The sequence below is a fragment of the Heloderma suspectum genome, chromosome 2 (genome assembly GCF_057233095.1).
Source record: "Heloderma suspectum isolate Gila_16-S chromosome 2, 16-S_ref, whole genome shotgun sequence".
Lineage (NCBI taxonomy): Eukaryota > Metazoa > Chordata > Lepidosauria > Squamata > Helodermatidae > Heloderma > Heloderma suspectum.
In genome coordinates, this window is record NC_139459.1 from 300501607 (window position 1) to 300704820 (window position 203214).

The window sequence follows — 203214 nt, forward strand, 5'->3', positions numbered from 1 at the left end:
TGCAGGTGAGGTCATCAGATCCAGGTGCAGAATACATTTTAATTACATGCATATTATATGCCTGAAGTGGTTCCATTTTTAACTTTTCATCCCAGGGAATCCTAATTTTCACACACTACCAATTGGGAGGGCAGGGGATCAATTATATAAAATTATATTTTGAGCCATCTGTGTATGATGGATGACTGGCACACTGATTCAGAATGAACATGGAACATTCTGAAGGGGGGGGAAGAGGGACGCTCCCCATTGCTGATCCTGCATGTCAAGGACCTGGACAGTGGTGACAGCTGTCATCATGCCTAACACCCCAGCACTTCAGTATCCCTACTACAGAAAATACCATTTTAATGCTCCTAGCAACAACACTGGGAAGTGTCCGTGAAGGAAATACCAGTTCCTACAACTTGATATTCTTCCCTGGCATACAACAGTTATCATCTGTTCCCCAAGGGCAACAGCTTTCTATAGACCAGTAAACCCCATGAGAAGGCTGGAAGGGAGAACCCAAAACCAAGACACCCAGTGACAGCTGGTCTGGGTGCCATCTCAATTTCATGTCAGAAGTGTCTTATATAAAAGTCCTCAGGCACACAGACACAAATCCAAATGAAAACATTAGGTCAAAAAATGCTGGTTTGGGACATGGATTTTTTTTTTGTTCATATCTGAGGCTCCTTCCCTGTCTTACGTCGTAGTGTGAGCATTTTCACAATGTGAACATTTAGCCATCTTTAAGCCAATTTAAAAAAAATCTACACATTTTAACTTTCTGTAATCCAATCACATAAAAATGCCAGGACTGTAAAAGCTTGCTAGAAATATTGGTCAAAAAATTCATAAGCACTAGAAAGAATAACCCAGAAACTAAGGCAACACTTTCAGAATAGCACCCGAATTTTAGCACTGAGGCAAACATTGGTGGCTACATGATTCCTTGATACATTTTATCAAGATAAATGTACTGCATTGAGTTTACAAGAGATAGCATTGCAAAGGCACATTTGTTGTTCAGTCGTTAAGTCGTGTCCGACTCTTCGTGACCCCATGGACCATAGCACGCCAGGCCTTCCTGTCCTCCGCTCTCTCCTGGAGTGTGCTCAAGTTCATATTCATTGCATCAGTGATGCTATCTAGCCATCTCATCCTCTGCCGTCCCCTTCTCCTTTGGTCTTCAATCTTCCCCAGCATCAGGGTCTTTTATACTGGAGTGGGTTGCCATTTCCTTCTCCAGTGGACCACATTTTGTCAGAACTCTCCACCATGACCTGTCTGTCTTGGGTGGCCCTGCACGGCATAGCTTATGGCTTCACTGAGTTGCGCAAGCCCCTTCGCCACAACAAGACAGTGATCCGTGAAGGGGGCATAGGCACATATAACAATGTACAAAAAATGAATCAAAGAAAACCTAATGCAGACTTTATACATTGCTGGAGGTCATGCTAAAACAACCAAAATAATGTTGTATAAGCATGATAGAATTAATGAGAGAAATAATAGCACATAACTTACCTTTGGATCCATTGGTATTTTTCTAGGGTCCATTGACGGAAGTGGAAGAAGACTTAGAATTTTTGAATATCTTGACTTTAATTGCATTCAACACGAAAACCTAAATCTAAAATTCAAATTGTGTAGAAAATATTAAATTTGGCAGCAATCATTATGTTAACAAACTTGGTGAAAGTCAGAAACAGAAGGTTGCTATGTAAAAAGCTTGAAAACAAATGGCTTCTATTCATTACCTTTTAGTACAGATTTATGGGGCATCAAGAAGCATTTGGTGTGATTTCTGAATAATTATTGTACTGGTATATTTTTAAGATATCTTGCATTATTGCATTAAAAAGGATAAACAAAAATTGAATGAGATAGATTATAATGCGTGAGACCTACGTTTATTTAGTTCAGTGGCAAAACTCCAGTTGTTATGAGTGGATCTGGATTGCCCCAGTTTCTCTGGTTTAAACATGTTTTATAAGGAAATTCTCATATGAATGAATTACTGGTCAGAGAAATTAAACAAACTAATACAGAAACAAAGGGCATGAACCTCCCCTCCCCCTCCCTCAATGTGTGCAATTCCCTCCCACTGACCTGTTCCCCCACTGGCCTTCTTGACCCTGCCCAGATATCCTGTGCATGTAGGGCATCAACTGGGTCATGCCCATTTTTAAAAACAACAACAGAACTTCAGAGTAAAACTGCTAAGAATGTAACCCCATAAATAAAATAACCAAGGGCTGCAGAGAAAACTGGATTTTTAATTATTGGTAGACAAGCACTGACATCTGCAGTAGAGATCTGGCTCCTTGTAGAAAGAACTAGCATTTGCTCTGCATATTGCAAATATTAATTTCTATTCTTTCTTGGTATTCAGGCAACACTCCCTATCATATATTGACAAGATGGCTTCAGGGTTTCTCCCATTCATATATATCACATAAATATTTGAAAAAGTGTTACAAGCATTTGAACACTAAGCAGAAGATTATAAGCAGTTTGAAACAGGAGATTATTCATCCATATATTTACCAAATTTCTAGTCTGTAGACTACTGATATATAAAACAAAGCATACAAACAAGTAGATATTTTGTATGACACTTGCAACAGCATTTAACAAAATGCCAGAAGTAAATGTATATTTTTAGAGCTTTTATTCTTGTTTTTGGGAATAGCTTACAAAGTTAAACTTTCACAGAAATGATTTTAAAACATGACAACAACATTCATTCTACTCACCTTTCTTCTACATTTGAAACAGAGAAGACCTCATGCTCTTAGCAAGTGAAAACTCAGTATGACGTTTGATGTATTGAAAAATGATCTTTTGCTTCTTGCATAGTCCATATCCATTAATAACTTACTATAAATACCTGACCATAAGACACTCTGTCTTGCCCACAAGTTTCTTAGCACTACTCAGAGACATGAGCCTGATGTGTGAGTAAAAGCTCAAAAGGCCAGACATTTTTCATTATAATACTCTGGATATAATTATGTGAGATAAAATAGATTTATAAATTAAACTTACTCAGAAAAATCCTAAATGCATGGGCTTGTAATTAAAACTGCTTCCAACAGACAATACATTTAAATTTAAGAAGTTCTTTCGTATCAGAAAACAGATTATATCTACACCTTTTATAAATTTTGGACATGTTGTGTAAATACATGTTAAAAATGTATTTTAAGTCCTACTTATTTTAATGGAAAAGGGTTAGGCATATCCTTATTTCTTATTGAAAGCAATAGTATTTAAATGAGCTTTGGATGGATTGCATAAACCGATGTTGATATACATTTGAAAAAGAAAATTGATGTCTTAATTTATTTACAAATCTTTTCAAGCTGCTGTACCAGAGTAGGCATAACCACCTCTGTGCCGGTATAATGCCATAACCTATGTCATGTTACCACACTTTAGCTTAAAAAACAACAACTCTCCACTATTTCACCACCCTTCCTCCACCTTCAAGGGAGAGATACTCCAGCTGAAGGCTCCTCGCAGAGTTTCTGCTGAAGTCTTGAGCCTTGAGTGACTGTCTACTGGCAACAGGTGCTCCACCACTGATGGTGCCCACCACTGGGTAACTGACACTGGTGTATTTAGATTCTCTTCTTCCAGGATGTCAGGCACGGCTGGAGGTATTACGCTGTCTTGTGCCATATGTACCTGGTGTTCCTGGCTTTCATGTGATGTCTTGCACCACTTCTCCTGTTGTTCTTGGGTCTGGCTGGTGAAGGCATGATGTGTTAGCCGTTAGAACAGAGCAACATGGAAGCCAGTGGAAGCTGCATTTCAACGCCCCTGTGCTAGAAAGGGCATGCATATGCTATAAAGTGATGTGCCACATGCCCTGTAGCAACTGATTTGGCCACTCGTTGCATGCTCATCATCAGCATTTCTACTGCCAGTTAAAGTTGCAATGTCAGCTGACCTTATCAATCACAAACCAGGCAAGCTACTAGAAAGTCTAGGCTTCAAGCATTGTGCTTCATTGGGGCTGACCTAAACAAAGAAGCATGAATCAGAACTATGTTTCTAATAGTAGGAGTCATTACTAGATGGAAGATTGTGGCATTGAACAAACCTGTTTGCTGGAGAGGAAATGCAATGGGGTGGAACATGATGGGAACAACTCTTAAAGGTATTTTGGCCATGATGAGGCCTGTGACTCTACAATAAGTTATGTGCCCAATGTACCCCTGTGTGATGCTTCGCAGTTTTGGATTGTGCAGTGAAACCTCAATGTGAATTAGGCTGTAAATGGAGAGAACATTTTAACCACTTATGCTATCACAATGGCACTTCCTACAGTATGAGCACAGAAATGACTGAACCTCTCTCTCTCTCTCTTTCTCTCTCCCGGTGTGTGTGTATGTGTGTGTGCAAGAGAGAGAGAGAGAGAAAGAGAGAGAGAGAGAGAATCCAGATCAAGTTTGTTGTGTTTAAGTCCAGCTGAAGTTGCAATGGCCTTAAGGTCTATACATTTAAATTATTAAATGGAGGGAGCAATCCGATGTCCCCTAGACAGCACCAGGGAAACAGGATTTTTTGGTTTCTTGGCTCCGAGCTTGAAGCCAGGAAACCACACTCCCTGCCTCCTCCCCCTCGTAGCCGCACCGGTTACCTCTTTGTGCTTGTAAAACTGAGCATGGAGATGGGAAGAAGGGAGCATTCCCAGGGGAGTCGGGGAGACCAGGGCAGCAGTCCTACAGTCTTTCCTCTGGCTACCCCAGCCTTCTTCCCTCCCCATCCCCAAAGTCTCCGCTAGACGGATGAAATGAAATGCAGAGAGGGAGGTGTGAGGTGCCTCCCTCTCTACATCAGATACTTGTAAGCCTCTGACTTCGGGGGCTTATGAGTACTTAGGGCGCAACCCATAGGATTGCGCCCTAAGTTCTATTAATTTAAATTAATGTCAGCAAGACTAACTTTAACTAGATAAGGACAGTACCTTTCTCCAGATATAGATATGATCAATGTGTGTAGAAAATATTGTACCAATAAAAAGTTTAAAAAGAGATTCCTCCATATAAAATGGATGGAAGAATATCAGATATAGCTAAAGAGAAAATGATATGAAGCCCAAGAATTCTGTTTGTATTGCAGAGTGGAAATACAGAGCATTTGTTAGGCATTTAAGTATCACTGTTTTCACTCATGTTTAATTCCACATTTGAAATCAATGGAATTTAAGGGGGATTACTTTTGGCTGTATTGTGTCCACACCTTCCACATAATCCACATTTGTTTTCTCCACTGAAAATGATTTCAATAATGTAGTTGGCCACACATTTAAGTTTCAAATTGCATTAAAAACACAGGATTAGATCCAGAGTTTGCTCCCACTAGCAGAAACACTCTGAGCAATGTTCTGCTCAGGACTCTCTGGCCTGTGGAAAGGGTGAGGGAGATGATTTTCACCAATTTCCCCATCCCTTTGACGCCTGCAGTGCTACCTCCCATACCCTTCTCATACCCTCCAGATTGGATTTTGGGAGGCACAAAGAGCTGCAGGCGAGGAGCATATTATTATTATTAATATTATTCTTCAACAACTTCAAAATGCTTTGATTATATATCAAGTATGCCATATTACATGCTAACAACTGACATTCGCATTACAAAAGAATAGAAAAATACATTAATATTTTTATACAGTAAAAATATTTTTATACATTCAGTCTTGTCGTGTTTCATTCTGAGTTCTACAAAATTAGTCATCCAGTTGGCAAAGCAGAGCAACCCCTCGTTTAATCCAGTGCTGGACTGGTTTATTGGTTAATAGCATTAATGCAATGACAAAGTTAGTAGAATGCCCAGTTGTTGAAAGGATTCCTTTACGCTCACTTGTCTTGTAGAGTGGACACACATAGGCATTTGATTTCTTTATGTCTTTTTTTTTTGCTTCAAGGAAAAAAGAAAAAATATTATGCAATAAGTTAAAAACATTGAGAATATTGTATTGTACAATGCTAAATAAAAAGGTGATTTTTATTCAGTGGTGCCTAATGAATTAAAACTCACTATTTTATTTTATTTAAAGAAATTAATAGACTACACTATAACACACCAGAGTCAGTTTGATCAAGAGGCAAAACTGAGAAGCAGCAACCATACATAGTGCATCTGTGGCTGGACTGTACTACTCTGTAGTTGGTAGGTTGGCAAGCAAACATTTGAATGCTACTTTATATAAAGTACTCGCACATACAAAATTAGCATGTCAGGGTGGAAGTCGTAGCATAGTTTTGACATGCTAGTTTTGAATGTATCAGGAGTTAGTTTTTTACATAATTAATTTTATTTGTGTGTGTACACATGCCCATCACCTTTCAACTCAGTAAGTTCTCAAACTGGTTAACAACAAGCAGAGACTAAACTTAAATGATAGCTAAAAATCTCTATGAGTTTACCCCAGATTTAGTCATACTTAGATTATACCCAATGAAATCTATGGGACAAGTTAGTGATGACTAACTTAAGTGCCACTGATTTCAACTGATCTGCTTTAAGTATGACTAAATCAGGAGTTAGCTCACTTAAAATAAACCAAGCCAACAGCAAAACAACAACAACCCACTCCCAATCTTTTGCAATCATTCATGCAAAAAGATTGGGAGAATATAATTGTCTTGATCAGGTGCCTAAAGACCAATAAGGGTGGTGCTGTATGAGTGTCCGTGGAGATATATCCCACAACTATGGTACCACCATAAAAAAGACTGTTGGTCACTTACCCATAAAAGAGATTGTAAAACATTACATCAGTTGGGTCTTATGCACCACCTAGTGGTCAAAAGTAAAATCGCTACTCCTATTCAGGGTGTGTTTCCACTAGGGATGGCTGAGAATTTCTCCCCGAAACTTTGGGGGGCCGAGTGCCAACGCATTCGGCCCCCCGAAATTGGTGGGGAAATTCTCCACCGGCCCCCCGCCCCCCCCGGGATGGGACTTACTGTGGCCGAATGTCCCTCTCAGCGGTGGGTCCCAGCGGCGTTTCGGCGGCGTTTCGTCAGGGGCGGGGGCAGCGGCTGGTCTCCTGACTGGCTGCCGCCGCCGCCTTTGCACCAGGATTTGACCATGTAGCTGTCTTAGAAATCAATGCAGCAGAGCATTGAGGAAAAAAGCTGCCAGTGTTGCAGCTGCTCTTGTAGAATGGGCAAAAATGTTGGTAGGCGGTGACAACTTCATGCAGGAATAGGCTAGGGAAATACACACCTTTAACCACCTACTCAGAGTGGCATTAGACACCTTCCATCCCAAGGAAGCAGGATGGACTGAAACAAACAGGGAATCTGACTGCTGAAAAGTTTCTATTCTGCTGATATAGGCCTCCAGGGCCCTCCTGACAACAAGGGAATGCCATTTCTTTTCTGAGGGGTGCATAGGGGAAGGACAAAAAGTGGGAAGAATTAGCTCTTGTTGACAATGAAAAGGAGACAGAACTTTAGGATGGAAAAAGGGGTTAGTACGGAGCACTACTCTATCTTTATGGAATACACATAGGTGTTTATCCACAGAGAGGGCATTAAGTTTGGAGATCCTTCTGGCTGATGTTATGGCCACCAAGAATAAAACTTTGAAAGAGGTCAGTTGGAGAGATATTGATTTCAGGGGCTCGAAGGGTGGCACCTGAAATGCTGAAAGCACCTTATGGAGATTCCAGGAAGGGAAACGATGTTGAACTGGAGGTGACTTTGAAAAAGCTCTGCACAGTAACTGTTGAAGAAAAGGATGAGAGCCCATGGATCTATCTGGTTTTTTGGACAAAAGATTAGATAGCCTGAAAGCCTGATGCTTAAGCATATCAGGCTTGAGGTCCATAGCCAAACCGTCTTGCAGAAATGCTGAAAGTTCTGAGATTCTGGCTTTTTGAGCCTCAAATCCTTTTCCTAGTATACCAAGTGGAGAAAATCTTCCATGTACTCTGGTAAATTCTGTGGGTAGATAGTCTCCTAGAGGCCAATATAATCTCAATTACCATGGGGGAGAGGTCTGTTTTGGCAAAATGTTTCTGTTCAATTTCCAGACATATCAATGAAGACATGCAAGCTTTGGGTGAAGGAGATGGGCTTGAGATAACAGGTCGTCCCACAGAAGCAGGGGCCAAGGAGGAGCCGCTGCCAGATTGATCAGGTTGGGAAACTAAGGTCTCTGTGGCCAAAAAAGGAAGCCACTAGAATAAGTCTCGCCTTTTCTTCCTTCACCTCCACAGAAACCTGGAGAGAAGAGGGAGCGGTGGAAAAGCGTATAGAAGCCCAGTTGGCCATGGAGAGGACAGGGTGTCCGTCATCTCCGTTACTGGCTTCTGATGCAAAATGAAACACCTGGACTCTCCTGAAACAGGAGACTATCTCTTCAAAGACTTCTGGGTGAAGCATCCATTCTCCTTGGTTTAGCTGTTTCCTGCTTAGCCAGTTGGCCTGAGTATTCTGTCCTGTGCTTAGGTATTCTACAGAGATGGATTCTCGGTGATGTTCTGCCCAAAGAAGGAGTCCACCTCAGCCTTGAGATCTGGAGACTTGATTCCTCCCTGATGGTTGATGCGTGCCTTTGGCTGTGACATTGTCCACCTAGATGAAGCCCAATCTGAGAGGAAGTACTTGCATGAAGTGCTGAACAACTAGCTTAGTCACCTGGAGTTCTAGTAGGCTGATAGGAAGCTGCAACTCCCCCAAGGGCCATGTTCTTTGAACCATCCTCCCCTTGCACAGAGCTCCCCAACCAGAAAAACTGGTGACTGATGTAGTCACTGTTTTGGGGGAAACCTGGAGGGAGACCACAAAGGCGCATCAATAAGCGGGACTTTAATTTGATCCATAATAAGCTGCTCTAAAACATAATGTTTTTTTTTAGCAATAGCAATGGATTTCTTGTGCTGCAAAGAGAATTCAACTCACAGAATCATAGAATCACAGAATCATAGAATAGTAGGGTTGGAAGGGGCCTACAAGGCCATGGAGTCCAACCCCTTGCTCAATGCAGGAATCCAAGTCAGAGCATCCCTGACACATGGCTGTCCAGCCTTGTCCTGAATGCCTCCAATGTGGGAGAGCCCACCACCTCCCTAGGTCATTGGTTCCATTGTTGTATTGCTCTAACAGTCAGGAAGTTTTTCCTGATGTTCAGCCAGAATCTGGCTTCCTGTAACTCGAGCCCATTATTCCGTGTCCTGCGCTCTGGGATGATCGAGAAGAGATCCTGGCCTTCCTCTCTGTGACAACCTTTCAAGGACTTGAAGAGCGCTATCCTATCCTCCCTCAGTCTTCTCTTCTCAAGGCTAAACATGCTCAGTTCTTTCAGTCTCTCCTCAGAGGGCTTTGTTTCCAGTCCCCTGATCATCCTCGTTGCCCTACTCTGAACCCTCTCCAGTTTGTCTGCATCCTTCTTAAAGAGTGGTGCCCAGAACTGGACACAGTACTCCAGATGAGGCCTAACCAGTGCTGAGTAGAGGGGAACTAGTACTTCCCAGGATTTGGAAGCTATGCTTCTATTAATGCAGCCCCAAAGAGCATTTGCCTTTTTTGCAGCCACATCACCTTGTTGGCTCATATTAAGCTTGTGATCCACAACAATTCCAAGATCCTTCTCACTTGTAGTGTTGTTGAGCCACGTATCCCCCATCTTATAACTGTGCATTTGGTTTCTTTTTCCTAGGTGAAGAACTTGCATTTATCCCTATTAAATGTCATTCTGTTGTTTTCTGCCCAGCGCTCCAGTCTATCAAGATCACTTTGAATTTGGTTTCTGTCTTCCAAAGTATTAGCTATCCCGCCCAATTTTGTGTCATCTGCAAATCTGATCAGCATTCCCTGCACCTCCTCCTCCAAGTCATTCATAAAAAGGTTGAAGAGCACTGGGCCCAGAACTGAGCTCTGCGGTACCCACTCGTTACCTCTCCCCAGTTTGAGAAGGTCCAATTGACAAGCATTCTTTGAGTCCGATTGTGTAGCCAGCTGTGGATCCACTGGATCATTGTTTCATCTAGTCCACTTTGAGCTAGTTTGCTCATCAGGATATCATGGGGCACTTTGTCAAAAGCTTTGCTGAAGGAAAAGAAGGAAAGGTGCTGCCTTTTTTTTTTCCCTTGTGCAAGCACCAAGTCATTACTGATCCATAAGGGACGCCATTTTTCCTCAGCGTTTTCCTGGCAGACTATAGCGGGGTGGTTTGCCATTGCCTTCCCCAGTCCTAACTACCTTTCCCCCAGCAAGCTGGGTACTCATTTTACCAACCTCGGAAGGATGGAGGGCTAAGTCAACCTGAGCCAGCTACCTGAAAACCAGCTTCTGCTGGGATTGAACTCAGGTCGTGGGGAGAGTTTCGGTTGCAATACTGCCGCCTACCACTCTGTGCCACACAAGGCTCTCCATCCTTCCGAGGTCGGTAAAATGAGTCGAAGTAAATTATGTCTACAGCATTCCCACAGTCCACAAGGAAGGTTACTTGATCAAAAAATGAGATCAGATTCGTCTGGCAGGATTTGTTCTTGACAAATCCATGTTGGCTTCGAGTAATCACTGCATTGTTTTCAAGGTGCTTACAGATGGATTGCTTTATCATCTGCTCCAGAATTTCCCCAGGGATTGATGTCAGACTGACTGGTCTGTAGTTCCCAGGTGCCTCCTTTTTACCCTTTTTGAAGATAGGGACAACATTAGCCCTCTTCCAGTCATCTGGCATGTCACCCATCCTCCATGATTTCCCAAAGAGAATAGACAGCGGTTCTGAGAGTTCTTCTGCCAGTTCCTTTATTGCTCTAGGATGCAGTTCATCTGGCCCTGGAGATTTGAACTCATTCAAAGTAATTAGGTGTTCCTTGACCATATGTCTATCGACCTCAAGCTGCAATCCTGCCCCTTCAGCTTGTACTTTGCCTTTGCCAGGGGGGTCATAGACCCTCTTTTGGGAGAAGACTGACTTCTAATCACTTCTGGGATAAGAGCAGGCAGCTTCACCACTTTGGTCTTGGGCTGAGGATCAGGATAGACAGCTGCCATCCTAGAAGTAGAGGGTTGAGGAGCTTCCTCTGAAGGAATCAATGGGAGTCCTGGAAAAGGTGATAGGATTCAGGCCCCCCGAGGTTGTACTCACCAGTCCACTCCAGGAAAATTAAGTCTGCATCATTCTCATCTGGGTTAGGAGAGTCCAGATTTGGGTTGGACATTTTCTTTTTTAACTTCCTCCCAGGCACATCATGAGGATCTGGAGATATATGAACCCTGTCTTGAGTTGGAGCTGAAGGAGCCTGCTGTGACATTAGGAGAGAGCCAGAGGGCTGCACAGCATTTGTAGATGTAAGTGACACAGAAAGGGTTAAAGGCTGAGAATGAACCAAGGCATCCTTAGCCAGGTCAGCTAATAAAGCCTCCTTCAAGTGCTATAGCAGAGAAGGTAGAATTTCCAGAGAAACTGAATCCCCCCAGATTGCAGCCTAATTGTAGGAGATTGACAGGTGTTTGGCGGGAAAAAGCAGTGGGCTGGAGGATGATGCCCCTGTTCCCACAGGACAGTCCGTGAACCCCTGGAACTCCTCCAGGAAAGATTGCACCGGAAACAGACTGCCCGAATTCCCTGCCGAGTCTTCCTCTCTGTCATCAGAGAGATCTTCATCTGCCCTAAGGCTCCTTCTGGCCAACTGCCTGGGAGACGGTGTAGCAAAAGCTGGGCTCCTGCATAAGGCCATGCTCCCCCCTCTTTGTCCTCCTCTTCTTCTTCCTCCTCCTCCCAAACTCCCAACATCCATACCACCCAGGGCTATGTCATTGCAGGCACTCGATCTTGCTCTGAGCCTTGCTGAGGAAAACTCCCAAAGGTGGAGAAAAGGGAGCTCCGGATGCAACAGAAAGGCTTGCTTTTTCATAAGCTGTAGATGGACAAGCCACTTCAGTGCAAATGGGAGGAGGGTCAGTAATGGCTGCCATTATTGCCTTTCTGTTGCTCACAGAGGCCACATGGAGGTAGCTTGTGAAGAGCCTGAGGAGACTGCCGGGCGAGGTTTATGAGGAGATTTGTGGGCAGAAACAGACTTTCCTTTTGCTTTCCCCATAGAAAGTGGCAGAGCCGAAGGCATAAGGGGGAAAAGGCTGGCCAAATTGGAGGGGTGGTGATTGTTGGAGATGATGATGAAAGTATCTGACAAGAGCGGAGAAGCTCTGGTGGTGGTGGTGGTTGTTTACTATTTTCCCTAAAAGGAAAAAAGGTTGGGAAGGAAAGAAAAGAGAACAGGCAATAACACAGAGACATACAAAAGTTAGGGGAAAAATGGAAAAAACAAGCCTGAGTCAGAAGAATGCAGAGAGGTGAATCCGTGACCACTTCAGTGAGGCAAAATAGCAAAACTGAGCTTCAAAGGCTGGAAAGACAGTTAAAAGACTTAATTGGAACAGTGATTTTGCCTTTGACCACTAGGTGGTACATAAGACCCACCTGACGAGCAAAAAGACCCAGTTGCCATCTACCTAACCTGTGAAAGCAAGGGCCATCTGAAGCAGTGCCTCTGAAGATGATCTAAGACAGGAGTGGGAAACGTCTGAGGATTGGGGATATGCATTGTCCTCCCAAATCCACCAGGGGCTGCACCCCACACCTACCAAATTTGCCACTGCCATCAAATTCTTAGATTCTAAGAGAATGGGTAGGTTCTTATGGGAGCAAATGATCCTTCATGTATTTTGAAGCTGTTTATAGAGCTTCATAGGACAAATGCAGCACCCTGATTAGTGCCTAGAAACAACCTGGAAGCCAGTCTGCTGTTGTGTGTGTGTGTGTGTGTGTTTTAACACAAATGACATATGTTCTGATCAATAAATCCTGGTCTACTGTCAAAGATCCACTTTACTTACTTGGTTTTATCCAAATGATTGGCATCACGTCAAAGAGTATTTTAGGGTGTTGTTCACTTAGGAGTCCCCTAGTGAAAGAAATGAAGAAATGGTGAAAAACAATCTTAAAATAACACACGCAACATTGAAATAGATATTGAACTATCATGAATCTGAACTTTCATCACAAATTAAAAACAAGTATTCCAATATAAAGTTCTATGTGTGCTTTAATGTGCTAATGAAGCTCCCCTATTAAATTTGATGGATCTGCACAAACAATTAATAGGAAAAGCATACCAGCTGGGAAAGTTCCAGGTGGTGTTTAGTTCAGGTTAATGTCTCCATAAAGTGAGACTTTAAAGTAACTTAAAATGATGAGTTGCTATGGTAATATGCTGTGTACGTACCACTGTTGATGGGAATGTTTGTCTAGTAGTCCCTTATTTCAAGCAGAAATTCATTTTTTAAATCAACTGAGCAAACAATACATCTGATTATATTTTTATAAATAAAAAACTTAATCAGATGTATAGTTCTGATGACCAGAGCAAAGTAATACATTCCTATTGCTTTTACATTTAATTTGTTAGAAAAAAAGAACATTATTGTAATAATAAAATCTGATTTCAATATTAAAATATGAATGTCAAAATACTGAAACGTTCAATGCAGGGAATTGGGTGGGGAAGCAGTTTAACAAGTTCATATTTTCTGAAGTACTGACTTTGCTCTGTCCCAGCGAGCCCCGTCTAAAAATAATCCATGGATATAAACACCATCCTCTGGAGCAACATTTGAAGTGTCCTTGGGGATAACCTGAATGAAATGGAAAGACCAATAATTTTTCAATGCAGTTTTGCTTCATACCTCAGTCTTTAGTATACAAGACCTGACCCGTCAAGAGTATGAGGATCTCTCTGTTTAATAGATGATCAGTGCTGTCAGCTTTGACAGAATTCTCTTCCCAACAGATATGCAAACAGGAAACGTTTAATTAATACTGGGGAGGACCTTTGCTGAATAATCTAAAATATATCTAAAATTATTTCTAGGTCACCTTTAAGGGTGGAACCCACTCAGTAATAACTAATAAGACTTACTTCTGAGTAAACAAAATAGAAGAATACTGGCCAGAGGCAATGGCACTGCAGGATAACACAGCACTATATTAAGTGTTGTGTCGAGCACTATATTAAGCACTTTGTTTTAGTTCCTCTTCCAGCTAATTATGGATAAGCAATGCCTCAGAAGCACTCAGGTATCTAGTGTGGAAGCAAGCATAATTGCATTTGAAAGTCCCCTTAGTCTCACTAGTAGTTTGCTATGTGACATGGAGGCTGAGAAATCTACAGTGGTGAGAAAAAGTTTGTGAATCCTTTACCATGATAGCCTTCGTGAATCAAAACCAGTCCTTTCTAAATTTCCAATAGGCTTTATATTAACCAATTCTGTGTCTTGTGAAATAAACCGTTGTATAAATTAGGCAAACAATGAGTATGTAGGAGTCAGGGTATGTGCAAAAATAAGTGAACCCCTGGTTGCATCATCCCAATTAAATAATTAGAATCAGGTGTTTAAGTAATTAGGTAGATCTTCAGGGGTGAATTTGGGAGGCCCCACCCTATGAAAGGATCAAAAACTTTGTGAGTTTGGTCTTCACAATACAGCTGTGTGGAAATTTGTCACACCATGATCAAAAGACATCTCTGAGGACCTCAGAAAAGCAATTATTGCTGCTCATCAGTCTAGAAAGGGTTACAAACCATTTCTCAGGATTTGGGGCTTCACCAATCCACTGTCAGACAGATAGTCTACAAATGGAGAGGGCTCAAGACCACAGTCACTCTACCCAGGAGCGGTTGTCCTACCAAAATCTCTCCAAGAACAAATTGGCACATCACCGAGGAAGTCAAAAAGAACCCCAGAGTAACGTCCAAAGATCTGCAGGCCACTCTTGCTTTGGCTAATGTGAGTGTTCATGACTCAACGATCAGGAAAGACTGCTAAAGTTTGCTAAAGATCACATAGATGATCCCCAAGACTTCTGGAACAATGTACTCTGGACAGATAAGTCCAAGGTAGAACTTTTTGGTCTCAGTGAGAAATGTTATATTTGGCAAAAAAACAAACACTGAGTTCAAACAGAAGAACCTCATCTCAACCGTCAAGCATGGTGGTGGTAATGTGATGGTTTGGGCCTGCCTTGCTGCCTCAGGACCTGGAAGGCTTGTCATCATTGACACAACTATGAATTCCGCAGTGTGTTAGACGATTCTAGAAGAGAATGTCAGGCCAGCCGTCTGTGAGCTGAAGGTGATCCAAAAGTGGGTCATGTATCATGACAATGATCCTAAACATACAAGCAGATCTTCAAAAGAATGGCTGCGAAAGAAGAAATTCTGTGTTTTCAGAATGGCCTAGTCAAAGTCCGGACCTAAACCCCATTGAAATGTTGTGGCAGGACCTGAAGCGAGCTGTTCATGCAAGGAAGCCCTCAAATGTCACAGAGTAGAAGCAGTTCTGTAAGAAGGAATGGGCCAAAACTCCTCAAAACTGATGTGACAGACTGACCAACAGTTACCAGAAACACTTACTTGAAGTTATTGCTGCTCAAGGGGGTGCCAGCAGGTACTGAATCTAAAGGTTCACATACTTTTTCACACATGGATATTGAATGCTGAATCAGTTGTGGATAAATAAATGTTGAAAAACCATCATATTTGTGTGTCATTTGTTTACTCAGGTTATCTGTTGTTCTTTATCTAGGATTATGGGGTTAGATTAAGATCTAATAACATTTTAAGTTGGAAATATGTGGTAATCCTAAGAGGTTCACAAACTTTTTCTTGCCACTGTATGGCCAAGGTCCCTTTGGGCAACAGAACTAGTTGTGCCATTCTTTAGATCCCTATCAGAGTTAGCAGACTATGCCACTATATTATCAGTCAAGAGTTTGATCCCACATCAAAACAGATGCAGGTACAAAACTCTATAAATGAACACAGTAATCTACTAGAACATTCTGCTAGCACATCCATTTCTAATTTGTAAAGTGTAGCCTTTGCAATGTAGTTATACCTGAAATTCATATCCCAGTAGATCAATAGGGACAGTATACTTCCGGGCATAGTTCTGCATCGCTCCAGTTAAAAAAGCTTGTGTAAAAAAGAACCCTGACAGCCAAAACACACAGGGCTTTCCAGAGTCATACCAATCCTTGGAAGAGGAATAGAAGAATATATTTTAAAATGCTAGCTATAGATTAATCATATTTTACAAAATCATATTAACAAATTCTGCCAGTAAAAAGCTCATTTACAGACAAGATTCCCAAGACAGGCCTGTAAGGCCCCAGGCCTGTAAGCAAGCTAACAGTAGTTGAGAGAGGCTTAGAGATCCATAATGCTCTCTGTTTTGGTTCAATATTAAGTGCAATTTCCTTGCAAGGGGGCTCCTTGGCTTTGTAAGATGAGTCAAAGGTCGATATGGCCACCTCAGCACATTCCATGCTAATGAGCTCTGGTATCATTTATCTTATCAGAGTCTCAGATGTGTCTGGGAAGTGGAGCTCTGTTTGTCTTAAAGCTACAGATGTCTCTGCTGGGAACCAAGCACAATTAGGCTATGCTGAGAAAGTTGCAGATGAACTCTAATTAACTCTTGTCGCTGTCATGCTGCCTCACTGCTAACATGTATGGTATAAAACCCATCTTGCACCATAGTTCTTTGTTCAGAGAAGCTGTCTGATCCAACCACTGGGTCCACCTGTGTGCTGTAAGTATTCAATAAGGTCTCCTTGTAAGTAAACCTGGATCTGGCTTATAACTTCCTTGGCACCTCCAAACCTTAGCAGCCCATGGCTGAGGCATACAAGGTCCCAAGACATGGTCTGAAGACACATGAGGCAGCCACCTTGCTAAAGCTAAGCAGGTTTGGGTCTGGTCAGTGCTTGGAGGGGAGACTGCCTGGGAACTATATGTAGCCACCTTGAGTTCCACAATGGAAGAAAGGTGGGATATAAGTAATAATAATAACAACAACAACTACTCTAAGATAAATTCCAAAAATTATGATTTATTATTAATCTAATTCATTAAAAGTTTAAAATAATGTGTAATTCTTGCTGTTTTACCTGTAAAAAATTCAGCCTAGCCAGGAAATCAAGGATATAACTGCCCAGTGGTTTCAAACTTGGATATGAACGCTTAGCCCAGTTCTCTGCAACCTTTCCAATAAGGAGACTGGCACAAAGGGCTTCCAGCTCAGAATCCATCACAACCAATCCTTTAATGGCTTTCTTCAAATTCACCAAAGTTGTACGTATGGTTCGTATTAAACTACATGTGCAATAAAAGGCAGAGAGACTAAAAATGACAAAATTTAGATGTCCTGCAAATGGTACTAACTGCTAATTTCAAAAATGACACCACAATGTTATGATGGCTAGAAAACAAGTGTAATTCAAATGATCCCAGTGTAGAATTAGGAGAATGAATAAAATCCATATGAGATTAATGCCTACCAAGAAAAATAAAACAGAACGCCCAAAACTATAAATAAGGTTAACAAAGCCCTTACTTGTTAAAGCGCTCCATTTCTTGTACCAGCACAGTATTCATACTTTCTTCATATCTCACAGGATACTTAAGGAGTGCAGCTTCGATATCATAATCACTTGGAAGCTAGAAATGTTGACATACTTGTTTGCATTTTGACCAATATAAGTCAGTTTTAATTACTTCTATGGTAACATAATAAACTTAAAACTCATGGTGAATGATGGTGATATCAGTTGCATTCAAACTGCCAGACAAATCACTATCACCTAGATTTATTTATTTAATTTTTATAAAAATTATATAATTTTACGCATCACTCAGGGTGGCTAACAAGAATTAAAACTAATCATAAAGTACAATAAACTTTCAAAAACAACAATATAATAAAAACAGATTCATCAGATAAAAACAAAGACCTGATAAAATGTACACATCTGAGAGAAGAATCATAGAATAGTAGGGTTGGAAGGGGCGTACAAGGCCATTGAGTCAACCCCCTGCTCAATGCAGGAATCCAAGTCAGAGCATCCCTGACAGATGGCTGTCCAGCTTCATCTTGAATGCCTCCAGTACATGACTAAACAAGAAGATATTTGCTATGTGATGTAACACTCTAAAAAGAGTGCCAACCAAGCATGCAGGGCAGAAAATCCCACAATTTAGGTGCAGCCACAGAGAAGGCCCCTTCTCTTGTCCCCATCAAGTGCGCCATGGCTGGGACATAGAAAAAGGCCTCTCTGTCAGTTCTTAGGGCTCGGCAGCTTGGTACAGCAGGAGGCGGTTCCTTATGCATCTTGGCCTTAAGCCATTTAGGGCTTTAAAGGTAACTACCAACACTGGTTCCAAGTATCTAGAACATGAGTCCTACTGTGCCTGTGTGTGGGTGAAACCCAGGGCTGGCCCAAGACATTTTGCTGCCTGAGGCCCATACTCATTTCATGTACAAAAGCCTACTGGACTGGCAGTTGAATAATTCTTCAATACTGGTAATGGGACAGCATCCTGAAGGCAGCAGTCTAGCTTGGGGTGGGGTGGGGTGGGGGCAGGGCAGTGCAGGGCAGGGCAGGCTGCATGATCCACAGCAATCTCCAACACCTTGCTGTCACCTCCCAGCATCTGCCACCTGAGGCAACCACCTCACTTTGCTTAACGGTAGGGCCAGCCCTGGTGAAACCAGTCTGTATCTGGTCATAAGAGAAGAACTAAAATGCAGGATTTTGGGGGTATACATTTTGGGGGACTGAATTGATGTTGCTATAAATCTGGTACTGTCTATGATTATGTTTTGACTCCTGTAATACATGCTCAACTTGAACACTGGCACATGAGATTCTTACAAATGGTTTAATTCTCCATTCCTTTCTTCTTCAAAGGAAACTCCTCATGTAAAGGCTGTCTTAGAATTTGCACTAAAGGGGGAAGGATAGGGGGAGCCTTAAACAATACCAAATGAAATGAAATTACCAGCAACAGAATAACTCTGGGGTAGACATATCCTAAGTATGTCCAGGAGAGTAATTATTTATTTAGTACTTATTTTACTTGGCTTTATATTACCTTGCTAAGGATGTCATCTGCAATTTCGTATAAAGCGCTGTCACCACCACCTGAAGACCCCCCTTGTGTGCTTCCTCCTTGTGTTAGTAGCAGAGATTCAAAGAGGATTTTTGTTTGCTGGAGATCCTTTGATATATCTACATTATCATGCAATCCAAACACTTCTGGCTGCTGACTAACAGGGAGATTCTAGGACAAAATAAATTAAGTTTATTAAGTAGGTCACGTAAAGGTTCGATAAAGCATTCCTTTAATCAAAGTTGGTATCATTAATGCAGGACTCAGCAGGCATTTGTGGGGCTGAGTGGCTCTGCATATAATGGGTCCTAGAGGGGGGAAATGGTTACTTACTATCTTTCCAGGAGTTAAAACAAGATTGTACAGTTCAGCAGGGGTGCTGAACCTCAGGATGCGGGCCAAATCTGGCCTGCCTGGGGCCCCAATCTGGCCTCCTTCCCCTGATTCCACCCCCTTCCTGCCAACCACCAATTGTTTGGTAGTTTCCCAACTTCTGCACAGATTTTTCCCCATTCTGAAATGTTGAAAATGCCTCTCCTAAGGGTTAGTTACTGGTAGCATGAGCTTTGAGCTAAAATTGGCCCCTGCCCTTTGGCCTTCAACCCAGCCCTCCACAGGCCCCCAAGAGCTTCTCCAAAACTGAATTTGGCCCTCAGGCTGAAAGAGGTTTGACACCCCTGTTGTATAGACAAATAGAGTAAAATAGGATCAATTTCTTGATGGCCTCCAGTTCTGTCTTCTTCATCTGACGCAGTTTCTGCAGCCTTGGTGTCTAGCCATGGTTCAGTGAAACTAACAATCAGCAGATCTTGAGAATTGTAAAGCATAGGTTTATTCATCACTAATTGGGTTAAGTCTGCCCTAATGACTCTGACTGTGAGGTACTCCTGGATATGAGAGTTAGTGCATAGTGTTTCTACACGAGCGATTTAATGCACACTTGAGATTGGCCACTCACAGAAGTTTTCGGGTCCATTACATGACATCATCGACATCCAGTGCCCCTCCTGTGCTTTTTCCAGTTTACTCCATTGTAAAAATGCCCTCAAATAATCAGATTTTTTTAAAAATGCAGATTAATGTGGGGTGTACCAACTATTTTTCAGCTGCTAGATGTTGTTGTTCTCCATTGAAAAATAAAGGAAGGCTGCTGAGAAAGGGAATCTTGATATGTTCCTCATATAAGGAGTGAATCCTCATGATGTCATGGAATGGAAGCAAAATGCTCTAGGGGCTCCCAGATTTTCCTTTACTGTAGAGGTGCCTGTAATCTCATGGCTAAGAGGCTGAGCTACGAACTAAGAAACTCCTGGTTCAATTCTCACCTCTGTTGTGAATTCACTAGGTGGCCTCAGGCAAGCTGCCATCTCCCAAGCTTAGCTCCCTATCTGCAATATGAATAAATAGGGCTGTTTCTAGGGAGAGGTAAAGTGAGCAGTCACCTAGTGTGCCAAAAGAGCCAGGGCACGAAACAAATAGTGGTCGGACAAGGCTTGGCATGCCGTAAAGGAAAATGTTGCATTGGCCAGTCCAGGCTGCAGTCGTGCACAATATTTTAAATCACAATATTTTCCCTAGTGAACCAATCAGCTCACTAACTTTGAGGTATATCTAGCCAATGAGGGCACCGCAGCAGTTAGAGGCCTTATTGGCTGTGTGTTCCCTAAAGCAGCATCTGACTGGTTCAGCTTGCTACCACTATTATACTAGGGAAAATACTGTGATTTCAAATGGTGTGTGGCTGCAGCCTAGACTAATCAATGCAGCACTTTCCTGTATTGTATGCTAAGCCTTACCTGGTCACTACTGCTGCTTCCTGGGAATCATTTGGAGGTGACCACTACAGCCACCAACATCTGCTGTCACTGCTGGTAAGGGGGCAGAACACTTGGTGGTGGTGGAGAGGGAACAAACATTTCCCTTTTCCTAACTTTCCCCCCCAAATTCCCCCCTCCCCAATAACTTTGTACAGAGGTGTGTGTTGGATCTTTGCTCTGACAACCTCTGTAAGATGTTTTGTAAAATAAGGGGACCCAATTGTTCCCTTCCTGCTGCCACGTGATAGGCGGAAGCAAGAGACTGACTGACTAACCAGGATTGAGAGGGGAGGGGGCAAAACAGCAGGGAAGCAAAGCAGCGGTGGGGGGGAGCATCGTGCCCAGTGCCCCCACACAACTGCCAGTACAGCTAAAGCAGCAGCCAGAAAGTCAGAATGTTGCATATATATAGTCAGATTGCTTAACTGTAACTGGAGTTCTTTCGAGTGGTCATTTATTCATTCACAAATATGGGCTCAATTTGGGAAACTTCTATAGCTGAGGAAAAATTGGTGGGAACCCCTCCCCCACCAACCTATTGCACATACTCTAACGGGTTCCTGCTCAATCCCTCAGTTCCAAGGAGAGTGCCAATTGTGGCCCCCTAGCACCAAGGAACTCCAGTACCAACACCAACATGACATTGACACCAAAGCGGGGATGGTGGGTGGGTTGTGTGAATGCACAGATGACCACTCGAAGAACTCCAGTTACAGGTAAGCAACCTGACTTTCTTCTTTGCGGTCTCTGTGCATCACCCATATGGGGGGCCAGACTATACAGAGGCTGGGCAGCAGGCGCTGGCGGAGCGCTAGGAGCAGGCCATGCCAGGTAAGGGGAACAAAGGAGAGATGTGTAATATCTGTCCCCTGTTCTGGGCCTGCCCAGAGCCAAAGGATGGCTGGGGGAGGCGTGACTCCATCTTCTGGCCTTTGTTTGCTGCTCTGCAATGCCAGGTCTGTTACCCAGAAAACCTTCCTCATCCATGACATGATCCTGATGAGGGTGCAGACCTGGCATGTATTATGGAGACCTGGCTGGCTGAGGCCGCTGCTCCAACTCTTGCGGCCATGTGTTCAGCTGGATTTTTGTACGCACAGCAGCCGAGGGCTGGGGATCGGGGAGGGGGAGTGGCTGTTATCTACTGGGAGTCCTTGGTACCAGACCCCCTCTCGGAGAGACCAAGGTTGCTAAGTGCATGGACTGGAGGTTGGGCCCAAAGGGCAGTCTGGGGATTATGCTCGTGTACCATCCACCCTGCTGCATGACTGACTCCCTGGCTGAGGTGCTTGAGGTGGTCTCTGATGTGTGTGTGCAGTCCCCTAACTTATTGGTGTGTGGAGACTTCAATGTACATTCAGAGGCCATCCTCACGGGGGCACCTCGGGACTTCATGAAGACTATGGCTTCCTGGGAGCTGCACCATATTCTAACTGGGCCCACCCATGTAGCCGGTCATGCACTAGACCTTGTGTTTGTTTCTGGAGAAGCAGGGAGTGAACTGGAAGTTGGGGGTATATCCACCACCCCCTTGTCATGGTCAGATCACTATTTATTTATTTATTTATTTATTTATTCATTCATTCATTCATTCATTTCATTTCATTTCTATACCGCCCAATAGCCGAAGCTCTCTGGGCGGTTCACAAAAATTAAAACCAAACAACACACAATAAAACAATTTAAAATATATAGAACATTAAAACCACAATATAACAATACAACCACAATAAAACCTAGCAGCAGTACAGGAGTTTAAAATACAGATTTAAAACAGCAAAGATAAAAATTTAGAAAGCTAAAATGCTAAAATGCCTGGGAAAATAAAAAGGTCTTCACCTGGCACTGAAAGGAGTACAATGTAGGCGCCAGGCGAACCTCACTAGGGAGCTCATTCCAGAGCCGGGGTGCCACAACAGAAAAAGCCCTCCTCCTAGTAGCCACCTGCCTCACTTCCTTTGGCAGGGGCTCACGGAGAAGGGCCGCTGATGATGATCTTAAGGTCCGGGCAGGCACATATGGGAGGAGGCGATCCTTCAGGTAACCTGGCCCCAAGCCGTTAAGGGCTTTAAATGTTAACACCAGCACTTTGAATCGGGCCCAGAAATGGACCGGCAGCCAGTGGAGCTGGAAAAGTACTGGCGTAATATGAGCTCGCAGGCCAGTCCCTGTTAACAATCTTGCTGCCCTATTTAGGACCAGCTGAAGTTTCCGGACCGTTTTCAAAGGCAGCCCCACGTATAACGCATTGCAGTAATCCAGATGAGAAGTTATCAGAGCATGGATAACTGTAGCTAGGCTATCTCTGTCCAGATAAGGGCGTAGTTGGTATACCAGCCTAAGCTGATAAAAAGTGCTCCGTGCCACTGAGTTCACCTGTGCCTCAAGTGACAGTTCCGGATCCAAGAGCACCCCCAAACTACGAAACCTGATCCTTTAGGGGGAGTGCAACCCCCTCCAGAACAGGTTGAATATCACCTAGCCGGGCAGACGAACCACCCACCAACAGTACCTCCGTCTTGTCTGGATTGAGTTTCAGTTTATTAGCCCTCATCCAGTCCATTACCATGCCCAGGCACTGATTCAGAACAGCCACTGCCTCACCTGGGTTTGATGAGAAAGAGAGGTAGAGCTGGGTGTCATCCGCATATTGATGGCACCTCAGCCCACACCTCTGGATAAACTCCCCCAGCGGTTTCATGTAGATGTTAAACAGCATGGGGGATAAAACAGAGCCCTGTGGAACCCCATGGCACAATTGCCATGGCACAGAGCAATAATCCCCCAGCACCACCTTCTGGAATCGGCCATCCAAGTAGGAGCGGAACCACTGTAGTGCAGTGCCTCCAACTCCCAACCCAGACAACTTATCCAGAAGGATACCATGGTCGATGGTATCGAAAGCCGCTGAGAGGTCCAGGAGAATCAACAGGGTCGCACTCCCCCTGTCCCTCTCCCGGCAGAGGTCATCCCACAGGGCGACCAAGGCAGTTTCCGTTCCAAAACCAGGCCTGAAGCCCGATTGAAATGGATCTAGATAATCCGTTTCATTCAAGAGTGCCTGGAGCTGTCCTACAACCACCCGCTCAAGCACCTTGCCCAGGAAGGGGATGTTGGCCACTGGCCTATAATTGTTAACATCCTCTGGGTCCAGGTTAGGCTTTTTCAGGAGTGGTCTAATTACTGCCTCTTTTAAAGCGGCAGGCACCACTCCCTCTCTCAAGGAGGAATTTACAACCTCCTGGACCCAGCCAGACAACCCCTCCTTGTTTGATTAAATAAGCCATGAAGGGCAAGGGTCAAGCACACAAGTGGTCGATCGGACTTGGCCAAGCACCTTGTCCGCATCCTCAGGCCTCAATAACTGAAACTCATCCAATAAAACTGGACCAGACGGTGCTCTGAACGCCTCTACCAATGGAACTGCATTAATGGTGGTGTCCAATTCATGACGAATCTGAGCGACTTTATCCTCAAAGTGCCGCGCAAACTTGTCACAGCGTGCTACCGAGGGTTCCACCGTCTCTCCCCCTGGCCCAGAATGTAACAGGCCATGAACCACTCGGAAAAGCTCCGCTGGACGACACTGAGAAGATGCAATGCTGGTGGAAAAGAACTGCCTCTTTGCCACCCTCACCGCCACAGAGTAGGCTCGATAGTGGGCTCTTACCTGTGTTCGGTCAGACTCAGTACAAGTTTTCCTCCACCTGCGTTCTAGCTGTCTCCCCTCTTGCTTCATTGCCCTCAGCTCAGGTGTATACCAAGGAGCTGGCCGGACTCTGCTCAGAGGGAGAGGGCGCTTGGGCGTGATCGTGTCAACTGCCCGAGTCATCTTTGCATTCCACAGAGCGACCTGGGCTTCGACAGGAGCACCAGCCATACCAGCAGGAAAACCCCACAGAGCCCTCTGGAATCCATCGGAATCCATTAATCTCCGGGGGTGGACCATTTTAATAGGTCCCCCACCCTTGCAGAGGGGAAAGGCCGCCAGAAGTCTAAACCTCAGCAGGAAGTGATCTGACCATGACAAAGGGACAGATATTAATTCCTCCACTTTCAGATCACCATCCACCTGCCCAGTCGAGAAAACCAGATCAAGCGTGTGTCCTTTTATATGCGTTGGGCCGATGACATGTTGGGACAGCCCCATGGTTGTCATGGCAGCCATGAAGTCCTGAGCCGCCCCGGATACAGCGGCCTCGGCATGGAAGTTGAGATCCCCCAGGACCATCATCCTGGGGGTCCTCAACACCAAGTCCGAGACCACCTCCGTCAGCTCAGGCAGGGAGTCTGATGGGCAGCGGGGTGGGCGGTACACCAACAGAATACCTAATCTGTCCTGGGTACCCAACACAAGGTACAAACACTCAAGATCTGCACTCGATTGAGCAGGAAGCCTGGAGAGGGAGATTGAATTCCTATAGACCACGGCAACCCCCCCTCCCCGACCCTCAAGTCGGTGTTGGTGCTGCACCGAGTACCCAGGAGGGCACAGCTGGGAGAGAGTGACCCCTCCCAGTTCCCCCACCCAGGTCTCAGTAATACATGCCAGGTCAGCCCCCTCATCCACAATCAAATCATGGATGAGGGAGGTCTTATTTTGGGCTGACCTGGCATTCAGCAGCAACACCACCAGACCCGAGGGCAGACTGGTAAGGCTGCCAGGAACCATCAGGTTGGGGGAAGAACCAGAAGAGGGGACAGCTGTAAGGTGTCTAGCCCCTCTTCTCCTCAGCTGGTCTGTTAATCCCCCAATGCCATACCTCCCCCTGCCCGTGACCACAGTTATGGTGGCACCTCCCCGACCCCCTGAGTTGCCCAATAGTCCTCCCAGGCACATATTAAAATGTTAGGATATAAAATGCACAACAGTTTAAAAGAATATAAAAGAGATAAAAGAGAACAGCAGCTAAGAAGGAGCAGATAGTCCACGTTTGCCCCTTTCCCCTTGTCTTTAAAGCTGCTGCCCTCTGCTGCCGCTATTTGCTGCTGGTATTGTGGCTGCTGGTGTCTCTGGAGAGGCAGGTGGGTGAGTCTTCAGATCTTACGCGACTCCAAGTGCGACGCTAAGTGCCTCTGGCAGCCCCGCCTTAAGTACCTGTGGGCGGGGGCAGAAGCAGGCTCAGGCTCAAGATCCACCTGGTGCAGCTGCTGGCTGGTCCTCCTTCCCCAGGCTCCCACTATATGATGACGTTGGACTTCTCGGTTCCACAACCCCTCTGCAGGGGTGGAGGACCCATTAAAATAGTCTGCCCCAGGCATCTTATGGATCCGAATGGATTCCTGAACGCGCTTGGGGATTCTCTGGAGCACGCAAACGGCCACTTGGTCGAGACCCTGGTGGGTGGCTGGAATGCTGCAATCACTGGGGCATTAGATCGGGTGGCTCCAAAACGCCCTCTCCCCCTGAACAGGGTTCGAACTGCACCATGATTCAATCCACAGTTACGAGCTCTGAAACAGAAGGTGAGACGGCTAGAGCGCCGGTGGCAGAAGTCTCACTCCAAAGATGATCGGACATGGGCTTGAGCTGTATCTTCAGCCTATCACGTGGCGATGAAGGCAGCAAAAAAGGAATACTAATGCCACCTCTATCGCGTCTGCAGAGTGCTGTCCCAGGTGGCTGTTCCAAATGGTCCGGAGCCTGGTCGGTCCTGGTGCTCCAGAACCACTGGAGCATTCTAAGGCCTCCTGTGATGCCTTGGCAAGGCACTTTGCAGATAAAATTGATCGGATCAGGAGTGTTATTCCGTGTGCAGTGAATACAGTTAGCGAGCGAGAGGCAGTCTGTGGCAAACCAGTTTTGTGGGATCGGTTCCAGCTTTTTCCTTCCAATGAAGTGGACAAGGTGCTTTCATCTGTAAAGCTGACCACCTGCTTACTTTATTCCTGCCCATCTTGGCTCATTATGAGCTGCAGAGAGAGACTGGGTGAGGGGATCAGGGCGGTGGTGAACACCTCCCTTGAGGAGGGACTGATGCCATCAGCCCTCAAGGAGGCAGTGATAAGACCACTCTTAAAGAAGCCCTCCTTGGATCCCCAAGTTTTGAACAACTTTTGCCCAATCTCGAACCTGCCATTCTTGGGCAAGATCACTGAGCGGGTGGTGGCGATACAGTTGAAGGCACACTTGGAAGAAGCCGATTATTTAGATCCATTTCGATCGGGCTTCAGGCCTGGGCATGGGACAGAAATGGCCTTGGTCGCTTTGGTGGATAATATGAGGGCGGCTTTGGATAGAGGTGAATGCTCCTTCCCTGTTCACCTCGACCTCTCAGTGGCTTTTGATACCGTTGACCACAGTATCCTCCTGATCCGCCTGGAGAGGATGGGCAATGGAGACATTGCATTACAGTGGTTCCGGTCCTTCCTCTTCGGCAGGTACCAGGGGGTAGCGCTGGGAGAGGAGGTGTCGGACCCGTGGCTGCTCATGTGTGGGGTGCCACAGGGTTCCATCCTCTCCCCAATGCTATTTAACATCTATGTGAAGCTGCTGGGGGCTATCATCAGGAGGTTTGGGGTGCGGTGTCATCAATATGCGGATGACATGCAGCTCTACCTCTCATTCAAATCTTCACCAGGGTTGGCTGTGGAATCCCTGTCCAAATATCTGGAGACAGTGAGTGGCTGGGGAGGAATAAGCTGAAGCTGAACCCTGACAAGACCGAGGTACTTTTGGTGGGAGACAAGAGGAGGTTGGGGGATGTTGACCTGGTGTTGAATGGGGTACAGGGCTACCCTTGAAAGACCAGGTCTGCAGCCTGGGGGTCATTTTAGAGTCCCAGCTGTCCATGGAGGCTCAGGTGTCAGCTGTGAGCAGGACAGTGTTGTACCAACTCCATCTGATACGGCGGCTGTGCCCCTACCTTCTCGACCATCTGCTCCCATTGGTAGTACATGCCCTGGTCTCCTCTCGTCTAGGCTACTGTAATGCGCACTCCGTGGGGTTACCCTTGAAGACGGTTCGGAAGCTGCAGCTGGTGCAGAACGCGGCAGCTCGCCTGATTAAAGGCAGCCGCCAGCATGATCACATCACTCCGGTGCTGACGGAGTTGCACTGGTTACCAGTTGTTTTCTGGGCCAAATTCAAGGTGTTGGTTTTGACCTTTAAAACCCTATATGGTTCCGGCCCAGCCTATCTCAAGGAGCACCTCCAGCAACACCAGACAGGCCACTTAACAAGATCAGCCTCGGATGGCTTTCTCCTTGTCCCATCAGCCAGGACAGCTAGGCTGGTGAGGACGAGGGAGGGGGCCTTCTCTGTGGTGGCCCCCACTGTGTGGAACTCCCTCCCTAGGGAACTCCGCCATGCCTCCTCTTTAATGAACTTCCGCCACACACTGAAAACATGGTTATTCAGGCAGGCATTTGGGGTGGGTTAGGGTATTTTTAAATAACGTTTTAATGTATAATTTTACTGTTTTAAATTGTACTGTTGTACATCGCCCAGAGTGGCCGGGTGAGCAGCCAGATGGGTGATTAAGAAATCAAATAAATAATATCGGCAAAGAACAAGCCTACATACCAGGAGGTGGGTCAGGGTCCTTATCGAAGAACCTCTGATAACATCATGAGGCCAAAAGAGCAGTCTCTGTGAACTTGAATGTCGAGATGGTAATGTTTGACAAACATAGAAGGAGCAAGTTGCAGCCCGACAGACGTCTGGTATTGACATCCTTCCATCAAACACCACAGATGCAGCTACCGTTCTAGTTGAGTGCGCTGTGACCGGACCAGACAAGTCCAAGGACTCCAATTCATAAGCCAGTTGAATAGCTTGAACTATCCAAGATGCTAAGTGCTGGAAGGAAACAGGAGTGATGTGCAGCATGTTTTCAGTTGGTGTTGGGGGTGGGGCAAAAAAGGCAGGAAGAACTATATCCTGACCCAAATAAAAACTGGAAACAAGCTAAGTCAAGAAAGCAATGTCAGGGCAAAAGTACTACTTTATCCCTATGAAAGCTAAGTAGGAATCGTCCACTCAAAGGGCACATGATTCTCCAGAGTGTCATGCTGAAGTAATGGCCACTAAAAACACTACTTTCAAGGACAGAAGACGAAGACCCTCTGTAGCAAGTAGCTCAAATGGTTTTCTGGTAAGCGCATGCAGAACTACAGATATACTCCATGCCGGCACCAGAGGTTTCACTGGAGGGGCCAGATTCTTCTTGTTGTTGTTCAGTCATTCAGTCGTGTCCGACTCTTTGTGACCCCATGAACCATAGCACGCCAGGCCTTCTTGTCCTGCACTCTCTCCCGGAGCTTGCTCAAGTCCATATTCATTGCATCAGTGATGCTATCTAGCCATCTCATCCTCTGCCGTCCCCTTCTCCTTTTGCCCTCAGTCTTTCCCAGCATCAGGGTCTTTTCCAGAGAGTTTTCTCTTCACATTAGGTGGCCAAAATATTTGAGCTTCAGCTTCAGTATCTGTCCTTCCAATGAGCACTCAGGGTTGATTTCCTTTAGGATGGACTGATTTGACCTCCTTGCAGTCCAGGGGACTCGTAAGAGTCTTCCCCAGCACCACAGTTCAAAAGCATCAATTCTTCGGCGCTCAGCCTTCCTTATAGTCCAGCTCTCACAGCCATATGTTACTACTGGGAAAACCATAGTTTTGATTAGACGGACCTTTGTCAGCAAGGTGATGTCTCTGCTTCTTACTATGCTGTCTAGGTTTGCCATAGCTTTCCTCCCAAGGAGCAAGCATCTTTTAATTTCATGGCTACAGTCACCATCTGCGGTGATCTTGGAGCCCAAGAAAATACAATCTGTCACTGCTTCCATTTCTTCCCCTTCCATATGCCAGGAAGTGATCTTAACTCCTCTCAAAAACTGATGGACGAGAGGATGTGAGAAAACTGAAGGTCCTTCAGAACTAGGATAGGAAGCCAAAATGCCTGCAATGTAAACCCGAGGAGAAGAACATTTAAGTCCATGCTCATGAAGAGACAGCAAAAAACGTAGAACATCCTGAATAGAACAATGGAATGGGTTGAATCCATTGTCCCTAGCAAAAGCTGTAAAGTGTGTCCACTTGGTAGCATAAGATTTTCTGGTGATAGGCTTCCTCGCTGCCTCAAGAACAGCCCAGAGTGAATCAGGTAAGTTCATTTGATCTACCGTCGGATCCTCCACACCATGAGACATAAGTTAAGTAGATCTGGGTGCCTCATCCTGCCCCCATTTCTGGACAACAGGAATGCAGAAGATAGTCCCCTCTGGACCGACGCAGAACCTTGGCAAACCAAGGCTGCCTGGGCCAACCATGGTGCAATCAGGGTGCCCCCCCCTGTCATCCTTCTCCATCTTCGCTACTGCCCAGTTGAGAAGAGGAAATGGTGGAAACATTTGTAGCCACCATGAATCCAAGTAGCTTCTGTATCTTCTGTAGCTGTATCTTCTGTACCTTCTGAACCCACACAGTATGGCAAGTTGCAATATCCATCGCAAGCTGCGCTAGCATGCTTGCCCAATCTCAAGGAAGGAATGCCCCTCCTTTCAAAGAATCTATAGATGCTCCAATGAACTGGACAACTTGGGATGGCACCAAAACCAATTTCTCTGTGTTCACACACAAACCAAGATCTCTGAGCAGATCCAGTGTAAGAAGACCAACCTCCTGTAAGCAGCTCTTTGACGGAGCAAGGAGGAACCAATCGTCTATGTAAGGATAGATTTGGATCCCCTGAAGTCTGAGATGGGTGCACACCATGGCCATACATTTCATAAGGACCCTCAGAGCCATTGCGAGCCTGAAAGGCAAGACCTTGAATTGGTAAGCCAGACCATCAACTGTAAACTGGAGAAAACTGGAGAAAACTGGAGACAGTCGACTGTAAACTGTAAGCTGACTGAACTCCTCTACTGCGATATGAAAATATGTGTCTTTCAGGTTGATGGTTGCAAACCAATCTCCTATCTGTAGCAGGGGAAGGATCAAAGCCAACGTGGTCATTCTGAATTTTCTGGGTGGGATAAATACATTGACCCCCTCAGAGCCAGAATTGGGCGAAGCCTGCTGTCCTTTTTGGGTAACACAAAGTAGCAGGGGTAGAAGCCCTCGTGCAGCTCTAGCAGAGGTACCAGCTTGATTGCACCCTTCACAAGAAGCTTGTCCAACTCTTCCTGGAGTAGTGGAGATGGAGGCGCTATTGTGATGCCCAAGAAAGGAGGGAGAGTGTTGAACTCGATTCTGTAACCTCAATTAATAATAGCGAGGACCCAAGAGTCTGTCATTATTTTCTGCCATGATGGAAAAAAGGCTGCAAGCCGAAGAGAGGAGGGTGATCAGGAAGAAGCAGCAGTGCAAGGCAGCAGTCAAAGACATTGTTTCTTCGTGTATTCAGGTCTCCTATGGGAAGACTGGAAGCATGATGTTGAAGCAAACTGGCGTTTCTATTGGGAGCCCTGTTGCTGTTGCCCTGGCCAATCCAGATGAGGACGAGACTGGGGAAAAGTCGACTGTCGGTCCCAGTGGTGTTGTCTAAAACGATGTTGAGCCTGCAAGAGACCCATCTTCCTTGCCATGGTCTTAGCCTTCTGAATAGTGTCCATGGCCTTGTCAGTCTTGGAATTAAAAAAAACCCTCACTCTCAAAGGGGAGGTCTTCAATCCAAGAACACAGCTCCTGTGCAAGGCCCGCCAATCTCAACCAATCATGTCTGCGAAGTGTGATGGCACCCACCATGGCTTTGGTACTGCAATCGGCTTGGTGCCTGGCAGGATTGATTTGTTGTCTTGCTACCTTCATGGCTTCAGATTGAAAAACCTGTGGAAATTCATGCTGATCATCCAGTAGGTAGTTGCAAAGGGAGCCAATCTTCTCCCACAGGAAAAGCTGGTAATCAGCCATAGTCTAATAATTTGTAACCTGTAGTCCAAAGGAAGCAAAGGAGTAGATATGCCTCTCCATCAAATCCAGTCTCCTGCCTTCCTTGTCCATCAGAGAAGAATGCACCCGATGAGACCTGCCCTGTGACGACTCCACAATTACTGAATTGGTTGGAGGATGGGTGAACAAAAATCTTGCATCATTCTCCTGGATTCTATGCATGGCCTCCAACTGTTTAGAACAGAAGTCAGAGCCATGGAAGATGGTGCCTCCCAGGATAGTTGTACCGTTTGCAATAATGTTGGAAGAAATGGAGTGGCAATCAGAGTACTTGAGTCGGTATGGAGAACATCGAACACTGGATTCTTAACTCTCTCCACAGGCTGTTGAGTCTCGAGGCCAAGTGACTGGGCCATCCCCGAAACCTGGTCAGCGAAATGACCCATATCCTCTGAGGGTAAGGATGGATTCTGAAAGCACACAGTGATATCAGGTGATGAGAGTGATAATGCAACGGACGAAACCGAAGCTGGGTCAGACTGGTAATCAATCCTCCCTTGGGAAGCAGGAAGAACCCCATTGAACATCTCGTTCGTCAGGCTTAGGGGACTCAGCCTGTGGAAGTGGAGAAGGAGCTCTGCATCCATCCGGTCTCTGCTGAACTGAGGGCTCTGGAGCGGGCTGCTGAGGAGGAGGTAAAGAGCACTGTGGAGCAGGCATTGGTAACACCAGAGAAGGTGCCCTTACAACTGGTGGCAGTGGTGGTGGTGGCATGAAAATCTCCTGAGCCAGAGGCCGAGATAGGGATGCTGAACTTCCCAGCGGTGTCGATAAGCACTGGGATAAATATAATGTCCATAAGAATACAGTTGAGGTTGATAATAATTCCAGTCATCCCAGTCACGATGATGACCTCGAGGACAAGACCAGTCTGATACTCTCTCCCAGTCCGCGTGGGGAGAACAGGATCTCTCTGTACCACAGCTGTAGAAACACTGGTGCCCTTTCACCCCTGTGGGAATCGGCAGAGTAGCCCAATTGAGAGGAGAGTTCACTACGATGAACATGCATCTGAGGCAAGCCAACATCCCCTCGATCCTGAGTCAGTGTCAAGTCTCTAAGTTCCCCTTCCAACATGGAAAGTATTGGTGGCGGTACTGAGGTCGATACTGAGGGCACGGAGACCATTGGAATCGGCGAATCTAGCATCGGAGGCGGTGATGGCAACCTGGCAGGAGTTCCAGTTCAGGAAGTAGCCTTTTTTTACTCCTTCCCTTTCCTCTTTTTCTTCCTTGCTTTCGAGGGATGAGAAGACCTCACTTTTTTGACAACTTCTTTGCAAGAGAGACCACCAAGGAATGGCCTGGGGTTGGAGGATCAGAATGGCCTGTGGTTAGAGCTGGAGCTGACTGGGTAGGCTGAATCACTAATCACTGACTTGTCCAAAACCTCCTTTTCAGGAATCATATCTGTGCCCTTAGGCCGACTTCCAGGATGCTCTGAGGCTGATGTCATTGACATTTTAGAGGCATCCACTGCCTTCAGAGCCTTCTCCCAAAGAATAGCCTTAAGTCTATCAGCGCGATTTTTACTCGCTTGCTTACTAAACGACATACAGTGGTGACAGGCCTCCACGATATGACCTTCACCCAGGCAGAGAAGGCACAGGGAGTGACCGTCTGTGGGCAGTAATTTCCCCACACACACACACAACGAACACACTTCTGAAAAGGGCCCTTAATGGCCATATGCACAAAGACACCACATGTCCAAAGGATCACAATGACCGAAACAAAAAGAAACAAAAAACAGGGAAAGACAGAAAAAAGGAATAAATTTCTCCTCAGCCAAAGCCTAAGAAGAAATCCCTTCAATCAATCACAATGGTGGTCTCCTTGGAACTGAGCGATTGAGCAGGAACCCGTTGGAGTATGGGCAATGGGATGGTGGGGGAGGGTTTCCTCCAGTTTTTCCTCAGCTATAGAAATTTCCCAAATGTATGATGCACAGAGACCACAGAGAGAGAGAAAGAAAGAGAGAGAGAGAGAGAGAGAGAGAGAGAGAGAGAGAGAGAAATCTCGGGGGGGGGGTTGCTATTTAATCCCTGCTTGGGCAATTACTCCTGAGTAATCTAGTCCTTTTTAGTTGTAATTAGTAGTTAGAGATGCATAAACTGGATTGTTTTACTGTACTGCTTCTCACTGTTACTTCTGGGGAGTTATGGGTGGGTGTTTGTGAAGATGCTCAGTGCAAAAGATGGAATTTGGATGCTTTTCTGTGTGGCTCTGAGGATATTATCATTATCATCATCTCTCAATGTCTCCTTTTGCAATGGGTTGCTGCTGGGTTCCAAAGACTGCTTTTGTGTACTGTTGCTCTGAAGATACCATTATCATCATAAACGCTTTGTGTGACTGTGTGGAAACTCCTGCTGCTTTTCACTCATTCTCTTAAAGTCACTTCTCTCTGAGCAATGGGAGTTGTTTGTGGAACAGGAGGATGTGTGTCCAAAGAAGTGTTTGCGTGCTCTCTGTCCCCGACATTATAAACAAAAAGTGAAAATGCGTCTCATGTTGCAGGTTGGGTATTAGAGGTGGGTCTCTGGTCTGGCCAGGTTAAAGAACACAGATTTAAAGGACGCATACACTATGTTTCAAACAAATGTTTAAAGCACCTTACAGTACAGTGACACTGATAAATGTTGCTATGTTAGAGAAAGCAATTAAAAATTGGTCTTCTCTCTGTCCCATCAGCCAGGACAGCTAGGCCAGTGAGGACGAGGGAGAGGGCCTTCTCTGTGGTGGCCCCCAACAAACAAATGAAGATATCAAAGGAAACTCGTGTTCCTCACTCCCTACCACATGAACCCAGTTCATGCTGTTCAGGAACTAATAGGACCAAAAATGTACCTCACCTAAGGCATCAAAATACCTTAGAATCACAGAATAGTAGGGTTGGAAGGGTCATATAAGACAATCTAGTCCAACCCGCTGCTCAGTGCAGGAATCTAAATCAAAGCATCCCTGACAGGTGGCTGTCCAGCTTCATCTTGAATGCCTCCAGTGTGGGAGAGCCCACCACCTCCCTAGGTCATTGGTTCCATTGTCGTATTGCTCTAACAGTCAGGAAGTTTTTCCTGATGTTCAGGCAGAGTCTGGCTCCTGTCACTTCAGCCCATTATTCCATGTCCTGCACTCTGGGATGATCAAGAAGAGATCCTGGCCTTCCTCTCTTCAAGGACTTGAAGAGCGCTATCCTATCTTCCCTTAGTCTTCTCTTCTCAAGGCTAAATATGCCCATTTCTTTCAGTCTCTCCTCAGAGGGCTTTGTTTCCAGTCCCCTGATCATCCTCGTTGCCCTCCTCTGAACCCTCTCCAGTTTGTTTGCATCCTTCTTAAAGTGCGGTGCCCAGAACTGGACACAGTACTCAAGATGAGGCCTCAGCAGTGCTGAGTAGAGGGGAACTAGTACTTCACAGGATTTGGAAGCTCTACTTGTATTAATGCAGCTCAAAAGAGCATTTGCCTTTTTTGCAGCCACATCACATTGTTGGCTCATATTCAACTTGTGATCTACCACAATTCCAAGATCCTTCTCGCTTGTAGTATTGTTGAGGCAAGTATCCCCCACCTTGTAACTGTGCCTTTGGTTTCTTTTTCCTAGGTGCAGAACTTGGCATTTATCCCTATTAAATGTCATTCTGTTCTTTTCTGCCCAGCGCTCCAGCCTATCAAGATCACTTTGAATTCTGTTTCTGTCTTCCAGGGTACGAGCTATCCTGCCCAATTTTGTGTCATCTGCAAATCTGATCAGCATTCCCTGCACCTCCTCCTCCAAGTCATTAATAAAAATGTTGAAGCAGGACTGAGCCTTGTGATACCTTGAGATGGCCCTGATAATAAAAATTACTTTCTTTAGCGCTGTTATGAAGGTTATGATGATAATATATATGAAGCATTTTGAGCCCTCAAAAGAGCTATATAGAAGCTGTTGATTATAACAGATCCTAGTAATTCAGAGTGTTACATGTTTGTAGCTTTCAGTATATGGCAAATTAAACATCTGCACAGAGTAGGATTAGGCTTCTAAGAAAGAGCTGGACATTTAAAACAGCACAGTGATATCGCTATGATGCACATAATCCTTTACTATGCTGTTATTCCCTTCCCACATTCCCACAGTTCCCACATTCAGACTAAGTATTAGTCACATGTAGTAAATCAACATGGATTGTTGCATCTCAGCAGTTTCCAGCTTGGACCCCATTTAGAGGTATATTTGCTTTAAGAATGAGGAAATGTTCCACAAGGTAAAAATGTGCTCAAGATTAATTTAGAAATTTTTACAAATGGATTGCTAAATATATTTTATCATGAATAAAATAATATAACATTAACAAAGAAAATATGATTGAACTATTTTGTTTCCTTTCATCCCCTATATGTCACACTGTAAAGATACCAAATCCTATATGACCTGAGTACAGAGAGGCAAAACTGTACCTTAATAAATTCAATGTAGTCATCATAGCTGCCCCTTGGTGGGGCATAGTAGTTGCCACTAGGAGAAAAGGGATACCGAGGATTCTCAACTATTTCTGGGTTGTAAAAGTCGGCAAGCATAGTCAGTAGCAGGCGTCTGTCCCAATCATCAGTCACTCTTCCTCCATAGTTGCACTCACCCGTAAGATAAGATATTGCTTCAAATGGAACATGTTCATATTCATTTATAAACAACTGAAATTGAAAATGAAACAGTGGATTTAAAAGACTTCAAACTATGCTATGGTTTGCTCTTACTGTAGCAGATGAACTAAGTTCACACACTGTATATGAATAAATAAGAAAATAGGTTCCCTCCTATTATTATTTCAGTCGAATTTCATACTTTCTGTCGTTTTTTTCTATCCAGTGTGAAGACATTCTGTACGTTTGCCCAAGTTTAGGTATAAATTATGTGAACTACAATGAGTTCAGATTCTCAAAATAATGCAGTTAGCGAGTTAGATGATTTAAATAATCATATGAGGAATATAATGAAGTGCCATAGAAAGTTTCTGAAACTATACAACACCTCCCTACCTGCTCCAATGTATTTACTTGGATTATGACAAACTCAAGTCCTGTTGTCTTCAGTGGATTTACTCTGAACATGACTAAGTCTGGACCCACACCTTTGAAAATGTAACACCCTTAAATGGCTAACCTGGTGTGAAAGGGCTGTTTCAGGAGATAAAAACTATCCTGCAGCTATAGCTGAATTAACACCCTACATTTGACAAGTGTAGTTACAGACCAGTAAAAGTATTTTAACAAACCAAAAAACAAAGATTTAGCATTTTTCTAACAGGAATTTTGGTAATGTTTTGAGAGATCTCAGGATCTCTTATAAGAGACCACTCTGCTCTGCACAAGGCACTGTAAACTCCTTATTCATCAGAGCTGTGCTACACAGAGACTGCCAGGCAGTGCCAAATAGCTGTTGTTGCACCAATGTGAAGACTGTGGTCAAGTCTCAGAAAAAGTGCAAGGAGGCTGGATGAGTATCTGCACCAGCACCTAGTCCTGTAAACTAATATGATATTGCAACAATTAAGAGAATTGGATTGTCAGTATCCAGAGAAATATGAACTAATAAAATGGATTATTAGTATCCAGAGAAATTATGGTTCTTTGCCACAGCCTTAAATGTGTTGTAGAAGGAATAATACATAACTTTACCTGCAACTGTCTTACACTGATACGCAAGTCTGATTCATTAAATCCATATGGAATATTCCATCCGAGAGGCCCAAATTTTTTCCTCTCCTGAACAAGGGCATGAAAAAAGCAAACTCCAAAGAGCAGTTTCTCCCATCTCTTTAGGGAAAAGCAAAATAGTTAGTTGACCCAAATGGAAATATATAGAGAGCTAGACTACTACGATTTTCAGGAGAGGCCTTGATGTGCCACACCCTGCAGAGTCCCATCTGGCAGCAACATGGCAACGGGCCTTCTCTGTGGTTGCACTGTCCCTCCGGAATGATCTCCTCTCCCTGATATGTCAGGCACCAAGAATCATGTGCTTTCAATGATTATGAAAGAAGTTGTTTACCCTGGCTTTTCCCAACCATTAACTTAACTAGATGCTGTTATGCTTTTAATGATTATTATTTTGTAGTATGCTATGAACCATTTCAGGATTTTTAAAATGGGAAGTGGTATATAAATGTTCTAAAACAGATATATAAAATAGGATGATGTAAACAGAACTGAAGAAAGCATGTCTGTTTGTCTGTCTGTCTGTAAATTATTGGTTATGTTAGGGTTCAATAATAAATTATTGAAATTATACAGTGTTTTCCCTCATTAATTTGAATAATATACATCTTAGGAGTCCCACTATCGTCAGTAAATACTCCATGCTTGATGCATCCAGTGAAGTCCCTGTTCACTGGAATTTGCACTCCCTCCACTGGCTTTTTCTGTTACCACCTACATAACTGGCATCCAGATACTGTGCTCACATATGACATTTGTTTTTATTCATTGATGGGGATTGATATTCTGCACTATATTCTGTAACTATAAAGTGACAGGGTAGCTGCCTTGACCTCTCTGAAAGAATGTGGAATAATATAACTATAAAGAAAACAAGCACCACCATCAAACAGTATAAGACTGCTGGTTAGAAAACCCACATACTTTATGGTAGAGGAAGAATATAGCCCGACAAGGATATATCAGAGAATTGGTGGAGAACATATATTGTAAAAAGGCCATGGAATACAGACTCCACATATCAGTGCAAAATATAGGCCTATAAAGGCTACACTTTAAATTAGAATCTTCAGCAAACAAAACCGGTTTGCATGTCACATTGGCAAATTCACAGGAATGTCCACCACCTGTGAGCTGTTTTCGATGTCTATAAACAACCTTTGACTGGTGCAACTGGGGGTTGTGAGCATAACATTTGAACCCAGACTGGTGAGTTGCTTAGGGGCTAAACAATCCAGTGGTTCAGACATCATGCTTACAACTTCCTATCACACCGATCAGGGGTTGTTTACAAAAAGCAAACAGAAGCAGCTTGCACTGGGCATGTATTCTACAATTTGACACCGTGACATGTGAACTGAGTAGCTTTGCTAAGTAATTATAACATTAACAATTTCTGTGAGAAAATTACCAGCTCCTTTCCAGGGCACCCAGCGAAGAAGAGGGGATCGCAAAGAGGATCAGAGAGGTAGGATTGAAGCATGTTTAACCGAAGACCCGTGGGAGGCTCATTTGTCATCTTCACACCATTCTGAAGAATGGTTACTGGAAACTAGTTAAAACAAGTATGACAACAGTATTACATTAGGAGATTTCCATTCTTATTATTTACTTTTTTTTACACATTCAAAAAAGAATGCAAAATATCACATCATGAAGTTTAATATTCTTTTTGTCTCCTGATTTTTATTTTATCAGTAATTTCTATAGTGCCCTTCAATACAAAGAATACCATGTTATGGTGAATGTCCAAAGTTTGGTGACTATCCACATTCATATATTAAACTCAACAATTCTAGACTAATGTGAATGTCAGCATTTACTCATGTATATCCCCATTTTGCTTCTTCTTTATTTCTGAAATGTAATACACTGCAGACTTATTGAACAGGTTCTTGTTGCAGCTTACAAAAACACCCCAACCAAAATATAGAAAACAAATATAAAATCAACAAACAATTAAAACTTCTATCACATAAACATTAAACAGATCCACATACAGCAGATTCACATCAGTGAAACCAGTTCAGGCTCAAAGACTCTTGTGAACAGAAAAAAACGTAACACATTTCTTGAAAGACAAAAGGAAATTAACTAGATGGATCTCCCTTGGTAGGAGATTTCACAATAAGGGCACCACTGTTGTTCAGGATTTATGTGTTTCAGTATGTAAGCACTTTCTCTGACTTTTGCATGTAAGTGGCTAATTAAACTAGCTTGCACACACATCTCTTATAGTTTATGGATGAAAATAGGAAGGCAACATGGTCCTGATATAAATCCACTATGTGCATGTGTGTGTAAATATGTATGTGTGCATGTGTGTGGCCTGTGACTTACCACCCAGCACTGCATTTGGCCCTTAGGACCAAAGATTTTGCCCACACCTGGTCTAAAACAACTGTGGTTGACTGCACCACTCCAATGACCTTATCTACTATCTTAGGCAGAGGGGTGGTTCTTACACTAGCTGGAAACATCTGGAGCAGGATAGGTTCCTTATCTCCCCTAGCCAAGTCTCAGTAACACAGGTTAGATTGTCCTTATCTAAGACCAAGTCTTAGACACTAGCTGTGCTCCTAGAGAGCAACCTGGCATTTTAATAACAGCATCTGCAAGAAGGAGAGGAAGCTGATAGCACATCAGGAGTGCTGTCTGCTGGAGAGAAATACACTGGTGAATGCTGATAGTATCATTAGGTGGCAGTCACTGTTCTGACAGTCAGTGTATCTCTGAGTTCTTGGACAGTCACAAACTTTAGAGCTGTCAATATATCCATATGTAAATGTTAATATCCAATTTCAGACATATATGGTAACATATTTGTATTTTATATTATACTATTTTTGTTGTTGTTCAGTTGTTCAGTCATGTCCGACTTTTCGTGACCCCATGGACCATAGCACGCCAGGCCTTCCTGTCCTGCGCTCTCTCCCAGAGCGTGTTCAAGTTCATATTCATTGCATCGGTGATGCTATATGCTATTTTAGTACACTTCAAAATGAACCATAGATCAAGATTTTGCTGGAAGGTATGGTTGTTTGGTGTTTTCATGTTTTATTGGAATGAAAGATTTATTTATTTATTCTTGTATGGAAAAAATATGTGCAGAAGCATGACAAAATTAGAAGCATCTGGTATTCAGACAGCCAATGTTGAAAAGATCCCAGGGAAAGCTTAGGTCTTTTAGCTAATGGCCAGGCATTATTTGTAAATAAAGGACTGTACATAAATAATGACAGTACTTTTATAAAGAAAATTAAAGATGAAAGCAATACTTAACAGGAAAAATTTGGCCCCATGTGTATTAAACTTAGTGGATGAAATTGTGGAGTTAGAAAATAATCAAGAGAAAGATGAATAAATTTCTCTCTTTAAAAAGGGAATAGCTAAAAAACATAACAAATGGGTGATCATCTACTGATTCAGAAACCCCTATTTACTATAGAATAAAATATTATTTGCTAAGTGCACAATGATTACATTTCTCATTAAAGCATCTCTGGAATAAAAGTACCTTGGGTGATGGATAACTAGTCAGCCAGAGTCTGAAAACAGGATGGCAAGTTTCACTGTTAAACTCTTCACAGATTTTCTCTAGCATTGGCATCCAGGAGACAGCAAGATGGCAGTTTTGTAAACAAACCCAGGTCCCTTCCTCCATTCCTTCTCTGATCATTTTTGCTGCTATTGGTCCTTGCCCTTGTCCCAGAGAGATGGACTGAAATTTGTTTCCAATCATATTTTTGTCATTTGCAAATTTTAGAAGGCCTGGCATGAAAGGTGCAATATTTTAGTGTTTGTTAGCTTGAAAACACTAATTACAAAATGCAAATCTATTTGTAAATCATCTCCTTTTTGTTTTTCAAGACTACCAATCAGATTTGATTTGATAAATTTCTATAGCTTTTTATAGGTATTGCTAAATACTTGATTAATATGGGACAATTCACATGTTGCAATGATGTACACATGCAGAATCATCTTACAGTAACAACATACATATGTGTAAAACATTAATTTTTACATAGTTCTGCCTGCTAATTCTGTAATGTAAAGTGGCCCTCAATTATAGGTGTAAACATGTCGTTAAAATGAGAAGAACAGCCTTATCATTTCCCCTGGAACAATGGGTGTTGTGTGTTTTTTGCCCAAGAATTAATTGTCCTGAAATTGTTACAAGAAAATCTGCTCCCACATCCACCCTTACCAGATGTACAGGTTAACCAATCATAGGATTTAAGAACAGAAAAAACCCTGTTGCCTTGTCACTCTATCCTGCCTCCCCAATATTATTATTTTAAAGTAAATTTTAAGTATATTCTTGCTTCAGGCTAGTTGATTTCTAGTTGTCATCAAGCTAGTTGATTTCTGCTAAGTTTTACAGTGCTTACAGATGAGGCTTTTATCCTATCACCCTGCTTACTTACAGAATTTTATAGGGGGTCCAGAAGTTGTCATCTCCCGTGTTTCCCTTCACTTTACCTTACTGCAGAAAATCCCTTAAGAAAAAAAGGTGGGATAGCTGTACAATGCCTACTGATTGGTAGCACTAGGAGCCCTCCTTCTAGAAGCACCTTTAGTTTTAGCACCAGAACAGACAGAGTCAAAGAGTTACTTCTGTTTCTTCACAACACCATCCATGGAGATACTTAAATAATTTGGAATTTAGTGAGCAGTGGCTGGTGCCCACTGGGGCTGGTGGAGGGAGGGCAGGGTCACCAGAGGTTGAGCCAACGGGGTGACACCATCCATCCAGGCACAGACCCCATATCCATCCATCCATTCACACAGATACACCGACTCCATTCATTCACTTAGACAGATACATCCCATACCAATCCACCCACACAGACACATACCCTATATCCATCTATGTATTACAGAGGCCAGAGGCCAACACAAGCTTTTAAAACAAAAAATACATAACTCACCCCTCCTGCAAGCCTTTAAAACAGAAAACACAGAACTTACCCCGCCAAAGCAAGCCTTTAGAACAAATAAAAATACAGAAGTCATGCCCCACGCAAGCCTTTAAAACAAAATACAGAACTCACACACCCTAACACAAACATTTACAGCAAAATACAAAACTTATCAGGCCCAAAGCAAGTTTTAGGAAAATCAAAAAGCAAAAAAACAGAGGCTCGCAAGTCCCAAAGCAATTCTTGGGGGGGGGGGGGGAGAGAGAAACATGGAGTTCACCAAGCCCAAAGCAAGTCTTAAAAAAAAGAGAGCGTTTGAAGCCCCAGAGCAAAGTATTTTAAAAAAAGGACGAGCGTTAACCACAAACACAGTTTTTAAAAAAGGCAAAAGAAAAAAGAAAAATAGGAGTTAATGGGAAGGATTCAACTGTGTCTGTGATATTGCGCCATTGATATTGCGTTAGCAGAAACCAATGCTTGTGCAATGTTAATAGCACTTGCTAGCATGATAGGTTTCCTCAAATTAGCAAGCACTGCTGATGTTGTATGACCATTGGTTTCCACTAGACCTATGTCAATAGCATCATATTACGCCTGTTTTAAAATTTTTACACTAGCTGCCAATTTGTTTCCGAGCAAAACATAAAGTGCTTAAAGTTCTTACCTTTAAGGCTTTACATGGCCTAGGTCCAAGGTACCTTGCAGAGTGCCTTCTCCCCCATGTCCCAGTCCTCCCTTTAAGGTCCTCAGAGGACTACCTGCTGCATCTGCTTAATATGAGATTAGCAGCCACATGCAAGAGGAACTTTTCCTTTAATGTCCCTCAGTTGTGGAATGACCTGCCAGTTGAAATGCACCTGCTGACCTCTTTGAAGGTTTTTAAGCAGGAATTAAAGACTCTATTATCCCAGCAGGCCTTCCCTTTTTAGAACTCTTGTCCCTTTTTGCTGACTCTTATACACAGTTTTTAAGCTGAGTTATTTTTATTGTTGGATTTTTTGTTAAATTGTTTTAAACTCTGTACGTCACCTAGAGTATTCGTATATAGGTGGGTTATAAACTGAATAAATAAATAAATAAATAAATCATTAGTGTGCAAAAGCTGTTGGATCCTTCCGTCAATCAGAGATTAAAACACCCCCCAAACTAGCCCAAAGAAATTCAAGAACCTAACTTCTGGTTGATGCTGAGGGTTTGGATTTAATGGATGAGGTGATTGCCCCTTACACTCTCCCAGGCACATGCACACACACATAATTCACATACACAGAATTAATAAATCACACACACACTGAATCACTCAGTCAGTCACATACTCAGCTGCAATATGCAAGTTATAAAGCTAAGTAGAAGAAAAGACAGGTTGTTTACCTGTAACTGTAGTTCTTCGAGTGGTTATCTGTGCATTCACATATATGGGCTCTGCGCCGTTGTAACTTACCTGAACAAACAGGGAAAAATGCAATCTCGTCCTCTTGTCGATCTAACCCTTCAGATTTTTAGTTCTCTTTCAAACGGGGCTCCACACAGGCCCTGGGCCCGTATGTGTGCAGCACAGAGACCATGAAGAAGAACTAGAAATAAAGAGCCTGAGGCTGCTCTCCTCTCTCTGCTGCTGCTCATATGAGGGAGAACAATGGCCATCGGGTTCTTTCTCTCTTGAGACTGCTCTGCTCTGCCCACACACATTTGAAAACTACAAGCTGGCTAGGGCCATCTTCCTACTCACCCATTTCTTCCAGTAATCCTCTTTGTGCAAGATTGGTCCATGATTAGCTAGGGGGACTGCGTACATATAGCCACATATGGCATCCAGGCAGTGCAGAGCAACCCACTGAACTGCCTGGGTGGCTTCTTCAGTTAGTCCTGTACTGCACCAGTGCTCACCCTGGTAATGGAGGAGATGAGGATATCACAGAAACCTTCAGGTGGAGCAGAGAGAATGTGCACAGTTCCCCTCTTTTGTGCATGCAAGGCAAAGTTGTTCATGTGAGCACTCAGGACGGACACTGACAGAGAGGGGGAATTGTGTGCGAAGCATTTGGCAACCAAAACCAGACAAGTTTTGTTTGTTTGTTTATGGGGCATAAGGAAAGGCAGGCTAGAGTCTGAGGCAGCAGTAGGGCTCCACCCACCACCTCCAGCCCTAATACACCCACCATATCTGAGCCCAGTTCCCAAATTACAGAAATCAGTAAATCAAACTATGTCTTTAGGCTAGTTTTGTCCATAATGTTTGGAACTATGGAGGGCTCTGCAGTGTCCATCCTCATCTCTTCAGCCCATGACGACACTACAACAGTGCAGCTCCAGTAGTGAATAGGAATCACAACCAGATTACATGGATCTAAATAGTAATATTCTTTTGTTTATTGGCCACAGATCATAGGAAATTTACACACACAAATACAAACAATGAAATTAACACAAGCAAATTATGAATGTATAAACAGTAACAACAACAACAACAACAACCACATCTCATCACACACACACACACACACACACACACACACTATTATGGAAAACTTGGTCTCTTCCTCAGAATCTTTTTACTGTTCCTATAAATATAAATAGAAAGCCAATTTCTGATGGGATAGGTTGAGAACTACAAATAAGAGATTTTCCTCCTGCAAAGTACAATCTTTCAAAGACCCATGATAATCAGATCCTTAAGGAGATAAAATGATATGCCATTGTTTCAAACAAATAAAAAAGAAAAATGTACTACACTAGATGGACTTACTGGCCATGGGATCTGCTCCAGGAGACAGCACAAATATTAGTGGGATTGTAGCATTTGAATCTAAGTAGCTTTTTGTTAGATCAAATGGTGGTGGCTCAACAAATTTCTTTCCAAGTTTGTCAGTCACAAAGGTGGTTATAGATGGTGTAATCTGTTTTAAAAGAAATGTTCAGCATAAAATACGGTTTTGTTGTAAAATACATAGTATCTGTCCCAGATCACTCAACTGGTAACTATTCAGGTACTTATAAGAAATTTAAATCTTGTAGTCAATGGTTGCAATCCATATATACTTACAGCATCTTTATTTACAAGTTTTGATTTTTTTTTACACCTTTAGGGCTCTATTTAAAATTGCTGTGGAGTCCTGTATGTTATGAGACAGAATGGGAGAGAGAGTTTCTGGTGAGGAGGTGAGATGGCAGGAAGAGATCCCTCTTCTCTCCTGGATATTGCTCCTTAGGAAGACTCTTTAAAGCTGACATTGCACATGACATTTAGGTAGGCCTTTTTAGGTAGGTACAGCTCACAGACTGAAACCCATCTATCTAAAGAAATTAATATTAAATTTACCTAAACGTATTTGAAACAGCCATAAGAAACTGATATTGCATTTATGTCATATTTGAAGGACTGCCTCTTCCCACATATATCTGCCCATCTACTGCACGTAAAATCTGAGGCCCTGCTCTGTGTGGCAACATTTCAGAAGTGTGATTGTTGGGGATACAAGAGTAGGCCCTTTTTGTTGTGGCACCCAGATTTTGGAACTTCCTCTCCAGAGAGGCTCTGCTGGATACTCTCTTATGATGTTTAGACATATTGTTAATACTGTTTCACTTCGTACATGCTGAATTATTATTGACTTCGACTTAATTGTATTATTTGTTCAATACTGAATTGCAAATGTGAGCTGCCTTGGGGGCCCTGGTTAGGGCCAAAAGACAGTGTATACCTCTTTTAAATAAATTAACAGCAGACGTTATACAATTATGAAAATTTGAAAATTTGTAATATGAAAAAATTATATTCGTGTGACCTTCTTAGCCATTTCTTAATGATAGAAGATTTTTGTTAATACAATAACCTGACTGAGAAAGTACTATCTGGATGTAGAACTTCTAATGAAATTCTAGTCAACTATAATTCAGAAAGCAAACAATAACTGCTTATCTAACAAAAATTATGCCAATATATTTTACCTTGTCAGGTCTCAGGCATCGGAGAACAATCATCTTCTTTATTTCATTTAAGTTCGTATCCCATGGTCTTGGTAAGGCAATATTCTGGGGTTCTTTACTGTCATAGATTTTACGCCAGTCACTGGGTTGTGCAGCTAAATGATTCCTATAAAACATGTAAAGTGAAAATGCTCAGACTTGTACTTTTTACATTAACAAGGGCTCTTCTAGATGTCAACTTTTTCTAGGCACACGAACACGGTGCTTGTGGGTGACCAACATGTTGATCCATTGTGCCAAACACCTGCAAACCAAATGTCAATGCTCCAGCCCCTATGCTGAGCACTGCTAGTCTTGGATACATCCTGACATAGTATTTTTTTACAGGGGGCATAACTCCAGTTGCACATAATCCACAAGTTCAAGTGCCGAACTTCATACCAATTACTGATGGTCCAGTTGAACCAGCAGGACCAACAGAGGAGCATAGCTAGCTTTGTTCCAAAATGGCGAAGGCAGCCTTAAATGCTCAGAATAGGAAGCACCTCTTCTTTGAAGCACTTCTTGTCATGCTTCCTGTTTCAGTAGGAGTGCCCCAAATGGACTAGCAGGATCAGCAGAAGAAGAACAACAACCGTTGTGCAAAATCAGTAATGGCAACTGCAAACCCAGGGATAACAGACACCTCCTCTAGAAGAAACTTCCTGATTTGCTTCCAGAACTGCAGTTACCATAACTATGGAAGCACCTTTAGTTTAAGAGCAATAACATATTTATCTCTCACACAGTGCAAATAAAAGAAGCAGATTAATTATCCCTTAGTTAAGCTGCTGAAAACCTAAATGGAGGCTTCTAAATGGAACAATCTAGTTCTAGGAATTCCCTGCAAAAACAGTTCCTATCTTAAGAAAGTAGTGATGGGGTGGAGTGTAAAAATGGCAGTGGGATGGACTTTGGATTTCATGGGTCTGCCACTCTAACCCCCCCCCCATGCCAAATCTAAGATCAGACCCAGACTTCCATGGGTCTAATTTAGCCTGCCGTCCCCAAGAGCCCTACGTGACACCCTTTCCATTTTCCACTAGACTTTTCTTAGTGAAGGGGAGCAGGAAGGCTTTAGAATTCCATCATGGTAGTAGGGCCTCAGGATATAGGCCCCAGATGTTTCTACAAAAATGCATGGGAAATGTAGTTCCCAATGTTCCTAGATGCTGTTGCATGCTGTTACAGCAATATCTAGGGACATTGGGAACTGTAGGGAATGACATTTTTCAAGGTTTCCAAGATCTCCAGAAGCTGCTAGGGATGGTCATAGCAAAGTTTAGAGTCAAAGCCCTCCCCACTGATGAGTCCTGGTACATAATGGCAGATGACTGCAGAGAGGACTGGTGTCAGGGCACCAAAGTAAGCCTCTGATCTGCAATGGACCCAATTTGGGGCATGATTATTTTGCCAAACATCTGGAGGGTGTTTGACAAAAGAACCAGGGTCCCCCAAATTATTTTTGGTGTGATCTTACCATCGCTGTAGATGGGACCAGAGACAGCACCTGTCATGGTAGGCAGATTCCCACAGTTTAGCACTCTGAAGAGGTCCACCAGCACTTGAGCTGGGCCCTTCCACTCATCCATGCTCCCTGGCCCAGTTTTACTCTGTGGTGGTACATGGAGAGGAAGCTACCATTTTAACACTCCCATAATGCTAGCAGCACTGGGTATTATGGGAGCTTCAAAATGGTGGCAGGCTCTCAAGACTGTCACTGCAGCTGCCACTTGCCTATCCTGGCAGCAGCACCACTTCACCACCAGCAAGTCTGTGGGGTGGGGCCCTCACCATGGTGGGTCCACCCAATGGGTGGCATTTTGAAAGGGAGGCCCTCCTACCTAGGGATGGCCTTGACTGTGGGAAAGTCACATCCAAGCATTCCTTCCTTTTCAACATATATCACAGAAGGTTTGTCCCCTAATTAAGTTCATTAGAGATTTTCTAACAGATTTTCTGTTTTACCGTAGTCCTTTAAAAGCAGGCATATCACTTGCACGACATATTTCATCCCAGCTTTTATCTTGTAGCCAAGATGGATCTGGATTCTTGTATTTGCTCTTGAGGCCAACTCCTCCAGTTAATAAAAACATAAATTCTTGATGTTCTATTTCTTTCCTAGCCCTATTTAAACAACAACAACAATTATCAAGTAAGTCATACATCATTATTCTGGGGAAGTGGGCAGAGCTCACTGTCCACATTTGTCACCAAAACCTCACTATAACTATTACATGATCACAGATTCCCTAACAGCAAGGCTTCACTGGAAAGCATGCCCTTGCCTACCAATACACTCTTATCCTGCCGTTACTAAAGTCCCTTGTGTGGCACAGGCATGCTGTGCAGGGTCTGAGTGGAGGACGTGTACAATAGTAACAGTGGTTAGGATCTTGCAGTAGCAACACCTCTGCCCTATTCATCTAATGGACCAGTGGAGATGGAGTAAGACTGAACCAATGGAGGTGACTAGGGAAAGAGAAAAGGCAATATGAGGACAGAGTACAAAAGGGAAGCGGAGGACTGGAGGAATGAGACATCTGACAAAATAGCTAGAGAGGCTCATTACCCACCTACAGCCCAATTCTACTCCCTGCTTTATTTGATGTGATACAAGCAAGGCGGGGGGCGGCGGCGGGGTGTGTGTCAGGCTCCCTTCCTGCAATGATCTGCCAGTGCAAACACATTGGCACTTGGGCTTTCCTAGTTTTAAGATGCTCCAGCATAAAGAATTTTTTTTCTCAATTTATTAAATTATTCTAGAAAACAGGGCCTCTTACATCAGGAGATTACAGCACAGTAAAAATGAAAACAGCAGCTTATCCTTCTCAAACAGGGAACGGCAAACATTACAATATAAGTTGTACGTGAAATGGTCATTTAGATAGCGTAGCCTTTTTTCCAAGATTTTAGACCTGTTGCTGTAAAGAAAGAAGATATATATATTTAGAAAATGCAAATTCAATACAGAAAGGATTGATTTAAATGTTTATATAATCAGAAAAAGATTGATGAGGTATCCACATAGTATGGTACTTGAGTATGCACATACAGGTACAAATATAAATAAAGAAATGGCTTTCAGTTTCCTGAATATCAACTTATACTTACAGCATCTTAATACTTATATTTGCAACTGCAAATGTTTGCAAGCTCAGAAATAGGGAAGCAATTACTTTCAGAAACAAAAATTTGCGCCTGAGAAAACACATGTTTTAAAAGTGGTTTCAGTAACTGCTCACCTGTCATGTATAGAGTTGATGTAAAGGTTTACAAACCAACTGAGAGAATACTGGTACATAGGATCAATATTAGCCAGATCAGCAATACTAAAGAACAACACCGATGAATGTTTTGCGATAGGTCTGTAGCCTTCTCGAGACTGTGCTATTTTAATTTCAGTTTTTTCTGCAATCTAAAGAAAATATATTCCTTAGCATAACTATCAAAATGATGTCCAGATATAGCATAGGACATGACACCTTGCATGGTTTCAGAGAATAATGACTAGTGTGCTGGTCTTAAACACTTTTGCCATTGTATTTTCTTGCAACACCAGTCCTTGCAACATTCGTACAGTGCCGTGGATCAAAGTACATCGCAAGAGTTCAGGAATATTTCATATTACCATACTTGTTAGACAGACTACAGTAGTACCTGATGGGGTTTAATACTAATTGGCTTGATTTCAGTTCATTTAAATATATATATATGCACATTAATACAACATACTCATATGCAAGTATCTAGAGAAGAACAGTTGAAATAAATTAGAATTTTAAAGTATTTATGTTATGACAATAACGACGACAACAAGATGTGGGGTCTAAATGTGGAAGGATTCAGCCAAGGTAAAAGGCAGCTCAACAAGAAGAGGAAGAAGTGAAATAAAAGGGAGCAGATTGCCTTCAGTTTTTAGACCAGCCTTATATACTGCCACTTTCTGGTTCCCTTCATCAGAGAAGCAGTTCCACTTGCCCCATCTTTTTTGCTTTATTGCTGCCTCTTGATGCATTTGTATATGACAGAGATAAGGCGACGTTTATTTTTATCCTGCCTTTCCACACCAAACTGTACTCAAACTGATTCCTCTTTCTTTATTAAATCTCTATATTAAATAGAGATGCAGATACAGCTTGATTAAAATTTAAATAGTTCCACACCCCAAAATAAGTTTTGGGTCATCCCAAATTATATATCCATACCCCAATAAGAATATCTCTACAAAGTGCACCAAGAACTTCTCTACTCTAAAGCTTCATTTTGGGGTAAAGTATTCTCAAGCACGGTACACCCAAAATCACATTATTTTATGTTAGTAACTCAATTATGAATAAATAAATGGAATTTGAGCAGATCTATACCCGGAATAATTTTTGAAACCCAATACATTCTAGTACTGCAAGCAGACTCAGGACATTTTGCAAGTACAACAGGATAGGTAATACTGCTACAAAAGAATGGAATGTCACACCAAAATTGCTCAATGGCACAAAACAGTAGAGAACATAAGAGGTAGATGGACTAGGGCAAGTCTTCTGTGCACCTTGCAAAACAAAGACAAAAAACAAATTCTAAACAGAACAGAATTTCAAATAGAGATGGGCAAGTCCTCTGAGCCTCTCCTTGGACTTGCTCAGGAGATGGGCAAGTCCTCCAAGGCTCTCCTTGGACTTGCTCTGGATTTTTCCAAGGTTTCACAGCAAGATTTCCCAAGACAGTCTGAGGACTCCGAAAGGTATTGCCCTACATCTGTCAGGTCCTCTGACTCCTAAACAGAATCCCCCCACCCATTCCCTTAACTCGGTGGTGGCATCGTGGAGATGGCAGTGGTGACAGGAAAGGCAAAAAGGGTGTTTTTCCCCCCTCCACTGTACTGGCTAATAGCATGACAGGGCACGGGAGACGTTGCAAGACTCCTTCAACTTCTTGGAAGAACAAGAGCTCCCATAGTTCACTACACCCCATCACACTATTAGCCAGGGCAACAGAGGAAGAGATGGAGAGGGGAAAATCCTCCCTTTTTAGTTTCTCTTGTTGAGCATCTCTACACCAGCCTAAAATCCCGCATTTAAAATGGCTTTCTGCTTCCATTTTAAATGCATTTTAAATTCCATTTTAGGACTTTCTGCTTCTATTTTAAATGCAGGATCACGACAGACTCCCTTTACAAGTGCTTCCTTCCCCCCCTTTCCCCCCTTATCTGAGTCCTCCGTATGTTTCACTATACAGCCACTAGATGGTGCTGTGGTCTAGCTCCTCTTATTGTGGGTTTTCCTCTTTTCACAAGAGAAATCAAGCAGAACTCAAGCGCTGTAATTTGATAGCTCATTATCTCCGATCTTTTAAAAAATGGAATAAAGGTCATTTAGTGCAGGAGACACCCTGGAGGTTGACGACGTCATCTAAAGGACCTGCAAACTTCTGTGAATAACCACTCTCAATAGCAGGATAAAAGCTTTGTGTGAAGTTGTCACCCCACTCTTGTGCTGCCACTGCTGCTGATGTAAGGGAAGCTGGGAATATGTTTGGATGGCAAAGGCAACTTTTTGGGATGGGAGGGGGCAGAGATTAGTTTGTGGGGAAGTTGGGAATTCTTCTACTCAGATTTTGATCCATGTTTTAGACGTCTGAGGCTTTTAAAACTTGCCTCCTCTTTTGAGGCAGGTTTTATAGGCCCCTGAAGTTCAATTCTGAGCCTGCGCTTGGGGAATATCATCAGGATCTATAATTTCCAACAAACATCAGCATACCACAACAGACCTCCCCTAATTACCTCACACAGGGTGCTGCTGTATTATTGTCTCTGCTCATTGTGGCAACAATGACTACCTTTACGATCAGTGCATCAACTATTTTATGCAACAACCATTTACAAAATCTGAAGTTGCTTACCTGCTGTTTCTTTGTAATTTCATTAGACATTATTTTGGCAGAATCCAAAATCATAATTGCACTTTCATCTTCTAAAATGTTCCCTTCAGAAGACTGTAATGTCTCTAAAATTTTATTTTCTATATCTTTTAGTTGTTTCTTATTGGCAGCTGACTGGAGGATAAGAGCATTCCGTTCCTCCTCTAATTCTGGTCTAAAAAGACACAAATCCATTACTATTTACAAAGCTACAGTTATTTTAATAATTTTTCCTATGGTTCACTAACTGCCTGTAGTTATCAGTAGGCACCATTGCTCAATTTTATATGGGCAATGTAAATGCTAGGGAAATTCTCTAATAATATGTATTGTAGGATTTAAAAGATCTCATAAGACTATTAAAATAGTCATGGATGCTCTTTTGTATAATTTTCAGTTTATCATGGAATTAAGGCTAGGACTGGATCAATGAGAGCATAGTGGGGTGCAGGCAATTATGCACATTTGCAAGGGTGATATGTGACATGTCACCTTTGTAAGTATCAAAATACCTAGTGGGCTCCTAAAAGCACTGCTGCTGTGCTGCCTCCTACAATTTAATCAGATGTCTTAGTGTTCCAAAGCATTCTTCTTTTTGTACTATCTATTACTGATTGTCGCACAAGGAGGAGCCATAGTTCAGCTTGCGGCCCATCACTACCCTTAGTTTCTAATTAATGAGTTACATTTGATTTATCTTGGGAAAGTCTGTATCTCCCTAAGGTATTTAAAATATGTTTTAGGTAACTGATCTGCTGTATTTTAGGATGAAGATAAACTTTATTTGTTCTTAAAACTTCCTGTGGAGAATATCAACACTTACCTCTCCTTTGCAACAACAATACCTAGAAGCTGATCTTCAAGTCCTTCTGGAGTAATCATGAAATTGAGTAAAGAAACCTTTGTAGCTAATTCAGGCAAATAATGTGGATTCCTTAATTTAGTGGTAATATAAAATTTGAAATCATAGGAATATTCAATAATTGTTTCACCAAGACGAATGCAATCTATGCCCCCTAGTGTTGAAAACACAAAAACATGTATTTACTTTTCCTGTGTATACAAACATATTAGTTTTGCAATCAAGTACCAGCAAAAATTTAATTGCCCAAGAATGTAGCAGTCTGATGGTACAAAATAAATGATAGACAAGGTTGTTAAATAAACTATGGCTGTGTTCAGACATTGCACTTAACTATGGTTTGTGAAACATGAATAAGCCTAACCTCTACCTCGGGTCAAACACTCCTCCTGCATGGCCAGCTTGCCACACTGTATGAACCTGGAACTGTAGTTAATCTTAACTAGGGCTAGTTTAAACAAGCCAGCTTAATAAAACATAGAGCTTTGTAAACCATGGTTTGAAGTTGTTGTTATTATTATTATTTATGTATTTCATTTCTATACCGCCCAATAGCCGAAGGTCTCTGGGCAGTTCACAATTCATAACAATTACAAACAAGCTGTGGAAAATCAAAGCTGGAAGCTTCCAAACGCCTCCTCATGGCATGCCAGATGAGCAGAGGGGAGGAAGAACATGAGAACTTGGGGGGAGGGGGCTAGGCTTATTCCTATCTCACTGTTGGTTTAGCATTACATTAGAATGCAGCCATTGTTTCCCTTATCCTTTGTGTTTTTAAGACAGTTATTTTTAGAAGGCAGTAGCCACTGCCTATCCCAATCAGTCTACAGCTCACCATAATGCAAAATAAGGTTAGGACTGCAAAGAAAAAAGCATGCACATGAGTTCATTGAAGCAGTCTAAAATGTATTCAGAGAAAGCACTAGACTTACTTTAGTTCCAGGGGACTAAAGCTAAAAACAGTTGATTTAATTTTTTACAAGATTTAACACAGCTACTATTACATGTCATGTGCCAGTGGCTGGGTGACTTGGGCAGTTAATCAGAGCCTTGGGGCTTAGGCGCCTAAAATCTGCCTACTCTCCATCAAGTAAAATGCATATTTAGCTACTGCTCACATGGTCAGCCTGGAGCCTTTCTTGGAGCAGCAATGGCAATGAGGATGCAACTTATTTCTTAGGTGGCATTTATCATATGCTCTTCTCTTCTCTAACAACAATTTCAAAGCTGTCTCGAAGTTGAAGACTCTAGCCAAACTATGTAGGTGGTGGCTTCCACAAGAATTTATGGAAGGACTGGGAGAACAGACGACAACCTCTAAGAGTTTACTGCCCCTATTACTCTTCATATTTGTTGTTGGAATGCAGCTTATTGGTTTAAGCATCATTTTTGTCTTGTAAACAAACCTCTAGGATACATCAGTAGATCTTTAACCGCTAACTTGTTACGTTGTTTACAAATCACAATTTTCCAGGCATGGTTAACTACCATCAATAGTAACATTGCAGAGTTCTATAGATATGCCTAGAAAGAAATATACATAGTTGTGGAGCTATTTGCATAGTTCTGGAATTGGAACAGACCACTCAATTCAGTGCTCATTGTCTTGCAGACTGACTCTGATTTTGTGGTCTCAGGGGGAACCTAAAAGATAATAATGAATTCTTACCCTCTTAATTATCCTACTCCTGTTTAGTTTTGGTGGCCTCAGTGGCATGGAGTGCCTTCTACCAACTTCGGTTGGTGGCCCAGCTACACCCCTATCTGGACAGGGATAACCTGGCTTCAGTTTTCTATGCCCTGGTAGTCTCCAAGTTAGATTACTGCAATGCACTCTACATGGGGCTGCCTTTGAACACAGTTCAGAAGCTGCAGCTCGTGCAAAATGTGGTGGCCAGATTGATAACAGGGACCAGAAGGTCTGAACATATAAGACCGATTCTGGCCTGCTCGCACTGGCTGCCTGTATGTTTCTAAGCCTGATTCAAGGTGCTGGTTTTAACTTATAAAGCCTTACATGGCTTGGGACCACGGAGCACCTCTCCCAACACAAACTTACCCATATACTATGCTCAACATCTAAGGCTGCCTACACCAAGGGAAGCTTGGAAGATGGTGACAAGGGAGAGGGCCTTTTAGGTGATGGCCCCCAAATTATGGAATGACCTCCCTGACAAGGCCCACCTGGCGCCTTGTTGTTATCTTTTCAGCACCAGGTTAAGACCTTTCTCTTCCCCCAGGCATTCGGTAGCATATGATAAGTTTTAATCGATCCTGGAATGTCTTATGGTTATTGTTGTTTGCTTTTGAGATGGTTTGTTTGAAGTTGTTTTAGGTATATGTTTCTTTTGTGTATATTGTCTGTTCATGTGTTTTTTATGTAAATGGTTTTTAATCTCTGTATATTGTATTTTTAACGTTTTTAATCTTTGTAAACTGCCCAGAGAGCTTTGGCTATTGGGAGGTATAGAAATGTCGTTAATAATAATAATAATAATAATAATAATAATAATAATAATAGTTTTTGAACATCTCACTTACAAGCTGATATGGTCTTCCTGCTATTTTCTGGTCCTACCGTGGCCCCCTCCTGCCTCTGTGGTTATCCTGTACCTCATGACAGCCTCATTTCTGCAAGTTATCTTCTTAGTGCCTCATTACCCCATCCAGCCTTCTACCCACCTAATGTAAAGCTTGGTCCTCCTACAGGCTCCTTTTGCTGCCACTCTCGGACCCTCCTAATTACTTCCTTTTCTTCCACTTCATTAATGTCCCCTTCCTTGCCTGTTCAGCATAATGCTGAGACCAACTCTCTTAGAGTAGGAGGCCTTTGATTTTAACTGTCTAAATAGTATGCATAGAATTCTTTTGGGAAGCTATGCCCACATGTGGGGGTAGGAAAGAACCCTGAACATTTCTGGCTAAAGAAAAGCATTTGCTATTATTTTGTTCTGGAACTAACAGAGTACATGCTTGCTACCACACCACCATAATACCTGCTCAATTTGTAAATTTGTAAAACAGAGGCTTACAACAGTAGCATAACTTTCTAGCACTCCCTTTAAGAGCAAACTGATGAAAAAGCAGAAATACCCCAGTAACGTTTAATAGTTTTGTAGAAGGAGGGCAATTTTGGCACCGACAAGAATAGCTACACCTGCCAAAACTCTGTCTATGCAATAATCTAAGGAAGTGAAGCTCCATCCTCCTTTGCTATGGGTCATTCTAGCTCTTTTCACAAGGAAATTACTTTGTAATGGCTGCTTTGGCTTTTCCTCCACTCAGAGAAAAGGAAGAACAAAATGGTATAAATTACTACTGATTATTAATATGCATTATATATGCAGGATGGGAACTCTTACTAAAATAATATGGGCTAAGCTTTTTGTATTTAAAACTATCACAGTACAAGGTAGTGCATGCAAACAATGCTACAAAATAAAAAAGCAAAACTCAAACAGCCTTTCTTGTATTACCTACATCTGTTGCTAGGCAGCAGTATTTAAGGAATAAAAAGAAAAGCATTAAATGATGATCATTCAAGAAATATCCAAGTGTACAGTCTGGAGCTTGTAACTATTTTTTGTACCTTGTTTAAATGTTTGTCTAAGCAGCAGAGGCTCCAGTGAAGGATCTATTTCTTCCCCAACATTTTCAAGCAGAAGTGGAGTTCCAAACTGAATACAGTTTTCTAGAGTTCTCATGTAGTCTGAGTCTGTGAACTTTATGACACTCAGCCTGTTCTCTTTCTCAGAATGTTTTATCCATTTATTTGCTTGACCTTGGGGGTCAATCATTAATGGCCTACAACATAATATCATTTTTAAAAGGATGAATACTTAATAATAAATTACTGCCTATAGCACCTGACTTTTAAAAATCCCTAACAAAGGTGCTAATGGAAATCAAAGAGATGTATTGCAATAGAACCCACAGGAAGTTTATATGACTCAGATATCTCTGGATTCATAATCTGAATAATTATCCTCTTTACCTTGGGTAAAGAGGATAGTTTACTGAACTACACTATTACTGTAAACGAGTGTTGCAGCCAATGTGAGTGTAAAAATAGCTATATCGAACTTAAAACCTATGTAGGTCAAGAGATAGTTTCCTAGACTTTGTTGTCCTTTGTACATGGAATGTATGCAGATACAGAATAGTCTGGAAAACTGCAGCTGTTATTTCAGCTTTCATCAATGGTTTCCAAATTCCACTTGCTTCACTGTCATCAGCCTTTTTGATTTGTGGGCAGATAGGGACAAATGCAAGCCAAAGGCTCTCTCCCTCCTTATGACATATACTGATACTGAGCCTCTCTCTTCACTCATTCCTCCTGATGTTTATGGAGGCCAGATAATTCCCTCCCCCTTTTTGTTTATTTTATCAACATCAGCACAGAACTTTGTTTCTCACCCACACAAAGAACCCCCCCCAGTTTTGTTGCAAACATCCAAGGTCCCCTCCGTTACCAGGTAGCCACTTGTGCCCTCTCCCTTGGTTCATATTGGCACACAGCTTATCCACACATGGGACACCTACTTTACTCATGGGATAGTGATAGTTATTGTTTCATTTAACTGGCACTTTACATCCTAAGGAAAAACAACAATCTCTCCCTACCCTCAATGAGCAGTTTAACTGATACTTAAGCAATTTTTATAACAACTGTGTTCATCTTTTAAAAATGCTGGCAATAATGCTGGAATATGTAAAGGAAAGCGAAACAAAATGATCTGGTTTATAGAAATGATCAGTTATGGTCATTAATGCAATAAGCTCATTTTCGTTTAACTTTGCAAAATAATAGATTTATGTTACCTACCAACGTCTAGAGTTGTCAACAATCACACCATTGTCTATAGAAAACTGGTCTGTTGGGAGACCTGCAATATTCCAGGCTCTGATTTTTATTGGATCACCAAGTGTCTTACTTAGAGAGAAGTGCTCAGAACAAGGGATATCTTTCACCTGTAGGAACAAATAAATGTCTTATCTATATTTTTTAATATCAAACATTTATGAGCAAAGTCTAAAAAAATCAGCTACAAAGTTGCACTGAACCTCAAGTTCTAGCAGGCAAGCAAGACAAGGGGAGGAAAGGATACAATGGACAATAGCAGAAAGAGTCCTCTAACTTACTGCAATGTTTGGTTTAGTAAGCATTCTTCCAGTTACTACTGGCTATTAGGCTCTTTTGGGGCTATGTTTCGAGTTGGGTTTCTTTTGTTTTTTGGCTAACTTATGGCCAAAACCAGATTTAACTACCCCAATCCAATATGTACTGTGTTTCCTAAGGTTGACAGGAGTGCTCCAGGAACTGGGGAAATCTTTATGCAATCTTGGCCTATATATTCTCGAATGCTGCTGATTTTCTCTCCAGTGGTTGATATTGTCTGCATCTGTTGAGAAGTCAGTCACATTCCTTGCAGAAGTATACCCTAGTACTTCTGTTGATTTATTAGTATCTAAACTAGAGGATAAAGTGGGAGACATAGGTTCAGACCTTGTTTCCCATTATACTGCGCAATATTAAACATGATTAAAATGTGTTCCTACAAAATCACTACTTGCAACACCATCACAATAATCAACAAAATACATTTTGCTGTCCCATATATATATAGATATGAGTTCCGTATATAGAAATGAATTCTACCTTCTGACAGAGCCAACACTGGCAAGAGACTGTGTGTTCTGGAAATGTATAAACCAATGCTACCTTACATAGTTTGCTCCAGTCTTTAGAACACTCTTGTCGAAAGCCAGCAGTGAAAGCACCCAGATAAGCTATAACTCCTGCTGATATCAAGACATCTCCTGTCAAATTATCGTAAGTGTTTTGAAGATCATTGGCAGCATTAGACCATCTATGAGAAAGCACAAGGTTACTATTACTGAATACTTCACCAACAGTTATTTTTCCTCCTTGTTACATGGGAGTTATTGTCAGAATTAAAGATGGTATTTGCATCTTATAGAAAATCACAGTTGTAAGTAATTTTATATAAGCAAGCTTATTTTTTTTAAAATGTAAAACATTGTACCACAAGGATTCTATATCCTTACACATAAGCAATGTTGAAGCTATGTGTATTCTCTGCTGTATATTAGCTCATGCTAGAATGTGTACAAAGTATTTTTCTCTGACCTTGATTTTTCTCCACCGAGTCCTCCAATCAGCTTTTCTGCTCTTTCTAGCTTTTTAGCACATAAATCCACCTGAAATTCTAGGCGAGCTTTTTCTTCAGTTTTCTCAACAAAGGTTTGTTGCAAAGCATCTAAACGATCTTCAACGGCTTTAAGTTCATCTCTCTTCTGATTTAGTAATGCCATAGTCTGTGCTAATGACTGCTGTGCTTCTGCTAAACGGGCTTTCTTAGGAGCAACCACCTATTCGATATATTTAATAGAAGTTTGCTAAACTGCCAAATAATAATTATAAATAATTTTAAGAACAAAAATATAAAATGAAAGTTAGAAAAAAATCAGTATACTCAGACAAGCCAGAGGCACTGTGGGTAGGCATTTCTCATGTCCAGGAATTAGGTGTATAACCTGTTCTAGATGGGGCTGCACTCTCCCTAAAAGAGCAGGTATGTAGCTTGGGGATACGCCTGGATCCCGTATTTTCAATTGAGGCCCTGGTGGCCTCGGTGCCATGGAGTGTCTTTTACTAGCTTTAGCTGGTTCACCAACTACCATAGTCCCTGGGCAGGTAGAGTTTGGCCATGGTGATTGATGCCAGTCCCAAATGGACTGTTGGAGTGCACTGTATGTGGGGTTGCCTTTGAAGATGACCCAGAAACTTCAATTAGTGCAGAATGCACCTGACAGAATTCTAACTAATATACCCAGATGGGATCAAATGACGCCAATTCGTCAGGAGCTACTTTGGCTGCCTATTCACTTCCAAACCCAATTCAAGGTGCTGGTGCCTACCTTTAAAGCCCTAAATGGCTTGGCACCCAAATACCCAAAGAAGCAGCTCTCCCTATACTAGCCTGCCTCTGTCTTATGCTCCTCAGAGAAGGCTCTTCTCCATGTTCCTTTACCAGGGGAAGTTTTTATGCCTCTGATTTGTTTTTATTATAGTGTTTTTTACTCATCTGTCGTATTGTATTTGTGCCATGTTTTAGTCTTTTCATGTGTCTTGTATGTAAACTGCCCTGGTATCCATTAGGATGAAGAGCAGCTTAAAAATACTTTTAATAAATAATATCTATTAAAACAATGCCTTTCATAGCCTTGGACCTCCTTTTCAAACAATAATCACCCATTTCTTTACTCTTAGAAAACCAAAATTAGCATCACCTACGAAGTACTGCTCCTATACCACTGAAAAGAAAGGTGAATGTGAGTGTGTGATAGAAATAGTCAATATGATTTCTAAAGTTTGGTCAACTTTAATTGACCATCACCATCTCTTAGGCACCAAACCTCGCCTATCCCACTGTAAGTAGCCTGTCTACTAGCATGTGTGTATATTCCAGTTCCTGTGTAGGAATGTCCCACATAATGGAGATAGATGTGTTACTCAGACAAATAGAAGACCATATGTCCTTCATTTTCATGGGCTTACAAAACTCCATCTGTCTACTCTGATTGACTAAGGAGCGCTTTCCACCAATCCTGATACAATATACTACAATATACTACCTCTAGGATCAGATGCAACATGCCTCTGAATACCAGTTGCTGGGGAACAACAGCAGGAGTGGGCTACTGACCTCATGTCCAGCTTGTGGGTTTCCCAAAGGGATTTAATTGGCCACTATGGAAACAGAATGCTGGACCAGATAAGCCTTTGGTTTGATCTAGCAAGGCTCTTATGTTCTTAAATAACCTTTTAAAGCCAGGGAAAGGACCCATGATAAAATGGTCTCTTGACAAATCCAGGTGGGTCAAGTCCTGATACCTAAATGTACCTGATGGCTGCCTAGAGCTGTCAGAGATCAGGTCATATCTAGCTGACTCCATTTTAGAAATGCTTTGGAATGACTTGAAAACAAAGGACTCTTGGAATGAAGTATGTTTTTCAGGCCTCCATGAACTGTGCATTTGCCTAAGGAATCTTCTAGTTCTGGACAGTTTAGATATATTTTCTTCATTTTACATTTAAATTCTATGTAAACTACAACTACATTTGAAATAAATGAAATTGTACTTTTTAATTGCATGCTGTGCTTTGGGTGTTTTTCAGCCAAATGTCTATTCACACACTACTGTGACATATGCATAGCAGACAGAAACGATACCCAGATAAAAATTTGGGTTATGTTGCTGATCAGTGTATTGTTTGCTTGTATTTAGAAGGCTTTGATTGTGCAATTGCCCAGCCTCATTCATAGAATTTTAGAGGGGATCCAGATATCATCTTCCATTTGCAACCCTTTCCTTTTTCCCCACCACTTCCTCCATCTTTTTTTACCACAGAAAATCCATTAAGTAGGGAAAAATGCAATAGCTGCACAATGTCTTCTGATTGGTAGTTGGAGCCCTCCATCTGAAAGCACCATCAGAGCACAGTCTCTGGGGCTTCCAACTGGCCTCCCATTCTGGTTTCAGCAAATCCCAGATCTGCTTACCCCCAGAAATGGAATGTTTCAGACATTTTCAGCCCATTCTAGTGCTGTATTTATGGTTTTAATTGTTATAAACCACCCAGAGAGCTTCAACTATTTATATTATAGAAATGTAATAAGAAAAAAAACAACCCTAGTGTTAGCAGACTATGACGTAGAAAGGATTACATAAAATCACGGAGGACAGTTCTATGAATGGCTAGTAACTACATGGAACCTCCATATTCAGATGCGGTACACATGAGAGTACCAGACGCTGTGGACAAAACAACAAGGGAGTGCTTCTGCCTTCATGCCCTGCTTATGAGCATCCCAGAGGAATCCAGCTGGCAGCAGCTGCGTTCTCACTAATGGAGCTTTGGGTACTATTTTCTATGAAGGCAGGGTGAAAAGAAGGTAAACAATCACACCTTTGCTACTCTGTCATAAACCTCCATTGCCATAATCCATTTACATAAGCCTTCTGCTGCTGAGGATGCTTTAGCCACTTTAGGTGGATCGAACTCAGGATTAGTTAGATATTCAGAACGAATCTTCTGCATCACAGATATCTATATGAGAAATGAATTACATACAGGACTTTGTTAATTACATACATAGGATTCAGTAATAAGACCAATGTGAATAATTTACCTGTTATTACTTACGTAACTCTCAACTCGAGTAGCTGATATCATCTGCATGTAATAATTCCATCACCACCACCACCCCACATTATTTTGGCAAATGAGTGCTCACAAACCTCTGCATGCTGAAAATGGGGTTGCATTTGTAAGAAAGAATTTGAATAGAGGCGGGCAGGGTACATAAAAGTGAGAGCTGTTCAGCAGTGGAACAGATTGCCTCAGTGGTTAAATATCTCCACTGGAGGTATTTAAGCAGAGGACAGATGACCATCTGCCAGGGATACTGTAGCTGGACCCTGCAGAGCAGAGCCTGTACTGTGCAGAGGGTTGGACTAGATGATCTTGGAGGACCCTTCCAATTCTATGATTAACTGTGCCTGCTGATTCTCTGCTGCAGAGGCCATCTGAGTCAATTTTCCCTCAACTCGGTTTACTTCTGGTTTTGGAGCCTAGTTGGGAGAAAACTTTTTAAATGATCTGAGGAGCACATGCAGGGGAGAAATAGCAGGTGGGGGAACTCCCCTTGCATTGATCCTCCATTGTAAATGCTTCCCCAGCCCCCACATTAAGCATTATGCAGGAGAAATGGGTTTGGGATTGCTGTGTTTCCCTTACAATGTTTAGTTGCATGAATGGCTCAATCATATTTCGCTACTGTGGATTGTGACACTATGGCTACTGTAGCATTCTGTTCCTGCCTGAAAACCCCTCCTACTCTAACCTACAACTGGCCACTCTGTGGCAAGTTAAGCTTGCCTCTAGGCAGCCAGGTGAATGGGGACACAGCTTGTCTATAGTTGCTGTCCTCACCTTTGTCAGGTGAGGAACACATTGTATGGCTCTCCCGTCTAAAGAGCGACTAGCTTTTAAAGGTTAGATATGACACATATTCTGTACTGCTAGCTGTAATTGTACCATCGTTTATTACACTTACTATTGGAAAAATGAAAAAAAACTTACTGGAATATTATCCTTGTCATATTCTCTCAAATCTCTTAGGAAATTCATGTCACCCAAAAGTTTTTTGCTAGGCCCCCAGTAGTCTAAAATCTATAAAGAAAGTTAAAGTAGTACTTCAAATATTTCTGAAACAAAAGGAAGTAAGAAAACGCAAATGGTTCTCTAACAAACACATAATTATAAAGATATTAATTAGGATGACAGAAGTTAGAAGGCAACATGTACAGAACAAAATAATTGCCGTTGATTATCTATACTATGCACTATAAATATGGTGCTTATTCCACCCTAAATATTCTGATATAAATGGTGCTATTTCCCAGAAAATGTATAGCCCTACCCCATAAACCACTGAACTAGCAACGGAATCTTTAGAAATCGGGGACAACATATGCAATGTGTCCTACAATCCTATGACATACTATATTGTATTGGCACTGCTATGTCAAGTCAGGTTGTCATACAGTCACTATCAGATAAAGGTAGGCTTATGATGGAAGCTCAAGCTATCTTCATGAGGAAGTATGAAGAATACAACTCTACCATGCTTGATGTCCAAACGTATTAATTATATTAAGACTTAGATGTATGCTTCCTGTATAATTAGAATGGGCTTTGCAATTGGAAATTTGTTTACTGTCTGCTATTTTACCTTGCCTCCGATCCCTGAAGGATCTGCAACTTTTTCAGGTTTTATATCCTTCATGACACAGATGGCAGCCATAACAAGTTTAACACCAGAAGGTGGATTCTTCATTGATTTCACAATTGTAATATCTGCAGGCTAAAATAACATATACTGTTAACATATATTGTAAGGGTGTGCGTGTGTGTGTGTGCAAATAAATATACAGCAAATAGACACAGCATGTTGAATTTTGAACCTATATCTAAGATCTACCTAATCATCTAATATTCTATTAAAGTTGCTTGAACATGAAGAATAACCCAAGATATAGCAGTTGGATTCTCTAAGAAAGTCATGGGCCAATTAATCCTTTTAAAGTTCAGAAAAGAAAATTTGGGGTAGTTTGGGGGTGCTCTTGGATCCAGAACTGTCACTTGAGGCACAGGTGAACTCAGTGGCACAGAGCACTTTTTATCAGCTTAGGCTGGTATACCAACTACGCCCTTATCTGGACAGAGATAGCCTAGCTACAGTTATCCATGCTCTGATAACTTCTCGTCTGGATTACTGCAATGCGTTATACGTGGGGCTGCCTTTGAAAACGGTCCGGAAACTTCAGCTGGTCCAAAATAGGGCAGCAAGATTGTTAACAGGGACTGGCCTGCGAGCTCTTATTACGCCAGTACTTTTCCAGCTCCACTGGCTGCCAGTCCATTTCCAGGCCCGATTCAAAGTGCTGGTGTTAACATTCAAAGCCCTTAACAGCTTGGGGCCAGGTTACCTGAAGGATCGCCTCCTCCCATATGTGCCTGCCCGGACCTTAAGATCATCATCAGCGGCCCTTCTCCATGAGCCCCTGCCAAAGGAAGTGAGGCAGGTGGCTACTAGGAGGAGGGCTTTTTCTGTTGTGGCACCCCGGCTCTGGAATGAGCTCCCTAGTGAGGTTCGCCTGGCGCCTACATTGTACTCCTTTCGGCGCCAGGTGAAGACCTTTTTATTTTCCCAGGCATTTTAGCATTTTAGCTTTCTAAATTTTTATCTTTGCTGTTTTAAATCTGTATTTTAAACTCCTGTACTGCTGCTAGGTTTTATTGTGGTTGTATTGTTCTATTGTGGTTTTAATGTTCTATATATTTTAAATTGTTTTATTGTGTGTTGTTTGGTTTTAGTTTTTGTGAACCGCCCAGAGAGCTTCAGCTATTGGGCGGTATAGAAATGAAATAAATAAAATAAAATAAAAAGAAAGAAAGAAAGAAAGAAAGAAAGAAAGAAAATACGAACAGACAAAATTCTAAAGTGTTCAAGTTATCTCCTTATACTGCTGATATGTCAGGAGCAATCTCCAAGACTCAGTTTCTTTCAAGAGGCACGAAGCCAGGAAGGTGTCAATTCAGAAGAGTTACCCAATACAAAATGTGAAGTCAAGTCTTATATTGCTCATATACACAATACAACCAAAATTGGCAAAACAGAGGTTTCTTGGGGGGTGGGGGGTGGGGCAGGAGGAGAGGATGAATGGTTAGGGGAAAATGAGGTAGAAAGGGGTAGAACAGAAGTTATCTACATAACCATATTTCAAGAAATGAATTCACAAGATAAAATACAATTGTTTTATCTTCTCACTGAATTTCCCTGAATATTCCCTAGTGAATATTTTTAGTACAATTCTTTGATATAAAGAAGGGATAGAATACAAGTAATGTGTCCACTGTGTGTAGTGAGTTATTTTGTACTATATTTCATATGGAGCGATTTTTCCACTATAGAAACACTTTCCCAAATCGACGTTTCTATTCCCATCCTCTTCTTCTGTGCAATATATTCTCTTTCAGCTCCTTCTTTGGCTATTGAACATAGGGGTAAACATATGTAGTTACCAGATCAGAGTGAGCCCAATATTGCCTGCTCTGACTGTAAGTGGCTCTCCAGGGTCTCAGGCAGAGGTCTTTCCTATTACCTGCTACTTGATCTTTAACTGGAGATATTAAGGATGGACCGTGGCTTGCAAAGTATGTGCTTTAACACTGAGCTATGTGGCTTCCCCTTCAATCAATCCATCAATCAATCATCAGAACATTCTAAGCCATGCTCTATTTTAGCTTTCTTTAACACACTCTTATTGTATTTATTTAGCTTGCCTTTAGAGTGTCAAGCGCAGACAATGCTGCCTCTAGAGCTGGAATTGCCTCTGCAAGGTCACTCTCACATTCATTCTTCAGTGCCTGGGCTTCTGCTGCTTTTTCTGTAGCAAGCTCCTCATCTATTTTTACAGTTTTGCTTTTTGCTTCAACTTCTGCAGACTCTTTCTCAATTACCTAAAGAATGAATAAGTACACATGCATACACATACAATGAAATACATTTTACAGTAGAATCACACTACTGGATTCATTCATTAAGAAAAAGTAATTGTATTTTAAAAGATGAGTTGATATTCCAATGCAGAGTTTTATACAAAATTCTCAGCCCTGCATCCAATCAGCTGATGTAAAGCAACTAGAAGCACTTCTTGTAGCTTCTCTTATTATCAAAGGCTTTTAAAATGTGTGTCTAGTTATGACAAAGCTGATAGGAAAGTATAAAAGAATATGTGGATAAGATTCCATGTGGAAACTTTTGTGACAATTGCTACCCTTGCCCTCAGTGTGAGGGCTTGATTGTGCCTGCTGTGTGTGTGTGTGTGTGTGTGTGTGTGTGTGTAGGGGGATGTTGGGGGAGAGATACAAAAAGAGAGACTCCGTTTGGGAGAGACCGATCATCCTGTGGGATTTGTTAATTTACCCTGACATCTGGTGTGGTATCAGTCTGTGAGGGGAGTAGGGGAGAATATTGTGGAGGAACTGGCTTTGCTTTGGGAGGGAGGAATCAGGCTGTGTGTCAGTTGGAGAATGCATTTTCTTTGGAGGAAGCAGGAAGAAACAACAGTGAAAAGCAAGGAATGGCAGTGAGTGGAAGAGGTGGTAGTATGCACTGAAGCAGTGGTAACAGCAGCAGCAGCAATGGGGGAAATCAGTGTGGCAGCTAGATTGTAGGTGAAACCCAGCAGCAGCAGCCCAAGAAATGATACAAAAAGAGCTGAAATCACTGGCAGGGCCAATGTACAACTGACACAGGCAGATCTTGATGCAAGACAAATGGTATCCAGATGCCCTCTGTTTGCCACTCAACCCACTACAACCTAGGGACGTAGGGTCCTTTCCAACTAATTTTGGGGGATGTTTGTCTAGTCTTGGTAGGGAAATGTTCCTTTAATTCCTCATTGTATGAGTGAAAGGGGTAAACTCAGCAAAACATTTGGTAATGAAACCAAAAAGTAGGTACACACATACGCACACACGCAAACTTTTGGGGCCTTAGTCTGCTGTTCAGAAAATTTATAGGATTGAAACCTCATTCAGGAAGCCAGTGAGATATGTTGGAAAGCCAGAGGCATCTAAGGATAGGAGTGAATAACTATACTTGACAGCAAAGTGTTCTTTGTGACAAAAGTTGTGCCAGATTACTATAAAAATGTGTGTGTTGGGGGAGAAATAATTACTTATTAACAAATAGTATAGCTTTTAATGGAGAATGCATTGGACTTTCCTCATTGCCTTTTACTAGATAACTATGTAAGCTATACCAGTATCATTTAGAATAGGCATCTCCAACCTTTTTGGGCTTGTGGGAACATTTAGCATTTTGAAAAAGCACCTTGGGTACCACCACAAATCAGCTGCTGTGGGGGGTGGGGCCAATCACAAAAATGTTAGGCGTGCGCCCTGATCTGTTTGTGTGTGCGCGCACGTGCGTGTGTGCGTGCATGAATATGCACCCTGCGTGTATGCTACCCACTCTGATTTCTCTCTCTCCCTGGCTCTTCCCTTTCTCTCTCTCTCTCTCTCCCTTTCTTTCTTTCTTTCTTTCTTTCTTTCTTCTCTTGCTCTCTCTCTCTCTCTCTGGCTCCTCTTTCTTTTCTTCTCTCTTTCTAGCTCCTTTTACATTCTTTCCTCCCTTCCTCCCTCCCTTCCTCCCTTGCTGTCTCTCTGACGGTACTTCTTTCCTTTTTCTCTATCTCTGGCTCCTGTATGTCATTGTGCCAGTTCACACGACACAAGGGTGGTTAATAAGCCACGGTGGCTTGTTAACCACCATGCACATGCCAGTTGTGTGCCGACTCAATTTACATAATTACCCTTGCCGGGCATGGCTTGTCGTGACATCTGAAGACAGCAAGGTTGGGTAGTTGGGGTGGTTAACAAACCACCCAGCAATGCTACAACAGGCCATGGGTTCTGGGTGGTTTGTTAACCACTCACCCTCGCAAGATTCAGAGATTACGACAAGCCATGCTCGCTTAGGGTAAGTATGTAAATTGGGCCAACATGCAACCGTCACATGCAGGGTGGTTAAGAAGTCACCATGGTTTATTAACTACCCTTGTGTTGTGCGAATTGGATCTCTCTCTCTCTGGTTGCTCTTTCTTTCTTTCTTTCTTTCTTTCTCTCTCTCTCTCTCTCTCTCTCAAAATGGTCCCTCTTTCTCTCCTCACTCCCTTCTTTGGTCTGTCAGTCAGTCAGTCAGTCAGTCTGTCTGTCTGTCTGTCTGTCTGTCCTTCCTTCCTCTCTCCAATCCCTCGCTCTCTCTATCCTCTCTCCCCATCCCCATGCAACTGAATGGTGCAATTTCTCCATTCATTTGCATGGGTGAGAAAAAGTCCCCTTGCTGAAATTCGGCTGGAGAAGGACCAAAGCTCACCCCCCGCCAAGGACCCTGCTGCCCCAATGGTCCTTGGTATGTGTGCACGCGTGCGCGCACATGTGGTATTTTGCCCCCTCATTCCAGTCATTTTTCAGCAGGTGGGCTTTTTTGCTCTCTATAGAAGTCTATGAAGAATCTCTCCATAGGTTTGTACAGGGAACAACCCCCCCCCCCAGCTAAAAATCATCTGGAGCGGGGACAAAACTCACCCCCCACCAAGGACCTTGTTGCCCCAATGGTCCTTGGTCAGGGACACACTTCACACACACACCCCGTCCCCAGCCATTTTGGGGGCTTTTTTGCTCCCTATACAAGCCTCTGAAAACTCACTCCATAAGGCTTATACAGGGAGTGAAAATAATTAGGTGGGCGCCTCAGTCTGGCCTTGCAGTCCATGGATGCTGCATTGGAGATCCCTGACTTAGACCACTGGGTGAACTGCAATAACTACACATATCTTTAGGATCAGAAAATTTACCTTCATCATAGTTGCATTGTCCACTTTAGCCTGCTCCAATTTAGGCTGCAAATCAACTAGTTCTTGCTTCATTTCACCAACCTAAAACCAATAGTAGTTGTACGTGAGTTGTTTAAACCGTGGCAAACTGGAAAAAGGTAAATTAAACATTCAAATATGGCATTAAGGCTGCAGTCCTAAGCACACATTTACTATGAAGCAAGCTTCTCTGAACATGAGGCTCACTTATGGTGTCAGGAGGCAGCTGGGTCATTATGGGGGTGGGGAATGCAATATGGAGCTGGTTACTCCCAAGCTCTCTCCCATATCAGAGATTCTGAGTAGCCCTGGTGACAGTCCCCCTGGGTTGAAAGTACTGCTGCTGAATGCCAGGTCAGGGAATGGGAAAACAACAGCCAACCAGGAATTGATCCTGGATGTGAGTGCCAACCTGGCTTGTATCATGGAGACCTGGTTGGGTGAGACTGGGGGAGTAAATCTCCCCCAGCTTTACCCCCTGGGTTCTCTGTGTTGCAGTAGGCAAGACCTGGGGGACAGGGAGGCGGAATCACAGTGGTCTAGCATGATTCTATCCCCCTGTCCATGTGTCCCATCCTGCGGTCTTCCAGTTTTGAGTGTGGCACTGGCAGATTCCTGTTCAACACCATGGCCATTGGCCTATAGCATCCCTCAGGGTTCCATCTTATCCCCCATGCTATTTAACATATACATGAAACCACTGGGAGAGATTGTCTGGCATTTGGGGGTTTGGTGCCACCAGTATGCTGATGACACCCAACTCTCCTTTCCATCTAAATCCTAGGAAGCTGTTCCAGTTCTAAATCAGTGCCTGATGTCGGAAATGAACTCGATGAGGGCCAACAAATTGAAGCTTAACCCAGATAAGACAGAAATGCATTTGGTCAATTGAAAGGCAGATCAGGGAATAGGGATTCAACCTGTACTGGATGGGGTTACACTCCTCTTGAAGACTCAGGCTTGCAGTTTCAGTGTACTCTAGGACTCGGCCCCGAACCTGGATGCTCAGGTCTTGGTAGTGGCCAGGATTGTATTTGCACAGCTGAGGCAACTTCACCCATTCCTAAAGATGTCTGATCTGGCCACAGTCATGCATGCCTTAGTTACATCCCATTTGGACTACTGTAATACATTTGATGGCAACCCGAGAGAGGGCCTTTTCGGTGGTCACTCCAGGTCTATGGAACTCCCTCTCCATTGTCCTTCCACTGGTAGATAAAGATAGCTTTATTCAAGAAGGCCTTTGGCCTGTTGAGTCTGTTGGGTTGGGTGCTGTTTTTTATTATTAATTATTATATTTTTATTGTATTTTAATGTTTTGTTTTATTTTTAAAATTCATTTTAATTGTGCCTGTAAGCTGCCTTGCATGCCATTTTTGGTAGAAAGATGAGGTACAAATCAAGTAAATATAGAAATACTTCTGAGTAAATATGCATAAGAATTAGTGCCATGTCAAGCATTATACCCCCTTCATGGATCACTGCCTTGTTGTGGCGAAGGGGCTTGCGTAACTCAGTGAAGCCATAAGCTATGCTGTGCAGGGCCACCCAAGACGGACAGGTCATGGCAGAGAGTTCTGACAAAATGTGGTCCACTGCAGAAGGAAATGGCAACCCACTCCAGTATTCTTCCCAAGAAAACCCCATGGAACGTATCACAAGGCTAAAAGAGATGACGCCGGAAGATGAGCCCCTCAGGTCGGAAGGTGTCCAATATGCTACCGGGGAAGAGCAGAGGGTATTTCCAAGTAGCGCCAGAAAGAGTGAAGCGGCTGGGCCAAAGCCGAAAGGACACTCAGCTGTGGATGTGTCTGGTGGTGAAAAGAAAATCCGATGCTGTAAAGAACAATATTGTTTAGGAACCTGGAATGTCAGATCAATGAATCAAGGTAAGCTGGAGGTGGTCAAACATGAGATGGCAAGATTGAACATCGACATCTTGGGAATCAGCGAACTAAAATGGACAGGCATGGGCGAATTTAATTCAGGTGACCATCATATCTACTATTGTGGGCAAGAATCCCTTACAAGAAATGGAGTAGCACTCATAGTCAACAAAAGGGTGGGAAAAGCAGTACTGGGGTACAATCTTAAAAATGATAGAATGATCTCAGTACGAATCCAAGGCAAACCATTCAACATCACAGTAATTCATGTCTATGCCCCAACCACTGAGGCCGAAGAAGCTGAGGTTGATCGGTTCTATGAAGACCTACAACACCTTCTAGAACTAACACCCAAAAAAGATGTCCTCTTCATCATAGGGGATTGGAATGCTAAAGTAGGAAGTCAAGAAATCACCGGGATAACAGGCAGGCATGGCCTTGGTGTACAAAATGAAGCAGGACAAAAGCTAATAGAGTTTTGCCAAGATAACATGCTGATCATAGCAAACACTCTTTTCCAACAGCACAAGAGGCGACTCTACACATGGACGTCACCAGATGGTCAATATCGAAATCAAATTGATTATATCCTTTGCAGCCAAAGATGGAGAAGCTCCATACAGTCAGTAAAAACAAGACCTGGAGCTGACTGTGGCTCAGATCATGAGCTGCTTCTTGCAAAATTTCGGCTTAAATTGAAGAACGTCGGGAAAACCACTAAACCGTTCAGGTATGACCTAAATCATATCCCTGATGAATATACAGTGGAGGTGAGGAATAGATTTCAGGGATTAGACCTGATAGACAGAGTGCCTGAGGAACTATGGACGGAGGTCCGTAACATTGTTCAGGAGGCAGCAATGAAATCCATCCCAAAGAAAAAGAAATGCAAGAAAGCAAAGTGGCTGTCTGATGAGGCTTTACAAGTAGCTGAGGAAAGAAGGGAAGCGAAAAGCAAGGGAGAAAGGGGAAGATATACCCAACTGAATGCAGAGTTCCAGAGAATAGCAAGGAGAGACAAGAAGGCCTTCTTAAATGAACAATGCAAAGAAATCGAGGAAAACAACAGAATGGGAAAGACTAGAGATCTCTTCAAGAAAATTGGAGATCTCAAGGGAACGTTTTGTGCAAAGACGGGCATGATAAAGGACAAAGAAGGCAGGGACCGAACAGAAGCAGATGAGATTAAGAAGAGGTGGCAAGAATACACAGAAGAACTATACAGGAAAGATCTGAATGTCCCTGATAGCCATGATAGTGCGGTCACTGAACTTGAGCCGGACATCCTAGAGAGTGAAGTCAAGTGGGCCTTAGGAAGCATTAGTAACAACAAAGCTAGCGGAGATGACAGTATTCCAGCCGAGCTATTTAAAATCCTAAAAGATGATGCTGTTAAAGTGCTGCATTCAATATGCCAACAAATCTGGAACACTCAACAGTGGCCACAAGACTGGAAAAGGTCAGTTTACATTCCAATTCCAAAGAAGGGCAACGCCAAAGAGTGTTCAAACTACCGCACAATTGCGCTAATTTCACATGCCAGCAAGGTGATGCTCAAAATCCTACAAGCTAGGCTTCAGCAGTATGCGAACCGAGAACTACCGGAAGTACAAGCTGGGTTTCGAAGAGGCAGAGGAACTAGAGATCAAATCGCCAACATTCGCTGCATCATGGAGAAAGCAAGAGAATTCCAGAAAAACGTCTATTTCTGCTTCATCGACTACGCTAAAGCCTTTGATTGTGTGGATCACAACAAACTCTGGCAAATTCTTAAAGTGATGGGAGTACCAGACCACCTTACCTGTCTCCTGAGAAACCTGTACGAGGGTCAAGAAGCAACAGTAAGAACCAGACATGGAACAACCGATTGGTTCAAAATTGGGAAAGGAGTACGACAAGGCTGCATATTGTCACCCTGCTTATTTAACTTATATGCAGAGTACATCATGAGAAATGCCGGGTTGGATGAATCAGAGGTCGGAATTAAGATTGCTGGGAGAATTATCAACAACCTCCGATATGCAGACGATACCACCCTAATGGCAGAAAACGAAGAGGATCTCAAGAGCCTCTTGTTGAGGGTGAAAGAGGAGAGTGCAAAAGCTGGTTTGAAACTCAACATTAAAAAAACGAAGATCATGGCATCTGGCCCCATCACTTCCTGGCATATAGAAGGGGAAGAAATGGAAGCAGTGACAGATTTTACTTTCTTGGGCTCCAAGATCACCGCAGACGGTGACTGTAGCCATGAAATTAAAAGACGCTTGCTCCTTGGGAGGAAAGCTATGGCCAACCTAGACAGCATAGTAAGAAGCAGAAACATCACCTTGCCGACAAAGGTCCGTCTAATCAAAGCTATGGTTTTCCCTGTAGTAATGTATGGCTGTGAGAGCTGGACTATAAGGAAGGCTGAGCGCCGAAGAATTGATGCTTTCGAACTGTGGTGCTGGAGAAGACTCTTACGAGTCCCCTGGACTGCAAGGAGGTCAAATCAGTCCATCCTAAAGGAAATCAACCCTGAGTGCTCCTTGGAAGGACAGATAATGAAGCTGAAGCTCCAATATTTTGGCCACCTAATGCGAAGAGAAAACTCCCTGGAAAAGACCCTGATGCTGGGAAAGACTGAAGGCCAAAGGAGAAGGGGACGGCAGAGGATGAGATGGCTAGATAGCATCACGGATGCAATGAATATGAACTTGAGCACTCTCCGGGAGAGAGCGCAGGACAGGAAGGCCTGGCGTGCTATGGTCCATGGGGTCACGAAGAGTCGGACACGACTGAACGACTGAACAACAACAACAACAAGCATTATACACATTTACAAATGCATTTTAATTAACTATATTCCCTGAAAGAACCTTACAATGTTAGTGACAAGAACACGTAGCTTAAGAATAAGACAGAGAGTAGGATCCAACAGGGACCTACTGCTGGCGGCACGCACTGCTGGTTCCTGGTGCATGCGTGGCCCCTACCATTGGCGGTGCTGATGTGAAACGGCTGAACCAGCTCCTTCAAGAAACATGCATTTCTGGTCATTTGGGGCTTGCCCCCAAAAGTGCTACATCGTGCTGCTGGCGGTAGGGGCCATACGTGTGTTGCTGGAGCAAGCGACACCCACACCAGGAAATGGCAGTGCTCGCCATCAGCGGTAGGTCCCTGTTCAATCCCACCCAGTGAGCACAAAGAAATAATTATAACAAAGGGAGAGGCCAGAGTAGGCTAATTGCTGTCTTTTAAAGTGCTGGAGACAGTGACCTGATTTGCACAACACAACAGCCCACTTCAGCTTAATTTACCTGTGGGGGTTGTTGCTTTGTGCCAGGTGCCCATGACTTGTTTTAGGGTTATTTGAGGGTTGTTTAACCCTCAAACAACCCCTGCCACTTGGGTTCGCACAGCACAGCAAGTTATGGCAAGACAGGTGCCTAACATGACGCAATTGAAGTCCAAATCAGCCCATCAGTAGCCATGGATGTAGACAAAACACACTCGAATGGTGGGTTAAAGATAGACAGTACTGGAGATATAACAAGCTTACATCTCAAGGTAAGTTGGCGAAGGTCAGCTTCATGTCCTTGGTCTTCACCAGACCCCTTCTCTGGGAGACCAAGGCTGCTGAGTGCATGTACTGGAGGTTGGGCCCAAAGGGCAGTCTGGTGATTCTGCTCATGTACCGTCCACCCCGCTGCATGACTGACTCCCTGGCCAAGGTGCTTGAGGTGGTCTCTGATGTGTGTGTGCAGTCCCCTAACTTGTTGGTGTTGGGGGACTTCAATGTACATTCAGAGGCTGTCCTCACAGGAGCACCTCGGGACTTCATAAAGACTATGGCTTCCTGGGAGCTGCACCATATTCCAACTGGGCCCACCCATGTAGCCGGTCATGCACTAGACCTTGCGTTTGTTTCTGGAGAAGCGGGGAGTGATCTGGAAGTAGGAGGTATATCCACCCCCCCCCTTGTCATGGTCAGATCACTATCTGGTGACATTGGACTTCTCGGTTCCACAACCCCTCCGCAGGGGTGGAGGACCCATTAAAATGGTCTCCCCAGGCATCTTATGGATCTGAATGGATTCCTGAACGTGCTTGGGAATTCTCTGAAGCACACCAACGGCCACTCGGTTGAGACCCTGGTGGGTGGCTGGAATGCCGCAATCACTGGGGCATTAGATCGGGTGGCTCTGAAACGCCCTCTCCCCCTGAACAGGGCTCGGGCTGCACCATGATTCAATCCACGGTTACAAGCTCTGAAACAGGAGGTGAGACGGCTAGAGCGCAGATGTCTCGCTCCAAAGACGATCAGACACGGGCTAGAGCTGTATCTTCAGCCTATCACATGGTGGTGAAGGCAGCAAAAAAGGAATATTATGCTGCCTCTATCGCATCTGCAGAGTGCTGTCCCAGGAGGCTGTTCCAAGTGGTCCAGAGCCTGGTTGGTCCAGTTGCTCCAGAACCACTGGAGCATTCTAAGGCCTCCTGTGAGGCCTTGGCATGGCACTTTGCAGATAACATTGATCGGATTAGGAGTGTTATTCTGTGCGCTGTGGATACAGTTAGTGAGCAAGAGGCGGTCTGTGGCAAAACAGTTCTGTGGGATCGGTTCCTGCTTCTTCCTTCTGATGAAGTGGACAAGATGCTTTCATCTGTAAGGCCAACCACCTGCTTACTTGATCCTTGCCCATCTTGGCTCATTATGAGCTGCAGAGAGAGGCTGGGTGAGGGGATCAGGGTGGTGGTAAACACCTCCCTTGAGGAGGGACTGATGCCATCAGCCCTCAAGGAGACAGTGATGAGACCACTTTTAAAAAAGCCCTCCTTGGATCCCCAAGTTCTGAACAACTTTCGCCCAGTCTCGAATCAGCCATTTTTGGGCAAGGTGATTGAGCGGGTGGCGGCGGCGATGCAGTTAAAGGCACACTTGGAAGAAGCCGATTGTCTAGATCCATTTCAGTCAGTCTTCAGGCCTGGGCATGGGACAGAAACGGCCTTGGTCGCCTTGGTGGATGATATGAGGAGGGCTCTGGACAGGGGCGAATGCTCCTTCCTTGTTCTCCTCGACCTCTCAGCAGCTTTTGATACCGTTGACCACGGTATCCTCCTGGACTGCCTGGAGGGGTTGGGCATTGGAGACACCATATTACGGTGGTTCCAGTCCTCCCTCTGTGGTAGGTACCAGAGGGTAGCACTGGGAGAAGAGGTTTCGGACCCGTGGCTGCTCACTTGTGGGGTGCCACAGGGTTCCATCCTCTCCCCATTGCTATTTAACATCTATGTGAAGCCACTGGGGGCTATCATCAGGAGGTTTGGGGTGCGGTGTCATCAGTATGCGGATGACACACAGCTCTACCTCTTGTTCAAATCTTCACCAAGGTTGGCCATAGGATCCCTGTCCAAATGTCTGGAGACAGTGAGTGGCTGGATGGGGAGGAATAAGCTGAAGCTGAACCCTGACAAGAGGTACTTTTGGTGGGAGACAAGAGGAGGTTGGGGGATGTTGAACTGGGTTTTAATTGGGTACAGCTAGCCTTGAAAGACCAGGTCTGCAGCTTGGGGGTCATCCTAGACTCCCAGCTGTCCATGGAGGCTCAGGTGTCAGCTGTGAGCCGGACAGCGCTATACCAACTCCATCTGATACGGCGGCTGTGCCCCTACCTTCCCGACCATCTGCTCCCATTGGTAGTACATGCCCTGGTCTCCTCTCGTTTAGACTACTGTAATGTGCTCTACGTGGGGTTACCCTTGAAGACGGAAGCTGCAGCTGATACAGAATGTGGCGGCTTGCCTGATTAAAGGCAGCCGCCAGCGAGATCACATCACTCCAGTGCTGAAGGAGCTGCACGGGTTACCATTTGTTTTCTGGGCCAAATTCAAGGTGTTGGTTTTGACCTTTAAAACTTTATATGGTTCCAGCCCAGCCTATCTCAAGGAGCACCTCCAGCAACACCAGATAGGCCGCTCAACAAGATCAGCCTCGGATGGCCTTCTCTCTGTCCCATCAGCCAGGACAGCTAGGCTGGTGAGGACGAGGGAGAGGGCCTTCTCTGTGGTGGCCCCCACTCTGTGGAACTCCCTCCCCAGGGAACTCCGCCATCCCCCCTCTTTAATGAGCTTCCGCCACGCATTAAAAACGTGGTTGTTCAGGCAGGCATTTGGGGTGGGTTAGGGTAATTTTTGAAATGTGATGTTTTTAATGTTGAATTTTATTGTTTTGAACTGTTTTTATTTTTGTACATCGCCCAGAGTGGCTGGGTGACCAGCCAGATGGGCAGTTAATAAATTTAATAATAAATACAATAAATCATGTTCAGCTTCCTTTGCATGAGGAAGTAGGAAGAAGCATAGAGAGTAGGGGGAGGAGACAAGGAAAAGGCAATACGATCTCTCAGAGACCCCTCCCACTTGACTCAGGCACATATTAACCCTTCAAGTCCAGGTTAAGTGACTCGTGGCCTGAGTCCCTCCAACAGCAATAACCCCCAAAGGTAAATTAAACTACGGTGGGCTGTTGTGACATGCAAACAGGCCTACTTGTTAAGCAGCTCTCACAGGCCATGTCTTACCTGAGATTCAGCAAAAGCTAGTTTGTCTAAGCCATTAGTATATCTTTTTTTTGCTTTCATGACAGCATCTCGGTTCTGAGTCAAAAGTTGTTGGAAAGAAGCAATAAGTTCAAGATAGGAAGTAGGAGTAACATAGTTATGTCGTCCCAATTGGTGCAAAAATCTAAGGAATGAGAAAATAGTATTTCATTCTAACTGGAATTCAAAAGGAAGGATCTGTTTGTTTTGATATCGCTGTACTGTTTTTGAAGGACTGTCATACAAAGACATAATCTGGAAAAACCATAACAAACTTGCTCACTAGCTAGTTAAGTTTTAACCTGTTTTAAGTTAAAATATTTAGTCTCAGAGGATAACTACATGTGATGGCAGCATGTCCCACATGTTTGCAAATGAACAATGCCAAATTCTTATAAAGTGCGGTGAGGGTGGGAGGAGATTAAAAGCAAATTTGTTACCACAAGATGTAGTGAGGGCCACCAACCTGGATGGCTTTAAAAGGGACTTAGACAAATTCATGGAGGATAAGGCTATGAATTTCTACTAGTCACAGTGGTGATATATTACCCCCAGTATCAGAGATAGTACACTTCTATTGCTGGGGAACATGAGCGATAGTCCTACTTATAGGCTTTGCACAGCAGCTGGTTGGCCACTGTGTAAACAGAATACAGAACTAATAGGCATGTGGCCTGATCCAGCATATCTCTTTTATGTTCCAAAGTGAAGGAGAGATAGATGATCAGGTGTTGAATCCTTTTCCTGCCCATGTTTGTTTTCTCTGAAGCTGCCTCCTGTCAGCCACTTTTCTCCTGGTAAGGCTCATTAAAACCAACAGGTGGGAGAAGGTTCAGCTCTCCACCCTTGCCTAAGACTTCTCCCACTTTATACAAATTCAGCAGTGACTCACTTACTAACACATTAGGCCACCATCATGTAAAGTTAGCTCCTTAGTTTTCAACCAATACAATGCAGCTAAATTGGCTTAAAACCATTCCTTCAGCTTAGGCAAGGGTCACAAACTAGATATGACATGGAAGATCTGTGAACAGAATGTCCTGTTTGTTTGTCTGAATTTATTTTATTAAGTTTTAAAAATAATACATATACAAATCAGCAAACTAACAAATATCAGGGGCAATTTACAGCAAATCAGGGACAATATATGTTTCATCAGTGATTGAAAGTAAATCAACTTAATTCATCTAAAGAGTCTTTCCAGAGAGCACCATATGTATTTGGTGAGTGTCGTTCTTTTGCTTCATTTCTTACATAGTCTAGGAAACAGAACCAAGATGTGGCAAAAGTGTCTGTGTCCTGTTGTTCCCTAAGTACTTTAATGTGGCTACTGAGTCTTTCAGCTAGGATGACTGTCCACAAGTGGCCATACCAAAGATCTAAGGTTAGTAGTTTGTCATTCTTCCAGTTATCCACAATTACTTTTCGAGCAGCGACCTTCATGAAAAGTACTGCTTCTTTATATGGAATATCTTTAGTTCTCCCCATAAACAGGGAAAGCAGGGCCAATCTGGGGACAAGCTGCTATTTGAATTTTATAATCATTTTTCCATTCTTCGAAGACAGTTTGCCAAGATTTCTGGATTATGTCACATTTCCACCATAGATGATTAAAAGATCCAACATCTGTACAATTACTCCAACACTTGGGACTTATAGTGGTATAACTTTTACTCTGTAAAAAGGTGTTAGACGTCATCTGTAGATTACTTTTAAAGAATTTTCTCAGATTCTAGCTGAGGTTGATCTTGAAGTTTTTTTGGACCATATAGAGTTCCACATCCCATCGTCTTTTTTTTCTTGGAGATATGCCTCCCAGCTAGCTTTAATTCCAGAATTGGTTCCCATAATTCCTATAATCAAGAACTTCTATATCTGTGAAGTAAGTCCCTTGGTGTTGGATTCTGCTCTGATTATTAACTTTTAAAATTCAGCTAAAATTCTAATGGCTTGATCCTTTACCATAACATTAGAGGTGAAATGTAGAATTTGGTGCAGTTGAAACCAAGATTAATATATGTTGACTAATAGTGGCCCAGTTTTCGGTTGCATATTATTATAGGTATGTGTTAATCTATATAGTTTAAATGATTCCCAGGTCTTGAAGTACTGTTCTTTGTCAGTGTTGGCAAATAATGGGTGGGTATAAAAGGAGTAAGCAGAGACATCAAGGGGATTCACTTTTTATTCAATTTTCCCCAAATTTTCAGAATAAGATTCAAGAAAGGGTTTTGCGTACTTTTATCCACTGATATGTTTTGTAGTAAGATAGAATGGAAGGCTTTGTAAATCTGCGTTTTCCTCTGCTCCTCACCTTCCATGAATACCCATGAGTTTGGATTATTTTTGTCAAACTAATTAATAGTTTAAGCTGGTATACTTCATAATAAATTCTTAAATTGGGCAAGCCTATACCCCCATTATCAGGTAGCCTATATTGAGAATGTTTAGTGATTCTAGGTTTCTTACCATTGAATACATATTGGTTTAACATTTTCTGCCAAGCTTTTAATTTATCTTCCAGAAGTAGGATGGAAAGGACTTGAAAAAGGTAATAGAATCATTTTTATAGCTGCCACTCTTCCTAGCCATGATAAGTGTAGTTTGGTCCAACGTCTAAGAGTTAATTTAGGAAGCAATCCCATGCCCCCTCGACAACATCTGGGGGGCACAGGATATTTTGGATTCCTGGATCCGAGGTCGGAGACAGTGCTCTGACCTCAGATCCAGGAATCCGTACTCCCCGCCCCCTCTCCCTTGCAGGTAGTGCTGAGAGAATCACCCTGGCTGCCTCTCCAAGGTCACAAAAGCAACCTTGTAGAGGAGGTAAAGGGGGTGAGCAGGGAGGGGAGGCGAGGGGACTGGAGAGGCTGGCTTACGAAGTATCCCCAGGCCTCTCCAGCCTCCTTCCATCCGCCTCCACAGTGCCCCAGTGGATCTCTGCAGTGGATGTCATTAAGCCTCCAAGTTCGGAGGCTTACAAATATCAGGATAGGATTGTGCCCTTAATGTATTTAATTAGGGGAGTAAAGTTGGGTTTCAGTAGATTCAAACACTTGGTCGATATTTTAACATCTAGATTTTTAAAGCTTTTTTCCTCTTTTTCATACAGATTTTGATTCCTGTGGATTTACTAATGTCCAGTTTTATTTCTTTAGATAAGTTATCAACCAAAGGTTCTGATTTTTTAAAATGTATACTTAATCCTTTAACCTCCCCAAATTTCCTAATTCTTCAGTGGCTTTTGAGATAGGTTTTGTTTTGTAGGGGTTAAATAAGCTGATTTTGTGGTCTGTTTCATTTTTATGTATTACATGGATTTCCTTATAAAATTAAAATAAAACCTTTGGCACCCAGCAGAATGAGACACTGACAGGTAATGTGCTCATACAGAAGGTATAACCTCCTCCCGCTCTGAACTTGTGGGCTTGTCTTCAGGAGTAGTATAGAGATTCTACCCCCCCGCCCCTGCGCCAAAGTAACTATGTGCATATAAATCTGCTTGTTATACAGTGTTTGTATAATGAGTAGATTATGAAAGAACAGAATAATATATTTACACTACAGCTTATGCCTTAGCAATTGTTATTCATAATTCTCTCCCTCCCATGAAATGTTAAATCTGTGTTTAGGAAGCAATGCCTTTCAGGTGCTATGTGAAGTTGAAGGATCCAGGGTTTGTCAGCTTGGCTGGTCCATCAAAGTGTTCAGTGTTGGTCATGTTTCCTTTATAGTTTTGTGCCATTGTCCATCTATTGTCCATGTGGTTAGTTCTAATGGCTCTATTCTCTTCTTCCTCAATTGGTGGGTAGACGGATCTGGCTGGAAATTTAGGATTTGTAGCACTCATTTTACTTCCACAATTGTAGAGACTGAATAGGTTTTGCTTGCATGAGTAATCAGAATTTTCAAGGGAAAACCCCAGTGATAGGGCATTCCTGCATTGTGAAGCAGGATGGTGAAGAATTCGTAGTTTTTTCTTTTCTATAGTGTTTCAGAAGCTGTCTTGATCTAGCTGGATTTTATTGCCTTGCACTGTATACTTCCTTTGTTTCTTGCAGCCTGCAGTAGTTTGTCTTTGAGGGACATGTTAACAAACTTTATAATAATGTATCTAGGCCTTCCACCAGGTGGCAGCTTCAGTGCCAGGGGCCTGTGTGCTCTCTGGCTGTGTTTCCACCAGCAATTTACTCCAACTTGGCTGTATGGTGAGGTCTCTGTGTTTCCATGATGTCATGGCCATTGAGCACCAGACCCGCATTTTATCACTGAAAAACCGCTTCTTCTGAGACTGCCTATAGTCCAACTTTTCCAGCTTACCGCAGCTCTATTATTTCCACAATTGAACTAGGTCCGGTGCCATAGTCCTGTCCATGGGGGATGTAGCCCAGCTTTTGTGGGTATGTCGCTTTGACCTCAGTGACCCAACCCTTTCCCTCCCTGTTTTCTGGAGGTTTCATCGCCATTTTGGAGAAGGATGTTGAGGGATCAACTTTTAAAACATCATTGAAAATAAGCACTAGAACACAGCCCATGACCCCACTCAGTTTTTGTTTTTTTCTCCCATTGTGCTGAATAAGGCTTGTCCTCTCAATGACCACAGAAATACAGAGAAGCCCCTCAATTGACATGGCCCAATTCCTTAAATGCAATTAAGTGTGATCTCCATTGCCTTAGGATGTAGCTCCTTCACAGCTTCCATACAGAGATCCTGTGCATTAAAATGGGGGCTGGTTTCACTCTCTTTCCCACAACAAACCCATTACTGTCCCCTCAGAAGTAGCTCCCATTGGGGTGGATGAGGCTGATATTCTCCCTCAATTGAAATGGCACACATTAAAGCCCAATTCCTGAAATGCGTTTAAGCAACCAAGTGAGGCTCTAATTAATTGCCTTAGGAAGAAAGTACTTTGCAGCTTTGTTATAGCTATCCTGTGGGTTACAATGGGGGCTGAATTCTGTCTTTGTCTTTATTACTCTCTTTCCCACAACAAACCCATTAGTGTCTCCTCAGAAGTAACTCCCATTGTGCTGTGACTTGCCTTTGAATGCCTACATCAGAACTTACAGAGATTCCCTTTCAATTGAAATGGCACACTTTTAAGCCTAATTCCATGAATGTGATTAAGTGTGATCTTGAGGCTTTGGTCCGTTGCCTTACTCATTACCCATTGCATAACTCATTCACAGCTTCCATATAGAGATCCTGTGTGTTAAAATGGGGGCTGGTTTTGCTCTCTTTCCCACAACAAATCCATTACTGTATCATCAGAAGTAACTCCTATTGTAGTCAATGAGGTCCTTTGGGTTAAAATGGGGGCTAGTTTCCCTCTTTGTGTCCCCCCCCTTCCCAGCACAAGCATATGTGTTTCTACTCGGAAGTAACTCCCACTGTGCTCAATGAGGCTTGCTCCTGAAATGCAGGTGCATCTGGACTTTCAGGGGAAAGGAGAAAGTGGGGGAGAGGGGGAAAGCCTCTCTTCACAGCAAAGCTGATTCCTTTAAAAAAAAATCCCGTACTCCTCCATTAGCTTCTCCTTCTGTTGTCCTGGAAACATGGCTGAGGAGGTGGGAATACCGATGAGGTAATCAGATCCAGCCCAGACTCCACCCAGCCATCAAGAAAATAATTCGATTAGAGCTCAGTGGAAACAGCATGGAGCCCCAGGCTATAGCGATAAGCCAGGACTTCAAGCACTGAGGAAACTGGAAAAGGAGAAGATGAGATTGGGGAAACATCACAACGAAGTTGCAAACAAAGTGAAGCCGATAGCATGGAAACACACCCCAAATATCTGTAGGGCTTATAGACAGAGCAGGGAAGAGGTGTGCAAAAATCTCATAAGAGTTGCAAATAGATTGGCATTGTCCACAGATTCGTTTAGTCCTCTTCGCTGGAGATTCTGCTGTGACTGCAGATCTCCAAGTCAAGTATGTGTTTGTGTAGGTAAGTATTAGATCTTTTGAGGGCCTCCATTTCTGTTTGGCAAAGAATGCTGATTTCTAGAGCTTTGCCTACTTTACTAGAGGCATCCTGCACTGCTTAAAGAACTCCTCAATTTTCTCGAGTAGCTTGAGCAAGTTTTTCCACTCAAGCATCAGGTTCATTTTCAGCATAGCTATTTGGTTTGATATCTCAGCAATGAAAAGCTCATTGTTGTCCTTCCCTTTTTTGTCACTGTGGGTGCTATATTTGGCTTTTCTTTTTCTTCTCCTGGTTGATCCACACTTTGTCCATTGTTCTTCACCTCAAAGTATGATTTTAGGCCTCTCTTGTGGCTTATTGCAGTGCTCTAGGTCATACCCTTTCCAGATGTATCAAAGGGATGGGAATATTTTCTAGATTTGCTGCATTTGTTTAAGGAAGTCTCAGGTTTGACCTCTAGTTCCACACCAGCATCTTGTAGTACTGATGTCACACATCCCCCCATTTGTTTATTTATTTAAAAGCAGCCACAAGATGCCTGAATTTGGTCTGAGACTGTGGTGTAGGGGGAATTAACACTTTGTCTTGAGCCATTTTCCTGATTTAACCCTCGCCTCCGCTGCCCCTCCAGCTGCCACCCAGCTGTTATTTGCCATTCAGGGGAAAACATATAGATACCATATGAGTACCTGCATGATTTCCCCCACAGGTAGGTGTGTGTGACTGATATATTAAAATCAGGAAAATGGCGAGTGGTCAGAGGGAAAGGGACTTCAGTTCTGACTTAAACCTACCCGTCCCCATGACTGCTTTTTACAACAACAACAACCACAACAACACTGGAGATACTCTTCATGCATCTCTCATCTTAACATCTAGTTTGGGCCCAAGTTGAGGATGAGGTTGCTACTCACAACCTGCTTACCCTGTGGAAGCTCTATGTATGTAAATGAGATAATTCAAAGCAGGCTGCAAGCTGCATTCTAGCATTACTTCTGAGAATATTTTCCTTATCACTCGACTCAATTTTAGCTTTGCTTAGCAGCGTTATTTTTCATATTGTTAATCTGAAACATAAATATGACTTTGCTCATTTGTTCTTATATTTATATAGGCCAGCTTTATAAATGTATACAAAAAGATAACCTTTCAGAAAGTGACAACACAGAAGTATGGAAGTGTTTACAGATGGGAACAACTTCTTGACGCTCATTTTCTGTGAGCTCAAGCCTTTCCAAGAACTTAATAGCCACACGTTCAAGAGCATCTTCAGGCCATGGCTGAAAACATAAGAATATAAATTTTACTTGTAATGTCTCTTTCATTAGCAAATACAGCATAGTTTTAGAGTCTGTTCTTCATGAAATCTGCTAGTAATTGGGCAAAGAGGAGGGAAAGGTTCACAGTATGAGAACTAGGAAGTTGTGCCAAATGCTTCATGGAAAAGGTAGGTTTTGAGGAGGAATTTAAATTTTGCCAGTTAAAAACATGGACCCTTGAACCTAGCTGTTCTGTGATCCTGGAAATCAGCTAGTTTATTATCACTGAGATTCTCCACAGCACTGAGAAATGAAGGGAAAAATTATTATATGGGAATCCATAAACATACCCACATTCCAGATATAGTTGCATGCAACAAGGTATTAAACAAACTAGTCTAGAACAGATCACAGTGGTATCAGTCAGTGTATATGTGTACATACTTTCCTACTGACAAACTACTGTGCTTTGAGAGAATTTGGGGGTATTTTAAAAATTTATTCATTTTACTAAGCCAGATCTTATATGTATAGTACGAGTTCCCATTTCTTCTGACATGGTAAAAGATATCCATAGAACATTCAAAGCTGAATTACTCTCTATGGGAAGGAACAATTTTTTCATATATAATTTTTGCAATCTGAAAGAAAATGTACCCTATGTAAAAGAGCTAAACATGAGATTTTATGGGTAAGAATATAGAGTTAAACCCAACTTTACACTAGTGGAAGTCTGTTAGCCCAATGGGATCTTCTCTCTCCTTCCCCCTGCAGCACTCTGTGCCATCCCAAAATCTACCCTGGAGGGTTTCCCAGCCCTTTGAAGCAGAATTTGAGTGGAAGGAGAGGGGGAATTTCTCCTCTTCTGGTTCCACTGACAGAAGCAATTCCATCGATGGAATGACATCACTGGATTCAAACTATACTCAGGATAATCAGTGTACTTTAACATCAATAGAAGCACTCTTACATACCTGGAACCAGTCAATAGTGCAGCAATTGATGAGAGATGGGAACTGTCTTAGTCGGTTGCGAAAAGCATCTCCAATTGGACTGAAAGCAACCACAACATGGAGATTGTCTTTGCAGCAGTTCACGAAGAAAGCAAATAATGCCAAGGGGCTGAGCTCTTCATGCTTAGTGCCTGCCTGTGCTACTGCACGAACACCCTAGAAGATAATGGAGCCTATTAAATGTGATATTGAAAAGTAATCAAACTAATATAACACATTTTTAAAAAACAGATTGTCTATTTTAAGATACCAATCCAGCTATTTACTGTCCGTTATTCTTTATGCTGCATTATGCTGTGTTATTCATTATACAGTATTTACTAGGGGCATGAACCTGCCAAACTTAAGCAATTTACACTCATTGGTTTAAATGCCAGGGAAGTAGGTATATGCTTAACTTTCCCATTTAAATAAATGAGAATTAAAAGTGCTTAACTTTAGCAGGATTGTGCCATTGCTATGAATTCATGGATATTTTAATTTTTAATTGTAACATATTTTAAGAGAAATAGTAAATTCTTTTAAGGATACCTCCATAACTTCTTGTTTCTCATCAGCTGCAAAAAGATTGGGGACTTCTCCAGTATTAAGCACACTGTCAATATCTTCCAAAAATCCTTCTTCTTTAATTTGTGTGTCTGTGATTAGAAACACAGTTTTCAAGCCCTTCACGCCTGCACTCCTCAAAAGGTTCTGAAAACAATCAAAACATTTTTTAAGTACACTGTCAAAAAATGTAAACACTTTTGATCCCTGGTTACAAAATATGTACCCCTACATAATAGCCTGAAATGATCATATATTTCCATCATTTTAAGGGATACAATCTAAATTTAAGTTTGTCAGCAATCAGGTATTTGCTATAATAGATTCTTCAGTGTGAAAAAAATGCTCTCTCAAGATAACATCCATTTTCCTCTCTCATCTATGAAAGGCATTGAACAAGACACACACACACACACACACACACACACACACACAGTACAGCCAAATGTTTTTCAGAGGCTCTACTGACCTTTAGATCTTCCCTCCACTCATTCATTCCATAGCTCTTGGAGATTTCTGGTTGGAAAATATTCATTTTTGCCATGGATGTAGCCAAACGAGTCAAGGACTGGCGCCCACTTCCTCCCATTCCAACAAGTAAGGCATTACCTCCTGACTGCTTCAGCACACGGCATATGCGAGACAAATGTTCCAGCACATACCTATCACAGAAATGTATATATATCATATTTAAAACTAAAATAAAAAGCCTCATGCTTTTAGTTTCTGCATTTCCTTTTTGTGAGATTTGGCATGTCCATACCTCATCCCAGCCATAACATATAGTTGCTGCTGTCATGCCCAATTTCTACTTGGACATATTGCTGATTCCCATCCTATTTTTCTTCCATTAATTAATGAATAGGACGATCCACATTTGGTCTGGAGCTATAATACACTGAGAACACCTAAGCAACATGCTCCATCATCCTCTTTCCTTATGTCTCACATCACAATTAAAAACTTCCAGGGGTGAGATCCTAGTTTGATATCCTAGTTTGTAATCTGGGATTAAGAAACAAATTCTTTGTTTGAATGTTACTGGAAAGTGGTTTAATACACTCCAGAAAATTTTAATTGGAGCGCATGACAGAATGGATTACATAGTAGGCACAATGGTCATTCTTGGTCTAATAAAGTGTGGTTTATTAGACTGAAAGCATTACATCAGAACTAACCAAAGTGGGCATCAAATCCCAGCCAAGTTTTATGGCCATATCAATTTCCAAAAGTTACATATGGCTGTCATATTGGAATACCTAATGTAATCTGCAGGAATTAAAGAAACATAGATATGATCCTTGATTCATGGACATGTGTCAAGAAAAAGAAGAAACACATGTAGGAGGATTTTCTAGTACTAGCCAAAGAAAAAGGAAGATGATGCATCAAAGAATATTGGGCAGAGAAGATATATCCTTTTTTCTAGAATGTATTTTAAAGTATCCATGGGAACTACAACTTAAGTATTTTCTAGAAGCAGATATCTGCAGGAAAAAATATGCAGCAATATCCACAGAACTGATGAGAGAAATAAGGGTTCTAAATGCATTTTAACATGTGAGAAGGATGAACTGCTTCCTCATTAGCAGTTCTTCTATAAATTCCTGTGCTTCTCCTAGGCCTGATCAAGTGAGATCATTTTTTATCTCCTGCTACTACATACTTTGTGCCAAACCCTTGCCAGCACTTGTCCAGAACCTCACCTAAGATCTTCCGTTCCCCAATCCTTTCCTTCATTGCAATGCCCACTGGCAGACCTAGAGAAATGCTGATCCACTGAATGTTTATGAAGGCTTAATTCCATTATTCTACATATAGGAATATCCCATTCCATATTTTTTACTAGACTTGAAAATTGTGGGAAATTGAGGAAATAGTGGGGACTCCAGGAAAGAGCTAGTAGATACTTGTGCTAATACTATGAGAGCTCCAATATTAAAAAGTCTGTCTTGAATGTAAGACACATAGTCTCTGTCTCATTCATTTCCAAGATGTCAGTACATAAGAACAATTGTACTCTGTAGCCTTTTGAAATAGCTGATATATTACAGGAGCTCTTTACAAATGGCTGATAAGCAGTGAATTGGTTAGGCTGCTGCTAGGATCCACATTCACCCAGGCTGCTGCTAGGATTCACATTCTAAGCAAGATTCTGGGTGAAAGCATCCTCAGAAGGAACATAAATGCTAGTGTTCTAAATAGGAATAAGCTGTACAAGCTCTAAAACAGAGTATCACCTAAATAGCTATTTTGATAAGTAATTTATAGAGTTTTTAAGCACCTAAAAATTACTAGGTTCATTCTTGTTTTGTGAGTTTGGTTATATTCATCCAAACACAGATCCACAACATCATTGAACATTTGTATGCTTGGAATTTCAAAATAAATTCTTTCATCTCCTTCAAGTTCAGGATTCATGTAGTCTCCAAACAGCAGATTTCTCATATCTTCTTCAGATACCTATCGGCAGAAAATAAACAGCAGATAGTCCATTTTATTTGTATTCTGAATACTTAAGAAGGTGCAAATAACGTCATGGTACCCAATTTCAAGAAGGGGAACAAGGCCCAATTACAACAAAAGGTTGTGTGGCCTTAAAGTTTAACAGATTTAGGGAGCAATCCTATGGCCTCCAGACAGTGTCTTGGGGTGGGTGGGAGGCATAGGATAGTTCAGATTCCTGGATCCATGCTCTTTGTCCTCTCCCCCGCCCCCTTGCAACCGGCAGAGAAAAGTGCGCCAGCTGCCTCTCCGAGGTCACAATAAGTGACCTCGGAGAAGTAAAGGTGGAGTTCCCTTGCGCGGGGAGGAGACTGGAGAGGCTGGCTTATGTGGTATCCCAAGGCCTCTCCAGCCTCCTTCCCCCACCCTCTGAGACGCCCCAGCTGGATGGGCAAAAAAGTCTGTCCAGCTGAAATTCAGAGTGGGAAGTGTGGTGGAGGCAAGCATCACCTCTGCTCTGCCTCCCACTCTGCACTGGATACTTGTAAGCCTCTGAGTTCGGAGGCTTATGAGCATCAAGGGCACAATCCTATCAATTGCCTCCTTACTATGGAGTAAGTTTTTGTGGACTAAAAACCACTTCATCAGATGCACGAGATGTTATCCTCAGTTGGCGCATTCATACACACACACACACACACCCTGGTATAAAGAAAGAATATATGAACAGTGGGGCCAAATGACCATAAAATGCAACACGAGAGATACCAGTCAGAAACAGATGGTATATGTACACTTTAAAGATATACAAGATAAGCACAGTGAACCATCACAACAACAATAACAAGTGGTAACAATCATCCTCACTTTGTTATGCTAATTTCACATGTAGTAGGAAAGGAAACAGTTGTCTTTATTTGGGACTAAAGAAATAGAATAAAACTTTCTGATCATTTCTAGTTTAGTCATTTTATCATGAATCCCCCCACCCCAATCAAAGCTTTTCCACTGAAGAAATCCAGGTAAGCAGCACAGTGGCCTGGAGGACTGTAATGTCTTGTGGCAGTGGCAGTGATCTGAAAATTGAAGCTATCCCCATTTCTGAAATAATTTTGGGTGAGAATAAAATGCAAAGCTTGCTGGTCAAATGTGCATAGTATCATCAGGGATAACTTTCCTTATTTAGAGTATTTTTATCCTACTCCTATGCTCATCTCCCTCTCACATCCCTTTGTAAAGACTGCTAGAATGGCTGGTGGTGGACTACAACGGCTTTAAGTCCATCTTTGTGGCAAATGTTGGTATATAGAACCTCTACATCCATGAATGCTGGTATGGTATCCTCTGGAACAGCGGTGGGCAGAAAGTAGATCTCCAAATGTTTTGGACTTTAACTCCCACCATTCCTGACCATTGACTACGATGGCAGGGGCTTTCTGGGAGTTGGTCCAAAACATCTGAATAGCTACCTTCTTTTGACTCTTGCTATGGAAGATAGTCAATAGATAGTAGTTTCCTGAGGAAGTCAATGGTGCCCCACATGTAACCTGGAATACTAATGTCAGAGGGCCTGAGGATGGATACCATATAGCTAGGCTTCTCTACAGCATTTGTGCCAATGCCCAAAATTATGAGATGCCCAGGACTGCCTGATCTGTTCATTTAGAGTAATAGACAGAATAGCCCTGGTCAGGGCTCCTGAGATTTGCTCCTGCACAACTGTAGGAATCGCTCAGCAGGTTATATAATTTTGGTGTTCTGCAGTGGGTGTGGCTTTAGTCGAGAATAGCCAGATAATGCAGCATTGTTAAAGGTGTCGATCTGATCGTATTGGAGCCTCATGAAAGAGTGGAAAAAAATAAAGGTATTTTATGGTGATTCAACACAGTACGCTTTTTATTAGATGCAAAAAGGATCAGCTAATAGCTGTGAATTTTGTGTAACAGCTGATAAAATTATTCTCAGTCTAATTGCATAGAGTATCTATCTATCTATCTATCTATCTATCTATCTATCTATCTATCTATCTATCGCTATCTATCTATACATCTATAGATATATAGGTATCTACATTTCCAAAGAACCAGTATAGTCTCAGGAAAACTGTAATAGGCTGAGTGTTTCATGATAACCTCTGTGCCAATGCTGATCCAAATTCCAGACCACACACTGGTGCAGTGGGGTGAGAGACACAGCAAGGGACATAAGAGAGAAAGCAGGAGGATAAATCACTGCATCAGAGTCTCTAGATATCTTTTTCTCCAAAAAGCAGCACAAAAGTGCTGGTCCAAGGATTTTCCACAGCAATATATTAAGTGAGAACACTTGCAAAAACACAGTCACAGGCAAGAGGCCATCCAGCCTCTCTCTTTCAAATTAATGCTTCTGATCTTCTTTCCATCTCTCAAGTTATTTTAGAAGAATGTAATGATGCACAGAGGATGCTTCCAGACTTCTTAAGTACCAGGGATATAGCACTTTGTGTGTGTACATCCTGATACGTTCCATGCACATGAGTGGGAAGGAATAATTCACCCTCCTCCTCCTCATCCCTTTCCTTCCCAGTACATTTGTGGGGGCTGAGTGCTCAGCTCTGCTGTTTTGTTAAAAGGCAAAGGCAAAAAAGAAAACATTTCAGTCCAGCAAAGAGTCTTGCTGCCTATGAAGTAGGCACAGAGGTTATCATGAAACACTGAGCCTATTTCAGGTTTCCTGAGACTATACTGGTTCTTTGGAAATGCTGCCAGTCCATTTCCGGGCCCGATTCAAAGTGCTGGTATTAACATTTAAAGCCCTTAACGGCTTGGGGCCGGGTTATCTGAAGGATCGCCTCCTTCCATATGTGCCTGCTCGGACATTAAGATCATCCTCAGCAACCCTTCGCTGTGAGCCCCTGCCAAAGGAAGTGAGGTGGGTGGCTACTAAGAGGAAGGCTTTTTCTGCTGTGGCACCCCGGCTCTGGAATGAGCTCCCTCGTGAGGTTTGCCTCGCACCTACATTGTATTCCTTTCGGCGCCAGGTGAAGACCTTTTTATTTTCCCAGACATTTTAGCATTTTAGCTTTCTAGACTTTTAGCTTTGCTGTTTTAAATCTGTATTTTAAACTCCTGCACTGCTGGTAGGTTTTATTGTGGTTGTATTGTTCTATTGTGGTTTTAATGTTCTATATATTTTAAATTGTTTTAGTGTGTGCTGTTTGGTTTTAATTTTTGTGAACTGCCCAGAGAGCTTTGGCTATTGGGCGGTATAGAAATAAGTAAGTAAGTAAGTAAGTAGAGGTGGGGCCTACTTTTTAAGACAGAAGGAGTGGGGGTGAGGAGAGGGTGAAAGCCACTCCCTCCCCTGCCTTACTGTGCTGTGCTTTACTAGTTTGAACTGTAGTTTTTTCCTTGCCTAGCTCAAGATTTCAGTTTGAAGCAGCCACTTATGTGGTTGTTTTCAAAATTGCAGGGATTTGTTGTTACATTTGTCCCCAGAGAGGTTTGAAACTATATGAAGAGGCTCAGTACTAAATGAGGACATCCCCTCTCCCTTCTCCCAAGTATTTTTGGGCTGTGCAGCATTGAAAGCAGCTGCCTCAGTTACACATTTCTTGTCTACATCTCAGATATGTTGGATTTTCTAAGCTCTCAAAAGAGCTAGAAGAACCACAAGGAAAGCACAGAAAACAATGATTTAACGAAGTTGTGTGGCTTTGCTATAATAAGCAAGTGAACAAATCGTGGCTGTTCAGTGTGGAAACAGCCACAAACTAGAGTGTATATATATGGGCACAACAAACATCAGTTTTTTCCAGCCAGCCCTGAGCTTACTTTTTGCCATACGGAATGATACAAGGTTTGGTCTGCTTCCACAAAAGCTAAGCAGGTAGAAGTAGGAATGCATATGGATGAGAGAGGTCTGGCCTAAGATATTTTGCTCCCTGAGGGCAGGGATTGGGCGGGGATGGGGAGAGACATCATTTTGTAATGAAAAACAGGAATACTTACAGGTGCATTTCCTTGTCTCAGATGTGCAAATACTGAATCGAATGCTTCTTTGAAATGTTCTTTCACAATTTCTTTCATTAGTTTGAAGAGCCAAGCTCTATCAGTGTCATCTACAAGGCGATCATAAAATACTCGAAATACTTCATGCACGAAGAGACGGACCATTGTATGTTTGTTTATCACCGAATCCTTCTTAATGAGCAAACAGCCAAGGATAACTCGTGAAAAGTCACGCAGATTGAACGTATAATGGGATTTGGCTGGTGTTGGCAATAGGTTGTCCATGGCCTTCTTATATACCTTGAGAATTGAAAATAAAACGAAAATGAAAATAAAAAACTCAATATGGCTACACTCCTGAAGGAACTCAGGACCCACAAATTAACCCTGCTCTTCTACTGGAAGGCAGGGCCAAGACTGGTAGAGGTTCGCCCCTTCCAGAAGGATCAAGTTGTTGGGATAATTGGCCCTGCCATCCATAGAACAGTGTTAACTCTTTCCTGCCTGATCCACTCCCTGGTTGGTCAGGAATAGAATCATAGAATAGTAGGGTTGGAAGGGGCCTATAAGACCAACGAGTCCAACCCCCTGCTTCTATTAATGCAGCCCAAAATAGCATTTGCCTTTTTTGCAGCCACATCACATTGTTGGCTCATATTCAGCTTGTGATCTACAACAATTCCAAGATCCTTTGTTGCTGAGCCAAGTATCCCCCATCTTGTAACTGTGCATTTGGAATAAAAACATTCAAATTAGGGTTTTTAAGCACTTTACACACTTTGGGCACTGAGAAGTTTCCTGTACTCTTTGTTCAGTACATGTAGTATAATTCCTTGGAAAATGGTGGAATGTGGATGGGAGAAACTGCACTGGGATTTCACTTTGGGTGATTCTCACAGTGGCCTTGCAATTACACACTGAGCTAGGAATCACCACAGAAGACAGATGTCTGAATTGGATCATCCTTTCCCTTCGCAATCAATACCACAATAGATAAAGCTTCAGGCTAATACAACTTTATTTTGCTAGAGCCTAGTCTCTCTACAAATGCAGATTCAAGGAAAACTCTCAGGCTGCCCCAGGCTCTAAACTAATCAACAATCTGTAAGCAGAGGAGACAAACCAGAGGCAGAGAAAGTTGCCAGCAGTTTGAGGTATGAACCGCTTGGCCAAGCTGGCTTTACAGTGAAGCCCCCCTGCCCCTTAGGGTGGTTCCCTCCTATGTTGGCTTCCAAGAGTGGCTATCCGGGTGGAACGTCTGAGCCCTGCCCCTAACTTTTCCCACTTTGCTTTGTGGCATGTCCTAACATCTCTTAAGTCATGCCCCTCTTCCTCCTTCTCCACCGTTGCATTCTTACGGTGGAGGGAGGGGGCAGGGACTCAGTCTGGGCTATCTGGTGGTCAAGGTCTTGGGAGGACTCTCTTCCAGGATCAGAGCTGTCAGACATCTCAAGCACTTAGACTCATCCCTGACACCAGAATACTGAATGTCGGTATCTGATTCCTGAAATATCTCCTATGCCAACACACCATTAAAGTGCTGTCAGAATGTCAGAAAATTAGCAAAGTCTGTATATTAAAGCCTCAACAGCTATGTATCATAGATAAGGAACCCATACATTGTTGCAGATAGAACAACATAGGCTGTTGGCCATTATCACCACACGCAGGGAAAAGAGCTCTTTTAACAAACTCTGGTATATCGGCTGAAACACAAAGAACAAACAAGAGGCAAAGGTAGCAAAGCATTAGAAACTGCAGTTTGGAAGTAAACAGCAAAGAAACAACCCTTTTTCCCCTATAGCCTGGGAACCAACTAGAGCAGAGGGAGGCAACCTTTTGGGCCTGTGGGCACATTTGGAAATTTGAAAAACTGTCCTAGTCACAATCATAAAATGGCTGCCATGGAGGGTGTGGCCAGTCACAAAGGACAAGTAACCTGCCCAGAGGCATTCATGGGAAATTAAGATGGAAACAGCTAGAAGTTCCCACTTCACTCTGAAGCAATCTGAACTGTGAGTAAGAAAATATAAAAATATTTTAAAATAAAAACTGGGAGGAATAGGGCATCTCAGTCGGCATCAAGGAAGGTGACTGGGGGCATATTGATGTAGCCACACTGCCTACCCCTCAGCTAGAGATTTGCGGGTGAACATGCCTTTTATTCTGCTTGGGTGACTACTTAATCTAAAGCAGCAAAAAGCTTTTTGAGAGACAAGAAGCAGACTTTTCACTGAATGTGTGCACACACAGACACACACAATTTTGAAAGCTTTCTCCCAGAAGTGATATGCTTTGGAGATACTGTGAACCATCTTGGAAGTCATCTGTAGAACAAATAGGAATGCCATGCAGATATTGGCATCTTACCTCCATAGTGCCACTGACAATTTGATTTCCAATTGTGAAATATTCTGGGATAAATTCATTTGCTCTGAGGTAGAAAGACACAACAGTAGAGAAAATCCGGACCATTGTTTCATCGCTAAAGGAATTAATGGTGCAAATATTGAAGTGTCTCAGAAAACGAGGTGTGACTGGATTTCTTCCACCACCTGGTGGACCCATGGCAGCCATCAATTGTACATCAACTAGAAGAATTTTATTTGTGTCTTTTAGGTCATACCTTCAAGACAAAAGTGTGATAGTCAGACTATTATAAACAGAATGGAACAGAACTTCTGCACTCAGAAGTATCTTAAATACAATTCTATCAGTTCCTACCCTGCAGAGATAACTACATGAATGGACACATCACATGAAAGTGGAATTCCACTTGGTGTCAAGACCTAGCTCCCTTACTTTATAAATAGTTTCTGTAACAACTACTGAACAGAAGAATACAACTTTGTTCAATGTGGGTATTTGAGATGGATAATCTGATTATTAGTAGCCTGGAATTAATGCATTACTTTTTGTCCAATTTTTATAAACTCAGGTTTAAGAATGTAATGCAATTTTTTTCTTTTAATAATGCACAAAAAACAAATTATCTTTAAAAATGAAACTTCAGAATTAAGTGTGCCTGACAGGGTTCAATCATCTACTTATTTATTATCTTTAATTTTGTCCTGAATAATTACCAGATTCCATGGTCAAAAAACTGCCTTAGAAGTTCAATAGGAGGCTGAGCTCCATATTGTTCCAATGCAGGCATGTTCATATCATCTACAAAGATAATACACTTCTTTCCCATAGGTGGGCCAAATATTCCTTTCCGTCTTTTGTCCAGCCTGGCCATGATAATATTCTAAAATACAAAAACAGAACATGTTCCCTATTGATTAAAACTAGCTCATGCAAAGTAACATATAGAATTCTCACATGTCTCTGGTAATAAAGATGCTGGTTTAACAATGAGTTTATTTTATGTTTTATTTTATATTAGTTTATGTTTTAATGTATTTTATTCTATACAATTGTAAACTGGCTGAGGGTCCATTGGACCAAAAGGTAGGGTATAGATAGAAAGAAACAATTTAAATGAATGTAAATCTTAGAGCTGGCATAATGGAAACATTCATGGCACTGCATCAGGCCACTAGCTAACCCCAGAGCCAGGACAACACAGCAGCCTATTTTCATGTTGTGCTGCCGGTTGCTTCCTGTACAATTCAAGTTAAACAACTCCCCTCCTGGCACTATATAAGGATGTTTCAGAAGGATAAAAGGGAAAATAGACACCTTTTCCATCTTTACCCCCACCTCTGTCCACTAAATAGCAACAAAGTACACAGGGTCTGGCAGCCAGACTTAAATCTGAGCCCTCTAGAGCTATACAGTACAGTAGGGTAAGGCCTTGAAGGGAGAGAAAAAAGGTGTCCTTCTCTTTCCTCCTCTAGAAACTCCTCCCCAAAGCCTGAATAGCATTAGAAGGCTCCTGTTCCAGGTTGGCCAGAGCCCAAAGTAGGAGCATTCCTCTCAAGGCATACACAGCAACATTTTGTGGCTGCTCCCAGTTATAATTTCTAAAATAAAAGATGCCAGGATTTAGGTGGCGCAGAGTGGTAGGCGGCAGTATTGCAACCGAAACTCTCCCCACAACCTGAGTTTGATCCCAGCGGAAGCCGGGTCTTGGGTAGCCGGCTCGTGTCGACTCAGCCTTCCATCCTTCCGAGGTGAGTAAAATGAGTACCTAGCTTGCTGGGGGAAAGGTAGTCACGACTGGGGAAGGCAATGGCAAACCACCCCGCTATAGTTTGCCATGAAAACGCCAGCGTAAGCGGCATCCCTCTAGGGGTCAGTAATGACCCAGTGCTTGCACAGGAGGAACCTTTCCTTTCCTCTTGCTGACAATCCCAAATCCAACATATTCCAAGGTACTATATTTTTAAATTATAGATCAAGTATTAAGACAAAGCTCTGAAAACAAATTATGGAGTTGGAAACAGAGGTTAGTATTAAATGTATTGCTTTTCTTATCATTTTGAGTGGTCCCTGTTTGTCCTGTTTGTTCTAAAACTACTTCCCATGCGCTTCCTTTAGAGTACATTTTCCCCAAAAGAGATGTGGCTACTGACAAGTAAATGTACTGCAGAGTAAATCAGATCAATTTGCAGTTGAAAGAAGGGGTGCATTGGAGGAATGCTGTCCTTCTTTAAACAGATACTTTCCCAGAACAAAATCTGAAAGTGCAGCACTAAACAGAGATCTAACCCATGTGGTATAGATTGTACCAGCAGTTTCAAATATGTTCTGGAACACATTATGCAAATGAAGCTGGTACAGATAACCCCATCTCGTGATTTGAAAAATGATGGATCTCAAGAGCTTTCTGGATAGGCCAACAGTTGATTGTGCATCCTAAGTACATTCCCAATCCTGTGGTGAAAGCGTTTAGAAAAGTTTTGAATTTCTAAAATTACCCTAACCAATCCCAAATGCCTGCCTGAACAACCACGTTTTTAGTGCATGGCGGAAGCTCATTAAAGAGGGGGCCTGGTGGAGTTCCCTAGGGAGGGAGTTCTACAGAGTGGGGGCCACCACAGAGAAGGCCCTCTCCCTCGTTCTCACCAGCCTAGCTGTCCTGGCTGATGGGACAGAGAGAAGGCCATCTGAGGCTGATCTTGTTGAGCGGCCTATCTGGTGTTGCTGGAGGCGCTCCTTGAGATAGGCTGGGCCAGAACCGTATAGGGTTTTGAAGGTCAAAACCAACACCTTGAATTTGGCCCGGAAAACAACTGAGATGATAGAATCTGTCTTTTATCACCTGACATGTATATCCTGTATTATTTTGGCTGTGTGTTCAGAACCAAAGAAAAAGAAGATTCCAGGAAAATGTAATAAACATTAATGCTTAATTAACAAAATATTCAAAATAATTCCAATGATATTTGTTCTTACCAACCTGAGTCTGATTGGCACTGGTTCGAGCTGAAAAATTAACAAAGAATGGGAAATAGCGTTCCTTTTCCAAGTGGTTCATTAGCTTGTCCTTCACATACACAGATTTCCCAGTACCTGTTGGTCCCACAAAAAGCAGTGCTCTTGGAAATAAATTAATTAGTGTCTCATTACTGGGGTCAACATAAATGTTAAAAATTATAAACAAATAAAAGACTGATAATTGGCAGCATTTTTACAGTGATGTATAAACATATGGCTGCTTTATCTTTTTAGTTACCTATTTATGATATCTTAGCAATGTAAAGGAAATACATAAATTAAAATGCATAGTCAAAAGCTACTCGTTGAATCATATTACATTGTTGGTATCCTATAATCTTATGCAGAACCCAAACTTGTTATTGAATTGTAATTATTTCTGAGTGCACCGTAGAGATTCATGCATGGGAGAAAACTGTACCTCTAAGGCCAGGCTAGTGCAGAGGGAATGCTTCTAATCACTTGACTATGCCAGTGAGTTTCAGGGTGCAATACAAAGCACTAGACTTGGTCTTTAAAGCTTTAAAATGTGATATCTAAAAGACCACTTTTTCTCCTATGAACCTGCTCACCAATGAATATCTTCCTCAGAGGATTTTCCAGTTGTTTCCACTTTGCCGGTCAACTAGGTGGGTGAGAGGAGGGCTTTTTTGGTGGTGGCACTCACATTCTGGAACTCCCTCTCCAGATATTGTTCATCTGGCATCTTTTTTACTATCTTTTAAGTGCCAGGTGAAACCTCTTCTGTTCTTTCACACCTCTAATGGCTTTTTATACAAGTAAAGATCCTTTAGTTGCCTTTTACCTGGTATTTTTTATTTGGGCTTTTACTTGCTTATTGTTTTATCTGCTTTTTTATTTGCTGCTTCTTATGGTTGTTTTTATTATACCTTTTTTTCAGTGTTTTACATTTTAAGCTGCTTTGAGGCAGTCCAGCAAAGGCAAGATATAAATTATATAAAGACACAAGTGAATCAGGATCCAGCAGCAGGATTGTGTGCTGCCTCCCCTATCTGGCACAAATCTCCCTCTTTAACCAGAGGTGTTGAACTTCCTTTAGCCCAAAAGCCAAAATCAATTTTGTTAAAGCTCTTGGGGGCCAAAGAGCTGAAAGCAAATGGGGGTGGGGCCAAAGGCAAAAGAGGTGGGGCCAAAGTATCAGCATATTTTAGCTTAAAGCTCTTGCTGTCAGTAACTAAGCCCTAGGAGAAGCCTTTCAATATTTTAGAATGTGGGGAAATGTGCAAAACCTGGGAAGTTGGCAATGGGGGGAAAGGAAAGGGGCCGTGGCCATCTGGGGAACCTCAGATTGCCAGACTGGGACCCCAGGAGTGTCAGATTTAGCTTGCAAGCCATGGTTTTAACTAGGGCTAAAAATTATGCCTGCATTGGCCTTAACTATGTTTAATGCTAACTAGAGTTCCCATCTTAACTAGGATTTGAACCCAGGGTTTGAAGTGGGTTTACAAACCCCAGTTAAGAGGAACTTGAAAAGTGTTAATAATGGCCTGTGACAGTGCAAATGTAACTGTTAACCATGATTACAGTTGGCAGGGAAAGGGCAGCATCCGCACCTGTCAGATGTAACTTTTTGGGGGAAGCAAAGGGGAAGTCCTTTGAAAACCCCAGTAGATGCTGGGACATGGAGGAATTAGCACCCTTTAGTGGGGATTCTGGCACTACACAATAGCTCTGGAAGACAATCTGCCCTTAGACACATTGAATCCAGGGACTCAGATATACCTTGCCTCATGCCTGGGCTACCCCCACCATGTCTACCTAGACATAGACTTGGCTCTAGTAGAAGTCTTCCTTCCAAGCTGGACAGCTCCCAATTTTACTCACAAGCCTATGTCTCCAAGCTCACCAACCCAAGGCAGACTCAAATCCCAAGCTCCTGCATTGGCAGGAATAGAACAGGTGGAAGGAATAACAGTGGTGCAGGAATGGTGTATTCTCATATGTTAATTCTATTGAAAAATCAATTTTGGAGGTGTTGAACAAAGCCCTCATGTGAACAATGAAACCATTCTCGCTATTACAAGAATTTTGTTTCCTTACTTTCCATATTTAATGCACAAATCCATCAAATAGGTATATCTGACTGTGTCCATTGTTGGGACTATGATTTCTTGAATCTTAGTATTTTTATCAAAATTGATGGTTTTAACAGATTCATTCCAATGTGCCCAACGACCCTTGCCTTTGAGCTAAGAAGAAATAAAGAAATAAGGTTTTGTGGAAGATATAGTGCCAACAAAAGACATTCAAAATTGTTTCACTAGAATTAGATGCTTTTAGCAATTATCTGTTTTTTAACATTTCACTGAATCTCAAAACAATTATCTTAAATCATAAACATTATAGAAGTATGAATTATAAATTTCTACATATTTCCTCATAAGCATAGTGTTATTTAGTACCAGGGTTCAATAAACCCACTCACTTCCCTGCCAGTGGTGAGGGCCTCTTCCATATATGGCAGTAAGCACTGCTGTATTTCCATTAAATGCCTAATTTGTACTCTTACCTCTTCTTTCATCCCTCATTTTCCAGAGAGAGAAGAAAAGGTGTTTTCTCTTTTGCCAGCTAGGCTTTTGGAAAGAAGCACCAGCAGTGCCTCACTGCTGTTTCCTGCAAAAACCCAACTGGAAGGGAGAGAAGACCAACCACACCCCCTTTCTTTTCCATGGGGAGAAAGGGATAGCCTCTTTCTCTCTAGTTTTTCCAAGAAGCAGAAGGATGGAGCTAGTGTGCTGTCTCCAAAAGCTCAGCACTCAAGAGAAAGCACACTTTTTCCTTAACAGAGAAAAAGGAAGGAAAGGAGCCATCTATTTGGCTCCTGATTTTTTTTGAAGACAGTGGAAGCCGTATCTCACTGCTGCTTCAAAAACAAATAAAAACAACAGGAATGGAAAGAAATGAGGGGACCATTGCTTTGTTTCTCCCTCTTCTCATTGGGTTTTTGCAAGAAGCTGCTGCAAGAGGCGGCTGGTGCCATGTCCAACTCTTGGTACTTAAATAATCTCTCCTTTCCTTAATAGAAAATGGGGAAGAAGAGAAGTGGTTTCTGTCCTGCAAGTTTTTGCTTTGCTCCTGCTTCCTGCAAAATCCAAATGGTGAGGTGGGGAAAAAAAACTTTATTTTCTCTACAGAGAGCTGAGGTGGGGGAAGGGAAATGGGGTTTCTTTCCCTTTCATTGGGCTTTTGGAGGAAGCAGCAGCAATGGCATACTGCTAGTATTTATTTATTTGCAAAAGCCCAGATTCTGGGAGAGAAACAAAGAGGATGCTTACCTGCAACTGAAGTTCTTCGAGTGGTCATCTGTGCATTCACACACATGTACTCTGCGCCTGTGTAGAACCCCATCCAGGAAATAGCTATAGCTGAGGAATTTTTGGCTGGAACTCTCCTCCACTGTTCCAGTGCACACGTCCCTAGCAGGTTCCTGCCTATCCCCTCAGTTCCTTGAGACCGCCTATTGTAGCCTTGTAACCAAGCAGAGCTTTAGTACCAACATCAACATTGACACCAAAGAGGGGATGGTGGGTGGGTTGCGTGAATGTACAGATGACCACTCGAAGAACAACTGTTACAAGTAAGCAACCTGTCTTTTTTCTTTGTGGTCTCTGTGCATCACAAATATGAGTGAATAGCAACCTGACAAACTGGTGGTGGGTCAGTGTTCTACTGCAAGACAGGGGACAGAACAGCATGGCCAAAGGAGCAGTCCGCTCTGGCCCGCACAACAAGTCAGAAATGGCTGATGAAGGTTGATGGTTTTTACCAAGGGGGTGTCTCCATGAGCGATTTATTCCGAACTGGCTGCATTTGGAGGTCATTAGGGATATATGACATTGTGGCCATCCAGCAGCCACCCCGGAGCTTATCAGGGAAAAACTGGATTTCCTGAGCATGCTTAAGGTCTGATTCTTTTCCTTAAGTCGGGTTCTCCGAGGTATAGTTGCTGTGTGCCCCAACCCCCACATTTACCGTGGGTATGCTAGCCCTGCCCAGGGGTATGCTTTTCACCATGACCCCGGTCAAGGGGTGTTTCCTGTGTGTTTCCTGTCCCTGCACAAACCAATTTGACATTGAATGGCACAGTTTAAAGCCCAATTCCCTAAGTGCTGTAAAGTGCAACCTCAAGGCTCCGATTCTCAGTTGTCTGGATTATTGCCTTAGGAGGTAACTACTTCGACCCTTCGCTATAGAGATCCTGAGCAGCATCAGGTTACGATGGGGGCTGGTTTCCCATCTTTGTTTACTGCTCTCTTTCCCACAACAAACCTATTAGTGTCTTCTCAGAAGTAACTCCCATTGTGCTGAATGAGGCTTGCCCTCTGAATGCCCACATCAGAATTTACAGAGACCCCCCCTGAATTGAATACAGAGTTTAAAGCATGGATTCCCTGAAGCCTGTTAAGTGCTTTACCAAACCTGCGATTCTCCATGGCTTGGTTTATTGCCTTAGGAAGTAACTACACAGCTTCCTTATAGAGATCCTCCTGTTAGAAAGGGGTCTGGTTTCCCATCCCTGTGTGTCCCCTCCACACTCTTTCCCAGCACAAGCATATGTGTGTCTACTCGGAAGTAACTCCCATTGTGCTCAGTGAGGCTTGCTACTGAAATGCAGGTGCATCTGGACTTTCAGGGGAAAGGAGAAAGGGGGGAAGCAGGGGGGAAGCCTCTCTTATTGGTTGAGCAGACCCTGCCGGTCAGATTACTTTCACTCCAACCCCCACCCCCACCAGGAAGTATGTTCTGTGAAACAATTTCTACCGGTGCAGAGCACTTGCTCGTGGAGCCCTGCATGGGCCAAAGTGCAGCAAAGCTGATTCATTTTAAGAAATCTGGTACTCCTCCATTCGCTTCTCCTTCCGATGTCATGGTGACACGGTCCAGGTTGCCTCTCTGCAGTGTTCAGGAAGGGATATTCCTTTCCCCAAAGCCATTGACATATCCATGAGTTGAGTGAGCTTGAATTGGACCAGTAAGGTCGAGGTAACTATATGCCAACTTGATAGTGTGGACCACTATAGTCTATGCGACAGTCACACTAGTCTCTACAACAGTCTCTGCAATGACATTGGGAGTCCTTGCCATTTACCACCATAGCACACAAATAATTGAGGAGACTGACAAAAGGTCTCCGTCCTCGATTTATAGAAAGCCAACACCCTTAAAACATCCCAGATATGAAGACCGGATTCAAAAAGGGGACAGAAAGAAACGTGGGAGTACAATGTCCTGATTCGAGTGGAACTTGGACACCACCTTGGGCAGGAATGCGACGTTGGGATGGAGCACCACCTTTTCACGATAAAAAGAGAGCTTCGGCTATTGGGCGGTATAGAAATGAATGAATGAATAAATAAATAAATAAATAAAGTCATATAAGGTGGGCCTACATGCAATGCACACAGTTTGCTGGACTGGCAGGCTAATAGCCAGCAGAAAGGCAGTTTTTCAAGACAGGCGGTGGAAATCTATCATCACATGCGGTTTGAATGGCTTAGCAGTCAAGGCCTGCAGAACAACCAACCAAGTCCACGTCGGTACCAGAAGCCAAACTGGAAGAGCGAGATTCTGTATAGCCTGAAGAAACTCCTTAGCAAGCAGGTGCAAAAAACCCAGAGAAACTATCTATTGGAGCATGAGAGGCAGAGATAGCCAACAGATATACCCTCAAGGAAGGAAGTTTAAACCCTTGTCGTAAAGAGACAAGTTAAATTGCAACAGTTGGTACAACTGGCACCAAATAGAGTCAAAGTCATGAGCAGTAGCAAAGGAGCAAAAGGATGCCCACTTACAAGCATAAGAATGTCTTGTAGATGGTTTATGAGCAATGTCCAGAATGCACTTACAGCATCACAGACTGAAGGGTTGGAAAAGGTCAATGGACCCTTCACACCATCAGTCATAATGTGTCGAGGTTTAGATGCCATATCTTGCCTCAATCCTGTGTGATCAGGTTTGATATTGATGGGAGACAGCAACACTTCCTATGGGGGAGTTGAAATGGAGGTGTGAACCAAGGTTGCCATGGCCACCACAGTGTGATCATGATGCAGTCCATCCCATCCGTCCTTATCTTTGCTAACATTTTTGTTGTGGTGGCAAGCCCAAAGGGCAAAACTGGTAGGCATTAGGCCCAATGGCAAACTGGAGGATACACTGGTATTTCCAATTGATGGCAATATAGAAATACGTGTCTTTAAAATCCACAGACATGAACCAGTTCCCTTTCCGTAGAAGCAGGAGAATCAATGTCAGCGTGACCATCCAGAACCATTTGGGGGTGATAGACGTGTTCACATCCCTGACATCCGGGATCGATCAAAGCCTTCCATCCTTCTTCAGAATGTTGAAGTATTGGGAATAGCAACTGTTGTGAAGCTGATATGATCTACAGCACCCTTCACTATGAGGGTCTCTACTTCTGTTTGCAACACCGGTGAAGAGGCCTTGACTTCGAAGGAACTGATAGGTGGAAGGGCATTGAACGTGATCCTGTAAACCTTCTGTATGATGGAGAGAACCCAGGAGTCCGACATGATACATGCCCTAGCTGGCAGAAAGGGAGCCAGACAAGTCCCAAAGGTAGGGTGACAGACAGAAGGATGAAGGGGGAAGTAGGGATAGTCAAAGATGGCATTTACAATTGCCGTCCTTTTTCCTGCGAGGACTGCAGAATTTGGAAGGTGGATACTGCTGCTTCAATACCAAGGTTGATAGCTGATGAAAGGATTAACCAGGCAGGGACCATGATTGCTGACACGACAGTTGGTGAAACCACCTATGCTATATGTAGGAAGCGGGATGTTGTCCCAATTCCATATGCTTTCTGCACAGAGTCTATGGCTTTGTCCATTTTTAAATTAAACAGACCCTTCCCATCAAAGTGAAGGTCTTCAGTGTGGGACCTGGCTTCCTGAGACAGACTGGCAGAACAGAGCCAAGCATGCTGCCTCAAGGCTATGGATCCAACAATCATCTTGGCATCACAGTCAGTCTGATATCTCGTCGTATTTATTAGCTGGTGGGAGAGCTGTATGGCCTCACCTTGGAAAACCTTTGCCAGTTCCCCTCTTGTCCTCAGGGAAGTGATAAAAGAAGGCTCCCACTTTTTCCCACAAGAAGAGTTGGTAACGTGACATGGCTACTTGATAATTAGAGATGCGCAAGCCTAGCACTGCTGAAGAGTAAATCCAGCGGCCCATGAGATCCAAGCAGGTTCAAGGCTTGAGCAGGAGAAGAAGCAGTCTCCAAAACTCCCAAAGGCTGAGGTGAGCAGGAATGGGTCTCTGAGGCCCGGGGGGGAGGGGGGGGTCCTTTGCTATCTTGTCCACCAATGGCCCCACCGCTTCAAGGGCTTTCTTCCACAAAACAGCCCGCACTGTCAGAGCGATTAAGCCTCATCTGTTTTGTAAAGGCTTGACAATGAATGCAGGCCTCCACTTTGTGCCCTTCTCCCAGGCAGAAAAGACACAAGGAGTGCCCATCAGGAGGAGGTAATTTACAGTCAAAATGGACACGCTTCTGAAATGGGGCCCTCAAGGCGATACACCTGTGGCCTATCATGAAGACTGCAAACTCAAAAGAAACAAATAAAATCCAAACACTATTAACAGGAAGAAAAAAATGAGAGGACAGAAAGATGAAGGAGAAGAAAAAACACCTCAGCAGTTATACTACAACCAGCGAACAAAGAGACATTCTCTACAAAGCTACCACAATGGTGGTCAAAAAAGAACGGAGGGAATAGGTGGGAACCCGCTAGGGACATGTGCTCTGGGACAGTGGGGGAGGGTTCCCACTCAAAATTCCTCAGCTATATAAATTTTCTGAATGAGGCTCTGAGGTGGCACAGAGCTCATATGTGTGATGCGCAGAGCCCGCAGAGCCCACAAAGAAGAACCACTTCTACATTTTCACCCTCCCACTCTATGGAAGGGAGGTGTGATTTCTCTTTCTGTTGGGCTTTAGCAGAAGGTAAAAACAGCAAGGTACTGCTTGCATCTTCTGCAAAAGCTTAGAACAAGGGCCAACACTCCTCCCTTCCCTGAGTTCTTTTCACATGCCACAGGATTTAGGGAAGGAAGGAGTTGGTGGCAACCAAAAATAATGAGTTTGCCTAGCAAACCAAGCCAGAATGTGTTGACTACTGTTTGGTATATCCAAAAATAAACATATGTGTTATTTTACTTGTATATTAGGTTTTAAAATATATAAGAGTAATTATTCAGAAGGGGCATGGTCTGAACACATATAATTCAGCAATCTTGATGGAGTTCAGCAGTTCTGGATCTGGTTTGTGCTTGGATGGGGGCCCACCAGAGAGATTTACAGTCAGGACCAGAAATATTGGAACAAGGATAACTGTTTTGGCAGTTGGCCTCTGTACACCACCACATTGAAGTTGAAAGGAAACGCACCCAGATGGAAGCGAAGTCAGGACTTTCAGCTGTAATTCAAGGGGTTTGACAAAAGTGGGGCACTAACCATTCAGGAAGGACAGCCAGTGGCATACACCCCCCCCCCCATCGTTGGGGGCTCATAAGTAATGGAACAAACCAACATCATTTCAAACTTAAGGATCGCCTTTAACACCTGGATGAAAATCCTTTGCAGTCAATGACTGCCTGAAGTCTGGAACCCATGGACATGACCAAATGCTGAGTTTCCTTCCTCGAGATGCTTTGCTAGGCCTTTACTGCAGCTGCCTTCAGCTTCTGCTTGTTTGTGGGTCTTTCTGCCTTCAGCCTTGCCTTCAGTAAGTGAAAAGCATGCTCTACTGAGCTCTATTGAGATCAGGTGACTGACTTGGCCATTGAAGAACATCCCACTTCTTTGCCTTGAGAAACTCTTGGGTAGCTTTTGCTGTATGTTTTGGCTCATTATCCATCTGCAATATGAAGCGGCATCCTATCAGTTTGGCAGCATTCGGCTGAATCTGAGCAGAAAGTATAGCCCTATACACTTCAGAATTCATCCTGCTGATTTTATCAGCAATCAGGTCATCAATAAACACCAGTGACCCGGTTCCACTGGCAGCCATACATGCCCATGCCAGAACACTGCCTCCACCGTGTTTGACAGATGATGTGGTATGCTTTGCATCATGAGCTGTTCCTTTCCTTCTCCATACTTTTCTCTTCCCATCATTCTGATACAAGTTAATCTTGGTTTCATCAGTCCAAAGAATCTTATTCCAGAGCTAGGCAGGCTTTTGTAGGTGTTTTCTGGCAAAGGCTAATCTGGCCTTTCTGTTCTTGAGCGTTACCCAGTGGTTTGCACCTTGTTGTGAAGCCTCTGTATTTACATTCATAAAGCCGTCTCTTGACTGTAGATGTTGACAATGACATGCCTACCTCCTCAAGAGCATTCTTGACCTGGCTAGATGTTGTGAAAGAGTTCCTCTTCACCATGAGCAGAATTCTGCGGTCATCCACTTTAGTTGTCTTCCGTGGTCTTCCAGGCCTTTGCTGTTGCTGAGCTTGCCAGTTAATTCCTTCTTTTTCAGGATGTTCTAAACTGTTGTACTGGCCACTCCCAATGTTTTTGCTATCTCTCCAATGGGTTTATTTTGTTTCCTCAGCCTAATGATGGCCTCCTTCACTCGCATGGACACCTCTTTGGACCTCGTGTTGGGAGTTCCAGTGAACAGCTACCAAATGCAAATGTAACACTCAGAACCACCTCCAGGCCTTTTCTCTGCTTGATTGGTCATGGGGTAGCCAGGAAAAAGGCCACACCTGGCCATGCAGCTGCTTGTCAGCCATTCGTTCCATTACTTATGAGCCACCAACGATGGGTGTGTGTGCATGCCACTGGCTGTCCTTCCTGAACGGGTAGTGACCCACTTTTGTCAAACCCCTTGAATTATAGCTGAAAGTCCTGACTTCGCTCCCATCTGGGTGTGTTTCCTTTCAACTTCAATGTGGTGGTGTACAGAGGCCAACTGCCAAAACAGTTATCCTTGTTCCAATATTTCTGGTCCTGACTATATGGACACCACAGAACTCTGAAGAAAGCCAGGGAAAATCGAAGCAATACACAGCTCAGTAGCAGAGAATTTGATTGCAGATCAAGATGCTGCAGATCAAGAGGATAAAATCCGGGTATTCCCTTCTAATTGTTTATCATGCAAGATTTTCAACTGTATGAGTCCCAGCTGATACAGAACCATCTGAAGCCAAAGCTTTTGGGGAGGGGCTATACATATCACAGCTTTGTATGCTTAAGTTCTATTTGTATTGGTTCTCACTGACTTAGAACAGTTATTTACAGTTAGCTACCTATTAAACATTTTACAATTAAAATATCTATTAATTTTATAGCTGATTTCATACCTCAAACATGTAATCGTACACCAAGCCTCTCTCTTCAAATGGATGGTCCCATTTGCCCACAGATGCTGGCACTGGATGTTCATCTATCTTCCCTGTGATAATATCCCTCATAAAGCTATCAAACACAACCCGACCATCACTATCACAGGTTCCACCAATGGACCAAATCACGGAGAATGCAAAACAACCCTTCCATTAAAAAATAACAATTATTCAATTGTAGTTTCATGGAATATGCTCATCAGCCTATTATTATAACAGCTAATTATGTACTCATGGCAATTTTCAGTTTAAACACTTTGAAATGCACACTATTTACCTGTAGCAAGAATATTTTACATTTTAATTATTAAAATTAATCTGTGTTTCTGAACATTCAATGTAAAAATGCTAGTTCAAACAGTGGAATTTGCCAAAGGAAATATAACCAATAACTAAATGTAAATATATGTAATTAGACCAACCATAATCCATTTGTGGATGTTTTTATTGGTAGGATCCTTTTGCACAGAGTCACAAAGTAACATTTCCAGAAGCCGAGTGAGAGATACCACATTATTGCTATTGCTAGTAGACACTAACTCCTGTAAGAGAAAAGAATAATAAAAAGTACATGTGTGACAGATACAGAGATACATATCTAATAAATATTGATATAATATTCTTTTACTTTAATACAGCAACATTTTATCTTTTATTAATTTAAATTCAGAACAGTTACAAATATGGATCTAAACAGAGTTTTCTAGTATTTCCTTTAGAAAGTGATTTTTGGTTCATATTGTCTCAGAGAAACTAGCTTCCACCTTAATCAATCATAATAACAAGATTATTTCAACAAATAGTATTTCATTTTTAAAATGTACACTAATTATTTTTTTAAGTACAGTATGCTCTGTATAGCCTCGAACATCACAATACACTTATAAAATGCATACAAACTCAACTTTATTAGCTGAGCATGAATTGCCCCAGCTCCATATTAGCTGAGCATGAATTGCTCCAGCTCAGTTGGCAAGTCTGCTTGTACAATGGGACTTTCCCATCCCCTCCTCCCCACTGCATCACCCTGCAACCCAAGAAAAGCCTCTCCTGAGGGTTAGGGGACTCTAAAAAAAAGGCCTGGGGTGTGGCACAGGGGACTGCAGTGGGAGGGGAGAATAGGCAGAAATTGGGCAGAGGCACCTTGATGAGCTTTCTTTAAAATCTTCCTAAAGGTCAGCAAAAAGGGGATCATGTGCACTTCCCAGGGGTGGGCATTCCAACGATGTGGGGTTGCCACAGAAAAGCCCTGTCTCTGGTACTCAGTAACTTCATCACTATCATTGGTGGAGCAGACAGCAGGGCCTCAAATGTTAATGTTAATGCTCAGGTAGGCTTGTAGCAGTGCAGGCAGTCCTTCAGATAATCTGGTCCCAAACTGTTTTAGGCTAATACCAACACTTTAAATTGGGCCTGGAAATTAATAGGCGGCCATTGTAACTGGTGTAAACTAAGTGTAACATGATTTGAACGCCAAGCTCCTACAGGCATTTTAGCTGCTGCATTATGCACCAATTCTACTTTCCCGGACAGTCTTCAAGGGCAACCCCATGTGAAGCTCATTACAGTTATCAGGCCCGGATGTAATCAGAGCATGTGCTACTGAGGCAAAGTCAGCTTTTTCTAGATAAAGCCACAACTGGCAAATCAGCTGAAGCTGATAAAAAGTAAGCCAGGCCACCTACATCACCTGTGCTTCCATGGTAAGGGCCGAGTCCAGGAGAACTCCCAAACTGTGTGCTTGGTTCTTTAGGGAGAGCGCAAACTCATCCAGCGTTAGTTGCACACCTCTATCGAGATTAGCAGATCCCCCCAACTACAACACTTCAGTCTTTTCTGGATTAAGCTTCAACTTGTTCGCCCCCATCCACCCCAAAATTGCCCCCAGACACTTGTTCACGGTTTCTTCCACTTTGGGATTAAAAGATGAAAACAAGGAGCAGAGCTGCATATCATCTGCATAATGATGACATTTTAACCCAAATCTATGAATGACTCCACCCAGTGGTTTCATGAAGATGTTAAAGCCAGTGGTTTCATGAAGATGTTTCAATACCATCAACCCAGGTATCCTTCTGGATAGGTTGTCTGGGTTGGGAGTTGGAGGCACTGCACTACAGTGGTTCCGCTCCTACTTGGATGGCCGATTCCAGAAGGTGGTGCTGGGGGATTATTGCTCTGTGCCATGGCAATTGTGCCATGGGGTTCCACAGGGCTCTATTTTATCCCCCATGTTGTTTAACATCTACATGAAACCGCTGGGGGAGGTTATCCAGAGGTGTGGGCTGAGGTGCCATCAATATGCGGATGACACCCAGCTCTACCTCTCTTTCTCATCAAACCCAGGTGAGGCAGTGGCTGTTCTGAATCAGTGCCTGGGCACGGTAATGGACTGGATGAGGGCCAATAAACTGAAACTCAATCCAGACAAGACGAAGGTACTGTTAGCGGGTGGTTTGTCTGCCCGGCTAGGTGATATTCAACCTGTTCTGGAGGCGGTTGCACTCCCCCTAAAGGATCACGTTCATAGTTTGGGGGTGCTCTTGGATCCAGAACTGTCACTTGAGGCACAGGTGAACTCAGTGGCACGGAGCACTTTTTATCAGCTTAGGCTGGTATACCAACTACGCCCTTATCTGGACAGAGATAGCCTAGCTACAGTTATCCATGCTCTGATAACTTCTCGTCTGGATTACTGCAATGCGTTATACGTGGGGCTGCCTTTGAAAACAGTCCGGAAACTTCAGCTGGTCCAAAATAGGGCAGCAAGATTGTTAACAGGGACTGGCCAGCGAGTTCATATTACGCCAGTACTTTTTCAGCTGCACTGGCTGCCAGTCCATTTCCGGGCCCGATTCAAAGTGCTGGTATTAACATTTAAAGCCATTAACGGCTTGGGGCCAGGTTACCTGAAGGATTGCCTCCTCTCATATGTGCCTGCCCAGACCTTAAGATCATAATCAGCGGCCCTTCTCCAAGAGCCCCTGCCAAAGGAAGTGAGGCGAGTGGCTACTAGGAGGAGGGCTTTTTCTGCTGTGGCACCCCAACTCTGGAACAAGCTCCCTCGTGAGGTTCACCTGGCACCTACATTGTATTCCTTTCGGTGCCAGGTGAAGACCTTTTTATTTTCCCAGACATTTTAGCATTTTAGCTTTCTAGACTTTTAGCTTTGCTGTTTTAAATCTGTATTTTAAACTCCTGCACTGCTGGTAGGTTTTATTGTGGTTGTATTGTTCTATTGTGGTTTTAATGTTCTATATATTTTAAATTGTTTTATTGTGTGCTGTTTGGTTTTAATTTTTGTGAACCGCCCAGACAGCTTCAGCTATTGGGCGATATAGAAATGAAATGAATGAATGAATACATAAATAAATATTTAAAAGCAAGGGACAAGATGGAAAATTGAGGGCAAGATGGAAAATTGTGGGGGCAAGATGGAAAATTGAGGCACCCCAAAGGTCATGGGGTGGAATAGACGTTCCCCCAACTCCACCTTCTGAATCCATTCCTCCAGATATGACTGGAACCACCCTAACACCATACTCCCAGGTCCCAGCCCAGAGAAACAGTCCAGAAGGATACCATGGTCAATGAAACTGAAAGCCGCTGAGAGGACCAAGAGAACGAACAGCCTGTCCATTTCCTGGTGTAAGTCATCCATCAAGGTGACGGGGGCAGTTTCTGACCCAAACTCAGGCCGAAAACCAGACAGGAATGGATCTAAACAATCAGTGTCCTTCAAGTCTGAAGTCAATGAGCCACCACCTGCTTTAGGATCCTGCTTAAGAATGGTACCTTGGAGACTTGCTGATAATTTTCCAAAGCCATAGAATCTAAGTCTGGTTTTTCAGAAGTGGTTTCACCACAGCTTTTTAAAAAACAGTTTGGACAACCCCATCCCTTAGTGAAATATTCTCCAATTTTGGTACCCACACATTCAATCCAGTCATGGCAGTTTTTACAAGCTATGATGGGCAAAGATCCAAAGAGCAGGTGATTGGTCTCAGTCCTCCAAGCAGCTCATCCATATCCTCAGGCTGTACAAGCTGAAAAGTATCCATAGCTGCCTGGACAAGATGGTGCACTGGCTACATCCATCTCTGATTCTGTCAAAACAGATATGCCAAAGTAACTATTTTCTTGAGAACCATCGCTAAACTACCTTGCACTTTTTCCGACGAATTCGTAATGCAGGTGGTATTAGCCAGTTAAAAAGGTCTTGAAGAAGGTCTTGATACTCCTTTTGATCCAAGGGTTCAGGAAGCGTGTTCAGCCAAGAAGTTACAAGTGGCATCCAACCCAACTGTAAAGGCTCCAGGTAAATCATTCCACAACGACTGACTGTGGCGGGCTATAGCAGAATAATACATGTATTCTTAAAATCTCATTATGTCTCCAATTTCAACTCCAGTAAACTATTTGAACTTGGTTTTAACTTACCGAAGCCTGAGAAAGATCCATAGCTTCAAAGATAAGGCTCATCTGAGGTGACATTTGAATGATTTCTCCACTCATCAAACAAAGCTAAAAAAAAAAAAAAAAGACCCCACCCAAGTTTAAATAGATAGATAGATATATACACACACACACAAATCTGGTAAGAGCACAAATCTGCTATGACCATTTTGCACCAGAAGAAGCTTAGGTCATTTATCCCCAACTTGAAATGGGAGATGGGGGAGGCGAAGAGGCACTTTACTGGAAAATCTGGGCAAGTAAAGATATTATTATTTGCTTCACTTATTGAAATCCTCATATCACTGATTATGTTTGCAGAAAGTACAATCAAGACATGACCCCCCCCACACAATCTCCCCCTATACTAATCAAATGTGGAAATACACTCAGATGCACCATTTATTATCAACCACCTATGAGCCATAGATCTACTTACTTTTAGATTAAAAAGGTAAAGGTAAAGGTGTCCCCAACCAGTCAATTAGCCCACTATTATTGTTTTATAACAACAATTATAAAATGCTTAGCATCTTATCTAATACTACAGTTCATCCGTACAGTTACTTTATGAAAGAGGAAGTACCAAATTCAAATTCTTTAAGGGTACATCGAATGAAGACTCTGCTGAGTGATTGAGGATGCCTCTAGATGAGGCTTTTATTGTGGAACTGCCCAGTCTCATTCACAGAATTTTAAGGGGTATCCAGACATCATCTTCTATTTGTAACCCTATTGTGTTTTTCCACCACTTCTGCCTTTTCTTACAGGAAAAAAACATCTGTTAAGGAGGGAAAAATGGAATTGCTGCACAGCGCCCTTCGACTGGTAGCACTAGCAGCCATCCATCTGGAAGCACCCTGAGAGCCTTGGAACAAAGAACTGAGAGAAATATCTAAATTGTAATTGGATTTTCACCTAAGATTCATACAACAAAACATTTTTGTACATATCTTTTGATTTCACATTAGCTTTTGTTAACTTATCTTTTCTGCTAATTCAAATTGCTGACAATATGGTGAAATGTAAGCTTTTCTCATCCATGTGTCCTGTAGGGTCCTGGGAAATTTGGCGGCAGAAATTGCTAAGCAAATTAATGTACCATGAACTCTTCTTGTCTCTTGGAATGGAAAAAGCTATATTCCAAGAGTGTGGGAGTTGACAGGGTCTCAGCAATCTTAGTGCCTGTATGATGCACTTTTTGTCAAATCTGGTGCTGTGAACATGGAAGACCAAGGGTCAGCCAGTAATCCAAACATGAGTGCCAGAAATGGTGAATGTGATTTCTAAAGAGCAGGTTACTTAAGGATAAGGACAAGCTTTATATATATTTAGGAAAAAAGCATGGGATCCATTTTAAAATGCTTTAATAAGACAACTGGCTGCTTATATACCAGCTCTGCCACTGGAACTCTGTACTACTCTTTCTGGTTTCCCTTTTCCTGTGAGTGTGTGTGTGCGCGCATGCGTGTATCCACCTCCTCTTCCTCTTCTTCTTCAAATGCATCTGTGATAATTATTGTGCTGTTGTTGCACAATGAAGAGGTAGATGCAGCTGAATAACCTGTAAATGGACAGTATATTCTCTAGAAATGGGGATATTGTTTTGTAATGGGCAGGATGGAGGTGGTAGTCAAAAGATTATTAATTTTGTTTCATATTTTTATGTTCCTTTTCCATTAAAACTCAAGAAAATAATTCATATGAAAATGTACAGACTGTACTAACTTTGCTTGACTCACAAGTATGCAACAAAGGTGCAAGAACTGAATATTGGACCCAGAGTACCAGACCCCAGTTCCTACCGCTAACATTGTATAGTACTGGATGCTTCTCAGAAACATGCAAAAAAACCCAGGGCAGTTATGGTATGATGTATAATCTGTCCCTAATTACCAGCTTCCAGAAATTTAATGAAACTCTGTGAGTTACATACTGGTTATCTTACACATCAGCCATTTTGGACCTAGGCCCAATGAATTAAGTTTTTAATAGTTTTTATTTCTATAATTTTTATTTGTGACCAGGGCACACTCCTTGAACATCTTTACAATTGCTTTTAGCTATATATGCACTTAGACGTTACCTTTTTGTTGTCATCCAACACAGTGTTCATGCTCTCTATCCAAAGGGTATCAATAGGACCATCAAAAACAACCCATTTGCGGTCAGGGGTCTCAGTTAAAGCAAATTCACGAAAAGTGTTGGCAACTATACCATCTGTCCACTAAAATGAGGGAGAAACACTTATTAAAATCTGAAGTAAGCAATCAGCTGGTCCTATTTCTGTATTTAATTTAAATAAGATTATTTGTTCTACTGAATGGACAAAACCTAACAAATAAAACATATAGGAAAAGGTTACGTGTGAAATTATGTATAAATCCAGACAGACACACAAACATGTAGTGCTTTTGTGGGCATTCACTGGAACAAATATATATACACAGACACAGACACGCATGCACGCACGCATATATATATGTTACCATTAATGTGAGCTGAATGGAGTGTGCATAAATACTGACATTACAATTCACACAAAGGTGAAGAGATGGTGCACAAATTCATAGTAGAAATGGGGAATTTCATAGATTATCTGACCAATATACACAGATCCCAAGTTAACTTGGAGAATGTGAAATTATCCCAGGGACTTCATACACTGCTGGTCAAGTGGACATTATCGCTCTCTAATAACTAACTCAGGTGCTGAGTACTGACAGCTATGTCAGCTTTCCTAGTGAAACTCCACTCCTCCAGATACAGGTAATTTTTGGAGCTCCAAGGTGCTTATATGGCATGGGCTTATTACTGGTTTATTACTGCAATGTACTCTCCCCCCTCCCCCGCAACTAAGATATATTAAATACCCACCTCATGAGATACTGGATCAAATCGTCCAAAAAGCTGTCCCATAGTAATAGCTTTTGGATTCACAGTTCTATGTACAACCTGTTCTTCTTCTCCATAACCACGTTGTTTCATAAGGGTAAGTGTATCTGCCAACACATGCAAAACTTTGGTCTTCCCAGCAAAAGGCTCTCCTACAAGCATAAAACTGATAAATAAAAGTTGTTATTCAGTAATGTCCTTTCTGCCAAGAAGTCAATTTGACTACTCCCATGACTAAACCTAAACTTATACTCAGCCATTTATTATCACAAGAGCTAGAACATTCAGCTTCTTGGAGGAACTATAGGAGTAAGATGACAGAAGTAATGTGAGTTTTTATTACCATATTGTAAGGGAAACTGGCTACATTTTTAAAATGTCTGAACCAGACCAACTCTACAGGAAAATTCCATTTTCCAGCTGCCTATTTGATTGGTCATGTATACAAGCATGTCATCTCTTTTGTAAACCAAAGTCTGTCACCAGCAGACACCTCTCCCTTGCTAGCTACTTGTCACTGGGGTATGTGTGTGTGCACGCAGACCTGTTGCACACAAATACATTGAATGTGCATTCGGTGTACACTCAGTAGGTCACATAGCAGGTGAGATCATGGACTCTCCAGAGGAGCCTCCTGCCAGAGCAGCCCTATTCAGAATGAGGGCAGCAGCTGCTCTGAAGAGCTGCAATGGCCGCTTTCCTGCTGCAGCATTTGCCTCAGGAAGTGAGTGACCAGCAGAGCTTTCTGGAGCAAAAACCCACCATATGCCTCACTTTGAGAGGCATGAGGTGATGGAAGCATTGGCACTCCTGGCTCTCCAGGCGGCAGGGTGTGCAGGATCCACTACCCTTCCAGATGTGCTGCCTGAAGTGGGGATTTACCCTGCCTCATGGGAGGGCTGGTCCTGACTGGCCCACTACACCTTGCTGAAGCTGCCCTGTAGTGGCCCAAGCCAAAGGTAGGATTGTCCTTCCCATCTCCCTAAGAGGCTGCTTCTGTTTATTAAAAGGCAGTTCCAGGGAATTCAAAGGGAGCTTATATCTTTGAGTAAAAGACAGCTTTAACTTAAGAGAGTTTCCTCTTTGCCTAGCAAGAGTTCAAGTGTTGTTTTGGGGTGGGGAGTGGGAAAGAGGATCAATCTAGGTGAACTTTCTGCTGTGTCTTGTTCCTTTGTTGAAAGAACATGTGCTTGACTCCACCTCTGAGACCAGAGTGAACAAAGAGACTGTCTTGGAACTAATTAAGTTGGGGACCCCCCTGCAGGTCAAATAACATCATGGACAGATAGAACAGGAAGGCCTGCATTGTCTTAATTAATTTATCATTCATTCATTCATTCATTCATTCATTCATTCATTCATTCATGACAATTCTATACCACCCAATAGCCAAAGCTCTCTGGGTGGTTCACAACAAATTAAAGTCATAAAATATAGCACAATAAAAAATAATATAAAACTTCTAAAAGTTTAAAACTACAGTATAAAATCAAAGTAAAACAAACAAACAAACAGCAGCAGTCTAAAGATGTAAAAACACAAGAAGAGATTTTAAACCAAAAACTGAAAGACTAAAATGCCTGGGAAAATAAGAAGGTGCCTAAAATACAACATAGACACCTGGTGCCAGAAAGACAACATAGGCACCAGGTGAGCCTCTCTGGGGAGGGCATTCCACAACTGGAGTGCCACTACAAAAAATACCCTCTCCTTAGTAGCCACCCACCTCACTTCACTTGGCAGGGGCACCCAGAGAATGGCCTCTGAAGATGATCTTGTCCAGAGAGGTACCTATGGGAAGAGATGATCCTTCAGGTAACCTGGCCTCAAGCCATTTAGGGCTTTGAGAGTTAATACTAGCACTTTGAATTGGGCCTGAAAACACACTGGAAACCAGTGCGGATCACAAAGCCCTGGTGTAGTATGTTCATATCGGCCAGTACCTGTTAACAATCTCGCTGGCCTATTTTCGACCAGCTTAAGTTTCCAGACCATTTTTAAAGGTAGCCCCACATGTAATGCATTGCAGTAATCCAAACAAGAGGTTACTGAAGCATGGATAACCTCTGTCCAGATAAGGATGTAGTTGGTATATCAGCTGGAAGAGAGCAATCCTACGGCCACTAGACACTGCCTAGAGGGCCATAGGATTTTTCGGCTTCTGGGAACAGAGTTCAAAGACAGGGCTTCAAGCTCGGTTCTCAGAAATTGCACTCCCTGCCTCCTCATAGCCAGTGAGGTTCTCTCTGTGCTGGCTGCTTTTCCATTCTTGCAAATACAGCACAGAGAGGGTGAAAAGGGGGCGGTCCTGGGGGCGAGGAGGAGACCTTAGAAGCCTCTTTACGAGGCTTCCTATGTGCCATGCAGCCTCCCCACTCCTGTTCCAATGTCCCTGGCTGGACGCACAAAATCACGCATCTATCCAGAAATGTAGGGTGACCAGATCACGGAGGAGAGAATCCCCTCCATGCTCCAGCCACTGTACATAGGATAACTGCCAGCCTCCAAGTTCAGTGGCTGAAAACTATCTTCATAGGATTATGCCCTAAGTGGATAAAAAGTGCTCTATGCTACCACTTGCACCTGTACCTCTAGGAACAATGCTGGATCAAAGAGCACCCCAAACTACAAACCTTATCCTTTAGGGGGAGTGAAATCCCCTCCAAAACAGGTTGAACATCACTTAGCCTGGCAGATGAACCATCAACTAACAGAACTAACATCTTGTCTGGACTGAGTTTCAGTTTATTGGTCCTCATCCAGTCCATTAGCATGCCCAGGCACTGATTCAGAACACCAGCTACCTCACCTGGATTTGATGAAAAGGAGAGACAGAGCTGGGTGTCATCCACATATTGGTGACACCTCAGCCCACATCTCCAGATAACCTTCCCCAGCAGTTTCATGTAGAAGTTAAATAGCATGAGGGATAGGAGCTCCATAGCATAGCTGCCAAAGCACAGAGAAACAATCTCCTAGCACCACCTTCTGGAATCAGCCATCCATGTAAGAGTGGAACCACTGCAAGGCAGGGCCTCCAACTTGCAACCCAGGCAGCCTAACCAGAAGGCTACCATGGTTGATGGTATCAAAACAGGGAGAGCAAACAGGAGTTTGGCAGGGGAGTGGCAGTGGAAGAGGAGACAAAGGCAAAGTAGTGAGAGGGCTGGAGTAAGCCCAGGGGACTGTCCTTTCCATTCTGAGTCACCGTGTGCTCACCATGTGTTCCTGAGAGCTCCAACTGAATTGAAGGGGTGTGGCCTGAGTACTCCCAGCAGCTGTGTGGGTTGGGAGTTTCAGTCTCTTTTCCACCCCCTAGCTGAGCGGGGCAGAACAGAGGAAGCTGCTCTAGCTGGTCTAGGGGCTATACAAGCAAGCAAGCTCCCAGAGAGTGAGCAATCAGAGTGAGCGAACAGGGAGAGCGAACAGGAGTTCGGCAGGGGAGGTCAAGGGGGAGGTCCGTAACAATTTTTTGTTTCAATTTCTTTTCTTGTAACACACACTTCCATATTGGTGGGACTCTGTTGTTAACCTCCAGTGAATAGAGGACAAAGCACAGGCCATCCCAGTACCATCAGAAAGCTAGAAACATAAAGGGAATAGAGACTATGGAAGGCAAAGACTCTCCAGTGGTGGTGACCTGCAAGGTGTGTGCAATGTTTGTTTTCTTGCCCGCGATCAACATGGCCTACACATGCAACAAGTGCAAGTTAACTACACTGTTGGAAGAAAAGGTAAGAGGACTGGAGCAGCGAGTATCGACCCTCCAGGGAATAAGAGAAGACGAAGAGTTCTTAGACAGAATGATGGAACTACAGCAGCAAAGTGAAGTACAGAAGCTAGAAGAGCAACAGCAAGCTGAGGCAGAAAAGGAAAATGCTGAGGCAAGGAAAAATGAAGTAGAGGGTACTGTCAGGGGGCCCTAGCCAGACTCTTTCAGTCTACTCCAGTAGCCAACTCCAGACACAGACAAAGGATTCTTTTCAAGGCTTTATTCCTTTTACAACTTAATAACTCTATCACCAGCGACTAAGCTATGAACAGCAGAGTAAGCTATGCCCCGGGTTGGAAACAGTTGGTCCCCGTTTGAACAAGAATCACTTGCAGACTCTGAACTTATGGGCTAGGGAGAGTCCCTCCCCTTTTCCCTTGGGTCCTCTGGACGCGACCGTTGCTTGCGTGCCAAATGGGCGCTACGCCTCCTTTCCACGCCCTCCATAGCTCGTCGCTCTGTGCATCTGCATCGAGCATCCAGCAAGCCCTCCTCCCATGCTCTTTCACTCCCAGGACCGCTATCTATCTCTGGAATGCTGGCAGGAGGAATCTCTGCCAGCTGCAGGGCCTGGGAGGGATGAGTGCGCTCCTCTCCCACGGACGACTGTTCCTCCTCAGAATCAGAACTGCTCTGAGGTTCTATGGGCTCAGTGTCCACCCTGACAGGTACTCTTTGGAAAAGGGGGACCATTAGGAGCAGAAGAACTAGAAGCCACTCTGCACCAGTGGAAGCAGTGGAATTATGGAACCATTTTCAGGTACTTGAGGATGAGACTGGAGGACAGCCTGCAGAGGAAGAATTACAGGGAACCCTGCATGAGAGCAAGCAAGAAGCTGAAGGTCAGTCAAGTAGAGGCAATGAAACCAAGGCCTACAACAAGAAGAGTAGTAGATGTGGGAGACTCCTTGCTGCGTGGGACTGAAAGCCAAGCATGTAGTGAAGACCCATGGACTCGTCAGGTATGCTGTCTCCTGGGAGGACAGATTAGAGATGTGACTGAAGGGTTGCCTACACTCATAAAGCCCACAGACAGGTATCCCTTTCTTCTCATCCAGGTGGGAACAAATGATACTGCCAAGCAGAGCTACGAAGAAATCATGTCAGACTTTGAAGCTTTGGGAAAGAAACTCAAGAACTTTGGGGCCCAGACAGTTTTCTCATCCATCCTTCCAGTACTTAGAAGAGGGATTGAAAAGGAAAGAAAAATACTCTGGGTGAATGACTGGCTACGAAGATGGTGCTGACACGAGAGATTTGGATTCTGGGACCATGGGCTTAACTTCCTGGAAGATGGACTGTTGGCAAGAGACAGGTTGCAGCTCATAAGGGCTGTGAAGAATGTGTTTGGCCACAGCATGAAGAACTTCATCAGGGGGGCTTTACACTAAATCCTATGGGGGAGGGAGATGTAAAGTTGGGGGTAACAATGGATGAAAGCTCATGTACCACAATGGATACAACAAAAGCTCTAACAGCTTCCAATAATAGCCTTCAAAAATATGTAGGAAGAAAGCCAATGGTCTTCGATGTCAATATACTAATGCCCAGAGTATGGCAAACAAACAGAACTAACTTGAACTCTTAATACAGGAGGGAAATTATGACTTGATAGGTGTAACTGAAACTTGGTGGGATGACTCCCATGACTGGAATACAGTAGTTGAAGGATATAACTTGTTCAGAAAGAACAAAAGGAACAGAAAGGGAGGTGGAATTGCACTATATGTTAAAAATATATACCTCTGCACAGAAATACAGGCGGATGAGCTTGGTAGCCCCATCGAGAGCATCTGGGTTAAAATAAATGGAGCAAAGAATGAAAGGAACATGGTGGTCGGAGTCTACTACCAGCCACCCAATCAAGGAGAAGACAAGGATCAAACTTTTGAAAAGCAAATTGCCAATGCTTCAAGGAAGCAAGATGTAATAGTAATGGGGGACTTCAATTTCCCCAATATTTGTTGGGAGACAAATTCTACAAAACATGGTCCCTCCAAGAAATTCCTGACATGCGTTGCTGATAACTTTCTTCTAAAGAAAGTGGAGGAAGGAACTAGAGGATCGTCTATCCTTGACTTGATCCTACCCAACAGAGATGACTTAGTGGATAAAGTTGCAGTTACAGGAACTCTGGGGGAAAGTGACCATGTTATACTTGTGCTCTTGGTTCTAAAAGAAGCAAAAGCCGAGTGTAGCCAAAATGTGTACCCTTTTAGGAAAGCCAATTTTAATAAACTCACAACAATGATAAGTAAGGTCCCATGGCAAGCGACTCTAATGAGAAAAGGAGTCCAAGATGGGTGGGAGTTTTTAAAAAAAGGAAATTCTAAAGGCACAATTACAAACAATTCCAACAAGAAAAAAAGGTGGAAGACAACAGAAGCCAATGTGGTTTCACAAAATGCTTAGAGATGTCCTGAGAACAAAAAAGCACACATACAGGAAGTGGAAAAGAGGCCAAGCTACAAAGGAAGAGTACAGGCAGATAGCACAGAATTGTAGGGATGGCGTCACAGGAAGGCTAAAGCTGAGAATGAGCTGTGGTTGGCGAGGGATGCTAAAAGCAACAAAAAAGACTTTCTTCAGATACATGCATAGTAAAAGACAGAGAAAAGAAACGGTGGTTCATCTACTCAATGAAGATGGCAAAATGATAACAGATCACAAAGTAAAGGCAGAGGTGCTCAACTCCTACTTCAGCTCAGTCTTCTCCCAAAAGAGGGTCTATAAACCCCCTGGCAAAGGTGAAGTACAGGCTGAAGGGGCAGGATTGCAGCTTGAGATTGATAGGCATATGGTCAAGGAACACCAAATTACTTTGAATGAGTTCAAATCTCCAGGGCCAGATGAACTGCATCCTAGAGTAATAAAGGAACTGGCAGAAGAACTCTCAGAACCGCTGTCTATTCTCTTCATGGAGGATGGGTGACGTGCCAGATGACTGGAGGAGGGCTAATGTTGTCCCTATCTTCAAAAAGGGTAAAAAGGAGGAACCTGGGAACTACAGACCTGTCAGTCTGACATCAATCCCTGGGAAAATTCTGGAGCAGACGATAAAGCAATCCATCTGGAAGCACCTTGAAAACAATGCAGTGATTACTCGAAGCCAACATGGATTTGTCAAGAACAAATCCTGCAAGACGAATCTGATCTCATTTTTTGATCAAGTCACCTCCCTTGTAGACCGTGGGAATGCTGTAGACATAATATATCTACACTTCAGCAAAGCTTTCGACAAAGTGCCCCATGATCTCCTGATGAGTAAACTAGCTCAACGTGGGCTAGATGAAACAACTCTCAGGTGGATCCACAGTTGGCTACAGAATCGGACTCAAAGATTGCTTATCAATGGGATTTTCTCAAACTGGGGAGAGGTAATGAGCGGGGTACCGCAGGGCTCAGTCCTGGGCCCAGTGCTCTTCAGCATTTTTATTAGTGACTTGGAGGAGGAGGTGCAGGGAATGCTGATCAAATCTGCAGATGACTCAAAATTGGGTGGGATAGCTAATACTTTGGAAGACAGAAACCAAATTCAAAGTGATCTTGATAGACTGGAGTGCTGGGCAGAAAACAACAGAATGACATTTAATAGGGATAAATGCCAAATTCTGCACCTAGGAAAAAGAAACCAAATGCACAGTTACAAGATGGGGGATACTTGGCTCAACAATACTACAAGCAAAAAGGATCTTGGACTTGTAAATCACAAACTGAGTATGAGCCAATAATGTGATGTGGCTGCAAAAAAGGCAAATGCTATTTTGGGCTGCATTAATACAAGTAGAGCTTCCAAATCCCATGAAGTACTAGTTCCCCTCTGCTCAGCACTGGTTAGACCTCATCTGGAGTGTTGTGTCCAATTCTGAGCACCACATTTTAAGAAGGATGCGGACAAATTGGAGAGGGTTCAGAGGAGGGCAATGAAGATGATCAGGGGACTGGAAACAAAGCCGTCTGAGGAGAGACTGAAAGAACTGGGCATGTTTAGCCTTGAGAAGAGAAGACTGAGGGGAGATAGGATAGCGCTCTTCAAGTCCTTGAAAGTTTGTCACAGAGAGGAAGGCCAGGATCTCTTCTTGATCATCCCAGAGTGCAGGACATGGAATAATGGGCTCAAGTGACAGGAAGCCAGATTCCAGCTGAACATCCGGAAAAACTTCCTGACTGTTAGAGCAATACGACAATGGAACCAATGACCAAGGGACATGGTGGGCTCTCCCACACTGGAGGCATTCAAGATGAAGCTGGACCTCTCAGGGATTCTTTTACTTTCTGATTCCTGAGTTGGACTAGATGGTCTTATATGCCCCTTCCAATCCTACTATTCTATGAAAAGCAGTTGAGAGGTCCAAGAGAATCACAGGGTCTTATTCCTGCTGTTCCAATCTTAGTAAAGATCATCCCACAGGGCGACCAAAGCAATTTGTGTTCCAAACCCTGGCCTGAAGCCTGACTGAAATAGATCTAGATGATCAGTTTCATTCAAGAGTGTTAACATCTTCCAGGTCCCAGTTAAGCTTTTTCAAGGGTGGCCTAATTACTGTGTTCTTTAAAGAGGTCTGTACTACCCCCTCTCTCAAAGAGCAATTTAGAACCTCCTGGACCTAGCTGGACATCCCCTCTCTATTAGATGTAATTAACCTTGAAGAGCAATGGTCAAGCACACAGGTGGTCAACTGGACTTGGCCAAGGACTTTGTTCACATCCTCCAGCTTCAACAACTGAAACTCATCAAATAAAACTAAACCAGTGAGTGCTCTGGACACTTCTACTAATGGAATTGCATTAACTGTTGTGTCAAAATCATGATGAATGTGAGTGATTTTATCTTCAATGTGTTGTCCACACTTGTCACTGTGTGCTACCAAGGGTTCCACCATGTCTCTCCTTGGCTCAGATTCCAGCAGGACATGAACCACTCAGAAAAGCTCTGCTGGACAACACTGAGAAGGTACAATGGTGGTGGAAAAGAACTGCTCCCTACCACTATCACTGTCATAGAGTAGGCTCAATAACGTGCTCTAACCTGTGTTTGTTTGGACTCGGCCCAAGTCTTCTTCCACCTGCATTTTAGCCATCCTCCCTCCTGGTATATTTATAGAGATGGCAAAAGGCATGTGTTTTCTTCTTTTTAAATTTTTAATGCCATATACATTCTGATTTCCTAAAATAAATTCAATTTTACTTTTTCATTACTGTCCTGCATTTTGGGTCTTTTCACACTCAGCCTAACCATGCTACTTCTAACCCCTTAAATATTGAGGGTGTTTTTGGCTCTTCTATCAGGACATAAAAAGCAACCTCAATAGCCTAGCTCAAACAATTGTGATGTCAGCAGTGATAATGAGCTTCTTCTTTTTAAAGTTTGGGGGAGAGGGCTTTATGACAGCCTAGAAAAGAATTGGAGGTTATGCCAGAGGTTATGAAGGTTATGGCCAGTTTTATCATCTTTGCCAGTATTGCCTAAACCTTCGCCATTACCATTTTAGAAATGAAGAGAGCAACTGAAACCAAGTCACTTCCTATGCACTTCTACAATACAAAATGCCCTGTATACCCAATGATAGATGCGTGCGTGAAGCATTCCACTACTCATGACTACAGTCCAGCCAATATAACACATAAGAACATAAGAAGAGCCATGCTGGATCAGGCCAAGGGTCCATCTAGTCCAGCATTCTGTTCACATAGTGGCCAACCAGCTGTCGACAAGGAACCCTCAAGCAGGGCATGAGTGCAACAGCACCCTTCCACCCATGTTCCCCAGCAACTGGTATACATAGGCTCGCTGCCTCTGGTACTGGAGGTAGCACCTAGTCATCAAGACTAGTAGCCATTGATACTAGTCTTACTCAAGTCCCATTGTCTAGCATGGAACTGTGTAACTATTATATGGGCTAAATTGCAACCCATATTTATGAAAGCTATTTCTCACAAATATACTTACCCATGTCTAACTATCATCATTTCATAGGTCTGTATAATCTTTTCTAGAAAAACTTTAACAGGCTGGACATTATGCGTTTTACAGCATTCATTTGCACATTCCAGAAAATCCTGAAATACAATTTAAAAAGAGAAATACTGTATTTTCTCCCTCTTTGGCATGTACACACACATGTACACATTTCATTAAACAGAATTAACATTCATCATATACAAATTGTATACCTTAAAGCATTATCCATTAAGCCAACTGAGTTTTACTATGCTAGAACAAAAATAATATGAATTTAACAAACTATTGAAATGATTTAAATAGCAAAACAGGTAAAGTTATGTAGAAAAGTGTCTTGTAGATTTAGAGGAATGAACAGAATTTTCCAGTGTACTCACAGAATCATCTCTGACAAAAGGAAGTAGGCAATATGGACCCATGTTCTAGCTCAGTTTTAGAGTGCACATAGACTGGAGCATTACTAGGTTCTTAAAAGACATACTAGCCCATAACCACCACCACCCCAAGAATAATTAGGTATATCAACATTTTGCAGAAGAGTTAAAAGCTGAAGAATGTTAATGTATATGTATAGATGGAAATGTAGAAATAATTACTAGAATTTAAATTTCACACAAAGGCAGAAGTTACAGGAAAATGGAGTAGGGAGGGTGCCTAGAGAAAAAGTATGAGAAGAGGATTATAAATGCAGAATTTTACAGGAGCTAGATGCTTTTGAGAAGTCAACAAACAGGGCATGAAGGCAACAGCCCTTCCACACTGTTTGTCCCCCAGTAACTTGCAGTGTTCAGAAGTGTGCTGCTTTTGAAAATGGAGGTTCCATTATTGTGGGTAATATCCTTTGATAGACCCCATTCTCCATTAATGTAACTAATGATTAAAAAACAACTAGCCATCAAGACCATGGCCCTCACAACATCTTCTGGCAGCAAATCCCGTAAGTTAATTATAAGCAGGGACACAAAAATGGGTGTTGGGGGACTAGGATGAAAGATCTGGATCAGGGTTGAGAAATTGGTCATAGAGATGCAAAGGAGAGAGAGAGGAGGACTTTGCACTATGGAAAAATAGTCATCTTGGGAAGAAAGAGGCTCATCTTCTGGACCTCCCTCTAGCTGGCTGCTGCTGACTGAGCAGCCTGACTTGCCCCCAGGCACTCTGCTCCCTGCCCCCCCGCCCCGGCCCCCCAAAAGCATTCACACATTTGGGAGATAGATTTGGGACATGGACCCCATTTGCTACCCCTAGTAACAAGCATGTTAGGTGACTTCCAGAGCTCTTAAGAAAGGCCTAGAAGTCATCTAGTCTATGTGCACTCAAAAAGTGATAGGAACTTACTGTATAGTCCTAGCCATGTTACTCAAAATTAAGTCCCATTATGCTCAATGGGGTTGACTCCCAGGAAAGTGGATTGTCGCCTTTCAACAGGACTTACTTCTGAGTAGAAAAGTATAGTGTTGTGCTCTTAGTGATGTGTTCAGGCAGTTGCCACTGGAGTGGGTACCCTCTTTTTAAATGGCAAGACACTAAATGGGCATGGGACACTGGAGAAAACATTGATGAAGAGAGAAGCTCGTGGCAGGTTACAAAGAGACCTGGGGGGGTGTTTCCATGACAACGGAAGGAGAAGCGAATAGAGGAGTACCGGATTTTTAAAAAGAAATAAGCTTCGTTGCGCTTTGGTCCATGCAGGGATCCATGAGCAAGTGCTCCACACCAGTAAAAATTGCTTCACAGAACATAATTCTGGGTGGGGTTGGGGTTGGAGTGAATGTCATCTGACTGGCAGGGGCTGCTCAACCAATAAGCGAGGCTTCTCCCCCCCACTCTCCCCTCCCCTTTCTCCTTTCCCCTGAAGCTCCAGATGCACCTGCAGTTCAGGAGCATGCCTCATTGAGCACAATGGAGTTACTTCTGAGTGGACACACATATGCTTGTGCTGGGAAAGGGGCGGGAGGAACACAGGGATGGGAAACCAGCCCCCTTCCTAATCTGATGCTGCACAGGATCTCTATAATGAAGGTACGAAGTAGTTACTCCTTAAGGCAATAAACGAAACAATGGAGAATCGGAGCCTCAAGATTGTGCTTTACAGCATTTAGGGACTTTGTGCTTTAAACTGTGCCATTTCAATTGAGGGGGATCTCTGTAAATTCTCATGTGGGCATTCAGGGGACAAGCCTAATTGAGCACAATGGGAGTTACTTCTGAGTAGACACTAATTGGTTTGTTCAGGGATGGAAAACACACAGGAAACACCCTTTGACCAGGGTCAGGGTGAAAGGCACACCCCTAGGCAGGGCACACAGCAACTATACTGGAGAGAACCCAACTTAAGGAAAAGAATCGGACTTTAAGCAGTCTCAGGAAATCCAGTTTTTCCCTGATAAGCTCCGTGGTGGCTGCTGGATGGCCATGACATCATGTATCCCTAACGACCTCTAAACTCAGCCAGCTTGTAGTAAATCGCTCATGGAGACACCCCCCCAGGAATACAATTCTAGTAAGAGTGTGATGATTTTCAAGATTACTAAACAACATACTGAAAGACTGAAAATAGCAAGACGTCATTTCAGTGGCCACTAAAAATTAAGGAAAGAAAAGTCTTTAAGTAGATCAAGTTCTGATGCAAACTTTAGTTTCACAGAAGACTGTCTGAACTGGTTTACTGACACAACTGCAAATAAAAAGTTAACTTTGTCATCATTATGTAGTTAGGAACATACAACAGCATTAGTTAAAACTGGAAAATACTCCAAGTATTACTAGGGAATCATACCCTACAAATGTACTCACGTTGTAGTCAGCTTCAGGAAGCTTAATACCAGGGAATAAATCACTTGTAATGCCCATAAACAAAGGTATATCATGCGACAAAAATTTAGGTTCATTTACATCTTTAATTGATCGAAGTAGCTGAACAAAAAAACAAAACAGCAACCACAACTGAACAGAAAGTATATTCTAGTTTACATCAGAAATATTAATTTAATCTGATCAGCAGCAAAAACAGTGAACTGCAATGTGCATTTTGCTAGTATATATTTTTTTCAAATTGCTAATTAACTAAATTGCTAAGTTAGAGCACAATCCTAAGACTAGCTGGGATCATGTATTGGAACTTGTATCCAGACAAAAGGAAGGAGTTGGTGGGGATAGGGAAGCATGCTCACAAGAGTTCCCAATCCCCATAATGGTATATGGCAAACGTATGGGGCACCACTTAGGGCACTTCCAGAGATAGGGTTTTTTAAGCGGCACTTATGCTGAATCAGTGTACCTGACACCTGTAACCCATCTGAGGATTCTGTTGATCCCTATGTTGATCACTCCTAGCTCAAATGCACTAGGAGAACTTTCCCCAACCTAGCACCCTCCATATGTGTTGGACATATGGACAGTGACTATGCTGGCTGGGATGATGTGAGTTGCAGTCCAACACATCTGAGGGCGCCAGTTTGGGGAAGGCTGAACTAGGAGAGTACCACAGGTGGCATAGCAACTGCTGTTCAAAATCAGTCCCTGTAGCATAAAATACCTTTAGTATTACTTTTCTTGCAGTACCGCAATAATTACTGAGGAAAGTTCTTAGTTGTATTATAATTCTGGTTTTCTGGTGGGCTCTGGCCTATGAAAGATTATGCCACAATATAATTGTTAGTTTTTAAGATGACACAAGATTCTTCGTAGTATTACTAGTACTGTTCCTGACTCTGTCCTCTAAATTCATCCAGAAAATTAATTAATTCAGACGGACCAGCTTTGTTTACCTTTGTGTCTGGTGACTTATTCTTTTTTTCATTCATTTTGCATACAGAAGGGAAGAGCCAGGAGTCAGGAGCCATTGCAGATAAGAAAAGAGCCAGCTTGTCTGTTTATACAGCTAGAACAATAATTTAAGCAATGGAAACTCATTCCCTGATTCAGAAGACCAATGGCCTTATCTGAACTTGATGAAAAGAAGAGATAGAGCTGTGCGTCATCTGCATATTGATGACACCTCAGCCCCCATCTCTGTATAGCCTCTCCCAGCAGGTTCATGTAGATGTTAAACACCAGGGGAGATAAAATAGATCCCTGTGGAAGCATAACCTCCAAGGGATAGAGCAACAATCCCCCAGGACCACGTTTTAGGGACAGCCATGCAAGTTGGAGCAGAAGAACTGCAACACAGTACCTCCAACAGCCAACACAGACAGCCTATCCAAAAGGATACCATGGTCAATGGTATCAAAAGCTGCTGAGAGGTCCAAAAGAATAAAAAGGGTTGCATTCCCCGTCCCTCTCTTGGCAAAGATCATCCAACAGGGGGACCAAGGCAGTTTCCATTCTTCCAAACTCAGATCTGAAGCCAAGAGTGTGTGGAGTTGACAGGCAACCTGCTTTAATACCTTGTCCAGGAATAATCATAAACTAACATTCATAGCCTCATGCTGGGAGAGATACAACAAGGCCCTGCAACAAAATGTTGCAGTATATTCTCCTTCCTGCTTCTGTTGAGGATTCCTCAAGTAAGCCATTCCATCATTCTCCTCCATTGTTTTCCTATTATTCTTTTCCAACTGACACTCAACATTCTGTGGCCACTAAGTTTGTTCAGTCCTCATTGGGCTGTTGGGGGAGTTTGTTTGTTTTTAAACTGTACTTCTGCAAAACTTGGAGTTTCCTCGAGCATGCCAATAACTCTATTTTTAGTGGCCCTGATTCGGTTTTAGTCCTGCAGTGCTCACCTGACTCTGCTATTAGAGCGAGTGATAGCCTGTTCATTTTTTTTAAGACTTCTACATCTTGGATAATAATGATCAGCAAATAGATTACACACTTGCAGTGCAATCCTATGCATGTATACTCAGAAGTAAACCCCATTAATTTCAATGGGACTTATTCCCAGGTAGGTGTGTATAGGATTACAGCCTTACATTTGAAAAATGATGTAATGACATCACTAAAGTGAACAGAATTGAATTGGGGTTAGATTGAAGTGAACTGTAAAGACAGTTAGCTGATCTTCCAAATTTCACAAATGGAAAAATTACAAACTTACAAAGAAATACAAAAGTAGCTAAAACAGACTAAACAGGAAATTACTAAAATATCTAAGGTCTAGTTGAGAACTCACAACTGTCTCTAAACTGAAGTTATTAATTAATTTATTATTCTTCATTTTGAAATGTTCTAACCCACCCTTCACCCTGATGGTTTCCAGGGTGGCATACAATAATACTAATGAGGCACTTACCAGTATATCTTCATTCTCTTTTGGGAATTTCAGTTTTAGATTACCAGCAGCTATTAGCACAGCTTTGACTGCACGCATACCATAATCATAATGGAACTGAGATGAAAGCTGTTCTGAGCACAATCTGTAGGTCATTACTATCTTAACTGATAATGGCTTAGCATTCAGAAACCCATAGGAGTAGAGAGAGATTTCAGCAATGAGGGCATAGTTAGGAACCATCATGGCCACTGTTCGGAAAAGCACCTGAAAAGCATATCAAAGAATAATAATTTGTTTCCCAGCTCTGGTAATGCATCGGGTAAGCTATCTGCCTCCTTTAAGTGGCATTTATATGTTTATTAATTTATATATTCATCTTTTACCTTAGCAAAAAACTCCACAGACATTTAACAAACTTTCTTTAAATTGCTCTGGGGACTAGCAGAGGGAGGCACGTTTCTAATATCATGCGTGCTAGCCAGTAAGCACCTTCTTATTAAAGAAGAACTGGCTTTTAATTCAAGCTAAAGCATTCTCCAAACCTGCAGATGTGGCTTTTCCAGAATTTAGCCCTGGAAAGAAAAAGATATACAGAGCAGGGAAGCCACCATCAAACCACTGCCTCTATCACTCTCAGAAAGTTACGCTTGACTTCATCCCTAGTGGTTTGTTAATTTATTCAGGACAACTTCCAATGCTATGTTTCTATTTTTGTCCCATATGGTGCAATCCTACATATGTTTAGAAGAAAAAAGGCCTGCAACTCCCAGCAATCCCTAGCCAGCATGGATGACTGGGAGATGCTGGGTGTTAGAGGGCTTATTTCTGTCTGAAGATGAATAGGATTGTGAACTTAGAGACCCATGTCCTACAGTGTAAGCAAATACCACATTGTCATATGTATGCCATACACGTGCTTATGTTACAACAATGTTTGGTCAAACTATGGAAGGTAGTCACTGTGAAATACATGGACTTTCCTATGTGAAGTATGCACAGAACATTAGACATGATTTTAAGACATACGGCTTTTAAAATCAATATTTGAAATGACTCTGTTAACATATTTATTTTGCTATTTTACCTTGAGATTGTCTGGCAGTTCTGAGCGACCTGCATAACCTGGATTCATGGTAATAGCAACAAAACAGTTGGGATTAAGCTTCAGTTCAGTCCCTTCAAAATTAAATGTCTCCAGCTTCATCTGTATAGCTCTCTGGATGCAAAGAATTTGCTGAGCCACCACAGACAGCACTTCCAGCTCAATGCGATTGAATTCATCAAAGCAGGCCCAAGCACCTGAAGAAGCCAACCCCTTGAAAAACTAAGAACAAAATGGTAAGCTGGCCATCAGATAACTAACTGATAATTCAAAGTTTTAAAAGGAAGTATCATAATGCCTTGACAATATATGTTTACTGCTACACTGAGAGCACAATTAAACCTAGCTGTATTAGGGAAATAAGAAGGCTATATTACTAGAAGAGACAAAATTGGGAAGCCTCTGTACAACTTTTGCTTAGGCTGTGTATAAACAATTATATATGTGGAGCAACAGGGTTTCCTCTTTATCCAATATTGGTAGCTTGCTAAATATACAAATATCACAGAAGTAATGGTTAGCCCAGGGGGACAGGGGGACTCTGTTCTCTTCCTTTTCCTGTTTCCTAACTCCCAGTTGCAGCCGTTTATTCAATCCAGTGGAGTGATGAAACTGATTAGATCAGATTACACGCAGTCTAGCTGATGTCACTCGTATGGGAGACAATTTCTAATGGGACTTTTTTTTTAAACAGCATCATGAGTGAATGTGTAGATACGCACTCTTACGGTGCTTCTAGATGAAGGGCTCCTAGCACTACTAATCAAAAGGCACTGCACAGCTATTCTGAATTTCCCTCCTTAATGTTTTTTTTGTGGGGGGAAAAAACAGGAGGGTTACAAAAGGAAGACAATACTGTATGCCTCCCCTGTAAAATCCCATGAATTAGGCAGGGTGGTTGCATAATAAAAGCATCATCTGAAAGCACCCTTACATGCAGAAAATTAAAAACAATTTGATGACAACACTTTAAAATCAGTTCAGAAACTGTGTAGATGATAATGAGTTACTCATCTTGCAGTCTCTTTAACAGGTGCCCACAAGAATCATGAGAATCACATCGAATGTATATTTTTTTTAAAACTGTGGCAATGTTAATCATGCTTCTAGGGGGTTGTTTTTCCAGGATACTTGAAGTGCATTTCAAAACCCTGCAAAGCTGGTGGGATCATATAAGCAGTCAATCTCTCCTGTCTACCACAGTGGTTGGATTCAGATACTTTAAGAAATTCAGCACAGTGCAAAGTACTCTAACAGCACAACTCTATGTATATGTTTTACTCAGCCTCCCCAGCAAGTGTGCACAGGATCAGAATGAATGCCCTTGGCATCCTACTTAACAATTGTTGGTATTCCCAACTTGCAGGAACAGATGAGTACCAAGCCTTGTGGTCACTCCTTTGGCATGCTTTATTCATGAAATGGATCTCTTTAATTTTGGGGGTGAAAACAACATCTATTACTACAATTAGCATAACTGGTTAAAGAAGACACCTACTATTTGGTCCTTTAAAAACTACATTGCATGTTCTGCAATGTGCAAGCAATCCCATGAGACATCTGTGAAATTACTGACAGCACATGAAGATAACTGTACAATGTTTGTACCACTGGACTGTCTAGTAAAGGTATTCCTAGAATCATAGAATAGTAGGGTTGGAAGGGGCCTATTGGTGTTATCTGTTTTTATAAAAGCTGGGAATCTTTTAAAAATGAAAAATAATGACAGCTTTCAAAACAGAAAATCACAGTATTAGAATTTGATTCAGTTTACCTTCCCCATGGCTAGGTAATCAAGGCCATCAGAACAGTTGAAAACAACACACTGCACAGCGAGAGCTTTAGCCAAATCTTTGGTGGTCTCTGTTTTTCCTGTCCCAGCTGGGCCCTCTGGAGCACCACCAAGATTTAAATAAAATGCTCCAATCTAGGAATAAAAATAGTAAATGAAAATATTTTAAAACTTACACTGCTACAGTGTTTGTATACAAACAAAATTACATTCCAGTGTAAGCGGTAGAGATAAAATATTGTAGAAAACGTGCATTGTCCCACCTCATTTTCTTACACACAGGCTTGCTAAATCTCTACCTCCCACCAAATCCTACTTTCTTCTATTTCTGTCTCTGTCTCTCTCTCTGACACACACACACAAACATACACACAAGCCAAACCATAAATACAAACCATAATGTATTTATCCTACCTTTCCATTGGCATGTTCAAGGTAGCTAGAAAAATCATCATTGGACAAAGCAATTATCGCATACAATATAAAATACTAATAAAGTATATGAATCAACTGTTGCTATTTCTGCATCCCTATTTTCTATTTTCTTCATTCTTATACTCAGCCTTATCATATTCACCTTTCTTTTTTTACCGAACTAATGAAATAACCTGCAACAGAGCACAAGAGTCCTTTTCTTTGAATCAGTTGTAAGTTGAAAATTGCCTTTTTGCTGTGCTGGTAAGTAATCCTTTATCCAGAACAAAAGCATGTAAATCTGCCATTTCTCACAACCCTACTTATAACTAATCAGATCCAGCCTTGAAAGTCAGTCTGGATTTATATGCACCTGAAGGCTGTGCCCCCAATCTACAGCAAGTTAGTCATTCTTAAGCCCCATTTAAATTAATGTCCTTAAGCATGACTACCATCTTGAAGGCTGTGTGTTTAATGCAGATATTCTGAAACCTCAACAAGATGAAAATCTCTGCAAGCTACTGTAAAAAATGCAAGTGCAGAATATACCTTACTGTAGCTCTCATTCTTATTAGAAATTTAATTTAAAAAAACATACCAGAGTACGATAACATCTGTCAGTAAGAGGAGTAATGACAAGTCGAGGAGAGTTGCCAAGATATTCATAAGCATATTTTACATTGCAGTTGATGATGCGCACCCGAACATTCTCATACTCCCAGTAATAACGCAACTGAGCAAGCCACTGAAAATCTGTTTCATGCAACACACCTAGTAATAATACAAACATGAGAAATGACTTAGGGTCCAGTCCACAACACACCCTGGCAGGGACACAGGAGGGGGAACCTATGGGGGGAGGGGGAAGATGTTGCTGCCTAGTCCAGTTTTCCTCTAGTCTTAAAGTAACATGTGTATTGTTAAAATATGTTAAAAATAATGAATTGTTATATGAATCAAATTATGTAATGGATAACAATTAACAGTGAGATAATTAGTTTTAAAAGTAGTGGTTTCTGAGAGCAGCACAGAAAATATCAGATCATGCACATCAATATAACTTCATTCCAGTGTATTTTGACAATCATGAAGAAAAGCTATTAATGTTACATACCGCTTTCAACCATTTCCATGACGACATCTCTAGCATGCACATCAATAGTGACCAAAGCACCCAATGTAGTTCTTGTTTGTTTAGACAATTTTCCTCTTACCAGCTCTACAATATCATTTAACTGAAGCTGCAGGGTATTGTAATAATTCTGTAAGCCCTGCAGAATGAACATTGAAAAATTCTGTCTGCTATAAACCACATTTTGACAGAGAATGCTTAGTGATCTCTCTATATTATGGTCCTGTGCTTTATCTATTCACAAACTCATTAATAATTGCTATAACAATTTTTAATATAGGCACCCTGCTTACATACATCTTTCTTGTATGTAGTATTGCCCATTCATATGAATAGATGAGCTTCATTTGTGCCTAGATTCTTCTTGTGTCCACAAAGTTTATCTCCCGGCAAATTAACTGGGAGGCTGTTGTACGCAGAGGACACCTGTGTGAGCATCTAAACTCCTGTAACCAAAAGTAATTGCTGGGTTGGGATGCTGGTATTAATGCTACAAAAGTATTTATGTCCTGGTGAGTTCATAGGAAACCTACTAGGAGTTTCCAGTATTAATAGAGTTTGGGATGGACACCATTCTACCAAGGCCAGCCCAAGACATTTTGTTCCCAGTGTCAAAGGACAAGATGTTTTCCCCTCCCATTACATGAACAGAAGCTGACCAGACTGGCAATGAATCGTACATTGACACTAACAATGGGCCAGACTGTCTTCTACTTCACCTGGCAGGCACAGGCCATATTAACGGGTTCAGGGCAGGCCACATGGCACACACAGCCATTTCCTCCATTATATTGCTGCCACTCGCTGCTCCTTAGCATCTGCCACTTGAAGCAGCTGCCTCACTCTGCCTAATGATAGAGCTGGCCCTGCCTTCTACAGATAATTCTCTGAAAAGCCCACTGGTAAAATTAACAACAGATTCATATATACATTTTTCAGTACTTGACATTTAACTGTCCCTCTAAACATTTAATAGTATTTATTTACATGCATGTGTATTAGGATCCATTATTAATTATTACATTCAATTTTATTTTGTGGGAGAACAAGAGATGTTGAAGTTTGCTTGTTTGTTTATTTATAATTATATCCTGCATTATTAATTCAAAGAGGCTTGTACCGTAATACCATAAACAGCATAAAACAAATCTAATGTGGCTGAATATAAACACAGTACAAATATAAAATCAGGAAACATTAAAAATACATGAAAACTATGTGTCATAATACCTCAGGGCCACTAGCTATGGCTTCATGTACTTCACTTGTCCAGAACATTTGTGACACACAGAGAACTACTTGACCAGGCCATTCTCTCACCCAATCTTTTCTCTCTCTTTCTGGATATGCCTAAGAAAATTAATGACATTGCCCAAGAGTATCATTATTAAGACCTGCAAATAGTGTGCTGAATAATTTATAAAATATACAGTCGGGACCAGAAATATTGGAACAAGGATAACTGTTTTGGCAGTTGGCCTCTGTACACCACCACATTGAAGTTGAAAGAAAACGCACCCAGATGGGAGCGAAGTCAGGACTTTCAGCTGTAATTCAAGAGGTTTGACAAAAGTGGGACACTAACCATTCAGGAAGGACAGCCAGTGGCATACACCCCCCCCCCCCATTGTTGATGGCTCATAAGTAATGGAACAAACCAACATCATTTCAAACTTAAGGATCGCCTTTAACACCTGGATGAAAATCCTTTGCAGTCAATGACTGCCTGAAGTCTGGAACCCATGGACATGACCAAATGCTGTGTTTCCTCCCTCGAGATGCTTTGCCAGGCCTTTACTGCAGTTGCCTTCAGCTGCTGCTTGTTTGTGGGTCTTTCTACCTTCAGTCTTGTCTTCAGTAAGTGAAAAGCATGCTCTATTGGGTTGAGATCAGGTGACTGACTTGGCCATTGAAGAACATCCCACTTCTTTGCCTTGAGAAACTCTTGGGTAGCTTTTGCTGTATGTTTTGGCTCATTATCCATCTGCAATATGAAGCGGCATCCTATCAGTTTGGCAGCATTCGGCTGAATCTGAGCAGAAAGTATAGCCCTATACACTTCAGAATTCATCCTGCTGATTTTATCAGCAATCAGGTCATCAATAAACACCAGTGATCCAGTTCCACTGGCAGCCATACATGCCCATGCCAGAACACTGCCTCCACCGTGTTTGACAGATGATGTGGTATGCTTTGCATCATGAGCTGTTCCTTTCCTTCTCCATACTTTTCTCTTCCCATCATTCTGATACAAGTTAATCTTGGTTTCATCAGTCCAAAGAATCTTATTCCAGAGCTAGGCAGGCTTTTGTAGGTGTTTTCTGGCAAAGGCTAATCTGGCCTTTCTGTTCTTGAGCGTTACCCAGTGGTTTGCACCTTGTTGTGGAGCCTCTTTATTTACATTCATAAAGCCGTCTCTTGACTGTAGATGTTGACAATGACATGCCTACCTCCTCAAGAGCGTTCTTGACCTGGCTAGATGTTGTGAAAGAGTTCCTCTTCACCATGAGCAGAATTCTGCGGTCATCCACTTTAGTTGTCTTCCGTGGTCTTCCAGGCCTTTTGCTGTTGCTGAGCTTGCCAGTTAATTCCTTCTTTTTCAGGATGTTCCAAACTGTTGGGTTGGCCACTCCCGCTGTTTCTACTATCTCTCTGATGGGTTTATTTTGTTTCCTCGGCCTAATGATGGCCTCCTTCACTCGCATGGACACCTCTTTGGACCTCATGTTGGGAGTTCCAGTGAACAGTTACCAAATGCAAATGTAACACTCAGAACCACCACCTCCAGGCCTTTTCTCTGCTTGATTGGTCATGGGGTAGCCAGGAAATAGGCCACACCTGGCCATGCAGCTGCTTGTCAGCCACTGGCTGTACTTCCTGAATGGGTAGTGCCCCTCTTTCGTCAAACCCCTTGAATTACAGCTGAAAGTCCTGACTTCGCTCCCATCTGGGTGTGTTTCCTTTCAACTTCAATGTGGTGGTGTACAGAGGCCAACTGCCAAAACAGTTATCCTTGTTCCAATACTTCTGGCCCTGACTGTATTATGACATCATTCACTGCAATTACTGTGATAATAGGGTGAAATCCAATGTTGCACTTGTAGACTTCACTTGTGCAATGAGACTTTTCCCTCCCCTTCTTTCCTACCCCCTGCAGCCCAATCTGCTCTGGAGGGTCTTCCAATCCTCTCCAGAGCAGATTTTGAGGGATCACAGGGAGCTGGAGGGGGAAATGCCTCCCTCCCTGGTTTGCTGATGGAAGCCTGTCAGTGGGAAGGGCTGAATGGATGCAACCCATAATCTTTAAAATGCCAGCAGAGTTCTGTGCAAAGTTAGACACCTCATCCTAAAATGAGGGCTCTGCATGGGCCTTGGGCATCCAGGACATAGTGGCACTGCCCAACAGAATATGTCTATCAGGTGCTCAAAAACAGATCAGAAAGGGAATGGGTGCCAAGTCCACTTGAAGGTTTCCCCCACAGTGGGTTCATGCCCTCTATAGGCAATCCAAGCCTTCCTGACTATCTGGCCTGAAACCCCAGGCCGTTTCCTCATACATCTCAACAGGTCTTCACTACCCAGATACCAGTTTGTAAGTGTACTTTAATCATGCATCATTTCCCTGGGCCTCTTGCTTGAGGAATTCTGTTCACACTTCTTTAGAATTGGAGCTGCCACATCTGCAGCACAATGGGGTCTTCCACCATCCCCGATTCAAGCCATCCTCAGCACTCTCTCACAACAGTCTTCTCACTGCTAATCACCTTTGTTTAAGATGCAGGTTCCTGCATTGTGACAGTATGGATTTGCAGACACAGTATTGTGCATCGGGTTTGGATGCATGCTTCAGCATCCTAGGCTAGAACAGGCTGATTTTTTCCAACCAATTGCAGATCACATAGCTTAGCAGGAGATGACTGCTGTGGAAGGACTTTCTGCTGATGGTCATTGAGCATGCCACCACACACACACACCACCAAATGCAATGATTTAGGAATGTGGAAGGGCCCTGACCATATCAACTCAGCCAGGGCAGATGGATAATGGCTGTTAAGGCTCTTTCCCAGGCTAGTAATCTTCTGGTCTGATCTTCTAGGAGAGGTGGGCCTGGCAGTGGCCCATAGACCCAGAGAAAGTCAGTGTGTCCAGAAAAAAGATATGCAAAGCATCGAGGCACCTTGTGGAAGCATGGAGCAGACACACTATTCAGTACCCTGGCATCTTGTTCAAACAAATGGAACTATACAGGCTTGATGGCAATGATGTGTGGCTTGAGGTCATCCAAGCAGGCACTGTAGGTTGGTTACAGCTATAATAGGCTTGGTGGTGAGTCAGGTGGGGTGACCTGCCCATTTCTTGTGGTGTCGGAGGCATGGGGCAGGATCCATTTTAAGGGTCAGTAGGACTGGGTTCCCTGCTCCCCATGGTGGGGATCTTCATAAGGGATTTTGGGGTGTGGCCTTGGGGCCCGGCCCAGCATAGGGACTGGCAGGCTTACATCATTCCTGTGTCCACCCACTTACATCACCCAGCATGTGAGCTGGATTGGCATCAACCAGCAGTCAGGCTGCTAAATACATCCATGCCCTTATCCCCCATCAAATCTATTAGAGCTGTAAACAATAGAAGTTGTGACCATTTCAACCCAATTAAGGTCTGTGTGTCTTCTCTTGCCTCTCCTCCCCACTTTCCCCTATGAATCTGTGCTGTTGATACAAATAGCCTGGAATTAAATAGGTGGTTATGTATGCATGCCCAGAAAAATCATTTTCTAAATATTTAACAGAAAGTATACCAGTCTTGATCTTGTAATAACATCCTGTATACTCCTCAGCATGATATCTTCCACTTGTATTAACCACTTCTCCACAGCCCCACGAGCTTCAGAAGTTGAAATGGTCGAAATAAACTGTACGCGTTCACCTTCAGTGCTGTACATTGCCTTAATGTCCAGATTGGAAAGAAATTCCAGCTTAGCAATGCCCTCAAAACACTTTTTCAGATGAGGCTGGACTCTGAGAGGGTCTTTAGTCTCTGACAAGATCTCCAACATTTCATCATTAGACAAGAAAAAAAAGCTAAAATAAATCCAAAGAAAAGGTAAATGCACCATTACTATGTTTGTATGTGTTTGCTTTGTGTCAAACATATTAAATTCAGGATAATATATACTTAGCTATTCTAAGGTAATCATGAGTAACACCCAGCATACCGGGGAAAGAAGAGACGCTTCTTCTCAAGATATGCATTCAGTCCTTTCATTATTTTATCCAGAAGTTCATTACAGTTCTGAAGCTTTTCCAATAAGCCTGTCAATGAAGTAGCAGCAAGAACCTAAAAAACAAGACACATTGTGGTATGTTCAGTAGGCATACCAGGTACAGCAGAGAATAAAGTTACAATATGAGCAAAATATCAATGCATGTGCTTGGAAAGGCCTGTACCTAACAGCTGCTTCACACATTACATGGTGGCAAATGTGCATATGCCATCATGTTGCTTTTTTCATGCAGCAGGTTGCCATAGCCTGTCCTGGCTTCCTGGTGCATGCATTCCTTTGATTCACATAAGTGGTAACACGCATCAATTGCCTGCATATGTACAGGTACATGTAATTTTTTCTGCATGTATCCATGAAAAATTGAATGTATGAAATAGGCCTAAGATTTTCTAGAACTATGTTCAGAACTTGCTGCCAGATATATGGGGCAGCACCTAGATAAACAGAGTACTGGTGTGAAGCAAGACATAGTGGCTCTTTGCATGCTTACCTATTTTTATCCTTGGAAATCTGATGAATGAATGATAATTACAGCTCACAAAGCTTATTTGATCACAAGTGCACTAATCAGATTGAAAATAATGATTACAATGATAATAAAAGGAAGGGAAACATTCTATCTGGTACAGCTAGCAGGCCCATAGCTAAAGAGAGGGGCACAGGGAAGGGCACCATTTCTATATTTGTAGCATTGGGTTTGTTTGTTTTTACAGATTAACCTCAATTTTTGTCTAATGTTTTAATCTAATCTATAGTCTCAGTTTTTCTTTTGAGTCTACATTTTCTGAATTATTAAATGTGGCTAGGATATAAAGAACCCAGAGAGCGTAAAGCCTACTGCAACATGCACAGGAACTTTCTTTATTTTAATTCTGATTTCTGCGTCATATACTTTGACAGATGTAACTCCATTTGATTTCAGGAATGGCTCTGTGTGGGGGAGGATAGAACAGGCTGCTGTAGGAAACGAGAGGAACCTGAAAAGAATCTGTGCATGATAAGTACATACAGTGTGTTTACCTCACCTGCTCACTCCAGACTCATCATTACTACTATACCTTGGGGTCTTTGGCACAGTATTTCATAATGTCTCTCCAATATCTGTCCACAGTCTGGAACTGACGCCCCTCTTCTGGCATTTGTTGCATAATGTCCTCTGAAGAAAAGATTGGTTCTAGGTAAAGCCATTGAGCCTGCACTTTCAACCACTCATCAATAGTCTCCTGAATTCTAATCAAGCGATCTTCCCATTCCTTAAAAATACAATAAGGTTCCTAGCATAAAATATCCATACCTTGTAAGGTTAAAGACAAAAATCAAAAGCACAGAAATAAAATAACATCTATCTATATTACTGAATAGATCTAATACTGACATCAACTGCCTTGTGGGAAAAAAGAAGGTGCAAAAGAGACAGGAGCTGGCTGAGAGAACATCAGGGCCTGCTTCAGTTGGACTGACACCCCCCATCCCTCCTGGGAGATGAGAGGTGAAGCAGAGCCATTCCACCAGCCCTGCTGAATATCTACTTATTTTTTTCCTTTTCTTTCCCCATCCTTTTGGGTCATGTCTTGTAAGCATGCTTACAGCCTGCAGCCAGGAACTGCTTTATTTTACAGATGGACTTTATGCCATTCTGGGAGCCCCTTTTGTGCTGAGGAGCAGCATAAAAATTCTTTATATAAATATAAGAAGGAAACTAAGGAACTGCCCTGTTGATTCATTCTCTGGACCACTACAAATTTAATGTTCCTCATCTCTTATCTGTGGTTGCGACTCGGCCACTATCCTCCTCGCTTTCAAATAAATTCCTATTGCACCTCACTAGCCAGCTTTAATCATGGTTAATGTATTTATTATTTAATTAATTAATTAACAATATTTATTAATTGCTTACATTAAATTAATTTCTAAGCAATGTACAAAGCAAGTCTTCATACAGAAGACAAGATTACCTGTTGGAAAATATATGCTTTCAGTAGGTGGCAAAACACTAAAAGGCTTGGTACTTGTCTCATTTGTAATGATAGGGAGTTCCAGAGAGTGTGTGCTACAATACTAAAGACACTATTTCGAGCCATGATAGATGAGACCTTTGAAAGCTTGGGCACAGCCAGGAGGGTATCTCCTGATGAACGCAGCAACTGCGCAGGTAATCTTTTAAGTAGATCTCATCGGAGGTAAATTCCAGGCAAAAATGGGTATGATCAAAAACAAAGATGGCAAGGACCTAACAGAAGCAGAAGAGAGCAAGAAAAGGTGGCAAGAATATACGGAAGATCTGTATAGGAAGGATAATAATACCGGGGATAGATCTGACTGTGTGGTCAGTGAGCTAGAGCCAGACATCCTGAAGAGTGAGGTTGAATGGGCCTTAAGAAGCATTGCTAATAACAAGGCAGCAGGAGATGACGGTATCCCAGCTGAACTGTTTGAAATCTTGCAAGATGATGCTGTCAAGGTGATGCATGCCATATGCCAGCAAATTTGGAAAACACAAGAATGGCCACCAGATTGGAAAAAATCAACTTATATCCCCATACCAAAAAAGGGAAGCACCAAAGAATGTTCCAACTATCGAACAGTGGCACTTCTTTCACGTGCCAGTAAGGTAATGCTCAAGATCTTGCAAGGTAGACTCCAGCAAGTCATGGAACGAGAATTGCCAGATGTACAAGCTGGGTTTCGAAAAGGCAGAGGAACTAGAGACCAAATTGCCAATATTGCCTGGATAATGGAGAAAGAAAGGGAGTTTCAGAAAAACATATATTTCTGTTTTATTGACTATTGAAAGCCTTTGACTGTGCGGATCATAACAAATTGTGGCAAATTCTTGATGGTATGGGGATACCAAGTCATCTTGTCTGCCTCCTGAGGAATCTGTATAACGACCAAGTAGCAACGGTAAGAACAGACCACGGAACAACGGACTGGTTTAAGATTGGGAAAGGAGTACGGCAGGGTTGTATACTCTCACCCCACCTATTCAACCTGTACGCAGTACACATCATGCGACGTGTTGGGCTTGATGAAGCCAAGGCTGGAGTTAAAATCACTGGAAGAAACATTAACAATCTCAGATATGCAGATGATACCACTTTGATGGCTGAAAGCGAGGAGGAGCTGAGGAACCTTATGACGAAGGTGAAAGAAGGAAGTGCAAAAGCTGGGTTGCATTTAAACCTCAAAAAAACCAAGATTATGGCAACCAGCTTGATGGATAACTGGCAAATAGAGGGAGAAAACGTGGAGGCAGTGACAGACTTTGTCTTTCTAGGCGCAAAGATTACTGCAGACGCTGACTGCAGCCAGGAAATCAGAAGACGTTTACTTCTTGGGAGGAGAGCAATGACAAATCTTGATAAAATAGTGAAGAGCACAGACATCACACTGACAACAAAGGTCCGCATAGCTAAAGCAATGGTATTCCCCATAGTAACCTATGGCTGCGAGAGCTGGACCATAAGGAAGCCTGAGTGAAGGAAGATAGATGCTTTTGAACTGTGGTGTTGGAGGACAATTCTGAGAGTGCCTTGGACTGCAAGAAGATCAAACCAGTCCATACTCCAGGAAATAAAATCAGACTGCTCACTTGAGGGAATGGTATTAAAGGCAAAACTGAAGTACTTTGGCCACATCACGAGAAGACAGGATACCCTGGAGAAGATGCTGATGCTAGGGAAAGTGGAAGGCAAAAGGAAGAGGGGCCAACCAAGGGCAAGATGGATGGATGATATTCTGGAGGTGACGGACTCGACCTTGGGAGAGCTGGGGGTGGCGATGGCCGACAGGAAGCTCTGGCGTGGGCTGGTCCATGAAGTCACGAAGAGTCGGAAGCGACTGAACGAGTAAACAACAACAACAGAGGAGATTTGGAGGGAGCAGGGGGTTGCAGGGTGGAGGAGGTGACAGGCAAGCCCTGTACCATCAGCGGTATCCCATTCCACAGGAGGACCAATGATCTTGGATCTTACCCGAGATAAATAAATCTCACATTAAGGAAAACCGTTATGTTCTTTTAGGATCCTCAAAACTGCACCTTCTTTGGGAGTTTCCAATATGGTTTTAAATTTAATAGACTTAAGAGTGCAATCCTATACATTTCTACTAAGAAATCCCATTAATTTCAACAGGCCTTGCTCCTAGCTAAATAAATATAGGGTTGCAGCATAAATAATTAATCAGACTAAATTAAGTTTTTAAATAATTAACGATTGGAATATCCTATGATATCTCATAAATAATGATAATTCATTTACATGTAAAATTCACATGTAAAAATCGTACAACTAAGCACAATAAACTAAGGCTGCAAGCCTATGTGCATTTACCAAGGAGTATACCCCATTGGACACACTAGTTTAATTCTGAAGAAACATGCATAGAATTACACTGTAAGCAACTTAAAATATGTGGATACATCTGGAATTAAAGGCCGACCTAAAAAGCAATGTTTATAAATACCTTCATCTGTTTTTCAAATGGCTTGATGAAAGGTGATCCCCTCATTGTTTGTGTTTTTACAATCTGGTCATCCAGAACAGTCTGAATTTCATCAACTGCAGACAAAATATTAACTCCAGTCTCACGATATAAGCTTGTTTGAAAAGAAATTGAATCCCAGATCTCCATCATTGTGTGCATTGCTTTCTCTAATGAGAATTCCTATAGCCCAGTAGAAATAAATTATTTTACCATTGAATTCATTTGGATCCTGTGATGCTGGGGTGGAAGTGTATTTGTTCTTACCTTGCTTGCTCCCATACTTATGGTTTCAAATTGCTCTAGATAAGGGGTTAGATTCTGCTTTAAAACTTTTCTTAGGGTACTTCCAGAATCTGGAGTTAAATCATATCCAACAATTTCTGACATCTGTTTCCAATGACGAGCCCTTATACCTGGGTTACAAAGGATAGTCACCAAAGGGATATTTTCCTAGTTGAGAAAAAAGATTAAATACAAGTGTCATCACTATAACTAACATAATTTGAAAATTATATTTTATTCATTACAATTGTTGATAATGCCTACAGTTTCAAAGAGCTTCCAAGGTGGCTTATTAGTGTTATAGGAGGGGTGGTTGAGAGGATGTCAAAGTTCTCATAAAGATGCTATATTTTTTAAGTGTCCATATGTAACATTTTCCAAGATCCTTTGTGCAACACACTCTAAAACTTTCTCCAGCTTGCTCCTGCATGTACAGATTAAAACTGTAAGCTAATACCTGCTTAAGGCCATGTATCTTTATTTTTATAAATATCCACTTACCTTGAAATCTTTAATCTGCTCCATTACTGCAGAACACATTGAAATAGTTGGACTGTCCTTCTTTTCATCATCGACCCTCTCTTCTACTACTGCTCTGCGCACGGACTTTTTTCTTTCTATTTCAGCTTTCTTTAGCTTTTGTTGAAAGAACCTTAGTGTTTTATAAATTTCTCGAAAAAACTCATCTACCTCAGTTTCCATCCTTTCCCCATTGAGGTCTAAAAAAGCACCATCCATCCACCTAGGAAAATAAAAGCTAAAATAAAACTTATTTAGGAATAAGAATTATACATTTTACATACACATCAAAACACACTTAAAAAAGCATAATGGGTCATAAATAAGTCAAACAAAGACACGTAGCATATAATGGGCCTCTAGATTAGGATTTCAGTTTTATGCAAAATGAATTCAATATTTAAAGTTATTCATATTAGACTACCAATTCTAAGGCTTCCAGTGTCAGCAGTTTGAAAATTTCTATACATTTTAAAGAATTATACAGAATTCATTTCTCAAGCATAAGAAGGCAACTTTGCAGCTATATATGGGCATTAACATGAGAATACTCAAATGCCAGATTATGTAAATGAAAATCATGTTCTCAGAGTTTTGTAAAGATACTATTATATTGTGCATAGTGTCTTACCACTAGACAGCAGCAAAAGCCTTAAAAATGGCTTGACATTACGGTGAACTCTTCTTGGGAAACAATCTGGTACTAGGAACACAATATTTTTAAAAAAGGAACCTCAGTTCCCTGTGCTGTATGAATACATATTGCTGGAGCACCAGATCTGCTGATTAGGAAGGGCTCCCTTTCAGCAGATTCACTGAAGAGTAGGCACTGCTGTTGGGTTATCAGGTTATTTTATGAGCCATCCTGAACATTTTCAAATTGAAGGGCAGTATATACACCTGGATATATTAGAAGAACTGATTAGATTAGATTAGATTAGATAGACAAATATGCCAACTGGGAAGAACTTAATTTCAACTGCCAGTGGATTCACTCATGTTAGCATGACTGGCAGATGACTAACTCTCACTTGAAACTGAGACTTTTTCAACTAAAAGTTCTGTACCTGATGAAGAGCAGCAACAGACCTGGCAACAGAAGAGGGCTCTGTTGCAAGTAGGATGCTGAGTAGCAGCACACATGCAAAGAGTAGCTGCACACTCTCTTCTGGGGAGAGGAGGAATAAGGAAGGGTGGCTTGTCCTTCCTTTTCTCCTTCCTGGAAAAAATCTTCCTGGTATACAGAAACTAATAGGAAATATTATAGCCCCAGCTTTATATAGGCTTGTGGGAATGTCCTTGAATCACAGCCTATTTGAGTAAATGACCTTCACATCTTTTCTTGGTGATTAATGTAGCAGGAGTTTTCTATAATGTATATGATCATATATCAAACAATGCAAAAACCTTCTGGGAAAGTACTATCTTATTGTGGTTACTTGATAGGAGTTATTCTATTTGCATCCAGCATGTAAAGTCTGACAAATCTAAGAATGCAATCCTATATATGTTTAGACAGAAAAAAGTCCTACAACTCCCAACATGCCTCAGCCAGCCATGCAGGTTGGGGAATACTGGGAGTTGCAGGACTTGTTTTTTGCCTAAACATGCACAGGATTGTGCCTTAAGTTATACATAAGCACATATCTCAACACATAACAAACTAAAATCTAAATGTAAATCATAACGGGATGAAAACCACAATCACATTAACAAACCTTGTACACACATGGACAAACAGAAGTGTTTAATACTAAAGAGTCCAAATTTAAAATATATGTTCACAGATTTTTCTTTGTCAAATAAAAGTACTCTTGACATTTCATTCACTCCTTTTAATTATCTGTGTATTTAATTACCGTTTTTCAGTCCGTTGCCATTTCAATATAAAAACGAAAAGTCTTTGGTAGGGCTCAATGTTAACTTTTAAAGTCTCCAAGTCTGGGTATACAGTCAGTTCCCAATTTAAAAGTTTCTCTTCTTTATTAATAAAGGCAACAGCTTCATCAGCATCTTGCATGCGCTTCTGCAGTGCTCTCATGTCAGTTACATACTGAAAACAGATATATCTCTCTTGAGATAGACTTAGGCTATTATTATTATTTTTATTAACAACATTTCTATACCGCCCAATAGCCAAAGCTCTCTGGGCAGTTTACAAAGATTAAAAACATTAAAAATACAATATACAGAGATTAAAAACCATTTACATAAAAAAACACATGAACAGACAATGTGCACAAAAGAAACATATACCCAAAACAACTTCAAACAAGCAATCTCAAAAGCAAACAACAATAACCATAAGACATTCCAGGATCGATTAAAACTTATCATATGCTGCTGAATGTCTGGGGGAAGAGAAAGGTCTTAACCTGGTGCTGAGAAGATAACCATGTTGACACCAGGCAGGCCTTGTCAGGGAGATCATTCCATAATTTGGGGGCCACCACCAAAAAGGCCTTCTCCCTTCTCACCATCTTCCAAGCTTCCCTCGGTGTAGGCAGCCTTAGATGCTGAGCGTAGTATATGGGTAGGTTTGTGTTGGGAGAGGTGCTTCATCAGGTATTGTGGTCCCAAGGCTTTATAGGTTAAAACCAGCACCTTGAATCAGGCTTGGAAACAACAGGCGGCCAATGCAAGTGGGCCAGAGTCGGTCTTATATGTTCAGACCTTCTGGTCCCCGTTATCAATCTGGCCACCACATTTTGCACGAGCTGCAGCTTCTGAACTGTCTTCAAAGGAAGCCCCATGTAGAGTGCAGTGCAGTAATCTAACTTGGAGACTACCAGGGCATAGAAAACTGAAGCCAGGTTATCCCTGTCCAGATAGGGGTGTAGCTGGGCCACCAACCGAAGTTAGTAGAAGGCACTCTGTACCACTAAGGCCACCTGAGCCTCAAGTGAGAAAGATGGCTCCAGGAGAACCCCCAAGCTATGAACCTGCTCCTTCAGGGGGACTGCAACCCTCCATCTGGTCAGAAGAACCACCCACCAACAGCATCTCAGTCTTGTCTGGATTGAGTTTCAATTTATTAGCCCTCAGCCAGTCCACTGTCGCAGCCAGGAATTGATTTAGTACATCCACAGCCTCACCTGAAGAAGATGAAAAGGAGAAATAGAGCTGCATGTCATCAGCATACTGATGACAATGTGCTCCAAAACTCCGGATGACTGCACTCAACAGTTTCATGTAGATGTTAAATAGCATGGGGGACAAAACTGACCCCTGTGGAACCCTATACTGGAGAATCCATGGGGCTGAGCAATATTCCCCAAGCACCACCTTCTCGAGCCGACCATCTAAGTAGGAGCGAAACCATTGCAATGCAGTGCCCTCACTCCCAGCTCAGACAATCATCCCAGAAGGATACCATGGTTGATGGTATCGCAAGCTGCCAGAGATGAAGGAGAATGCAGTTAATAATGTATCAATTCATAACACCACAAGACAATAAATCACTATGTCTTAAAAACATGAAGTACCACATTAAAAATAAAGGGTAAACTAGGCAAGGCTCTTCTAATCTAGCAAGGGATGCATTTTTAGATTTTTCAGTTGAAGAAATGGGGCAAGTGTTGAAAAAACACAAGGCTAATGCTGCAGCTGGACACTTACTTGGGAATACACCCCACTGAACTCAGTAGAGCTTGTTTCTGAATAAATATGAATAGGTAATTTTCCCTGTTTAATGCAATCATCTTTCCAAGAGTTTTCAGGAGATTATCAACTGCAGCTAATGTGGTGGTTTGGTGGTAGACTGCCAGATTTTGCTGTTCAGCACCATGGAATGGGGAGGGCAACACAGTGCTGTTAATAGAAGGTGTCACAAGATGGCAGTGGAGGAATGAGGACTGCTACTTTAGCATCATGCAGGAATATGGCTGCTAAGTTCCTGCAAGGTGCAGAGGTAGTAGCCCCCATGCCTCTACCCATGCCACATGAAACCCTCTTGTAAAGGCATCAGGTCCCTCATTCAATTATGCTCAGCACTGGAAGCAGCTTGTAGTCTGCCCGTGAATCACTGCATGAGCTGCTGTTGGGTCTTTATGTAGCACATATCATTTTAGTCTGTGCAGTGCAACCTTGTACATGTTTACTTAGAAGCCACAATGAATTCAATGGGACATACTCCCAGGTAAGTGGGTATAGGGCTACAGCTTAAGGGCCTTTATATATAGTCAGTTTCTTGTGTAAATAATATACAGCTGCTTCTCATTTACAGCACAGGGCCCTCATGTCTTCCCTTGATGCTATACTTCTTTTGCAGAGACAGTATATTCCTGGCATTCAAGCTACAATATTTTGCAGGTGGGAGAATGCGCTTCTTCCTCCAGATAGGCATTCACTGCTATTGCAATTCTGGCATGGAATGTAGATGCATAAACCTATTAGATTCTGCTTCTGGCATCATTAGTAATATGCTGTACTTTGCACAGATGCTACACTCATGCATACACAATTTTTTCTGCAATCCTAAGCACATTTATTCCTTACCTCACTGGGTATGGCTGCCCCATCATGTTTACTTTAGTGCTAAGCTTCTAGTGTCACCATCCAAGCAGCCAAGTAATTCTATTATAGTACGATGGTCAGCAACAAAGTACTTAATTTAATCAGCATGATAGCACATAAAGAGTCATCATTTAACTGTTTGCTCTCTGCCAAAACATCATACTTCATTAATTATTTCCAAAAATGTACGTATTAGTTGTGCGAATCTCAAACCCCCTTTCTACCATGTATTACATACCTGTTGCATGCGATCCAAATCAGAGTATTCTGTGAACTCAAACATACGACGAGTTTGCCTTTCTATTTCCAGTATCAATTTCTCACGTTTGGCCAATAACTCAGTTTCTCCTTTACGTTTAGACATTTCAATAATCTATAAAGGAGAGAAGACGTTAATGGCAGACATCTATGGTGATCAACATTTGAGACATCATTATCTTAGAGTTGCCTTGCACTAAATCAGATCAAATGTACTATGCATGCCTTCAGTTGGCCTGTAATGTTAAACCTGACTAACAGCAAGCTTCATAGGCAACTCTCAAGAGTTTAAAGCTGATGTTTTTCCACTTCAGATCTGCAATCCAAGCATTTTTAAAACAAAGTAGTATGTAAAATCAAAATGTATATATTTACATCATCATTTTCATCAAAGATGGGGTTAATATTTTGAGGCCATAATAGGACAGTTGCATTCAGTACCAAGTCTTCCGGGTCAAATAAATAAACATCTAGCAGGTAATTCATTCGCTGCTGGCATTCCTATAAAAGAGATTAAATAGTTTATTTTTAAATAAACAGGAATCTGGCACTAATTTCTTGAGGCCTCTTTTGATGTTATCTGCCCTCCAGGATTGTCATTAAAGGAATATTGGAAGCAGATCCCAGGCTTGGCCACGTGCTCTTTCCCTATTCCTCTTACCACAGGGTAAGAACTGAATGACTGGTGGGAGATCCTGCAGTTCTTTAAAGAGGGCCAGAGAAGAACCCATATTCAAATAACCATGGGATTTTCCATTTGGTTTTTCACTTTTCTCCATGTGAAGGGAAGTGGGGGGCGGGGGCTCAGGCTCACTTCTGATCTTTCTGTAGAAACAATCTCACAGAGAAAATGTTCACATGGTTGCGAATTTGCTGCTTAATTGCTGTAAATGGGTCTATCACTATGGTTTTGCTTAAAGAGACTCCAGATGGGAGTCATGGATTTGACACAGAAGAACCTTAACATTCTTTGATGGCTGTGGGTGTTTCCTGAATGAGCAAGTCACTGCAAGGACAGGTCTGAGATGAGTGCTTTTGAGAAATTGTGAGGAACACTAGCTTGCAGTTAGCAGTTTAAAATTTGGAGACAGAAAGGGGGGGAGTATCTACATGAGGCTTTTACTCTGGTTCTACTCTGCCTCCAAGTCGATTGTGTCAGATGACACATAGCTAGTGTGGTGTTTCTTGCCCTAAATCCAGTTTTTTTAATACACATTTTCTGACAGTTTTTTCCTGTCACAGTAGCTTCAGTGCAATTTGGCAATCTGTCTGACCTCAGATGGCTTCTCTGCAGGCTGGCGGAAATGGCACTGATTGGCGGAGGGGAAAATTGCGCGGGGCGAGGGGAGAGCAGAGGGCTAAATGTCTACCTGGAAGGAACTCATTGCCCTCAATTGCACTTTGCCTACAGGAACAGAGAGGTTGGGAGAATTCCTTTGCCAGCCCTTTTTCTTAAAACTGCTCAATCGCTGCGCCTCCCCTTAAATATTCATTCATTGAGCGCTGGGTAATCATGCTTACTCAGAAGTAGGGTTGGGTGAACTGAGCCTAACTTCACCTGGGGTTAGGTGAGCTGCCACAGCAGTGTCTGTTATTATTATCGTTATTAGTACTCCTGCAGCTACTGCCTCCCTCTGCTAGCACTTGGCAGGGCAGCTACTGCTGCTGCCGCCTCTGCTTCCCCTGCTCCAAACCCTTGTTTCTGCAGGAAAGCCTCCTCCTCACCACACACACACACACACACACACACACGGAAGCAGGAAAATCACACACAGAACAGGGGAAGCTGGGTAGCATTTCTGGATGAAGAAGATTAATGCTCTCTGCCGAAGGGGCAAAACACCGAGTTGTGAATGAAGGAACCAGGGAAGCTAGTATTTCTGAATGAAGGTTAATGTGGTCTGTTAAAGGGGGGAAACACCACCATTGCGGGGTTGTAAATGAAGGAACTGGGGGTTGTGAATGACTTAATCAGAGTCTAATATTTATGAATGAAAAAGGCTAACTAATGTGGTCTGGTGAAGGGAAGAAAAAAGGGAGAAAAGGAGCCTGCATCCAAAAGTGCCCTGGGCATGTTTACTCGGAAGTAAGTTTCACTCCCCCTAGCAAGAAGTAAATCTCTGAGAATCTCTATGAAGCTGCTGCCCCCTCTTACCCGGCAGTAAGTTTCGCTCCCCAGTAAGAAATAAATCTAGCTCCTGTGCAGTCTCAAGGGATTTATAAAGTTCAGCTGGATCCTGCCGTTCCCAATGGATGTTTACTTGGAAGTAAATGTCACAGGGAGCAGTGGGACTTATTCCTGGGTAACTATTATGTTTAGGATTGGGATGGGGAAGGATGAACTGAGGTTTGCTTTTTCTGCAGGATACAGGATGGGGATTCACCCAAATGTTGGACGAGAGGGGAGAGGTGTGAGGTAAACTACAGGGGCTTAATTCAGTGCTTCCAGTAAACTTCCTTGAGCAGGGGAGCATTGACAGGAGTAGGGAACAACTCTCTCATTCACTAAGCAGCACCTACAGGGTTGATGATGTTTTTCATAATGAAATTGGCTTTGGCCCGTGAGCGGCACACGAAGCAAGAAAAGCTGGGTTTTAGGTAGTGCATACTCATCTTTTCTTGCTTCGTGTGCCACTGACGGACCAAAGCCGATTTCAGGAAAAGCAGAGAAAAGCTGAAAACACTTCTCTATGTGTTTCTGTGAAGATTGGCCCTGGGTTGTGAACTGGCTGCAAGTGAAGCAGGTTAGAAGATCTTTTTCCTTGTAGGAATGTCCTTTCTCCTCCACTTATGCTCCCTGTATATTTTTTACTAAAAAAGGAAATGTTGCCAAGACACCGTAAGTCTCCAGAAATCTCCCATCCAAAGGAAACTGAATCTGGGAGTATTACCTCTGGAGCTTTGCATACTTGAGGAAGAGGGGAATGTATAACAATATGAACATATAATGCTACCTTACACTGAGTCAGATCATTGGTCCATCTAGCTGACTACTGTCTACGCCCAACTGGCTCTGGTTGTCCAAGATCTCAGGCAAAGATCCTTCCCAAGCCTGCTACTTGAGATACTTCTAATTGGAAATGCCAGGGATTAAACCCACAAAGCATGTGCTCTGTCACTGAGCTATGCCCTTTTTCTTAATCAGTTCCATCACACTGTATTATTCTGATTCCAATCAGTTCACTGGGATTTATGTAGAAGGGTACCACACCTCATAACACACACTTTTATTAAACTGACATCTCTTAGTTGTACAAGGATAAATCAATTCTCAGTTACTGGTGCTTTTTTAAAAAATTATCTTTATTTTCCACTTAACACTAACTACTTTGTAGTTCCAGTTAAATAGGAGATATTTTTTAACGTAGGCCTGTTATGAAAGGAAGTTCTCACATAGTAAGTACAGGCTGCAATCCACTTATTCTGGGTCACTCCCATTGACCTTCATATGTTTATTTTGAATGAATGAGTGCAATAACTGCATATGATTGACAGTGCAATCCTATACAAGAATGCGGCCTAAGGTTGCAATCCTATGCATGTTTAGGCAGAAAAAAGTCCTACAACTCCCAGCATTCCCCAGCCAGCCAAATTCCCAAATTTCAGCCTATATATGGTGGGGTTAACTGAGGCTCAGGAGCTGAAAGACAGATTAGAACTAAGGACATCAGCAGGAGAAGATGATTACAAAGCAATATAATGTATGCAGGGAGGTGAAAAAGAAGTGTGCTTCTAAAAAATAGAAGGTTGGAAGAGGAAGCAAGCACAGAAAGAGAGCTGGGACAAGGGATTGTTGGGGCAGAGTTGTGATGGACAAGAAGTGCCAACAAGCACTTGTGAGCAGCTATTTCAGACATGTGAAAATCTCTACAGAGGCATTTCAGCCACCCCTCATATACAATGAAGAATAGCTGAGGATAAAATCTGAAACTGACTCAGCCCTGAAAAGATATGTTTAAAAAGGCCCTGTGAGTGAACAAATGGAAAGCCATTTATGATGTTATACTACCTGCGCCTGGGAATATATTGCAACACCTGAATGTTTATTAATTTTTGCATGCGTTGTCTTACAATATAGTAAAAGCTGGTCAATGTGAGCTGAATTTAAATCAACATCCCATTCCCGCATTGTGTATCTAGTAAAACAAATCAACTCTGATAGAATATTTACCTTGATCCTTTCATACAACTTCTGGATACCTATGGTTTTAGCCTTGTCTATATAGACTATACTTTCCATCATTTCTTCTGTTGTCTCAGGAACTTTTAAAGCACGTTGTTTAATGGTTTCAAATTCATTGCATATCCTAAAAAGAAATAATGTCTTGATATCAATATAGGTGTTACATTATTATGCCAAAGTCTAAGAGGCTTACCATGCAATCAAAAGTAAGTTCCATTGCGTGCAATGGCACTAACCCCAAAGAAAGTCCATATAGGATTGTAACCTTAATTTGATTATTCACTGTGCAATAAACCTTATTATTTCCCATGGGTGAAATTCAGTATTGCCCGAGCAGGCTTCCATTCATGCAAGGAGCCTTCCCCATCCTCTCGTCCCCCCTGCAGCTCCCTGTGTGCCCCCAAAATCTGCTCTAGAGGGTCCCCTAAACTTCTGAAGATTTAGGAGGATTACAGGGGGTGGCAGGGAGGAGTGGGAATCTGCTCTGCAGGCAGGTGTCATTGAGGCTTTCTTCCCATGGAGCTTTTATCCTGCGATTGAGATTGCTCCTTCACGGAAGTTTGTGGGCTCTTTACATGACACCATGAACCTCCAAGGTGTTTCCTGCACTAAATGCCATTTGTTCTGTTTTTAAATAGATCACAGATAATGAGCTATCAAATTACCCCGTTATGTTCCACTTCAGTTCCCTCCGTCAAAAGAGTTAAAGCGGCAAGAAGAGGAGCGAGATCAGTGAAAGATAATGGAAGACTCAATTACGGGGGAGAAGGAGGGAGGAAGGGGTGGGGAGAAGGAAGCACGTGAAAAAGGGAGTCATTGTGATCCTGTATTTAAAATGGAAGCAGAAAGCCCCATTTTAAATGCAGAAATTAAGGCTGGTGTAGAGATGCCCTCAGTCACCGGACGGACACAATTGGATTTCACCCCATATTTCTAGATTGCCTCCCAGGAAAGCTCTCAAAATGTTTTACAATAAAACCAATTAAAACATCCACAGAGTACAACAACATCAATGCATTTTACAGTAAAACCCATAAAACTAAACAAAACCATCATTATTACCACTACAAATCTGTAGGAGGAATAAAACAGATACCTTTAGGTATCATCTCATCTCTGGAAAGCCTAATGAAAATTGTCTTTGGTAGCTGCCTAAAAACAAAACGTGTGGGCTGGTCAAGTGAGATCACTCCTGGGAAAATTCCACAACTCAGTTAAATATGGAACAAGGTGTTCCTTCAGATAACAAGGGCCTTAATCATATAGGACTTTGAAGGTTAAGCCAGCACATTGAATTGTGCTTAGAAACCAAGTGGATAACCAACGTTCTCCCTAAGAACATGTGGACTTGGTTTGCACACAACAAACCACCCACAGTTTGTTAACCATGGGTTGTTTGGGAGTCCATGGGAGCCAGAATGCTGGCTCCCCACCACTCACCCACTTCTGCTTTGTCCCTGGGTTGTTCTCCATGACAACCTGGCTTGCTCTCTATGATGTCCAAACCCAGAATTCTAGGTTGTTGAGCGAGAAACAACTCATCGTTTGTTCTTGGGTTAAAATTCTGGGTTGTTTCTCCCTCAACAACCTAGAGTTCCAGGTATGGACACAGAGAAAAAGCCAGGGACAGGTTGTCCTTGGGTTATTTAGCAAAGCAGAAGTGGGTGAGTGCCAGCATGTGACTTGCTCCTGCACACTGCTGAACTATGGGTTCATGATTAACAAACCATGGGCTGTTTGTGAACCCATGTAATCTGATCCTTTATGCTAAACTACCTCCCAAGGAGAACCTTTCTCATCCCACCCCCATCTTTCTCCTCTTTCCTTGCCTAGATTTTGATAAGATTTGAAGGCAGGAAGTCTGGTGTGTGTGTGTGTGTGTGTGTGTGTGTGAAGGCTATTTTTCACTGTGCACCTTCAGAGCTGTGCAGCTATGAGTAACAACAGAATATATTTTTTAACCCTGCATTCCTTCACAGCTACAAAGGTACACATGCAATTACCAGTCTTTAAAAAAAAGCAGCCTGAAATGGCAGCATGATCTCCCACTTTTCCCACAATAGCAGCACTGTATCATGGCTTGTGGCATGTGCGCATGCTATAAACACAAACAATAAAACACACGTTACCATTCACACTCCTCCCCCTTCTCCCACAATTACGACACTATGCATTGATGTGCGGCACTTGATTGCATTACAAACATAGTAGATACTGTGCTGTATTCATCAAAATGTGCCCCAGAGTAGCAATTGCATTTTTTTTTTTTTACAAAAAAAACACTGCCACAGTAGTGCCTCACAAATGATAGCTACTTCAGTTTAAATCCTACCCAGGGCACAGGACCATAATCCTTAGGTTATGATTCTAAGGGCCACAGGTAGCCCTGTCTCTCTTTACATCCTTCTCCCAGCTCTCTTCCCTTCCCCAAAAGCATTTTGCATAGTCTGCTGCACTGAGTAAAGCTTTTTACCTGGAACTGATACTGCAGTTCCAGGAGCTGCTGACATTCCTGTGTAGGGGCATGGGTAGCTCTTTATGCTAAACTAAGAGATGAGAAGACCCCTGCACCAGCACTGGGGAACCTAGCTGCCAATGCTATGGTATACAGTAAAGCTTAGGACCAGGCTCTCAATGTGTGGCAAAAAAGAATTAACAGTATTCCTCCAGAAAAGAATAAATACAGAAAGGGAAAAATGAATAATGCTGTGCATGTGGTAACAGCTTATTTAAGCATGAGATTGTGTATAGCAAGAAATTTACTCACTTGTTATTTTCTTCGTTGTGATTACATACTATTACATTCAATAATTTATTTGCAAAGCTTTTTGCTTTTTCACCCAAACCTTGCTTCAAATCTTCACAGTCTAAACGCACCATTGGGAAATGAGCTATCATTGGCAAGTTCATTATTTCCTTTGAAAGACTTAAAAATTCATCTATAAACTTCAAAACAAAATATTTGTTAATGCAAGCTGCAGTCTTTAAAATATGTGCATGCCTGAATAGGACTGCAAAACTATGCACTCTTACCTAGGAATAAGTCCCATTGAACTCATTGGGACTTACTTATGAGCAGAGCAATTTATTTAAATTAAATGATTGATATTAATCCAGATGAATCAGCTATGATTTCAGGGTTATAGCCCTGGGTACAAGGTAACAATAGGGTAACAAATAATTTTACCAACAAACTCAATCCCCACTGATGGATAGGTGGCTTATTAAAATATGAGATAATGGCTAATATCGTGAAACTGATGTATATGATATGATTAGGTTTTGAGATATACAGATTAAGATACGGGTGTAAAGTTTTATACTTTCCAGGAACGTTGAATTGTATCTGAATGTGAGGGACTCAGGTTTCTTTGATTAATTTATCAGTATCTGGATATAAATGAATTTATCTAAATATTCTAATTTTAACTGACATGTTCTCACTATAGAAAAGAAATGGAAGTTATACTATGAGTTTGGATCCAAATTTGCCCTTGTGTTTGGAAGGGACCTGGACCCAGCAGAGGCTCCCACTAGAGGAAAGATGGGAAAAGCCATTTTTACCAATTCTTCCTTCCCACTTCCACACACAGCTTTCAGGGGTCCCCCAACCATCCAGAGCAGATTGTCAGAGGGCTGCAGGGGGAATCGGTGAAAATTATCTTCCACCCTTCCTCCAGTGGGAGCATCCAGTGAATGGAACTCCATTCACAGGAAGTCTGGATCCAACCCTATATGTTAACAGTATCTTTAAAAGATAATAAAATAAATACAGCAAAGCAGCAACTTGTGTTATTCAAAATATCACTTCTTCATAACTTTTATTTGTCGTCTTTTGCTGTTGTTTGCCGTGGTACTTTCCAACCATGGGCTGTCAAAGAACAATAAAACTACCTGCACTGTAAGTGGAACAACTGCATTTAAGATGCTCCACACAAAGATCTCTCCTCCAATATAAATGCCTGCATAGAGAGTAGGCTGCAGAGCAGTTCTCCATAAGAGACAAGTAGAGCCCTCCCCTCCTCCTCCTCCTCCCTTCCATGGCTGTGCCCGCACACTCCATTGCAAGTGGGTCACTGCACATCAAGCTGCAGCTCTTTTGCCCTTTGCATGGGGTGATTTAAGAGACTACTCATCCTTGTGCCCCATGCAAGCAGGCTGCTCTTAACAGGAGGAGATGCTGAGCTGTGTGTGAAGCCTGAGGACAACTGAGTTGCAGTAGATCATACTTTATAAAGCTTCAGTTAAATGAACAAGCACAGCCATGGCTCACCCTGTGCAACTTATTCGCTCAGGAAAAAACCAGACATGATGTGGGAGATCCATGATTTTATCTCCTGCAAATCACACTCCCAGCCTATTAGTTCTGCAGGTTTGGGGGCAGGGGGAAGAGACAGGAATAGTATCTGGACTTGTTTGGTCCTGATTCACAGAGTATGAAAGTTTTATTAATTCTGTGTCATCTGGAAGCCTAATATTTAGCACATAAATATCCCAAAACACCCTAACGAATAGAAACAACTGAAAGTAGGACATCTGAACATCTTTCTCAAACGTACAGATTTTGTATGCCAAAATGGTATCCTACTTGGAGGAGAGATGTATAAATGTTCTATTCTAATGACCTAGAACACTGAACTGTGATACACATGTAGTTCAAGATACACTGATTACTAGAAAATTCTGAAAAGGAGACATCTTTATACCTCTCCCTCAAAATGAATGACTTGAAGTTTACTCCAAAATGGATAAGGACTGGCTAGCTAAAAGGTGAACTTTGGTACACACATAGTCCAATATACCCAGATTACTACAGAAGCCTGAAAGGAGAATAGTCACCTGATTCACATGATCACTGCAGTCCACCATGGCTTATCCACCATGGCTTATTCGAACCCAGTGAGGGTGGGTTGTTGGCATGGTTAACAACCCAACCATAACCCTAAAACAGCCCCACAGGTTGTGGGTGGTTTGTTAACCACAGCAACAACCCACCCTCACTGGGTTTGGACGGCAATAAGACTTGGCACCTGCCTGCTGCAGCTTGAATATTCAAAATAGCCACCTGCACACACCACAAGGTGGCAACCATGCAAACCAACCCACTGACATCTAATGGAAAGAGGAATTTAGGACATGAAGTTTCTCTCCTAACAGAAGTCAAGTACAGAATGTTGAGCTGCAGAAACTGCATTGCTCTTTAATGCAACTGTATCAGGCTTAGAATGGAGGGTGGGGGTGGAATTCATTTTATCTACGCTGCCAGAACAGAAGCTGGATTTAGTTCTAAATTAAACATGAAAATTACCTCTGTATATTCATCAAAACTATGCTCCTCAGCTACAAATGTTCTTATACGGTCATCTGCAGCACCATCTACCAGCCACCCATAATGATCCACTGCAAGGCAACAATCACAGTAAATGTTTGCCGATGTTATTTATTTTGCAATGTTAATTTAAGAACATTATCTTGCAAAACTCCATTTTAAACCACTCACCATAAGAATCAAAATGTGCTTTTGGACCTTTCAAGTTTTCATGAATTGCTCTCCTTAGTACAGATGATGCCCATGATATCACATGCTCAGGAAGTTCTGTGTCAATAGTTGTAACTGTACTTGCACCTCCAAGCCAAGAATGTATTGTCTGTACATTCTATTCAAAACACATAAAACACATAAGTTACCCATGGCTTTTAAGTAACGATTTCATAATAAGTAACAACATATACATTTGTCAGATTCCTTAAAGCAAATTTGTAAGAAAAAATAAGTGTTTTTATGAAACTTTTATTTTACCTTGTGCTAATCAAAAACTACTTGAATATGCTCCCTAGGTTTGTTTTTAAAGGAAACTCAGCCCTTTTTTGCTGCTGTGCCAAACTTTGGGAGAAAATTTGACAGCGTAACCTATAATGGGTTCGCGGGGGGGGATTAGCCCCCAGGCCCCTGGAAGTTGCCCACCCTGTTTTAATCCTAGAACATTTATTTAGTATAGTCACATACTAGTGTTGTATATTCTTTATGCAGATTACAACTGTTCTCCCTCATTAACTACAGCTTTTACTTTTTGACTAATGTCACTAACAGTTATATGTCTACAAGTTTCTAATGACCATAAAAAGATAAATTTTAGCCAACTAAGCGCGCAATCCTATGGGGATAGTTGGCCACATCTGAACTTGGAGCCGGCCAACTATCCAATGCAGGTGGAGCACGGGGGGATCTTCTCTTCCAAGCTCCGGCCGCCCTGCATTTGCAGCTAGACACCAATTTCAGCTGTCTAGCCGGGATGCATCGGAGCCGGGGGGGGGGGGGGGGCGAGGCCAGATGGTGCATTGGAAGCCTTGTAATGGTGCTTCCACAGTCTCCTCCCTTCCTCTGGGAACGCCCCTTTTTGCCCACTCCACGCTGCTCTTAGAAGTGCAGAGCTCGGGACAAAGTGTACTACCTACGAGGCGCAGGGGTGGGGGCGGTGAGTGAGGTTTTGGGAACCCAGAAACCGAAAAATCCTATGGCCATCTAGACACTGTCTAGATGGCCATAGGATTGGTCTCTGAATCACTGTAATTAATGTCTGATCTACACAGTAGCCCAATATGTAGGTTCCATACAGAACAGAAGCAACTATCAGGTGTGATTCTACATGAGGCATTTATTGTGCGCACGTCATTCTCTACTCACAGTTGTTTTCAAGTTCTTTAGATGACATCGTGACCCTCCAGTTTTGCTTCTGTGTCTAAAGAGCACTTTCGTCAAGTTTTTTAGAGCAGGGAAAGTGTGGTATTTAATTGTAAAAGCGAAAGAAAATGCTTTATTTACTAAATAAATAAATAAAACTAATTAGTGTTATTAAGAGCTGCTGTGGTCATTGAGGTACCCAGAACAAAAGCATACTGGAGTTCAAAATAACGTGCCTCACCAAGTGTGTGTGGCCTGCATATGTCACATCAGGAGTGCTTCTCTTAAAAAAAAAAAATGTTGGAGGTGATGATCTGATTCTTTTCAATGGAGGCAGTAGGCCTACCCATGCCTTTCTCTGGACATTTAGAGTAGCCCTGTTTATGGAATGAATGAGAAATCCCACACCCATGAGCTTTGTGTGCACACTGCACCTCAAATGGAACTCTTAAGGTTGCAGGCAAACATACCTTAAAATTCCTGTGGAGACAGCCTAGCTTCCCCCTGCAGCTGTAATGTCTTTAATAGATGTGCTTAACAGCAACTCAAATGCTAATTCAGTTGGTTGCACCTCCACCATGCTTTAGGTGGGCTGTTTGTCTTTCTTTTTTGCTTTTTTCAATGCACTGCTTGCAAGTTTGTTCAAGAGAACATTTGTTGGTTGCTCCACTTTTTAAAGTCTCAAAATGGCTTCAGAGAGGAGGGTCTTTGATATCACAGGAACCAGCCATCAGCTTTGTGCATGGCTGGCTTCTGCAACAAACTGACAGAATTGATTTCCCCTGAATTCAACCTGGATGGTATATTTCCAGAGTGGATCCACTATCCAAATGATGGATATTTTTGTATACCCTAAATCAGGGGGAGTAACACTGGGCATCCACAGTCTCCTGCATACCTAGTAGGGATTGTAACTATTAAGTGGAAGAAAATCCTACTGATTTCCATGGGATGGGATATACTTGCATTAAATATGTTTAACATTGGCTTGTAAAATTTGTTATCACCTGCACAAAACTTGAAAATTTAATTGAATTATATTGGACTTACTAGGACTGAGGTATATGTTATTGAACATCTAGCATTCTTACAAAAGGTATGAGATAAAATAGTTGTAGACTAAACTGAACCTGCAGAGTCTGTGCAATCAAAGTGACTATAAACAAAATAGCATCCTCCAGATCTTGAAAGCTTGGATAGAAGTCCATTTTTTCATCATCAAAAGTCAGCTCCATCTTAAACAAAGGCAGCCATCTTTGGTCATCAAAATCAAATAGTTGCACATATGCCTCAACAGTTCTTTTCAGTAATTCTTTCAGCTAAAAAAGCGTACAGAGGAGTTAGTTACAAGTGACAAAAGAAAATCTCAGCCTGCCCTCTACCATAGCAAATCCATATATACTGAAATACATAAGTTAACAGTAGGGACATTTTCTACAATCCCAGGCTTAAAATCTGGTCCCCTAACATCATTCCAGTCCAATATATACAATTTCCAATGATATAAAAATGCACATTCTGAAATGTAGTATAAAGTATTAACATTTAAAGCATGAACCAAAAAAACATCCCTATCACCCCTGTGGCTGCTCCTATGCCCACAGGAGAGAATGGCCACAAGGTTCAATGGAGCTATCTTCTCTCCCCCTTGGGCAGGTGTGTAGCCTGTACTTATGCCCGCTTCTGGGCTCTCATTGGTGCAAAATTTTATTTATTAATTTAAACCATTTATAACCTGCCTATCGGCTGGAATAGCTCAAAGCTCAAATGAAACAAAATTCAGATGTACTTAATGAAAAATATTCATAATTGCACCTAAATAGAATAACTGAATATGCTATTCACCTAGTAGCAATTGTTTGCTTTTAAAATAAAATTCATTTCTAGGTGTTGGAAGACAATTAATGGGATCTGTAATATTTTTTTTAAATTTTGAATTCACTTAGTTCCATGACAAATTCCCACTAGCATCGAAAGGTCCAGAACTACACCTACAGTATTATATATGCATGCCCCAATCCAGTGATTATTATTATTATTAAATTTATTAATCGCCCATCTGGCTGGTAACCCAGCCACTCTGGGCGATGTACAACATACAATAAAACAGTTTAAAACAATAAAATTCTACAGTAAAAACATTTTCTAAAATACCCTAACCCACCCCAAATGCCTGCCTGAACAACCACATTTTTAATGCATGACGGAAGCTCATTAAAGAGGGGGCATGGCGGAGTTCCCTAGGGAGGGAGTTCCACAGAGTGGGGGCCACCACAGAAAAGGCTCTTGCTGGTGCAGAATTTCTGATTCATACACTGGGCCCTCCTTCCTCCACAAGAGATTTTTCATTCACTTCAACGAAGGACAACACTGAAATTGCATTCCATTGCATATGCCCTGTGTCACTCTTCTGTTGAAATGAATGGAGAAGCACAGGAGCTCCAAAGATGCACTGGTGCACACATGGGGCTCTGTACAGGGCAAGCATCTGACACTGATTTGAAAAACAAGCTTTACCTGGTTAGACATAAGTGTAGCCACACAGTTATAGAAAGAATCAACTTTGTCAGGCTTTACACCCTCTAATGCTTCTTTTCTGGTGAAAAGATTGATAACCCTAGGATACCATGTATTTAATATCTTTTCTTCTGTTTTTAAGCTGTTTATAGAGACATCATTCTGAAGTGATTCGCACTCAAGTGGGCCTCTTGACCTATCGATAAAATAAGACCAATCTGAAAAATCAAACTCCATTAAACAAAGCCAATTATATCACCTATAAGGAAAAAATGTGATCAATATGCATAAAGAAAACTTGCAATTTAATATTTATGTACTAAAATATTGAGTCCAAAGCTTACTTGGAGGAAAGAATGCTCAAGAGTCTTGGGCACATTTGTTACCAAAAAAATTTAAATTATAGAAAAACAAGTGACACCAGAAACAAAATGTTAGTGTGGAGTGTCCTGTTCAGGGTTTCAGTCAACTAATGATCCTTTCTTCGAGTTTACTCCATTCTGCTTCCCCTTGTCTCCAGTTTATCATTTTTCCCACCAACAGTCAGTCAGCACTCTTTGCCCACTGAGCATGCTCAGTCTCCATTGGGTTGTTTTGAGTTCCCCCCTCCCCCCACTCTTTTCAGGATTTTTTCTTAACTTTTTTGTACTTCTGTATACCTTGGGGTTTCCCCAAGACTACTGATACCTCCCTTTTGTGTGTGGATGGTGCTGTTTTGGCTTACATAAGCAGCCATACTTGGAGAATAAGTTCATCTTTAGTATATAGGATAATCATAATAATAGCATATAATAAGTAGAGAAATATCTCACTGTGGCTGCCTTACATCTAACATGTTAAGAAATTAGGCTGCAATCCTAAATTCATTTGCTAAGGAGTCAGTCTCATCAAACTCAATGGGAATTACTTAGAAGTAAACACATAGAATTATGCTGTCAGTGTGACATGTTTAGGCTGCAATCCTATGCACACTTTCCTGTGACTAAGCCCCACTGAACAAAGTGGAACTTACTTCTAAGTAAACATGCATAGGATTACATTGTTAATTGTTTTGACATAAAGTAACATAAAGAAAGCTACAATTTAATAACACAGTGTACCTAATTAAAATTACACATACATTCTATATTTAGAATATTAATTCAACAACATAAATTTTACCTGAAACTTGACAAGTCTACTATAAGTAACTGGGAAAAGGTTTTGTAACCAATATCCAGTAAAATTCTTAGAGTTGGATGGAGAATATGTAAATTTTCAAGAATCTGTTTTCTTGCTTGTACAAAGCTTTTATGCCAAGGCCTGGAAAAATCTAATCCTCTGGTAAAATAAATACAATGAAGATATTAAACATAAACACATGCAAAGAAACTTTCTATCTCTGATTTAACAGATCATAGAAATACTTACCTGCCTTAAAAATCTCAACAGTCTTGAGTTTTAAGACCTCAATTTTTCTGCTTTGGAAAAACTACTGCTCCCTACAAAGGGAACAATCCTATGCATGTTTAGACAGAAAAAAATGTTCTAAAACTCCTAGCATGGCTGGCTGGGGAATGCTGGGAGTTGTATGACTTTTTTTCTATGGACCTTTTTCCTAGGACTTATGCCCTAGACAATAATCTAAGGTTGCTGGGAGGTTAGGTCAGCCCTTGCCATGCCACATGGGTATCATATGGGTGATACAGGTAAGCAGAATTCTTCCTCAAGGACTCTGTATTTTCTGCCACCTCACAAGCCACCAAGGCCCCTCACTGCTCACTAAGGTAATGAATAAGGTAACAGAGTGCACACTTTTCTTTCCATATAACTTTGATTTCAAAAGTTAAAATTCAAATAATCTCAATAATTTAATTCAAATGTTATAAGTAGAGGTAAAAGAAAAATATATCAAAGCATGTTAAACAAATATATCATTTGAAGAATGTGCTTTGTTTTCTCAATGAAACATTTCTGGTTTAGAAGGAATAGGCTGCACTTTGAGGTTATCCTGCAACGGAGTGGTATGATTCCAAGCAAGAGTACTTGCAGTCAGCTTGCAGCTAAGGCATTCCTTCTTCTTAGCTTCTCCGATGCAACTCTCTTTTAAAGGAATGGCAGTACTGGAATGCCATGCTCTTGCACACACGCCATTCATTTTAACAGACTTGTGTGGGAGTTGTTCCTAGGAGACTGTACTCTATAAGTGATAGTATAGGCCATAAATCTTACATACGTATTGTCTTGCAAATGACATATAAAGATTATGTCCGCTGTGTCTAAGGCAGGGGTGTAAAACCTCTCTCAGCCTGAGGGTGACTTCCATTTTGGGGGCCACATTCCAGTGGTGGGCAAGGCCAAATGCAGAGAAGGTGGGGCAAAAAGAAAAAGGGGCAGGGCCAAACTACCAAAAATACCAGCGTATTTTAACTTAAAGCTCTTACTTCTAGTAATTAAGCCATAGGAGAGGCATTTCAACCTTTTAGAATGGGGAAAAACTGCACAAAAGCTGGGAAACCACTAAACAATTGGTGGTTGGGGGGAAAAAAGTGGAGCCAGGGAAAGAGGGAGGCGTCTATCTGGGAAACCCCAGAGGGCCATGTTGGGACTCCAGGAGGGCTGGATTTGACCCCTAGGCCTGAGGTTCTGCACCCCTGATCTAGGGTCTCTAAAATTCCTGTTGTACTCCTCAAGTAGGACTGCCGAGTCTATACCTGGAGATGATGCCTATAAGTTTAAATGACCTGACCAAAGCTCCAGCCACTGTCATAGCCCCACCTGCTATAGCCAGTAAGGTTTCAATTTCTTGGTCAGGGCCTTAGTGCATTTTAAAAGGCACAGCTAAATCAGTCAGATATTTATAGGAGAGGAATTAATCTGATTGATCTATAGAACACCCACTTGCAGCAATCAGAGATCTTCGTACCCAACACATTCACTATCCAGATTATAGAGATATAGGCAGTGTCCAGATGTAATACTAAACTATGGTTTAGTGCTACATGAATGAGCCTTAGGTTCATGCACTCCTAACATGGCCATGAGGAAGAGAATGGAATCATTTGCTTCTGTTTTCAAGTGACCACAGTTTATGTCCAACCACTAGTGTGGCTAGTTTTGACTATGGTTCAAACCATGATCCTGAAAACCATGAAAATTACTCACAGTTCCCAGTTCAGACATAATGACAAACTGTGGTTGAAAGCCGTTGAAAACAGAAGTAAATGCTTCCAATTTCCATCTTGCACCAGAGGATAGGGGAAGGGGGAGCAGGCTCAAGTCCATAATACTAAACTATGGTTTAGTATTATGCCTGAACCAGCTCAGTCAATGATCATCCATATAATAGACACAAGCAGACAGAAGTGACCACGGTGCTTCATACTGTGTATATATGCAAGAGGTGGGTTGATTAGACACGAAAGTGTTTATTAATATAATTTACTCACATAGGTTCAACTGGCAAAGGTCCCTCTTTCTCATATTCAAGCAATTTTACATTAGGCTTGACAAGAACACTTCGCACTAGAACATATTGGGAGAGTGTAACAATATTATACATTAGGAAAGATTACTTAAAATAAGTACTTAAAATCTCTTTTTTTCATTATTTCCAAAATCAATAAGATTGCTCAAATATTTAAAAGTTCCTTCAAAAGTGTTAATGGGAAATGGGTTATACACTTTATATTAACACATCTCTGCTGTAAAAAGAGATCTATTATTTAATAGATCTATTATTTACTTTATTTCCAGTAAGCTCTTCCTTCATTTTCATACATTTTGAATAACAGTTGACATCTATTTTGTTTTTGAAAACTTATATTGAGATGTATCAAGGACTGGTGTAGTGTAGAGGCTAAGCTTAATCAACTCTTACTTCAACTCTTCAACTCTTGCTTCAACTATGAACTCACTAGGTGGTAGTAGGACTAAAGATATTAAAAGAGCCCAGCTGATTAGCCCCAAAATCCATTTTGCCCAGCATTCTGTTTCCAACCAACTTGGAAAACCAACAAGCAGGCAAACCACCATCTCTCAACCCCAAAACTCTAGCTTTAATGTGATAACAGTATTGACCTTTCTTATAGGGCTGTTGTTTTACTGAGATAATGTACGTGAAATGCTATATAAATGCTAACTATTGTGAAGAGTGTAGACAATGAATATATTAGCACTCTCGGAGAAAATTGGAATAACTGGGAAAATATCAACAATACAGTCAGGTATCAATATAATCATTGCTATCTGTTAAGACAACATTTTACGTAGTAAAATTTATATTGTACAAAAACATTTGTAGGAATATACAAGAGAAAGAAATTGCCAAGGAAAGTTTTGCAGTACCAGTGAAGACATAATATGGAATATAACTTGTATAGCCATAATATAGTACTGCTAATGGAACTTACCCATATATCTCTTCATGCTCATTTCATAATCATTTGTTACCTCAGCTAAGAGCTCTTCTACCAGTTTCTCTCTCTCTTTGCCTTCCATTAGATTCTGAGGTACCAAAGTGAGCATGGAAACTAACCACTCCTGCTGAATAGGCACCACTGGATTACTTTCAACACATTTCTTCATAAAGAGATAGTTGTTCTGAAATGACACCATGATCAAGTTACACAATATCAAACAATGGATTTTCCATTGTTCCATTATTAAAAAGCTTTTGTATTAAAGTTAATTTGTCTTGGCATGTTCAGAAACCTATACAGAAAACCAGGCAAATTCGTTTTCACCAATTTTGGTATTCATATTAAATGCAATAATTGATAAAATATCCACTGTAGAACTGTAGTTCTCACTAGTATACTGTACTGTTATTGTACAAATTATACAAAACAGATTATGTCACTGTCTATACTGTATGAAGAGGGAGATGACATACTGAAGCCTTCATCAATAGAGAAGAATGGTTACTGAGAAAACGGCACCATGTCTTAGCAAAAACGAAGAAGAAAAGAACAAGTAAATACTGTTGGACAATAGTATCCACTTCTTACCCCACAAAGCAGCATAAACTGTCTAACATGCTGGCCTGAACAACTTGGGACCCACAAAGCTAGACACCTCCCATGTATTCTGTTTTGCAGTTATGTAATTTTAAAATGCCTATCCCACTTTTCATTTCAAAAGACAAACCAAAGCAGCTAACAAAATAGTAATAAAATCAACAACAATAATCACATAAATCATGACAGAGTGCAAAATAACAATAAAATATATCAGCAACAAAAATTAAAAAGCCAAATAATTGAATTAAAACTCTCAGCACAACTGTAGAAAAACAAACCAAGCCAAACCAAATCAATCATCACCAAAAGCCAATTGGAAAAGTTATACAACAACCAGCATACGCAGCAAACCATGCTAGCTGAGGAATACTGGGGGTTGTAGGAATTTTTTCTATTTAAACATGCACAGGATTGTGCCCTTAGTCTGACAACACAACAAGCTTAACTTTGGGCAAGGTGGGCTTCTTGGTGCTATATAGTATTTTAGACAAGATTTATATTATATATCTATATCTATCTATCTATCTATCTATCTATCTATCTATCTATCATCCCGACTGTGTAATGTTGTACTTCAGATATGGTTGTAGTTTGTTTCTTAGTTTGTATAACAAAGTAAAGAAAATTCCTGATCTGGGTGGCAAGAAAAAGTCTGAGAATCATAAAGGCTTTGATTCGAATATGGGTATCTTGGCCAGGACATCTAGTAATACTTTTTAAGTAAACTCTTTTTTTAAGTTTGCACATTGAATACAATGTCCCCTAATTCTATATATACCCTGGTTTTCCGTTAGCTTGATAACATTTTGGAGAATTTTGTAAATGATTCACATTTTACACAATGTGCACAATTTTTCAACCTGTGATCCAGAAAATAAGCATTTCTATGTTACTTCTACATACAGAGATCAACAAACAGATATTGGGCACATTTAAATGAATCCTAATTCCTCATCTCCATACCAGCATTTTATCATCAGAATCATGCAACAGCTCTATTTTAAATATATACATATATATATACTTAAATACTTCACTTACTCTTATTTGTTTCTGTTCACTGTTCATCTGTTGAAAAACCACAACAAAATTAAGACCACAAAATAAAATGAGAAATCATCCCTCCCGCTTTTTTTTTGCAGTGGTGAACAGTAAGGGGGTTCACTGGTGTGCTGCATCATGTTTTGAGTTAAGGAGGGAAAAGTATACCTTTTATTGATAACTACTGGGAGAGGTAATCTCATTCAGCACCATTCCAGTGTGCAGTTGTTGACCAGTGTTGCCCATCCCTGGACTAGACCCAGCATAGGAGTAGGCTGCTGATGTCAATGGGGTCTGCTAGCAGTCATAACTGCATACTTACACCATGCCAACTGAGACACCAGCTGCTTCCATTGCCATCTACCAATGGTTATCAATAACGTTTTTTCTTCCATCCTTGATTGGCCCTGCGATGACAGTGAGTGGTTTCTCACAAAGACCATCTTACTGGAACTGCTATTTGTTTATAATGCCAGACTTTTAAATTTAAATATTCTTCTTGAAACACATATGCAATAGAACACTGTTGATGCCAATGAAACTGTCCAAATGGCTGAAATTGTATGCATGAGTTTTTATAAGATTTTGCCTGACCTAAATGAACATCTGCGCCCAAGAGATGCAGTTTCCTAAGCCACAATTTCCTGCTACAACTATGAAACAATTAAATACTTCCTGATGTTTCACACTATTTCTCAAGTCTGCACCAGTGTCATGCATTCAGTCAGTACAGCTCATTCAGCCAGTACAGTTCTGCAAGGAGAAAGGGACCTAAGCAATTTTTTTAGGATGAGAAACAACCAGAGGAAGAAAATGTATAGAGATTCACTGCAACAGGTTCTCAGACAAAAGAATCACCCTAAGAAGCAGTGGGTAGCCAAGTAGTGTCCTGACATTACTATGGGTCTGACCTCCAATAACTCCATAAGAAGTTATTAAAAGAAAGATGAGGAAAGCATGTTGCAGAACACCATGTATTACAAGTTACAACCTAACATTATTCCACAAGATAGATACTAGTTCATTTCTACAGCACAATATGTAGTCAAAATTCAATACTCAGAGGTCAGGAACACCACTGCTTGCCTGCCCAAAGGAATAATACACACAGGGATAATTACGAATTAATACCCACACATAAACAAAATCCCATCACATTTAACAAACATAGCAGCAGCAGTGATGGTACTAGCACTGTTTGTGCTAGTATGAAACCTGCTATTTTTGTTGGAGCCTCTGGATCCTTCTCTGGCTTAAGTGGAATCCTCTGTCCAGTTTACCCAAGGCTATGGGAATTTTACAGATTATCTGAATGTGGCCCAGTCACTTTGAACAGGGGCTGATACTGACACTGTTCTCCTCTTAAAGGTGCAACATCTCTCAAACAAACTAGAAACTTCTGTGGATTATGGGTTGTCTGTTGAAACTTGCCTACAGAATTCAGGCTCTACAGAGATGTTGGTAAATTAGCTGGTTTATTCTCAGGGCTTATATATAATTCCTTGGCAGGGGTCCTAATGCAGGCCTGTTGCCTGGCTTTCCTAGGACAAGGAAAGAGAGGAAGGGAAGAGACTGGAGACTAGGTTGTGTTCAAGGCATCAGTACACAGTTAATTCACTATGCCTCAGTATAACAAAGATTGTTTGCTGTAATACTCTAAGAAAAAACTAATGTTATGGTCAGAGTATTATATCTTAAAGTAGATTAGAAACTTACGGTAAAAGGCAATTGTGGAACAGGAGACTGGCGCTCTCTTTTAGCAGATTTTTCAATGGCTGTTGTATAGTCTTTTGTAGCTGTATTAACTCTGAAGTAAAATGTATAGTTAGTACAAAAATTGTGAACAATAAACAGATTAAACTATGTTAACGTGGAAACAATCAAATAGCCACTAAACTACTTGTCATTCATTATTTTATCCCTACTTTGAAATGTGATTATATATATCTTTTGCAGAACTTACTTCCAAGTAAGTGGGCTTAGACTCACTATCCAAAGGAATTAATTATTTATACAACATAGTTTGACAGGAGGATTTATGTTCTCTCTTCTAAGAAAGGTAATAGCACAGAATTCTGGATTCCTTGGCCAAACTTTGGTGTGTACTTAAGCATGTATTTACCTCCCTGAACATAAACATTTGATACAGCACTTTTGCCTGTGACAACATAGAAACATAGAAAGTTGCCTTATCCTGATGTCAGACCATTGGTCCATCTAGCACAGTATTGTCGACACTGACAGGCAGTGGCTCTCCAGGGCCCCATCTACATGGGCCTTTTACTCCAGTTCTACTCCACCTCCAAATCGATAGTGTCAGATGACACACGCTGCTCTCTGTAGCTAGCCCGGCATTTCTTGCCCTAAATCCGGGATTTTTTCAACCTCATTTTGTGTCTGATTTTCGTGTCACAGCGGCTTCAGTGCTATTCAGGAGTCTGTGTGACCTCAGCTGGCTTCGGCGTGGGCTGGTGGAAGAGGCACTGATTGGCATAAGGGAAAGTAGGATAGGGCGGGGGCATGGGGAGAGCAAAGGGATAAACATATCTACATGGAAGTAACTCATTGCCTTCAGTTCCACTTTGCCAACCCTGCTGTTTTAAAACTGTGCAGCTACAAAGGAGCACAGCTGAGAAAGGCTGGCTCAGTCGCTGCCTCTCACTTTAAATAGTCACTGGGCAGGGCGGGGGGGCAGCCCTGTTGTTTTGAAGCTGTGCAGCTACAAAGGAGCACAGCTGAGTAACAGTGGATGCCTGTTGATTCAAAGCTGTGCAGCTAAGAAAGGGTGATTGCCAGGACAGATGATATTCATGATCATGTACTCAGAAGCACTTCATTGAGCCTGTGTTTGTTTGGCAGGGGTGGACCTGTTGATTGGGCAGTTAATATACATCAAAGACAACGTGCTAGTCACTCTCCCTTCTTGCTGGCCCTGCACTCTGCTCTCAGCACCTCTTGTACTCCTCTCATTCTACTCAGTCTCCGGGCAGCAGCGGCTGGCTGCCTGCTTGCCTGCCCGCCTCATAAATGTGTGTGTGTATGTGGGTGTAATGGCCCCAGGACTGTAACCAAGTCACCTGTAGTTTCAGAGGGGCCTAGAGATCCATAATGCTTTCTGTTTTGGTGCAATTCCCTTGCTAGTGGGCCTCTTGGCTGGTAAGATGAGTCAAAAGTCACATTTGAGTCACATTCCATGCTAATGAGCTCTGAATCTTATCAGGTCCTGGGAATCTTATCAGGGCCTGTTTACAGGTGACTGTGCTGGGAAAGTTCTGATTGTTTCCCCTCTGGCGTGGGGCTGCTAGTCTATGCTGGGAAAGTTGCAGATGAACGCTAATTAACACTTGCTGCTGGCATGCTGCCTCACTACTAACATGCATGGTATAAAACCCATTGCACCCCTTGGCTCTGGGTTCAGAGAAGGTGTCAGATCCAACCACTGGGTATGACTGTGTGCTGTAAGTACTCAATAAAGTCTCCTTGTAAGCAACCCTGGATCTGGCTTATCATTATCTCGGCACCTCCAAACCTTAGCAGCCCACAGCCAGGGCATACAGTGGGGTATGTGGGGTTTGTCATGAATGTCTACACATAAGCAAGTCCTTCGTTGAACAGGTGAGGGACGGGGAGCAAGCCTCCGCTCACTGGCTGCCCCGCACCTACACAATTGCTGACGTTCATTTCTACTTGCGGCGGAAATTGCCCACCCCACCCCAAATAATGCAGCTTCAGTTCCTGTATACACTGCAAAAGTGGAGGAATACAGCACTGCATGTAGTGTGGAAAGAGCTAATTTGTTTCTGTGAAAGTGCGGATTTTTCCCAAATCGCTTCACAAAGCGTCTCTGTTTAGATGGACCCCAGGTTTCAGGCAAGAGCTTTTCCAGACCTACTAGAGATGTTGGGGATTGAACATGGGACCTTCTGCATGCAAATTATGTGCTCTACCACTGAACTATGGTCCCTCCCCCAGGGATTGTGTACACAGTTCAGGACTGTGTACTGATGTACATAATTTCAGTTGTGAGCCAGCTGTAGCATACTCTCCGCAGTTGTAACACATGCATAACTCTCTCCCCAGGACCAGAGAAAATATTTTTTCCTGTATAAGGAGAACCTGAATTTGCACAGTGCTAATTAACCAGACTGTGTGATATATGGTGTAGTATGACACTATTTTGTGTATCTATATTACTATATTATTTATTTCTCATGTTGTTTTAGACATTTATATCCCATTTTGTCTTCAATTAAATCAAAATAGCTTATGACAAATAATTAAAACAATAAACATCATACTATAAAACAATAAAGGAAAAACAATGCCAAAACAGCATTATCAACTACTCCAAGAGCTGCAGGTTGAATTTCAACCTTGGAAGGGACAGCTACCAGCTAATTCCACTGTCACCACTGGCTGCATTCTGCCTGTTTTTCTTTTACCTCCCCTTGGTCAAAGTGTATAGCATAAAAGTGTGGTCTGGTACACAGGGTGAAAGATCCTCGGGTTGTCAAAATTACACAGTCAAACCTCAGGTTCCAAGTTGAGAAGCTTTGTTGAGATTAGGTATGGAGACATAAAGTAGCATAAAAAGAAATTAAAAACATGGATAACGTTTAAGATGGTCTTCTGTTAGCCAGTCTGTTCAGGATCATTTGAACAGTTCTTATCTTTTGGAAGTATGCCAAAACATTGTCAAAGGACATGTCAATCCTATAGATGGCCGCTTGATTACAGTTGGATGGTATGACATAGAACACAGAGAAACTAGGAAGAACCTGTCTTTATTAACTAAAAGGGTAAGGCAGCTAAAGTTGGAAGTAGATTTGGAAGCATTGGCTTCCTATCGGTTAGCTTACAAGAGCCTTGTTAGAAAGAAAAATGATGCTTCTGATGGCTCAGTGGAAGGAGTTAAGTCTTGCAGCCATGGAAAGGAATGAGAGAAAGTTTTGGGACTTGATTAGTATAATAGATAAGGGGGCACATCCCATGTTAGAGGCAAGCATTTCAGCTAATACTTGGCGTACTTATTTTAGTAACATTTTGGGAAATGATATAAGTACTGGCAGCAATGGTTCAACTTCCCTGTAGGCCTTGGCAGCACATCCAGAATGGCCCCAGTCACAGAACTAGAAGTGAGCAAACTTATCCATGCCTTAGCAGCATGCAAAGCACCTGGGGAGGATATGATCCCACCAGAGGATTTTAAGAGTAATCCTGAATGGCGGGCACCTGTGTTAGCAAAATTATTCTCTCATATTAATACCATGGGAATCTTCCCTGAAGGATGGAAGTTGAGAATAATATTTCCAATTCACAAGAAAGGAGATAAATCTAAACCTCAGAACTATTGGCCAATTAGTTTACTAGATGTTAGCTCTAAGATCTACAGCCATTTCCTCCTCCAGAAGTTGTCAGATCGGGAAGATGAAAATAATATTTTACACTAGGAACAAGCTGGGTTTAGGAAAGGCCATAGCACTGTGGACCAGATCTTTGTTTTGCACCATTTAATTTATAAATATACAGCTGATCCTCCCAAAAGGCTCTTTGCTGCTTTCATTGACTTCTCCTCAGCCTTTGATTCAATCAATAGGAGCCAATTGTGGGATAAGCTTGCAGAGACCAATATTGATAAAAGACTGTTATTCCTAATTCAGGAATTTTATACAAATACAACTATGAGGATAAGGATTAGCACAGATGGGAGATTGTCAGAAGAAATCTGTACAACCAAAGGAGTCAAACAAGGTTGCTTGTTGGCACCGCATTTGTTCAATCTTTATATTAATAACATTGTAAATGTGTTAAATTGCCCAGAGCACTTCCCTACCACAATAGGCAACTGTTAAGTTGCGATATTAATCTACGCAGATGACTTGGTACTCCTGTCCATGAACAAAATTGGGCTGAAGAGAAGTCTGAACAAACTTCATGATTCCTGCCAAAGGAACAGCTCACAATTAACTATGCTAAATCCAAGGTGTTGGTCTTTGGTAAATATTCCCTCAGGTACAACTGGAGGCTAGATGGAAATAAGATAGAGCAGGTTTCCTCCTTCAAATACCTGGGTGTATATTTTGATGAGACAAGTTCTTGGAAGATTCAGCTTCAGAACATTAAAATAACAGCACAGAGGACAACTTGAGCTATTTTGAAATTTTTCTACTCCAGGAAGGCAAGCTAGTGGCACCAGCACTGAAAGCATTCCTTGGAAAAGCTGTTGCTCAAATCCTATATGGGATTGAGATTTGGGGGGTCACGCATAACAATTTGAGGGAGTTGGAGGCTTGTCAGAATAAGTTTTTTTAGATCCTTACTGGCAGTTCCCCCAGGGACCCCAGCTCCCTTCCTCAAGACAGAGAAAGGCATGGTATCAGTAGAAGCTAGGGTGCAGAAGGCAGCCCTTCTATATTATAAGTAGGGGTGTACGAAACATACTTACCAGTCCGCTGAGAGGGTCCACGGGGGGGGGGGATCTGTCCCTCTTCCTGGAATCCTCTCTGGCCGGCTCCACTCCGCAGAGAGTCTGCGGAGCCGCCAGCCAGGCCCATCCGCAGCCGGACTTCCGGCTGCTGCCACGCAAATGGCGTCCAGCATAGCAGATGCCATTTGCATCCCTGCCTTTTGCCGTGATAGGCTACATAAATCTTTACATAGCCTATCACAGCAAAGAACAGGGACGCAAATGGCATAGCAGACGCTATTTGCGTCCCTGCCCTTTGCCGTGATAGGCTACATAAAGATTTATGTAGCCTATCACAGCAAAAGGCAGGGACGCAAATGGCATCTGCTACATCAGATGCTATTTGTTTCTGAAGACAGGCAGCAGCGGATGGCAGCGGACGGACGGCAGTAGGTAGGATCCAGCCAATGCGGACTCCCCCAGGTGGCGGAGGTGAGTCTTTCATTCAGCTGCGGACTCCGGGAGGCCGGATTCTTAGAATCCAGCCCCATTGGAGTCCATGGCAGAATTTTCCGCCATCCCTAATTAAAAGAGGGTCCTAGACATGCCAGAAGATCGCCTCCCCACGCTTTGCTTGAGAGAACAAATGAAGAAGGGTGGCTGGGCTAAGTTATGCCAAGAGTTGCTAACATCTAAAAACCTTCTACCAGATATTTTTACAATACTGGGAGCCAAAAGCAACTTGAGGGATTGGATTTATGGAATAGATAATAGGCAGGACCTAGATCTAATTAAATATTCAAACTTTTCTCAGTGGTATTATTTAAAATGGATCATGAAAGAGCTGAATACCTGCAAACTTTTACTTTTGCTTCTTTGAGAACATAATTTACAGAATTATGTTTTCAAACCATGCCCACAGCATTCTTGGGTGGAAGATATGGGCCAAGAAACCTACGGTTCTGTATCTGTGGCATGGGAGAGGTAGAGGATATCTTACATTATTTATTGCACTGTCATTTGCACCAACCCCTTCATGGATCACTGCCTTGTTGTGGCGAAGGGGCTGGCGTTACTCAGTGAAGCCATAAGTTATGCCGTGCAGGGCCACCCAAGATGGACAGGTTATGGCAGAGGGTTCCGACAAAATTTGGTCCACTGGAGAAGGAAATGGCAACCCACTCCAGTATTCTTGCCAAGAAAACCCCATGGAACGTATCACAAGGCTAAAAGAGATGATGCAGGAAGATGAGCCCCTCAGGTCGGAAGGTGTCCAATATACTACTGGGGAAAAGCAGAGGGAATTTCCCAGTAGTGCCAGAAAGAGTGAAGCGGCTGGGCCAAAGCTGAAAGGACACTCAGCTGTGGATGTGTCTGGTGGTGAAAAGAAAGTCCAATGCTGTAAAGAACAATATTGTTGAGGAACCTGGAATGTAAGATCAATGAATCAAGGTAAGCTGGAGGTGGTCAAACATGAGATGGCAAGACTGAACATCAACATCTTTGGAATCAGCGAACTAAAATGGACAAGAATGGGTGAATTTAATTCAGGTGACCATTGTATCTACTACTATGGGCAAGAATCCCTTAGAAGAAATGGAATAGCACTCATAGTCAATAAAAGGGTGGGAAAAGCAGTACTGGGGTACAATCTCAAAAACGATAGAATGATCTCAGTACAAATCCAAGGCAAACCATTCAACATCACAGTAATTCAAGTCTATGCCCCAACCACTGAGGCCGAAGAAGCTGAGGTTGATCAGTTCTATGAAGACCTACAACACCTTCTAGAACTAACACCAAAAAAAGATGTCCTTTTCATCATAGGGGATTGGAATGCCAAAGTAGGAAGTCAAGAAATCACCAGGATAACAGGCAAGCATGGCCTTGGTGTATAAAATGAAGCAGGACAAAGGCTAATAGAGTTTTGCCAAGAGAACACGCTGATCATAGCAAACACGCTTTTCCAACAGCACAAGAGGCGACTCTACACATGGACATCACCAGATGGTCAATATCGAAATCAGATGGATTATGTCCTTTGCAGCCAAAGATGGAGAAGCTCTATACAGTCAGTAAAAACAAGACCTGGAGCTGACTGTGGCTCAGATCATGAGCTTCTTATTGCAAAATTTCGGCTTAAATTGAAGATCGTAGGGAAAACCACTAAACCATTCAGGTATGACCTAAATCATATCCCTTATAAATATATAGTGGAGGTGATGAATAGATTTAAGGGATTAGACCTGATAGACAGAGTGCCTGAGGAACTATGGACGGAGGTCCGTAACATTGTTCAGGAGGCAGCAACGAAATCCATCCCAAAGAAAAAGAAATGCAAGAAAGCAAAGTGGCTGTCTGAGGAGGCTTTACAAGTAGCTGAGGAAAGAAGGGAAGTGAAAAGCAAGGGAGACAGGGGAAGATATATCCAACTGAATGCAGATTTCCAGAGAATAGCAAGGAGGGACAAGAAGGCCTTCTTAAATGAACAATGCAAAGAAATTGAGGAAAACAATAGAATGGGAAAGACTACAGATCTTTTCAAGAAAATCGGAGATCTCAAGCGAACGTTTTGTGCAAAGACGGGCATGATAAAGGACAAAGAAGGCAGGGACATAACAGAAGCAGATGAGATTAAGAAGAGGTGGAAAGAATACACAGAAGAACTCTACAGGAAAGATCTGAATGTCCCTGATAGCCATGATAGTGCGGTCACGGAACTTGAGCCAGACATCCTCGAGAGTGAAGTCAAGTGGGCCTTAGGAAGCATTACTAACAACAAAGCTAGCGAAGATGACAGTATTCCAGCTGAGCTATTTCAAATCCTAAAAGATGATGCTGTTAAAGTGCTGCACTCAATATGCCAACAAATTTGGAACACTCAACAGGGGCCACAAGACTGGAAAAGGTCAGTTTACATTCCAATTCCAAAGAAGGGCAATGCCAAAGAGTGTTCAAACTACCGCACAATTGCGCTCATTTCACATGCCAGCAAGGTTATGCTCAAAATCCTAAAAGCTAGGCTTCAGCAGTATGTGAAGCGAGAACTACCGGAAGTACAAGCTGGGTTTCGAAGAGGCAGAGGAACTAGAGATCAAATCGCCAACATTCGCTGGATCATGGAGAAAGCAAGAGAATTCCAGAAAAACGTCTATTTCTGCTTCACTGACTATGCTAAAGCCTTTGTGTGGATCACAACAAACTCTGGCAAATTCTGAAAGAGATGGGAGTACCAGACCACCTTACCTGTCTCCTGAGAAACCTGTACGAGGGTTAAGAAGCAACAGTAAGAACCAGACATGGAACAACCAATTGGTTCAAAATTGGGAAAGGAGTACGACAAGGCTGTATATTGTCACCCTGCTTATTTTACTTATATGCAGAGTACATCATGAGAAACGCCGGGTTGGATGAATCACAGGTCAGAATTAAGATTGCCGGGAGAATTATCAACAACCTCAGATACGCAGACGATACCACCTTAATGGCAGAAAGCAAAGAGGATCTAAAGAGCCTCTTGTTGAGGGTGAAAGTGGAGAGTGCAAAAGCTGGTTTGAAACTCAACATTAACAAAACGAAGATCATGGCATCTGGCCCCATCACTTCCTGGCATATAGAAGGAGAAGAAATGGAAGCTATGGTTTTCTCAGTAGTAACGTGTGGCTGTGAGAGCTGAACTATAAGGAAGGCTGAGCGCCGAAGAATTGATGCTTTCGAACTGTGGTGCTGGAGAAGATTCTTACAAGTCTCCCAGACTGCAAAGAGGTCAAATCAGTCAATCCTAAAAGAAATCAACCCTAACTGCTCATTGGAAGGACAGATACTGAAGCTCAAATATTTTGGCCACCTAATGCAAAGAGAAAACTCTCTGGAAAAGACACTGATGCTGGGAAAGATTGAAGGCAAAAGGAGAAGGGGACGGCAGAGGATGAGATGGCTAGATATCATCACCGATGCAATGAATATGAACTTGAGCACACTCTGGGAGAGAGCAGAGAACAGGAAGGCCTGGCGTGCTATGGTCCATGGGTCATGAAGAGTCGGACACGACTTAACAACTGAACAACAACATTTGTACCAAAACCCCAGGGAGAGATTCCTGGAACAGATTTTGGCATCCTTACAGGGTAAAAGTATCTATGCGAAGATTTGTTGGTTACTGTCACACTGCGACCCTTATGTTACACACAAAACAGCTCTGTTTGCTAAGGCTGCAAAACATATTCATGAAAGCACTCTGAATGCTATTGCAGTGGACTGTGCAGGTGATCTGTTAACCTGATTCTGTTTACCTTCTGTTATTATATGATATTTTAAGTTATGTTGCTTGTAATGGCTATTCGTCAAATACAATAAAATGTTCAGAATCAGAATAAAGTAGCATAAAAAGAAATAAAACAGCTTCCTCTTAATAACCTACACTAGACAGAGAGCAATCCTATGGAAACCTAGACTGTGTCTGGGGCACCAAAGGTGCTGTGGATCCCCTCCTCTGCACCCATAGACAGAGTATGGAGAAGGAGATCTGATCGTGGATCTTCTTTCTCCTACCTATTTTCAACTGTCATGGATAGCTTCTCTTATGAGGTCACAACTGTGACCTCATAAGAGAAGTTGGAGGGGGAGAAAAGGGAGCATGATGGTGGAAGGGGAGAGGAGAGGCCAGGATATGCGGTACCCTATGGCCTCTCTAGTTCCCTCCCTCCCTACCAAAAGGTTAGTCAGTTAGATGGACTCAAAGGCACCCCTAGCTGCTTTTTGTATTTTAAATGGAGCAGCAGAAGCAAAATCGCCTCCATCCTCCTCTCACCCTGCCTGGCTCTTGCAGGCAGAGCATAACATAGGTGGAAGGCACTGAACTTGGAGCCCTCTGTCTATTGGGAGCGGAACCCATAGGATTGTGCTCTTAAAGAAGAATCTCAAATTTACTTGAGGAACAAGGATCACCCCTGATGACAATTTTTTCATATGGAATACTCTCCATTTCTAACCTATGGGATCAGGGAAGGGGTTATGCAAAGCAAAGCAAACATAGGAGCTAGGATGCTCCTATGTATAATGTATAAAAGATAGAGAACAGTATCTTACATGATCTTATTAAGCATCTTTTGCTGCTCCTTGACTCTTCGGTATTTCATTAGCTTTTTCTGTTTTTCAGTCAAACCCTTGGATGTGGAGGGCAAAGCTATAGGTGGTAACCGAATGTTCCATGCATCATCATCATCATTAGCGGAGTCTGATGATTTACCTGGAGCTGACATCTAAAATAAAAAGCAAACTATTCTGAGCAGAGGAAAAATGATCAGATTATTAAACTGCATTTGCACAAAAAACAGCCTATGGCACCATGCATTTTTTCAGTGGAATTGAAAATGTAATTTTAATGTAGGTATAAATAAGCATCAGCCTATTTATTATATTATGTGCGCAGTGGTGGAAAGAAGGCACAACCTAAGTGCGTAGCGATCCCCAAGTATGACCCAAAACTGTGAGCAAGGAGATGAATTTTACATAGGAGAGCAGAGGAAAATCCACTGAAGTTTTTCTATGAATCATCTTAAACTTTCACATTTTATATTGTATTTTATTATGTATTTGGGGGTTTTAATGGTTGTGAACTACCCAGAGAACTTCAGCTATTAGGCGGTATGGAAATGTAATGAATAAATACATGGAAACTGATCTCTATATATATGTAAAAGCCAGTTCTCAACATTCCATCACACTCCAGACAGGGGCCCAAGAAACAGAACCCAGTGCATGGTTATGTAGATAAAGGCTAGCTTGCTTCTCTGTTGCCCCCATTGAGTACTGTGGAAGAAAGTAAACAGGCTTCAGTCTGGGACAGACGCCTCTTAGGTTCTGAATTGGTGTTGATTAACCATAAAAAAGATATTTGTGCTGTTTTAGATAGTTCAATGAAAATGAACATCAGTGAAAAAGGCAAATTCCATGCTAGGGATTATTAGGAAGGAAACTGAAAATAAAATTGCCAAAGTTGTCATGCCATTAAACAAATCATGGTATACATTATGGAATGCTGGGTACAGCATATCATATCTTGAAAAAGGTTAGTGTAGAGCTGGGAAAGCATCTGAAAAGGATAAAGCACCTTCCCTCCAAGGAAAGACTACAACAACTAGACTTTTTAATTTAAAAAAAAAGAGTAAGGGGGATGTTATCAAGGTTTATGCATAGTGGGGAGAAAAAGATAGAAAGTTTTTCTCCCCATCCCCCAACATGTAATTAATTAATTTAAAATTATTTTTAGGCCATCTTTAAGGATAAATCAAACCCAGCTGCCACAAGATGTGGTGAAAGTCACTAGCTTAACTGGCTTTGTAAGGAGGGCATCAGAAAAATGTATGGCGTAAGGGAGCAATCCTATGGCTAGATAGGCTAGACGGCCATAGGATATCTTGTTTTCTGGGAACCAACCACAGAGCCTGTGCTCTGAGGTCGGTTCCCATAGAACCAACCTTCCCCCCATTCTATGCAGCCTTGCAGGCAGTGCAGAAAAGCTCCGTGCTCCTCCTGCCCTGTATTGGATAGGTGGTTGCCTCTGACTTCGGAGGGGACCCCCTATCTGCATAGGATTGCGCCCTAAAAGTATAAATATAGCCACTAATAATGGTGGCTCTATGGAACCTCCAGGTTCAGTGTAGCTGGGGAGTAACAGCAGGAGAGGACTATTGCTTTCATGCCCTGCTTGTCTGCTTCCCAGAGGCATCTGGTCACACAACATGATAAACAGGATGCTGGTTTGATCCAGTTGGGGTTCTTCACATATTATGACACAACTGAGGTATAAAGGTGGTTCCTGTTGGAGGGAAGCACTATCAATCAAAAGACATTCCATCTTCTCTCCCTTAACAATTTTTTTCTTGAAAATAGGTGGGAAAACGTGTGCGTGCATGTGTGCGTGCGCACACGTTACAAACTGAAGAAGACTACTACATGTGAACCCCCTGTAAAATTCTGTGAATGAGGCAGTGCAATTACACAATAAAAGCCTCATCTGGAAGCATCCAAAATTTACTTCAGTCCAGACATGGGGGTTATCATGGGCAGGAACGAGGGTTATCCCTCACCACAATGGTGACTGCATGCCTTTACTTTCTCTCATGTAATTGGATATAATATATTCCTATCATACCACTTCTAGCTGAGATAATGAAGGTCAGCGATTTAGACTGAAAAAAACTGGAACTCTCCATCCTTCCTTTGCCCATCAAACTTAATGGGCTTTTAGCTAGTTAAGAATCACAGCTGTGAATTCCGAGCCTAAGTACACATAATATTAAACATGTTCCAGTGATCTTAGGGTAGGTTTTTTTAAAATTAAAACCAAGCATGGGGGTAGGGCAATCTGGATCAGGAACACAGCTTACAGGGAGCTTTAACCCTCCCCTCCTCTCCACAATCCTGAACCCTCCCAACTGCAAACAACAATATTTATTTATTTATTATTTGATTTATACCCCACCTTTCTACAAAAAATGGCACTCACAGCGATTGAAAAAAAGCTCTTATTGGACAGATGCCAACTAATAGACCATACAGAGGAGCAAAACTTGATGTGAATATAATTATTGTCCTTTCCTAAATGCTTATTTACAGCCTAGTCTTATGCATGTTTACTTAGAAGTCCTGCAGTGTACACTATGGTTTACTCTGAAGTAACCATGCACAGGACTGCAGTGTAAGTGAAAATTACTTCCAAGCAAACATGCATAGGGTCAGGCAGATAATCCTGTGCTTTGGGCAAAGTGTAGCTCACTGTAGAAGGTCCTAGGTTCAGTTCCTCAACATCTTCACATAGGGCCAGAGGAGACTTCTCCTGGAAATCCTGGAGAGTCACTACTAGTCAGTGTTCACAATATTGAGCTAGATCAGGGGTAAGCAATGTTTTTGGGCCTGTGGGCACATTTGGCGATTTGAGAAAGTGTCATGGGCACAACCACAAAATGGCTCCAATAGAAGGCACAGCTAGTCACAAAGGGCAGGTAGTCTGCCCAAACTGTGTACAAGGCAGAGGTGACTTACAACATTCTAAACAACCCCTTTGAACCCACAGTTTTCAGTGCCAACAGAAACCTATTTCATAGAATGAAAACGCTTTTTCTCTCCCTGCTTTTCTGCCAAGCAACTCATTCCCCCATCTCTTTATCTCTCTCACTTTGGATCATCACCCATAGATGCACTATCTCTCACACTCATAAATACACATCTGTCTGTCCATCCATCCATCCATCCATCCCCCCACCCCTGTCACCTTCATTTCCTAAGAGTTTCTCTGAGCCTCATCATGTAGCCCAGAGGCATTTATGGGAAATGAAGATGGCATCCTCTGCAGACCCTCACTTTGCTTTGAAGCAATCCCAGCTGCAGGTAAGAAAATGTGTTATTTTATTTTTTTAGTGGGAGGGGTAGGGCACCTTAGTGGGTGCCAAGAAATATGTCCAGGGGGACCAACGGTGCCCATGGGCACCGTGTTGCCTGACCCTTAGCTAGATGGACCAATGGTCTGTCTCTGTATAAGGCAGGGATGGGGAGTGCGTTGCCTTCCAGATGTTGGAGTGCAACTCCCATCATCCCTCACCATTAACTATGCTACTAGGGCTGATAGGAGTTGCAGTCCAACCATTTGGAGGGCACATGTTCCTGGTATAAAGCAGCTGGTATAAGGCACCTTCCAGCCTATGTAAGTCAGTCCTATGTAAGTAAGTCAAGATGCTTGTAGAGGAGTGAAGACAGAGGAACAGCAATAGCAACTGCAGTGCCTTGCATAAATATTCACCCCCCTTTGACTTTTCCACATTTTGTTGTGTTACAACTTGGTATTAAAATGGATTTAACTAGGATTTCTTGTCACTGATCTACACAAAATACTCCATAATGCTGAAGTGGGGAAAAATCTACATATTTTACAAAATGATTTACAAATAAAAAACTGAAAAGTCCGAACTCCATAAGTATTCACCCCCTTTGCTGTGACACCCCTAAATAAGCTCTGGTGCGCCCAACTGCCTTCAGAAGTCACATGATTAGTTGAATGAGTCCACCTGTGTGCAATTCAAGTGTCACATGATCTCAGATTAAATACACCTATTTCTGGAAGGCCCCAGAGTTTGTTGGAGGGAGTATCTAAACAAACAGCATCATGAAGACCAAGGAGCTATCCAAAAAAGTCTGGGATAAAGTTCTGGAGAAGCACCAAACAGGGTTGGGTTATAAAAAATATCCCAAACTATGAACATCCACCGAGCACTGTGGATGTTCACATAATAATAATGTAATTCATTATTACAAAATGGAAATATGGCACAGCTATGACTCTGCGGTCCACAAAAACTCAATGACTGGGTAAGGACAGTATTAGAGAAGCAACCAAGAGGCCAATGGTAACTCTGACGGAGCTGGAGATGGGGCAGCTGAGATGGGAGAACTATCACCTGGACACTCCACAAAGCTGGGCTTTATGGAAGAGTGGTGAGAAGAAAGCCATTGCTGAAAAACCTGTATCAAATCCCATTTGGATTTGGCAAAAGGCATGTGGGAAACACAGCAAATGTGGGGAAAGGTTCATTAGTCTGAAGAGACCAAAACTGAACTTTTGGCCTTACCGCAAAACCTTATGTGTGGTGCAAAGCCAACAGTGATCATCACCCTGAGAACACCATCCCCACAGTGAAGCATGGTGGTGGCAGCATCACGTTGTGGGGATGCTTTTCATCGACAAAGACTGGGAAACTGGTCAGCATTGAGGGCAAGATTGCAAGGGACCTGGGACTGGGGCAGAGGTTCACCTTCTACCAGGACAATGACCCTAAACACACAGCCAGAGTTACACTGGAGTGGTTTAAGAACAAGAACCTAAAAGCCTTAGAATGGCCCAGTCAAAGCCCAGACCTCAATCCAATTGAGAATCCATGGCAAGACTTGAAAATTGCTGTTCATCAACGGTCCCCATCCAACCTGGACAGAGCTTGAGCAATTTTGCCAAGAAGAACGGGTAAAAATTGCAGGAGCCAGATGTGCAAAGCTGGTAGAGACTTACCCCAAAAGACTCACAGCTGTAATTGCTGCCAAAGGTGCTTCTACCAAGAGTTGACTGGGGGGGTGTGTGTGAATACTTATGCAACCAGCAAATGCCCTTCTTGTTTAATTGACTTTTGTGCCACAATACAAATTCAACGTGTTAAGTATGTTGTGTAAATCAAATGGTAAAAATGCCAATTAAATCCATTAAATCCACTTTAACACAACTAAATGAGGAAAAGTCAAAGGGGGTGAATACTTATGCGAGGCACTGTAGATAGTGCTATGTGGCGGCAGGGGAGCAGGGTTAACCCTGTCTAGCCCTGTTAGTGCAACAGTGTCTTGGTTTTGAGGGGACAGCGGTGTAGAGTTTAATTGGCATTGGGATTCAGACCCAGAACCTGTTCTCAGGCAGTGCTAGAGCCTATGCCGAATAATAATAGTAATAACGTGCCAACAGCCTTGCCTTTCCCTTCCCCGACTGAGGGTCTCTTGCATGGACTGCTCCAGACAGGACAGCGCTTCTCTCAAGCAGCGCCTCGTTTAACACAACCCAGAAGGAGTCAAAACACCTCTTGGAAACTCCCCGCGCCCCTCGCCCCGTAGACCGGAGAAGAGCAGCTGGGGCGGCGGGCTGAATCCGGGCCTTTCTCCTCCGCTGGTAGCTCACCTCTCTCTCAAGTGCCGGAGCCACAAGCAGGGCAAAGGCGGAGGGGCTGTTGCTCTCGAGGAGGCGGTCTGCAGCCGCGTTCTACGGGCTTCACCGGCCGCCGCCAGCGGAGTCAACAGAGCGGTGGTTGCTATGGAGACAGGGACACACGGCCGCTTCGCCCAGGTTGCTTTGCGAACGGCCCCCGGCGTTCCGTTCTCGATTGGCCCGCCGGGCGCCAGGCGGAAGGGACTCAGCAGGGGGAGCCAGACTGGAGAGGACGGGCAGCAGCTCCGCGGGAAGATGGCTCGCTGAAGCGGGCCGTTGGCCCCGCTTGGCCTCTAAAAGGAGAGGTGCCGGGGCCCAAACCTTCCGGAGAGCCTTTCCTTGGGCTCCGAATCCCCATCTCCTTCCACAGTCGTCGAAATGTCTGGGGGACAAAGGCTGACAATGACATTGTTGCACGGTGAGGGAAATGCGCCCTGCACATGTACAGAGGGACGGGGGGGGGGGAGACACACACGCCCCCTTTATTTAAAAAAACACGCCAAACACTATGGCACGTGTTAGAGGCACCCGAGAACAATACTTTGAGGCAGAAACCCATGAAAATCGATATTATTAATGGGATTCGGTGATCCAGAAAACCTCCATAGAAACCATGTTCCAGTATCCAAGCTGGGGGATAGTCGACATTCTCAAAAAATAGCCCGGAACAGCAACTTTGAAATGACCCAAATCAACCAAACTCACCAGTCATCTATATCTACATGGGAGGGATGCAGTAAACCACAAAATGTCCATAGAAACCACGTTCAGGTACAATAATCTGTGGGCAATAATCTTTATTCTTGAAAACAGACTGGAACAGCCACTTCCAAGTGAGCCAAATCAACCAAATTCACCAGTCACACACAACTACATGGAAGAGATGCAATAAGCCACAAAGCATCCACAAAAGCCATGTTCAGATATATGCCATAGTGTCTGGCATGGTGTTTGTTTGTTTGTTTTAAATTCCAGGCCATTGTATTCTTTTCCGGCTTTTATACCATCCCATGTATAGAGGCATTTCATTAGAACTTCACAGGTCATTGATGTTGGAAAACTGATTTGAGGGCTGAGCTGTGATGAGCTCTGTCACAAAGGAAGCCTTGGCTATGGGAAACCTTAATTTTATTTATTAAGTTTATATGGCTGCCCATTTGGGTGGTTTATAGGGCAAAAAGCAGAACAGATAAAATATTCCAGTCCTAGTCAAATCAAAAGATGGGCATTCATAGGAAGCTGCAGTGGAGGCTAGTGGCTCTGATTGTGGTGGGGCTGTAAATCCACTCTGGGTTTCAGTCAGAACTCTAAAAGGAGCAATCCAAGGTTCTGAAAGAAGTGAACTAGCTTTTGAATTCATTAAACTCTTCATTAGACTGAATGTTAAACATATAAACAGTGTCTGGAAAAGTTTTGGAGCAAATGAATGTCAACAAACTGAAGCTTAATTCAGACAAGAGAGAAGTACTGTTGGCTGGTACTGATGATGCCTATTTTAGATAGGGTTACATTTCATCCAGTTCTCCAGATGAAATCAGCTTTAGTCTCCATCATTCTTGTCTTAGGGCACAACCCTATGTATGTTTAGACAGAAAAAAGGACGTTTTTCTGTCTAAACATGCATAGGATCACATCCTTAGTCACTTTCAGGTTGGATTACTGCAATGCAATTTACATGGGGTTGTCCTTAAAGATGGTCTGGCAACGTTTACTAGCTCATAATACTATAGGCAGAATTTTGTCTGGGATTAGCAGGATATTATGTCATTTGTTTTTCATCAGTTTCATTGGCTTCGAATTTGTTTCCAGGCTGAATTCAAGGTGTTGGCTTTGACCTTTAAAGCTCTAAATGACCTGGGACCTGTATATTTCAGGAATTGCCTTGTCTCATGTGAATGTGCTCAAGATTTTTGTTCAGTTGCTGAGGACTTTCTTGTTATTCCCCTGCCAGTAGAGGTGTGGCTGGTGGGAATGAGAGAGAAACCCTTTTGATTGTGGCACTAAATTGTAAAAGAGCATCCCAGGAAATAATTGTCTGGCCTCTTCTTTGCCTGCTTTTAAGCATTCACTTAAAACAATAATTTCAGGGGCATTTTTTATTTAGGGCCCCAGATGACAATCTTTATTGGTGCTGTTTTCTGCTGTATTTTATGGTTGCTGTTAATTGTTATTGTATTTTAGCTGTTTGTTGTTGCATCTTGTTTTTATTTTGTACACTGCCTTGAGTATAGAAAGGTCAAATATAAATACTGAAAGGAATAGAACAAAATGGGTTGGGAAGAAATCTTACTAGGCAAGATTAAAAAGCCCTTTTTGTGTAGTGTAATAATATTTAAAACTTGAGCACACTCCAGGAGAGAGCGGAGGACAGGAAGGCCTGGCGTGCTATGGTCTATGGGGTCACGAAGAGTCGGACACGACTTAACAACTGAACAACAATAATATTTAAACGGAATGGGGAAAATGTTACACTGACGTGCAGGTCAATCCTATGTTTACTCAGAAGTAAGTCCCACTTTTTCAGTGGAGGTTACTCCCAGATAAGTGGGACTAACAGTGCAAGCCTTGCATGTATAAGCAAAACCATTGCATTCCAAGGACCTTACTCCCAGGTAAGTGTGTTCAGAATTGCAGCCTAAGCCCCACTGAACACAGCAGAATAACTTACTCCTAAGTAAGCACTCAGAGGGCCAAGCTGCTTATTAGGTTAGGCTGAACTCAAGTTGCCAACAGCTACAGTGATAAAGAAACATGATAAAGATTTTTGATGAACTCAAAAACTTGATCATTCTGGTAACTTTTTATTTGACTGTAATGGATGAACTAACCCTGAATTCAGTTATTAGTCTCCCAAGGGCATTGGACAGTACTATTCACGCACAAAAGGGAGGTATGAACAGGCTTGGGGGAACCTGCAGGCCGGCAGAACTACAGAAACATTTAGGGGAAAAAAATCCCTAAGGAGAGGCCCTTAAAACAGCCCAATGAGGACTGGGCATACCCACTGGGCAGGAAATGCTGACTGTTGGTGGAGAAATGGAAGACCGGAGCGTGTGTTGGGGGTAGGGGACAGGGGCACTACACACTACTTCATTTTGTTACAGATCTTTTTAAATACTATTACAGAACAGATATAAGACGGTGGCCGGGACAGAATGATCCGGCACTTCCGGCCCACGCGACTCCATGCTTTTTAAATCATAGTCTTAATCAGTAGACTCATACAGGTTGCTAACTTCCGAGATCCTTTAGAAATCCCCCCCCCCCGTTTTTTCTTCTCTACTTAGTTCGTGTCTCTATACTTTAATCCTCCCGGATGCCATTTCCCAGCAGGACCCGCGTTTTTTCCATATTTCGACTATCTTTTTTCTCTTCTCCGCCCAGGCTTTTCCCATCGGCCCTTGCGGGGCGGGGCAGCCAAAGTGGGTCTGCCCTGCCTGGCAACGGAAGAGCGGTAGTACGCGGGGAGCGAAGGGAGGAAGAGAGGAATGAATGGTGGTGACTCGGCAGCTCCGGGTTCATGTGGCGCTTGCTCTGGGGGACGCTGAGAGCCCTTCCCGGCTTGAGGAGAAGGGCGGCCACCAGGCAGCGCCTGAGCGGCCGGGCTCCCGCTAGCGGCGCCATGGAGCGGGCCGTGGTGCGCTGCGTACCCGCCGAGCCTAAACTCAGCGTCTCGTTCGTGCTGGGAGACGGCAGCGCCAGGCACATGCAGCGGGACCAGGCGGAGCCTCTGGGCCGGGCGCTCGCTCGCATCGCCAACAACGCCAGCAAGGGCCACGCCAAGGCGGCCAAGAAGAGCAAGAAGGCGCGGGCCGAGGCCGGGGCCCCGCTGCCGGCCCCGCCACCCCCCGCGGTGTGCCTCTTCTCCCAGGACGGCGAGGCCGTGGACGAGGATGTGCCCAACGCGGAGGCCTGGCAGGACGGGGCCGTGCTGCAGATCGGCGAGGCCCGCTACCGCGTGGAGCGCAACCCGCCCGCCCTGACGGAGCTCCAGCTGCCGCGCTCGCTCCTGGCCGGCTTCCCCCTGTGCCCCAAGCTTTGCACCGAGTTCGGCTCTCCCCGCGACTGCCTCTTCCGCTGGTTCCAGGAGCAGAAGGCCGAGCCGGCGGCGGCGGCGCCTGCCGGGGGCGCCGGCTGGGTGGAAGCCCCCGGCGGGGCCGACCGCGTCTTTACGCCAAGCAACGCGCACATTGGGCTGCGCCTCAAGCTCGTCTGCACCCCGGGCAACGGCCAGCGGCGTTACGGGCAGCCCCGCGAGGTGGAAAGCAGCGGCCCCGTGGAGGCCGGCCCGGGCGCCTGCACCTTCGACGCGCGGCACCTCTATACCAAGAAAGTGACCGGGCCGGGCCTCATCCGCACCGTCACTTACAACATCCTGGCCGACATCTACGCCCAGACCGAGCTTTCCCGGACCGTGCTCTATCCCTACTGCGCTCCCTACTCGCTGGAACTCGACTACCGGCAAAACCTGCTCAAGAAGGAGTTGGCCGGCTACAGCGGCGACATCATCTGCCTGCAGGAGGTGGACAAGTCGGTCTTCACTGACAGCCTGGGCCCTGCGCTTGATGCCTTCGGCCTGGAGGGACTCTTCAAGCTCAAAGAGAAGCAGCATGAGGGCCTGGCCACCTTCTACCGAAGGGACAAGTTCAGCCTTCTCAGCCAGCACGACATTGCCTTAAACCAGGCTCTGCTTGAAGATCCCTTGCACAAAGAACTGCGAGACAAGCTGGCCCCCTATCCCCAGGTGCAGGAAAAAGTGCTCCAGCGGTCATCTGTATTGCAGGTGAGAGAGTTAAGGGAGAGTATTGGCCACTGGGATGGGTGGGATGGATTCTGATGAGCTACAAGCATATTGTAGTTAAACAGGGTGACCACATGTAGAGAAAGGCAAGGCTTCTTATCTCTGAATCTTAGAGAAATTCAGTAGGTACATCTTTTCAGAAGCCACACTTCCATTAAAGGTCCAGGAGCCCTATCCTCCTCTGTATCGGTTGTTCTACAGCTAGTTATGAGCTGAACTTGGCCAAATCCATAAAAGCAGAGTTGACTATCACATTTTGCAATTCACAAGAGCTGGTTGGCAGTGGGGATGGTTAAGAGAAAGATGAAACGCACAGTACATTTGCTATAGTTATGCAGCACTAGCTGGCCTCTTAATTATTACAGAATTGTTCCCAGTATACATAATACTATAAATGCTTTGATTTGAGAACTCATACAGTGTTTTTTGTAGGTTTCCATTCTTCAGTGTACAAATGATCCTTCAAGAAAGATTTGTGTTGCCAACACTCACCTGTACTGGCACCCAAAAGGTAATCCTGTCACCATGATTTATGAACCATCTTAAAGTCACTTTTGGATCCTGGGGAAGGGTATACTTTTAGTAGTAACACATATGTACCATTTAAGCTTGCATAGTGTGTCTTCTGCATTGAAAGGTGATGGTTGAAGCAGCATCCTTTGCCTAGTGAGGAAATGAGTAGTCCCATTGGACAAAGATTCTTCCTAGGCTGATGGCTGAACATAATGTGTTTTTCCAAAGCAGAAAAAAAGTCCACACTTTATGTGTCTTGTAACTGAGAGGCAGAGGAGATATTGTTAACTGTGGTTGATTTAAACACCCATTGGGTTAAATCCAATGTTAGTCCTGTACAGAGCTTTTGCAGTGAATGGGACTTAAAATTGTTAATAAGTACCTTAAGACCCATTCATAGCAATGAGTCTACTTATATAGGACTAACATTGCATTTAACTTATTGGAGCAGGAAAAAGACTACTTTGAAAATATGCATCTGTTGAACTATGAGTAAAATAAAGGCACAATCCTATGCAAGTTTAGACAGAAAAAAGGCTGGTGGGGCATGCCAGGAGTAGTAGGCCTTTTTTCTGTCTAATCTTGCATAGGATTGCACCCTAATTGGCTTTTTTGAGTTGTGTATTTCATTTGGAGATGGCTGGAAAAGAACTCCTAGAATAGTTGGAGGGATGTTGAATGTCTTGAACTGAATGTTAAGCCTTTCTAGCCCTAAAAATGATTTACTGGACATGATTTCTAAAAACTTGTCTTTATTTTCTTGTATCTTTAGGTGGAAACATCCGTCTAATCCAAGCTGCAATAGCATTGTCCCATATTAGGCATGTAATGCATGACATGTATCCTGCTACACCTCTCATATTTTGTGGGGATTTCAATAGCACACCATCAACTGGAACATACAGTTTTGTCAACAGTGGCACTATTGCTGAAGATCATGAGGACTGGGGCTCAAATGGAGAAGAACAGCGGTGTACTATGTCTTTAACCCATCCATTCAGACTTAAAAGTGCTTGTGGAGAACCAGCCTACACTAATTATGTTGGAGGCTTCCATGGATGTTTGGACTACATTTTCATTGATGCAAATGCTTTGGAGGTTGAACAAGTAATTCCACTGCCAAGTCATGAAGAAGTAACCACTCATCAGGCCTTACCAAGTGTTTCACACCCCTCAGATCATATAGCACTAATATGTGACTTAAAATGGAAATAGACTTAAAAAAAAAGATCTTGGTATTTGTTCCTTGCTCTAAAGCAAGGAATTTGGGCTGCTGTAGGAGAATTCAACTTGATCATGAGTTTTGACAAAGGAGAATTGGATAACAAGTGTTTACATGCCTGTTAATAATACGCCACATTTTCAGCTCTTTGTAGCTGGTCATAATTCTCATATCCAGAATGCTGTTATGGCCAGTGCTGTGTTTTTTTATTCTAACAAGGAAGGGAGTCAATGTGTAGTGCTCTTTTAAAGTTGAATTGTCCTATTACCTTTTCAGGTGCTTTTAAAATGGCGGATAAAAGTATTTTGTTTAAACCGAATTTATATAAAAAATGGAACAACTGGAAGTCTTTTGGTAAATATCATACTCTGTCAAACTATTGCTCTTGCCTTCTGAGGATAAGGTATTCCTTGACAAGCTGCCAAAATTGTGTAAATGTATGCTGCCCCTATAAAACTATCCATATTAATTTAGCATTCCAAAACTGATTTGGCACAATTACCTGCTCTGAGGTGTTCTACGGGAGAAAAACTTGTTCATGTAAACCATAATAATTGTACTTAAATAAAAAAAAAATGACAATATGTTTTAGCAGTGATTTCTTCTGAATCTGGAAACAGTGATCTGCAAAAACTAAAGACTCAAGCCTGCTTTTTTGTAATGTACAATAACGTAAACTGAATTTTTTAAATATAGTGTGTGCCTTGCTTGCTCTCACTTAATGTTGCAATTGATTTATTTTTCTAGTTGTCTATGGGCCTTATGCAATTCTGCTGCTGTGCTTCTGTTTTTGTTGTGCCAGCCAGACCCACCACTGGCGCTTCCTAAAGAACCCCTGGGAATGCTCATTGATAAGGACAAGTCAGCAGAGCTTCCTTCTGTAAGCTCCGCTGACGTGCCCCATTCCAGAAACTAATGTGTGGGGCTTGTTTCTGTTTGCATCAGGAATGGATCCACTAGCTTCCCGTTGCATGAGTGGTGAGTCCTGCTAGCACGTAGGCATTCTTGGATACCACCTATTGTCTTCAAGGCAACTCAGTATCTGCTATGAAGTAGTATCTGTGCTTCATAGCATAAATATGATCACATACCTGCAGTGTGCTGTTCCAAAATTTGCTTATTCTGATACCCTTCCAAGGTTATAAAGGAAAAATGAGAGAAATCTTCATACATGTCTTCTTTTGTTGTAAATATATATTTTGGGGGGTGTGGGGGGGGGAAGACATGGTAAAAAAAAGTCAGCAAGGGGAAGTTGTAGTCTAGACAAGAGTTGAGCACCAAAAGCACAAACCTTTTAGCAAGAGCTCAACAAATATTGGGAGCACATAACTATTCAGGCTTTAAATGTGGAAGACTTGCTTACAAATTGAGAGCCTTACTAACAAATGTGGATTCCCACATGTTTGTGCTTTGCTATTCAAATAACTTAATAGAAACATCCAAACCCATGTAGCTTTGTACAGCTGTATATAGAGGGCCTGTCTAGAATTTCTATTCAGTGAGATTATGGACGGGGTCAACGGGCATGATCTTGCTGCCCTTGCACTGCTACATGTTAAGTGCAAGTAATGTTTGCCATGCATGTTTACACAGTGACAGCAACTATTATGTAGAATCATAGAATAGTAGGGTTGGAAGGGGCCTACAAGGCCATCGAGTCCAACCCCCTGCTCAATGCAGGGATTCAAGTCAGAGCATCCCTAACAAATGGCTGTCCAGCCTCGTCTTGAAGGCCTCCAGTGTGGGAGAGCCCACCACCTCTCCAGGTAATTGGTTCCATTGTCATATTGCTCTTACAGTCAGGAAGTTTTTCCTGATGTTCAGCTGGAATCTGGCTTCCTGTAACTTGAGCCCATTATTCCGTGTCCTGCACTCTGGGATGATCAAGAAGAGATCCTGGCCTTCCTCTCTGTGACAACCTTTCAAGTACTTGAAGAGTGCTAACATATCTCCCCTCAGTCTTCTCAAGAGAAGACTTCTCACTTTCATGTGTTTAGAAATGAAAGATTTGTTGTTTATTCAGTCAGTTGCTTCTGACTCTTCATGACTTCATGGACCAGCCCATGCCAGAGCTTCCTGTAGGCCATCGCCACCCCCAGCTCCCCCAAGGTTGAGTCCGTCACCTCCAGAATATCATCCATCCATCTTGCCCTGGGTCGGGCCCTCTTCCTTTGGCCTTCCACTTTCCCTAGCATCAGCATCTTCTCCAGGGTGTCCTGTCTTCTCATTATGTGGCCAAAGTACTTCAGTTTTGCCTTTAATATCCTTCCCTCAAGTGAGCAGTCTGGCTTTATTTCCAGGAGTATGGACTGGTTTGACCTTCTTGCAGTCCAAGGCACTCTCAGAATTTTTCTCCAGTACCACAGTTCAGAAGCATCTATCTTCCTTCGCTCAGCCTTCCTTATGGTCCAGCTCTCGCAGCCATATGTTACTATGGAGAATACCATTGCTTTAACTATGCGGACCTTTGTTGTCAGTGTGATGTCTCTGCTCTTCACTATTTTATCAAGATTTGTCATTGTTCTCCTCCCAAGAAGTAAACGTCTTCTGATTTCCTGGCTGCAGTCAGCGTCTGCAGTAATCTTTGCGGTAGTCTGTCACTGCCTCCACATTTTCTCCCTCTGTTTGCCAGTTATCCTTCAAGCTGGTTGCCATAATCTTGCTTTTTTTTGAGGTTTAACTACAACCCAGCTTTTCCACTCTGTTCTTTCACCTTTGTCATAAGGTTCCTCAGCTCCTCCTCGCTTTCAGCCATCAAAGTGGTATCATCTGCATCTCTGAGATTGTTAATGTTTCTTCCAGTGATTTTAACTCCAGCCTTGGCTTCGTCAAGCCCAGCACGTCTCATGATGTGTACTGCGTACAGGTTGAATAGGTAGGGTGAGAGTATACAACTCTGCCGTACTCCTTTCCCAATCTTAAACCAGTCCGTTGTTCCGTGGTCTGTTCTTACCGTTGCTACTTGGTCGTTATACAGATTCCTCAGGAAGCAGACAAGATGACTTGGTATCCCCATACCACCAAGAACTTGCCACAATTTGTAATGATCCACACAGTCAAAAAAATGAAAGATAGCTAGTAAAAAAGATGGGAATTCGGGCTTAGTGACAAACCGATAGGGTTTTGGATATTTCTGTAGGCTTATTATTTGAATAGCAAGGCACAAACAGGTGAGGTTCCATATTTGATATGAAGGTTCTCAATCAGCATGCCGGGCTCGCCTTTTAAAGCCTCGGTAGTTATGTGCTCCCTGATTCATTAACCTGATACTAATACCTTGTTCCTGCTCTAGACACCTCTTACCTAGACCATTGCAATTTCTTCTAGCTGACCTTCCTGACATCTCTTCCCTCCTGAATGCATGTGCCACCATGACTATTAGTTCTTAGAGACCTTTTTATGCTGTTTATCAACAGCAAGGGTTCTACTCACTTGCGAAGCACTCTTCCCATATTGTCCACGTTTCTTATCTGTATTCAAACTACAGGCTTGTTGTTCCACTTGATCTCTATTTTCAGTCACTCTGGGATAGCTCTCCCACTCTGTTCATGAGGCTGCTTCCTTCAAGACAACTTTTGACAGTCTTCCCTTGTTTCCTGCCATGTTACCAGCCAGCTCTTCCCTCCTTGTCCTTGCTACACATTGCCAATTCCTGAGCAATCCAAGTCTCCAGTTGATTGTAAGCCCTCTGGGGAGTGATACTTTATGTCTGCAGTACTTCACATACTGTTGCTAATGGAGTTAAGTAAAATGTGCCAGCAAACCACTGTGATGTTTTAGCTGATTGCTAGTTCAAGCATCAGAAATTGTAAAGTTCTGCTTAAGTTCATACTTGCTTGCCAAAGGAAGCAGAAAACAGCTGTCTATGTATTTCTAGCTCTCCTAAATTTATATTACATGAATAGGGGAAAATAAGTCTATGACAAATGTATTGTTATATTATATCACATGGAAGGTAGGGTGTTACTTCTATAAGTAGCAGTCCAAGAGTGGAATCCAATGTGTAATCAAAAGTCCACCTGTGTGGCAGGACTTTCTCCTCCCCCCTGCAGCCCTCTGCCTCAAAGCTGTTCTGGAGGGCATACAGCAGTCTGCAGAGGGGGACCCTTCCCTCTTCCACTAATGGAAGCAATTCTGACAGTGGAAAGACTTTATTGGATTGTGTAAGAAAAAAAATTCAGATTACCTATTGGTGCAGTCAAAATGAAAGGCATGGCCAGGTGCACTACTGTATTCCAGAACTTCTAAGAACACTAGATAAATATTTGGGAGTTAGTGGTGCTTTGAACAGAGCATTCTATGTTTGATGCAGAGCACTGCCAGACTGTACTAAATAGCAAGGATGTTGTTTGTTCGGTCAGTCGCTTCCGACTCTTCGTGACTTCATGGACCAGCCCATGCCAGAGCTTCCTGTCAGCCGTCGCCGCCCCTAGCTCCCCCAAGGTTGAGTCCATCACCTCCAGAATATCATCCATCCATCTTGCCCTTGGTCAGCCCCTCTTCCTTTTGCCTTCCACTTTCCCTAGCATCAGCATCTTCTCCAGGGTATCCTGTCTTCTCATTTTATTAAAGTTTTGCCTTTAATATCATTCCCTCAAGTGAGGAGTCTGGCTTTGTTTCCTGGAGTATGGACTAGTTTGACCTTCTTGCAGTCCAAGGCACTCTCAGAATTTTCCTCCAGTACCACAGTTCAAAAGCATCTATCTTCCTTCACTCAGCCTTCCTTATGGTCCAGCTCTCGCAGCCATAGGTTACTACAGGGAATACCATTGCATAACTATTTTATCAAGATTTGTCATTGCTCTCCTCCCAAGAAGTAAACGTCTTCTGATTCCTGGCTGCAGTCAGCATCTGCAGTAATCTTTGCACCTGGAAAGACAAAGTCTGTCACTGCCTCCACGTTTTCTCCCTCTGTTTGCCAGTTATCCATCAAGCTGGTTGCCATAATCTTGGGTTTTTTTGAGGTTTAACTGCAACCCAGCTTTTGCACTTTCTTCTTTCACCTTCGTCATAAGGTTCCTCAGCTCCTCCTCGCTTTCAGCCATCAAAGTGGTATCATCTGCATATCTGAGATTGTTAATGTTTCTTCCAGCAATTTTAATTCCAGCCTTGGCTTCGTCAAGCCCAGCACGTCGCATGATGTGTACTGCGTACAGGTTGAATAGGTAGGGTGAGAGTATACAACTCTGCCGTACTCCTTTCCCAATCTTAAACCAGTCTGTTGTTCCGTGGTCTGTTCTTACTGTTGCTACTTGGTTGTTATACAGATTCCTCAGGAGGCAGACAAGATGACTTGGTATCCCCATACCACCAAAACTTGCCACAATTTGTTATGATCCAAACAGTCAAAGGCTTTAGAATAGTCAATAAAACAGAAATAGATGTTTTTCTGAAACTCCCTGGCTTTCTCCATTATCCAGTGGACATTGGCAATTTGGTCTCTAGTTCCTCTGCCTTTTCTAAACCCAGCTTGTACATCTGGCAGTTGTCGTTCCATGAATTGCTGGAGTCTACCTTGCAAGATCTTGAGCATTACCTTACTGGCATGTGAAATAAGTGCCACTGTTCGATTGTTTGAACATTCTTTAGTGTTTCCCTTTTTTGGTATGGGGATATAAGTTGATTTCTTCCAATCTGATGGCCATTCTTGTGTTTTCCAAATTTGCTGGCATATGGCATGCATCACCTTGACAGCATCATCTTGCAAAATTTTAAACAGTTCAGCTGGGATACTGTCGTCTCCTGCTGCTTTATTATTAGCAACGTTTCTTAAGGCCCATTCAACCTCACTCTTCAGGATGTCTGGCTCTAGCTCACTGACCACACCGTCAAATCTAACCCCGATATTATCCTTCCTATACAGATCTTCCGTATATTCTTGCCACCTTTTCTTGCTCTCTTCTGCTTCTGTTAGGTCCTTGCCATCTTTGTTTTTGATCATACCCATTTTTGCCTGGAATTTACCTCTGATGTTTCTAATTTTCTGGAAGAGGTCTCTTGTCCTTCCTATTCTATTATCTTCTTCCACTTCCACGCATTGCTTGTTTAAAAATAATTCCTGATCTCTTCTGGCTAACGTCTGGAATTTAGCATTTCATTGGGCATATCTCCCCCTTTCACTGTTGCCTTTTGCTGTCCTTTCTTGGGCTACTTCCAGTGTCTCAGCAGACAGCCATCTTGCCTTCTTGGTATTCTTTTTGTCTGGGACATTTTTTGTTGCTGCCTCTTGAACAATGTTGCGAACTTCTGTCCATAATTCTTCCGGGACCCTATCTACTAAATCTAGTCCCTAAAAGCTATTCTTCGCCTCTACTGCATATTCATTAGGAATATTAGTGAGCTCATATCTAACTGCTCTGTGGGTCTTCCCTACTCTCTTTAGTCTGATTCTAAATTGTGCAATAAGAAGTTCGTGATCTGTGGTCAGCTCCAGGTCTTGTTTTTACTGACTGTATAGATGTCCACCACCTTTGGCTACAAAGGATGTAGTCAATCTGATTTCGGTGTCGACCATCTGGTGAAGTCCATGTATAAAGTTATGCATAGTGAGTTGTCTTGGCAAAATTCTGTCAGTCTATGTCCTGCTTCATTTTGTTCTCCCAGACCACGCTTGCCTGTAATTCCAGGTGTCATTTGACTACCCAGCTTAGCATTCCATTCTCCTGTAAAGAAAATAACATCTCTTTTTGGCATATTATCCAGTAGTTGCTGCAGATCCTCATAGAACTGATCTACTTCTGCTTCTTCAGCATCTGTGGTTGGGGCGTACATTTGGATCACTGTGATGTTAAATGGCTTACCCTGAATTCAAATTGAGATCATTCTATTGTTTTTTGGATTGTATCCAAGCACTGCTTTAGCCACTTTATTATTAATTATGAAGGCTACTCCATTTCTTCTGTGGTCCTCTTGTCCACAGTAGTAGATCTGGTGGCCAACTGATGTGAAGTGGCCCATTCCAGTCCATTTCAGTTCACTGACACCCAAAATGTCTATATTTAATCTTGATATCTCCCCAATAACCACATCCAATTTGCCCTGGCTCATAGATCTTACATTCCAGGTTCCTATGGTGTGTTGATCTTTAGAACACCGGATTCGTCGTTCACCACCAGCACCGTCGGCTTCTAGCCGTCTTTTCAGCTTTGAGCTAGCTGCGTCATCACCTCTGGGGCTAGTTGAACTTATCCTCTCTTCCACCCCAGTAGCATTTTGACCATCTTCTGACCTGAGAGTCCCATCTTCCAATGGTATACCGACATATCTCTGGTAGTACTGATCCATTTAGTTTTCACAGCAAGAATACTGGGGTGGGTTGCCGTTTCCTTCCCCAGGGATCGTATTTAGTCTGACCTCTCTGTCATGACCTTCCCGTCTTGGGTGTCCCTTCACGGTTTAGCTTATGGTGTCATTGAGGTGCTCAAGCTCCAGCACCATGACAAGGTAACAATCTCCTTTGGTGGAGGATGAACATGGATGATATGGTAACCAGCTCTAAACCCTTGCTGCAATAGGAAATAGCACTTTTTGAGAAATGTCTTGTTCTGAGGTACTGTCACTGCTTAGAGTGGTATCTGGAAATCACATGGCCTCACCCTTTTCCCTATGACATCTAAGGTCCTAATGTTCCGGGAGGGGGTACAGTTCAATGGTAGAGCCTATGCTTTGCATGCAGAAAGTGCCAGGTTCAATCCCTGGCATCTCTTGGTAGGGCAGGAAAAACTCCTGCCTGAAATCCTGGAGAGGTGCCAGTGTTGACAATACTGGACTAAATGGACCCAGTATTGCAAGGCAGTTTCTTATGTTCCTACTATAGGAAGACACTACTGTGGTATTTAACATTCTTTTGACCTAGTTAGTATGGTAGATCTAGTAAGTTTGGTGACAGCATTAGGTGACAGCTATTTAATTAGCAATTCAACAGCCCAAAATTCTATAGGAATTTATTACATACACAAACTAGTAGTAACTGACAAAGTTCTTCTAATACTGCATTCACTCTCACATCACCTGGCATTCCAGTTTGAATGTCTGCAAGCCCCCCTCCTCCATATCATCTTTCGAACTCTGACCATGCAGACAGCTTGACTACAACATCCAGTCAAACTGTTTTCTTTCTTTCCTTCTATTTCCTCCTCATCTCCCAGGAGGAAAAAAATTCATAGTGGCCTTTACTGGAAAGAGCCATTCTGAAATTCTTTTAAGATTAAATTATTCTTACGACTTAAAATACTGGGCTTTTAACTCAAATAAATCCCTAAGCTCTTACACCTAATTACTTAGAATGAGTTCAGATCTCCAGGGCCAGATGAACTGCATCCTAGAGTAATAAAGGAACTGGCTAGGGATGTACGAAAGTCACTTAGCTTTTTGAGGATTGTGTTCGTGGGGGGGGGGGGAGGCACTCCGTCCCTCCCCCCGGAATCCTCGACGGCCAGCTCTGCTCCGCGGCGGCTCTGCAGAGCAGCTGGCCAGGCCAGGGCCGTCCGCAGCCGGATTTCTGGCCGCGGACTGGCTGGTACGGACGCAAATGGTGGCCGCCGTAGTGGCCGCCATTTGCGTCCAGCCAGGGAGCTGTGATAGGCTACATAAGTCTTTACGTAGCCTATCACAGCTGGGTAAAAAAAAACAAAAAACAATGGCGTACGCAAATGGCGGCGGCTACGGCGGCCGCCATTTGCGTTCCTTATTTTTCGCCATTTCAGTCTACGTAAATATTTACGTAGGCTAAAACGGCGGGGGGGGGGAAGGGAACGCAAATAGCGCCCACTACGCTATTTGCATTCCCTTTCCCCCCCGCCGTTTTAGCCTACGTAAATATTTATGTAGACTAAAACGGCGAAAAATAAGGAACGCAAATGGCGGCCGCCATAGCCACTACCATTTGCGTTCACCATTTTTTGTGTTTTTTTTAATTGGCTTGCCGTGATAGGCTAAAGACTTATGTAGCCTATCACAGCAAAGACCAGAATGCAAATGGCGGCTGTGGCAGCCGGTCGAAAGACCAGCCGCCACTGCTGGTGCCACCGCCGTCCGGAACATCTGCCCCAGGTAAGTCTCATCCCGGGGGGAATCCACGGGGTGGCGGCGGGGTGGCAGGCCGTTCTGCCACAGATTTCGGGAGGCTGAATGCCAGTGCATTCGGCCTTACTGAAATCCATGGCGGAATTCTCCGCCATCCCTAGAACTGGCAGAAGAACTCTCAGAACCACTGTCTATTCTCTTTGAGAAATCATGGAGGATGGGTGATGTGCCAGATGACTGGAGGAGGGCTAATGTTGTCCCTATCTTCAAAAAGGGTAAAAAGGAGGAACCTGGGAACTAAAGACCAGTCAGTCTAACATCAATCCCTGGGAAAATTCTGGAGCAGATGATAAAGCAATCCATCTGGAAGCACCTTGAAAACAATGCAGTGATTACTCGAAGCCAACATGGATTTGTCAAGAACAAATCCTGCAAGATGAATCTGATCTCATTTTTTGATCAAGTAACTTCCCTTGTGGACTGTGGGAATG

At 42.6% G+C, this 203214-nt stretch overlaps 2 protein-coding genes across 2 annotated transcripts; one reads left to right on the forward strand and one right to left on the reverse strand.

The window, feature by feature from the left end:
* Positions 1 to 5522: 5522 nt before the first annotated feature.
* Positions 5523 to 187330, reverse strand: DNAH12 (dynein axonemal heavy chain 12). Its single transcript, XM_084840071.1, has 74 exons — positions 187137 to 187330; positions 181514 to 181686; positions 171736 to 171826; positions 170020 to 170046; positions 168370 to 168559; positions 167407 to 167482; positions 165140 to 165298; positions 163979 to 164174; positions 162592 to 162780; positions 160280 to 160436; positions 160088 to 160179; positions 157547 to 157725; positions 154768 to 154903; positions 150972 to 151097; positions 150577 to 150711; positions 147683 to 147876; positions 145806 to 146046; positions 145287 to 145472; positions 145002 to 145202; positions 141596 to 141790; positions 140469 to 140590; positions 140052 to 140334; positions 136487 to 136606; positions 135239 to 135395; positions 134723 to 134895; positions 133693 to 133845; positions 131901 to 132140; positions 130835 to 131080; positions 128392 to 128511; positions 125584 to 125693; positions 115844 to 116027; positions 115053 to 115193; positions 112952 to 113035; positions 112674 to 112862; positions 108934 to 109053; positions 108470 to 108658; positions 100176 to 100324; positions 98077 to 98215; positions 95813 to 95979; positions 95100 to 95355; positions 92730 to 93029; positions 88580 to 88758; positions 86765 to 86957; positions 86281 to 86442; positions 85711 to 85905; positions 84624 to 84757; positions 77534 to 77696; positions 69067 to 69147; positions 65987 to 66163; positions 63873 to 64004; positions 63221 to 63310; positions 62045 to 62185; positions 59201 to 59442; positions 58772 to 58919; positions 57875 to 58020; positions 56639 to 56853; positions 53011 to 53203; positions 52170 to 52362; positions 49517 to 49689; positions 49055 to 49195; positions 48240 to 48398; positions 46254 to 46398; positions 45052 to 45202; positions 40898 to 41151; positions 38792 to 38932; positions 37342 to 37479; positions 36124 to 36357; positions 18956 to 19144; positions 17418 to 17521; positions 16972 to 17176; positions 15918 to 16055; positions 13564 to 13655; positions 12858 to 12925; positions 5523 to 5916 (listed from the first exon to the last, which is right to left on the reverse strand). Exons 2-74 carry the CDS (start codon positions 181684 to 181686, stop codon positions 5726 to 5728), a joined length of 11892 nt encoding a protein of 3963 aa, XP_084696197.1. The 5' UTR covers positions 187137 to 187330; the 3' UTR covers positions 5523 to 5725.
* Positions 187331 to 190616: 3286 nt separating this feature from the next.
* PDE12 (phosphodiesterase 12) lies at positions 190617 to 194858 on the forward strand. The gene is made up of 3 exons (XM_084840065.1): positions 190617 to 191946; positions 192397 to 192475; positions 193250 to 194858. Exons 1-3 carry the CDS (start codon positions 190684 to 190686, stop codon positions 193690 to 193692), a joined length of 1785 nt encoding a protein of 594 aa, XP_084696191.1. The 5' UTR covers positions 190617 to 190683; the 3' UTR covers positions 193693 to 194858.
* The last annotated feature ends 8356 nt before the right edge of the window (positions 194859 to 203214 follow it).

What these genes read in the sequence shown, in the direction of transcription:
- DNAH12 (XM_084840071.1), bottom strand. Translation starts at nt 181,686, where the DNA reads ATGTCAGCTCCAGGTAAATCATCAGACTCCGCTAATGATGATGATGAT. An exon ending in TGGCAACGGACTGAAAAACG is followed by an intron (nt 146,047 to 147,682) that starts GTAATTAAATAC and finishes TTATTTTCCTAG; the next exon opens with GTGGATGGATGGTGCTTTTT. An exon ending in TTCCTGAAGCTGACTACAAC is followed by an intron (nt 125,694 to 128,391) that starts GTGAGTACATTT and finishes ATTGTATTTCAG; the next exon opens with GATTTTCTGGAATGTGCAAA.
- PDE12 (XM_084840065.1), top strand. Translation starts at nt 190,684, where the DNA reads ATGTGGCGCTTGCTCTGGGGGACGCTGAGAGCCCTTCCCGGCTTGAGG. An exon ending in AGCGGTCATCTGTATTGCAG is followed by an intron (nt 191,947 to 192,396) that starts GTGAGAGAGTTA and finishes TGTTTTTTGTAG; the next exon opens with GTTTCCATTCTTCAGTGTAC. An exon ending in CCTGTACTGGCACCCAAAAG is followed by an intron (nt 192,476 to 193,249) that starts GTAATCCTGTCA and finishes TTGTATCTTTAG; the next exon opens with GTGGAAACATCCGTCTAATC.